This window comes from Trichogramma pretiosum, unplaced genomic scaffold (genome assembly GCF_000599845.2).
Source record: "Trichogramma pretiosum strain Unisexual culture from Peru unplaced genomic scaffold, Tpre_2.0 scaffold36, whole genome shotgun sequence".
Lineage (NCBI taxonomy): Eukaryota > Metazoa > Arthropoda > Insecta > Hymenoptera > Trichogrammatidae > Trichogramma > Trichogramma pretiosum.
The window spans coordinates 1,424,995-1,702,823 of record NW_019641685.1 but is presented as its reverse complement, the minus strand read 5'-3'; the positions used below and the strand labels follow the sequence as shown (position 1 = coordinate 1,702,823).

The following is a 277,829-nucleotide window of genomic DNA, read 5'->3' as shown; positions in this document are numbered from 1 at the left end:
CTATATAATGTCATTTTTTTAAGCGTAAAATCGGGCTTATATGAATGCGTGAATCGCATATATATATTTATTTATTTATCTATTTTTTTCATTCCTTATTTATCACTTCTAATTAACATAAAAGTTTTTTTGCCTTCTTTTTTTTTACAAAAGTGTGTTGTTAAAGAGGGGGGAGAATTTAGCCTTTCATTTACAAACCGTTGCATTTGGTGCATTATTATTAATTTTTTTTTTTTTTTGTAAATGCACATTTCTCTTGTATTCTCATGTAAAACGACATCTATTTGCAATCATATTTTGCGTGGGAGTGTGTGAGGGTGTGAGCGAGTTCGCTCTTAGCAAGTTACAAAATATTTAGCGATCGGAATCCAAAGTAGATCGATTGAATTTATGATTCAGTAGAAAAAACAGCCAGTGAATTTTTCGTTCAAACCAATCTAAGTGTAAGCTATGTATATACGATTTCTCTCTAATCTTGTCCCCATCTTATTGGAGATCGAATATCTTACAATTTGTGGTTGGAGATTTTGATGTGATTGAAACCGCTGCTCACTGACGCGTGATTTTTATCGGTATTATGTTTCACAAAATTGAATACAACAACAAATTCTTTATGACAGAGTCGAGCAGTTCGCAACACCAGATTAATTCATATTTTTTAATCATTAGAGAAATCAAAGCTCAAATTTTAAGTACACATCAATCTTTATTAATCAAGAAAATTAATAATAATAATAATTAGAAACGATCGACTTTGTGGCCCTTGATTTGCGCGTAGCAGAGTATCATGGTCAAAACATTGAAGAATTTTCACAGCGTCATCTTTGTTGCTATATTTTACGTGGGTGTCTTTTTTTATTTATTCATTTCCTTATATTTACCTAAACCAACCCCGTACGTAGAATAAATGTTAACAATTATTCATTACGAAATTTTTTGTTTTATATTTCATTGAAGCTTCGGTTCTACACCAGCTATACAGTATAACACCATTTAGTTAAGTACATTATGAACGCTTAAAGATTTCTTTTCCTAGTTTTGTTCTTTCTTATACATTAAATTAGAGTCCTTTCGTTATTTAGTATAATTAATAATGTGTTTTGTTGAAGTATAGAGAAAAAAAAATTGTGCACCTAAGTGTATAATTGCAGAATAAATCTCAGACCAAAAATATGTGCCGCGTTTACATATGTTTCGTTCAGACTTATACAAATAAAACTCGCTTGCATTTTAATAATAATTATAAATAGACGTGAGTTAATACAATGCGCTCCATCGCTATAAAAAAAATGAATTATCTTTTTAAAAGAATAGCAAACAATTAGTTATATACACATGCTATGAAAAATAAAAGAGTACACAACACGAGTAATATATAGACACTACGTTTGAAAAATATTATTTTGCAAAAAGTATTCACGTACACCACCGTATTTTTATTTTGAACAATAAGAATCGATTTTTCAAATCACGAGCTCAAATCACTCTTTCATTTAAAGCCCCCCCACTGTATCGCGCTGGTAGTACAAGTTTTTTTTGTTGTTGTTCGATACACGTCGAAGGGCCAAATCAATTCTTATAGAACCGATATGTATATAAAAGGTGCTGGGTAATGTATAAAATTGCGTATGAATAAAAAAAACGTATCGCTAAACGCTATTTAAACTGTGTGGCCAATACAACGTGAGCTACCGACACGTTTCTCAAACGGATCTTTTTGTGTCTCGGTTCACGACGCGCAAAAAGAGTCTCCCTAGCGTTTAAGTGTTTATTTTTTCTCTATTCTTGTTTCGTATTTTTTATAAAAATGATATGCTTTGCACATTGAAAAAATAAATTGCCCTCATCGCGCCATCCTTTTTTTTTGCCTTTTTATTCAATAATTAGATAGCAGAGATATTACTTGTTCGATGCTCGCGTGCGAGCGAAATACATATAATATAGATGTGTGTAATTTATCGAGGTTCCTGCACGTAACTAGGAATTTGTTTTTTTTGATATCGTTTGATGTTCTTAAAATTACATGTTCCTTTTGTTTTTCAATAACACGCAATTAAATTTATGGCAGTATTTGTTTAAAAATTTTTTTCAATCTAACGAGAGGATTTACGCAGTGCAGGTTTTGCCAAGTAATTGCTCGACAACGAGAGCGACTTTTTTTTCTTTGTTTCTTTTTTTTTAAATTTCAAGTTTGCTCACGTCAAATACTGTCCGCGAATATAGCGTTTTTGTCGTTTCAACTTGTATTTATTTTTCACATTACTTTAGGTACATTATTTCATTATATACCTGAAGTGGGACAGACCTGCGAATTTCGTAGAAAATAACATTTTCATTGTTCGAATTGGAGAAATGACATTTGAAATTTACTCAAAAGCGCCCGCGTTATTCCAAAATGATATTGAAGTGATAGACAAAAACATATGGCACCGCTCTCACTACATGCTTTATAAGGTAATAATTATACATTATACACGCAACAGCACAGGACACGATTTTAAATGCCATTAATCAATCTCGAGCCACTCGAGATCGTACGTAAATTATAATTGACAACACACACTTCTCTCTTCGATACTACATGTATGTGTACGCGCGAGTTTGCATTTTAACGGCATATACATCATTCTGTTTTGCCCGGCAATATATTGATAGGATACACAGTACATTTATTTGATCGAATATTTTCTCCCTTCATTCGATAATCTTAATCTAATTGTACGAAGTATGGCCACATTCTTGTATTTAAAAACTAAAGCGATCATATGTGTAAGAGGAAGAATTTTTTTCATTTCTGGAAGCTATCGATGATACATACTCAGAATGATTTGCACGTTAAAATTTTCATCTTTTTTTTCTTGCCTTTTAGCGGTATCCTATCGGTTTAGTGAGTGAAAACTTGGTTCTCTCTCGCAAGTTATATTCGTAAATGTCTAATTAAAGGTCATGATGTATGAAATAACAAACGCATTATATTTATGACATGTATAAGTTAAAAAGTAATATTTGTATCGTTACAATGTTCACATTAAAATTAACCAAAACGGCGTAAATATTCAAAAGAAGAGAAAAACTGTCTCATTTCTTTTGGCAAAACTTGATTTGTGCATTTCAAAGTCTTTGATGTTTATGCATTATCGTTTTACCGATAATGACATCAATGTGTGTATAAAAACTCAAATTTTTACAATTAACGCGTGCGTAATGGTAAGATAGACGTTTTAATGTTATTTTTTTTTCATTTTTTTTTTTTTTAATTTTATAATTAGTTTTTCTGACGCAATCTCAGTTCATCTTATTTTCTGCACTAATATAAACTTTGCAAGCATATTATTTAACATTAAAAAATTTCGTTCGCGTACTCCCACATTATATTTTCCCGTATTACATTTAATGGCTTTTATTTTTCGCATCCAAAAGTAGGAATGTGCCTGCACGGCTCACGTTCGATATTTTTATGCGTGTGAATCAGTGTAAGAGTGAGAAAATACTATCGTAGAATACATTATGATATTTAGTAAATATATTTATACCTCGAGGATCATCGCTGCGATTTACAACGCCGAGTACGTTTTGTTTGCGCAGAAAGAAGCGTTTTCGGCTCGTCGTACTCGTCTATGGCTCGGGTTGAAGCCAAAAGCTGATTAAGCGTGTCCCGCACTCTTACACAATCCGTCGCATAATTTTTTTTTTCTTATCTTTCTCTTTTTTTTTATCCTATTCATCCATGCACATAAATTACGATTTCGGACACGCCGATGTCTCAGGTATATATATATCATTACAATAGCTTTGTATTTTATTAAAATCAATCTAAAGGGGACGGATACATTAATTAGATGATACTCCCAATCGAACCGATACGAGAGAATGTACAGTTTTTATTAGTATTCGGTCGTTTCGTTTATTGAAGCTATATAAACGCGAAGCGGAGCATTTTTATTTTTAACTTTGTTCGAAGATATCCTATACATATGGTTTTGGGGGAGAGGCGTGATACAAAGTGTCACTTATATTTTTGTGTGTTTGCGGGGCAGACGTGTATGGCATGAATCTGCAAGAGCGAGTGTTTTGCGAAATTCACGCCATGCAAAATTCTCGGGGCAAACTTATATCAACGATTCTTCAATTTTGTAATTTTGTTCTCTTAGCTAGAAAAGAATAGCTTAAAATTATTTTTCCAGACATCATGGCTGCTGTGTAGCTCTACGCAATTGATCCATTTAGATTTCACGGCTCCTTTGTCTCGTTTCAAGTAGATGATTTGCATAGCGAAGCTCCATAATGCCTGTGGAGTAAAAAAAAACGTTTAAATTAAATGAAAATGTCCCTGACTTTGTTTTAAATGTACGAAACACGAGCTTTTAGCAAAGAGTTGAACGTTATGAAATATTCGCGCATACATACTCGATGCAATCGATTATCCAGCTTATTAAAGTTTATCCGAGCGAATGTGACGTTAATATTTCACAAAAGTAGCATAACGACTGTGTTCGCAACTAAATTGATTGCCCGAAAAAGGATGTGGGTCACGAAAAATCACGCGAATCACGCTGATCAAAATATAATACCTTAATGATAAATTAACGCCAGCCGAATCGTGTCCATTTTCATGTCCCCGTGGCAGCTCCATCTCTCTCACTCTCTCCTTAAACGTTCGGATGGTCCCACTCGTAATCCGGCGAGTTTCTTCCGTGACGCCGGCCGCCGCCGAGGTCGCAGTCGTTGTCGCAGTCCGAGCTGTCGAGCTCGTCGTCCCTGTAGGAGCCGTCCTCGCTGTCGCTGCTCGCCGAGTCGTCCAGGTCGTCGTTGTTGTGTCCACCAGCGGCGTGGTGTCCTCCTCGGCTTGTGCCGGCCTCGGCCTCGTTCAGCCTGTCCATCGGGTTGACGGTGATGGCCAGCGCCGAGTCGTCCCAGGCCATCTCGGTCTCGGCGGCGAGCTCCTCGCCGGCGGCGCGACGTCTCTTGTTGGCGCCGCGCACGCGTATCGCGCCGATCACCACCATGATCGCGAGGAAACCGATGCAGCACACGGCCACCACGGACACGGCGTGACTGCCCCCTGTGGTGGCTACGTGCTCGCCGCCGTCGAGGCCGTTACGCAGCTGCGTCGTCGCGTACTCCTCGGCGCTGAGCTCGGCGTGATGCGGCGACAGCATGGCGTGGCCCGGCTGCGGCTCCAGCGGCACGTGCGTCAACGGGATGTCGTTACCCGTGTGTCCGGACGCAGCAGCCGCGTGTTGTTGCTGCTCGTGATGTTTCTGCACCGGCTGAGCCGACGACGCAGCCGGCAGGACCGTCGTGGACTTCTCCTTGGGGTGGATCACCGCCAGCGTCTGTATGTACTCGTTGCTGGCGAAGCGTCCGCTGAGCTCCGAGCAGGTGAGCTTGAACACGCGATCGAGATAGTAGGCCGGCTTGCGATTCGTGTAGGTGATGAAGCGTATGATCTGCTGATAGTTGTGCGGCGTGTCGGCGCCCGAGAGCACGACGCCGTCGCGATCCACGCGGGCGCTTATCGAGTGGAAGCGGCGCAGAGTGTCGCCGGGCAGACTCAGAGTCTCGTGGTCCGGATTGAGGCTCGGATAGACGGAGACGGCGCAGGCGTCGAGGCGCGCGGCGCTGCCCGCGGTCACCTTGGCGTCGGGGAAGACGCGCACGCCCACGCGGAAGTCCGAGTACTCGCGCGCCACGTAGCTCGTGCCTGCGAACAAAGAGAGAGAGAGATGTAAAAAGAGTCCTATATCGTCTGGGAAATCACGTACTCCCACTTGGAAAAAGTTTTCCAAGTATACGTGAGCTCGACCAGAATCACGTATCTTCTTTTTTTAAAAGTATATATATAACAAAGGCGCTAGGTACCGTTGACGGTGATGCCGGGACGTGGCGGCGGCAGCACGAACACGTAGGACTGGACAGCGGGCACGGTGAGCGGCCGGTCCTCCCTGCCCTCGCAGACGATGGTCGTGTCGAGCTTGAAGTTGCGACGACCCGGGGTGGGGAAGCGCCTGGAATTGCTGTAGCCGATGCGACGCAGCAGCGTCTCGACGTTGGTCTTGTTGTCGCCCTCGATGCGCAGCTCGGTCAGGTCCGAGTTGGTCAGTAGCTCCGTGCCCGGCTGGAGCAGATCCATGGGGGGCACGTGGATGCCCTCCTGGCAGCGCCGCAGACAGCCCAGCACGTCGGGCTTCTCGTTGCGTCCCACGAGGACCGACAAGCCAGCCATGTAGCCGCGGAAGTGATGGCGAGTCTTGTTGTCGGAGCCCTGCCAGCAGGCGCCCACCACCAGCGAGGTGTTGATGCCCTTGGCCGGGTGCAGCGGCCAGTCGTCGATGATCTCCGGGTTCATCTTGTCGGCGCGCCACTCGTCGCCGTCCACGTACAGACTGACGCGCGGGAAGTTGACCTGGACGCCGTAGTGATGCCAGCGATCGTCGCAGACCTGGGGCAGCTTCCAGCGCCACTCGGCCGGCCGGAACATGTCGGGATCGCCCTCGGAGAAGTCGCGACGCAGGAGGAGGATGAGGCGACAGTTGCGGATGAACAGGGCGTAGTGGTGGCGGTTCATTTCTAAAGAAGAAGATAAAAGAGATACGAGATATTAGCATATATGCGGTATTGGATTATTGATTCGCGAGGGTATAAGGAGCAACGTAAGCACAAAATTGGAATCGATGCAGCGAAATACGGCATTGTAAGGACGCGACACGTGTCTAAACAATAACTGTTGTACGGTATAACATATTGCAATTATGTATCGTAAGACTTTTTGCTCTCCAGGACAAAGCGAGCCGAGTTTCGCCGAAATAGTTCGAAACAACTTCTCGCAATCCGCTTCGTGGTCGTATAATTGAACGGAAATGTCCGATACATTAGCCGTTTAACGTCGTCGATATATAAATTAGAATTTGCGCGCTCGCGATCGAGAGAAGGAGCGCCTCTATAATAGCGTGCTTTTCTTTCTCTCTCTCTTCTCGTTTTTTGTCTGCGAGACTAAATTACAGCGACTCGGAGAAAGTCACGAACTCTCGTGTACATATAGTGAACACGGAAAAGGTGTGTGTGTCTCTCTCTCTCGAGCGCGTGGGCGTTTTTATACAAGCCCTCGTTATCAAAAGAGAGAAAATATCGTGTATACTCACTGTGATCATCGGCGGCGCAGAGGATGTGCTCCTTCACGTGGGGATCCTGCCTGGGCCTCGGCCTGTGCTTCACCCAGACGCCGATGCTGAACTTCTGGGCGAGATTGTGCTCGAGCACGTCGTCGGGCACGATGGCGGCGCTGTTGGCGCCGTCGAACTCGAAGATCTCGTCGGACTCGCGGCCCTCGTCGCGCGACAGACCAGCCGTCCACGGGGTCAGAGGTCCCGGGGTCGGCAGCAGATCGATGCTGTCCCTGGCTGCGCCGCACAGACGTCGCTGGCTCCGGACCGTGTAGGTGTCGCGATCGCAGCCCTTGCCGATGTGATCGGTGGCCAGGGTCAGGGTGGCCCTGAGACTGCGCAGACTGCACGGGGCGTCGCAGAGCTCGAGACGGGCCGAGGGTAGGACGGGCTGGGCCTCGACGCCGGCCGCGTAATCGACGCGCTCGGGCACGCCGCGCCAGCCCGGCGAGCAGACTCGGTTCACCTGCGAAACGTATAAAACGGGGATTATTATGAATGCGAAATATCGTATACTTATTTATGACGAACGAAATTGCCTCGTATGTATGTACGCAGTTCTGGAATTACTCCCTTTACGTTTTCATGTGTATGATTGCGAATCGAGTACAGCGTTCGATAATCATCTTCCGGCGTATATTTCATGATACATTGAACGAGAGGCTAATTGTCATTCGTCGCTCGGCCTGATTGCCATTTAATTCATAACACTGAATAAAACTATATTAAAGCCTTCGAAAATATTTTCCTAATATAGCTTACGAAAAAAATGTTGCCACTTGCGAGTTTACAATGCTCCATCTATCGATAGAATCGAAAACTACACCCTACATATTCCCACAATAATATTACGACTCATTTTTAATCTCGATACGCAGCTTATACGTAAGTAAATAGTGAGCGAGGTGCAACTTTTGGGGTTGAATCGCGTATACGGTATAGTGCGAGGATATTTTCCTGAATTTTCGAAAGCTGCAAATCGCAGAGAGAGAAATTCTGGCTACTGCTGAGAGAGTGAGCCAACCCCCGACGCGATGGATGCATCATCAGACAGCAGCAGCAGCAGCAGCAGCAGTGGCAACACACGCAGGCATCATAAATCTCGCGCATATAAACGCTGTATACGTTATACGTAGGTATAAAGGATAGGTAGCCATGCCTGCCGTCGAGGGTGTCGCGCGCGCGTCGAGAGTAGATAGTGTGTAACGTATCACGAGATATATACGTGTGTAGGGCCAACTATATACCAAAATTACCCTCCTCTCTCTCTCGCTCTCCTCNTCGAGCCAGGCCTGGCATTTATACTCCGTGTTTAGGTACTGGCACACACAGCGTCAGTGATAATAATAATGATAACAATGATAATAATAGTACGCGCGGACTCGCGCGACTCTATATATACCGTTAGTCTGGCTCGCTGTGATACGTATTTTGTGAGAGATTCTCGAGGGGGTTGCTCCGCCGCTGCTACTTCCACGGCCGCGCCGATGTTTCGGAATAATTAATGTAACGCGCGTCGCGCACATCGCGAATTAATATAAATACGAAACATACGGGAGAGCGGAAAAAGACGCGTATCGGAGGACGAAATAAATGACGCGTGTATAAAAGACCGCGATGTAGTTTTGATTCGTAGCGCATAGGTACGCTCGAGTTTGCCGATCGATCGATCGATTCATTAAATTCCGACGAGTTGCGTTATACATCGCGGTGTACACAGCACGTATTTATATATATATATATATATATACACATGTACTCGTGGCGAGAGAAGGAGTTAAGTCGGAGCAGTTACTAGTAGTAGTGGCGGTCCTATATACCCCCCGTGCGAATCGATTGATTTACAACTTGAATGAGGAGGGTAGCAATTCGAGAGAACCGTATTACCTCCTCCTCCTTGCCGCACGTGCTTTTACTCTCTCTCTCAGCTCGGCTACTAATTTGTGGTCAACTCTAGCTCTCGCGAGCTACATATGCACAAAGCACAGGATCGATATCCTATACACGACGTACCTTGATGGTAACCATGGCCGGCGCCGACTGCTTCATGCCGCAGTCGTAGGCCACCACGCTGAGTATGTAATTGTGCGAGCGCTCGTAGTCCAGCGGCTCGGTGTTACGTATGGCGCCCTCGTTGTCGATCACGAAGGGCTGATCGGCCGTCAGTATCTCGTACTTGCAGACGTCGCCGAATTTCGGCGTGCAGTCGCGATCCGACGCCTCGACCCGCACGATCTCCTCGTAGAGGCGGCCCTCGTCCACGGTGGAGACGTAGGCGGGCTGGAGGAATTGCGGGGCGTACTCGTTCACGTCGACCACGGTGATGTGCACGCTGGCGCTGGAAAACAAAGGATACAGAGTTGCGACGGTTATACTCGTATGTATATACTTCATAACGATCGAGGATTCGTGGTTGTTACGAAACGACCTTTACTTTGACTTGTATGATTGTTTCGCTTTACCCACTTGCGGATTTACGGACGGAGGTACTCGACATCTAGCGGCGGTAGCTCAAAGTATGTAGTATTTAAAGCGGTTAAAAACGGATCTAAGTTTTTATGAGTCATTTACAACGGGCTATAGACAAGTTGATTAAATAGTCATTTTCACGTTGAGCATTTCGAGCATCCATCTAAGAAATTTCGAGTAATGAAAAATCTGCATCAAAATATATAGCTTTCCGCAAAGCCCTAGCGTGTAATATATATACGACGTACAAAACGAAATATTCTCGATTCTACATAGCCGTAATATAGAAAGTGAGATTTGCGAACGACCCAATTCACCGGATCCCCGGCGCGCCGATGTGTATTATAATATCCTCGTTGCTCACCTCGGCGGCGGCCGTGTAACCAATATACCACTCCGCGCGGCACAAATATTATACCTTCGGTCATCCGCGAGGAAGAAAGGAGGAAAAAAAAAAAATTTTTTTTTTTTAAATCCATCGGTGCAGCGTTCCGTTAAAGCAGCAGCGGCGAGCCAAAGGATGAGCTCTTTTTAATTGTGTAAAAAGCGCACGTATATATCGGCTGCTACTGCTGCTGCTGCTGCTATTATAATCTTTTAATGGAGGGTTTATTTCGGCATTCTCGGTTACCGCAGCAGCGTATTGTCGTCGTCGCGGACTATATAATACTACCTCTGGAAAGTCGGCGCGCGAATTTCAGAAAACTATTTCGAGAGGGTATATAAACTTTTGCGAAACGATTAATCATCGAGTTTTTCTACTGCTACCCCTCTTTTCTCCGCGTGCCGTACGCCGTGCGATGCGATGTAATTCGATTTATTACGTGGAAAACTTTCCAACGCAGCCGTATATATAATTCGTATAATATTTTCCCGAAATTTTCTTTAACGAAGTATAACTCCGTCTGCTCTGTCTTTTTATACTCAATTGGACGTACAGCATTATTATTTCGTATATAATATAATTGTATATAAAATTCGCTCGCTCTAAACTCTCCAGTTTAAATGCTAATGGGAAAATTAGCTCGATCGCAATCTTGCCAGACTTACTTTTCGGATTGCGCGCCGTTGCAGGCCACGGCGGATATGTCGAACTTGTAGTTGCGCCGCTTCTCGCAGTTGAGCACGCGCAGGGCGCGCAGCTCCGCGCGGCCGTTCTCCTTGACGACGATCTCGAAGGGGGCGTCGCCGTGGTGCTTGTTGGCGATCCGGAAGCTGCAGACCTTGGCGCCGAGGGCGCGTATCTGCGGCGTGACCTCCACCAGGGTCTCGTTCTCCTTGACCAGGCCATGATAGCCCGACTCGAGATTTTCCAGGTCCAGGCGCGGCGCTGTAACGAAAAAAACGCAATGCATTAGTGATGTGGTATATTATAGGGGAGAAATTAGCATTATATAATAACGTGGGTGCGCGTGTCGAGCGTAATAGCCAAGGAATCGAAAATAATATACGAGTCCGCGCGCGCGGCTCGTGGCGTTTCGCTTCGTTGCGCTCGAGAGTTCATCGATGCATAATCATCCATACCGAACGCACACACACACACACACACACACACACATACATAGAGCACGTGTACTATATTGTAAAATTGAACTGTCAAGCTCGACTTGCGCCTCTGAATCCCCCTGCCTGCGTTGACTGCAGTTATGTAGAGCCCGTCTATATGCAGCATGAAAATTGAGAGCGCGCGCGTTTCTGTGCAGGTTGACGACGACGACGAGCGTATATTTTAACGAGAAAGCTCTCACGCTAAGTTTGCTTCGTAGAGCAGCGCAGAGAATGAGAGAGAGAAAAGAGCGGAAAACTGCAATGAAATTTGCATGTTTTTCTCGCTGAGGGGAAAAAAAATTTTTTTTTTTCTCTACACGACGACGGCAACGGCACGTCGTTCGTTAATAAATTTGATAAAATAATCCATTGTACGCGCGTAGGTGGGTGTGTGTAATTGGATGAAAATAAATCAGTCAATTAGAGCTCGACGGCGAACGAATGAGAGAGAAAGAAAAAATAAACCGTAAGAAGTGCAGTTTACATGCACACATAGCCTCGCTCGAGCGTAAAAATTTTTATTTAAACGATAGCCTGATCGAGTCTCGCGTGTCACGTGGCACACGGACAGGTGACGTTTTTTCCTTGCTCGTAGGTTTATATCGAGACTTCTTATATTACACGAGTACTACATATTGTATAGAGCGAGAGAGAAGTGAATATCGAAGCTTGCGCGCGGCTCTGCTCCGGTTCCCTTTCTCTCGCTTTATAAGCGAAATAATCCCAATCTCGTAGATATCTCCCTCTCTCTCTCTCTCGCAGTGTCTCGCATGCTTCTGGGTATCTTAACAAAAGAACTTTTTAACCCTATCGCGCGAGCTGATCCGATCGAGTTTCTTCTCTCTCTCTGCAACAACACACGTTTATATAATCTTGGAGGAGGCTATGTCCTCGTTTTCGCTCTGCTACTACTACCACCGCTGCTTTGTGGTCCGACGAAAGCTCTCTCTCTCTCTCTCTCTCTTTCTCATTATTTTCAATCCTATCGAAAAACTTTTTTTCTCTTCCCTCGCCCCCCGTATATACACACACGCGGAAAAACGAAATGTCAATACTTATACGGTTTGGTGGATAGATAAATAAAGACTCGAATCCACCCTATATTCCTCCGAAAACGATCGCGCGCGCGACTATGTAACAAATTTTCTCTCTCTATCTCTGGTGTATGTATAAGAAGAGCACAGCCAAGCAGCGGCAGCAGCAACGGCGGCATCAGCAGTGGTATAGAAAAAGGCAACAAATCGCGTATATATTTGCGCGTGACCCAGTTCAATCAGGCGCCCGCGCGTAAGCCGAGTAGTAGAGAACACGCCGAGAGAGAGAGAGACGCGAAGCGAGTAAAGCGAGTAATATACAAGAACGAACCCTTTTAGAAAATATAAATGCATACGGAAAATTGTGTAGATTGACGTGTGTTCAATCGTGATACACGAGAGCGAGGAGCTCTCTCTGTATTAAAAATTCATAACAATTTTTTTTTCTGCCGAAGACGACGAAGACGTCGTCTACTTCTTCTTCTTCTTGTATCTCGCAAAGATGAAATTCTTCGTCGTGTTCTCTCTCTCCCTTTTTTTTTTGTCATCCTTAATAGCTTTATCGACATTTTTTTTTGTTAAACGTTGTGTATAGGTCATTTGTGTACAGGGATCGGTACTTATATTACCGTCGATACGATTAAAATTGAATTCTTTAGCCGTTCGATTCTTTTTTTTATTTATTCGCTTCCAGCAAAATTAACGAACACTTGGAATATCGCAGCCACGATAACGACGACGACGACGACTATGACTCTTCTAGAATTTACGAAATGGTATGCATGAATAATGATATTTTCCACCGACAGCGACGACGACGCGAAGACTGGGAAATTTTCATAGCGTTCAAAAGACGTGCTAGCTCTAAAACACACACACAGAGACACACACATATATATCGTTAGCATAGTAAACAAAGATTCCGCACAAAACTTCTACCGAGTTAGGACAAAGTCGGCTCATACGTATATGACGACATATATATATACATAACAATCGATTCGGTGCGCGAGCTGTATAGCTGCTGCTATCTCTCTTTCGAGCTTGCAGCAGCAGCAGCACACGTGCATATGATGCTGCTACACAGACACACACACGAGAGAAGAAAAAGCAATAGCTAAGCTGCTCTTCCACGCGTTTGTGAATAAATTAGAGCGTTTAAAATAAAGTGTGCTCTCGGGGGCTGAGCACAGACACACACACACTGCACACAGCTCGTTATAAAGGGATTCGTCTTCCTTTGACATGGCCCGCGCGAGCGCGCGCGATGTAATATACAGTTATACATATTGCTACTATACACACGTTCATCTCGCACCTGAAGTGGTGTTCCTACCCAGCGCGGAGCAATTTATATTGCTCGCTTCTTCTCTTCTCTTCTTTTTTTTTTTTTTTTTAATATTTTTGTGTTATAGCCCGACAATCGAGCGACAATTTTCATATAAACTTGCTTTCTTCGTATTTGTGTGTGCTTTTTTTTCCTCGAGATATTTGATGTAAAAATTTCAGCGCGAGATTTTTATCTACTGCTACAATATAGATCTATTGATTGCGCTCGAACGCGCGAGTTTAACTTTTTTCGATGTGTATATATAGACGAATTTTACACACGAAAACAGAGAGAGAGAGAGAGAGAAAAAAAAGCGAATATTTTTGCAAATGGGGTAGGATCGCTGAAAGCAATTCGTTTATATTTAATAAACAATTTGCGACGGAGAGAGAGAAAAAAGTGTCCCTCTAAGCGTGATAAAACGTCGAGACGAGCACAAAAAATAATTGGACCAAACACGGTCTGAGAGGGCAATACTTTTTTTTCATATACACGTTTCAAGAGCTACGTTATATTTATTACGAGTATAGCACTTTAAATCGTAGATTTATATGTACACTTTTAATCGCGACGAGTCGTATAAATACAGAATCAGCACATTTTTTCCAAGTTCGTTTAACCCGAAGTATAATAATTTTTCGAATAATATAATATACACACCAAGCACTTGCATATATAGTCGAGCAGAAAAAAAAATATTTCCCAACGAGTTCGCGTATATGTAGGCTCTGTGGAATTCGTCGCCTGCGCTGCTCATGGAAATATTCAATCATACATGGCATAATAATATTGTCGTTTGCTTTACGAATGATCGGAGCGGAGCTCTCGCGAGAGCACATAGCCGTGTGGCGTTGCGCGCGTTTGTGGTTTTAACGCACTCAACTCTCGCGCGCGAGGTATATGTCATTGCGCAACCAAAGGCACACACACACACACACGATCGATCGCCAATGCCTCCTCGAACCGGTTTTCGAGCGAGTATAAGCACATGCACGCGTATCAGCATAAAATCTGTTTATTGCGGGCACCTTCCTTCAATTTTTTTTTTTTTTTTTTTTGTTAAATCGACACGTTTTTCTCGCGCACATATGCGCTTTTTCGTAATAACGTTTCCGTGAATATATTTAATATTATATTTAGCATCGAGTCGCGAACGATTGCAAGGCGAATTGACCACGCGGTGCGTATAAGCGACCGTGCGCTCGAAAACAAGTGTTTCTTTTCCCAAAATAATGAAAAAAAGACGTAACAAAAAGCAACTGTCAAAGTAGGACGTCATCCGGCTGGTGACAAAGAGGAAAAAAGGGGGTCGTTCTTCGTCTCGCGCGCGCAAAGCCAGAGCTGCTGCTATAGCTCAGAGCACGAGTTTAACAAGCTCATTTTGAACCGTAAGTGCAATATTATAGAGAGTAAAAAAAAAAGAAAGAAGGAGAGTATGAGAAAAGAACGAGCAAAGACATGATCCTAGGCCAGGGCTCATTTTACAGCTTGTTAACCGCTTGGCGTTTCTATTTTTTTTTTTTTTTTTTTTTTCTCATAACGTGTAGAAAAAAAGGTAAGAAGAAACGACTGATATTCACGTACAACAAAGAAGTGAAAAAAAAAACGATGAGTTTGAAGTGNGTTTTTTTTTTTTTTTTTTTTTTATTTGAGTCACACTTGAAACGTCAACAGGTGAAATAGAAAGTTCAGCATTACTTTCTGTGTGTCTGTGTGTGTGTACTTGCTGCACCGTAAAGCAATATAGGAGGAGCCGAGAGGAGCATTTGTGCGCCGAGCTGTGCAGTTCGTTGCAGCCCAGAAGAGCTGCTGCGCTCGGACGTGAGATATTCTAGACGGAGAGAAAAAAAAGAAGAGAATAAATAAAACACAACGACGACTGCAGCTCTCGACTCGTTCGCCCTCGTATACATATAGTATATAGCATCGAATGCAAACACAACGTGTTTCTGCCGAGGCGAACTTTGGACTTGTATACTATCGCTGATTACGGAACTGCTGCTGCTGCTGCATGGCATGAGTTAATGGATTGAGCGTTGGCCGCGTCATCGGACTCTTAAGCCATACACACAATGTTTACGTTTCTGTCGTGCAGGTGCGAGAATCGTTCGATCGTTGCTCGCAAAAGTGCCCCCCCCCCCCCGCTATATTCGAGCTACATTCGCGCTAAATCTGCAGAGTTTCAAAATCGATAATATCGTACACTATATATAAACAGTACTCGCGGCATTCAATTAAGTTTCTCGCTCGCTCGCGCGACTAAACCGATTACTTGCACTTTATATTATTTACGCGCTTAGCGCGATATATATGTATAAAGAGAGCTGCTATAGCTCGTGTCGCGAAGTAGGACGCGGCAGAGATCCGCCACGTCGACGTCGTCGTCGCTGAATAATTCAAAAATTACCCCGAAATAGTCTAGCATAGCTTATTGTCTCGTTGAGAAGATGATTTATTAATGTGGGTGTACGCGCGGCAGCGTATAGCGGTTGCGCGCCGCGGGCCGGAAGGTACTCTTCTTTCCATAATGTAAGAGCTTCGCGCAGAGGAGGAATCTTATGAGCCTTCGCGCTCAAGCGCCTTATTTGTTTTTTGCTTAAAAATGTTGACTGCGAAATTTTTTCCCTTTAAAAAATGGATGGATTTTGTAAAAGTGGATTATTTTTTTTTCGAAAAAAAAAAATGTAGTAACGGGATAAAAGCGTCGTCTATTCCGGGGGAGCTTTCGCAGAAATTGCAGCGCGTATAAAAATGGAGAAATTTTCCAAACCCGTTTTATTTATTCGTAATTTTTATGCCGCGTACAACATTTTCCGCGAGAAAGAAAATTTTTTTAATGCGCGGCCGTAATTGAAAAAATATGTATACGTATATAAGTTACGAGGCGAGACTGATTGGTGCAGCCTGTAATACACGTGCACATAATGAGGTATCGAAAAAAGTGCGGAGGAGACTCCCATATTCCACGGCAGCAGCAGCAGATGTGCAGCAGCAGCAGCAGCAGATCTCCATCGAAGAGTATACGAGAGAGAGAAAAAGTTTCGCGTGTACTTGTTAAAGGAGCTGCTGCTGCTCCTGCTGCTGCACGTTTATACACAGACACAGGATATAGGCAAAAGTTAATGGAGTGCGCACGCCAGGGAGGATGAGGAGAATCTTCCAAGTCTCAAGTAGTTGGCCGCGTGTATTATAGCCCGATATACGTGGCTGGGCAGAAAAAAGAAGAAGAAGAGAAGAAAGAAAGAAAGAAGATCGATGAAAAATTGAAAAGCTCCACTTACGAGAGATCATGATTATATTTACGGCCAGTTCATACATTTATAATATACCTAATAATATGGGTGGGCGATCTCTCGTGGCCTCGCTCGCCGGGTTGATACACCGCGCAGCTATATATACAAGTATACACACACAGCCGCCGCGTCAAGGAGCTCTACCTTATAACCACTACTGCATCGGCGGCGTCGGCCTCCTACGAAGTTTGTTTATCAAACTTCTTTAGACCGAGAGAGAGAGAGTCTAGGCAGTCTAGCTCTAGCAGTTGTAAGTAGTATACCGGGAGCTGTGTGTAGCAAGGCGAGTGCAGCACACCATTATGCAATGAAACTTTTATCTCGCGTCATTAATTATTCCGCGGCGCAGCGGGAAAAGAAGGCGGCATGAGCTAGACGAGTTGAACTCTGCCGAGGATTCCGAAGAGAGTGTAGCGACTTTATGCGCCGCTGCGCGCACAGGGATCACGGAGAGTAGAGAGAGATGTTGCATGGCCAGCATCAGCAGCAGCTATTTTTAATCAGCCGCGCGTGTATATGTATACGCGCTCGGGATCCTTATTAGAAGTTGAGTGCTTTTTTCCCTTTCGATTTCCCGCTATTGGCATATAAGACGCCCGCACCCCATACAGCTCGAGCAGTTTTCCGGATCTAACTCTCTCTCACAGCGGCGGCCCTGTACAGTTCGAAACCAATCCCTGCAGTCACGTCGACGAGAGAGAGAAAAAAAAAATTTAACAGCTGGGAAAAAGCTCGGCTGGCATTTAAAGTTTGTCAGTATATAGTCAGCTGTATACGCGGCGCGGGACTAGTATACTTTTTGTTTTGTTTTTCCCTCGCGTGCTGCCTGCCTTATATACCGCGGGGCTGTTTTCCAAGATTTGCCAGTAAGTAGTAGTAGGCAGCACGATTCTCTCAGCTCTGCACTCTGCTGCTGCTGATTATTATTCTGTCGTATGCAGGCGCCAGTGTGCTATATATACTTGCCAGCGCTCGAATCTCAAAAGTCAATTAGCTCGCCAGTTTAGTTCAACTTCGAATTTGGCATACTTAATATATATTGGATTGCAATCTTGCCGGGCTTCGATGGACGCGTACGATAAATTGCGACTCTCGGGACAAAAAAAGTCCTTTTCTCGTACATACACATCACACATACGTGTAAAACGGAGTTTGAATTACCGAGAATCGATAGTGAGAGAAAAGAAAAAGGGAGTACTCGGAAGTATATAAGGAAGAACTCGATCGCCGTAGTGCAGCAGTCGGTCCCGATTCCCGTCTGGATAGTCGGAGGTACCTGTCCAGTCGAGTCCAGTCGTATAATAATAGTCGATTCGCGCTCGTCCATTTGCAATCCTATACGTGTATGTGTGCTATGTGCTATGGTATAGAGAAACACGTCCGCAGTTGTTTTACGCGCTCGGAACACGAACGCGGATGGATGGAGCGGGTATAGATCGATAATGAAACGCGGCCGACGCGGCGCACGCGAAAGCCCAGCAGCACACAACGTCGATCTAGCCCCTGTGTATGCGCATTACGCTGCACCGATAAAAACGGAGTAGACGTCTTACGTACGGAGCAGCAACGTTGATATTACACGGCAAGTGTGTACAGAGAAGAAGCACCAGCTCGAGCGAGTAAAGTAGGAGAAAAAAAAGCAGAAGAAGAAGAAGAAGAACTAAGGTAAATGGAAAGATATGGTAAAGGTTCCCTTTTTGCAGCGATGTTGCAGCAGCATACATACAGGGAGGGCAAGCAGCAGCAGCGATAAGCGATAAGCTCCGGCCTTCGCCGATAAATCCCCCGTCGCGCGGCAGTCGAGCTTAGAAGAGAGAGAGCTCAACTGCGCGAGGCATAAATGTGTCGGCCTGGGGGCAAGGAACAATACAAGCTCTCTCTCTCTCTCGCGAGCGAGAGAGAGCGAAAAGAGCTTAATCCGCGCTCTGGCACGTTGCAGTCGTTGTTCACCACCACCACCACTTTTAGCGTCGTCGTTGTCGTCGTCGCCTTTCATACACACACACACACACACCCACACTCTGGAAGCCAATTTTTTTTTTCAGTCTTTTTTTCGTCGTAGTTATACTGCAGCTTTCATACATTTTCGCGAGCGAGCTACTTTAAGGTAATAAATATATGTGCTAAGCGACGCGCGGGCCAGTTTTGCCCGCACGCGTTCCCTGCATATTATAGGATCTCGAGAAACGAGAGAGAGAACGAAATCCTACACTTGCTTTTCGTGAGTAACAGCAGCAGCGACGAACAAAAGGGGGGGGGAGAGGGAGAGAGAGATTGGTACGAGCGAGGGAGGAGGAGGAGGAGGAGAAGGTGGATGAGGGGAAACGAAAAAAAGGGACGAAAAGGGAGCAAAAGGAGACGACGAGCTTCGGGTATACACTATATACTTGCGGAGAGTCGAGTTAAACGAGCCGAAAGAGCTCCTCGACTCTCGGGGCTTTCTATACATATAATAATAATAATAATAATATAAAATATAAAAGGTTTTGAGCGGGGGCGAGATGAGGAGGAGAGAGAAGCAGAGAAGGTGCAGCGAACGAACGAACGAACGAGGGGTATGTATGCGAGGTGAGCCGTGGGGCTATACGACACTGCACAGAGCAGAGACTACACAATAGAGTCGATTGTGCAGCATGGAAGCAGCAGCAGCAGCAACCGGGGGGAACAGCTGCTCTATTATATGGCGCGTTGAGCACCTGTGCTTTCTCTCTTTCTCTCTCTCTCTTCGCGCAACGATTGCCGTGTAGCCGTAGTAGTGTTACTGTATAACGCATAACACACGCAGGCATGTTGCGCTGGCCCACTGCTGCACGCCTGCATCGGTGCTGGTGCGAGCCAGAGATTATGTTCTCTCTCTCTATACAATTTGGTTGTGCCATATATTTGCGCGCGTGGCAATCATATACGAGTTTAGGTACATAAGCTACTGCTGCTCCCTTGTGCCAAATGTACATTATATCCAACTCGAGTTGCGCGCGCGCGCGCGCACTAAATGCGCCTTTTTTTTTTGTTTTTCTCACCTGCGACACACGTATACACACGCCCGTATATGTATACCTACACAGAGGCAGGTATATAGGAGCTGCGCGCCAGGTAAGCCACCGGGGAGAATTACGTGGATTCCAGTGCGAGCGCGAAAACAATTCACTCGCTGCTGCAGGTGGAGACAGGTATACTCGCTCGAGAAAACAGCAGCAGCAGCAGCAGCAGCAGCAGCATAGAAATTTATAATATCCTGCAGGGTAGCTCTATCTATCTCTGAAGAGAGAGAGGAGAAGCTGCTGCTGTTGCTCTTCAGAATGTAAGGGATGGAAGGGATGTGCGAGCTGTGCGCGCGTACGTCTCTCGCTGCCTACACGAACATACACTATCTTTTAGATCATATATAAACTATTGTGACGATGTATCCTAAAAATTGGTATCACCACTGCCATGGTGCGTGGTGCGCTGTAATACTGTGTGCACCGGGGTCAAAGTACATTCAGTACACGCAGCGAAACTTACTAGCGAAGTTAAATTAAAAAAAATAAAATAAAAAGAAGGGAGAAAGAATAAAAAGAAGCGAAAGAAAGAAACTAGCGCTATACTAGGGCCGGAGATTGATCGCGCGAAGAGGAAATTGCGTTTTAAGCGACGAGCGCAGCGCGCGGCTCCTGCTGCCGCTACTGCACCTCTGGTAGTGGTGTTACATCTATCGATTTTCACCCTCTCTCTCTCTCTCTCTCACTTTTGCACGAATTCATCCGCACACGATTCGACTACTACCGCCTGCCTGCACACGAATGCACGCGCAAAGAGAGAAGAGTGCACTATGCCGCGCACGCGATTCAGCAGCAGCAGAAGTCAATGTAATAATAGTTAATCGACGCTAATTATTATACGGCGCGCAAAGCAAAAGCGGGTATATAGCGGTGGTAGCCGCAGAGAACTCGAACTCGCTCGACGCGATTCCTAGCCATAAATGGGAAAATATTACAATCCGCGCGCCTAATATAGATCCGCGTAATACGTGGCCGATAAATCGTGCGTTGGAGCGCAAGGATTTTTGTCCTTTTTATACTCTCGCGAGACGAGTGGGCGCGAGCTTCGACGTAAAATTGGCGCGTCGCACGCGGCAGCAATTCGATAACGTATGGAGATCGACGAGCTAGCGTTATTATACATCCAAAGCCAATCTGCTGCGCTGCTTGCGCGCGCGAGCGAGCTTTATAATAGTTGACCGCGGTCGTTATTACGTTATAATATAGTTACGTTACGCAGCCAACGTCGTCCTGCATTGTAACGACGAAAAAATTAGTTAGCGGATGGATGACGTAGCGGCTTTCGACGTTGTTAAAGGAAGAAAAAAAGAAGGAAATTGTATATGTACAACGCGAAATTTCATTTTTTTTGTTCGTCCTGTATCGTAATTATTATATTGTGTATAGAATCTCTGCGACACGGGACCGGCGCGCGCTAATTGCTCGTGGCGTTTAACGAGCCTCGACGCGATATTATATTATAAACACACACACACACACACACACATATATAAATATAGAACGAAACGCGTCGAACATACATATATAGCCACTGCGGCAATAATCGACGCGTTTAATAGCTGCTCGCGCGTATATTATACGGAGTGTGTGTGTGTGTGTGTGTTTTTTTTTTTCATTTTTATGTATGTATACGTATACACGTTCTGACCCGCGCCACTACTACTACCGCTCGGCAGACCTACTTTCCATCCATCCGTCCGCAGAGAGAGAGAGAGAGAGTTTGTAAGGTGTCGCGCCAGGCACTGCTGCTGCTGCTGCGTGGGTGACTCAGCCCCCCAAGACCCTACATTATATACCTTACCTACCTATACCGCCTCTTCTTGCACGGCATATATATATCGTACGTATACACACATATTTTTTTAAACCGTATATATACATATAGTGGGTGCGCTGCCGCTGCTCCGGCCTTTCGAGCGTATTATATATACAGCGTTTATGTATACGCGGCGATTCATCTTGGAGAGTACGTGCGCGCGGCTCGGTAATATAGGTGCGCCGATATAAGGATGACGCGTACAATGTGGATATCTCGCTAATCTCTCATCCTATGTAAAGGCTTGTCTCTCTCTCTCTCTCTCGCGATCGCTTCGTCGAATCATCGTCGCTTTCAATATGCATATAGTAGGTAGGTATACACATCGATAAACATGAAAACGATATATATTCTTTACTTATATGTATTATAATACGTGCGGCCGAAGCACTCGGGGGATCGAAGCCTTTATATACACGAGCACTTATATTATTACGAGTATTATTATTATATTATAAAACGTGTGTATGAGTGTATAGGTAAACGTATAGAATGCTTGCAGCCACGAGTACGCGGACACTCTCGCTTATCCGATAAAACGCGCGCCTGCCTCGGCTAGTAGCTAGCGAGCGAGCGAGCGCATACCGTGTGTGTGTGTGTGTGTGTGCCAAGTTTTTTGACCCTGCAGCTATTGGAAATCGATTTGGAAGTTATACCGCGACGACGACGACTACGAGCATCGGGCTGTGTTATTTACTAGCTTCTGCTGCTACCGCTGCTTTTCTCTCCCTTCGCGAGAGTCCACTCTATTACCCCTCTATATATACGTACACGTCGTAGGGAGAGGAGGAAAAAACGTTGCCAATAATAATAAAACGAAGTTTTCTGTGCGCGCGCGAGAGAGAACTCCAAAGCTCAAGAGTCGTCCGCGCGCGAGGTGTTTATCCGCGCAACTTGGCTCGTGCCGCTGCCGCTGAGCGCAAAAAAAAGTGACGCTCTCGCAACAGAGTGAGTTAGCTAAGCTAGCCACAGCTAATAGTTTAAGTGATCCGCAAGCTGGTAGAAAGAAAATGAAGGGAAAAAAAGTAGCAGCAGCAGGAAACAAAGAGCAATTAAAGCTCGCTCGCGCGCACGTGAGCTTGCAGTGATTCCGAAAACATAATATACAGAGGCGAGTGAGAGCTTGCGACAAAGGTAGAGCGAGCTTTTTTCCGTCATATTTTTCGGCTTTGACGGCTCGATCCCGCTCTCTCTCAGTGTATACGAAACGGTTGAAAATACGATGCCGTATGCGGGCCGCCGGCGCATATACGCTATATTATTTTAGTAAATAAAACGCGAGCTATGTATAGGTATTTTCATACATAAAGAGGCTGCTTAAGCGGCTCGCTATAAGATTCCACGACGAAAGCTAGCATATACATATATTATATATACCTCCTAATACCGCGTACGTCTAGGCATGAGCGGCGGATTAGCGCGCGCGGAGCAGCGGCGCGTCTTTCGGAAGAGAGAGAGATGAACGGGAAACGCGAGGGGGAGGCGGCGACGAGCGAGTTCTATATAGCTATAAGACGTATATACGAGTGAGAGCTGCTGCGTAAGTATTCGTATATTATAGCGAAGAATGAAAGAGTGTGTATATGACGCTGCGTCGAGCTCGCTGGACTTGGACCATTAATACAACTCGTTCATATACGCGCGCGAGCGAGCGAGCGTATATACGTGTGTATTTATATAAACGTATAAGCGGAGAGTCGCGGAGTTGAAAAAGTCACGCTCTCGAGAGACGACGGCAGATCTCCGTCTTACATATATAGTATTATTATACGCACGAGGCGTATATAAAAGCGTTTCCTTACGTACGGTATATACACTGGAGTATCTGCAACGAAAATATCGCTACAACTACGCGCGCACCAGTTTTGCTTTTCTTGCCCTTTTTTTCTGTATTATTTACACTCGCTTGTGCTTGCTCTCTCTCTCTCTCTGCTTCTTATTATTTCTATTTTCTTTTACATCTCGGATGCGGGAGGAGGTTGTTATTATTTGTGTTTTGATATTATGCAGCAGCAGCAGGTTGACAATAAAAAGGGCCTCGCTGCGCTATATAATGCACCCTGCGCAGCTTGCGACGCTTGCGAAGCTTGCGAAGGAGCGTAGTACAAGAGGACGCGGTACTCGAAAAAGTGAGCGACGTACGTACGAGAAAAAGGAGAAAAAAAACTCGCATCATCGTCAGCGAAGTTACACGATGTTATATATCGCGCGCGCGTGTGTGTACTGCTGCACGCGCGTGAAAGCTTCTCTCTCTCTCGCTTCGAGAGTCGGAGTGTTGAGAGTAGTATAGCAGTGGTATACAGCTCTCGGGTTTGCTGCTGCATGCACGACGACGACGACGACGACGACCGAGAAACGAGCCGAGAAAATTGGAGCACCGTTATATAGCGAGAGGCACACGAGAGCAGAGAAACAGCAGCAGCAGCGGCAGCGGCAGAGACGAGAGAAAGAGAAAAGAAACGAGAAAGAGAGAGAGAGAGAGAGAGAGAGAGAAAGATGCGAGGAAAGACGTTTTAAATATATATATATATATAGGTAGACAAGACTATACAATACACAAACGCTTATAATATACGCGCTCGGCTGTTTTTCTCATGAATAACGATATTGGATTTTACACGGGCGCGCGCAACGTTAGAAAATAATAATATATAGACTCTCTTTCTCTCGAGTGAGTCGCACACAGCCAGGCAGTCAGGCAAGCACAGCGGCGCAAAAGAAAATTTACACAATGTACAGAGTCGCGGACGACGAAGAGAGTAGTTTTATATATACACATAGGTACAACGACTCGTTAACTCCGAAGCGCAGCTAAGGCAAGGATGTGTATAGGTATAGGTATATAGCAGCAACAGCAGCAGCAGACAGGTAGGCTGGCAGCTATACACAACTATACCGTATACGCGAAAAATGTGTGAGTGAATAATACACACACACACACGTATAAGGTGAGAGTCGGAGTGGAGTTTAGCGTTGTCGTAGCGCACTCAGGCAGGCTGAGGCAGGCAGGCAGGCGGTATAGGTAGGTAGGTAGGTAGGTAGGTAGGTAGGTAGCGAACTGCTGCACACAACGCGGCAGCGGCAACGGGGAGGGAGGGCGAAGAGGGAGGCAGGCAGGCAGGCTGCTACACACAGGCAAGCAGAGAGTAGTAGAGTAGAGTCGGAGGAAGAAAAATCGATCGCACCAGACGGACAGCAGCGAGAGCCAATATATATACTGTAACTTCCACTGCCTGCCTACTCTTATACACAAGAGCTATATTATATACGTGTATATATTAAATGTTCGTGCGGTCGGTATACTACGACGACGATAATAATAAACGTCGCGTACGTATATGAATATATTCGCGGAAGAGACCCTTCCAACCCAAAGGTACACACACACACTTACTTGCACACTTGTTTGGGGGTTACGTTTTTTATATATACACACTGTTTACTATAATATACGTACCAGCTTGAGCGGAGTCGGCGTTGGCGAGGCCGAGGACGAGCAAGGAGCAGATCACGGCCATGAGACGACGGCCAGCCGCTGTCGAGGAACGCGACATGATGACGACGATGATATTTATTATTCGGCGTCGCCCGAAGTAGTCCTACGCACTCTTTTACGATATAATATTTGCACTATATAGCGAGCTGAACACAAGCTTTTTACGCGTTCACCTCTCGCTCGCTTCTTCTCTTCGTCGCATGCGCGGCGCAAAATACCTTTTCAGTATTTTATTATTTTTATATATATATGGAAGTTTAGAACAGGTACGAGAGAGAGCGCGTATACAGTTGGCACGGCTCTTTCTTTTTAGCACTTGTTTAATGACGCGGGTGAGTAAAGGGTCTCACACGCACACGAGCACACACTTGGCGTATAGAAATTTCGGTGCACCCTTTCAGCGGTTGCGGCGACGGCGGTGGCGGGGGGGCACACACTTACACACGCATATACGCACGCACGCACGCACGCACACACACACTTTTTGCACACAGACACACGGAGTGCACAGTGCACAGCAGCCAGCCAGCACCGACTTATTCACTTATGATGTATGCAGTGCTCACTCCGCACCAACACACCAACACACACAGCACAACACCGACACACTTATTATTATTGCGCGTGCACAGTCCAACTGCGGGTCCAATCGTATTATAGGAATTCGCCAGTTCCGAATTCGCACAAACGCTTCTTCTCTCTCTCTCTTTGCACTGTCTCTCTCGAGAGAGATCCGCGTATCTCTCTCACTTTACTACGCGAAACGCGATCGCGAGCGCACAGGTATGCGTCGGTCGTTCGTTCGTTCGTTCGTTTTTGTGCGTGTGCACCTTTACGTATATATCGATGCACGAGCTTTGAGTGAGTATCTATACATATATATAATATCGTATATATATATATATCGCTGCGCGCACAGTAGTGGGCTGCTGCACAGCCTGAGGTGTACGTAAAGACGACGCGTCTACTGCGCGACGGCTCGGCTGTTATACTGCTGCTCTGGCCTCTCGCTTCGCGACTCCGTAATTCCAACTCCTCGCGCTGCTGCTGCTGCTCCTCTCCCTCCTCCCGCCGCGCACCTCTGTCTCCGCGTATACTCCCCCTTGTGCCCCCGCACACCGTCCCGAGCGAACGCCACAATCCGTTCGTTCGTTCGTGTGTATAGTATATATACACGAGTCCACTTGGCTCTTACCTATATAGTGTACATTTTGTGCGCTCAGCGTAATACAGGCTTCGAGCTGTACCATATACGCAACGTTAGTAATCTCGCTCACAAAGAGCATGGAATACAGCGAGCAAAGGTCCGCTATATGCTAAAAGCCCCAACGAGTGTAGGTGTGCGTTGTCTCGCATGCGCACCGCCACCAGTACAACGCGCGCCGACTCCGAAATAGTCAGCTATATATATACTGCTACACAAAGACACATCTCTCGCTCGCGTGTGTAAGTATTATATGCGGCGGCAGCAGCGCATGGCTGTGGAAAGAGAGAGAGAAAAGAGAGTCGACGCCGTCGCGCGAATCTGGCTTAGGCGTGTTATTTCATAGGACTCGCAGCGCCTCCACGCGCGGATCCCACGCGTTATCCAACTTTATTATACATATATATAGGTGTGTGATATCTCGCGACTGCGAATTCGTAAAGCAGCTTCCGAGCTTGCCGATCGAGTAGAGTCGCGCGCATGCAGAGTGTAAATCGATGTTAATTTTGTTTGTATTTTTGTTTTATACTTGTAAATTTTTACAAAATTATATTCGGACAGTATCGTTCGTCGCTCGATACCGTCGATGAGATTGTAGTATTGGTCTGTTGCAGCTGCTGTTTTGTAAATTATTCACTGCACTCGGTGAGAGCTGTGTCAATAATAATTTTTCTATCTATTCATGGTTGTCACGGCGATTGATCGGACACCGAGGTGCGATCGGTATAACGCATCAGCTGCTCCGCATCGTTGTTTTTCAATCTTCTTCTTCTTCTTTTCGATATTAGAACTTTCGTTCTCAAACAGAAGCCCGATACGCCTACATCATCGTTACAATTTCTTTTTCTTCTAATCACGAGAGAGTAACGATGTACGATTATCCAAGTTCTGCATAACATACGACATGATTCGCTTCGACTCTCTCCCTCTCTTACCGCTCGAGATCCCGCCGACCAAGACGCGCTTATGGGAATTGAATGGAAAAGTTCTATCTATTAACGATTGTCTCGCGTGACTCCATTATACAAATCTCCCGGTTTAATTAGCACTTCGAGGAAGTAGCCGCGCGCCGAAATCACGGCTCCGTAGTTACGCTCAATTAGAAATAATCTCGTACTGTTTCTGGTCGCGCGTACCTCGTTCAAAAATATATATACTTATAGCTGTGAATTTTTGAAACGTATAACGAGGATCGTCGTGCACCTGCACACAGCATACGGTGTAGCAGCTGAATCGCTGCGCGGTCTCTCGAGCTAATAAACGTACAGATGCCAGAATAATTTTGATTGACGTATAAGACTCGTGCTCCGGGTTGCGTGGGCCGGCAATGTGTGTACACAAAATTTGTCAGGCCTGCTATCGTCGTGACTGTGCAAGTTCACACTTTACCTTTCGTGCGCGAGGCTCGTTCGGTCGTCACTTTGTTCTTAAAAGGTCTATACCTATAAATAATTCGTTTTGAAAATCGTGCTTAGACTTATACAATTATATGGACTCTACCACTTGCAGATTCCCAGACACAGGGTACACGCCATCTCGCGGTGGAGTCTGACTTTAATGATAACGTCGTCGTCACAGAGTCTCTTGGAGAAATATTCAGTGGAAGATTCAGAAAACGTGATTAAAGTGTTGATTTTCATACCAGTGGCCCGAAACTGACTACTTTTCTGCAACTCTGCAAAGCGAGAAGAGCCATTTTCGGGTCATTGGGTATATCAAATAGTATATTACACAAAAAGGGAGTAAATGTAAAAAATGTCAATTGCCTGGATTACTTATGGTTGTATGTTGATAAATTAAAACACTACACGAGCTAAATGCATTATATTTATTCATTTATTTTTTTACTTAAATTAATATATTTTCATTACACGAAAAATATGTAACATTTAACAACAACAGGAATATACAAATACATTCCAATTATATGCTTACGCCCATCACGAGCTTCGCTCGGTAGCCGCCACGAAAATGCGGTACAAGTCTTCGTTCGTCAGATGATCGATTATCATTTCGCAGCACTCGAGCGGCAGTCGCTTGTGAATCAGCTCCCAGAAAAGATACAGCGTCCAGTGCAGGAAAAGCCCTCGGCATAATTTCTCGCACAGGTGGGCGAAACAAGACTTTCGAAGCCCGACGGGCAATTGCCACAATCGAGTCCCGTGCGCGAACTCGAAGTATTCCTCGATGGTGATTCGTTTCGCCACCTCTCTGGGTCGCGAATGGAGCAGGTCGTGGACGGACAGACTCGGACTTATCATCGTCTCTTTCGCAAAGCTCGTGACCTCCTCGTGGTCCTGCCAATTGGGCTCCTCGAGATCCGCCGACTCGACGAACAATTCGTGCTTGGCGAACAGTTTCATGATCGTCAGGGCGTCCGATTGGCTCAGCTCGTATCCTCTGGTCTCGAGGCGCTCGACGACGGCCAAAATGCCGGACGTTATTTTTATGCTTATGCCATTGTTCAATTTAACACCCGCTTCGAAGTTACTTTCGGATGGGAAAACGAAGTTGGACAAATCGGCGCCGTGATCCAGCAGTACATCGACGGTATTGGGCAATAATCTCGCTACCGCGTACTGCAGCGGGGTCCGACTGTACTTGTCCCTCGCATCGATCGGCACCGTTTCGCGTCTATCTTCTTTCATGATCTTTAAGAATATCCCCATTAAGCCGTCGTCGTAGTAACTCTTACAGATGAAGTGCAGCGGCGTCGATCCATCGTCGCCCTGGACCAGATTCGGGTCGGCGCCGCGTCTCATCAGCAGCTCGGTCATCCTGTTGTGGCCTCGTTTCAGAGCCCAGTACAGCGGTGTCCGGCCATCATTATCCTTCGCGTCGACCCGCAACCGCCGATTCAATTCGTCGTTGACTCGGAAGAATACCTCTATCAAATCGTTGTCGTGGGTAGTCCGGCAAATATCGTGCAAAACCGTACTTCCGAAATCGTCAGTCAAATGTGGATCCGCGCCTCGCCTCAGCAGAAATTCGACCGCTGACGTTTTATGGCAATGCAGAGCCTCGTGCAACGGTGTCCTACCCTGCAATTTGTCCTTGGCGTTGATCTGTATCGGCGAACGATGACGTTTGCCGTCATCGATGCCCATCTCGAATAGCATCCTCAGCGATTCATCGTTGTTGCATGACTGGCCTGCAACGATATGCAAAAGAGTTTGTCCGTCCTCGTTGACCAAAGTTACATCGGCACCTCTTCTCAGCAGCAATCGTGCCATAACAAGGTCGTCGTATTTCATAGCAAAGTGCAATGGCGTGTTACCCTCGTTGTCCTGTGCATCGACGCGCACGAGTCGATGTTTTTTGTCGCTGATCTCGAATAACATCTTCGCCAAGTCATTGTATCCTTCCTGACAAATGATATGCAGAGCTGTCGATCCCTCTTTGTCGGCCAAGTTCGGATTGGCGCCCCTTCTCAGCAACCATTTGGCGGCATTCGTACCTCCTGTCTTCAGAGCCCAATGCAGCGCCGTCTTACCCTCCTTGTCCCGGGCGTCGATCAACTCCGATCGACGTTTTTCGTCGCTGATCTCGAACAGCGCCTTCATCAAGGCATTAGGATTATCCATCTTGCATATGAGGTGCAAAGCAGTCGATCCCTCGGGATTGGCCAAGTTCGGGTCGGCGCCACTCTTGAGCAGCAATCGTGCCACATTCCTTCTGTCGTAGGCCAATGCCAAGTGTAGCGCAGAATAGCCTGTCTCGTGCACGAGGAGATTGGGATCCTGGCCGAGCTCGAGAAATTTCTCGACGACGTCATCGCAGCCGATAGCGCAGGCCACATGGAAATGAGTCAGGCCCGACGAGTCGGTGTAATTAACGTCGAAATCGTTGTAAATTTTAAAAAGCTCACGGACCATGATGTCCTTGTTGAGAAATCCGCTCCTAGCCGCATGATGCAGTGCTGTAGTTCGACGCTCAAGTGGCTTACCGTCTTGCTCAATTTTAGGCAGATCTTTGTAGCCGCTGAGAGCCACAAATTTAATGATTAGTTCTCCTGAACGATTGTAATCCTCCTCGTCACGAAAACTAATGGATTCAGTGAGAAACCAATCAACTTCTTCCTTTCCGAAAATGGCTCGAAGATTTGGATATTGACCATCCCAATTTCCGAATAAGTCGTAAAGTTGACAAAGAAATTCATGTCTATCTGTGTCAATCTGATAATTGACTTTTTCACGTATTCTTCTCAATTTTTTCAAGTTTCGTTGGTTAATTCGATCGTCCACGTGTTCGAAATAATATTCGCCTGCATCATGAATATTTTCCTCGAGTTCGTTTTTGTACATGTTCGTCGTTTTGCGCACTGATCCGCCACTCGCAATCGTTTATAATTATAAATAATAATTTTTTTTTTCACAAAAATCACTTACTGTGGATGACGCGCGATATTTTTAAGCTGTTTACGCTGCGGCGTCCTGATGGTACTGAATTGACGATGCGCCTATGCTACGGCACTTGCAGCGTCAGACTCTACCTCCTCGTGGCGCTCAGACGTCGGAATTACGAAACTCACGTATAAAGAGCCATCTACATAGTGCGAATAGAATTTATCTTTGAAAATCAAGAGTTTATATGATTTCAGAAATGTGTAATGCAAATATGTAAATTTTTGTTTTTACCTACAGGTAGTATATGAAGGGTGATACTTTATTTTTTGCATTTTCTAGATTTAGTCCTTTCATAGTGAGCAGATATCTGCGCGTGTAAAAATGTTTTAAATTAACAGAAACGCCGATATAACAAGTTTTCGTGAATATTAAGCACGCTCCTACATTCTGAATGGTTTTTGGGTGAATTGTTACATGTCATATAATAATATGACATTAATTTAAACAAGTAAGGCCAGATTATACTATATAATTTTATTTAGTTGAAAGGTTAACGGAAAATAATTAGGCAATAATAAACGTACGTTGAAATCATAAATCTATTTATACATAAAATTAAACAATTATCAATAAATGAGACAATTTTAGCTGACTCTAAACATTTTTTTTTAAATTATTATACCCTTTTAATCCTTATACAAAATCTTCAGGAGTGTGCGAGTACTCGAGTTTTCTTACGGCGTGAACACTAACAGCTGTTCTATTTTCTTTATGCATGAAACTTGTTAAAACCGCGAAAAACTCGCAAAAACGATAATCCTGTTGAAACAGAGTCTTTGACGCGCTGTGATTGGCCGAAGTTTGAATGCAGCGGCGTTTACCCCCATCTCTCTCTCTCTCGCCCTGTGCTTGCACGAACTCGCCCTTCTTGCGTTTGTGATATAGCTTCGCGCGACTCGCGAGGCCGCTCAGTACTCGTTACGACACCGCAACGACAACATCCACCGATACTGTGATTTTCACCAAAAAAGAACAATTATTAAACATTTTTCAGTGACTTTATGTGTTGTGTATAAGTGAGTTAAAAAATAACATGTCCAACAACAAATTCGATACTAATCTCAACAATGCCGATGAGGACGAGTACGATCTCAATTCCGAGATTTCGAATCTCTCCAAGATGCTCTCTAATTTGAATAAATTGAAGGATATGAGAGAGAATGTCATTCGGCAGATGCAACAAGATGGAAGAAATATCATACCGGAAATTCATCCACTGATAAGAAATTGGGAGGGTCAAAATCCAGACCTCGGAAAAATCTTTCGTCGAGAAGAGATGAATTGGCTTCTCACGGAGTACGTAAAGTTCATTAAAATTCCCAGTGCGTTGGAAGCTAATTTACTCAGTTTCGTGATCAAGTGCGGATACAAGGACAAGCCCGAAATTGATAAGGACAACAAGCCACTACTGCGTCGAACCACACCGGTGCATCACGCGGCTCGGAGTAATAAAAGTTACGTCATCTCCGATCTCTTCAAAATATACGACAGATTCGACGCCAACTACGTCGACGAATTTGGATTATCGCATTTTCACGTGGCCTCCCAGTGCGGTTACGATGACCTCGTCGTGAAATTTCTCGAGCTCGGGCAAGATCCCAATTGTCTACTTGAAAAATCCATCGATCCTCCGCTGCACTTGGCTCTGGCCGGCAGCCACAAGAAGGTGGCCGAATCACTGCTCAGAAACGGAGCCGATCCGAATTCAACCGACCGTTACGGATCGACGCCTCTGCACATCATTTGTCAGAACGACTTTGACGCTGATTTTATCGAGCTGTTCTTCAAGATCAACGACGAGAAGCGTCGACTGGTGCGGCTGAATAGCCGGGACAAGTTCAACGATACACCGTTGCACTTGACGCTGCGATTCGCGAACCAATACAGCGTCGAAAAAGTGGCCAAGTTGTTGCTGGAAAGAGGCGCCGATCCGAACGTGGCCAACGTGGATGGCTTAACACCGCTGCACGTCATCTGCAAGAGGAAGAACGACGCCGCGGACTTGGCGGAGACGCTGTTACGGATCTGCGACGACAGACGTCAGGTGGTGCACGTCGACGCCTTGGACAACTCGGGCCGTACGCCGCTTCAATGGGCCGTGGCCAATCTCCATCCGAATCTGGTCGACGTTATCTTGGATCACGGAGCGGAACTGTCGAGCTTCGTCTTCCCCACCCCGAGTCAATTCCACAAGGGATTCGTGTCGCTGCTGGAAGAGACGTGGATTCATTCGAAATTGAGAGCCGTGTCCGGCGCTCGAGCCGTCGTCAACGCCTCGAAAAAAGGGGATACAAACTGAACCGAAGGAGCGTCCAGACGATTACGAAATAATTCGAAAAGTATGGATTGTTCGAGAAGACGGATCCCAACCGGCTTTGGTACGACGACGATGAGTTTACGAGCATCGCGAAAAAAATAATCATGAGTCCGGATCTGTCGTTGTACGACCTGATTCGTTCACCAGCCGCAAAAGCAGAGGAGTTACTCCCAAGTGAAGATTACTATCACGAGCTCGTCTTTTCGTGCGAGTGGTTGAAGCTCTCCCAGAAATTCCGCATCGGCAGCGTAACGCAGCTGTGCGATATTATGGCGAGGGGATTTTTGTATAAGCGACGGGCATTGGTCTCCCTGTTGAAGCTGACGCGTAACAAGCTGCCGATTCTTTGCTACGAAATGATCATCGAGCCTCTGACGAACAAAGACTTGTGGCATGTTTACTTGGCGTCTCCACCTGCAAGCTGAAACAAGATATCTCGATACATTTGCTGTATTCTTTTATTTGTTGCAATACAAAATCTTGTAGTTTTTTTCCTTATTGTACATATAAATAAAATTGTTTTAAAAAATCGAATTGGATTTTTATTTTTGTGTTGTAATTTTATTCAAAGTTTCATTTATGAAAATCACGAAGAAGATTCTCATCTCTCTGATATTTCAAAGGTACACCGTAATAATATCGAATGGCTCGATTCGAAGGTAAAATATGATTTATCGTCACTTTACACCTCGAATAGACGTGCTGCTACACTGATGCGTCGCTTATAAGCTGAAAAATTATCAGGTAATTTTTCTAGCGGCTCCCCGACATGAAACTAAACGAGAATAAAACCAGCTCACAAAACAGAAAATTTCAACTAAAATTCTGCGCGCATACGGCACTTTATCGAAGTGCCGAGAATCGACTCGCTTTACTCTACTGCGGGCTCTGTCAAGTGTCATGCTCTCACATGCCTTTCTGGCGCTGCTGTGCGTATCCAAGCATGAGTCACTATATTTCGAACGCTCGGCCGCCTTCTTGTGTCTTTGATAGTTTCGCGAGGCCGCACAGTAGTCAGTACTCGTTACGACGCCGTAGCGCGAACAACAAAGATATATCGTATCGACTGCATCAAGTGATTTTTACAAAATATAAAAACTACTGAACATTTTAAGCGACTGTGTGTGGTGTGTTAAGTGCAGAAAAAAATGACCAACGACAAAGTCGACGTGTATTACAGCAATGGCGTAGATGGAGGCCTGTACAACTTGGATTTCGAGATTAAAAATCACGTTACGATAGTTTCGAACTTACGAAAAATGAAGAAGCTGCGTGAAAAGGTCATTCGAGAGATGGAAAAAGGTCAAAAATCGAGAGTGAATCTTTTCAAAGAACTTGATCCGTTGATCAGTAATTGGAAGGGTCAATACCCAGACCTTGGAAAACTTTTTCGTCGCGAACAGATGGATTGGCTTCTCACAAAGTATGTTGAGTTTATTGAAATTAACAAAGTGATAAAAACGAATCTACTTAGTTTTGTGATCGAATGCGGCTATAAAGACCAGCCCGATGTGGATAAGTACGACAAGCCACTTCTTCGTCGAACAACAGCAGTGCACTATGCTGGTAGTCGCAAATTTTTTAACGAGAACAGTACGATTCGTGAGCTTTTTAGAATATACGACAGATTTGATGTGAACTACTGCGACGTTAAAGACGTCACGCACTTTCACGTGGCTTGCAAGAATGGCTATTACGACGTCGTTGAAAAATTCCTCGAGCTTGGCCAGGATCCTAATTGTCTGGCGCAAAATTCATTCAGTTCTCCGCTACACTTGGCTCTGTACTGGAACAGAAGGAACGTGGTCGAGTTGCTGCTGAAAAACGGCGCCAACCCTAATTTAGCCAATAAAGATGGATTGACACCTCTGCATTTAATTTGCGCGAGAGAATGTGACGATGACCTTGCAGAGCTATTCTTCAAGATGTGCGACGACAGTAAACATTCATTACAGATCGACGCTCGAGGCAAGTGGGACCAAACACCTTTGCACGTAGCTGTATTCTATAGCAATAAGAAGGTAGCTAAATTGCTACTAAAGAGAGGCGCCGATCCGAATAAGGCCACCGAGCATGGGTTGACATCTCTGCATTTTATTTGCAAGAGCAAGAACGATGCTGCTGATATGGCTGAGACACTATTTCAAATCTGTGACGATAGACATCATCTGGTACAGGTCGATACAAAGGACAAATCAGGTTGGACACCGCTTCAATGGGCCGTCGCCAATCTCCGTCCGAATTTAATAGATGTACTTTTGGATCGTGGTTCAAAACTATCCAACTTTGTATTTCCCACGATGAGTCACTTCAACGTAGGATTTGTGTCGATGTTGGATGAAACGGCGGTTCATGCAAAATTGAAAGTCGTTTTTGACCTTCGAACCGTTGTCAAACGCTTGGAAAAAAAAGGATACAAACTGAAACTAGAGGACCTGCAGACGATCAAGAGATTGTTGGATGAGTATGGGTTGTTCGAGAAATTGACAAATCTCGACCAACGTTGGTACGAAAAGGAGGAATTTGCGAAAAAGTCGAAACATCTGATGGTGAGTCCAAGTGTGTCGCTCTACGACCTTATCCGTTCACCACTCGCAAAAGCAGAGGAGATACTCCCAAGTGAAGATTACTATCTCAAGCTCGTGTCTTCAACAGAATGGTCGAAGCTTTCCGAAGAATGTCGCATTGCGAGTGTTGCGAAGCTATGCGAGATAATTGCGAGGGGATTTTTGTACAAGCGACGAGCATTGGCATCTCTCGTGAAACTGACGCGCAACAAGCTGCCGCTCTTTTGCTACGATATGATCATCGAGCCGCTAACGAACAAAGATTTGTGGCATGTTTACTTGGCGTCTCCAAGCGAAAGCAGGAGATCTTTATAATCATTTCATGCTTTATAATAATTTTCCATATCATTCAAATAAATACATTTAATAAAAATTTGAATTCATTGATTTTTTTCTAAGTTTAAGTGTTACTTGTTTTAATTTTATTTCCAATTTTATTCGCTATAAATCATAGAGAAGTTTCTCGTCTTGCACAGCTGCTTCATTTTTTTTTTCATTATTTTGACCGAAGTAAATACCGAATATTTTCTATGGTATCTTTGCACCATAAATGGACGTTCGTACTTATTCGTGAGAAACATCGCTGGTAGATTATAATGATTTTATCTTAAAATTTGATGCATCAGTCGAAGCTTGGGAGGCCGTATACATCCGACGAATCTCCGCGACTTACTCAGTCTCGATCGAAATCGAATCGATCTCAGCTTCCACATAGATTACAGGGCCGAGCCCGCGAGCTCGAAACACGCATGGAAATCCGATAACTTTTTGCGGCACACCGCTGCATCGACTGGCCCAACGAGGCAGACTATTTTGCACATCTTCAAGATAGATCGACCTGAATTACATCGACGATCGTGGCCACGACGAATTTTATGACGAACAAAGATTTGTGGCATATTTACTTGGTGTGTTCAATTTACCTGCAAGCTGAAACATTTGCTGTACTCTTTTATTTGTTGCAATATAAAACCTTGCAGTTTTTTTCTTTATCGTACATATAAATAACATTGTTTTAAAAAATCGAATTGGATTTTTATTTTTGTGTTGTAATTTTATTCAAAGTTTCATTTATGAAAATCACGAATAAGTTTCTAATCTCGCTGATATTTCAAAGGTACACCGTAATAATATCGAATGGCTCAATTCGAAGGTAAAATATTATTTATCGCCACTTTACACTTCGAATAGACGTGTTTGGTCCACTTACTAGTGAAAAACGTCGACGAGATAATGATCAACAGTTTTACGTTAATCTTTCAAATCGCGTCGCATGCAAGCTGTAAAATTATTAGGTAATTTTTTCTACTCGTTCTCTGATGTGAAGTCGCGGGTAATATGATAGATTTCGGCTTTATTTCGCCACGCGGCTCCCGGACATGAAACTTTACCAGAGTAAAATCAGTTAACACAACAGAAAACTCAACTTAAATTCTGCGCGCATGCGGCACTCTATTTATATTGAAGTACCGAGAATCGGCTCGTTTACCCTACTGCGAGCTCTGCCGCATGCTCTCACATGCCTTTCTGGCGCTGCTGTGCGTGTCCGTGCACGAGTCACTATAGTTCGAACGCTTAGCTGCCTTCTTGTGTCTTTGATAGTTTCGCGAGGCCGCAGAGTAGTCAGTACTCGTTACGACGCCGCAGCGTGAACAACAAAGAAATATCGCATCGACTGCATCAAGTGATTTTTACAAAAAATAAAACCTACTGAACATTTTTAACGGCTGTGTGTGGTGTGTTAAGTGCAGAACAAAAAAATGACCAACGAAAAAGTCGACGTGTATTACAGCAATGGCAGTGATGGAGGCCTGTACAACTTGGAATACGAAATTAATAATCACGTTACGATAGTTTCGAACTTACGAAAGATGAAGAAGCTGCGTGAAAAGGTTATTGGAGAGATGGAAAAAGGTCAAAAATCGACCGAGAAATCGAGAGTGAATCTTTTTAAAGAACTTGGTCCATTGATCAATAACTGGAAGGGTCAATACCCAGACCTTGGAAAACTTCTTCGTCACAAAGAAATGGACTGGCTTCTGATGAAGTATGTTGAGTTTATTGAAATGAACAAAGTGATAAAAACGAATCTACTTAGTTTTGTGATCGAGTGTGGATATAAGGGCAAGCCCGAAATTGATAAGGACAACAAGGCACTACTGCGTCGAACTACACCACTGCATCACGCGGCTCGGAGTAATAAAAGTTACGTCATCTCCGATCTCTGCAAAATATACGACAGATTTAACGTAGACTATATCGACGAAGGTGGGTATACACCTTTTCATGTGGCTTGCAGGGATGGCTGTTATGACGTCGTCGAGAAGTTCCTCGAACTCGGCCAAGATCCCAATTGCCCACTTCAGAAATCAGTCGATCCGCCGCTGCACTTGGCTCTGTACCATAAGCATCAGAACGTGGCCGAGTTGCTGCTGAAAAACGGCGCCAACCCTAATTTAGCTACTGAAGACGGATGTACACCTCTGCATTTAATTTGCGCGAGAGAATGTGACGATGACCTTGCAGAGCTATTCTTCAAGATGTGCGACGACAGTAATCATCGATTACAGATCGACGCTCGAAACAAGTGGGACCAAACACCTTTGCACGTAGCTGTATTCTATAGCAATAAGAAGGTAGCTAAATTGCTACTAAAGAGAGGCGCGATCCGAATACGGCCACCGAGCGTGGATCGACACCTCTGCATTTGATTTGCAAGAGAAATAATGATGACTCCACACACTTGATGGATACGCTATTCAGCATCTGCGACGATAGACATCAGCTGGTACAGGTCGATACAAAGGACAAGTCAGGTTGGACACCGCTTCAATGGGCCGTCGCGTATCTTCATCCGAATTTGGTCGACGTTCTTTTGGATCATGGTGCAAAACTATCCAACTTTGTTTTCCCCAAAATGAGTCACTTCAACTTAGGATTTGTGTCGATGTTCGATGAAACGGCGGTTCATGCAAAATTGAAAGTCGTTTTTGACCTTCGAACCGTTGTCAAGTGCTTAGAAAAAAGAGACTACAAGCTGAAACTAGAGGACCTGCAGACGATCAAGAGATTGTTCGATAAGTATGAAGCGTTCAAGAAATTGCCAAATCTCGACCAACGTTGGTACGATAAGGAGGAGTTTTCAAGTGAAGCGAAAAATATCGAAATGAGTCCCAACCAGTCCCTCTACGATCTGGTTCGATCACCACCCGCAAAAGCAGAGGAGATACTCCCAAATGAAGACTACTATCACAAGCTCGTGTCTTCAACAGAATGGTCGAAGCTTTCCGAAGAATGTCGCATTGCGAGTGTTGCGCAGTTGTGCGAAATAATGGCGAGGGGATTTTTGTACAAGCGACGAGCATTGGCATCTCTCGTGAAACTGACGCGCAACAAGCTGCCGATCTTTTGCTACGATATGATCATCGAGCCGCTGACGAACAAAGACTTGTGGCATATTTGTTTGGCGTCTCCAAGGGAAACCAGGAGATCTTTATAATCATATTTTCAGTATATTTTTATATGACGTAACATTTAATATTTCACATTTGTCCATATCATTCAATTGAATGCATTTAATAAAAATTTGAATTCATTGATTTTTTTCTAAGTTTAAGTGTTACTTGTTTTATAATTTTATTTACAATTTTATTCGCTATGAATAATAGAGAAGTTTCTCGTCTTCATTTTTTTTTCGTTATTTTGACCGAAGTAAATACCGAATATTTTCTATGGTATATTTGCACCTTAAATAGACGTTCGTACTTATTCGTGAAAAACATCGCTTGTAGATTATAACTATTTTATCTTAAAATTTGATGCATCAGTCGAAGCTTGGGAGGCCTTATACATCCGACAAATCTCCGCGACTTACTCAGTCTCGATCGAAATCGAATCGATCTCAGCCTCCTCATAGATTACAGGGTCGAGCGCAGAAATTTCAATTCAATCGAACGTCTCGTCAGCTTCGTGGCTCGAATTAGCGGCTACAGGGACGAGCCCGCGAGCTCGATCCACGCACGGCAATCCAATAACTATTTGCGGCACATCGCTGCATCGACTGGCCCCACGAGGCAGACTATTTCGCACATCTTCAGTATATTCGACCTGAATTACATCGACGATCGTGGCCACGACGCATTTCCACATGGCCTGCGCGAGTACGGCTTATGATTTTTTTTTTATTAAGTACACGAGCGACCCGTAAGTACGCCGCATTTAAGATTTTCTTTCGCTGCTGCACACAGTTCAAGCTCTTTTATATAGCCTCGGTCACGTGCTTTTTTTCACTTTCTATGAAGATCGTAGTAAATGTATGCAGTCAGTATATATACAACGTGAATAACGAATAGAAAAAACAACGAGTGATTATTAGCGGTAAAAAATATTTCGTATCACAAGCGACCCGTGTAGTGCTGCGTCGAGTGAGAAAGCTATGAATTATATTATACGAGGATGGCCGAAGAACGCGACCATTTGGGCAACGCACCGCTGCACTTGGCCATAGAAAGCGGGGACTGATTCTTAGTCGAATCGTTGTTGAGAAATGCCGCCAACGCGATTCCATCGATCGACCGGTGCCGGTGCGGATCGACGCCCGGAACGAGTTCGGCGCAGGACACCGTTGCACCTGGCTCTGGGCGCGCGCGACACGGGCGTGTCCGAGTCGTGACCATATATATGCCGGTCAACGCCCGGGACGAGTCGGGCGACACACCGCTACACGTGGCTCTGGAACACTCGCACACGAAGACGGCTAAATTGCTGTTGAAAAAAGGCGCGACCCGAGCATAGCCAATGCATGAGAGAGGTTTTCTGCAAGAGATACAGCGGCAGCGATGCCCCGACCATCGAACTATTTTTCGCGCACAACGAGGTACAAGGAGGGTCGCACGCCTCTGCACTATACGCCGTCGCGACTGTCTCGCCGAGAGATATACGACGACCATTGGCTAGTCGACAAGAATCACGTGAAATTGGAACTGAAGGTCCGGTGTTCTGGCCATCGCCGAGCATCTCGAGGACAAAGGATACGTACTGGACCGAGACGCGATCGCGACGATCTTCTCGTTCGCGCGATTACGGACGACGCGCCGAATATTGGCTGGACGACGAGGCGAACTTCGCGAGACGAGCGAAATCGATATACAGATCGGCGAGAATCCGTCGCTCTTAGGACTGATCCGGTTGCGGCCCGAGGAGGCGTACGCGGACTACGCGTGAATTGGGGACGATCTCCAATATCCATTGCGATACTTGCGTCGAGCATCTGTGCGAGAAACTGCGTCGAGGGGAGTTTTTCGGCGATGGGCCCTCGAGCCGTTCTCCAAGCTGACGCGCGATCGACTGCCGACTCTCCGCTGCGAAACGATCCTGGACAAGTTGGCGAACGAGGATCTCCGCCGTATTTACTTGGCCGCGGCAGCGATCGTCTGAGCGAAGCGTTGCGCTATCGCACTAGGATATTATATTCTTTGCCTCTTTTAATTAATGTCTGCCCGGCAACTGTCGCTTTGAATTTCTAGCGTTATATTTTAATTTTTTTTTATATATATTTTCGTAATGAGATGCTTTACTCATTCAACTTGTATCAATGAAAACATTAATCCTTTTGATATTGCCAGTTTGGCAGGCTACGCGAAACAGCGATAACCCCTTGTCAACAGACATTTTCGGACGATCAACAACAATTTCGGCCGACCAACAACGAAAGTAAGTAAACGTGTTAATGATTAAAGTCACGAAGTTAAAGTAAAACCCAATCATTTTGCCACAAATTTTATTGAAATTCTAGAAAAAAATTTAGATCAGCGTCAATACATATATTTACAATTGTCGAAAAAATCTTGCAATAAAATGAACAATAAATTATACATAAAAACTTGATCGTCCTCGGACTTGATTAGATTTAGTTGCGCCTATTTTTATTTACGAGAAAAAAGCGCTAGAGAGATATTTAAAGAGTTAATAGCAAAGCAAATTATAATAAGAAAATGTATTACTACGATGAAAATGGATTTTATACAGATAGGTATTTTTTCACGCAAAATGAAATAGCCTTCGATGAAACTTTTTTAAACTTGATCCAGTATATATTCTAAAAATCAATGTTTAGAATTTAATATTAGTGAATTATTTTTTGGTGATCGATCAAATGTGATTTTTTTCCAAATTTCTCCTTGCACTTGGCACACGCGTAATCTTTGCGACCTCCGTGAACAGTCCGTTGATGTTTAATCAAATCTGATTTGTGTCCAAATTTCTTTTCACACGTGTCGCATGCGAACTTTTTGCGACCTTTATGGACTATTCTTTTATGGTTAAGCAAATGCGATCTTTGTCCGAATTTTTTTTCGCACGTGTCACATGCGAAATCTTTGCGACCTTCATGGACTATCCTTTGGTGTTTGAGCAAATTCGATTTTGTTCCAAATTTCTTCTTGCACTCGTCGCATGCGAAATCTTTGCGACCTTCGTGGACTGTCCTTTGGTGCTTTAACAAATCTGATTTACTCCCACATTTCCTTTCGCAATTATCGCATGCGTAGTTTTTGCGACATTCATGTACTGTCTTTTGATGGAAAAGCAAATGACTTTTATGTCTAAATTTCTTTTCGCACTTGTCGCAAGCAAAATCTCTGCGATCTTCGTGGACTGTCCTTTGGTGAAGAAGCAAATCTGCTTTGCGTCCAAATTTCTTCTCGCACTTGTCGCATGCGTAATCCTTGCGAACTTCGTGAACTGTCCTATGGTGTCGTAGCAAATGCGTTTTATGTCCAAATTTCTTCTCGCACTTGACACACGCGTAATCTTTGCGACCTCCGTGAACAGTCCGTTGATGTTTAATCAATTCTGATTTGCGTCCAAATTTCTTTTCACACGTGTCGCATGCGAACTTTTTGCGACCTTCATGGACTATTCTTTTATGATTAAGCAAATGCGATCTTTGTCCGAATTTTTTTTCGCACGTGTCACATGCGAAATCTTTGCGACCTTCATGGACTATCCTTTGGTGTTTGAGCAAATTCGATTTTGTTCCAAATTTCTTCTTGCACTCGTCGCATGCGAAATCTTTGCGACCTTCGTGGACTGTCCTTTGGTGCTTGAACAAATCTGATTTACTCCCACATTTCCTTTCGCAATTATCGCATGCGTAGTTTTTGTGACATTCATGTACTGTCTTTTGATGGAAAAGCAAATGACTTTTATGTCTAAATTTCTTTTCGCACTTGTCGCAAGCATAATCTCTGCGATCTTCGTGGACTGTCCTTTGGTGAAGAAGCAAATCTACTTTGCGTCCAAATTTCTTCTCGCACTTGTCGCATGCGTGATCTCTTCGACCTTCGTGTACTAGTTGTTGGTGCATCACTGAATCTGATTTGGTTCCAAATTTTTTGTCGCACTTGTTGCACGTGTAATCTTTGCGACCTTCGTGTACAGTTCTCTGGTGTACGAGCAAATGTGATCTTTGTCCGAATTTTTTTTCGCACTTGTCGCATACGTAATCTTTGCGATCTTTGTGAACTGTTTTATGGTGTCTAATCAAATTGCATCGTTGTCCAAATTTTTTCTCGCAATTATCACATTTGTAGTCTTTGCGATCTTCGTGGACTGCCTTCATGTGCAAGAGCAAACTATGAGTAGTATTAAATTGTTTCAAACACAGATCACAGAAATAATTTCTAAAAACTTGGTGGAATACTTTTCGGTGCTCAAGTAAATTTGATTCATTATCAAATGTTTTCTCGCAGTCGTCGCATGAATAATTTTTTCGATTTTCATGGACTGTTTGTCGGTGCGTATTCAAAACGCCTTGAGTCACAAATGTCTTCTCACACTTGTTGCATGTGTGATATTTTCGAACTTCGTGTACTAACGTTTTGTGGTAGAGCAAACTCGCTTCACGTGAAAATTTCTTCTCACAAAGATGGCATGAAAAATCTTTGCGACTTTCGTGGACTGTCTTCATGTGCGAGAGCAAACTATGTATGGTATCAAATCTCTTGGCGCACATTTCACATGAGTAATTGGTGTAAACTTCGTTGGATAGTTTTCGCTGCTCAAGTAAAGTTGATTTATTTTCAATGTTTCGATTGCACTTTTTGATCATGAAATCTTCGCGATTTCTATGCATTAGTTTTTGGTGCATAATCAAACACGATTGATTCACAAATGTCTTTTCGCACTTGCCACATGCGTATTTTTTTTGTTCTGTGTGAACTGTGAATCGGTGAAATATCATGCTTGATTTTATCGCAAATATTTCCTGACAAATATCACAGTAGTATTTTTTGTCGTTTAAAGCGACAACGTCGTGTTCACTTAAATTATCTATTGAGATAATTTCTTCCGATTTCTTCTGACTTTGATCCATTTTGGTGCCACGGAAATTGATAATGAGTAAAATCTATCTTTTGGTATTATGGCTTGTGTCATCGGGAAAGACAACATTCAACTAATTTTACTTTCCAGTAAGCATGATCGCTGTGTTGAGGGAATATGTCAAAATCGCTTATGATCCTGTTGTTTACAATTGATTGCCGATTTATCTGTTTATACATTGTTCTGACAGTGCTCGAAACCATTTGAAATTCTAACTTAGCGACAATTACTCCGATAAATAAACTAAGTACTTAAAGATAACTCCTCGTTTTATATCGAGTCAATAGATCCTCATTTCGATCTCGTTAAATCTCGTCAATCTAACGCGTATTGATCGCGTGATAATTTGCGACATGATTATCGAGAATTTGAATAACGAAGATTTGTATCATATTTGCTTGGCGGCTACAGGCCTGAACTCATAATGGTTCAGTTCATGTTGACAACCATAATTGGCAATTGTTCAATCGACATACTGTAACCGACTTAATAAAATCTGCCTCACAATTTACGAGTTTTAAATGACTATTCCACATTATCCAATTCCTACCTTAAAAAAACACTAGTTTTTAAGAGTTTATAAGAGCCTCGATCGAATTAAGAAATTATGAACCACTGAATGTTCTATTTTTTTCAATAGATTGGGATTTTATTTGCATTTAACGTCTTCTGGTACTCTGATCATAGGAAGTAATACATTTTGTAGCTCATCTAACTTACTGCAGTGGTGGGTTATAAAGCAATTTGATCTTGTTCATCGGCAGTTACTTAGTTTCAGAAATTCAAAAAACTCTTCGAATGAATCGTCACCAAGTTAGAGTTTTAAAATGTTTCAAATATTGTAAGAATAATGTAAAAATAAAATTAATCGGTAGCTTGATTGTAAACAATACGATCATAAACGATTTCGACATATTTTCTCGATACACTGATCACGATTATAGTGAAAATAAATTAGTTTGAATGTTGTCTTTCCCGATGAAACAAGCTATAACACCGAAAAATAAATTTTACTTATTCAATTTTTGCAGCACTAAATAGAAGGATCCATCATTTTACGGCGATAAAATGGATAAAAGTGAGAAGAAATTCGAGGAAGTTGACTCTGAATATGTTTCAAGCGACAAACAACACATTTATGATATTTGTCAGCAGGCATTTACTCTTGAATCAAGCATGATTACACACCGAGAGGCAATCCGCAATGAACAAAAAGATTACTTATGCGACAAGTGCGAGCAGAAATTCGAGTTTCGAAGTCATTTGAGTAGACACCAAATATCGGTACACAGAGGCCGCAAAGATTTTGCATGCGACCAGTGCGAAAAGAAATTTGTGAAAAAATCGAGTTTGTTCACGCATCAAAAATTGGTACACAAAAATCGTGAAGATTACTCATGCAACAAGTGCGAGAAAAAATTTGAAAATAAATCAAATTTAATCAGACACAGAAAAATATTTCACGAAGTTTTCAAAGATTACTTATGTGAAAAGTGCGCGAAGAGATTTGTAAATAAACAGAGTTTGTTCATACATATAAAGAAAGTTCATGAGGTTGGCAAAGATTTTCCCTGCGACCAGAGCGCGGACGTATTTATAAAAAAATCGCATTTGATCGACCACCAAATCACAATACATAAAAGTAACAGAGACTTTTCAGGTAATAAGTGCGAGAAGATATACGATAAAAAATTCAATTTACTCGTACACCAAAAAACAGTTCTCAAAGGTCGCAAAGATTTTGTACGTGATGATTGCGAGAAGAAATTTGGAAGTAAATCCAATTTGTTGCAGCACCAAAAAACAGTTCACGAAGATCGGAAAGATTTTGTATGTGACAATTGCAGCAAGAAATTCGGACAGAAACATCATTTGCTCTTGCACATGAAACTAGCCCACGAGAATTGCAAAGATTACGTATGCGATAAGTGCGCGAAACAATTCGGGAAAAAATGGAATTTGCTTTACCATCAAAGGACAGTCCACGAAGATCGCAGAGATTTTGCTTGCGACAAGTGCGAAAAAAAATTTAGACAAAAAGGTCACTTGCTTTCCCATCAAAAGACAGTACATGAATGTCGCAAAAGCTACGCATGCGATAATTGCGAAAGGAAATGTGGGAGTAAATCAGATTTGTTAAAGCACCAAAGGACAGTCCATGAGGGTCACAAAGATTATTTATGCGACAAATGCGAGAAAAAATTTGGCAAAAAATCGAATTTCCTTTTCCATCAAAGGACAGTCCACGAAGGTCGTAAAGATTACGCATGCGACAATTGCGAAAGAAAATGTGTAAGTAAATCAGATTTGTTGAAGCACCAAAGGGCAGTTCATGAGGGTCGCAAAGATTTCGCATGCGACGAGTGCAAGAAGAAATTTGGAACAAAATCGAATTTGCTCAAACACCAAAGGATAGTCCACGAAGGTCGCAAAGATTACGCATGCGAGAAGTGCGAGAAAAAATTTGCACGAAAATCGTGTTTGCTCTTGCACATGAGAACAGTTCACGAGGGTCGCAAAGATTTCTCTTGCGACAATTGTGAAAAGAAATTTGCACGTAAATCCGATTTACTCAAACACCAATTGACAGTCCATTATGGTCGCAAAGATTACTTATGCGACAAATGCGAGAAGAAATTTGGACAGAGATCGACTTTACTTTTGCATCAAAAGACAGTCCACCAAGGACGTAAAGACTATGCATGCGACAAATGCGAGAGGAAATTTGGGGCCATATGCAATTTGCTCTCTCATCTGAAGACAGTCCACGAAGGTCGCCAAGATTATGCATGCGATAAGTGTGAGAAAAAGTTTGGGGTAAAAATGAATTTGAAAAGACATCAAAATACAGTCCACGAGGCTCGTAAAGATAAATCCGAGAAGAAATGATATTTGACTGTTGTAAATATGGGAGGCGATTTTCAAAACTTTCAATAAAAATTGTGTTGAAATGATTTTGTATTACACGAACCTCGGACATTCAACTAACATTACACTTTTGAACACTGACGTTGAAATTTTGAGATTTAACTATTATTTTCCCCGAATCTGATCTAGACTTGAGTCTATATATAATTTGGGACATTTACTATTTTCTATGTTATAAAAGATATCAAAAGGATATGAAAATTTGAAAGATTGACCCGCATTTGCTACAAACGCAAGATATTATAGTTACATTACCCAAAGTAATCACTTGAGCAATCATTTCAAGCTATTGTATTCTTCAAACATGCGCTGAACAAAATAAGACAGAAAAGAGCCCGATTGGGACGAGAAATGACGAACTGACTGTTCTATTTTTTTAGTAGATTGAGATTTTATTTGCATTCACAGTCTTCCGATATATTATATCTGCACAGTGGCTCAGTGGTTATGGGGGCTATAGTGCATCGATATGTTTCGTGCCTGCGGCTCAAAATTTACTTTTGTTTCCTTCCGGTCAAGAGAGATTTTTTGTCGCTATTTCGCATATTGTTCCTTCGCACAGCTAATAACGTTATCAAACACGCCGTTTCACTTGACCCTGAAATTCGGCATGTTCGGCGTGGAAAGAGCGACCGAGCTGCTGCTGAGAAACGGCGCGATCCGAAACTCGCTGACGCGGATGGATTCACGCCTCTGCGCGTGATCAGCAGGAGAAGGAACGACGCAGCCGACTTGGCCGAAACGCTATTTCGCGCGCTGAGCATCAAGTGCCTGTGCGAGATAACGTCCAGAGGATGTTTTTTCTCACCGTGGGTGCTGAGCTCGTTTTTCAAGCTGACGCGCAACAAGTTATCGCGTTGCAACATGATCATGGGCTTGTTTACGAATAAAGATTTGTGGAACTTTTGTTTGGCGATTGCGAGCAGTAACTCACGATCATATGATTCTGAATATTTTATGTCATTAAATATTGAAAAATTGCCATACTATTCAAATACATTTATTTAAAACTAAATCTATAAATTTTTTCTTTTAATTTTATTTCTAATTTCATTAACAAAATCCACATCATAAACAACATTTTAAATAATAATCTCCAATTTTACTTTCCCTTTCCAAGTACGCCCGTACAAACTGAAAAATCATTATTTCGTATAATTTTTCCTTGGATATAGTATACTCATAATAAACCTACCAGTGCTCTAAAATTTAAGAAAAATGTTTACTTTGTTCGCATATAAAAATCATGCATTACGTTCAAAGAATTGTTTTCTGATATCAAAAAAGCGATCCGAATTTAACCGACAATTACGATAAAATTGCTCGTCATTTGTTAGAAAGAGTACGTAGCTGACTATTTCGACTTATTCTGCAAGATCCAGGACAAGAACCTGCTCGACATTAAAATTCTCTTCTCGACCCACGTGAATGTCTTCTTCTTCTTCTTCTTCTGTGGCTCCGACAGTGAGCAAGCTCTGTGTCATACGGCCATTAACGGGCTCCCACGTGAATGTGAGTGCGAAAATTAAATCTTTCTGCGTGCATGCGGCACTCCATCGAAGTACCGAGAATCGACTCGCTTTTGTCTCGTGCGGATTGCGGACTCGCACGCCTTTCAAGCAAAGTTTACATACAGCGCCACCGAGAATTGTATCTCTCTTGCGCTCACTTGCGCTGTGCGTGTCCACTGTCCGTGCACGAGCCGCTAGTTCGAACGCTCGGCCGCCTTCTTCTGTCTTTGATTCCCCAGACCGCACACTGCACAGTAGTCAGTACTCGTTACGACGTTGCAGCGTGAACAACGAAGTAAGACCGCACCTTCGACTGCCTCAAGTGTTTTTCACAAAAAATAAAAACTACTGAACATTTTAAGCGACTGTGTGTGGTGTGTTGAGTGCAGAACAAAATGTCCGACGACAAATTCGACGTGTATTTCAGCAATGGCGGAGACGGAGGCCTGTACAACTTAGATTACGAAATTAATAATTACCTTACAGTAGTCTCGAACTTACAAAAAATGAAGAAGCTGCGTGAAAAGGTTATTGGAGAGATGGAAAAAGGTCGAGAATCGACCGAGAAATCGAAAGTGAACCTTTTTAAACAACTTGGTCCATTGATCAATAACTGGAAGGGTCAATACCCAGACCTTGGAAAACTTTTTCGTCGCGAACAGATGGATTGGCTTCTCACAAAGTATGTTGAGTTTATTGAAATGAACAAAGCAATAAAAACGAATCTACTTAGTTTTGTGATCGAGTGTGGATATAAAGACAAACTTGATGTGGATGAAGGCGGCAAGCCGCTACTGCATCGAACTACACCACTGCATCACGCGGCTAGGAGTAGTAAAAGTTACGTCATCTCCGATCTCTGCAAAATATACGACAGATTTAAAGTAGACTATATCGACGAAGGTGGGTATACACCTTTTCATGTGGCTTGCAGGGATGGCTGTTACGACGTCGTCGAGAAGTTCCTCGAACTCGGCCAAGATCCCAATTGCCCACTTCAGAAATCAGTCGATCCGCCGCTGCATGGGGCTCTGTACAATAACCAAAAGAACGTGGCCGAGTTGCTGCTGAACCACGGAGCTAACCCTAATTTAGCCGATGAAGATGGATGGACCCCTCTGCATGTTATTTGCTCGAGAGAATGTGACGATGACCTTGCAAAGCTATTCTTCCAAATGTGCGGCGACAATAATCATCTATTACAGGTCGACGCTCGAGATAAGTTGGACAATACACCTTTGCACTTAGCTGTGTGTAATAACAATAAGAAAGCAGCTAAATTTCTACTGCAGAGAGGTGCCAACCCTAATTTAGCCAATAAAAATGGATATACACCTCTGCATGTTATTTGCTCGAGAGAATGTGACGATGACCTTGCTGAGCTATTCTTCCAGATGTGCGATGACAGTAATCATCCATTACAGGTCGACGCTCGAGACAAGAACGGACATACACCTTTGCACGTAGCTGTATTCTATAGCAATAAGAAGGCAGCTAAATTGCTACTGAAGAGAGGCGCCAATCCGAATGTGGCTGACGCGAAAGGACAGACGCCTCTGCACTTTATCTGTATGAACAAGACCGATGCTGCTGATTTAGCTGAGACACTATTTCAAATCTGTGACGATAGACATCAGCTGGTACGGGTTGATAGAAAGGACAAGTCAGGTTGGACACCGCTTCAATGGGCCGTCGCCAATCTCCGTCCGAATTTGGTAGATGTACTTTTGGATCATGGTGCAAAACTTTCCAACTTTGTATTTCCCACGATGAATCACTTTAACTTAGGATTTGTGTTGATGTTGGATAAAACGGCGGTTCATGCAAAATTGAAAGTCGTTTTTGACCTTCGGGCCGTTGTCAAGTGCTTAGAAAAAAGAGGCTACAAGCTGAAACTAGAGGACCTGCAGACGATCAAGAGATTGTTGGATGGGTATGAAGTGTTCAAGAAATTGCCAAATCTCGACCAATGTTGGTACGATAAAGAGGAGTTTTCAAGTGAAGCGAAAAATATCGAAATGAGTCCCAATCAGTCTCTCTACGACCTTATCCGTTCACCACCCGCAAAAGCCGAGGAGATACTCGCAAATGAAGACTATTATCACAGGCTCGTGTCTTCAACAAAATGGTCGAAGCTTTCCGAAGAATTTCGCATTGCGAGTATTGCGCAGTTGGGCGAGGTAATGGCGAGGGGATTTTTGTACAAGCGACGAGCATTGGCATCACTCGTGAAGCTGACGGGCAACAAGCTGCCGATTCTTTGCTACGAAATGATCATCGAGCCTCTGACGAACAAAGATTTGTGGCATATTTATTTGGCGTCTTCGAATGAAAACAAGAGATCTTTATAATCTTTATAACAATATTTTCAATATTTTTAATTTTTTTAATAATAAATGTTTCACATTTTTCTATATCGTTCAAGAGAATACATTTAATAAACATTTGAATTCATAACTTTTTTCAAATTCTAAGTGTTGTGTGTTTTAATTACATTTCCAATTTTATTCACATCAATCATAGAGGATCTCATTTTCTACAGATATTTTATTTTTTTTTGTTATTTTGACCTATACAATCAATCGATACTCACCGGGTTGTACGCCGTAATTACATTGTTCCTTAATTTGCGCACATAATTCTAAACGTTCTTTGTACTACGTAAAGAGGACGGCACGACTTAACTCCAGAAAAAATAACAAATATTTTTTATCGCTCATATCTCAACATTTTGAGTCGACGTTCGCATATTTGCTTGCTCGTAAGAATCATTAAATGATCACACAATTGGTTATTCTTTATTTCAAAGCTGACGATTTAAAATTCTATATTATTTCGCCCTCTAATGTACTAAATATTTGGGTTTGTTTCCGTGTCAGGCTCCACGGCACGAAAATTGATTACTTAATTTACGAGAATAAAATTATAATAGATACACTTGTGTGACTCAATAGAGAAGTAACCCTACGACACCAGAAAAAAAAACAAGCGACATAATCCTTTGGTGCACGGTGATTGACGAGCGATTTGTAGACGGTATGCCAAGTATTCAGTCGCTCTCCTCCCTGCGGTAAGCAAGCACAGACGAACGTTGTCGGCACTTGTGTCTTTGCAGCGTCTCTCTGCGTTAGTCATTTCAGTTTGCCTCGTTCGGTGTGCGCCTGTCCGAGCCAGTCAGGGTACTTATGGTCATAATCGAATCGGCTCGCCGTTTTCGTACTGTATCTTTAGATAGCTTCGCGAAATCGCTCAATACACGTTACGACGCCGCAGCGTGAACAACAAAGTAAGACAGCAAGTGTATTCCGCGAAATATACAACACATTCATTTTATAAACGACTGTGTGTGAGTGCGTTGAACATTATGGATATGTCTTCCGACGAAGGATCCGATCAAGAATTCCATGACGACGACGAGCTCGATTTCATCAATCGTCTTCCGTACCAAGAAAAATTGGAAAGGATCAAGAGCCTACGTGACCAAGTCGATTGGGGGATCGAAAGCGATCGAGATAATTTTCTCGGTCAAATTATTCCCGTTGTCAAGGACTGGGGCGAGTGGGAGAACCGATATCCAAATCTTCTGGACATCTTCGACGCACGAGATATCGAATTTCTTCTCTACGATTGTACGCGGTGCAGGTCCAACCGCGACAACCACGTGGATTACGAGCAGCTGCTCGAGTTCGTCGTCTTCGTGGCTCGCAGCGGCTACAAGGGCCAACCGCTGCTGAGTGACCTCACACCGGTGCACCTCGTGACCAGATGCTTGCGCAGCGACTGGTTCGAGGCCCTCGACTACCTCTTCGACATCTACGAGAAGAACGACGAGAACTACACCGACGAGTTCGGATTCACGCATTTCCACGCGGCCTGCATGTCTCGGCGCGCCGACGTCGTGGAGAAGTTCCTGGTGGTCGGCCAGGTGGATCCCAATTGTCCTGTGCCGAGTACGGGCGACTCGCCGCTTCACCTGGCCCTGAAGATGCCCTACGGCAACGCGGCGAAGAATATCCGACTGCTGATGGAACACGGCGCCGATCCGAACGCGACCAACGGCAAGGGCTTGACTCCACTGAACGTCATGTGCGAGGGTGACTGTCACCAGGAGGAGGTTGAGACTTTGTTGAAGATGGGCGAGAAGAAGCAACGGCCGGTGCAGGTCGACGCTCGTGGAACGGACGGCCGGACGCCTCTTCAATGGGCGGTGATGAATTTTTCGTCGCGCGTCGTCGACCTACTCTTGGATCACGGGGCCGATACGTCGGATTTACATTTTCCCACTGTGGACGACTACGACGCGAAATTAAAATCTCCTTTGAAGAATGAAATAAAAATGGTGTCGGGCTTTCTGGGCGTCGTCGAGAGCCTCGTGAAAAGAGGATACGCATTGGATCGAAGCGACGGCTTGTCGTTCATGAAATTTTCCGCCAAGCACGGATGCTTCGAGAAGTCCAAGGATCTTGAGAAATGTTGGTACCAAGACGAAAAGTTCGTGGAATGGGCGAAATATTGGAATATCGGTTCGAGCAAGCTGCAGCTCTGCGACTTTATCCGACTACGACCCGAAGAGGCGGCCAAACAACTAGCTTACACGGACTACTTCGACTTCGCCATACCGCTACTCAATATCACACTTCCCCGCGAGTACAGAGAGCCGTTCATCAGGCACGTGTGCGAAAAAATGTCGAGAGGATTTTTCCGACGATGGGCGCTGGATCCTTTGTTGGAGCTGACAGGCCGAAAGTTGCCGATTCTCTGTTGCGAGATGATCATCGGGCAGTTGTTGAACGAAGATATGTATAATATTTGCTTGGCGATTATCGACCAAAGCTCATGATGGGGATAAAGACATTTGTTGTATTTTTTAATGTTTTATGTCAAAAGTGTTGAAGATTTTTGATAACATTCAAATGAATAAATTTCAAAGAAAATGTAATTCTTTTTAATTTTATACTATCATTTTTATTTTCCAAAAATCATATGAAAGTTTCTCATGCTGCGCGGCTGCTTGATTTTTTTCGTTATTTAGACTGCACGCGAATATGCGATTGCTCACTGGTCAGATTCGACTCTCGATTCCCTCTGCTGGCAGCAAGTGAAACACTCGACTATGCTCGGCGCGCTCCGAGGTCGTTTTACTGCAATGTAACGTCAATATGCGTCGCGTATGTCTCTTTCGTGCTTTGCTTGTCCATACACGACTCGCGCCATCGCTCAGTACTCGTTACGACGTCGCAGCAGCGCGAACGACAAAAACACATCGAAAGGAATATTGCATCGACTGTATCAAGTGAATTTGAAACTTTTAAACGATTGTGCGCGGTGCGTGAGTTGAAGAGTTGAAATGTCCGACGATAAATTCGACGTTTATTTCGGTAATGGCGGAAAGGAAGGAATGTACGATTTGGAATCCGACATTAAAAATTATCTAGCGCTAGTCTCGAACCTCCAAAAAATGAAAAGCATGCGTGACATGGTCGTTCGAGAGATGAAGATAAATCGAAGATCGAACGTGAAATTGAAGGTGAATCTTTTTAACGAGCTCGATCCGTTGATCAGTAACTGGGAGGGTCAATATCCGGATCTGAGAAAACTTTTTCGTCGCGAAGAGATGGATTGGCTGCTCAAGGAGTACGTGACGACCGTCAAAAGCTACGAACATTTGAAAATCACGAATGTACTCGACTTTGCAGTCGAATGCGGATACAAGGACAAGCCCGACCTGGATAAAGGCGGAAAGAAGCCACCGTTGCGTCGCGCCACGCCGCTGCATCGGGCGTTCGGGTGCAGCTTCCTCGTCGGCCGTAGCAACGTCCAGAACCTTTTTAAAGTGTACGACAGGTACGACGTGAACTGCACCGACGAGTCGGGTCTCACGCACTTCCACGTGGCCTGCAAGTTCGGCTGCGACGACGTCGTCGGGAAATTTCTCGAGTTCGGCCAGAATCCCAATCTTCTCGGGCCGAAATCGATCGATCGGCCGCTGCACTTGGCTCTGGCCGGCGGCCACAAGAAGGTGGTCGAGCTACTGCTGAGGCACGACGCCGACCCGAATTCGGTCAACGAAAATAAATTGACGCCTCTGCAGACTATTTGCATCAAAGGCGGTGATTTTGACTCGACAAGGCGGTTATTTACTGTAACGAATAAAGAATATCAACCATCGAATACGTTATTGATTCTTGCGAACGATTATGTCGAGGCCAAATCGTGTCTGGAAAAGGGCGCTGGTCAAAATAAGGCCAATGCCGATGACTTAAAAACGGTGCACATCATCTGCAAGAGAAAGAACGATGCCGCTGATATGGCTGAGACGTTGTTCAAGATCTGCGACGATAGACATCAGCTGGTACAGGTCGACGGTTTGGACAAAAAAGGACGTACACCGCTTCAATGGGCCGTGGCGAATCTCTGGCCGAATTTGGTCGATGTACTCTTGGATCATGGCGCGGATTTATCCAAGTTCACTTTTCCCACCCTGAAGCACTTCAACGAGGGGTTCACGTCGCAGTTCAATCTAACCTGTGGTAATCTTAGTCAAATGAGAATCGCGTCTGGCGCTCGGGCCGTCGTCAAGCGTTTGGAAAAAAGAGGATATAAACTCAACCGAATGGATGCCAAGACAATCACGACATTGTTCGATGAGTATGGACTGTTCGAGAAGACGGATCTCGACCGACTTTGGTACGACGACGACGAGTTTACGAGCATCGCGAAAAAAATTACGATGAATCCGGATCTGTCGCTGCACGATCTGGTTCGATTGTCGCCTGAAAAAGCAGAAAAATCACTTCGATGTAAAGACTACTATCACGAGCTCGTGTTTTCGTGCGAGTGGATGAAGCTCTCCCAGAAATTTCAAGTAGCTAGTGTTACGCACTTGTGCCACATAATGCTGAGAGGATGTTTTTACAAGCGATGGGCAATGGGGTCTCTTTTGAAGCTGACGCGCACGAAACTGCCAATTTTTTGCTACGAAATGATCATCGAGCCGCTGACGAACAAAGATTTGTGGCATATATGCTTGGCGTCTCCGAGCGAAACCAGGAAATCTTTGTAATCATTTTCAGTATTTTTAAAATTTTTGTATTATTAAATGTTATCGATTTCTTCATACTGTTCAAATGCATACATTTAATAAAAGAATTAAATCCATTAAGTTTTTCTAACTTCAAGTGTTGTCAGTTTTTATTTTATCCCCAATATTATTCGCTATAAATAAAAGAGTTTCTCGTCTTGCATATAGGTGTTTTATTTCTTCCGTTATTAGGACCGCATGCTCGTACGTGATTGGCCAGCGCTACACAGATATAGAACGCCGAGAATCAGTTCGTCCCTCTCCCCCTTTACTGCAGTCTGCAGCAAGTAGAACACTCGACTCACGCTCAAGCCGTTGCAACGCCACGTAGAGTCGCTCCTCTCACTCGTCTCCCTCGAACTGTGCGTGTTCGCGCGCGTTCCAACGGTCAACCGTTAAACGAGCAGCCCTTCGTGCAACAGTTACAGCATTGAGTTAGCTTCGCGAGGTTGCTCAGTAAAACACGTTACGACTCCTCCAGAATAATAAAAGAAAATCGCAGCAAGTGTTTCTCGCCAAATAGAACAAGTTGTGTTGTGTGTATGTGCGTGGTGGCGGCGGCGCTGAACAATATAATAGACATGTCGTCCGACGACGAATCCGATTCGAGCTACGAAGTGTCCAGCGACGAGTACGATTCCGACGAAGTGGATCCGGAAAAATTGGAGAAAATCACGAGCTTACGAGACGAGATCCGCGATTGGGAGAACGAAGGCGAGCGAGATGCTTTTCTCCAACGGCTTTATCCCGTGATCAGGGACTGGGAGGGCCGTTATCCGAACGTTCTCGACATCTTTCGAAAGGAACAGATCGATCGTCTCCTCTTCGATTGCGTCGTTCACAAGCCCAAGTACAGCGGCAATTCATTCGGTAGATACGAGCCGCTCACCGAGTTCATCGAGTTCGTCGCACGCAGCGGCTACAAGGACGAGCCCGAGTCCGACAGACAAGACGACGTCCAACCGTCGCTGCGTCGCACCACACCGGTGCACCACGCGGCCAAGCGCCGCATGACCGACTGGGATCTGGCGCTGCGCGATCTCTTCGACATCTACGACAGGTACGACGCGAACTACGCCGACGAGGCCGGATTCACGCATTTTCACGCGGCCTGCCTGGCCGAGCGCGACGACGTCGTGGAAAAATTCCTGGTGGTCGGCCGGCTGGATCCGGACTGCCCGGTGCCGAGTACGGGGGACGCGCCGCTGCATCTAGCCCTGCGTCACCAACGCGACAAGACGGCCGAGCTGCTGCTGAGGTCGGGCGCCGACCCCAATCTCGCCAACGCCCGAGGATTCACGCCGCTGCACGTCATCGGCCAGAATTGCCGCTATCCCTGGCGCGTGGAGATGTTCTTCAGGATCAACGAGGAGAGGAATCAGCCGGTCAAGATCGACGCCCGGGACAAGTTGGGCCGTACGCCGCTGCAACTGGCGGTGACGAATTTTCTGCTGCACGTGGTGAACGCGCTGCTGGATCGCGGTGCCGACGCGAGCGCCATCGTCTTCCCGCCGTACGACATCTGGTTCGACGAGCTGCTGGAGCTCTGGTACAACGACGAGTGGACGATTGCCTCGCAGGCGCTGGGCGTCGTCGAGAGTCTCGAGAAGAGGGGCGGCTACGAGCTGCAACGACGCGACGCCTGGACGATCATGAGGTTCTTCGCCAAGCACCGGCTGTTCCGCGAGCCCGCGGATCTCGAGGAGCGCTGGTACGACGACGAGCAGTTCCGCAAGTGGGCCAAGGAGTGGAATCAGAAGATCGGCCCGAGCCAGCTGCCGCTCGGCGAGCTGGTGCGACTGCGACCCGCGGAGGCGGTTCGGCGATTCTCCTCGGCGGACTACTACAAGCTGATCATGCCCAAGTGGTTCCTGTCCGAGAGGCTGCACAAGCTGTGCACCGCCCACCTGTGCGAGCTCATGTCGAGAGGATTCTTCCGGCGATGGGCGCTGGATGCTTTGTTGAAACTGACGGCCGGCTACCATTTGCCGATTCTGTGCTACGAAATGATCGTCGAGCAGTTGCTGAACGAGGATCTGTGCAACGTTTGCTTCGCGACTACCGAACGTGAAACGTTTATGAGCTTTATGTAGTACTTTTTAATCTCGTACCTCAGATGACATTAATTATTGATATGCTATTAATTATTGATATTTTTCAAATAAATAAATTGAATTCATCATTTTGTTTTTTATTTATAAGAAATTATATTAAATTTCACACGTTTCAGTTGCTTATTTCTATTTCCGCGATTTTGATCTGCGCAATTACATCCGATGTTACACCGTGTTCAACCATAGTTTCCAGCACCAACGAACGAAATCTCTACATAATTTCGGCGACGGACGGACGCGAGCCTACAAAGACCCGTTACACGAATCTCGCCGGTGTCGCCTTAGAAATTTCCAGCCTGGTAAGTATGCGTAATAGGACGTTATTCATCGCGTGGTTTGTGTAAGGATGCCAGGCATTTTATATTATGTACACACATAATAATGTGAACGACACGCCTCGGTATTACGTACAGTTGACAACGACGCGACTATCGACTCGAGCGAGTAAATACCGAGTGTTTTTTATCGTATCTTTACACCTTGACGCGTGTATACTTTGTACTTACTCTTTTCTTGAGAGACAGTAACGACTCAATCATCAAATAATTTAACACATTTTCTTTCGAAGCCAAAAAATGATTTAATTTTTCTAACGTATGGCTGACACGAAAATTCTGTATCACACGTATACGAGAATAAAACCTATATTTCTCGTCGCGCATCATCGACCCACTTGAATGTATATCTCTCCAAAAAATCGTCTTTTCGCGTGCATGGCTTCTTTTCCTCTTTTTTTTTTTTTTTTTTAGTAAATATGCCAAAAAACTCGCGTTCGTAGCTAAAAATACCCACGTGTGTGCCACGACTCGCGCGTTTTTTTTTCATCGCATGCGATCGTCCGAGACGAGCACACATATAGACGCAAACTCCGACAATTCCGTATATCGCGAAACATTAAAATTCATCAATTTCGTCGAGGTACGCCAGACACCGCATCAACACATGTTCGTATGGAGTACAAAAAAAAAAGAACCACAAGCAGCAGCGGCGGCACATCCGGTTCTCCTGCGCTCCTTTTTCGCCTCAAATACACTCTACTGCTTCTCGTACACCTATATATCATATTATTATCGTGCCTATATGTCTCTTAAATTTACATTTCGTATCCCCGAGAGCTTCGTCATATTTATTTATGCGCGAACGTTTTAAGCCCGTAACTTATTCTCTTTCTCTAAAGCATTTTTGTTTACTCGCTTTTTATCCGATTCATTGATGATTGTGATTATTGCACTTCTCGGATCTCCGATATTGATTATTAACGCTTTTTTTTTTATTTATCTTCGTATCTTTATGTTTTAATGTATGGAAAATCCAACGCAAATAGGCGCGCTCGGTCTCGTTCGTTGGCATTCAAACGAGTCTCTGAAATGCCTGCCAATGACTCACGGACAGAAAACAGAACCGTCATTCTCGACGATGTACTTGAATTAAATTTCATGAATCGTTTCACGATCGTATCGTTGGAATTTTAACCAGATGTAGTAGCAGCAGATTGTTATTCATTATCGCTTTTATATAAATAAGATTTATATTACGTGAGAATAGATGGAATAAAAAGAATCGATTTGTAAAGTTTATAAATTTATATTTATATATAGTACACAAACTTATTGTCCTAGAACTTATGACCATGGAAATTGACCTATTTAAAAATTCATTTTCATACTCCATTCGCACGACGGTCGTTCAAAACTACATCGTCAGTTCATCAAAACAAACAAAAAAAAAAGATCTCGCTCAATTCGTTCAATTTCTAAGGCGCTGTATTTACATCGGATAGTTGATCATGACGTCTTGCCGGGCCAATTCCAGCAACATGGGATCGTCGAAGAATTTGTTGATGGACACGTCCTCGGACAGGCCCTTCCTCCGCCGCGTCTTCAGCATGAACTCGCGCGCGAGATGAGTCGCCGGCTGGGGCTCAAGCGGCCTGATGGTGATGCTCTTGTCCAGTGGGTCGCCCGGCACGATCTGCCAGTGATGGAACACCGACAGGCAGAAGGCCTGGCCCTGGGTGTGCGTGCGCAGATCCGTCTCGAAGCCGAAGCTGTCGATGGCCGGTATGAAGGCCTTGATCGTGTAGAGGGGGCTGCCCGGCACCGGTGCGTCCTGCGTCACGTGGCCGCGGCGCTTCGCCAGCACCGTGTAGACGGCCGACACGCAGTCGGCGGGCGCCTGCACCTCCACGAACAGGTAGGGCTCCATGAGGCGCGGCGTCGCCATGAGGAAGGCCGAGTAGGCCACCCGACGCGCCGTGGGAATTATTTGACCACCTGTAAAAATTAACGTACGTTCGAGTTATGAAATATTATCCAACGCGCTAGAATGCGGTGTCTCTCTATCGAGCCTATAACATCTTCGAGAAATAACGACGAAACTTTTTTAATTATCACGGGGTGAACTTTTCTCATGCACGCGAACCAAGTTTCAAGATCGAAGGACATTTTCCTTTGAAAATAGTTTCAAACTTTTTTTTTCTCTGTATTATTCAAATTAAATATAAAATAAAAGTTTACGATCCTTTACCTGTATTGCACGCGGAAAACATCGTTCGCGAGAGAGAGATAAATTTCCTCGTACGTATAGCGGTAAAGAAAGAAGAAAAAAAGTTGCATACCTCCGCGATGAAGGGGCTCCTGCGCAATAACGGCGTCGAGAATTTTGAATTTCACATTCCTTATGGGCTCCTCGCACAAAGGTCCCTCGCGCGTGCCCCACTGGAAGCCTTGAACTATGGCCTCGCGCGCGCTATTCAGCAGTGATTTATCGACCTCGGACGGCAGCGTGTCGTCCACCAGGATATTCGGTCCGGTCGCGTCCGAGCCGAATGCCCATATGCTGCGCGCGGCCAAGAGATCCCAGTCGTACTTTTGCTGGAAAAACTCTCCCAGTTTTTTCCTAAAATAAAGATTTGAATAAATTGAAATTAAAAAAAAATGGCGATGATAAGTTGTACGAAAAATGTGCAAATTCTTACTTGTTCCATGTGATTTTAACTTGCTCGGCTTCGATGTCTTCCGCCAACCCTCTCTCCAATGGTTCGGCAATCATGGTCAACTTGTTCTTTTTGTTGGGTGTTTCGGCGAAACACTTCAACGAGCTCGTCTCAACGACGGTCTCGGCGAACGACACCACCGGATCGGCGACTTTGATGTCGATCTCCGAGTACATTCTCCTCAAATCGTGCATGGCGCAATCCAAGTATAACTCTCCGGTACCCAGAACCACGTGCTCTCCGCTCTCCTCGACCCTGGTGCCCAGCAGAGGATAGCTCTTGTTGACCTTTCTCAGTCCGTCCAACATTTTTGGCAATTCCGACGGGTTGACGGGCTCCACGGCGATCTTGATGATGCTCTGAGTATTGAACTTCAACGGCCTGAAGATGTACAGGTCGTCGGCGTCCGTGAGATCCGTTATGGTGCTCGTTTTCACGATCGAGCGGTCGATGCCCTCGATGAGTACCCAATTACCGGCTGGCACCATGCTCAGCTCGATGTTGTAGCGAGCCTCGCTCACCCACAAACGGCCCGCGGTGAGCACGCGAGAGTCCTCCTCGTCTTGACGAGTGTAGGCTTCTCCGAGAACTCGGACGCGTTCACCCGCGTTCAAAGTACCCGACATCACACGGCCTAACACTACGAAGAGAGTACAATCGTCGGTTGGATACATCTTGGTGCTGTGAATCATTAGTCTACCCTGTAATGATAATATAATTATCATCATAATTGCCATAAGATTGAGAAAAAAAATTCAAGAGGAAATAAAAAAACTTACCTCAGGATTACAGTCGATCATATCTTGAGCCAAAGGCGAGTCTGTAGGTCCAGTGTAAATGTGAGATATTTTGTTCATTGCATTGGCTTTTGGATTAGGTATGTGAGTTACACACATGTCAACTAACCCAGACATGTCACCTAAAAATTTTGTACAAACAAGTCTAAGCAGAGGTCGAATGTTCATCTTCATTTCCTCTGAAGTCAAACGTATTCCAGTCTCTTCGAGCACTGTAATATGATAAGATTACATAAACATGAAAATAATACACTATTATGGAAAATAAGTAACAATGTAAAAAAATTATAGTTTACCATCAGCCAATGTCGAATCAACATCTCCAACCACTTGGGCAAAAATTTTGTACAAAGGTTCTAAAATGAATTCAATGAAACTTCTTTGCGCTGTGTTGTGGGGTTGTTTCTTCAAAAACTTTCTAGTTTTACTATTAAAGTACACGTCACCCCAAAGTCTTTTTGAAAATTCTTCAATGTTTATTTCTGGATAATCTTTGGCATACAATGCTGCAAATGATTTTAATGTAAAGCACACATTGTATTCTGAGCTAGCAAAACATACATTGCCAAGAGCCGGAGACACAAATTGAACATCTTCAGAATCTGAGAAGCGGGCAATCAGAGCGTTGACTTCTTCTATAATGTGACGTAATTTGTAATATGCATCTAGAGGTGGTAATTTCAATTCTATGATAAGTCTATCAATTTTGTTGATGCAAACTGTAATGGCAAGCTTTTCTTGAATGGCGTGTTTTAGCAATCTTTCAGTGTTCAACATGACACCTTCAGCAGCATCGACTAACAGCACGGCTCCATCAGATAATCTAATGGCAGCAGTGGCTTCATCTGAAAAATTGACATGTCCCGGAGTATCGAAAATATTCATCAAGTAAGACTTTGATTTTACATCGGGTAGAACAAGAGTCACTGGTACTGCTTTTGTGCTTACACCACGCTGCTGCTCAGTGAATAGAGTATCTGTGTACCTAACAATAATAAAGACAATATTACATTATGAAAAATAATTATAAATTCCAAGGTTTGCAAAAGTAATATTAATTTACCTCAATGGTTTTTCATCAGTCACAGAATGCACATGAGGATGAGTTTGACGAATAAGGCAATCCACCAGGGTAGTTTTACCATGATGTAAATGTCCTAATAAAACAACGTTCCTTATCAAATCTGGACAATCCATGAGATCGGCCAAGTAATCGATACTGTAAGTTGTTTCAGGCAGTTCTTGAGCTTTGATTTGAAACTTGGCTTTTCTTGTTGGCGCTATGAGTGGCTTGTCCAGAGGCTGAGCATCCTCCTCTTGCACCAAGGTTTCAACCTACAGTAATATAAGTATAAGTAAGTAAACAACAATTGTCAAATATACCCAAACAACAACTGAGAACACATAGAAACAAGGTAGACACGACTCACCTCGGCACCGTAGACCTCGAGCGCGCTGGGATAGTACTTTTTGTCCTCGTGTAGGACAACAGCCATGGTGTTGGTCTCGGCCACGTCTTTGTCGGCCTCGCGGTCCTCCTCCATCTCCTCGTCGGACCTGTCGCGGTCGTCGACGTCGTCGTCGGCCTGGCCGTAGTCGTTCTCGTCCTCGCTGTCCGAAGCCAGCTCGGGCCCGATGTAGTTGCCAAACTCGTCATAGTAGTCCGGATCCATGATCGATTTTTTATCGTCGTTGCTTTCTTCTTTTTTTTTTGTTGAAAAAAGATCTTGCGAGGTTTTATCGTATCGCACTGGCTCGCGCGCACATAACCTACGTGTCAACACACAAACAACACACACAACACGCCGGGTGATCGGGACGCGAGTAAACTTGAGTTTACTACGGGATCACGTAATATCGAGAAGATACACACACAACCAAGGCGTGGGATCAACAATTATTCGAGTCGACACTCGAGCTATGTCACAATATAATGATAAAAAAATAGTAAAGTCAACCCGCGTGTCGAATCGACACCGTCGATTACTTTGCGTCTAGACAGGTTAAAATTTCGCATTTGCCGGTACACCGAGAGGCCATCGCTCGGCAAGTGGTTCAAACTATACTGTACAGTCGCTTGTCAGTTTATCGAGAGTCGGCTCGCGAGCTGTCTGCAGTACCGTCTTCGCTGTGTTGTTACACGTTTGCGGAGCTGCCATGTTTTTTTTTTTTATCGCGTATTTACGGCCTCGATCGCGAGTCACGCGGCAATGTATTTTTAACTTTCAAAATGATGATGTATCCATGGGGAAATAAAGATCTAACCCGGAGCGAAATATATCTCTCTCGAATGGCCCGTAGTATAGACGATCTCAATCGAATCAGCTACGAACTAAAATTTTCATCAACGCGATGAGAAAATAACGCTCCACATTTTTGGCTATGTAATAACAATTTTAGGACTAATGGTTGAGCCATTTATCATTGATTATATTTTCACTGCCCATGAAAAAAAAAACATTTGCAGATTATCGTTAGTCGCTACGAAATAGTGCTTCGACTTATATAAATATTTTTGCATTCGCACGTGCGGATTTACGGATATAGAGGTACTAGCCATCTAGTGGTGAAGGCCGAAAGTGCAAAACTGATCTAAATTTGATGATTAAAAATGTGAATTTTTAACATATCGCAACAGAAAAATCACTAAACGCAAGCTGATTTTTTGTTATATGTTTGAGGCACTTTAAATGGATATATTTTGATCGTTAAACTCCTACCGATGTTGAGCACATTTTTATCGAGAACTGTTACTTATTAATTAAACATCTTTACTTTCTCGTAAATGACACATTTTTAATGTTTATTTCGCGTCGGTTATCAAAACTCATTCATGTTACATCGAACGCGTAAAGAGCAATTGATAACGAAGTCGAGGAGTTGCGTCCAATTGTTTCGCATTCGATCGACGATTCGATCGCCGTTGTTTCAGCTGTGCGTATTAAACCGTCGTAGTAGATTGATTTAATCCAAAAATCAAAACGATCCAAGCCGTAAATATTTTAATTTTTTTTCGTCGATTATATAAAAACATTCGAGACGCGTGCACATTCAGTACGAGTTCGCAATTTTTCTACCGCATTTTTAGAATAATTCGCGCTCAAACCTATGTTGCCATGTATATAAGAATATACGATAGCGATTAAAAATGAGTCTCGAGTTTTTTTCTTCATCCAAAAACTCGTCGTAGATACTTTGGAGCACGATGGCGGATAATTCCGATGCATCGAATTCTCGCGCCGAATATAATGACCCGCCAAATTGTCCCGCGCAAATCTTATTATATGCATTGTTTCTCTTAAATTATGCAACAAAAGTAAACAATTGACGGCGATGTTATAGTTGAAGATAATTCAAGTTACGATCTTTTTTCCTCGAAATTCGTGCATCGCGTTATACATCGCTTTTTTATTTCATTCCTAATTCTTATTGCTTCTGAAAACAAAATCGATCCCTTGACATTTTTTAATGCGATCGGACATTCGAGTAAGAAATGGCCTCGAGGATCTATAGTCAAGAATCAGTAATCAACTTATTTCTCCACGACAGAGACGATTTAGATTTTGAATTCGCACAACACGGGTAATTCGAAACACATTTTGAGCGCTGGCTGCGATGGTACCGTTACCGGCCGACGCCATCGTAGTTATAATACACATACAGCTCCGTTTTGTGCTGCATGCGAATTCGCACGCGCGGAAAAAGGCAAAACGTGCCGCTGGATCTCATATACCTATATGCGAACCTCGTCGACGCGATTTCGGTGCGCCGCTCGTAGAGCTTCGGGCGCGACGTGTATATAGCTCGTCCGGCCGCCATATTGAAACGAATAAATACACGAGTCCGAGAGAATAAACGTAAGGAATAATCGTTCGAATAGCGAGTCACGCTTCGATTTGGACGAATCACGCGTGTCGTTGGACTGGGCTAGGTCGGTTTTGATCGCTGGACAAGTTGATTAGCCTGCCCAGCGAGATGTTCGAGAGAAAAATTGTAATCGTACGAGATATTTCGTCGCGATACGTGTTAAGAATCTCGAGCTTGCTCGATCAATTATTCCCCTCAAAATACTGCGAAATCAGGCTATGCGAAAAATCTCAGGTACAGAATTCGCACGGCTACTCGCAACGACGATCGAATCCTCTCTTATCTTCTTCTTTGTTTTTAAAATGAAAAAAAAACTGCAACTCTGCGAGCGTGCAGTCGAGCATACCACGGTCGTATAATGCTGCTGCATCGCGACACCGCAGAGCCAAATCGTTCCTACAAGACATTACATTACGTAGCTATGCAGAGGTTTTCAGCCGCTGTATATATAGTGTGCGGATTATATGTCGCAGCGACGCGAGACTCTATGCGAGGATGACGACGACGACGACGACGACGACAGTCAGCGGCGGCAGCAGCTCGATATGCTGTTTACGGCGGCGGCCCGCGCGGTACGGTGCGATCCGCGCGGCGGACATCCTCCCCCCTCTCGACGCCTATTATATGTGGCGGCAGCGGCGGCCGTTTGATACGATACATCGCGTCTCGAGCATTATATAGTATAGAGAGTTTTACCTCGCGAGGCCGAAATGCATCGTAGATTTGGTAAATAATGTAGAGAATTCTGATGGCTGATTATTTACCCTGTCGAGTTGCTGACTCGATTAGTCGAGGTGCTGTTAGTTTTCACGATACTTCGAAATAATCCTATATAAAACTCGAGTAGTTGCTAATGAGAGTTTATCGCATTAATTGAGATTTATCGCTATTGAGTACTACCTATTGCTATTTTTCGTCATAAAATATGTTTATCATGATCTAGTACAACGAATTTTACAAATATATTAACAATTACTATACTTTATCTTAGAAAACACGCATAGTTTGCACCGATAGAATTTACTCCGATAAACGACCTTTGACTGTCTTTCAATCCCACTTATTGGATCAAACTTTACCTCAATGACTCTGTACTATCTTTTCTAACTATCATAACAATTTTTAACAATAAACCTCCTTCGCGCATCGATTCATTAAACTATACACATAAGAATAAACGCAGCTGCGTAATGAGGTGCGCGCCACGAAAGTCGCGTTCAATTTTTTTTTTGTATTCGCTCTACACGCAGTACTATATACTAAAACGAGAATATCGTCATGTGGGCGGTGCCAACGTAGTGGGCGTTCCTCGTTTACGAATCGACGCCACGACGCAGTTGGATCGCGACGAGAAGGGAAGGGGGGGGGAGAGCCGAGTTAAGCGACGCGCGCGCTATATTCTCTCTCGCTGTACTATACACAACGACTGCCGCTGCTGCACCGGCCATCTTGGCGGCACGATGTAATGTTATATGAGTAGCACAGGAGAGAAATCGAGCGATGCCCATGGGAGCTTCGTATATATCGTACGGGGGGCACCGCCCAAAATCTCATTACGGTATATATACGTTCGCGGCCTTGTGTATGGCCTGTTGTGCTTACGGAGAGATATCGGATACTTAACCGCGAGTGCTGCAATTTATATTTTCGACTCTCGCTCGCAATTGCGTCACCGTTGATTCGCGACGCCAGAGAGAGAGAGAGAAACTCGTGCGCTCGATTATACATATACCAATGCTTAAAAAGCGATATCAAGGTCTCGACGCGTGTAAACGTGTATGTGTACTGATTGAACTCGAGTAAAATGATGCAATTGTACGCGTAACGAGACGTGTTTTTTTTTAACGACGAGAGCTCGTGTTGTATCGTGGCTTGACTCTGTTTAATTAAATAAGGAAAACTTGGAGTGATCGTCAAAACGAAATAGCTCGAGCGACTTTATGTATCGTGCGAGATTCCGCCGCTAATCCGACTTTACCCGAGAGATACAATTCTTAATTGAACGATAAGAGAGAAGTCGAGTCGGTGCGTGGGCGTCGACCGCTAGCACGTAAATAACGTATATCGTAGTCTCTCGCGACTACGTCGGTGTAGCTGCAGTTGCAGGCCACATCGCTCTGTTTTTCACGCCAGAGTCTTCAACACCTTTTGGCTTCCATTTCGAGTCGCCTCTCGCCTATACGTAATAATAATCTCGGAGTTGTTGGCTCGCTGCTGCTGCTGCACGGCTATAACGTATAGCGTCCTTGCGCAACCGAGGTGACTCTCCTCGTCTCTCGTTGCTCCGTTCCTTTGCACGGAGTCGAGTACTATATACGCGTACGCGCATGCGCTTCGCCATTTCTCCGTAGTTTTTCAGGCACACACAACAGTCGGTGCAGGCAGGCAACGACGCGCGCGGATCGCGCGAGCGAGGCACCGACTCTCCGTATATACACTACTATATAGCCGCGTCTCTTTTTACGCGAGTATATATATGTATACCACGAGCTGCTCCGGCTGCGGATCGATAATTTTGCGTCGTCCTCTCCTGCAGCTCTACGCTACGCTTAAAGCTACGCTGTGTGTCTATGTGTGTGTCTGCGTGGAGCGGCGCGTCCACCAACCCTGAGCAGCGACGACGCCTATTATTGTATATCGTCGTGCATCGCGCGTAATTTTCCCGCGCGCGTTCATCGATCGCGGCGTGTCGATATATATATATTTATGACGCGCGGGATCGGAAGAGTGCAGCAGCTATTCGAAATGATTAATGGAGTGAGCTGCTTACATTCAAGATCGAGATCTATATGTCGTTTGCGAATCAATTTTTTTCTCGACTTATATACGATTCATAAGCATGAGCCGGAATTTAATGAAAATATAATTAAAAGGCAAACTTCTTATAATACTCACTCACTCGCTCGTTTAGGGGAACTACGATTTAGTACCTGCGCCCCCAAGCGGTGAACTTTCGAAACTTCAGGTGTACGTCGATTCACTGCATCTATGTATAATAAAATGAACGGGGAAAGGTACAGATGAAAAGTCAAAGTCTTTGCATTATTTTTTTTTTTTTATAATTTTTTTTATTTTAATAATCATATGATTCATATGAATAATGGTAATAATTATAATAATAATTCCAATGGTGGTGGGTGTTCTCCTTTTTGAGTGTATTAATGTGTGTGTATGTGTGTGTTTTAATGTGTCTCTGTCTCGCTTTCAGCGCAAGGTACGCAGTAGATAATAAACAAAATTAATCCATGATCAGCAATTGATTACATTATTACGTAAAACGATACAAGGATGAAAACAAGTATGAGAAAATTGAAAAAATCCGATACAGCGTGACTGACGACGAACCAAAAGGATAAAGAAAAGAAGGAAACCTCTTAATATTTATTAATTATCTATGCGTCAAACGCACGTACAGATCATCGTCGTCGATACATATAGTCGTGACAAATTTTTTTTTCCACGCCAGATTCAACGTATTTATTATATTATAATCGTTCATTCACACACTCGAAGCCAATCATCAACTTTAACTTTCGTTACACGAAAAAACGCCAAACAATTTTCGATCATTATTATTATACGTTCTCGTGCGGGCCGCGAGTAGAGTCGGCACGAAAACTCATCGTAATATCAATAAAACTAACATGAACAAGGAACGAATTTGATTTGCGTATTCTCACAAGTGTCTCGACCCCGTGCGTTTATTTTTTTATCTTCTATCTTTTTTAATTATCGGTCATATACAAATTGGATTTTCCTCGTTTGTATTTTGCTTTTATTTACTCAGAAATCAATTATGTATTACCGATGAGTATAGAAAATAAGTCAATTATTTCATACAATATATAATATTAAAAAGTCTGTTGGTTCGTAAAATTCTCTCGATCGATTTTTCTCTTCATTTTTTTTTATTTATTAAAGTTTGTTTGTTTATTTTTATTTTTTTTGATTCTGTAAAAGATTGCCTTAGTCTACCATATCGTATAGGTGTTTGTTGGTTAATTATAAGATATATCGTGTATTTTTCAGTCTATTGTACAAACGATCAGCTTTTAAAAATCAAGCAATGCTTCTATTATTACACACACCCCTTCGTGTATCGTAGTGAAACTCTTTTTTTCCATTTTATCTTTTTTCCCCCTAAATTAACGTTCGTCCGCGACGAAATTCCAACTACCGATAATAAAAGTAAATAAAATTTGTTTTCACATTTTAACAAAATAATAATTCATAAAATCAGTTGTTTTCTTTTTAAAATATAAAATATAGTCTACGTAAAGTACCGCATAAATATATATTTTTATATAATATATATGGATATTCCGGTGTATAATACAATCGTAATTATATAAATAACTCCTGGGCGTAAGAGGTATATCGTACTGTATACGCTCGTAAATAAAATAATATTAAAATAATGATAATTCGCACAGCTACGCGTTGCAGAGACTTTGGTAAATTTTTTCTCAAAACTACGATTACGCAGAAAGAAAATCATTCCGCGCGACGTAAAAGTGCATAACATAACGTTAACGATAAAAGTAAAGTCAAGCAAATATGGTGTTGCCGCGCCACGAGCGTCAGCTATATAGTTGGAATCTACTTTTCTGCTCGAGGAATTCACGCGATGAAAGTAAAGAAGGATTTTCATCGGTTTCGTCGCGAAGCTTCTCTACGACGAAAAACATAACGTATCATCGATCTATATGTATAATACCGATCTCGAACCATTGCACACTTTCTTTCTTCTTCTTCTTCTCGTATCTAATATAAGTATAGTTAAGCTTCCCGTTCTCGATTAATTAACAGAGAATTGCACTAAGAATTGCACGTTGATAACTTTGTTATTTTTTTATTTTCTTTGGCCATCCCCTAAGGGAGATATTGAAAAATTATCAAAAAAGAAAACCCATATCCGTTCGTAGACGTGTGTTCCGCGAACGTTTTCGTGCCGGTATACACGCGTACACACGTACATACGCGCGCGACGCTTCGAACTCTAATTATAACTCGAGTGCTAATCTTTTTCGACTGCACTATGCGCACACAGCACGACGGACGCTCTCATCTTTTCGCGCGTACGCGTTAACGCGTGTGTGTATATATATTTACGGATGTGTGTGTGTGCTGGTCAATATTACGTGTAGAAAGACATGGAGTTAGAACGACAAAAGCGCGTATACGATTGCCGTTATACATCGTTGCAGCAACAAAAAAAAAAGAAAAAAAAAAGGATCGAAACTTTTTGTCTAAGAGCTACATTTAGTTTTCAGTGCTGGAGGGCTATATTATCATAGGTGTGCTTTTTATTTACTCATTTCATCCGTAATTACGCTAAAACATCGTGTGCACGTCTCCTTTTTGCCTATATATATACGGGGTGCTTGCGACTTGGCCATTCGAATTTTTTGCGCCTTTTTCTTCTCTCTCTCTCTCTCATTTTTATAAAAAAAATTCTAAGGAACTTGACCATGATCGCGCGAGTGCAGCACTCTCGACACAAGGAAAAAAAAAGTTATACACAAGGATGCGCACAAGATGCTGCTCTCTCAGAATGTCTCGAAGACCGCGTGTCTGTGTGTGTGTGGCTTCCATTACGCACTTTTGCTATGTATACGAGATATTTAATATAATAAGACTAAGAATAAGAGAATATTCGCTAGTTACGCACACACACACTCGCACACGCGTTGAAATTATTCTTTTTTTTTCGAAGCACGCACATAATCGTTTTAAACTATAAATATATTGTGGGCTACGTTAAATATTTCGTTATATAATACTCTTTTCTTTTTTTACAGTTCCGTTTTAGAAGCAAAAAAACGAAAAAAAAAACCAAGAAAATTCATTCCTGCGGTTCAACGATTCATCGTATTGTATCACAATTTATTTACCTTTTTTGCGTTTTCCTCATTTTTTTTGTAATGCATTTGCCACCGCCCGAAACTACGACCTAGTCTTTCAGTGTCTATATAATATAAGTTATACAACCGATATCCTTTCTCACGCGCGCGTGCCCTCCGATAAATGACTCGAATAACAAATGAATAATTAATAATAATAAAAATTATCAAGCTAAATCCTACGTATTGCACATTCAAAAAGTATTTTCAACTATTTATATGATGGGGGGGGGGGGNGGGGGGGGGGGGACCTTAAAAATTCTGGAAAAAATACCCGCGAGAGAAAGCTAATTTTCTCACGCTCGCTCGCTCGCTTTTTTTTGCGATAATTAAAAATTATACATTACACATTTATTATTTTCCCTATAGACCGCCCCGTGTGCCGCCACCGCCGCGTTTACCGCCGTTGCCGTCTCTTCTCTCTCTCCGCGCGCGATCGTTAAAAGATCGTAAATACTTTAGTAACGTAATAACGATAATCGACTCGAGGAAGGAGAGACGAGAGGAGGAGATCGGCGACGACCATAACCGAGGCGGCCGCCGCGAGCCGCCGTCAGAGCGTCGACGAAGCCGTCGCCACCCTACTACTACTACCACCACTACTCATGCGCTTATCGAGGAATTTGACGAAAGCGTCGTGATAATCCGTCAGACCTGACGCTGCCTTCTTGTTCTCTTATGGCGGCTGATGGGCCAGCCCGAAGAAGCCGGCGCGCTGATTGCGATACTGCGAGGCCACCACTGCCTGGGGATTCGGTATGTGGCGCACGCCCATCGACGGCTTCATCTTCATGCTGAAGCTGGCGAGTCGCTGCTGAGGCTGAGGTATCCTCAGATCGACTCGATTGTGCAGATTCGACGTTGGTTGTTGCTGTTGCGAAACCGGCCCGTTGCCTATGGGACTGCTCATGTACGTGGGTGGTAGTTTTGACAATGGTGGCGGTGGTGACGTCTGTTGCTGCGAGGTGACGACGCCCATCAGCGATGCGGCCGCGTTCGACAGGGTCTGCAGATTGGCCTCCTGGTTCTTCTTGTCCTCTCGGCTCTTATTGTCCAAGGTGATTTGCTGCTGCAGCTGTTGCGAAGCCACCGCTTGCGGAGGTGGCGACGGTTTGCTCGGATTGTTGCTGTTTCTCAATATACCCGCGGGTTTCTCCGCGGGCGATCGACTCGCCTTCGACTCCGACAGGTCCAGCACGCTGTTGTCCTTGATCATCGAGCCGCCGCCGCCGCCGAAGTTGGACGTCGGACTGCTCAGATCCAGCGGCGACTCGTTTCTTCCACCGATGAAGGACGACGCCGGCGCGAAGGTGACGTTGGCCCTCTTGGCGTTGCGCAGCGGCGTCAGGGGCGGTGGCTCTTTTCGCTTCGTCGTCGTCTGTGTCTGCGTCGGCGTCGTCGTTCGGAATTGCGGCGACGACGACGACGATTTGGAAACCGACGACGACATGCACTTCTCGGCGTCTCTCATCTGCTTCTCGGCCAATAAACTGCGCACTCGATTGGCCTTGCCGAAGCGATACTTCTTCTCGAGTTTCTCGCGCGCGGCCGCGTCGTGCGCGGACTCGTCGGACTTTCTCTTCTGCTGCGGCTCCTGCGCCGAGTCGTGCTTGTTGCGATTGGCCTCGGCGATCGCGACCAGTCCCAGTTTGCGCAGCACCTCCTCGTTTTTCGGCGTCTCTTCTCGCTGCTGCTGCTGCTGATGATGCTGTTGTTGCTGTTGTAGTTGCTGCTGATGCTGTTGCTGTTGCTCAACCGCCGCCGCTATTCTCTCCTCTTTCCTCTTGATCTTGATCAGCTCGACTTTTTCCTTGTTGGCGGGGTCGCCCAGCTTCATGGATATCTTCAACGGCTTCTCTTCGCTGCTGCTACTACTCCTCTTCATCTCTTCCATCTTGGCAGCCACAGCCGCCGCCGCCGCAGCCGATTTTTTCTCCTCCAGCATGGCGTTGTGCACCTCGTCGATCTTCGGTATGTGAATCTTCAGACTGGGCTCCTTCGTCTTCTCCTTTCTCACGGCTCGCATCTGTATCAGCTTCTCCTTGGACTGAGTCGCTACGCTGCTGGTACTGCTGCTACTACTGCTACTGACGGTATTGGAGGTGATCCTCGGTGGACAGGGCGTCAGTCGGACCTTGAGCTTGAGCAGATCCTCGCGCGGCGTCGTCGTGATCTCGGCGATGACCCGCTTGTTTTTTCGCTTCTTGCGCTTGTGCTGATGCTCGAGTTTCGCGAGTTTGTTGGCTTTACGCTGCCTGTCTGGATTGATGTTGTTATTGTTGTTGTTGTTGTTGTTGTTGGCGCTGGTGACGTAATCGGGCGATCGCATGACGGGCGTCACCTCGCAGCGGGGCTTGCGCGTCTCCAGGAGTTCCTTAGTTTGGTTGTGGTGGTGATGGTGATGATGATGATGATCGCTGCCGATCGTCGTCGTCGTCGTCGTCGGTCGACTGGACGACGTCTTGCCCGGCGACAGAGCCGGTTTCGGACTAGGGGGTGGAGTCGGTGGTCTTTGGATGTTTTCCATCGATTGGTGCTGCTGCTGCTGGTGATGGTGATGATGATTGCTCGCCGTCGAGTCGTTGTGGACACTGTTGCTGCTTTGAATTTTGCTGTTGACTAAGGTCGAGTCTTCGACGCTGTTGATTCGGTAGAGAAGCTTCATAGGTGCTTGCTGCGAACAGAAGAAGAAAACCAATCGAGGTTTTTTTTATCATCATGATTTTGAATCACAAATTTGTACGAATGCCAAATTTGTATATTCTAAAATTATTGTTTTGCTTCTTTTCTTTCAAAGCATCTTTACTATTGGAATTTCATCTCGGCACGCATAAACACAAATTCAATTTCCCTAATTTACAATTCATTAGAGTATCAAATAACTGACAATTTGTATATAATGACATTTCAACAATTTTAAGAATGATGACTTACAAGGAGACCCCATGGGACGCAGGTCAGAACATTTCTTTGCAATAAAAGTGATAGAACCAATTATATAGAGAAACGAATTATTTTTATCACTTGCGGGTTCGAAATACGCCATCTAGGTAAAGGATCGTAACTTCAATCATTCAATGCTTTATGAAATCCAATTAATATTTATTTAATTTTGCATTACTTTAATAGTTGAAAATTTAATATCCAGAACTATAGAGCAATTATCTAATCTCATAGATGAGTTTGAAATGAATTTCGCCTATTTTTACTAAATATTTCTAAGCTTACATTGACTTTTAGGGATTCCGATAAGCATATAGACGTCGGTGTAAAATGATCGACGATCTCATCAACCATGCAAATTATAATATAAAACAGTCACGGTCGTTGGGTGGGCGACAAATAAACAATAATGTAAAAAACATCCAAACTCACCCTTTTCCAATCGAATATGCAGGCGAGATCGAGCAGCGTCCAGGCCGGATCCAGCACCTCTAATTCAGTCTTTTTCCCGCTACCGCCGCTGGCCTTGACCTCGTACATGATGTCGATGCGTCGCCTTGTGGGGTCCTGCGCCTGATGGTCCCAGCCGCGCTTGAGCATGAGCAGCCTCACCAGATGCTTGACGCTCACCCCCGCGGGACACTTGAGATATCTGGTGGGGGCGGGACCATCGTCGTCGTCGTCGTCGTTGATGCCGATCGCCGCAGCACCACCACCGCCGGGTTTCCACTCACTCAGACTGAGACTGACCAGGTCGTCGAAGGTGAGCTCGGGCGCGCCCACCGGCTGCCGAGTGAGATTCGTGCACTGCGGATTGACCTGGCGAAAGTGTCGGCGACGCTCGATCTCGGACTTGTAGAGGCCGGGCACGACGAGATAGACGAGGCGCTGCAGGGCCACGTCGTGCACGAGAGGATCCTGACTAGCGCTGGCGCAGCAGACGGGACAGTTCTTGGGGCCGGCCTGCAGTCGTCGCACTATGCAGCCCCGGCAAACTGTGGAACGACGAGAGAGAGCGAAGAGAGGTCGGGACGTGATTATACGATTTCCAATTGCGTATACGTGTTTTTACGAAGGCGATGTCGAATAGATACTCACAAGAATGAAGACACTCGACGAGGGTCGTGGCGTCGATGAGGTATCCCCGACAGAGCGAGCAGACGATGTGCTCGTTCAGCTCCTTGACGCTCGGTTTCGGCCGCCTCGGCATTTTTGTCGCGACCCTCTTCTCCTTGGACGACACTTTGGCGCCGCTCTGATTGTTGTTCATCCTATACTTCTGTGCGCCTGTAAACCCAACGATCGATCGTCGTACGTTTATTATCGTTCTTTTTTTCATCTATATTTTCATAAACTTAAATTTCTCTGGTTCAAAAAAGCATCGTTATATAGGTACCACTTGAAATTTTCCAGTTAGCATATACGAGCGTATGTGGTTTTTTTTTTGTCGTTGATGGCGTAACGCGGTGGTAATCAAGCGTGGCGCCGAAACATAAAAGGCGTAATATTCGCTGCACGATGTATATAGGAAGAGGGGGGGTTTTAAGTGGTCGCGCGAGCAGCAGCAGCATGTGTACGGGGGGGCACTTTAAAAATAGTTTTACGCGAGTCATCTTCGATTAAATTAAAGACTCTCGCGCATGCGAAGATAAATAGGCTCTCTCGGTCGAAAAAAAAATATAACGAGAGCTGGAACAAAAAAGTTCAAGCAGATAATATCGATATTATATTGTATACAAAGCCAGACACGAGAATGTTCACGCGTATAGAGCGTTTTCGGCGATCTCTGTATACCAAATTTTCGTTTCCTTCTGTTCAAATAACCGTATACACGAATGCCTGCGATCGTTTCGCGGTTATTTAGCTCTTTGAATGAAATATGTATTTCGGAAAACGTGCAGAGCGGATCCCTTTTTTCTCCTACCAAAGTTCGATGTTCTCTCGTATACGTACACAAAAATCGTAAATATCGATTACCATTAAGGAATATTTTCCTACGAGTTTTGCGAGATTGGAAATCATAAAACGACACGTACTCGAACCTAATCATTTACGCATGCTTCGGTATTTCCTTAATCGGTACAGGTCAATCCGCACGAATGCGAAAAATGCCTAACCGGAACATATACAACAAGCAGACACAGAGAGCCGGAGAATGTTTTTTTTTTCTGCCCCATGAAAAGATCCCGAAGTTTGGGCTAAATATAGAGGCTGCGAGAAATGAGTGGCCGGCTCGCCGACAATACCCACACGCACACGCACACATGAACGCACGTACGTATAATCATACCGTATAATCAGGGTGCAAAGAGCCCGATATTATTACTGCTATATATACGCGGAGAAGAAGATAACCGGCGTGAGAGAGAGAGAGAGAGAGAGAAAGACTGTGAATTTTGCATCGGCATGTGGATTGTTTTCGCGGGCAAGTAAGCGTATCTCCGTCGTCGTCATCGTATGTAGTCGCGTACGCGTGACAAATAAAGTTTAAAGTAAAACGTATATAACAATAAGGCTGCCGAACGCTGAGAGCTAGTCAAAAAAAAAAAACTTTAATAAAGCCCCCGTCGCTCTTTATACGAAGTTATTCTCAAAAATCATTTGGCATGCGCCTGGCCGCCCCCCCAGGGGAGAGTCTACATCTCGGCGTAAAGGAACGTACGTATATACGCACTATCGGCGCTTATATATATATACCGTGTACTGCGTTGCGTATATAATATTATATTATATATACGCAGGGGGCCCTGCTGCTGCTGCTGCTGATGCTGCTTTTGCTGCGTTGGGGGAGGGGGCAGAGAGATGATTCGAATCCCCACATGTGTGGGTTATGCACGCGCCGGCGAATATCGTGTGTATGTGTGTGTGTATGTATATTAAACATATTATACATCGGAGCCGAGAGATAGAGAGAGAAAATGAAAGAGGCAGTGTGTTGGATATAATATCGAGCGATGCCGCCCACACACACACACACACACACACTTGCGTATGTACATGCATAAGAGCTCATGCAGTGCGTATGGACGAGGAGAGAGAGAGCAAAATTTCGAAGCTCGTCGTTACGTCGTCGATGATATTATATATAATAACACACGATATCGCGCGCAGAGATTGCGCGTGGTAGGTGAAGACGCGTGCCTCGTGCCTGTATTGTATATCTGCGTGTGTATATGTCAAATGCCGGCACTACAACAGCTGCTGCTGCTCCGTATAACGCAGTCGATCTTCGCGACTTTATGGAATATTATTTTTTTACATACATATGTACAAGTGCACACCACCGCATGCGCGCGCGCGTTCAAAGATTATCAGCTCGTATAACGTTCGAAGTTTCTCGCTTTTTACTGCTGCTGCTGCTGCTGCTTATCGCGAGCAAAAAAAAAAAAGAAGAAAAAAAAAGTTAAAACAGAGAAAGAGAGAGAGAGAGAAAAAATTTCCGCGCGTGCTGGGACTCGACAACGACTGGTTAAAGCGCGTATTGTAAGTTACGTGCGTTATCGCGTCGATAAACGCGCCGCCGCGCGAGTCGTGCAGATCCTTTTTGCCGCGCGCGCGCACGACTATATTAACTGTTGCTCCGACTCGTAAAGAAGAAAAGAAAAAAAAAACAACTAAAATGCTTTTTCGCTTTTAGTAGAGTATGTATAACGCGCTGCTCGTGTAGATGAAGAATTGGGATTTTTCGCGCACTTTTGCGCGAGCCGCAAACACACACGCGCGTACTTAAATACGGCATATGATATATAGACGTACATAAAACTTGTTGAGCATCGGTAAGAGAGAGAAAGAGCCGAACTCTCGTACTTATGTACAGCAAAACGCGTGGTCTATTTCCTATATACTACTGCTGCTGCACATCACAACGTATGTGCAGTGTCTGTACAGTGGTATATAGAGACAGACGTTAACGGAATCAACGGGAATAAAAATTCCAGGCGCTAAATCACATCGCCGCAGCGCTGATGATTATATACGCTGACGGCGCCGAATCTAAATCTAAATATATAATATAATATCGTGTGTAAAAAGATGAAACGAAGCAATATATGTATACGAATGGGTAGCGAGGAGAGTCGAGTGACATTAAAAAATAAAATAAAAAAAAAAAAGCAGCATAACGAAGTCGAAAGGAAGTAATAATAATACCCGCCGTGTACAGTGGTGTATACAGTATCTAATTGCGGATGTCACCGCGGAAAAATGTACACCTCTCCCGTGTGCCACAGCACTGTACGTCACATAAACGCGTTTATAATATACAGAAGCAGAAGTAGAGACAGACAGAGAGAGCGAAGGAAGAAAATTTAAGGCTGTATATATAGACACAATAGGGGCACTGTTATGCTACGAAGTGCACCAAGGGCAGAAGCTGTGTTATATATATATATATATATATACTGCACACGCGATACATATAATAATAACAACAATAATAATAATAATAAGTATGAGAGGCACAAGCGCTGTCAAGCACGGCGTAGTAGTATATGCTGCACCGCACGTAACAACACGGGACATTTAAAAGTCACGTGCGCCGAAGCGAGACGACGACGACGACACGAAGACTCGCCTTCGTATAGATCCTGATTATATGTATCGCACTACGTACGCATTTTTCTGTACGCGCGTGTGCGTGGGCGCATTAGCAAGCGTAAATACGTCGGAGCTGCATGTATATCGGAGCAATTCGTGCTCCTATTTTGTGTATACACCGGCTGGGTATAAAATCAACGACGAATATTAGATTTGACGTTTGCTCTCTGCGCCTCGTGCGTGAGCGTGAATGTCATCATCAGCTGCCCTATTGTGGCCCAGTGAATCTCTCTGTTTGCTATGCAAAACCGGAGCTTTTTAACTATTATGGGGCCGCGGCGGTACAAAATTGACACTTCGCGAGCCGCATACTGAAGGAGAGAGAGAGAGAGAGAGAGAGATTCATTGGATGAAATAATGCGCCGCATGCCACGAGTAGATTATACGTGAAGGAGGAGGCACAAACAGGCAAGTGTCGCTCACATTACTCATTAAAGGGAATGTAACGTGTGTGGGCCTGTCGACGGGTATAATTGCTCCGACTCTGCGCCTCTCGGTTTCTGTACAATATACTCACATTGGCAATTGATACACTTGATACATATAGTATAATACAGATATTATGTATATATGGATGCGCCGACGCCGACACGAATATACAGTCGTATACAATGCCAACACACGGTTGAGTCTGACGTCCGAGAGACACCAACACAGGCCAGCCACTGCCTCGCGATGCACATACACAGTCTGCAGCAGCAGCAGCAGCAGCAGTACACAAAGTAGTGCTATATCTATATATCGCGTTTTATATATACGCTATATATATGCGGGTCTCTGCTGCCGCTGCCGCCGCTGCTGATATACCCAAAGCAGAAACTCGGAATTGTCAGAGAGAGAGAGAGAGAGAGACTCTCTTAATATACGGAGCGCAGCAGCGGATCCGGCAACGTCGCCTTATAGCCTATATACATGCAATACGTATAGGTGTGTTTATTCCAGCCACCACTGGCAGGCAGTCAGTGACGTGCGACGTGGCAACGCTGCGCAGAAGCACAGCACACGAACACAAACACACTCACGCGTGTATGAAGAGCAGTAGCAGCACCAACCGAGGCAGCACTGGCAGCAGCAGCAGCGCTACTGCTTGTGTGTTCACTCCACTTTGCTGCTGCTCTGTCAGTGTGTGTGTGTTTATATACGTGTATACGTATATCACGACATTCAGACTTTAAAGAGAGAGAGAGAGAGTCTCGACTCTGTGTGTGTATGTATGCGTGTACGTACGTAAGTACGTATTACTGTATAGGTATATGTGTGTGTGTGTGTGTATACGTAAAGGCCAGCAGCATCCCAGACATTTTCTTCCTCCCCACGGACTTTTTCTCCCATCAACAACAACAACAACAACATAAGCAACAACAACAACAACAACACTCGAATGTCTTTTCTATTATTATTAAACATTATATACTACTCACGTTGCAGATATATAGCCGCGTTGATAAGAGACTACTGCTGCTGCTGCTGCTGGCAGCACTCGCAGCACACAGCACACACACCAACAACACACACAAGCACCGCAGACAGTGCACTGATAGTGGACGGCTGCCGTCGTCGTCCAACGCGACACACTATAACACTTGACTGTATATATATATATAGCTATATATATATTGTATATACTATATTACGAAAGCGCGGAACAGCTGCGGGCCGCACCGTCTTGTATATATAATAGTAATGTATAACTGAGCTTGCGAGACGACGACGACGGAGGAGGATCGTCGACTCGTCGCGCGGCTGCTGCTGCTACTGCTGCTTGACTGTCGGCCGTGGCGGTGGTGGCCGACTACGACGACGACGACGACGACGGCAACGACGTCGACGACGAGACGGAACTCCTATACCGAGGAGAGAGAGAGAGAGAGAAAAGTCGCGCTCGCGGCGGCGTGTGCTTGTATATATCGTATATATATGTTGCGTGTGCGGCGGCGACGGCGCTCCTCGAGTATAGTCCTCTGCTCCGCTGCACACAGCGGGCGCACGGAAACACAACACGCGCGCCAGAGAGAGAGAGAACTCGCGGTGTGCGCGACGACGATGCGGCGGCCGCGGCAAAGTGACTTATACTACTACTGTACTATCTCTCGTGTACTGTAGACCGTCGTGCAGCAGCAGTCAGCAGAAAATTGCACCGCCGCAAAACACACGCCGTTCGTTCGTTGCCTCGCGCGCGCACACACCTACACACAGCAGCGTTGTACCCACCAGCCGCCACCACCACCACCGCCGCCACTAAATCCGTATACGCAGCAGAAGCAGCGCACCTCTCTGTATATAGCCATGGGTAGAGTGAGAGAGAGAGAGCACTTGATATTCTCTGCTGCTGCTGCTTGTGTTATGCGAACACTAGAAAGAGAGAGAAGAGAGAGACACGGGTGCAACAGCTATGCTATATGCGCGAGATATGCGCACCGCACCGCGCGGACGACGAGGAGAGATATCGACCCCGCCTAATAGGCTCCGCCCGCTAAAGTCACGGAGACGGCCGAGTCGAGCCGATCTCTAATATTACTGTTCCCGCACACGTAACGAACTGCAGCGTATATAGAGAGCCACTGTTTTATGTTATACATCCTCCTCGACTCCGAAACGCGATTCCGAACGTTTTGAAGGCTTGAAAATTCAAGTTATAACGTTGTGGAATTCCTGAGATTATGTTAACGAGCGAAACGTTAGTATTGCATTTCTCGTGGTGGGATTTTGTACATAAGGCAAGAACTTATGAGTAATGCACAATAACAACTACTCGATGAATACGTTTCTTTGATTAATCATAATTACGTTGAAAGTCATGGACGGGCGACCAAAGATCGAAACAGGAGCACTGATCTTTACAGCGAATTCATCTATTGCAAGATTTCGAGGATCTGCGTTTTAATGAGAACTAATTCAATTACGTACAAATTTCCAGCGTTTCGCAACTCGCCAAACAATCGTGACGGATCGGCATTCTCCGATATGCACTTTATCTCTCTTTCGGAGCATATTAAACATAGAAAAAGAGAAAGGATATAGAGGCACAAAACCTCTGATTCTGCGATCGAAATGACGTTGCGCGCTTTTCGATCTTTATATATACATTCAAAATTCCGTTCCCGAAGTACCACTACATTACGTAAGATCTCAGCCACCATTAACACGCACAACAACTCTATACAATGCGTGACAATATTATGGTCTAGTAAACATATTACACGCGATCGAGCTCGACATTCATCGTCGTCGTAAAATTAAATTGAATAGTGTATTATGAAACAAGGCTAAGGAAAACATACGTAACTTCCGATTTGGTTTTCTGAAAGTTTGTAAAGCTCGCAAGTCTGCTTATATTATGTATATAAGCCAGTTAATCGTAGGATTAAGCTGCGAAACGAAGTTTTAAGTTTACTTGACGTTATCGCGCGTATAAGCCCTTGATCGACGCACGAATCGTGGTATAGATTAGGGAACGAACAAGATAGTTGATGAATTATTTTACATTATTACTTTGGTAAAGTAATTTCCATCGAGAATACATACTTTTTCTTCGTGAAAATAATGCGTTTGTCCGAGCAACTCTTTAAAAAAGCTGTTCTTTTTTTTAGAGGAGTACGAAAAACCCGGCTATTTTTGTGAATGTTACGCGCGTACGGCAAAGTGGAAATTACGCCTTGGAATGTCAGAAACAAGCCAGGTGTCGTGAACGTGGGTTTTTTTGGGACATTGGCGACGCGTAAAATTTGCTTTTTTTTCGAACTTATATTCGGCAAGTTTTTACCAAGAAAATAAAATTGTTTGTAAGCTGAGAATTCAACTTGGAGCTGTGATGAAAATCACTATCCACGTACAAAATACAACTGATTCAATTCGAGTGCACCCATTATACTTCGAATTACATTTATCAAATTTAAATTATAGTGATGATGTTACTTTTTATAAAATATTTAACGAACAAATAACTCTCTCGATCTCGAATTCATTCAAAATATCCGATGAATCGCATTAGTCCTCAGTCGCCGGCATCATATTACAAGAAACTTCATTTTGTACAAGTCATCAATGCTTTTTTTTCAGGTACAATGAAACTTCTATTCGTATCATTAGATCGAAGTATTTCGTTCGGGTCTTCTGCACTCTAAATATTTTTTTCATAACCCTAGTAGATATTCTCGACATTATTCATGGTATAATCGACAAAAAATTATCCTTTAAAATGTTTCAAAGTTAAAAATGAATATTAAATGGATTATATTTGACGATTTTTCTATTACAATTATGTTACGAGTACGGAGCGCATTTCAAATGATCTGAAAACGAAAATTTAGCTGTTCACAAAATGATAGACCTGTGTTCGAGCACTTGGAATACGATGATAGTAATTGAAGACCCTACCACTAGATGGCGACGCGCCTTTATCGGTGAAATCAGCAAGTGGCAAAGTCAAAATAATTCTATAAAGTCAATATTACTAATTACTAAACGGCATTATAATAAGAGTCTGTTTTTAAATTAAGTTAACTACAGCATTGATTAAAAATACAAAATAAATCTGTTTTATCTTTATTCTGTCTGGATGGATCGTCGCTTTTACGAAAAATCAATTACCGATGAAACTCGAAATCGTTATTTTACTACTTCATGAAACATTTTGTAAGGCTCGAAACTGATGTGCCAAAATAAACGCGTGTTTCGTGAATTTGGAAAAAATATCATTTGAGGAGGGAAAGGCACCGTAAAATCGAAAAATTTTGAATGGACTTTTGAGTAGGATTTTTCCTCCCCTTTTCATGAAAAATGTAGCATTTCTACTAGGTAACAGCTAAATCTCAGTGCAAAATCAAAATTTTAGAATTTCGAAAAACGAAATAAAAAGGCAAAGAAAAATTCTACTCAAAAATCCAATAAAAATTTTTCGATTTTAAAGTGCCTCTTCCCCTTTAATCCTTTACCCATCTCGCACATGAATAACATACAATCGCGGCATTTTATTTTTTGCGTCTGTGCGATCAACTTTTTCTATTCCTTTTCGTATAATAAAGTGTGCCATCAGTAGTTTGAAAATCTAAAGAATATTCACGATAGCCAAATTCGACACATTCGCAAACAAACTTTTCAAAAAACGACGGTATATATATTTTTTAATCATTTTATTATTATACGCAAACTTTGAAGGATCGAATTCGTGTGCGTTTTGCACATAAACGTGTCTCAATATGATTGAAATGTTGCTCAATTGTGCTCGTATTCGTATACACGCAAGCTTCTGTGTAATAAAAAAGAGGAGGTTAATATAATCATCTTGACTGGTTAATGATTATTTTATTATTTTTAACTTTTATCTCTGATAGAAATACTTGAATTAGTAATGGCCTAATGAACAAGAAAAAATAACCATTTAAATTATCTAACTATTTATTGACTTGTTTTTACCGATTTTTTCATTGCAATTATGTTCAAAATATTAAGCGTATTTTACATGACCAAAAAACGACAATTTAGTTTTATAAAAAAATTTATATCAGTTTTCAATCACTTTGAATACGATAATACCACTACTACTTCAAGTCTCCACCACTAGATGGCCAGTACCTTCATTTGTAAATCCGCAAGTGGCAAAGTGAAAATGAAGATATAAGTTAGATGGGTCCGTTTTCGCAATATATTTTGCTATATATACTGTGTTTATGCGCAGATCGCGATAAGGTATGCTTATAAGCGTGACCAGCTCTGCACTGTCCTCTGAGTAGCTTATAGAGTTACCCGAAGGCAATACACTGGGCTGCTGGGCAATACACGGAGAGGTCACTCGTGCCTAGTACGACGTAAACAACTGATCAAGACGGATCTGTGCTCTTCGACAATTTTCCTGTGTGGTTAACTCGTTCATCGTGTTGTGAAATTAATTTTTATCGAAATTCTAAGAGATAAAAATGGAATCCAGTGGTTCCTTCAACTGTGCAACGAGGTAATTTTCATTAATGAGAATGAAATTGAAAAAATATTATAATAAATTACTTGATCTGACTGGGGTTATTTCAGAGTGAAAGAGGAACCTTGTGATGTGTCACTCAGTGAAAATGATTCTGGAATGATTGACGAGAAACCCGATCTTAATAACTTCCAACTCTTGTCATTTCCACAAGAAAATTCAGTAAGTGTTTATAATTGTATGCAACTGATATTGAAGTAGTGTTTTTTATAAAATTTTTCACGTATTGCTTTAATTTTTCAACCGATCCGTGGGCTTCCAAAATTTGAAGAAAATCGTAAAAGTGTACTTGAAGAAGTGGAAATAATCGTTGAATGCGAAGACGTCAAGCCGAACAAGAATTTGTTAGTAGTTGAAAAAATTGACGATGATTTCCCAAATCACTCGTGGAAAGTAAAAGGTGGCGATGAAAAAATTCTGGAGTTAATTAAATTGGAACCAACGGAGGAATTGAAACAGGAATATTTTTGCATTACTGCAGAGGAAGCTAATGCAAATTTCGACCGTGAAATTTTCGAACAAAGTAAAAAAAAAAGAATTACAAAAAAGTTTGACAATGAACGCAGACCTGAAAAACAAAATGGTAAAGTGAATAATGATACAAGATACGCATGTGAAATATATAGAAAGAAATTGGCAAATAAGAGCAATCTGAATAGGCATTTGAAATCATTACATTATCGTATTACTCACTCATGTGATACATGCGGAAATAAATACTCAGTGAAAAGTGATCTTAAAAAACACATTGACGCGAAACACAATGGCATCAGACAAACATGTAATAAGTGTGGAAAAACATTTACCCAAAAACATAGTCTCAGAATTCACATGGATGCGGTGCATAATAAAATTACTTATGCATGTGTTGCATGTGAAAAAAAATTCAAACTAAAATATTCCTTGAAATGACACATAAACTCGTTTCATGAAGGTATAACTTACACATGCGTTACATGCGGAAAGAAATATATGCTCAAGAAAAGTCTCGAACTCCATATTGAATCGGTGCATCACTCAAACAACTCAACAAAAATTTAATGAATATGTGTTTAGATGACTGATATGAACATTTTCATTCATAATAATATCATAAGTTCCTCCAATGTTATCTCCTTAGGTAAAAACAATGTTTACATTTTTTTCATATTTTCTCTTTAACAAGTTTTGAATTATGTAAATAATTAACAACAAAAATGTTTAATAAAATATTTATTACGGAATAACACGAATTTATTCTTATGTTTACTTCAGTACCTGGATATACCCAAAAACAGAATTTTTTTAATCAAATTTAGTTTATTTCTGTAAGTTTGTTTTGATATAGACAAAACTTGAATAGATTTAACAATAATAAAGAGGGTATGGTTATAACAAGCATGCGGGAATGTTGATGCAATGAATCTAGATAGCTAGATAAGAAGAATCAATTTAAAAAAAGAGTTAATTTTGGATCATAAGACTGGATTTGCGTGGCATTTGTGTGTTTTTTATGTTTTTTTTTGTATTTAACTGGAAAATGTTGAATTACCTCGGTGACATTAGGAATATTTAAATCCTTTTTGATGTGTTGATTGGTGACATAAAATGGCGCAATGATTTTTAGATTGGAATCTTTCGATTATGTCGACATTGAATTTGCAAGCTGAGTTCAACAATGAGATATCAAAACAGAATTAAACAGAGATTTAACATTAACTTTAATTTTTAATAAAGGAAAATCCTTTTTTATTCAATATTATTATTACCGTTATTGCTAGACAACGTCCAATGTCATCATTTTTTCTATATGTTGAAGAAGTAAGTTCATGACGTTAATTCAAAAGCACAAAATGAATCGTGTTTCCACATCATTCTCCGTCAAAAATTCGATGCGCTAAATTCTGTGCGTAGCGTAAGTAAGACTCCCGCGCGCAATAACGAATTCTCCAGAACGTTCTAGTGTCTGTACCAATTCGAGACTAGTCAAAATCGAAATTTCGCACACCTCCTCGTTGCTCATGCTTGCCTACGATCGCGGTGGCCTATAAACGCCTCGCAAACGCGCGGAAAACGTATGTAGCCTACTTTTACACGAGCGTCGTTCTCATTCGTCGTAGAAAGCCTCCTTTGTACATATGAAAAAAAAGTGATGGCCTCGAATCGATGCGCGTGGGTCGCGCGAGCAAGACGCGTACACCAACGTTCTTTTAGGAAATACAAATTGACACGCGTCAAAATCAAAATTTCGTGTACTTTCTCTGTGATTATGCTCGCCTGATGTAGATTGACCGAATTGTTCTGAAGCAACGAGCGGTTGAATGAACCCGCTCGGTCAAGAATAAATACACGGCCACGAGCAGCGAGTCTCTTTGTCGAGTTTTTACGGATGAACCCATTGAGATTAGTCGACAAAACTCATCATTTTGTAGACACCTCCTCTTCGATCCTGTTTGCCCGTGTCACAGATATATCTTTTGTTGAAAAAAAAAGCGATAGTCATCGTGGCGTGAGTGGTTAATAAGTGGATTCGATTGGTTATTGAGTGGCACTGCGGGGAATCCTCTTTTAAAATAAGTGATGACCTCGATATTGTAATGTGCGTACGAGTGAAATCTCCGCCCACGCGGGGGCAATTTACAACGTTTCCACGCGCGTATACCCATTATGGAGATTAGTCAAAATCCAAATTTGTATACCTTCTCTTTGATCATGTTTGTCTGTGAACGACGTGGCCTATAAACGTCGTAAGCCTACTTTTACAAGCTTTCTGATTGGTCGCAGAGTTATAGTGCTGCGGAAGCCACTGTTTCCAAAAAGTAAATGAGGCTGATCGTATAATATAGTACGGGCGAATGTGACCGCTGCCGGATGGAAACTGACTATTTTACGTTTTCAAGTATACCTTTGGCGATTAGTCAAAATCAAAATTTTGTTAATTTTTTTTATCGTTCAAATGCACCTTCTATGCTCACTAATGCGACCCTTTATTTTTCTTTTTGTCTCACTTTATAGGTACGTTATTGAATACACCTTGCATTCAAAACAATAGACAACTGTAGTCTCGCATTATTTGCCAAACAAATCTTTACCTAAACGTGCATTATTAAGCTAAGCGACATCGCGGCAACTTGGTGAAACGATTGTAATACTGTATCTTTTTTAACAGAGCAAGACAGGGTTGTTTTGTCAAATTTTATTTTTTTCCAATCACGATATTGAATCTTAAAATTTCGATACGATGGAATCTTACGACAGTTTGATAGAATTAAAATGATCACGATAGTACAATTCCTGAAGTAATTCTTTGATTTTCTCATTATCATTTGCCATTAGGATGATCTCCGAATGTGCACCGAGAAACTTTCAAAATAAAAATGAGTATTTTTTTCAGTAAATTTAACTGATTGAATCATGAAGTCGGCACAGTTTGAAAATATGAGAATAATTATAATTCTGTAATATTTAATAGTAAGTAATATTTAATAGATAAAATGGTAAAAATTACTATGCAGTATGATCACGTTTCTCATATTTTCAGTCTGTGTCTACTTTGCGACGAAACATAGTAAATTATACTGAAAAAATATTCATTTTTATTTGAAAACATTTTCAGCGTAATATTATTGCTCCAATAAACTTTTTTTGCAATAGAATTCGACTCTAAATTTCATAATGTGATAGAAATGATTGTTTTTATGCTCATTTTTAATGTTTATGTCGACAAACAATTCCCATATACCAGCTACAAATAATTTACATAGTAAGCGCTAATCGTTTTAGAAGCGCTCAACATTTCTAATGGCCTCTTGATCGAAAAATGACTAGATAAAATCACTGAATAATGCATTACCATTGATTAGCTTGTTTTTGGCGCTTTTTCTGTTACAATTATTTTATCATCGTCGAGCGTGTAGCACTTTGAATCTCTACCGCCAGATGTCGAGTACCATCATTCTTAAAATCTGCAAGTGGTAAAGTAAAAGTAATCGTTTAAGTCTAAGCAAGGAAAATACGTTTTTGCCTTCCGGAATTTATGTTTTGCAGTTGATTCCAATTATTTCGTCTTAATATTTTGGTGAGAAGACGCTTGTCCTACCATAAAACTAAATCCTTTCTCCGTGACCATGTGGAGGCCTTGGCCTGATTCCATTGCTTCATCAACTGCAGTTTCACATTCTAACATTACTGCTGCCAAATTTTTATCGATACTGTCTAGATCTTCAATTTGATTTAGACCTCCTTGGGTTACTATATCGTTTTGCAAATTTCGAAGAATTTTTAAAAAATTCTTCATTGGCCAATAAGTAGCCGTAATATGTCGATCATTTCTATCAGGTAATACATCGACTCTTTCCTCAACGAGTACAGATTTCCTTCGATACGATTGGTTGAAGATTCGATCGAAAAATTGGACACGACCGGAGTTTTCTATTGTTTTCGATACAAGGCGTGTCCAATGACGTTCTATGATCGCTTATCTGATCTTTCAATTTTCTATTCGTCCAATTCACATATGTCATTGGACACGCCTTGCATCGAAAACAATAGAAAACTCCAGTCTTGTATCATATTTCAATCAAATCTTTACTTAATCGTTATAAATCGTCATTTTAATGAAATACGCGATCGAAACTATTCCGTCGACTCGGTCGTCTCGGCGCTCGATCACTCATTCGATTGGATAAAAATTTGATAGAAAAATGAGACTAAGCTGGACTCGTCTATTGTTTTAAATAATAGGCGTGTCTTAATAACGTAGAAACATATATACCAACATATATCGATGAAGAAATAATGATCGCGGTGTTATACGGATTCGTACATTGAATACAGAGGAAAACCTCGTGGCGCGTCTATAAGAGAAGTGTGAAAAATGGCGATTGTCTTTTATTGTATGCACATTTTAGGCGTGATGTCTTCAGGCGTTTGCATCGAACTTTTGAGGATTTCTCGTTTCTCTGGTGCGAGAGATCAAGATGGAGGACATCGATATTACATTTGACGTCGGCTCTGCAGATTCGCCAGCTTATATGCTCTTGTTTTTCTTATTTTTGGCATTAAATATTATTTTGTATACGTAAGGAATCAAGAACAAAGAGCAATAAAGTTGAAGTCGATGTCATTTAATAAGCCGCTCTTCTCCTAAACAAATCGCGTCCTTCTTTACTATCTCGCAAATGAAAAAGTGAGCTTGAACGCGTCGCCGAAGCTTTCCGACTAGAAGAATCAAGTTTCATTCACACGAATCGAGCTTCAACAACAAATTACGCGTTATAATGCAACACGACGCTAGAAAAAAGTAATCTCTAACGAATCGTATAAATTGGATCGTACACAGAGAGCTCATCTCAGAGAGAAAGTCACGCAGCTCGCTCGAGGCCGCGCCTGTCTCTCAAATCTATATAACTATCCTCCATCTTGATGACTCGCTCGTCGAGGTATGTATACATAAGTATCGATGCTTCTCCTTGCTAGTCGCACAAGCCGAAAGCTCACAACGATGCAAATTCTTACGAGCCAAGTCGTTAAACAAAAAGAGCCTAGCTGCTCGATGGGCGGAGGGCGCCTCGCAAACGTCAAATTCTGTATTCACTCGGCGAGTCTCGCTGCCGCGGGCTAATTATATGTAATCGAGTTCTTTGTTTTCTCGCTCGCAGTCGTGTATCGAAAAATAAATCGAAAAGGTGCCAAAGACGCGACGATACAGCGTCACGAATACAGTTCCAGATCGAACAGGAATACATGTATCGCGTATCGAGCGATATAATATGCTTTCGAGCCTGCAGTGCTCGTATATAAGAAAGAAGGACGCCCGCGAGAAACGAAGAGGACTCGAGCGGCGAGGACTCGAACTTCGATAAAAAAGCCACACATACACACGCACGTCGACAACAAATGTATTAGAGAACTCTGGGTATAGCACGAAGAGCACACATACACACGTGTAACATGTGTGAGTGTATATAAAAAGGTCGCTTTTATGTGCGCGCCCGAGCGAGGGGAGTCGACCGCGGCGGCCCCGACGCTCTGCGCACAGCCGATCGCTGATTGGTCGAAAGGGGGCAACGAGGCGACTGCGACGCGCACGCAGTACGACGTACTATAATGTACCCGTACGTACGTATACGACCCGGGGCTTCCCCCAACCCCTCGTTGTATATTATTAAAGCGAGGCTGCTCGTGGCCCTCGTTGTTGTTGATCGTCATTTAACGTTCTCTCTCTCGCTCGCTTGTGCTGTGTACTGTGTACTGTGTATACCGAAGCGCACGCATAGAGCTGAAAATCCATTGGGCATACAGTATTCGGAGTCTTGCGTGTATATTCAAATGGAAGTGGAGGAGAGAGAGAGAGAAAAGGGAGAGCTTTTAGGGCTAAGCCCTGGCTCTATACATATTGGAGCTCTCTCTCTCTCTCTCTCTCTCTCTCTCTCTCTCTCTGCGTAACGATCAGTGCTCGTCGCAGGGCTTTGGCGCCACCGTCTCTTGCTCTCTCTCTCTCTCTCTCTCGTCGTGTATATATATGTGCTCGATCGAGCCCCGGTTCCCCCGTTGTATCATCGCATATATATACCAGCTCGTCTCTAAATTCTCTCTCTCTTTGATGCTCGGCTCTGCTCGTGTTCGCGTTCGGGCTCTTCCGTCGCCTGCAGCGCTTGTCGGCTCTATATATACAGCGTCTATATATATATTTTCGATCCTTATGAACGTTACGTACAGTTCAAGCAAGGGTCAACATACCTCTATTACGTATATGTTATAAGGTATAGCGACTTTTCGTGGCTTGTATCTCTCGTGTACGCACGTGCACGCTTTTACCCTTTGTATTCCTCCAACGCGTATATCCTTATTATCGATCGTAACGAACGAATCATTAAGCAGCCGTTCTCTTATTTATGACGAAAGGCCATGGATCTAGTTTTCTATACGTATAGTTTTACGTTAAATAATTGATGTAAGGCAAATGATTTTCAATGATTTTACACTGCCATATGAAATAACGCGTGTTTCTAGCGTCGATTATTGTCGCGTTTTGGAATTGCGCGAATAGAAAGAGAACCTCGTGTATTAACGTGTACGTATAATACGTATGAAAAAGGGGAACAAACTCGCTGTAGCTGCGCTGCCGCTGCGAGGGGAATTTTTCCCTCGGCCTTATACATAAGTACACCGGTATGTATGTATATACAGCGACGAACGAAGAGATGCGAGGGATGAGAGAGACACGACGACTACCACAGGGGTATATATATACATACACCACGATGAGGAGATGCAGGAATGATCCCCTCCACTCGGTTTCACGCGTTCGCCCCAAGCTACTGCTGCGACGTAGTTGCAATGATATAAGCTGCCGAAAGGCACGGAAAAACTACGAGCGAGACTACGCGTGTCTCTGTGTGTATGTGTATACGCAGAGCTCGATGATTTGCTCGAAGGTCGATACTGTGTATTTACGCATGCGGCTCGTCGTCGGTGCGTAGCTTTTTTTTTTTTTTACGTCGAGCTTGAAAATTATCTATCGATTTTCATTCCGAGTCGAGTTTTGTAGCCGGGCGGGGGCGGCGCAGCTTTTCGTTTGTCTGCCTGCCAGCCACGCGGGGGGTATATATGCAGACGAGAGCTTGCGCAGCTTCGTATACGTAATTGCGCGCAGAAGTGAAACTTCTGTAGGTGTGTTTATATTGAGTTTTATGCGGGGGCCGTAGTCGATCTATACGGAACCCGAGCGAGGAGAGAGAGTCTCTACGTCGCTTCGAGTTTCACCGCTAGATGTCGCGATCGAATCCCGCAAGTAAAAACTCAATCGTCAGAAGTTAATTGGTTGCCACGTCCAAATTTTACACAATGATTACAGCCCCGGCTATCAGGTTCACTCAATAATCCAAGGATACCAATCATTGGTGCTTGCGCCAATCACGCAAAATTACGTCTATATAGTAATGAGCTACTCGTGAACTGCCTCGCGCTTCGCAGTTCCGATGCCTATATGATGATTTTACATCATCGTAAAGTAAAATAAATCGATCGATTTCGCGGTGCAGGTGTGTGTGATGGGCAGCCTCTCGACGCGAACGATGAATTTGCGTACAAAATCATCTGTCTATACGCGTATTCAAAGAGAGAGAGAGAGGAAGAGAGAGAGAGAGAGAGAGAGAGAAAGAGAGCGACCGGCACAGGTCGCAAAGCCCACCCGCGCGCGCAAGGATAATAGGATTGCACTATATGTTATACGCCTGTTCTGTAGTGTACGTGCGCGCGCACGAAAAATCGATCCGGGCGCGTGTATAACATAGTATACGTATAGGACGTTTTAAGCTGTGCCGTATATGATGTACACAGCGCATAATATAACGCGTGGAAAGGACTATATATAGCTATATACGCGTGATATGTGCGCATGTCTCTGCGCGCGTACTCGTGTACGCGTCCTGGGCACACTCCACTTAATGGATATAAGATCTGATTTTGGTACTTGAGCATGTATAAGAGTACTTGAGTGGATAGAGTCGCGGAAAAACTCGAGACGTATCGTGCAAAGCAGTCGTTGAAAGCTCGGCTTCTGCAGTTGTAGATCGATTGTAATGTTCGTAATGTACAAAATGAATGCTTTTATTTACTTCTTTTCTTCACAAAACGATGTACATACATAAGTGTAGTTAATTGGATCAGCGAATGACCAGGTGCCAGTGAATGTTAACCATTTTTGAAACGATACAATGAAAAGCCATCAAAAATATATCGCCGCTGCTTATACAGTAAAAACGCACCTCATCGAAATGCCGCGAAGAAAAACACACATCTATGAAAGATCATGATATTTTTGACATGATACGTTAAATCGTGACTCGATGAGAAGTGTGTTTATTTTTAGCATTTTACATTTTACAAACGGGGTTTTTTTCGTAGTGTTTTTCACTAGTTTCTTTTCATAAGGACCGTCGATATAATTGTATGGACGTTATTCAATTCTTTATAGCGAACGATGCGTCTTGTGTTCCTCTGTCGCGATCATCGATATAACTAAGAAAAAAGCATAATGAGTATCGCATGCCATCAAAAATGGCTATTCACCGATCGAAAGCTCCTAATTAGTATGGTCCAAGTTTCCTACGGAAGCTTTAAGAAAGCCAAGTTCGACGCGTGACTCGCGCACTATTAGACCCGCCCAAATCTCGTGGCGCGCGCGATCTCGTACATAAATATCAATTATGCCGTACCGCGACGATCGCGCAATTATATCGTATCGATATATTTTCCGTATAAACCATCTTATGCTATATAGAGTCTATCCATGCACGGCTTCCTTGACCACTATATGTGTATCTAGGTGTGAACGCACATCTGCTTTAACGCTTAGATAAGCACAGTTCCTTATACGCGTTCGAGCTGCATATCTTCGTTACACAGCGTAGGATGCGTCGCGTTCATCCATCATACGTATCTTGGCTTTGGGTAAACAATGACACACGCCTGGGAGATATCACGCGCGAGCTGCGCAAGACACGGATCGAGGTTCACTTCCAAAATCAAGTTTCACGACATCGTATATAAAGTGCGGTCTCGGCCGATCGAAAATTCCTCATAAAAAAGTCGAGAGACGAAAAAACAATTAATGCCATATATACGATTGGTCGATCGGTGTCAGAAAGTCACGCGCCCGATCTGATCGCGGCTCTTTTCTATCCGAGTTTCCGTGGCGGCTTAATGTCTTGGCTCCGCCTTTAAAATAAACTCTAATTACTGCTCTAGGCGGGATCTATGATCTGTCGAATTAACGAAAGCCGCGCGAGGGCTCGTCCGATAGTCGATCTCTTTCGGGGACTACAATTATTGTTGATAGTTCGTTCGGTATTTTTCTTACCGACGACGCAATAAAACACATTGAGTTACGACCCGTACGATAAAAAGTAACGATACCAACTCGAAGAGAGATTATATATAGGCTATTCTAATACGAGAAAGAGGGTCTGTAAAGATCCACTGCTTGAGACAAAAAGAGTCGGAGAAAGGCTCGAGGGGCCCAACGCAACGATAGCTGTTTCTCACTCGCATATGCCCTATATGCATTCGTCGTTCGCGCCTTGCGGACGACTCGGCCGGAGAAGCGGGCCTAATTGTTGTTATAGAATGTTGGGCGTTATTTCGCGCGGTCGAGACAAGTTTACCAATTCGAAATATGCCTCGTGAACCTGTCGGCGCGCTCGAGAACTCGTTTGCGATCGAGAGCACTGCGCAAAAACTCGGTGCATTATAAATACGTAGTTTCGTCGTAGTTTTTTCATATTGAAACTACTTTATAGCGATTTATCGAGCTAAGAGACTCCATTGAAACTATAAGGTATATGAAATTGAGTCAAAAGAGCGGGTGCGGGTAATTAACTCGTAAAACAATGAATTTCCGGCGTAACGAATGACAAAACGAAATTTGCAGGCCTGCTAATCTGTCGAGTGGATTTTATAGCAGAAAAAACACGTGGCGACGACGCGATCGGCACTATACCTATTATAGCTGTGCTTCGCGTGCGACCAATTCCTCGATGTTAACTGATCGAGTGCATAAAAGTTTAAGAGAACGAGATTTCGGAACTCAATTGGTGTAGTTTTTGCTAGCAAAAATTATACGAGACGCATCCATGGACGGACGGACAGATGCGCGCGTGTCTTGCTTCTATTCTGGCAGGTTATGTCATCGATTTCGCGTTTTGTGCAGCTCTCGATACTTATGCGCGCCTGATCCACGATACAACGATTCGAGGCTTGGCTGGGGCCAAAATTCGGAATAGTCGCCATCCGCGTATTAATAAAGTTGGTACTTCCACTGGTATTTTCATCCCTGCCGCGGGGACACCAAATCCGCGCAGAGTATGCGCGATTCGACGCGATGTTTGTGTAAGATTCTTCAGTGCAGCATGACATATATACCACAAAAAACAGAATTTCGTCAGATACTTATATGCCAAGTACTTATATATTTTATAGACGCGGAGAGGCTTTTCGCACGGTACCCAATGTTTGCGTTTAATAATAATAAAGCGAGGGAGAGCGCGAATTATGCGCGCGTATAATAGATCAGCTATAATAACAAACTTATAATCACTGGGGCCTAATATGGTAGGGATAAGAGAGGACTGTGCCGAGGAATAGGGGAGATGTTCTGTAATACAGCACACTCATATAGTGTATATAGGGAGAGCAGCAGCACAGTCGCAGATCGAGTGGATCTCCTGACTATACATACATGTGCGAGGCGACGACTGTGGATTATATATGTGTGCGTGTATGTAAGTACGGAGTGCGGACTGCGCACGGAATCGTGAGAGAGAGAGGAGAGAGACGGAAATACCATGCCGTCGGTGCATGTAAAACTCGCTTACTATTCTCTCTTTCTCTCTCTCGCGTGTGTGCATATCCAATCCTCTCTCTTCTTCTTCTTCATCGTCTCTTTCTCTCTCCCCCCACTTCGTAGCCGCGTTCGTATCGAATCGTCGTCGCTTCGGCACAGCTCGGCTGAAATCGGCCTTACTCATACACACTATATACAACAACACAGCGCCTCAAACGCGAATTTGCGCGTTTACTTCTCTGCGTGAGCTGTATACAGTACGTCTGTGTGTGTTACTTACACATGTATACGCGAAACGTTGTAATTGTAGTAGTGGTAAGTAGGGTGACGGCACCAATGAATGAATGACCCCCAATGAATGAATGACCAAGAAAAGATTAAAATTAAAATATGAAAGGAAATTTTAACCCATGTCAAAAAATTATTTTTATTTTGTTGATGCTTGAAGTTTGAAATACTATGATCAGTTTTAGTTAAACTAGCTTCACTTTTTCACAAAAATTCATAAAGAGTCGATAGTGAATGAATATATTCATTTACTGGGATAATGCGACTTGGCATGGCGCGATACCAGTAAATGAAAAGACAATATTTTTGCCGTCCCGCCAATGTTTGAGGTTAGGTCGCAGACGATGCAGGCAGGGCGCAGTGCGTACATCGTTTAGATTTACGTTAATTATAGGCTAATTTTAACTTAATTTAAACTAGTTATTGACGATGGCTAAAACCGAAACGAACAAAGGTGCTAAACGTAAAATAAAAACTGTGAAAAAAACTGGACATAATGTCGATAAAATTCCCAACCTCTCAATGCTTTCTCATGATGTAATTCATTCATTCACTGGGTCCAGAGTATTCATTGATTGGTTCTTTACCATTCATTCACTGGGGTATCCCATTTTATTGAGTTATATCATTTATAACTTTATGAAATATTATTTTTCATGTATTTCAATTTTTTTATTTATGAAATAAGTCCTAACGAACACAAATTTGAATGCAAGCTAGGAATTAATGCAAATTTAGATTTTAGATCAATTGATTATAAGCATAATTTTGTGAATCCATTCATTCACTGGTGCCGCCACCCTATACAGTACCTACTGCTCGTGCGCGTCCGATCTCCGCCGAGTGCTGCTTCAGTCTGGCACGAGGCTTCGTACGATTCGAACGTGTCCGTGTCTTATTCGCACATTTTTATTAATACTCCGAACTTCGTTTCCTCTTTTTTTTTTAACGCGGGGGCTTCGTTCGTGCACAGTGGTAAACCCCTTCTCCCTCTAACGTATGTATAGGGGAAACACGAGTCTCCTTTTATAAATAATATACGAATCCTGAATGAACGTTCGAAAAGGTTCGTCCAACCGTTCGTGTCCGTACGCGCGTGTGTGTCGTGTCCGTAACCGCGTGAAACTGTTGTAATATAATTTTTTTACCAAAAAGTTTCGTGTAGTGTATAAGGAGTGTGCACGCGGTGAAATATATATAAAATATATCAACAATAACAACAACAACAACAGTGAAAGAGAGAGTGTATGTGTGCAACTGTGCTTTTTCGCAGTGTAAAAAGTGCAAGTGAATATTATATAGAAACTCCGCTCGCCAAGCCGACGACGACTTTCGTGTAGCAAAAGAAAGAGAGAGAAAGAGAGAGATACGAGGAGAGAGAAAGAAGCAACAAGGCGCGCATGGCGCTGGCGCTCGTTGCTCTGGCTACTGCTATTGCTGCCGCCACCACCACCACCAGTCACCACCACCACCACCACTGTGCCTCCGCCGAGTCGTTATTATTATAATCCAGCCCTGCACACGGTATTCTAGGGCCTGGGCTGGAGTCGACTGCAGCAGCAGCAGAGCTAGTAGTAGGCCTCTCTTCTTCGTGCAAAAACTGTGTCCGTGTCTCTCTCTCTGTGAGCGTCGTCGAGCCGAGTATATGAACTTTTATACTTAAAAAAAGAAATAAAGCCAAGCGAGGCCCCTCGCTCGATGCGATCATGCATAACTCATCGCCGCAGTCGTCGTCGCGTGAGAGAGTGACGACGAATCTCAGGATCGTATACAGTGTCGCGTTCTGCGTGTGAGTAGTCGCGTGTGCGTGTGTGTGTGTTGTTGTACCAGTGTACGTAATATAGCCTCGTATCGTAGGCTTTTTTCTGCCGAGGATTCTCGGTGGACACCAACGCCGGTGTGTGACATTTTGTATAGTAATTGGATACACTGCGATATAGAATAGGATAACTCGAGTGTTATCTGTCATTAAATTTGACGCACAACAATTTTCAAAGAGATACACACGCGCACGCAACGTCTGTATTGAGCCAGTAAGTCATTCTATTGTTCTTTTCTTTGTTTATCAATTGTTTCGGGCCTGTCAATTTTCAAGCGAGAATTACTGTATTCGCTCGATAAGTTGTGTAAATAATTCAACATTTTTCATTAATTAATCGCGTAAAGAATCATTCGAATTAACCAGAAGTTCGCGAACAATTGAAATAACTCTCGTACAGACAAAAAATTTCAATTTCAAATCACATTACAACGCACGCACAATCGAATGCAGTACCATAGTACAGCGGTAATTCGTTATAAAAACGAGTCTCGTTTTCTTTGATTTCGGAGTAGAGGCCAATTTGACTCGGGGCAGAGAGCAGCAGCAGCAGCAGCAGCAGCAACAACAACGCTCTACTCGCACCACTCGCGAGAACGAGAGAATGAGAAAAAGGGCTGCCCTCGGCACATCGTAATCATTGTGTATACGAAATATATATACAGTGCCGTGCGGCAAAGAGAGAGAGAGAGAGAGAGAGAGAGAGAGAGCGATTCAAGAAGGAAACGAAAAAAGAGGCGCAGCAACGCGCACACAACTGCATATAATACACAACCATTTGTAAATGTGTATATGTGTGTGTGTGCCTCGCGTTGTATATTGCCTTTATGGTATATAAAAGACGGGAGGCGCGGTCTCCCTCTCGACTGTCTCTCTCTCTCTCTCTCTCTCTTTCACTCGCGTTTTCTTACACACATACACACTGCTCACATGCTCGTGTTTATAGTAGTATTTGTAAGCTGTACAAACTACAGTCGTTTTAGGCCCCGAGTTCGGCGCGCGAGTAAAGGTCTACTATATAGCACTCGTCTGTGCGGCTCGTTTCTCGTAGACCCATGCGGTCGCGCAGCGCGCACTATATGCGGCACGAGTGTCTCGCAATTATTTTTTGTTGTCGTTGTAGCCGCAGCTTCTTGAATCGCGGCGCGCCGATGCGATTTAGTTTTCCTGATATTGGGTTCACTTTTTCAATTTTTGAATCGATATTCGTAGCGATGATTGAAATTGTCTCTCTGCTTTGTCTCTTTGCACACATATCTCTGAAATTATGGTACGATAATGAAACATAAATATCATACGATAACTGACGTAATTTTATGATTTCAGCATGTTTCGGTTATAGTTCGATAGCTCGATAACAATTAAAAAAAAAAAAAGAGCCGAAACAGCAACAACGCATATATACCGAAACATGGACGGAATAAGCAAACGTCGGACGTATCTGCGCGAGGTGAAGCCGCACTTGATATGTCCGCTCTGCCGAGGATATCTTATCGACGCGACGACCGTCGTCGAGTGCCTGCATTCCTGTAAGTGTTCGGCGAGCCATCTCTCTATCGCATCATATATATATTTTTTATTTTATTTGTTTGTCAACACAGCTATCGAATTCAGCTTGCGTATAAATATAATAAAAATTATAATCTCTCTCTGTCTGTCCAACAGTTTGCCGTAGTTGCATAATCAAGCATCTGAGGAGAGAGGCTCAATGCCCGTCGTGCAAGCAGCTCCTCAACACAGCCAAGCCAAATATCAAGTGCGTAATTATTATTATTATTATTATTACAACGCTACATATAATATATCGCCGAATATGCGGACTAATTTTTGTGTCGCTTTGATTTGGTGCGCAGAGCCGACAAAACCCTGCAGGACATAGTGTACAAACTGGTGCCGGGCCTCTACCAGCTGGAGATGAAGCGACGAAGGGAGTTCTACAGTAAACATCCCGATCACGGTAAGGGTTGTCATCGGTCTTTCGCGCGGTTATTTTGAAATACATATACCAATATGCCTTTCTCCGCGGCGACGCATATATATTTATTTACATTGAATAGATGACGTACGCGAAACTATATTCACGCGACGCTCGCAATTGGTGTGTGTATATGTGCAGCATTGAGTTCGTTGCACCCGCGAGTGGCGGAGCACACACATACAAACACAGTATATGTACACACACATACACATAAAACGAAAGCCTCCGCGCGTGCATAAATATAACTAAATTTAGATCGTCGCTCGCGTTGCATTGTAAATTATATACGAACGCGTATGTATAATGGAGTGCGCGCGAATCAAAGGCAAAAGAAGAGGCACGAGAAAAAGAAAAGAACATCGCGTACATTGGATCGCAGGGAGGATTCGTTTTTTGGTGAGAAAACGTGGGTTTCGAGTTCAAGCTATTATCGAACAAGAAGAAATGTTGTATACACAATTTTTTTTTATAATGCTTACACTTATCCATTACCTTCGTAAAAAATACATCTAACAAAAGACTCATGAAAAAAAAAAGAAAGAAACAGAAAGAAAAACCCACAAATGTTATCCTCTTCGCAGTGTCGGCCTCGCTGAAAAGCGAATCGTCGTCCACGCTTGACCGTTTACAGCACGCTAAGACAGTTACTACTGCTACCAACGATGCGAACTTGAGATACATTGCGAGGCAGTACCATCTGTTGAGCAGTGGTAAGACAACGAGATAAATAAAACGACCATTGACCATTTTTTTCTTTTTTATATATAAATAATAATAGTTGCTCGATTACCATATAGATTGATTAATTGGTTTATTTTTGTATGATATCATTTTTCGATCATCATCATCATCATTTTGCTCCACCAATATTTATATTACTGTATCTTTGATGTAGCTTTTATTGTATATTATATATTTCCATATCGATATAGCAAGTTGAAGTAACAGATCAAAATTAATCTTAACGAAATCGTGTTTAAATCCCTATTAGTGAATTGCTTATCGCATATAGAGGTTTTATTGTTGCTGCGATTGGGGAATATCAGAGTGAAATTTGATTGACGATTTTTGAACTGTTGACTTGAAATGTACATATAGTATGATACGTTATTTATTTACTTGGCTGAGTACAGCTGATGCGCTTGTATCATAGTTTTTTAGACATAAATAGACTTCGACGCCGACACAATTAATCAAGGATGAAATCGGACGATGTAAAAAAATAAATAGATAAACAGCTTTGCCAATTCGATTGACACGTGGACATGCGGAAGAAAATTGTACAAAACAGGATGAATCGATACACAGACGCTTGACACGCACTTTAGATTATATGATAAATGAAAAATTCACGCAATCACACGCATCTTAACAAATTTTAAGCTCTTTGATTAGTCAAAACGAAGCGTTGGCAGCTCGCATGTAGCTAATAATACACACACGATTTTTTATGTCACTCATCCAATTTCACCTTTCTTTTTTTTTTGGTTGTTGTAAGTATAATTTGCGCTCGGTAAAAAGCAATTACTGAACGAGCGGATCTTGCAGTTGTTTTTTTTTTATTCTTACTTATTATTATTTTTCTTAACAAACCGCAAAATTACATACACACGCATTATAAATCCGCTCAGTGGCGGACCGAACGATATTGATTCTTTCTCTCTCTTTTTGGCCAATATCTACAACAACACAGCCGACGCTACGACGCCGGAACAGCGAGGCGAGGACGTGAGCGGACGCCTGATATTCGCGCCCGAGGACGCGATAAGCCTGAGCCTCGAATATCTGCCGACCGGCGCCGATCCTCTCCTGCTGTCCTCGAGCATGGACTACAACAACGACATCGAGGGAAGCAGCGGTAAGGACTCTGCCGCGGCTGCGACTCCCGACTCGGTCAAGCAGGAGCCGTCGCAACAGCCACCGAATCAACAGCAGCTTCAGCTTCAACAACCACAACAACAACAAGGGTCCAATGATGGTGGCGGCGGTGCCGCTTCGAATTTACGACGCTACCTGCAGTGTCCGGCCCTCGTCACCATAGCCCATCTGAAAAAGTTCCTCGCGCTCAAGTACAACGTCGACGTGACGAGATTCAACATCGACATCTGCCACAGGCGGGCCTCGCTGCCCGACCACTGGACCCTCATGGACGTCGCCTACATCTTCGCCTGGAAACGAGTGAGTTGAGCTCGACGAAAAGCTTCGAGCGATCGCTTTCGATCGATACTCACCCATGTTGTTATGTCTCTCTCGTCTCTAGAACGCCCCCATACAGTTCTTCTATCGGATAACTCAGGAGGTGCTCGAGGCACCGACCAGCGACCGGCCCTCGACTCCTGGCCTGGGAGCCACCCAGCCGCTCACCGAGCAGGAGGCAGCGAAGACCCCTTGCGTCGTCGACCCCGAGCCCGAACCCGTCAAACCGATTCCCAATCTCAAGCCCCTTCCCGAGTTTCCGGTCATCAAGAGTAATAGCAGTAGTATTAGTGGTAGCGCGGAAAAACCGCAACGGTCGACCAGTCCCAACAAACGCTCCTCGTCCGGTTCGCCCAAGGATCATCGTCATAATAATCATCATCATCATCATCAACACGGCAACAGCAGCAAATCGTCTCCGCCGAACCTGATAAGAGCCGAGGAGGCCATGAAACAAGTCAAGAGTCCCATCAAGATAATGAAGAATTCCGAGGGTCGTTATCAGGTCTTGCGGACCGATACGCCGCCCGGCAAGACGAGCCCGGTGCTGAACGAAAAGATCCAATCGGCGCCACCCGCGGAGTTCAGCGTCGTAAGTATCGGGGACGGTGCCAACAGCAACGGCAGTGTGAAAATCACGCTGAAGCAGTGCACCCCCGGCAACAGCAACAATGCCGCCGCTGCTGCCGGCCCAAAGAAGCCAAAAGTCATTAACAATACCCTGCTAAAGAGTTCCGATCACGTTAATCGCAATGCGCAGGGTGAAAAGATGAAACGCAAGGTCTCGTTCGGTGCCGACGAGGCCGCCTCGTCGTCGTCGTCGTCGTCGGGCCCGACGCCGGCCAAGCAAGCCAAACGACCGGAGAACGACAAGAAGCAGTTTCTGCACAGCTTCCGACTCACGGCTAAGCACGGCCAGGAGGGGGGTAAGACGAAGACCAAAGAGGCAGTCCCGAGCGTCGAGGAGCAGGTCAGGAACATCATACGCAACGGCGAGGCCAATCGTCATCTGCGGAACAGCTTGATCGAGGACTCGCCGACAAAGAAACGCCCGGAGACGACTACGACGACGACGACGACGACGACGACGACGACGACGATCAAGCCGATCTCGACGAACATAGCCGATCGCCTGGGCGATCCCAAAGTCGTGCTCGAGAGCAAAGCCGAGAGCAGCGGCGCCGGCGGTGATGCCACCTCCGACCAGTCGCCCGTGGATGTTTACACCTTCCCGAGTTCTCCGCCCGTGCCGGTACCCGTTGGAGCCGTCAAGAGGAAGTGTCCGCCCGGTTTGCCCATATCCGAGATGCGCAAGAAGCAGTCGCAGTTGAATTTCCCGTCGATCGGCAAAAAGACGACGACGACGCCCGTCAATTCTCCGAAAGTCAGCGGACCACAGATTCAGCAGCCTACTCCGCCGAAACCGACGAGCACCCCCAAGACTTCGCCGGCTCTGTTTAGGGTTTGTATAAGCCAAACTTATTCGTGCTCCATTTTGCGAAACAAAATGTTTAATCGCTATCCTCTGTTGCAGCAGTATCAACAAAGTGTGCCCAAGAGCACGAGTAGTAATAGTGGTCAGAATTCGTCGCTCGTCACTTCACAGGTAGCCTCAGCTGTAACTACATTTTGCACCCCCACCAATGCGGGTAAAAATAGCGTAACCATTTCGACTAATACACGTAATATTCTCGACAAGTGCGGCCTCACGATACCGCCAAGTCTGAGCATTACCCTTAGTGGCCCGGAAACGCCGAGCCAAGATAGCCCGGACAATCGACCTCAGCCCCCGTCGAATCTCAATCCGAGTATCACCTTGAACGATACCTCGGTGGACACTAGGGTTCTGAAGGCGCTGAAATCCGGTCAGATTCGTCTGTCGCCCGTGACGAATTTCAAGCACTCGCAGCAGTCCTTCCCGAAGAAAGAGGACAGTCCGGTCAGAAGATCGACGCCGTCGCCAAAGAACGTCGCGGGCCCGAATTCCGCGAAAAATACACCTACGCCGAAGAACACGCCTGCGGGGAGAAGTACGCCTACGGGGAGAAGTACACCTACAGGGAGAAGTACGCCTACACCAAAAAATACACCCACGCTGAAGATTCCAACTCCAGCTTCAAAGCTCAAGACCAAATCTCCGCCGAATTGGGTGAGTAGATGATTTTGTTTTTTGGAGCAAACGTTTACACCGTTCGAGTTCTATAACTGTAATTTTTTCGTTGCAGCTACCAATTTATCCAAAGCCCAGCAAAGACATGTCTCCGAATTTTGGAAGCGGTCAGTTCGTGACGCTTCAAGGTGGACAAAAGTTTTATCGCGCTCCGCCGGGTTCATTGACGCCCGCCGCCAATCGATTTCCAGACATGCCGCCGCCACCTCGCGCTCCCGTTTACGCACCCGTGCTTTCGTCGGCTCATCAGGGCGGTTCTCGACCAGGTGCCAGCTACGCCAATATTCTTCAGAATTTTTATGCCACTAATCAAGCCCCGAAACTGGAACCATTTAACGCGCCCGGCAAGAAATTACAGGGACCGACGACGTCCAAGGAAGCGCAGAACCCTGCCGGTAAAACTCACATAGGAGCGCAATGCGTGCCTATCAAGCCTTCCAGAAGCGGTCCAGTCGCGGTGCCCAAAACGCACACCGGCGTTACTATCAAAGCTGTGACCAATAGCACGGCTTCCGCAGCCGCGACAGCTGCTCCGATTCCTGCGCTTTTATCTTCTTCGACAGCAGCGTCGTCTGGTCTTAAGATAACTAAAGTTGGCCCTCCAGCCAAGGAAAATGATAATACGGCGAGCGAAAGCAATACAAATAAAACGAAAGAGCCCGAGAACAAAGAAATAAAAGTCAAGGAATTGAATCAAGGTAATTTCATTTTATTTAATGGTAAAAAAGGTAGTATTTCAATAATATTTTTAATCATCATTTCATTTTCCGTTGAACAGCTCCCATAAAAACCGAGCAGCCATCAGACCAGTCTTTGTCAGAGCAATCTGATAAATGCTCATCATCTTCTGTAGTTAATGAACAAGACGATTCACATCGCGAATCAGCTAGTCCACGGGTAACTTCAACGGCTTCTCCGACTCCCCCGACAACAACGGAAAATAGTAAGACTGATAATAAAGTAAAACCCGAAAAACCAATTTCCGGATCTGAGGTAACTAGTAGCAACAAAAGTCCTGAGAGTCCTGACTCTAGTTCAGGAGTAGAGGAAAATGCGACTGATAATAGTAATAATGGTAAAACGATACCCAACGATAAAACAGATAAAACGGAAAAAACTAAAGATGACAAGACCGATCAGACGAAATCCGAGACGCAGTTGCCAAAAATAAAAGAAGAGGAAAAATCGGAGCAATCGGAATTAACCAAGTCCACTTCGAGTACCCTACAACAGCGATTTTTAGCGGCTTTTCCATCTGACGAGTGGTCTAACAATCCAGCAGCAGCTGAAAGATTCGGTGATTTTCTAAAGAGCCTTTCTACCATGTAAGAACAATCCAAGTGAATTTTCGTAAGTGTCTTGGAAAACAGAGTTTCATGAAAACCACGTGGAGTGCAATTTCACCTCATTAAACAGTTGATCTTGTCAGTTAGAGGATTCATTTTTAATCATCGTGTATTTGGTGTTGGATTTTTGGATAATTTTTCATAATTCCAATTGGATGGCATTTAGTTGGCAATTGAAAGTGACATACAGTTTTAATTGGTTATTTCATAAAGTAACCTTAGCCATGATAATTTATAGTGAAAAATCTACTATTAGGGTAGTCATTTTTCACAGTCTTAGAAATTTTCTTTTAAATTTACTTGTTAAATTTCAAAAGATTATTGTTTCGTAAGCATGAGTTGACGCAAATTTTATTGGTTTTGGAAAACAGTTCATGCTTATCAACTTAGGATTATAACCGGATTATCGACTGATACCGAATTATTCGTTTTGTAATTATTCATTTATGCACTGCTGCCAAAATAATACGTACAGTAAACTGTGCATTTTACCGAGTTTGATATCACATGTCGAATTCACAATGAAGTAGTTATTTGAACTTCATACTAGATACCACAATCAATATACTTTAAACGAAGAATACAATCTCGGTACAGTTTTGTAATATTAAATTGTGATAAGACGCGCTCTGTACTCTTAAAGAAGAAACAACATTTTTATATACTTGGACAAGCCATAATATAAGAATAGGTATAATGAATGTGCTCACCTTTACTTTTGTAAACTTATGCGTATGCATCATCATTCACTTGTTGTGTCATTTACAACACGGCAGTGAAAAATTGAAAAAAGCACGAATTCCTAATAATTATAATGCTAAAAAAAAAAGGTTACTATAATAATACCCACCATAATGAATTCAGTTCAAATGTTTTAAAGATTTCATTACTAAGACCTTTGCTCATTTACAAATACTTTAGACAAGACTATTAAAAGCTTGATTAAAGAAAAAATTGAATTACTTGAGAAATAAACAATTTTTCGTTACTTGCTCAATATGAATTCAAAGATTATATGTTCATAGACTTTCAAATGTTCATTGTTTTTTAAACCAAGTTTCATTACTTAAAAACATAAGATAATTTCCAATAAAGCAAATTGAAGGAGAGCCAATATTTGTTCCTTTACTTTTAGTCAACCATACTGTAGTTTTGGTTACTCATGCAATTTGGCATTGTTGAATATTTGATTTTAAACCTTTGAGTTTTTGTTATGATTTATAAGCGATATGCTCGTACTCAAGAAGAGTGAAATGATTTTGATTGACATATTGGCAATGTAAGAATTATCTTGTAATGAAATATCCTTACTTTTGAAAAATCTGTATAAGATTTGCATGGATGAGTACATTATTAAGGAAACATTTGAATAATAAACATTACAAAGAAGTAATGTAAAAATTATTGAAATATTTCTTGACTTTCGTGTACTCCTGTTCATGTAAGCAAAGTTTTTATTTTTTTTTTATTCAAGAGTAATTTTTATGTCACCATTAATAAATCCAAATTGAAATTATAAATTTTTCAGCATCTGATGTGAATGAAATTTCTAATTTTAATTGGAGGACCATTGATTGCATTAAATAACGTAGATGTCAGTTTTGGTTTTAAGTGTAAAATCACACGTAAGTTGAACATTTGTTTTATTTTTTAGTGACGTAACTATAATCATTTTTCACTTACTTATTAATTTGTGTAATTACCTTTCAAAATATCTGAGTACGAACATGCAAGTTTATACAAACGTAGATTTAAGTTTTAAAGAATGAAAATTTGATAACTATGAAGTTAGTTATATGAGTATAAGTTATAGTGCGAATTATCTTGTGTGCATATTGCTTACTTATCCACGATTGGAAAAAAGAGAACGTGGAACATTTGTAAGCTGCGGGGGATGCAAGATAATTACTGTACAATATAATTTAGTGAGTAAAATTTTATGGAAAAGATAATGTTTCGTTTGTAACGTTTATCGCGCATGAATAAACATCATCTTTACGATATATTTTACTGTAAACTTGTGTTTCCCCGCACTCCTATCATTGTATATCAGTCATAGCAAGTTCATCGCGAGCATGGAGATAATGATGATGTTAGACTTCGTTAAGTAAAATACTTATATTATATTCATTGAATATATACACACGCCATGTCCTCGCCTCGGACGAGCGAACGTGTAACATTTTTGTTAATTCTCTCTTTGTTTCAAAGACTGCATTTTGTCTATTCCAACGGAGCTAGAAGTTAGATTGAAGTACCGTCTATATGTGCTCGAGAGTAGCAAAATCCCCCGAAACATGTACTGCAACAAATGATACGATACACAATCATCGAGATCGACTTTGATGATATCGACGCGTACAGATTTTCTATACTCGCGGCACACCACTCGATTTGACCGGCTCCATGATACGACCAGAAGAAACAGAGCTCGCGGAATGGAACAAACATAATTATTTTTATGTTATATTAACATGTACATAATAATAGTAGAAATTCTCCACGTTAGACAGAGAGAAGTTCTTTTTTTTTGGTATCGACTTATTGTTCGCAGAAAAAGTTTGGCTTTAGATACTAGTGCAATGTAGCGCGCTTCGTATTATCGATCATGTATACGTATTTTATACATATTTTTTATAAAATTAAAAAATTGAATAAAGTTAAATAACATTCGTAAAATTCTTTGTTTATTGTCATTCACTTTCATTCATAACTAATAAATATTATTCATATTCTTCAGGCACTCGAATGAATTATCTCGAATCCACGAAGACTCAATTTTTCGCTATGAAAAACGAATTCAAGAACTAATAAAAAAAGAAGAAAGAAGACTTCGTTTTCAGCTCACGTTATTGAGATTCTGAAAATCGCTAAAATATCGTCAAGTAATCATGGAAAAATAATGAAATAGATTCATTGGAACGCGCGCAAAAGTATCGAGAGAAAAAGAGACGCGCGGATGCGCATGCGTTTGCTTTTCACAGTCCCCACTGCGATTCCACCGCGACGGCCCCCCGAACTAGTCCGAAAAAAAGCACACGGTGGGGTCAAGGCCCTCGTTGAATAGTGGATATAAAATACACGTTGTAGGCACAAAGAGCTTGGCTCGTTATCGAGGTGATTTAGTACCTTTTACAAAAAAAAAAAAGAAACTATTAGAAATCTTAAACGTCGTTTGATCGACGTTTTTTTTTCTTCATTGATTGATCGATATCGATGTCCTCGTGTTGATTTATTCATGCTCTTGGCGTTAAGAAAAAAAAAATAAGGATCAATAAATGCCGATTAAGTTGACCCGGAAAAATGTGTCATCTTACATGAAATTAATCAGCACTTTGCCTAAATCAAAATTACTCTTTTTGCAGTCGCTTCCTTTTTATCAATGCTGAAATCGAGTTCTCGTTCATCTCTCAACATATTCATCGTTTTTTTAGTTTCGGAAAAATGATTCATTTGCAGAGAGCCGAAGAAAAAACCCGCAGGCTCGATTTTTACTTAAAACTTCAACTCATACACTTATGTACAGCGAACTTCTCAACGATTCTCGGAACTGCTTTATATAATTCCGCGCTTTTAATTAGCTTATACTAATTTCATAATGCGACGAAAAGCCTATATACATAATAGCGCGCGAGCGAGCGATCGGTAAACCATGCGGCGTCGCGGACGCTATTGTTTGCGAGCGCGCGTGAATAAACACAAAGGTGTATACCTTCTCCCTCTCGGCAGGAAACATGATGCAAACGCGTTACGAGTAACGAATCGTTCTCAGAGGTCTTTTCTTTTTTTTTCGTTAATCGTGAGATGCGTCTCCTCCGCTCGCACATTGTGTGTTTTATACGACTTTTACTTAACAACGACCGAAAATACTAAATATCGTGATATTCGAAGGTTTTGCATGAAAAATCGGTAGTCGGTCAGAGAGATATGTAATTGGTTCAATCGCTCCGATTAGCTATACACACACATCGGAATTCACATCGATTGACTTATTACACTTATTATAGAAGCTGCGTGGTGGCATAATATAATGGCTCTCGGCGATCGTTATCGGCTCTCTCTCTCTAATCGCTATATAACGTGCACATATATACGTACTAATGTGCTCGACACCTCTTTCACGTTGTAACATATTATATCGTACCAATGGCATTGACCATAATAGCTATATAATACGCTGCATCCGTAATGAGCGGCGCAGAGCGAGATATAGCGTATCGTATACTCGAGACTCCGTACTATTATAAGGCGTAGAGCGGCGATAGATTAGTTATATGTGTACAGGAGAAAATTATGATAATTTTCGGTCATGAACGCTCGATTCGATGATAAATCGCGGTGACGATTGCTACACGATAAGTTGATACGACGTATGTATTATGTACTCATCGGTGAATACATCGGTCACATCGTAATTTGTATATGATGATACGGTCTGTTTCGAGCTTCTTTTGTATATAGACCTCCGAGTATACCACCCTCTCGTTTGGATCTGAGCTGAAAAGTCCATCGGGTTTTCCTTGAAAAAAATCTTGCCAATATATGTGCCAATGATTCGCTATTTTGAAGTAAAAACACAAGTATAATGACGAAGTTATTCATTTGTACAAAATGTAATTGAGTTATTTCGTAACGTCAAGATTAATATTTAAATTCACCACTAAACGGTAATGCCCGCCAAGAGCAAGATAAAAAAAAGATCCAAAGGCAAGAGTGTATGTGTCGAACATTAATTTTCCCTAGCTGGTTTTTCATTTTCTATGAATACTTCTCGATGATCCGATTCGCAACTACAATTAGCCACTAAAAAATTGAAGTAAATGATTCAAGTACCGAATCGAAATGGAGTACATGAATTTTGTTTAATGCACCGAATACGATCATCCATTCGGAAGGAGCACCCACTAAATGTATAATTGCGAAACACTTGTTGAGTTTAATTCTGATGTGTGTACGCTAGTAGTAGGAAATGGCGCCGCTAGATGGCTAGCATAGTCCAAATTTATCACTCCCACAAACGAAAGAGCCAAGTACGTTGCATAATAACAACTAAATGTTCCAAAACCGGTAAGACCTATCCCGTTACCTACTCTTGAAAATATCGAAAGAAAGTAATATCAGACATTTACGTTATATTACGACAAACTGTCATACTAATTTCTATGCAACAAAAAAACAGTACAATAAACAATATAAGCACGAATTGAATGTGCGTAAATGCCGTGTATAAATAGCGCCGACGTATACATCGTCAGCGGCAGCAGCAGCAGCAGCTCTGCCTTGATGTGCATGAAAGACACAGCAGAGCAGCACGAGAGATCCACGCATTTATATACAACAGAGACAGCCACCTACGTTCTCTTTCCTTCTGTCTCTTTTTTTCTTGGTTCTATAGTATAAGTAGTAGTAGCTGCCGAGCCGAGTGTCTGCGCACGTATATTTGTGTGCGTGTGTGTGTGAGTATATACAGGCCTCCGGGACAACTGTGCGCGCTCCCCGCGGACTTCTCAGTGCCTGTATATATATGTACACATTACATTACATATCAAAGTATATATATAGATTCTTTGAGCAACCACTTGTGAGCGTAGAATCTTCTGGTGCTCTTTCGTGTGTGCGCCGTTTTTTTTTTTTTTTAATACAATCGTATCTCTTGTACCGTACTTATACCATTACGTGCAGCTCGTTGTATAGGCTTTCTAGTGATTAGTATAATACCGCGCCTGGCATCATGCTACAACGGCTCGACGCCGCTGCCGCCGCCACAGTTGATGATAAGTAGCAGCCCTAGCTATAGCATCGTGTCGTGTGCAGCTCAACATCGCCTGCACATAGGCATAGATCGTACAGTAGGTAGTATATACCTGCAGAGAATGTGTTATAATACTTGTGATCTCAGCAGCAGTAGCAGCGGTGCAGCAGCAATGTGTCAGAAGTGTCGGTGCTCCCGAGCGTCTACGTGACGACGACGACGATGCTCCTCTTGCCGTCGAACGAGAATAATAATAATAATAATAATAATAGTAAACCTTGTGCCGGATAAGAGCTAACTGCCACCCGCCGTCGGCGCGCGATGATAGTGCGCTGAGAGCTGTGCGATATACACATTTTTTTGATTAGTGATTACAAAAGAAATTTAACTTCCTTTTGTATTTGTATGAGTGCTATATAGATATCGGTGTTGGTGACACTTCGAGTGTGTCTCTGTGCCGTGTGCTGTGCGTATACGTGTGCGTGTGTTTGTGTCCAAGTGTCATCTTACACGCCCGGGCTCGTCGTCGTCGTCGTCGTCGTCGTACGCCGTCGTGCTGTAGGCCTGTCGACATCGCCTTGACTCATCTCTTCGTTATTTTGCATCGCCTCGTTACTATAGAGAGCCTCGCGGCACTCTGTGTAATACCAACACACGTACATATACGCTACTTACTCACACACACGCGCGCGTACCCAACGATTATTGCAAGACTGTGATAGTGCCTCCTCGACGAGCTAGTTTTTTAGCTACCGCTGCCGCTGTTGCTCCGTTCCTGGGCGTGTGCCGTGCTGTGCCGTGTGTGTGTTCGTGTGTGCATTCATGCCCTTATCTAGGGCCATCCGAATCCGGACGGATCGCGAAGAGGCAGCAGCAGCATGTTGAGATTCCTGTCGAGGCGAAGTCGGCCTCGCGGCGCCGCCGGCCCGACCGCGACGTCGACCCAGATCAAGAATCAACGATTGCCCAGCAACAAGAATGTCGTTCAGTGTCGTGTCATACTTCTCGACGGGGCCGACTTGCCTATTGAATTATCGGTAAACGCGCCTGCTTATCTCTCTCGACTCGTTACATCGTAATACTCTTTTAATTGCACACCCACGTCAATCTGTACTCTTTTGTTTTTTTTTTTTTTTCATTTCTGCAGAAAAAAGCACTTGCCAGCGACTTGTACGAGCAAGTATTTTACAGCTTGGACCTCATTGAAAAGGACTATTTTGGTTTGCAATTCACCGATAGCAACAATGTACAGCATTGGTTGGATCCCACCAAGCCTATCAAGAAGCAAGTCAAAAGTAAGTGATGATCCTGTTTTAATGAAGGATTATTTTCACTATCTTCATTACAATATTACATTTTTGTAGTTGGTCCGCCTTATACTCTAAGACTGAAGGTCAAGTTTTATTCATCCGAGCCAAACCATTTGAGGGAAGAATTGACTCGATATCAATTTTTCCTGCAATTAAAGCAAGATGTTTTGGAAGGAAAACTTCCCTGTGATCACCAAGCTACGGTTCAATTGGCCGCCTTAACTTTACAATGTATGTTATTTACTGTGTTTTTGACATTAAATAGTTACATGAAAACTCTAATATTATCATTGCTTATTTTTAAAGCTGAACTAGGAGATTATGATCCCGCTGTTCATACAGCAGCAACTGTGTCAGAATTTCGTTTTGTGCCTAATCAAACAGAACAATTGGAGCTTGAAATATTAGAAGAGTACAAGAAATATTCAGGACTTAGTCCAGCTCAAGCAGAATCTACTTATTTAAGCAAAGCTAAATGGCTTGACATGTATGGTGTTGATATGCATACTGTCATGGGCAAAGATCATAGTGAATATTCATTGGGGTTGACTCCAACAGGTATTTTAGTTTTTGAAGGAAACACAAAAATTGGTTTATTCTTATGGCCTAGAATTGGACGGCTAGATTTTAAAAAGAAAAAACTAACTCTAGTCGTGGTTGAACAAGATGATGATGGTATACGCGAACAGGAACACACTTTTGTATTCCGATTGGCGAATGAGAAAGCCTGTAAACATTTATGGAAATGTGCTGTTGAACATCATACCTTTTTCCGACTCCAGTCTCCAGTGAAAGGGGCTAGTGGTCGTCAAAATTTATTCCGTATGGGTTCTCGATTCCGTTACAGTGGTAAAACTGAATTTCAGACTACATTACTTAATCGAGCTCGACGTACAGTACAGTTTGAAAGAAGGCCTAGTCAACGATATGCTCGTAGACAGAGTCATGTTTTACGAGATAGACAGCGTCAATTTCAAGATCCAACTCCCCAAGCATCTTCAGGTAATGAAATAACAATTTTTTTCCCTACTTTTTATCAGTTATACATTATTAACTTATTTTAATACTAGAAGATGAACCTATGGAGAGACAGCCCAGTAAATGCAGCACAAAGTCTTCATCTTCCGCAAGCAGTATCCAAGAAGCAACAGCTCCATTGGTAGACACACTTATTAAATCTCTTTCAAAAGAGCAGCAACCTCCAGAACCAAGAAACACAACTTTATCAAGCACTTCAAAAGAAACTGAACCAGTCAAAACAAGTTTGACAATAGAAAATTGTAGTACATCAGTTGCTACTCTAATACCCAATAATCAAGTGGTTGGGGCTTCAGCTCTTCCTCTTCGTACCCCAATACCACCAGAGTCTCTCAAATGCAATATCTTGAAAGCCAAAGTTCTTGAACAAACTGGTAAAAATTCGAATCTTGTTTCTATATCTACGATAGATAATTTACCTATTGTCAACATCGATAAAGCTCAAATAGGTACTGAAGCAGCAACGATTGTATCAGTGGTACGTATGAATGATTATTTTGTATTATTGTTGTCATAGCTTACAATCTGTACTGTAAAATTTGAGTGATCACGTGCACAAGGATTTGTGCTTTGTTGTATCAATGTTTTTATGTTGCTAGCTTTTCATTATTGTGGCTGCATATCTTGAGATCTTGAATTGCAAAATTTTATAAATTAAATTTGTGTTAATTCTTGATAAAACATGAACTTTTACATTAAATTTATCATATACTGAGTTTGCATAAAAATTAATTCATAATCATAAAATCATCTCAAGAGTAATTTGCCAGCCTTTTCATATGTTTTGCTTGTTTTTGCTTCTATTTGGCATATGTTCTGTAGGGTGGTGATAAACTCACATTATCAGTCAGTGGTACATCAGCAAGTCAGTCGCCATCCATTGAAGATTCAGTCACCGTCACACATTTTTCACTCGACAGTTGGGGAAAGATTCAACAAAAAACCACCCCATTCTCGCCTAAAGTTGCTAATCGTCCACAAAATCCATTTAATCCATTTACCAGCGAGGAACCAACATCTGCAACCATCTCTGCAACTTCAAATAGTGGCAGTGTCAATAATAACATTTCCCTAGACGAGATTATCTTTGCCGAAGATACTACCAACGCAATCACGCCAGTAATTAGCGAAGAGAAAAAAGTTAACACGAATCCGTTTATTGATTCAAATCCATTCTTAAGTTTGGGACTGAATCCATTCGCAACTGACATGAGTCCGACGCCTCCCACGTCGATAAGTCCCGTACCCAAGATTGCGACACCTACGTCCGTCAGTCCGGAACCAAAAGTATTAACAAATGCGCTGGAAAATCATGTCCAAACGGAAAAGAAAAATGAAGACGAAAAAGTTGAAGACGTATTAGATAAGATTGATGGTTCTGCACCACTTAACGCCACTAGAGTAGTCAAGACGGAAGAAATTCAAACAACCACTACTACTCTCGTGCATAAGGTAAGTTAAACGATCGCTCATGCTTTTTATTTAAGTTTGTCCGCATTATCAATGCTTTGAGCAATCAAATGTCAGATTTTATGTTTAATGTCACTGTGAAGTCGTTTTTTTGTTGTTCATTCAATTATAGGCACATACAAAATTGCTCGGTGTTCATCACATTATCTTAAGCTCATTCATTATTGCTTTGATAGTATTTTTTTTTTATAAGTACACATGGTAAAAATGATCTGTTTCATAAATGTCAAAATATATTTGTATGAATAGATAATTTTTTCATACTTGAACAGAAATTCTTTTTTATTCCGAATCGGAACATACTCATGAAAATGATTTTAAATCTGAATCAGTATTTAATTAAATGTATGAAAGTAATTAAATATTAAAGATTTGCATCAATTCGTTTTAATATTATGATTTCATTTTCTTCAACAGGATGAAGAGCCCACAGCGTCGGATATAAGCCCATGGTTAGTGACAGAGCCAGCTCAAATGTCAAGTAGCAGTCAACCTTCAACGAAGCACACTGTTATAACTCGCAAGACTGTAATTACGACTCAGTTATAAAAACTGAAAACTGTTTAAAAACTACTTATAACTAATATCTTGAAAAAGAAGACTCAAATGCATTTTAGAAATGAATTGAGAGCGAGATTGAGAGAAAGAAAGTGAACGAGAAAGAGAGTTCCGAAAAATGTTGTAAACATGAAACGCATGAATAATATTAATAATCATTTAATAATTTCTCTTCTCTTTCTTTTTTTCTAAATTGGTGCTGCAACCATTTGCTTTTTTCCTTATTTTAAATTTTAAACATTAAATTACACTTGGTAATCCGTTTAAATAGGGATGAAAACCTTTGCAATCGTGTACACACGTAGATGTGTTAATGTAGATAAATGAAAAATGTATGTTTGAAGTGAGCGATGTGAATGTATTTTTATATATAATTTTATCTAAAAAAGAAAAACGATGAAGAAAAAATGTATTTATTAGAATCCAGCTTTCGATGGACATAAATTGTGCCATCTCTTTTACGTAAGACAGTTTTTTCTATTTTACAAATAAATCAAATAGATATCGAATTTTTTCATGTGAAAAATAAAAAGTGAACCAGCAGTAATTTTTATAACTGTTCTACAAAAATGTCATGCTAGATATACAAATTTTTATATAATCAATTTGTATTTATAAATTTCGTCCAGATGATAAAAAGTGCCTTTTAGGAAAATAATAATTTTCAAATGACTTTCAAATGTTAATGCAGTTGAAGCTATGTTGGACTATTTTTATACTGTCTGATTTTATAAAATAACTTTGAAAAAAACGAATTTTACCAGTGCGATAAAATCTATAAAAATAGCTTATGATTTGTTACTATTAATATAATGAACCAATATAATTGGTTATGCATTTTATCTCTAATATAGTTTCATGTGCATAAGTAAAATAAAATTACTTATTGTAAAATGTGCCTACATATTTTGTTCTGCAGTATTATGTTAAAGAAGAAAATATTTTTAAACGAATTGTACTTAACTAAGGATGATCCTTTGAAAATATGAAGATACTAATACTAAAGCTTAAAATACATTCCAAAATATGAAGCCTCTATTTTATCGAAGACTTGAAATGTACTTACATGTAACTTTGATTTGCTCAGCTGAAAATTAAACCAAATTAATTTTTTCTCGTCAGTTCCATGGACTGTCGTGCAATTTTCTTGAATTTTTGTAACGTACAGTCTCTGATTGATAATTAAGTTTTATGAATTGTTTCTTTTACATGCGCATAAAGACTAAGAAAATAATTTTTATTGTACTTAATTATGTAAGCATATTCCCTCAAGAAAAATATTTATATAGGAATGGAGACATGGTACTTGTAGATATTTACTACTTTATACTTAAAACGAATGATTTTCTTTAAATTTTATAAGACTTATAAATATGTTTCTACAACTGTAAGCAGTAAGTTTTGAAAAGCTGTAATAGTATTAGTTAGTCGCTTATACTTTTTTATATATATTTTAATTACACACTGAATAAATTTTACGTCTGCCGAAAAATATTAGAAATGTTTATAATGATTAACAATGCCGATGTTCAGTTATCCACGTGTTCTCTACGAATTCTAAATAAATCTGAACAATAATTTTACGAAAAAATCATTTTTTGTTCTAAAACTCTTCCCTTTCCGTACCCTTATATCGTTGCTTCAGTAATGTATGCATTTTTGATATTATATTTATCATCGTATTGAAACGATTCTTTACTTTCTCCATGGATTTATAACAATGATTGGTGAACGCTGTAAACACCTTTCGCTGAAATCGTTTGAGTTTTTTTTCTGCATCTTCTGAATGTGGTTAGTCGATTTAATCCATTCTATGCTAGTCACATTTAAAGTAATAACTATTTTATTTTTTAGGTAGACCTTTAATAAATGTAATAATGAATTTATGCATATATTAAACGGAAAATGATTCCATCTTTTAAATATATTATTTTCGGTATTTAGTGTAACTGATTAAATCATTGACTATAAATATGCTTAAGTCGTCATAACTTGTATTCTCTTGCAGTCAACGAGCTGACCTCATTTCCGTAACAAATTTAAATTTGAAAGATAATTTAAGTATCGTTAGTGGCACCCACCCCCTGCATAACCGATTCAAGTTAATGGATAATTTTTTCCCTCTGGGCAATGAAATAATACACATATTCCATTCTATTAATTACAATGACAATTATACTTTATTTTCATACCGAGCGTCAAGTGTGCAAGTGACGACGCAATATTAATAATACATTATGATTATTATAATAGTAATAGTAATAATAAGTAATAATAAGTAATAATTATAGTAATAATAATAGTAATAACAATGAAACATCCTTGTATCCATCGTACATTTTACTCACATAATCAAGTAATATTAAAATTATCGTATAGCAGTATTACAGTATATTATGTATCATAATTTAAATGGATGCAGTCGTCGTCGAGCGACGGACCTGTCGGTTGGCCGTTAACGTTTTAACGAAAAAATAATAATAATAAACGAGCGATAAACATATTACAGACAGATTTGAGCGTGGTTACAGCGGCGCGTGCGGATATAGAGATAGACGTAGAAAGAGAGAGAGAGAGAGAATGAGAGAACAAAAAATAAATAAACGAAAGATCGAGAAAGACCGACGGACTGATGAAAAACCGTAATTTGAGTAAGGCGATCGGCTAACTCATGTATATGCAGCGAGATATCGACTAAAGTTCGATGATTATAAAGTAAAGTAAATAAATTAAACGAAAACGATCAGAGAGGTTGAGGCGAAGTGGCGGAGGTAAGGTAATTGAACAATGACGTATGCCGATGAAGTGTAATAATAATAATAATAATTTAATAGTATTGATAATATGCGTGTGTTCGTCTGAAATTTCTTTCTTTTTTTTTCTTCTCTCGTATACAGTATGTAAACATTATCATAATTTTCATTAACGTGCGTAGAGGTAGTTTGCAGCGGTTGCGAGCATTTTTTTTTATTCCTCCTCCTCCTCTTCCTCCTCTTCTTCTTCCTCCTCCTCTTCCTCCTCTTCCTCCTCCTCCTCCTCTTCCTCTTCCTCCTCCTCCTCTTCCTCCTCTTCCTCCTCCTTTTCGCTGGCCTCCTTCTCGCTACCCTCCTCCTCTTCCTCGTCGTCGAAGTTCGGCTCCTCCAGGTCGTCGTCGACCACGTCGTCGGCCTTGACGTCCTCCTCGCCCTCGGGCGACTCCGGGTCGTCCTTCTTTTTGCCGGGTCTCTCGCCGAACCATTTGGGCAGCTTCGCTGTAATCGCAGAAAAAGGGAGAGAGAGAGAACCGAAAAAAGATTAGTTTGTTGTTGTCTCGTCGATGTATATATAATAAGGAATCCAATTTTCAATCACGTAAAGAAAAGCCAAGTGAACGTTTTTAGAAACACCGAGGGGATGTGTGGGATACGTACCCTTTTGTCGTCCCAAGAACTGGTCTTTCTGCTGAGACCACGCCTTCTCCATGGCCTCCTTAATCTGGTCTGTCAGGCCCTGTAACATTCAAGGGAAGAACGAAAACCATGGCATGCTAGGACAACGATGTTTTACCGTATACGATATCGTGTTTTTGCTTTTTTTTCCTCTCTCGCTCGTTCGTCGACTCGAAGTAATCGCTTCTATTTCAATTATTTTCTTTTCTTTTCGTTAATAATACAATTTATCGATGGTTAATACGTTTGTTTTTTACAACAACAGAGATGGTTGACGTGTTTATTTGTCCATTCAAGTCAAGGGGGGTTAAACTACGGAGCATTCGATAGTGATAAAAATATCCAAGGAAGTATATAACATTTATAAAACGATTTTTAAAAACAAATTTGGATGAAAACATGTGATGAACAAGGACGAAATTCCAAACAAATCTCAAAATTCGGGGGGGCGGGGAGACATTAAACATTTTTTTGTCATACACGTAGTGTGAACAATAAGGGGGGGCTCGTCGAGACTCACTTTTAGTGCGTTTCATGAACAGTTCCATTCTCTGTTTCCAAAGTTTTTCTGTGAGTTCTGCGTATAGCGTATTATAACCCTGCGATTCAAATCAAAATAACCCGTTTTACTCGTAGTTTTTTTTTTCTTCAAAATTACTTTAAAAAAAATTGATGTGTCATTTCGGACCGATCGGAAAACCTTTTTTCACACGCGTAAACGCGATTTCCACGATGTTCGAGAGTTCACCATACGAGAAAAATACTTACACCCTCGAAGAGTTTCTTTTTGTCGTCGTACGACCTGGTATCCACGCGCCGTTCGTACTTTGATGCGACTTGGATTTTTGGCTGGAATCAAGTGTCAAGAAGTCAGTCTTCGAGAAACATATGGTATTGAATAAAAAAAAAAAAAAAAATACTCACGGGGTATTTGCCTGTCAGAGCTTCCGGGTCCAAGCCCTTTTTCAGAGCTTTGTGTCTCAGCTGTTGCTTCTGTCTCTCCTTCAGTTCTTTCAACTGTAAACGCAATATAATAAACGTTAATTTCCACGAAAATTTTTGTGCACGATACGAAAATAAATCAACTTACGTCGTAGTCCTGTCGCTTCTGGCGCTCCTCGAGATCGTACTTCTCCGTCTCGAGCTTGACGATCTGGTCCCACAAGTCTTGGGCTTTGAAGCGCAGCTTGTCGATGCTCATGTTCTCGATGTCCAGCGGCTTGATGCGAATGCTCAGCGAGATCTTTTTCTCCTCCTCGAGCTGCTCCTTCGTCTTGTTGCGCTCGAGCTGCGCCGACGACATCTGGCCCTATACATTGGGAGGAAGACACGGTGTCAGAATCTAAATTTTCACCACGGAAGTAAAAAAAAAAAAAAAAACAAAAAACTCACGGCCAGATCCTTCTTCTGAATGGTGAAGTTGGGTCCCTTTTTGTTGGCCTGCTCCTTCATGGCCTGCATCATGGCTTGGCGCTTCTTCTCGGATTCCTCGAGGCGCCGTCTCTTCTCCTCGATGTCGCGCTGTTTCTTCTCCTCTGCGAGTCGAAGAAAAATCATCGGTTGGTTGTCCATGCAAAGGAGTAGAGAGAAAAGGTATAAGCCCCGTATAAGTTACCGATTTCACGTTGGCGACGCTCCTCCTCCTCCTTCTTCTTTTGGGCCATTCGCTTCTCCTCCTCGGCTCGCGACACCTTGCGCCTGGCCTGCTTCTCCTTCAGGGTCTTCAGCTCGTCCTCCTCCTTTGCCCTCTGTTTTCGCCATTCTGCGATGTATTCTTTCAGTTGCTCGTCTAGATCGCCTCTCTTCTGCTCTTGTCTCTATGCGATTAAAAAAGTACGTTTTAACGATGGTCGAAAACGAACAACCAAGACTACGACGAACGTAAAAAACTCACCCTCATAAACTCGGCTCCCTCGCCGGATTCCCTATTGGTCGTTGGATAAGAAGAAGCGGGCAAAAATAAGCGAAGGTCAATGTCAGTTTACGGATTTTTTTCTTTTTTTTTTCTCTCTTAGCGTTGATCATTGGCCTCGATTAAATATTAATGAATATTAAATAATAACGATAGCAGCGAAGCTAACGCATGCTGTGTTATATTTTGCATTATTCGCCACTGCAGTTATTGTATCGAGCTCGGGCTATATAGAGCGCCTTTTCGGTAGAATTATAATAGACTCGCTCTCGGGTTTATATAAATAGCTCCGAATTCGATGAAGCACAGTTAAGTTCGTCGTTTGCGAACATTGTTGAGCCGTTGTGCGGTTCGACTTCTTAAAAATGACATTTATTGCGTCGGATCACGAGGAAAAAGTTTGATGGATGGATCATAATTTGGGAAACTTATAGGTGGATGGGATAGAATACGCAGCATGAATTATATCAAGTTCCCGTGCAATAAAGCCTCAAACTTAGCTGCCTTGAGTATACTTCGGCAACAATTAAAACGTAACTCGAAAAAAATTCGGTGCAGAGCGAGTAAGAAGCGGGTGTGCTGTCGTTGACTGTGTCTTTATGATTTTTTTTTATTTAATATAATAATCTACGATCTTCTCCATTTCGTATTTAATCATTGTATAATATAATACGAGCTTGTGAAAAGAAAAGGTCGATGAAAATCAGACGTGAATATATCTGTATGTGTGTTATTATTTGTCACAGAATGTGTTGGGCTTTCCAGAATTATTTATGATATTGACTTTTAATTATTTCGTTGGATTATATGTCGGGCAGTGATAAACAGACACAAAAAAACAAATAAGAACAAGTAATTATAACATCGGTCGGGATTTTATGGTTTTGTCAGCAGCTTCTTTGGCAACCCTTTATTAGGTTAACGACACGTTCAACGAAAAGTGAACAAAAAAAAAAAGGAACGAAAATTAACAACAACACAAAGTGCAACATTTTAGGTTTTTGTTTTTTGTTTTTGGCTTTGCTTTGCTTTTATATATGTACACATAATTCGTAGATTTTCAACTTACTTTTGAGACGCCCTACCCCTACAAAAAAAGAAATCACAAGTGCGTTAATAAACTTTCGTATGGAGGGAGCACAGAGGTGTTCGAAAATTAAAAAAATTTTGGTTTTAACTGTAGAGAAGCCATTGTTGCATGCTTTTATACAAATGTAAATGTTTTTTTTTTTGGTCATTATTTTTTTGAGTGATACGGACATGTGCAACAGATGCCACATACATTTATTCATACATATAAATATGCAACAACAGTTATAATGCATTTTTGGTTTTAACGCATGCAGGTTTTGATTATTATTATGGGATTATTTTTTTTGTTTTTATAGCGCTCGTAACATTTGGTCGACTTTTTTTTCATTATTTCATCTATATCCGAAACAGATTTTTGAAAAATTCAACGAGAGCCCGCGTCGCAAACGAAACGTTTAATTGGAAAAAAACAAGCCAATAAACAATGACAAAAATACACCATCGTCGTCGTCGTCGTCATCATCATTATCATCATCTTGTGTCAGACGTTAGCTGCATCTGCTCCATGTGTGTATAACAACGCGAGCTTTTGACCGATACACAACTACTACTACTACTACTACGATGGCAGCTCGAGTCTGGAATTTTCAACGCGGTCACGCGGTGGGCCAATTATAGATATAATATAAAACGGCACCTACGGCTACACAAACTTCTATGCACTTCTTAATGTACCCATTGGCTCGCGAGAGAGCCGCGGCGAGAAAATATAAATATGCGTGTGCAACGCACGAGGCGGGCTTAACGAGCGCGTTGCATTCGCAAAAATGGGTTAAGCTGCCTCCGCCTCGTCTCTCTAGCTAGATGGAAAAATCGAGTCGAGTGAAAAATAACCCCCCCGAGTGTGTGTGTGTGTGTGTGTGTGTGTGTGTGTGTGTGTGTGTGTGTGTATATGTGTATGTTTTGCAAAATTTGCGCTCGTTACAAAATCATTGCCGCGTGTGCGGGGCTGCTCGGTAATACCGTTGCGCGATAAAATTGCGGCACGCGTAATATTAAGCTGCCCGCGAGGCTCTTACAACACACTTCTTGGCATCCGCGGCTGCAAGCTTCGACCAAATAAGGGAGAGAGTATATCGTATGTGTTGCGCTGCGGTGCTGCTTTTTTGAAAAATAAGAAAAAATTGGATTTCTCGACGTTGATAAATGTTTCTCCCCTGATATGCTGTTGTGAAATCGACATTTTTTTTTAAGTGTATCGAGTAATGTGCACATGAAGCCTTCGACGCTCAGCTCAAAAATCTACCATAACAATCGAACACATTCGACAAGTATATATACATATAATGCTCAAAGTAGTACAACAAAAACGATTCCAACTTTTCTACATTTGCCTACGTTACGCTTGTAATTAAAATTATACATATTCCAAATAATTATGCGGTTAAACAAATAACTACGTTTTTTTCTTGCTATCTACTGCTGTTGCTGCTTTACAATGAAAAAAAGTACGTATTAAACCAACCAATTGCACGCGTGCTATATATAATAGAAATATGTGTATTCGAGTCGATCAAATTTAATTTTTTTTTGTTTTGGACATCACAAGTAACAAAACGCTGAATTATATTTCATCCATTAGAAATGAGATTAAAGCCTGCACTTCAGCGATATTATTGTCAAAGGCGAGATTAAATATGTATAAATAAATAAATAAAAAGAAAGAAAGAAGGTAACAACAAAACACGACACAGAGCGATAAAATAATTATTAGATAAAAAACTGGTCCCAGTAAATCACGATCTTGGAGTGATCTCGGAAAAATGTACACGACCTGCATCGAGGTCCGAGTATAATATAGAGAGAGAAAAAAAATATTAAAATAAAAATAGCTTGTAAGCAACGTACAGGTGCTGATAAATCGTTATATTATAAAGTTCGTACATCATACTTTGGGTAAACGTTGTACTTTTAATTCAAAAATATTTTTTTTTCTATGTATATCAAGTATATACACATATATTACAGAATGTTTGTATATATAGCAGTGCATAACAGACAAGAAGTTGCAGCACGACATTACTAAATATAATTTCATTAACTCATATGAGCTCTCTATGAATAGAAAGAAAAATAAAAATAAAAAAGTTCTCGACTTGAGAGGACTTTTCAGCAAAATTATATTAAAAAAAAAAAAAAACATGAACTATATTTTTAATAATGAGAACTTATATTTACCGGCGGCGTCGTGCTACATCCCGTGGATTTTTTAAATTTTATTTTTCAAAGCGCGCTCAACATTATTCTTTATTACACGTGTATTATGAATGAATTACGTGATTGTACTTGGGAGCAATTTCACGATGAATCTTTATTATTTTGAAATGTTTTTAAAATAATAATAATAATTATGTGCTTTAACGCGGCGATGAAAATAAACAAAAAATAAATAAAAATGTTTTCAATAATAAATATTTTCATCCAAATGATAAACTCATTTTTTTGTATAAACTAGTATATGACTTGAAAATTTCAACTTAGTGATTAAAAAAATTCCAAAATAATGAAAATTTTTTGTAATTGCAACTATACAAGTACATCGATACAAACACCAAATCATTCGAAATACACAGTAAAAAGCGAGATAGGACGAATACCACAATAAAAAAATAATGCGACCGACTTTCAATGATTAAGAAAAAAAAAAGAATTACAACAGCACGAAGAAAATAACATATATATAAGACTAGTAGACATGTAACAAACAAAGAAAAAATTAACCAGATATTAAAGTTATGAGTGAAGAAAAAACAACGTAATACAGATACATTATTATTTTGGCGGCAGATTGAAATATCTGGATTTTAGACTTACTCGGTCTTCTTCTCCGGTTGCCTGTTTATTCGATTATCGTATCAAATAATCGAATTTCGCGATAGACAGAGAGATTTGAGTCGATCCGCGTCGATTGCAATTTTTTTTCGTTCGTTCGTTCGTTTGTTTTTTTTTTTTTTTTTTTTTTTTTTTTTTTTGGTTTTTTTGTGGATTTCGTGCGATCGGGCGCGTAGTACGGACGCAATGTGGAAAAGGCAACAAGAAAAAAAAGAATTAAACATGAATTAATGTCATTGGCTCCATAATATCATTTTTGGTTTCCTAACAAATTATGTGTGTATAATAATTCTCCCTGAACAACATATAATATGTCTATATATCCTGTATAACAATCAAAGGGGCCATCTCTGAGAAACCACCCCGAGAGCTTCAATCACTTATATACGTATGCGTTATGCAGCTGCGAATAATAGGCTCGAACCGAAATAACACACTCGACGTGTCGTGGGCAGCAGAGCAACGGCGGCGGCGGCGGCCGTTATAGAGCGGGGCATGAGATCGTTTCATTGTCATGAGAGATGACGCTGTCTCTCTCTCTCTCACTCTGTTTCGCGATTTTCGTTTCTAATTATAAACGCGAGAAACGTACGTACGGCTTAGACTCGGCCGGCTCTCGAGTCGAGGACTTTGTGTTATTCAATATGCTTTGCTTTGCCGCCTCGTTATCGTCCCTATATAAGCGTCGGTTTTACGATACCGATTTTTATCGTCGATTCTCTATGGATCGTATCACGAAAACCGAACGGAAGAAATTCGCGCTTTGAAAAACAAAAAGAAAAAAAACAAGTGCATCTTGGTGCATCGCATCGAGAGGTGAAATTTTCAAGCTCGTTTTCTCGTTGCTGCAACTGTTTTTCGGGCTGTCTCTCTGCGACTAAATCCGTATCCGGGTAGAGTAGCTTTTAGTGGCGTCCGCGCGCGCGCGCGCGTACTCCGGACACACCGCTCTATTTTCGTGAAGGAAACACGCGCTCTAATTTTAAACCGGCCGGCATTACAGAATAAATGCTATTCTTTTTCTCTCTCTCTTTCTCTTTTTCTAGGTTCTCCTCGACGACCATTTTTCTGTACTCGATCATCAAAAAACTTTTCGGTACTTTACGTAATATATACCGCAAAAGACTCTATGATGATGACGATTTCTTCATCGATATCGGATTTTAGATTAAAAATAGAGAGAAGAGAGATTGCAACTACAAGGGGTGGTACTAAAGCTACTACTAGTTTCTTTAAAGGTGTTTCAGTTGTGACAGTTAAATAAACAAAAAAATAAATAAAAATAAAAGGGAATGGAATTAAAGAGGGGTTGAAAAGAGTCGACTAGAAAACTTGTGTATGGTAACCATGATTGAGTTGCAGGATTAACACTTACTTCCTGTAACGAGACAAACAAAAAAGTCAAACATTATTCAATGAGTACAGGAGAGGGTGAATCGATCGCTGCGAAATAAATCAACTTACACTTCCTCGACCTCCTCTTCGCTGCTGCAAAAAATAAATAGTTAAAGGTACACTGGTTAATCAAAAAGGTATACATAAAAGTAGGGCTGATGTTTATTTATGATCATTCAATGAATTACAGGTAACGTTCGATTAATTTACCGACGTAAGGGGGTGCAAAAAACATTCGAGGAACATTTACGACAATGGGAATTGATCGAGAGAAAAAAAATTGTGTTAATTTCGGTAAGAAAGTGTGACAGTAGGTGTTTCGTGAAAATATCTAAAAGTGTATTTTTGGAATATATATTTACCGTCACCTACGTATATCATTGGGGCACAATGCGCTCGCTCGCTAGCAGAAAACTGTTCAACTCCTTATTCGTATACGATTTTACGTTAAATAAAAAAAAAATCAAACATTAATATATTTTAACAATTGCAAAATTTTAAGTAGTGCCTATGGTTCAAAGTGATATCTATAAATAATCCGCGAATCATCGCAAGGCTCTGTAAACAACGAGTACGTATTATTTTTTGCGCGAAATAGGCCAAAATAACTCAATAACAATGTCATCGACAACGAATCGAAACAAACGCGTACGTCATTAGAGAGGGAGAGTATATAACGTGCGCTGCTGGCTTCGACATAATTTCAGTTCGCGAATATAACGTGACTTTTGACGAAAGAGCCAAAAATCGACACGTTCGGTCGATCGGTATTTTTTTTCAATACATAGGGGAGAGGCGGGTAAGTGGAACATGGCTGGTAACCGTGTCACCTCCATAAAAAATGCAATTTTCAACTTAAAATTATGAAATAAATTTTTTCATAGTCCTTTCATCATTTATGATATTTGTACGAAAAAAAATTTGAAATTCAATAAAAAATAGAAATTTCATTGTAATTTTTTAATTTTAATATATGTTATAGAGCTTGAGCTCCCCTTTGCAATGATCGTTTCAGATTTGAAAAATTTTAAAAATTCGCTTCAGGAAGCAAGTTTGAAGTTATGGTGTCACTCATGCCCGTCTCTCCCCTATATACGTATGCGAAAATGTAGCTAAAAAAGTATATAATCGTGTGTACTTACGAGTATTGTTCCTCTTCGTCCGACATGTTTGGAGTTTAAGAGACGCTGAAACAGAAAAAAGAAGAAGGCGTACGATGATCTTTGGGCGGTCTTTGAAAAAAAGAGAGGTTTACGAGGTCGTTAGGTGAAGAGCAGCAGCAGAAAAAAAGCAGATAAAACTAAATAACGCTCGTGTCAACACGTCCGCGAATTAGTGTTGTTGTGACAATTTGGACACGCGATCGGCCGTAAAAAAAGATAAATTAGAAAAACACGAGATGACACGCGCTCGTCTTTTTATTATTATTTCTTTTTTTTCAACCATTTTTTACGATTTATTAATTTACCGACGTTTATAGTTTTTTTTTCCCCCATTCATGCGTACATTTTTATCTTCTAATTTATGCGTATTCTCACTCTTTCGTTTTTTTCTATAGCTTCGTGGGAATCAAAAGTACAATAGGCGAAATCTCAGAAATTTATCACGCTGGCTTTTTTTAGCCCTAGTGTCGGATCGACGACTTTTCCACCTGAGGGTTACGTAACGGACCATTATATATTTTCGCGCGCGCTCGTTCTATTTTCTTTTTGCGCGTTTCATGGTTGTTTACTCGGGGGGATTATTATATCACGCGCTAAAAATTATTATGGCACACTGCATCGGCCTGCCAAAAGTGAATATTGTTTCAAATATCTTTTCCTCTCTCTCTCTCTGTCTCTCTTTCTCTCTTGGTCTCTCTGGCTTTATACGGCGACAATCCCTCAGTTAAGGCAAGCCTAATTATAGAGGCCACCTCTAAACGGAGCCATCGCACGAGCGTTTAAACATTTGTGCGTTGGAAATATTTGAACAAAACTGGTCTACATAGTAGAGCTCGAGTAATTTTAACTTTTTGCAGCAAAATCGTTGGACGGAAGCACACAACATTTTCAAAATAATAAAAACGACTCCTTTTATTTTCTGAAATTTTCAAAGCACAGTACAGCACTTGACACATCTCGTACTTCACCAGCACGATGCACTCGCAATTCCACGGTTAGATCGAAAATAGATGAAAAAAAATTTTTCTAGTTCGATGAAAAATCGCAGCGATCGTTGAAAAGCTATTGATGATTTCAACTTTAAAATCACAATTCACTCCTTGTGTCGCGCACAAAAACGCACAGTTGACATTTGCCACGATCCTCTCCTTACACACGGCACTTTGCTAATTATCACTTGCTCGTTATACAGCACATCACTTGTGAGAGTGGACGGAGAGAGACAGATAGACAGAGAGAGAGAAATTGACGGGTTGGCGACAAATGTGAAAAAATGTGAGCAATTATAAAGTAAAAGTAAAAAAGAAAAAAAAATAGTTAACAGCTTGTTACGGTGTTACGTTTGCATGCGATACATATCTATAGATGGCGTATATTCAATACGACTTACACTTGTTCCTTTACAGAAAAAATGGGATGGTACTGTGTGCGTGTGTTGTGTGTCGTGAAAAGCACGGGGGGAAAATGCGCGCGTGTGGATTTTTCTTTTCTCGTCTCGCAGGCTGACGGCGGCGGCGGCGACAGCAGCAGCAGCAGCAGCAGCAGCAGCAGCAGCAGAGCCCGTGGGAATGTGAGAGGTGGTCTCAGCGACTGGTCGGCAGCGGCTCTGAAAGGTAGCTTGCACCGAGCTTGATGAGCTTTTTCGCGTTTACTATATATTGCCTACTCCTCCTCCTCCTCCTCCACTAGCTGCCGGGTGCTGCTGCAAGCTCGACGTCTCTCTCGAGCCGACTCGATTTTCTTCTTCTTCTCCTCCCGCTATATGCACGCGTCCGTATACTTACTATAGGTATCTATTTTCAGGCCTTCGTCGTGGGTACGTCTGTCCTCTTTGCGCCGCAACGAGAGATGCAGGCGCTTAATTCTCGCCCCAGTCCATCGCGCGCGGTTACTCTGCGAAGCGGCTATTTCTGTACAGCTCGGAGCTGGACTCGAGAGATTAAGAGAGAGAGAGACACGCGCGAGTGAACGTTTCTCAACACGGGGATTGACGTACTACCTACTGCTGCTGCTTTTGAGTTGACACGCCCGCGCGTACACATGCGATATACGCAGCCATGACGCGTCCCCATAGATCGATCGCGCCGATCGCTGAGCTCCACTACCGATCGTACGCCTCGTGGAGATCTCCGAATGTCGGATTAGCACCACGCCCGTCTTATGTCATAGTACATTGATTTCCATACGCGTCGGTGCTTTTGTAAATAAAAAAAAAAACAAAATTCCATCATTGGGAATGCCATAGAAAAATGTTAGTACGTAACGTATTTAAGAGACACATACCGATTTTTTATGCATCGTATGTTTTCATTAGCAATTTTGGACCGTGGCAATATTTTTAATGTCGCGATTCTCGTCATTATTATGGCTCGACGTGTGGCGGCCTATTTAGACTTAACTGCCTACTCGCGGAGGCGATCGTGCCTCCGCCTTTTGATGTATTTATTCGCGGCTTCTTTTGCTGCATTGATTTATTGCAAGTTTCAAATGTATCGATGATCAACTTACCATTTTGTGATTCAGCTTTTATTTCTCATTCGTATATCTCTTTTTTTGATCATTGATTTTGATAATTATGAATTAGAAGTTGAGTAATCGATCGTCGATCGGTATTTACATGAAGACTTCCTTTATCATTCAAGTACATGAGTCTGAGTTCGAATGTATAATTTGTTCAAAGTAATATAATTTATTATTTTCTGTAGAAATTTCAAAAATTAAAAAAAGTAATAATTATAAAATTGTAAGTATTTATACTTCCGCAATTTACAAATAATAAATTATATACATCTACATACACATGAGTCAATGAAAAAGAGATCGGCGACAGCATATATCACATTTTTTTCTCAATTAAATATACTGCGAAGTATAAAATATAAAAAAAGTTTTTCACTTTATCCAAGCCTCGGCGTTTGTACATTAGATACAAAATCATTTTTCAATATTTACAACTCTTTCATTATAAAAAAAAAATAAAATAAAATTTACCGTCTCGACTCGTCGATTAAATCATTCGTTCTCAAACGAAGCCTACTTATATTATATATACGTTGATTCTCGTCACAGCCCCATGCCGCTGAACGAGCGATTCAACGCCTCCTGCTCGCAGTACCTCTTGAACCTGGGCATGTTCAGAATGGTCGCGGCCTCGACCAGCTCCTCGACGATGCCCGGCTTGCAGTCGAAGTTCACGCAGGCCTGGTAGATGAAGCGCATCGTCTCCGTCACGGCTTCGTAGCTCATGTCCGTGGGTACGATCACCGGCACCGACTCCTCCGCCCATTTCTCGAAGAACATCCGGAAGGACGGACTGGCCGAGGAGAGGATGCACCTGTGCGCCGGCACCTCGCGGCCGTCCTTGCTCTTGATTCTTGCGTCGCTGTCGGCCTCGTTCAGAAAGTAGTTAGACACGAGCTCGCCGTTCGGTGCCACGTACAGATAAATCTCCGAGCCGTTCATGATTGTCGTCCTGAACGTGACTGTCGTCGTCGTCGTCGCACGCGCGCGCACAGGCACCAATTCCCAACGATGTATCGTGTCGAGTAAAAATTTACGAACGTACTTCGATGTGTTTTGTTTACATGTATCCGAGAGCGGCAGTTACCACTGACGTATTCGGGACTACGCGCCAAGATGAGTGTGAATGGGAGACGGATTTCTCTCGTGATATAGTCCTCAAATCTTGAATTTCAGTGCGAAATGCGCAAGAAATTCACCTGTTTGAAAATCTGGTTTACTCTCATCAGATATCAGCTGACAGGAAATTAAATTTGACTTCTTGATTCTTGATTCTTGTTTAAACATTTAAATCAGAGCAAAAAGCCAGTACAGTTACAGTTAATTAAATTTCAAATGATTCTTAACAATTCAGATTTCAAAAATATTAAATGTATTTTTTAAATTTTCACCACATGATAAGATATTTTTATAACATATTTTACTTTATTGGTACAAAAATCACTATACCACAGAAGGAAGCAACAAAGCTCCACATTTATGGAATTAATTAAATCTAATTATTTACAACAATACTTCTGGTAATTTTTTTATGTACATGCATCAATTAAGTATACCTATCATTCAATTGAATAACTATACTTTAGTCAGTATCTCTGTGACGATGATATGATGACGACGATGATGATGATGCTTCCATTGAAATTGGTTTCTTGAATGGACGTTCTTTTCCACCAAATCTCAATTGGCCAGATTCTTTTTTACCTCCAAAACCACCTCCTATTAATAATATAAAATTAACTCTATTATTTAAGGAATTAAGTTTAAGCAATAAGAAAATAAACAGTAAAAGAACTCACCAAGTCTTCTTGGCTTCCAATTTTTCATAACTCTACCAACTTCTAAATCAACGAATAGTTTATGATTGAATAGAACTAAATCATTGACCCTTCTTGCCAGTCTCCAGGCATCGCGTTCTGATCTCATTTCTACAAATCCGTAACATTTTGAATGACCAGTAACAACGTCGTATATTACTTTGACAGATACTACTTCTCCATGTTGCTCAAACAGCTAAGATAATAAAAAAATTATATGAGTATTTCCATAATATATAATTATTTATGTGTTACTTTATGAATCCACATTACCTCTTTCAAATCATTCTTGCTTACTCTAGGTCCAAACCTAGAAACAAATAAAGTTCTCTCTGGTTTTGACTTGAGATTTTGTGGAGGAACGTAGCGTGATTCTAATGCTCGAGTGATTGCTTTATCGTGAGGTTCGGTATCTGTGCCATCAATACTTCCAGCTTTTAACGCATCATATTCGTCTTTAAAATAAGCACTCCAGTTCTTCAAACTTGAATTATCCTGCAATTTATTAAATTTTTATATTCATTGTTTGATTTTATATCTTATTTTACTATCAATCATTATTAGTAATGATTATTGAATATAATTGATCTAATAATTCTTACCATAATGCTGAATTGAATTGATTAAAGAGTCCTTGAAAATCAAAAGAATCAGAAAGAAACGAACGCAAATATAAGCAAAAGTTAGAGAATATTTTGTTATCTTGTATTCAGTACATGTTTGTTATGATGTGCTGCGTGCAGTCATCTGCTTCTTGTCGTCTGCTCATATGTCAACAGACCCGCATCGACAAGCAAGTTACTCCACCTGTAGGTCGATCGCCGAACAACTGAGTGGAAAACGTGTCGGTGCATCTTCCGATGCACTGGCGCGAGTTATAGAAAAATGAACAACTTTAGGAAAATTGAAAAAACAGTTTTGAGTAAAATTCTATTGTTTTATTAAAAAAACTCTTTTTTACTTTAAATATTACAATATTTTCTTAAATTGAATGAATTTTAAAATTAAAATTAGATTTTGTATTCACTCATAAATTATCGATACAATCAATAAAATAATGCACATCAAATTTTACGCGGAAAAACTACTACAATGCTACTAATTATAAATTTTAATAAACAAAAATTGTGAATTGGAAAAATATTAAGCTACGAGTAAAATTCATTGATTTGGTCTTTATTAATTGTAGCTGGAGACCGAGAAAGGGACAAAACCATGTATAAAACTGACCACACTTCCGTACAACAAAATGGTATCAAAGGGGTAAAATCGGTCAATATCCGGAAGCTCGCGTGCACAGACATATAATTATCGTTCAGTCGATCGGGCGTTACAAAACAGTCTTGACAACGAATGAAAATTTGTTAATTTTCTTTTTTTTTTCTTCAGACGAGCTCGAGATTGATGTGGGCGCCCATGCGCTTGAGGGCGAGAATCGTGTTGACCGCCTTGACCCATCGCTTCTTGATGACGTAGCGCTTGAGGCGCACCTTGGATATGGGATTCTCCAGGGACGACTCGAACCAGCGATGCTCCAGAAGTTTGTCGGCACCGGGTCGTTTCCTGCCGGTCAGTTTCAGTCAGCCGTAATATAATAATAAAATTACCACGCACAAACCGCACACGCACAAGCCCCGTGTTAAGCGACGTTAATTTTGACAGCTCCAACCCAGGTGAAAATAGTATGTCAGATCTGACTCCAGATCTGGCATCAGATCTGGTATAAGATCTGATAAATGTACGCCAGATCTGATACCAGATCTTGTATTCGATAATCGACATCAGAACTTATATCAGATCTGATATCAGATCTGACATCAGATCTGATGTCAGATCTGAAGTGACTGTATCGCCTTTAATTAATTAAACAATAACTTTATTAATAATTAAAACTTTATAACAAATTTAGTTATATTTTAATAATCACATCGATAATACCTTTAAGAAAAATTCCTACAATATTTAGGTTTCTGATAATGTGAATTTAAATTGATTCAACAACTTTTATTATTAAGATTTATTATAAAATTTTAATTATTAATAAACTTATTGTTTAAATAATTGAAGGCATTACAGTCACTTCAGATCTGACATTAGATCTCATGTCAGATCTGATATAAGTTCTGATGTCGATTATCGAATACAAGATCTGGTATCAGATCTGATGTCAGATCTGGTGTATATTTGTCAGATCTTATACCAGATCTGATGCCAGATCTGGAGTCAGATCTTACATACTATTTTCACCTGGGAAAATTATTATTCGGTTATTTGATGTAAATCGAGTTGTTTTATTTTCGGCAAGCCTTTTGGCGTTAATTGGTTAATTGGTGGGGTACACAAAGTTAGTACAAAAACTTGTAACATCAAGGATTTGCCACTACAAGTAAGGAGATATAAAAGACTATTCGTTATAAATATCAAATTCAATTTTATTCATCATTTCTTGAGCATCTTGCAGTCAACTAAATTATTTTTTTTTTATTACACAATAATCTACATATAATTTAGAACTCGTGTCGATGAAGTACAAAAGTTGACTTTGATAACTGATTGTATAAATGATCGAGTCTATCGATTGAAATAAACATTAGATAATTTTCTGATCAATTCGTCTATTACAATACAACGCCATACAAAATAACAATCATATAAACATAACTATCCGAGAATCTATCAATTTGTCCTACGATACATGTTAATAATTTTTCAATAATTACTTAATTTTATCATACATAAGATATGTATATGCTGCGCATATAGCAACGCATCAGAGACACACAGATTGATCGCATATTATAATATATATAAATTAGTTTCAGAGTGGCAGTTATCAATCAAAGAGGATACAGGGATTAGTCAATGTTTCAGACGTGTTCACTGCCTTAGCCTAATTATCGGATGTTCGTGCCTCGATCGCGTAATCACAGTATTCCATTCTTCTCACAATTAATACTAGCAACAGCTATACATATGCTAAATTTGCCACAATACTTGCTCGCACACATCCCAACAAAAGTGACGCGACGCATGTAGAATAATTAAAATCATTGCACTCGTTGCGACTAGGCAATCGTCGAACGTAATTGTTTTATAATACAGTATATAATGGCGATCACGAAAAAAAAAAAACGTAAGAATACACTCGATATCGCAGTTAAGCCGTTGTATATAATATAGTTTCCGTTCACGCGGACAAGCACATAGATATCGGCACGTATTACATATAATACCAATTTTAGCGCGCGCAGAAACGAAATTGGGAATGTCTAATGTATACAGCAACAGTCATATTTACTAGAGAGGTTCCACGTGTTATTCGTTACAATAATATATATGTATAAAAATCATTCGCGTCGTAAAAATTAAAAATAGAGAGAGATAGCTTTCTTGCATTCGTCGTGGAAAGAACAAAGTGAAGAAGAATCACGACGCGGAGGGTCAGCGCTGATCCGAATCGTTGGCGGACTTGTTGTTCTGCTGCTGCTGCTGTTGCTGCTGCTGAACGGTGGCCTTGAAGTAATCCGCGAGCGAGTTGATGGAGCTGCGCGCGACCGAGTCCTCGCCGCACCAGTCGATACTGATGCTCTTGCGGCCGGCGCTGCTCCAGCTCGCGGCGTTGGTGGTCGGCCTCGTGCGCAGCTCCGACCACTCGTCGATCAGCTTGAGCAGCAGATCCTTGGTGCTGGTGGGCTCGTCCAGGTTCATGGTCTTGTGCAGGTCGCGCAGATCGGCGATGCGCGGCACGTCGCGACACGTCTCGCCGAAGCGCCGCTTGGCGCGTCGCCAGCCGCCGACGAACGTCGAGCTCATGGAGCTGGTGCTCGGCGACTCGTCCTCCTTGTCCGTATTGTACTTGTCGAAGCTTTGACAGCTCTTGAAGGCGGTGCCGTTGAGCTTGCGCTGCCTCGCGATCTTGGACAGCTTCTCGTTGATCTCGTTCGTGTGTTCCTCCGTTCTTTCCTGTTGGCTGCTCGTCGTGGCTTTCGAACGTAGCCTGGTACTAGTAGTCGTAGTGGAACTTTTATTCTTCGACGCGTCAACTACGGCGGACTTGGTCGACTCTTTGCTCAATTTACTAATGTTATTATTGTTATTGTTGCTTTTGTCATTTTTCTCCTCGTTGCCATCATCGTCTTCATCGTCGTCGTCGTCGTTGCTGCTGGACGCCGCGGCGACGGCCACCGTGAACGATCTGAGATGCTGCGACAGGCGTATTATCTCCTCGGCCAGGTGAATCTGTGAGACCGGATCCGGCCGGCCGTAGTAGCTCATCACTCGGCCCTCGGAGGCACGCCTGCCCAGCGCCACCTCGGGCACCACCAGATTGAAGGTCTTGGTCTTGGTCGGCGTCGTCGTCGTCGCGGCCGGGCTCAGCGGCTCGGTGTTCTCGCTCGACGTGACGCTGCCGCACGGCGACGGCCGATGATTTCGCAGGCTCGGCGGGCCCGCCGCCTTCGACGCGCTGTTCGTGTTATCGCGATGATCGAGAGGCTCGACCACGTACGGGCTGTCCGGGTGGTCGCGCCAGCGCTCGATGAACAGTCGCAAATTGTCCTTGGTCAGGTCGAGCTCGAGCTTGGGCTTGGGCTTGGTAGTAGTGGGTTGCTGATCGGAGGCTGTGCTGCTGCTGGCCGGTGGCGACGCTTCCGTCCTGGTGATCACTAATGGTGTCTTCGCCGCTGCTGCTGGATAGCGCACACCGAGCCAGGGATGCTCGCGACAATCCGTTGCGCTGGCTCGTGCTCTGAAAGCAGAGGCCAGAAAGACCAAATTGTCCCGATCATCGAACTTCGTTTTTTTTTTTTATCGTACTTGCCATTTTTGTAATTTTGCTCGATATAATGCTTTATAATCGTCACTTTTTCCGATTTTGTACACTTGCAGTTGTTTTATCTTTATTTTTTTTTTAATACGCGTGTGCGAGTCGTGTTCTTCGCGATTTGTCGGATCCGCACAGATTGCACGCGTCCAAATGAGAGAGGTAAACTTGTTAAACTATCGATACATGTGCGATGATGATTTATTTATTTATTTTTTTTTAATATTATTGTAACATTTATAATTAAGATACATAGTGCTGAAGAAAGTATCGCCGTTACAGTGGCGTTTCGTTGTTTTTAATGGATATAGTAGTGGAATGATTTTGTGCGCTTATACAAAAAGTAGAAACTTACATGAGACACACACACAAAGCTACGATCAATCGTTTTTGTTTTGTTTTTTTTTTTTTTTTTTAAATTAATTAATTACGTAAAGCAGCATATCAAGCGATTATTTCAGCGACAAGAATTATATATAGCCGCAAGCTCAAGCCACAACTGCGCTGCAGTGATCGTTATTGTAAAGCAATTATTAATATGTATGATCCAAAATCGAGTCAATTACGATCTTTTTGTCGACTTACGCGATGTCTTTGACCAGGAGGCAGCGTATGAAGTCCTTGGCGTCCTCGGATATGTCGGCGAACGCCTCGTGGTCGAAGTCGTACTTGGCGATCGTCACGTTGGCCATCGTCTCGACGTCCGTGTCGCCCATGAACGGCGACAGTCCCGAGAGTCTGCATATCACGCATACCCAACGTCAACAACAAGAATTTTGTGAAAATAGCGAGGAGGGGGGAAAAAGAGCGACTAAGCTCGACTCACAGCACGTAACAGATCACGCCGATGCTCCACATGTCGGTGCCGAAGCCGATCTGGTCGAAGTTCACGACTTCCGGCGCGACGAACTCGGGCGTGCCGAACAGCACCTGCAGCTTCTTCTTGGGATCCCATTCGCGGGCCAGTCCAAAATCGATGATCTTGATGCGATTGCCCTCCTTCGTCAAGCACAATATGTTCTCCGGCTGCGTGTACACAAAGTAGAGCGTGAGAAAAAAGTCGGTAAATTTCTGACAAATCTTTTGGCGCGAGCTTATCGCTTCATTAACGATTCTTTGACGATAATTTTCAAGTGTGAATAATCATATTTATTGTTGTCTTTTATTTTCTGTTTATCAATAGTAATGTGTCCCATTAGGAATAAAAAAAGTATACAGATATCTCTGAGTAGAAATGTTCATCATGAATAATGGCCTCATGATGAAAAAATAAAAAATTTAAATGTATCCAAATGCACGGCGATTAATTACGCTTGTTATTGTCGATTTTTATGTTACAATTGCGTTACAAATAAAATCAAGCGCATTTTAAAGGCCGTCAAAATGACAATTCGAACATTTCAATGAGTGCAACATAGCAGTTTTCAACCACTTTATATACTATACTACTTTCAGTATTGACCACTAGATGGCGAATACCGTAAATTGTAAATCTGCAAGTGGCTAAGTGAAAATTATTGTATAAGTACGAGCACGGTTTTGGAGAAAGTGAAATCATGTCCATTAATACTCACTGGTCTAATAATATAATAATGTATAATCACCTTCATGTCGAGGTGGACGATATTTTGCGAATGAACGAACTCGATGCCCTCGCAGATCTGTCGCATGAAGACCGCGCAGCTGCGCTCCGTGAGGACGAAGTCGTCGTCGATGACCCGCTCAAAGAGCTCGCCACCCTCGATGCTGCGCGCGCGTACGTGCATGAAATTACAAAATCAGTCATATTTCACAGTATTATGCGATACAAAAAAAAAAAAAAAAAAAAAAAAAAAAAAAAAAAAAAAAAAAAAAAAAAAAAAAAAAAAAAAAAAAAAAAAAAAAAAAAAAAAAAAAAAAAAAAAAAAAAAAAAAAAAAAAAAAAAAAAAAAAAAAAAAAAAAAAAAAAAAAAAAAAAAAAAAAAAAAAAAAAAAAAAAAAAAAAAAAAAAAAAAAAAAAAAAAAAAAAAAAAAAAAAAAAAAAAAAAAAAAAAAAAAAAAAAAAAAAAAAAAAAAAAAAAAAAAAACAAAAAATCATTATTAGATCGCTCACAGCTCGAGCACCACGTAGATCTTCTGGCCGTGCTCGATGGCGTCGTAGAGCTGTATGAGGCGCGGATGCTGCAGCCGGCGCATGATCTCGACCTCGCGCTCGACGGCGCGCCTGTCCTCCTTGCGGCTCGTGTTGACCACCTTGGCGGCCAGGCACAGGCCCGTCCGTTTCTCCTTGCATTTGTACACCGTGCCGAATTTCCCTCTGCGAATTATATCGTTAGGAAATCGTTTTATATTCAAGAAAAACAGGAAAAACGATCGAAAAGCGATCTCTCACTCTCTCGAGTGACCTCGAGCTTGCGCGGCGATGTTTATATTTACGTTTTTTTTTCTTCTTTTTACTCTTCTGCCCGCGCGAGCTCGCCGGGGCTTTACAGATCGTAAATCAAACGGCACTTTGGCATTAGAGCCGAGCGAGAGAGAGAGAGAGCTCGTTCGAACTCGTTCGATAAATTCCGCCCGCGACAACAAAATACAGCGCTCATACATACGCAGCATATATAACAAAAACAAGCGGAGCTTTCGTCCCACACGCATATTATATACGACGATGCTGCTGAGAGAGCCGCTGCAGCTCACAGACGCGAGACAATGGCGGACGATCTCGGGGGGCGCTCGCTCGCTCGCTCGAGCGCGCGCGTCAGCGACTGCCAAAACGCGAAAAAGCTCGAAACAATTGCGCAACGCGACCGATGACAGACGTGGAAACAAGCGTTAATTCTCGAGCGGGACAAGCAGCTTGCGGTTAAGAGTGCAAAAGTTTAAGACAGCTCGCGCGCGCGCGCGGTACGAACCATATAACGGGATGGTTGATAATATCGTAATACGGAAACGACGCAAAGGTCACACGCACGACTCTTTCTCGAAGAAACGACGATCGGATCGTGTATCGAGTTAATTGGCTTCGCACTCGTACATACTCGAAGGTCTGGGTCGATCTTATACACGCCTAAAAGCTCATATACACCGCACAAGAAACACGATAAATCACGCTCTCTTACGTAAAGCATCGCACTGCAGGACACACATTGTTCGGCTAAAGCAATTGTCACGTTCGCACTGCGAGAGAGAGAGAGGACGGCGGGGGTCGCAGTTCACGCGCGTCAACCTCCCCCCGGTGTATGCGCGTGTCGAGTGGCCAGATACACGACTATATACATTATAAAACTGCAATCGTGCGTTACGAAGTCTACGCGAGTAAAAAAAAGAAGCGTCTGAGTGACGAGCCCCCTTAGCATAAAAGAGCTTTTTTACCGATTCGATATCGTTGTATATTTGTGCGGATGGGGGGACGCCATTTACACACGCAATCGCGCAGCACGTGTATAACTCTTATAATACACGAGTCGAGAGAGCGCAATTCGAGCGCTACAAATTGTCCGGCTCATTAATCATTAGCCTTGACTTTTGGCCAAGCGAGCGTCGGCTTTTTATGTATAATAACCCGAGGTAAAGCTCGAATACGTCGAGTCCCGGTACTTACACTCGCAGTAACATTGGTAGTAGTAGTAGTAGAACGAGTCAAATTTTTGTACGCTAGCGCGAAGCTATTCTCTCGACGACGCGATTCGACCCGCTGCGATCCAAGAATTTTCATGAATCGAAGGCGCGCGTAAGCTACTCGAGCTACACACACGCGTTGGCAGATTTCGAAGCTCGCGATCGGCGCGTATATAGATGCAAAATTCACAGTTCGTTGCTATGATACGTGCAGTATGCTCGCGTAATCCATCTCGCGCGCCGAGAGCTTGCAAGCGATCGTAACTCGTAAGTATATTATAAATTTACGTTCGACGTGTCTCGCGTATGCGTGTATTGTTTCGTGCTTGCCTCGACTTACATTGGCATCGGGAAGCGGGTACCTCTTTCGTCGCGCTATATACGCGCCAATCGACAGCTCGGGCCGAAACAGGCAGGCAGCGCAAAAACAAACGATCGGCTATATAGCTCATATATCGGTGAAAGAAAAGCTATTAGCCAGAAGCTTTGCTCTCGTATACACGGTAGCGCGAAGCGTGGTGGAGGACGCGTATACGGTCGCGTTCCTGAGACGCTACGTTCGTGGAATTTATTTCTCCTCCGCAAGCTCTCGCAGCTTGCGAATCGTAAATAAATCGGCTGTTCCGACGAGCCACGTCTGTGTTTGGGTGTGTATATAAAAGCTCGAAGTTCGACGTCGAGAGCTTTTATAACGACCTTGGCGGTCCACAACAATGAAAGAGTCAGAGAGAGAGAGAGAGAGAGAGAGAGAGAGAGAAAGAGAGCCCCCCGCCGGCGAGTGGGCGGCTCGTATTATACACCGCACACTAAAAACGATCTCGCGCGCTCGAGACAAACGCGAAAGCTCGCTCCATTTGACGCGTAGCGCAAAACGGGAAACCGAGCTATATACGATATAATCTTCGCGATTGGCGTACGTACCCTTTGTATCGTATATATGCGCTTGTCTATATGTACGTATACGCGCGCAGTGCTATCTAATACCGCTGCTGCCAAATGCCAATCCCCGAGAGCCCGCGACGACGAGGCGCGATACGTAATGCCAAAAGCCTCGCCGCGACGATCGGGTACGAGCGAGCTTGCGTACGGACACTTTTATTGTATCCGGAGTAGCGTGTAGATAGTCGCGGCGGATATGCGTGTGTATACCAAAAATGTATACGACGAGCACCGCGATCCAGCAGACGATCGTGTCTATATACCGAAAAGTGCAACGATCGAGAAATTACCACGAGATTCGTAATATATATATATATATTGGTATGCAAGCTCTCGCTATTATTGGTAAGAGGTCAGATGCTACTATATACACGTATGGCACACACGATGTACAATAATGATAATGATACACACCTGCCGATCTCGGACTCGATGTTGTACTGGTCCTTGAAGTCGATCCCCTTGCGCACCGTGACATCTCGATAGGGAAAGCTCGGCTCGAGCTCTGCAACGACAACGACAAAAATACAAAAGTGAGCATGAGTAATCTTATATAGCCGGATCGAAGCAAAATAAAGACGAGAGAGGCCTTGACACGATAAATCCGCCCAAAAGAGAAAGAAAAACAACGCTCGCACGCTTTTTTCCCCCTAACCCACTGAGATTCTTCCGTAGTGCTGCGTTATATATAATTGTAATACATAAAATGTATAATCGACGACGAATATATTATATACGCTCGTATAGTTTATGACCCGGCTCGACGATGTCTGCATCCGAGGTTTAAGTTTGACACGCACACCGATCGTGTATACGTCTCTCGCTCTGTCTCTCGGGCACGCGGATATTTCGCCATTCGACCTCCTTATAGATTCTATAAATATATCTATATCTATAAAACGTATACATCAAATACAGTACGTATTCGTACGCTCGCGCATCGATTATATTCGCGCGTATATATATAATACGAATGTAACGTAACTTAATGCGGGGATAAATAATAATGATATTAATAATATCGCGGGGCGCGCTCTGCGCGTTAACGAACCCATCCGTAATCTCTATGCGCTAATTAAGCGCACGTTGAACGCGGCGCGGAGCGAGCGAACGACGTAAATCACGTTATTAAATACCTCCACCCGAGAAGAGGAAGAAGAAGTTGCGTTATGTATTATATACGCGACGATGCGCCGCGCGACTCGATTGAGAAAATTTGGCGATACATATATGTGTGTATGAGAATGAGCTCTTTGTCGAGTTGTATAGTTTGATCGAGATAATGAGCTTTTTTGTCTCCATCATCGAAATGATTGTCGGTGCGAATCTTCGTGGCGTAGTAGTACCTGCAAGCTGCCCAGCGCATGCCGCTATGTGTATATAGTACCCGATCGCGAAAGGTATTATTATAAGCTCGCGTCCTCTTCGTCTTTAGCCCAATACGCGTATTATAATCCCACACGATCTGTAGTAGTCTCTAGGCTACTGTGTACGTATGAGTGTATGTGTACGCTGGAATAGTGCACACACACTCACCGAAATGGACGTTTTCGGCCGAAATTCGGTTGTATACCGCCGCGCCCAGCCCCTAATGCCTAATAATAGAGATAGACTGCCGCCGCCGCCGCCGTCGTCTCCGCTACTCACTCACTTTTCCATAAAGCGAGTCGCTCGGTGCGCGCTTATATAGAGGCGAGGCGAGCCTTACTCTTATTATTTCCGGCATGGCTCGTGCTCGCGCCATATAATATGTGTGTCTGAGTGTGTATGTGTGTGCATGTGTGCTGCCTACGCACCTACGCACGCTTCTTTGTATACGTTTGTGTCTGCCTGCGTACATTTTATTTCACGCGTGCTTGCAAGCTCGCTCGCTCGCACACACACACACACCACTCGCACACGATGGGTCAAATAGACGTTCGTACATTTCATCTATATACGCCGTGGTTATAATATTCTTTGCTCGCGTCGAATTGGCTGCCAAAATAGACAAAATCCCTTTCTTACACGTATTATTATATAGCAGTGTCGATCGTGCGGAATTGCGAGAAAGACGAGCGTATACGATAGTTGTCGCTCGTCAACGATCCGCGCGCGATTCGAGATCGTAATTAAAAAAGAGCTTTGCGATACACGTACAGAGAGAGAGAGCAGTTTGCGGGCAATTACGTAAGTTGTTATTGTTAGTCGAATTATTAGCTCGGACGAGAGAATCGAGAGAGAGACGTACGTGAGACAGGCACGGAGCTATAATACGCGATACGGCACACAACTATATAGAGAGAGAGAGAGAGGGGGTGGAGGCAGAGAGTGCGAATTTATACACTCAGACAGACAGACGGATCATCCGGCTTCGTACTTATGTGCGCGTGCGCACGTCGGAAAGGGTTATTAATAAAAAAAGGCCTCGTTACTCTGATCGAACGATCGGCTCTTTATAATATATCGTTTGTATACCGATTGGCAGCTGCGCTTAAACCGCCTGTCGAGCTTTGTTCGTCCGAGCTTTCTTGAACACCAGTGCAAACACGCAGTTCCGTAGAGTTATACGATCGCCACGTCGCGAAAACAACGTAGCTGTCAATTGCGACGCGTGTATACGCGCGCGAAGCGAACGCGAGCTTTAACACCTGTACATAATGTAGCTCGACGACTGTCGTGTGTCGCGCGCGCGGTTGAATTATCGCATCGTCGCCGGAGAAGTGCAAAAATGTCGGCGGCGTGGCGCCTACATCCTCTATGCTCTATACTACGGAAGCGATGGCGGATGTGATTCGCGCATAGACGAGCTTGCGACGAGCTTGCACGAATATACACACACACGCATCGCGCATAATTCGCATACGGATAGCGTGAGTCAAATAGCGGAATTTATATGCGCTTAGCTAGGCTATAGCAGCAGCTAGCTGATCGGGAGAGAGAGAGAGAGAAGAGGGAAAAGCACGCGAGGCACGAGTTCGTCGACGCCGACGTCGCCAGCAGTTCCGGCAAGAGGCAAAATTGTAGCGCCGATCAATTAGCGATCCGTCATGCTGCTGCCTCTTGCTCTCTCTGTCTCTCTCCCTTTAACAACGGCGAAATAGAAACTGGCGGCAAAAATTTTCGGGGAATTTCGTCACGGCCGGGGAGGTAATACGGATGCGTATATAAGGCGATGTGTTCTGTAATAATGCGATCGTGCAAAAAAAAAAAAAGCAATGACGAAACACGATAACGATAATAGGGCATTGCGTGCTTGCGCGGTGACGAAACGTAACGGGCGACGATCGAAGATCATCGTGAGAATAATTACGTGCCACACACTATCGTCTCATGCATCATGGGATAATCATTGTTGCGATTGACACTCACCGCCGACTGGATCGGTCTCGTCGACTTTAATCATGATCTTCTTTGACGAGAGGGAGAGCGAGAGAGAAGCTGCAGCTTGCGCGAGCTTTTTTGTTGTTGTTACACGCTGCTGCTGGCCCCACGCAGAGTCGGCGGGCCTTTTACACACTATCGTTCTTTTTTCTGATCGCAATCAATCGTAAACTTAACGAGAACCAACGTATGCACCGTACGCGCCTATCCCTTCCTCGAGATGATTCACGCAATCATCCGTTCGTGCGATACGATCTCGTTGCAATGGATTACCAATCGCGAACTCTCACACGCGCACGCTAATTTATTTATTATTAAAAAATATCGACGCGATACGTAGGAAGAGAGCACCTATACGTGTATTCGCGTACGCGCGTCCGTCGTCGTCGATACGACGCGGCGTTCGCGATGAAACTGGTCTCTTGGACGATGAGGAAGCAGCGCGGTTCACAGTCGTTGGTATATACATATGTAGTATACGCGCAAACTCACACACACACACGAGCGCGCGCGCGAATCATACGAATTTAGAGTACAGACGGCGAGAAGCGTGCTTTTTACTCTCTCTCTCTCTCTCTCTCTCTCTCTCCCTCGCTCTTAAAAGCTCGCTCCGTCAAACGCACAGGCGCGCGTGTGTATGTAGTACGTGAGAACACGCGCGCGGCGCCGCGAGACGTGCATATTATTATATATGTAAAGCTGCATGTGTGCACCGTGTTTGAAGTATAATATACGCGTTATATATCGTACGTTACAAGGCGCCGGCCGATGGCGCACAGCTTGCGCGCGGACACACTCGGCGATCCGCGTGACAATGTAATACACGCGCGGTACTGCTCTCTTGATATAGCGTGGAAAAGTCACCGGAGCCGAGCTTCGTATAGCTTCGATTTTCATGTATACGCGATGCACGAGGCAACTCTCTGCACCGGTGTTGGTGTTTTTCTTTTTTTTTTTTTTTTTTTCTACTCTTTCGCGCGAGCGCACAACTCGAGAGCTTTTTCAAAGCTTTTTCAGGCCGTCCAGCTGCGAAGCGCGCGCGCTTTCAGCTGCAGCGCCACGACGAGATGCACCTTGCACACACAGACGCGTGCTTGCGTGTGATGTGTGCGCGCATGGCTTCGCTGAGCTACGACTGCTATTGTTTGACGCGATCTACAACTACATATATAGCTGCGTGTGTGTTTGTGTGTACAGCGAACATTACATACGCGTTTATGCACATAGAAGCTCTCGAGTGCGTTATGATACACAGCAGGTGTGTATAGTGTGCAGTGTGTGCAGCACGTGCTCTTGTCAGGGTTCCTCTCCACGCGCCTCACAATATAAAGAGAAAAAGGGAGATACACGACTTTCTTTTTTCTTTTCCCCCATCGTTCAATGCGCTGCTCTGGCTACAGCGGAGCTTTTATTTGACGCGAGCTTGCTCGTATATGAGATGCTTTTTTTTTATATGCGCACGTGTACGCGTTGAAACTTTTTAACGACGAAAAGTTCGATCGATTGTCCTTGCCCGGTATATTACGATCCGATCCTCGCCGCATCGCCACGAGCTTTTTTGTCAGCATCAAAGTTCCAATGAATTTGATGTTAATTGTACAAAACTACTACAAAAGTTAAATTTTTAGACAAATCATATTAATAAGACTATGCAGTTACAGTAACAGTTGAATAAAAAAATATTCATTGATTTTAAGTGCGTAGATGTTAAACCAAAAATGGAGTTCCTGTCAAAAACCATCCTCAAAACCGAGTATCAAAGTTATCCGTCTAGCATAAAAATAAAAAATTAAAATCAGACCAATAATATCGATGAAACAATATTCATTGATTTTGAGTGCAAAGATGTTAAACTTGAATTGAATTCTTTATCTGCAGCTGTTTGCAAAACAGAACATCAAAGATTGCATCGTAATTTAAGGAGGTCTGTACCCCACTTACGAACCTACAGAGTCGAAAAATTTGTTTAATTTATATCTTTTTTTCCAAATCGAATATCGAAAAACGGCTCTGTGAGAGCATTCATTTTGTTGCTCTGAATAGCTGGTAAAAATTTTAACTAATTCCACCGACTAGATTTTTCGGAAAACGTGTTTGAAATTTTCACACGTTTCCCTGGCTTGAAATTTTCAAACACGTTTTCCGAAAAATCTAGTCGGTGGAATTAGTTAAAATTTTTACCAGCTATTCAGAGCAACAAAATGAATGCTCTCACAGAGCCGTTTTTCGATATTCGATTTGGAAAAAAGATATAAATTAAACAAATTTTTCGACTCTGAGGGGTACAGATCTCCTAAACCGAAAATCAGTCTAATAGCGTAAATGAGAATATATTTATTGATTTTGATGAGTACAATTTGGTTCGAAAGACTCACAAAGAAGAAACAAGTCCAAAGGCACAAATCAAAGTGGCACATAAAATCATTAGACGCCGTGAATGTGAGATTTGTCCCAAATCATTTGGACAAAAAGGTACACTCAAATCTCACGTAAATTCTGTAGATAATCGTAGCAAACCCTTTGAATGTGAGATTTGTCCTAAATTATTTCGATACAAGGGTACTCTGAAATCTCACATGAATGCTGTACGTACTGAAAGCAAACCCTTTGAATGTGACATTTTTCACGAATCATTTGGAGATAAAAAAGACCCTTCCAATATTACATCAATGCAGTGCATGATCGTAAGAAACCTTTTGAATGTGAGATTGGTCACGAATCATTTGGATATTGGAAAAACTTAAAAAGTCGCGTGAATACAGTACATAATCATCGAGCCCTTCGAGATATTGGCAAATCTTAAGAAGTCATAAAATTGAAGAACACAGTCTCAGCAAACCCTTCGAGTGCGACATTGGTCACAGATTGTTTGGATTTTACTCTCAAAATTCACGTAAATGCAGAACATAATCGCAGATAACTCTTCGAAGTGATCTACCACAAATACATAAACAAAAACGACCTCGAAACGCACATTAATGGGCTATGTAATTTTGTAAAACTTTTACATGAACACTCTTCAATTTTGCGAAGAACAATAAATTATTCTGAACCTTTAATAATACTCTTCTACTACTTTTTAGCAACATTATCTCCGCATAGAATCCCTTAGAAAAATGTCACGTAGGATCCACGAAATTTCTTCAAGGGAATAATATTGTGTCCGAAATACTTCGTTTCATCTAAAGCACGCTATTTCGAGTGTATAAAAAGTACAATATTTTACAAAAGAGGAAACACTTACTGTCTTATAATTTATGGATAATTATTTTGCACCCTCGTGATTTTGGTACTCGTTTTTTCGTTGTATCAAACACATCACCCCGAGACTTTGACTTTTTCAAAAAAGCAACGTCTCTTTTAACATAGATTCGGAATCTTTATAATCATTCGTGCATTTCGAACGATAAGTCTGATTCGAATTTCGTCATGCTTCTTGAACAAATTTTTATTAAACTTTGAATTATTTCGAATGAACAAATTTTCTTGTACCTGTCAATCTAGGGCCAATTAATTTAACAATTCTCATATGATAATTTTAATAATACCTGCTTCGACTGCATCACTGAACGGTGACACTCAACGGTTGAAAAAATCGCACGCACAACTACGAATTCACATGCTCCACTGACACAAACACAATACAATTAACACAATTGATGGACGATAAAGCCGGCTTTCTTGCAACGAAATAATGTTTTCCAACGCAAATTGAGTTATCGCACATTCTTGAATTTTGCATACAGATCGCAGATGCAAACGGTGCAAGGCATAGGCGAGAGACTGAGATCATTAGCATTAGTCCGTTAGCGCCAAACCGCAGTTGTCATTCGGTGCCGGGCGCGTGTGTTGTCATTGCATGGAATACTTAACCTCTTGGAAGTTTGCGCAAATAAGTGAATTCGAATGGATTTCAAATAACACAAGCACCGGTGGTTGCTTTTTTAATTTAAAAAAATGATGAATGACAAGTGAAGCTGTTCTTGAAACTCAGCTGGTTATTTTGAATCTGGACAAAATCTTTATCTCAACATGTCCAAGACTTTAATAAAACAACTGGAGGAGCGACAATTGCCAAATGAACTGGTGCTCATGCGATGGTCGCCCAACACTGATCTTCTAGCTATTGCTAATGCCAAAGGTCTTTTGTTCTTTCCTTCAAATTGATTCAAGTAAGAAATATTTGTATGTAAAACTGAAATAAACAATTAAAAATGATTTTAGGCGAACTGTCATTGCATCGTCTAACTTGGCAGCGTGTCTGGCTTCTGTCAGCCCCGGAAGATGGAGAAAAAATTAAAAATCTAGCCTGGCGACCCGATGGCAAACTCATTGCTGTTGTATACACCAATTCAAAAACTCTCTGTATGATTGACATAGAAAACAAAAATATTGTCCACAAAATACCGCTAACTCAAGAACAAGTGCAATGCTCTTGCATGGCTTGGCTGTCCCTTTCACCACCAATGGAAACAAAAGATGAACTCAAACAGAATAATCCTGCTTCCTGTACTGGTGAATATTTGCCTCCTTTGCCAAATTTAAGCAGAAGCTATGGCCAAGAACCAGAAAGAAAAGAATTCACTTCTCAAATGCTTGACATGCTATTTGTGAGTTATACAATTTTTCTTACACTTTCTTATATTTCAAGTTCTTATTTCATATTTTTTTTTGCAGCTTGGTCAAGAAAATGGCAGTATTCTAATGTATATATTTGGAATGTTTTATTGTGGTATGATTAAAATTGGCGAGGGACCTATAATGGAAATAAATGGTGGTGGTGGCAAAGCTCTCTGGGCCAGTTGGAAAAATAGTGAATGCATAGTTGTTGTACAGTTATCAAGTACTATTTTACAAAATAGTAATGCTTTTTTGAATGTAAGTATATTTCTCTACAAGAGTAATTTTTTATTTTTCAAATTCAATAGTATCTATAAATTCTTTTTGTTCTATAATTTCTTATCTGTAGTTTATTTTTCTTTACAGTTAGCTAAACTCCAAGCACATATGGAATGTTTAAAAGATTATTTATCTAAATCAATCAATGCTTTGTCAGAAGCTTGGGAAACTATACTTTTGGAAATGGATGAAAAAATAGCAAAATATGCTGCTGATAAAGCACCTGGCAGTGTTGCGGCAGATTTTTTAGAACTATTAATGATTGGAGTACCAAGTCCAGATTTAAAAAATTTTTTGTTGCGTGATCTGACTGAGAAAGGATTAAAGAAATTAGGAAACAGTATAGATATGTGCTACAGTAATATTCAAGTAATACTAATGTCATAAATATTTTTTTAATCATAAACTTGTAAATAAAAATGTTATTTATAATTTTAGAAATTGGCTCTCAAAAGTCTGAGTAGTGTTGGAATGGCCCTTACTTATCATTTATCTGAAATGAAAGGAATGGTAAGGTTCGGAGGTCCATACGAAGCTCTTGGACTGAAAGAAGAAACACCAATTACCAATGCTCTGAGTGCAGTGCAATCATTCTTAGCAAAAACATCAGAGGTGCAACAAGTCATTGATCACAGCATGCGCGATTATAGAGCTTTTATAACGTAATTGATCCTTAATTTTTTCATTTTTTAAACCAGGGTATGACAAGACAAAAAAATTAATCAAATTTTATTCTTATAGGTGGCTATATACAATCATTCTCAGACTGAATGACGAACGAGTTCCTTCTGAAATGAGCAAAATTAGTCAACAAGATTTAACTTATATTGCAGAATATCTAAGAGGATTCGATAAAGTAGAAGAAACTGCAAGCAGAAGAAAAGGTGTTAATTTAGAAAAATTAGGACAATATTTGAGGCAAGATCCTCTTCAAACATGTTTTAGTCCAGAAGGCAGTGAGTGGGCTTCTATGCTTGTAGAAAATAAATGTTTGCAAAATTATCCCTTGATTATAAGGCAAGATTTCGAAGGCTCTCTTCTTCAATCTCATGATACTCTTGTTGAAGCTATAAATCAAGTTTTTGTGAATGCTTATCAAGATTTAACAAAACATTTTACTCACAGTACAATTTCATTGAAATTCGTCAGTGTTGATACTTTTTCACAAAGAGTAACAAATGATGGAAAATTGATCGTAGGAGCACCTAGCTCAGATTACAAAGTACTCCAAATTTATAGAATTAAGGCTAATAATTCAAGTGAACTAGAATTGGATAATGTTTCATACATCAATTTGTGCAATAGACAAGGTAAAATTTAGTTATTATAATTCTTTTTGGAAGATTACATTTCACTTATTTAATAAAATGATTTTGTTTCAGAATCTAATGTTCAAGCATCAGGATTTAATGGAAAATTGTCAGATCTAAAATTTTACTCACTGAATTATTTAACTTTGCTTCTCATAAATGAAATTAATAAAGAAACATCTCTGATACAACTACCTCTTGACCACTCTTTACTGAGTGATAGTAACCAACAAGCATCAATTATTAATCTAAGTGAGTTGATTGAGTCTAATTCATGTAAATCTTTTAATGATCCATTTCCAAGGTGGATAGCTGTGAGTGGGCAGAGAAAAGTTGTTGCCATTCTGAATGAAAATAAAAGAAAAATTAGAATAGTTGAAACTGAAATAGAGAACGAAGAATCAGAACATAGTAAACAAGATGTTACAGATGAAAATATGATGGACACTACAACTAGTGCCATTAATGAAAGTGGAAGTTGAATAGTGTATAGCCATTTGTATTTACTGCAAATAAGTCTGTGTTAATTTCCTTAAGAAAAATTTAGTTTATCTGAATAAATAATTTATTTTATAATCTATTTACATAATTTTGTAGTTAATTATAATTACATGTTTCACATACTTTACCAGTAAGATGCTATCCTTTCTCTACGATTTATTAGTTTATTTTACAGTTCTAACACTACAGTATCATTTCTTGAAAATATTTACAATAATTAATTAACTTTTTAGAAAATTTTAACTTAGTTGAGCGTCTTTTTGTACAAAATTTTCCCAGCAACATTTACATCTAATATTATATGTACAAAACAAGTTTTGATTAAAAATTCACTTTTAAAAGTTTAATATTTAATGTAAAAAAATATCATGTTCTTGACTTGAATATTAGTTACATTTATGAATTCACTCATAAAGGTAAATTTGGACTTTTTGACGAAGGAGGAAAGGCTTTTGAAAAGTCAACTTCCAAGCCCATGTTATCAATGCCTCCAGTAGATTCCAATGATCTTGATGGACCTAAGGGTGCACTTATATTAGGTATGTATTTTGCAGGAGAATTTTCTCTAGATTCCTCCATCACTCCTGAATAATTTAAAAGTAATTATCAATATTCATTAAAGATGAACATTTTTTAGATTTTACTTATATCTTACCAAATACATTTTGAGATCTTCTCTTTTTCATCATAATAACTAGAAGTGTTATGGCTATTCCCACAAAGAGAATCATAACTACAAACAAACCTAGTAATAAATTAGTCTGAAAAAAAATTAATTTAAATGAAATTATGATTTCAAATTCAATTATATTTAAATAATAAATAAATACCTCAAAAGAGCTTGCTTTCAGACTTTGAGGATTGCGCACAATCAATTCAACGACATGAATTTTGATCGCTGAATTATCTTCTATACCTCTTGCTACACATTTATAAAAACCAGCTTCAGCTGTTGACACACCCTTCAAAATAATGTACATTAAAAAATTCTATTTTTTTGATTCTAAGTGATAAATATAAAGTCAACTAATAATACCTTTATCATTAATTTTCCAGTCAGAACTTCATAATTATATTTACTTTCATCTAAAGCGTTTCCAGGGCCAATAATTACATCATCAGTAACTTGCCAAAACATAAATCTATGATTATCATCACTGCTTAAGCATGGTAATTCAGCTAGGTTTCCAGCGTGAACTTCTGTTACTGAAACAGAAGCTTCCACTACACCCCTAAGACATACACTGATGCAAAGCAATGCAAAAAACATATTGAATAACATCTGCAAGAAAAATTCATTCAGCTTTGATAAGAGCAGTTTTGAAATTTTCATAATTTTCATATAACTAATCAACATTGTTTTCAATAACACAAAATTATTTTTAACTGGTTAATTTTTAATCATTAAAAATAAAAATAACAAAATATTTGAGCAAAGAAAGCAACAACAACCTTCTGTAAGTTTATGCAAGATGGCACTGACTTGTTTTGATTAAAAAAAAGAACTATATTTAAGTTATTAGTTAAATTACCTTGTGTCTACTTAATTTATCTATGAAACGCAGAATTTTCACAGTGTCAGGATTGTCCATTTACAATTATTTATAAACAATTTGCTACAAATGAGAATTAAAAAAAAAAAGCAAGAGCACTTTCAGTAGATACACTAAAACACTAATGGTAGAAGTTTCATTAACCGAGAACTTGCTTTTACTTATTTATATCTCTGCTCTATTCATCCTTGGCTCATGAAGATTATTAATAGATTAGGCAGTCTCCCGCTTCAAGCATAGGTGTACATGAGCACCGACTGAAGTTTGGCCACTAACTGAGGCATTTAGAATTATTTTCTCAAACTATTCAAGTATACCGTAACAATTATCACTTATATAAGGTACATTTCCAGAAGTAAAATATATTACTCTGCGGTGACAAATGTTTTTTAACAATGTATAGACAAAATGCCATTAGACACATGCCAGTTTATCTGGTATTGACAGAACAGGTGTTTGCATTTTCATTTGCTCGTTCGAGATAATGTAAATAGGTAAAACTATTATTTAAAATGTTAAAAAAAAAATTAACTCAAATATGCTATATCAAGAGTCAAAAATCTTAAATTTAATCAATAAAAAATAAGATAAAAATATTCAATTATTTGCTATTATAATGACTAACCATTCTTGGCTCGTTCTTGTCATTTCAATTGTTTGTTTTAATAAACCCCTCCCCCTTAGTATCTGGAGTAGCGCACGAGATTGAGAAAGACGTCGACGGAGAATGCGGCGAAGAGGGCCCAGAAAGGCGCCAGCACGGCCTTGGCCGGCAGGGTCCACTGCAGAGTCTCTAGCTTCAGGCAGACGAGTATCTGCGCGCTCAACTTGATGAGCACGGCAATCATGTACCATACCTATAAATGCATCAACAAACAGAACAAAACAGAAAAAAAAGAAACATCAGCCCATTATGTCGTTGTCGGAGCTCTAGTGTCGCGCAAAATAATTAAGATAAACGTCGCGGCGAATAGGTGTCAAGTTTTGTTGCTGCTCGCGCGTTACGAGCATAATATATCTATATACCTATAGGTATATTCGTAACGCGAAATTGCTGATAAATTTTGTCTCGAAAAATAAAAAAAAAATAAGAGCCAACGAGCAGCGGCGACTCACCGTCCGGCGAATGCTAACGGCTCGCTCGTGGGTGTTCTTGCAGGAGAGTATCATGTGAAATGCGATGTAGACGAGGAGAATGTTGTCGTAGAGCCACATCGGTATGAAGACGATGAACCAGTTCCATTGTATCCTGTGGTCGAGCCTCAGCACGAGCAGTATCAGGAATATCAGCAGATTGAACCAGGTGAACAGAGCTCGGTGCAGCACAGCCATCGGAGATGCAGCTAGACGCCTGGATTCATCGGGGAAATAATAATGGTCACACTCGTCGAGCGATTATAACCTAGAAAATTTGCGCGATGCGGTTCGCGAATCGCCAACAATAACACTGACTGCTGGCGATATAGTGTATATATAGAGTGACACGAATCTTGCTGTATGTGGTATGTGTGCGTGTGTGTGTGTGTAAATATAGGAGCTTTAAAATTTAAATACCCTCGTGATACGTTGCGAGCGAGGATGGAATATTTGGAATAACTCATGAAATAATGAAACTTTTATTTGTAAAAAAACATTCGATTTAATTAATTAACTATAGTCTATCGAGTACAAAAATTAGCAAAAAAAAAAAAAAAAATCACACACATCTTCTCAATCGTATATCAGCGGATGACAGACTTCGTACTTGGTCGACGTGCGATTGCGATTCTTCGTGAAGTTGCAGCCGAAAGCCTGCTTGAACTCGATCATGTTGTCGACCGCGTAATCGATGAAGTACTGCGGCGGTATCTCGTTGCTCTGGAGCTGGGCTCGGCACATCGACTGCGGCAAATGCACAAGGGACGATTTTATAATTTGTTTCTTCTTAATTTGTTGATCAAAATTTTATAAAAAATAAAAAATACCTCCGCGAACGAGAGGAAAAAGAGTCGGAAGTCCGTGAGGGTACCGAAGTTTCTGAACTGTATCGGGTACGAGTCCTTGGTGGGCCATGCCCTGTAGGCGGTCTGCAGTCCCAGAAGATAGGCCGTGAATCTCTGCACGAATTCTTCGTGCTGCAAAAAAGTTAATTTTCAATAAAGTAGGGTCTATTCGCTCGCATACGTCGAAAATGATTATCATTATTATACCTTCAATTTGTACGAGTTTTTAGGGACCTGAGCCGCGATGCATTTGGTGGCGTTTTGAGCGTAGGATATTCGATCTGAAAATAATAATCCAGTATAATTTTTTTTCTTTCTTTTTATTGACATTGGCCGTATTAATCAAGCGCGGAGATAGTATAGAGACATACTCAGCCACAGCAGGTAGAGCTCCGAGGCTATCGTCGCACCAGCTGCTCCGTAATTGATGGGGCTAAAAATAATGCGTTTGTGTACATGTCTCTTGTAAAGGCAATTCAAAAATACAAAAAAAAAAAAAAATTGGCCATTGTATCGTCACGGCCAAATCGAAAGGTCGCTCGTCGCGTTTATCGATGCGGTATTGCACTTACTCGAACAACTGAGCGCTGAGAAACTTGTAGGAGGTTTCGCTGAACAATCGGGCTGGCAGTACTGTAAATGGAAAAAAAGGTCGTGAGATGATGTAAAAGAGTGCGTGTAATTTCTTTGCAATACTTACCTATCTGTCTGAGGTTCCTCGAGAATTCGATTCTCTCCAGCATGAATGATTTGTAAAACGTGTTCATGCTAGGTCAAAAACAAAACGAAAAATGTGTATAATCTAATTAATTGAGAGCTATATTATAGTTTACTCACTCGAAAATCGGCACGTCGTACTCGTACAGAGCTCGCAGCTTGTTCCTCAGCAGAATCTCGACGAACTTCAATTGATTGGCGAAGTAGAGCTGACTGATCGGGAACTGCGCAAAATATATGAACACGATTCAGTAATTGGACGTAAAAAATGGATAAAAATTAAAAAAGGACACAACTCACGGGTCTGCCGTAAAACTTGGAAGCGATCGTTCGATTGGCCAGCCAGTCGGGATAGCCGATCACGGCCTCGGCCCGACCGAGCTGCCGCAGATAATTCCTCGTCAGCTCCGAGCCGTCCTGCAGATTGTACTCCTCGCTCAGCTGCTTGTCGATGAGATTCTTGATCGAGCCGAACATCGCCTCGACCTGTCGGACATTTTTTTTATCGTAAAAAACATCGGACGCGTTTCAGGAAGTAATTTTTCTCGAAAGCATTTTAATGAAGCGCGTGCGAATTTCTACATTCTAGACGTGGCTCGTATAGTTCCCTTATTCCGAAAGGCGTAAAAATAGACGGGAAATGTTTTCTCGAGAACTCGGCAGACTGTGATGTATAAGGCGAGAAATAGCAAAACCGTTTCTATTCGTAAACTGCGCGAAATAAGAACTAGGGTGAATTTTTCTGGACTCACAGTTTAACTTTGCACGAATTCGTGTCGGGAGAGAGCTAAAAAAAAAGATTGCCCTTATTCGTGGCCCCGACAGCTCGAATTTCATCATCGAGCGTATAATCCGCGTTCGGATTACGGTATACAAAACTTACGGTCTCCTTATTGTCTTTCGGGAAATGCCTCTGAACGTACACGTGCGCCGCGCCGACCAGCAAACCCGGAGTGCACGCCAAGCTGCAAAGCAAAAACGTCATTTTATTCGTTAACGCAACGAACACGTGGTCCTATAATTGTAACAAGTTTTGACACGAGATACGTACCCTTTGACCGGCGGTATAACCGCGTACTTGGACTCGTACTCCTTTTCCACGAAGCCGATCGTCTTCGACACGAACCTCAAGTGGATGTAGTTAACTGAGAAAACAGATCGGTTAGAAAAATAAATATAGATACACAGACGCAGCGATCGAGAAGGGAATTACCAACCGATCGTGTTGACGTCGCGAGTGAGCTTCAAAAGCTCGGCCAATCGAAAGAAGTAATTCTCGTGCTTAATGATGATCAAGTCGTGGTCGTAGACGTTGACGCTGATCTTTCCGAGCAGCTCTTTGAAAATGTTCAACCAATTGATCTGTGATAAAAAAATTTTTAAATGTTATATAAATAAAGTGCGAAGAATAAACAAGTTTACAGGTAGAATATGAATGTCGAAGTATACCTTAGAGAGAGGATCGTGAGAATATTCATTGTATATGCGTTGCCAGTTTTCGATGGTCTTCGGCTCGGGACGTCGTTCGTTGACTTCTTCATTGTTGTCGTAAGGGACGATCTGCGTAAGTAAAAAAAATCGTTTCGAGTTTACTTTATAATTAGAAAAAGCTGCTAGAGACCAAAATTACATACCTTATTGAATTCTCTGATGAAGTCCTTGATATCGCTGTACTTTTTCAGCGGCGGTACGAAATTAGGATCGTTGTTGTTGGGATGATGGTCGTAAATCGGCCGTCGATCCAGCTCGTGCTTCATGTACTTGGCAGTCAGCAGATCGTTCAAGTCCAAGACATTGTCGGCCGTCGGCCTCAACTATATACACACAAAACACAACATCGAAGCTCCAAAACTCGTGCCAAAAAGAATATCAACTATCCTCCACCCACCTGCAGGTATCGCTTGACGTGCACGAACGGCTGGCGGCGCTCGATCACGTCCACCTCGAAGAAGGCGAAGCCGAAGCCGCCGAGGGCGTATCGGAGATCGGTGCGCGACCAGTGCTGCTGCTCGGCCTGGAGCGGATCGTACTGGACGTTGGCCTCCAGTCGATTGGCCTGATTGCGCGCGAGCAGCTGCTCGTAGTGCAGCCTCTCCTGGCGCGTGTGCACGCCCCGCTTGCAGATCTCGTAGATCTGCCGCTCGACCCGCAGCGAGTCCACGTTGAGGTCGCCTACGTCGGGGTCGTCGTCCTGCAGCGGCTCGTCGAGTATCTCTGCGACGTTTATTCGGATATTTATTCGGATACATATGATTCGTATGTGTTGTTTCTCTCTCTGTATACGTACTGCGCAAATCGGTGAAATCGTAAATGACACGATCGGCGGCACGGCGCGGATCGGCCGGGCTCACCGAGGAGCTCGTCCTCGCGCCCCGCGCCATGAAGTCGCGCTCGAGCTCGCCCAGGCCCTTGGCGCAGGCGAAGCCGTAGAAGTTGCCGCACGGCTCGACGTCCGGGTCGACGTTGGCCACGAGGATCTCGTCGATGGGCGCGCACTGCGGCCGATCGCACTGGTCCACGTCCGGCTGCAGCACGTAGCTCGCCGAGCACCAGCCGAGCAGCGGCAGCAGCAGCAAAAGCAGACGCGATGACATGTCTTCTGTCCTTGTTTTTGTGTATTTACACTCGAAGCAGAGTCGTCTGCAATCGAGAACGTATATTTTTTACGATATACAAACACTCGCGCGGCCGTCAAATTATTATATCTCGTATAGGCAGCAGCAGCAGTTGTGCTCCAGTGCGCGCGATCCACGCTGCTCGATACTGAAGTGCGCATTTATTATGATACGCCACGCTTCTACGGTCGCATCTTCGCGGCACATCTACGTAGATTCGATGTAATATATTTTCGCTCGTCTTATAAGTCTCTCGTTTCGCTTCTCTCGTTCTTCTCCTCCGTTTGTACGCACGAGTTTATAAATCTCGGTTCCCTCGTTTCCCAGCGAAATGTACATACGATATATATTTATAAACTTGCGTCGCGAGCCTATATACGATATTTTTACTCGTTGCGTAAGCCGAGTACGCGCGCGAGATTTTACGCGGGCTTTCTAGACATTATACGCTTGTATATATACTATAGATGCGAGTGTGCCGGTGAGGTCAAAGGTTGTGCATGCGACTGCACCAACAACTTTAATAAATATGTTATACGGGAGTACTCGAAAAAAAAATTCAAGTAGGATTTTCGAATTTTCGTTCCGGTCATAATTATAGGGGGGGTTTTAATTGTATTTCAAACCCCAAAAGTCCAATTGATTTGAAATTTATGTTCGGAAAAGTTTTTAAAGTTGTCAAAAAAAGCTCAAAATGTTCAAAATTGTCGATTTCCCACCAGTTTTCCTCGCGCAGTCTTGACATTTGCAAATTGACATTTTACGTAAAACTTACATTTGTCTCGTGATCGAACGAAGAGTTTTTCTATTATGAAATCAAAAGTGTAAAAAATGCTCATAATCTGAATCGCATTCGTTTAAAATCTTGTCAAATCTTTGAATTACATCTTTTTGCCTTCGCCCAATCGAGAGCTACGGGTACGAATTTTTAGAAAAATGCCAACTCTTAGATTTCAGATTATTCTACATTGAAATATTCTGTCCCGATTAAAACTGGTAAAAATTGACAATTTTATAAATTTCAAATCAATCCGACTTTTGGTTTATGAAATATAATTTATAAAAAAAAAGTTTTCTCACAAAGCTATGTAATTCCTCAAGAAATAAATAAAAATCATTCTTGGATCATAACTGTACGTAACGCAAGGAAATATTCCCTTTGTGCCTACACGCGAGATGTGTATGTATGGTAAACTGTAGTGTGTTTATAGATCGAGGTTTGCGATCGAATTAGTCAGTATAGTCAGTATAGTCAGTACGGTCGTTTCTCATCTTACAGGTATTATTTGGTAAATAGTCAAGATTCAAATTAAATTACACATTAAATTAAAAATCACTCACTTTACAGAGGCAACACAAAGCGATCGATAAGACCGCAACACATTTACGTACTCGTTGTACGTATACCATAGTAGTTTACAAAAACGTATAGATAGGCGCGTTCGCACGCCTACGCCTATAACCGCGTCCATACAGCTGTCATTGTATCGATGCCTATTATTATACGCGCGAGGGACCGTCACCACGCAGCGCGTATACTACGACTCTCTTCGGATTTTCAATGTAGCCGAATTTTTAACGAAACCTTCTAACCATTTGGCGCTGCGTCTCTTGTACACGGGGTTACACGTGTTCCAAACTCTACATAACGTATATGTAATGTCCGTACACGTTTAGACGCTGTAGCAGCTTATCAAAAGAGCAGCACATGCTCGACTGCAACGAGTGATTTTCGTGAAAAAAAAAAAAACAGTGAAAAATTTATAACGATTGTGTATCGTGTGTTAGTATATCTGTGTCTGTGTGTGTTCGAGGACAAGTGCAAAATGAGCAGCGACGTCTCCAGCGACGGCTATAGCGACGACGAGTTCGATCGCGACTACGAGAGCAACGTAGACGAGAGCAGCTGCTTGGACCATTTCACGGCCGACGAAAACGACGACGACGACGACGACGACTACTCCAGCGCCTATGACGAGGACGACGAATCCGACGATAAAGACATCGACGATAAAGACATCGACGATAAAATCATCGCCGACGTGAAACCCAAATACCTCGAACGCAGAAAAGGCAAGTTGAAGAGCTTGCGAGAGCAGGTAAAAAATTGGGACTCCGAGAAGGAGCGACTCCGACTTGTACGTCGGCTCGGCCGTACCGTCGACAATTGGTTCAAGATAATGCCGAGTCTCCGCGGCGTCTTCAAGCGCGAGGACGAGGTCGAGCGTCTTCTCTTCGACGCGGTGAAATCGTTGATCGCCGACGACGAGGGCAGCCGCAACTACATCGCCGGCGTGCGATTCGTCGAGTACGCGGCTAGCGCGCGCTACAGGTTCCGGTCGTTCTCGCGGCAACGCGCCACCCCTATACATCGTTTGATCGGCTTCGGCGATCGTCTGGCCTACCGCGCAGTGGTCGGCCAGCTCTTCAAAATATACAGCGAGGACAAAGTGAACTACGTCGACGAGTCCGACGGTCTCACGCATCTTCACGTGGCCTGCGAGCTCGGCCTGGAGACCCAAGTCCAGAATTACCTCAAGTGCCGGCCCCAGGACGTCGACTGCGTCTGGCGCAAGACGGGCGACACGCCCCTTCATCTCGCCCTGGCTCGAGACCACAAGCAGGTGATCGAGATGCTGTTGGAGCGTAATGCCGATTTGACTCTGGCCAATAACGCGGGCCAGACGGCTCTGCACCTGTTCAGCCAGAAGCTGCACGACGACGAGCTGACTCGGCTGTACCAGAACGTCGTGGAGGACAACGATCGGCCGATCCCGGTGAATGCCAAGGACAAGCTGGGCAATGCGCCGCTGCACCTGACCCTGACCCACGGTCACCGCTATCTGAGCAGAATGCTGCTGAAGCGCGGTGCCGATCCGGAACTGGCCAACGCCGAGGGCCAGACGGCGCTGCACGTCATCTGCAAGCGTCAGCCCAACCGCGACGACGATGACGGCCTCGCGGATATGCTCTTCCGGATCTGCGCCGAGCTCGGCAAACCGCTGCGCGTCGACGCCCAAGACCATCGGGGCAACGGTCCGCTCCATCTCGCCCTGGAGCACGGCAACGAGCGCCTGGTGCCGTTACTGCTGGACAGAGGCGCCAATCCCAATCTGGCCAACGAGGCGGGCGAGACGCCTCTGCACTTGATCGGCCGCGGGAGCGCCAACTTCGTCAATCTGTTCTTCGAGCTGAGCAAGTGGAAGCACTGGGTGGTGGAGGAGAATCCCCGCGACGAGCGGGGCAACACCCCCTTTCATTTGGCGCTGTGCTACGGCAAGCGCAAGGCTGCGGTGCTGCTGCTGAGACGCGGCAGCTCGCCGTATCTGGCCAACGGCGAGGGTCTGACGCCGCTGCACCTGATCTGCGCCAACGGCTACGACGTCGACGATCTGCTCAAGGTGTTCCTCAGGATCTGCGACGAGCTGGCGACGAAGACGAATCAGCCAATGTGCATTGACCCACGCGATAGAGAGGGTAACACGCCGCTGCACCTGGCCCTGAAGTACAACGGGGACGTCTGGGACGCGAAGAAGCTGATCCAATTGCTGCTCGATAGAGGCGCGGATCCCAGCGCGGCTAATAACGACGGATCGACGCCTCTGCACTTTATCTGTCGGACCTATCGTCACAACGACTTGCTCGAGATATTCCTCGTGATGGTCGACGAGAAGAATCGGTTGCTGGACATCGACGCTAGAGACGAGTGGGGCGACACGCCGCTGAACTTGGCGCTGCGCTGCGGGAACACGACGGAGGCTAAGTTGCTGTTGTCGAGAGGAGCCGATCCCACGGTGGTGGACTCGCGGGGCTCGACTCCTCTGCACTCGATCTGCGGTAGCGACTACGACCGAAGCGACGTGGTGGAACTCATGTTCGAGGTCTGCCAGCGAACGTATAACCGGACTCTGGAGGTGAACACAAGAGACGGGGAAGGCAAGGTGGCGCTGAACTTGGCGCTGGAAAGAGGCAACGCGAGTATAGCCGAGCTGCTTCTTCGCAAAGGGGCCGATCCGAGCTTGGGCCCGACGACGGCTCTGCACGCGATCTGCCGGGAGCGCAGGTACCTCGACCTTCTCGGCGCATTGGACCGGTCGATCGTTCGACTGGTGCGCGCCGATCCGAGGGACGAGTCGGGCAACGCACCGCTGCACCTGGCCGTGCTCGACGCCAACGACGTCGCGGCCGAGTGGCTGCTCCGTAACGGGGCCGATCCGAATCTGGTCAACCGGGCCGGGGACGCTCCGCTGCACGTCATCTGCAGGCAGGAGCAGTGCCACGCGGGTGGCTTGGCCCGGATGTTCTTCAGGGTCTGCAGGCAAGTCGGTCGAGACGTGCTGCTGGATGTTGGAGACGAGCGAGGCGATGCACCGCTGCATCTGGCTCTGCGCCACGAGAACGAGGAGGTGGCGGAGCTGCTGTTGAAGAGAGGGGCCGATTCGTCGAGGCCCGACTCGGAGGGATCGTATCCGCTGCACTCGATTTGTAAGAGGATCCACGGCGAAGGTTTGAGGAAGCTACTCTTATATATCGATCGGGCGGTCCCGGTCGATGTCCGCGACAAGGACGGCAATACACCGCTGCATCTGGCTGTATTCCACGAGAAAACGACGATGGTCGAGCTGCTTCTTCGCCAGGGCGCCGATCCGAGTATAGTCGACGCGGAGGGTCGGACGGCTCTGCACATCGCCAGTACGAGAGAACATTGCGACGACGAGTTGGCCAAGACGCTGCTCGAGATCGGTCGCGAGTTGGGTCGAGAGGTGCCGATCGACGCCCTGGACTCGCGGGGCAAGACGGCGCTGCATCTCGCAGTGGAGAGGAAACGTCGACCGCTGCTGAGATTACTGCTGATGCAGGGCGCCGACCCGAACGCGGCCAAGGCCGACGGCTCGAGACCTCTGCACATGCTCAGTCGCTGCGACGACCCAGACCTGGCCGAGACACTGTTCGAGTGCAGCAGCAGCGCGAGGCGAGGCGGAAAGCGGCTGGACATGGACGCCCGGGACAAGAAGAGGGGCGACACGGCGCTCCACCTGGCTCTGAGGCGGGAGTGCAAGACGATGGTCCTGCTGCTGCTGGACAGAGGAGCCGCGCTGAATCTCGCCAACGAGGAGGGCTCGACCGTGCTGCACTTGATCTGCCGCAAGTACCACTGCGAGGACTTGCTGCTGGAGTATCTGCTGGTGATCGGCAAGCCGTGGCAACGACCTTTGCCCATCGACGCCCGCGACAGGACGAGGCAGAACACGGCGTTGCACTACGCGCTTGCCCTGGACCACAGGCAGGCCGCGAGGATACTGATCAGTCGAGGCGCCGATCCCAACGTGGCCAACGCCGAGGGTTGGACGGCGCTGCACGACCTCTGCCAGAGATACCACGACGACGCGCTGCTGGACGACTTTCTGGCGATCGCGAGCGCGAACGAGGCTCGGCGGGGCGGCGGCTGCTGGCCCTGGCCGGCGGTGAACGCCCGGGACAAGTTGGGCCGGGCGCCGTTGCACCTCGTGCCGGACTACGGCCACGCGGACTTGATCAAGTGGCTGCTGAAGCGGGGCGCGGATCCGAGTCGGATCGACGACGCGACGGGACTGACGCCGGTGAACGTCTTCTGCAAGAGATACGACGACGAGTGCGATTCGACGCATAAATATAAATCGTTGGAAGTCGACGCGCGTGACGAGAGGACGGGCGACACGAGACTGCACCGGGCTCTGAGGCAGGGCAACGAGCGGGTGGCCGAGCTGCTGCTCGTCTACGGGGCCGATCCGAACCCGGCCAACAAGGAAGGATCGACGCCTCTGCACGTCATCGCCGAGAGAGAGCTCAGCTCCGAGCTGGGCAGTATGTTTTTCCAGCTGAGCCACGAGAGACGTGTACAAGCGCGCATCGACTCGCGCGACAGCAGGGGTAACACTCCGCTGCACCTGGCCCTGAGACTGGGCCGGCACATGATGGAGGACAACGTGGCCCAGGAGCTGCTCATCTACGGGGCCGATCCGAATCTGGCCAACGACGAGGGCCGGACGGCTCTGCACGCGATCTGCCAGCGAGACGGGGACGTGGCGGACTTTGCCAACGGATTCTTCCAGTTGTGCGCGGAGACGCGTCGACAGGTGCGGATAGACGCGCCCGACAGCGGGGGCATGACGGCGTTGCACTTGGCCGTGCTCAACGGTGACAAGAGCCTGACCGAGACGCTACTGAGACGCGGGGCGGAGCCGAGTCTGGCCGACAACGAGGGCCAGACGGCTCTGCACATCGGCTGCGCGAGAGACCCCGACGGCGATCGCGTGGCATCGTTCCTCGGGATGTGCGAGTCGCTCGAGCGGACGGTGGGAATTATCGACGCCCGAGACGCCAAGGGCAACACGCCGCTGCACTTGGCTCTGCGGTCGGGCAACGACAGGCTGGCGCAGATACTGGTGAACAGAGGCGCGAATCCGAATCTGGCCAACGAGGCGGGAGAGACCCCGCTGCACGTCATCTGCCGGTCGTACGCGGACGACGGCACGATAGACGTCTTCTTGCAGAGTTGCGCCGCGAAGGACAGACCGGTGCTGATCGACGCCCGGGACGGTCGAGGTCGTACGCCCCTGCAGTGGGCCGTGGCCAACTTGCTGCCCGGCGCCGTCGATCTCCTCCTGAAACGGGGCGCCGATCTGTCGACGTTCGTCTTCCCCACCGAGGACTACTTCGGCAGGAGATTCGAGCGGGGTGCAAGATACAGGCCCGAGATGAAATTGGCGATGATGGCTCACGCCCTGGTCGTGGTCGAGCGTCTGAAGAAACGAGGCCACCAGCTGGGCCTCGACAACGATCTCGTCGACGATCTCGTCGTCGTCAAGTTCTTCGCGACCCACCAACTGTGCCAGAGACCGAGCCCGGATGGCCTCGTACGCGCACGCGAGGACTTGTACTACCTGAAGAGGATCGAGATGAAGCCGAAGATGTCGCTGCTCCAGGTCGTCGTATGCCGGACACCGCGCGAGGCCAAGACGAGGCTGGGGCTCACGACCGAGGACTACTACGAGTTCGTCCGGGCGAATAAATGGGCCCTAGCCCGTGAGGACCTCAGGGCCGATTGCGCCCTGCATCTGTGCGAGCTCATGGCCAGGGAGTTCTGCTGGGAAGGCGCGATCGAAGCGTTCCTGGAGCTGACGCGTTACAAGCTGCCGGTCGAATGCTGCCACATGATCGTCGACGACACGTTAGAGAACGAGAGACTGTGTAACATCTGTTTGGCCGCGGCTCTAAATGCGGCTCGAAACGATGCTGCGTGATGGATATATCTATCGTAGATTCGGTGCGTCGATTCGGCCTCTGAAGATTTATTCGTATTTAATTATTGATATTTATTTTCGTTCGAATAAATGAGTTTAAAAAATGAGCATCGATTTTTCTATTTATAAACACACGATCAGAAGAGCTCGAATTGTACATCGAGGGGCATTGCTGAAGATGATGGTGTCTTCGATACGACATTACGAGATTAAAGTTTAATTTCGTTCATTTTTAGACCAATAAATTTAAGTGATAATGATCTCATGATGATCTTGATGAGTAACAGCTGCGTTCAAGTCTTCTTAAAAGGTTGCAAACAACACCTGTACATAAAACATAGAGATTTTTGGATATAACGAAATCGAATCTCAAATGAATTCATTGTTTCTCGTTTGTATGTAGACCTGAATGTAATAAAGATGTGCAGAGCATGTATGACAAAGATGCGTTGATAAAACTCACAAGTTAAGTAATATATTAGACTACTATTTGAGAATTACAAAAAAATTTTCACATAAAGTTTACCATGTAAGAAAATCACCAAAACCACTGTCATGCTGTAGCAGCCAACCTCCAAGAAGCATCGGTAGCTGGTCTCAATGATCAACTGTTTACAAACATTCACACAGGCTAGCCTGACAAATTCAAAACCCTTGTTATTCCATTGTGTGGAAGAACACCTTTCGCATTTGGTTGATTGCTAGCACTTCCAGCAAAACTTGCGTTCTTTTAATTTCAAAAACAACTTCACTGCGCATTTACATTCACACAGGCTAGCTTGACAAATTTAAAACCCTTGTTATTCCATTGTGTGGAAGAATAATTATTAATTTGTAGTTATTCAGCCCAAAACAACTTTCTTGTAGTTTAATGTTATAATGTTGTTTTAAATATATTTTATTTTCACTTCACAAATGAATGAAACTTCACTGAAATATTCAATTATTTTTAAAGTGAATTAAAAGCTGTAAAATTCTGTAAAGTCCGGTAGAAACTCTTGGATTTAACATAATTTCACAGCTACAATATTACTGCCAATGACGTTAAATCTAAATTCCAATTTATGTATAACAAGAATAAAGATGATGTACAAACATATTTTCAATATTTTACTTATAGTATTCGTTGTAAATTGTATTTACATACATACTTGAACAGTGCCTAACAAACTATTATTTAAAACACTTCGTTTATGGTTTATGCAATGATGTTTGAACAGAATAATTATTTGATTATGATTGAATTATAAGGTGTTTTTTCTTTTCTATAGCTTCTGTAAACTTATCTTAATTATTTTATTTATTAAATGCTTTTGTTTTTAATTTTTATTTTAATTTTCTGATATTTTTTCTCTGTCACTGTTCTTTCATCTTGTAAAGACTCACTGCATGATTAACTAGAAAATTCACTGGACGATTCATTGTCTAACCGTTTGTCAGCTGATTTTACTTTTTGTTCACTATAATTATTGAACATCTTTCTGCACCTCTATTTCTATAACACCACAAATATTAAGAATATTTTACAAGTGAATAAAAATATTTATAGCCCCACTGGCTATCATGCCAATACGAGCCCCAAATTCTAATAATCTTTCTTGTGGGACAGGTTGTTAGTCACTTAAAAATAAAAAGTCTAAATCAAATCAGAAGGCAGGCTTAGGAAAGATAGATAATTTAAGTTGGAAATTTATATTTGAAATTATACGTCTTAGCAGAATGACTGACTCACGTCACCACGTGCACGCATACCAACACTGAAAAAATACGTGTAGTGCCTACAAAGCCTTTTGTTTGGCAATGCAAATACGTTGTAGAATGAGCGGATTTTTTAAATTGAAAATATGATCAATGATAAACGAATAATGTTTAAAAAAATTGTATATATTTATAATATTTTTCCCAACATTAAGGGCTCTCTATACACACGTCTCAATTGGTAACGCTAGGTTACCATCCTATTTATGCTTTTGAAAAATTGGAAATGTTATTCGCAAATAATCGAGTTGACGCACATTTCTAATACACTCATTAACATTGTGGTCGAGTTTTATCCAATTCCATGCATTATTCAAGGAAAAAAAGAAAACTACGAATAATCATAACCTATTAAATACCATTGATCATGATTATTCGTAGTTTTCTTTTTTTCCTTGAATAATGCATGGAATTGGATAAAACTCGACCACAATGTTAATGAGTGTATTAGAAATGTGCGTCAACTCGATTATTTGCGAATAACATTTCCAATTTTTCAAATTTAGCATAAATAGGATGGTAGCCTAGCTTTACCGACTGAGTGTGTATACAGAGCCCTTAAGGCTCCTCTATACAGCGGGACAAATACCGACATACCGATATTATTTTGTACCCATTTTTTTTATTCTCTAGACAACCGTTGAACTTGAAACTTCGTGGGAGTGATAATGAAACTTATAAAAATGTGCCTCTGGCGCCAGTTTTCAATAAAATGTCGAATGAAATCATTTTAACTAATTGTTTGAGAATACGTTACTTTTTAGGTTATAAAGGGGGGATAATACAAAATCAAGATTCTATGAAAGTACCGGTCATTTAATTGAAAACTGGCTCCAGAGGCACATTTTTATAAGTTTCATAATCACTCCCACGAAGTTTCAAGTTCAATAGTTGACCAGAGAATAAAAAAAATGGGTACAAAATAATTACGTTCTTGTTATCGACTGAGTGTGTGTAGAGGGCCCTTAAGCTATGTTACACGTAGTACAGCTTTCATAAACTTTGGACCCATACAAATTGTATTATCTACCCATACATAAATGTAGAAAATTTTTTGAGTGTCATTAACTGGATGTTAATGATGTTAGGTTTGCCAATAATCTACTTGTACTGATTTTTGCGTGAAATCAATTTAAACATAACCATTTGACTAGTACTGAATCAGTAACAATGATTTATAATTAGATTGGATTATTAAAACAAAAGGCAACGTTCAATTTCGATAATAACTTGTAGCAAAGTATATTGGTCATCCATTGATTCTCCCGGTCATTTATTTGGGAAAGTGGTCAGTCAATATCATCTTCGTGGTGACTCATGAAATCGTCATTCCCCTCTCCCCGCCCCCCTCCTCTTCTTCCTCAAACCCCCTCTACCCTTTCTCGCTGCATATTGTATAGGCATTGAAAAGAGATAGAGAGACTGAGAAATGTTCGGTAGCGCCGCCACTTTAAGCTGCGCACAAATTTTTCAGCTCATCACTTGTAAACTGAGACAGAGTCCCATTTGTCGTTCAGACATCGTAGAGTGAAGTGTTAGTATATTACCGTATGTCAAATTGAGGAAAAGAACCCTAACCCAGACACAGTCATAACCCCAACAAGTGAGTGAAAGTGAAAGTTGTAAAATAAGTGTTCTCGTGACTATAATCTTCCTGTCGAAGTAAACGTCGCTCTATACGAACGCGCAACGAGCTATCCATCGTGCGGGAAACGGGTGCGAGTAGTACGAGTAAAGTGAAAAATTAGCACTTTCGTACGGATTAATTTACCGACTACAGAGAAAATGATGGAATTCCTAATCAATTTCTACGAGAACGCCGGAATCGTTAGCGGCAACGAAGTGCAAATGAACAGTTTGACGAGCATACGACGAAATTTTGCCGTAGAGGACGTTAATCACTCCAGCATTTGGGGCGCCGGCAATTCAACATTGCACATGATAGCCATGCACGGCAGCATGGAGGTAGCTAAACTGCAGCTGTTGAGCGGTGCTAATCCAAATTTGGCTAATGCAGAGGGTTCAACACCCTTACATCTCGTCTGCGAACGAACGAACGTCGGCGAATGGTTACAAATGTTTTTAGAACTCACCCACGACAAGTATCGGCCGCTGCAGATCAACACCCAGAATATGCTGGGCAACACAGCACTGCACTTGCTTTTGTGCTACGGTCATACGGAAGCCGCGGAGTTACTGTTGAGACTAGGCGCTGACGTAAATGTGGCCAACGTGGAGGGACAGACGTCTTTGCATTTGATTTGTAAAATCGGATACGGAGAAGACTTCATCGCGCTCTTCTTTAGTTTCTGCGACGAGACAAATCAGACGGTGGAAGTCAATGCACGTGACAGAGACGGTAACACGCCATTGCACTTGGCGTTGAGATTCGGGCTTTCGAGCGTCAAGAAAGTGACCAAATTGCTGCTGGACAGAGGCGCGAATCCCAGCGCGGCCAATAACGACGGATCCACGCCTCTACACTACATTTGCGAGAACTACCGTCACAACGATTTGCTGGAGATGTTCTTGACGAAGACCCAAGGAAAAGAACCGTTGGTAGAGATCGACGCTCGAGACAATAGAGGCGAAACACCTTTACACTTGGCCCTGCGATGTAACAACATGGCCGAGGCCAGAAAGCTTCTAACGTTGGGAGCTGATTCTACAGTGGTCGACTCGGAGCTTGCGACTCCTCTGCACCTTGTTTGCAAGAGTGACTACGACCGATGCGACATGGCCAAGCTGTTGTTTGACATGAACCGCCAAATATCGCAGATCAACGCCCGAGACAAAGAGGGAAACTTGCCACTGCACTGTGCTCTAGAAAAGGACAACATAGAGTTGTTTGAATGGCTTTTGCGAAAAGGTGCTGATCCAGGTTTAGCTAACTTCATGGGAGTTACGGCTCTGCATCACATTTGCAATAAGAAACGCGAAAAGTTCATCTTAGCGAGGAAGCTATTCGATCTCTGTCGACAGCTCAGTCACGATCAATATGGGCCACTACAAGTTAACGTTCAAGATGTGAACGGCAATACACCAATGCACTTAGCAAGTCGCCTCAATAACAAGCACATGGTCAAAGTTCTGCTGAGATACGGTGCGAAACCAAATATAGCCGGTAGAACCGGCACTACAGATCTCCATTATCTTGTGAGTCATGAACATTGCGATTACGAATTGGTAAAGTTATATTTCGAAATCAACGACGTCAAAGAGGACCCGGTGCAAGTCAATGTTCAAGACATAAATGGAAATACTCCATTGTATCTGGCGATGTCGAAGGATCACAGATACGTGGTGGAATTGCTGGTGAGGCGTGGCGCCGACCCAAATTACGTCAATAACGATGGATTGTCGGTTCTGCACTGGCTCTGCAAGAGAGCAAGCAAGAACAAACTCATCGACGATCATTTAGAGAAGCTATTTTTCCATCCAACGGACTTCAAGAGGATAGATCCAAATGCGTCCAACAAAAGAGGAATGACTCTTTTGCACGCTCACTGCGGAAAGTATAGCGAATTGACACAGATATTGTTTAAGATTATGGATGATAAGAAGATGACAGTAGATATCAACGTTCGGGACGTTGCGTGTAACACTCCATTGCACTATGCATTACGCCATGAGTGCAAAAAACCAATAATCGAGCTGCTGCTGAATCGAGGCGCAGATCCGAACGCAGCCAACATGTACAGAGAGACACCTCTGCATTGGATCTGCAAAAGAAGCTTACTTCAGCGCGACGATAAGGAAGACTTAATGGACCAATTTTTCCGATTAAACGACGAGAGAAAGCAGATCGTGCAGCTGGATATTGTGGATGCACGCGGGATGACACCGCTGCAATGGGCTGTTACTAATCTTAGACCCGATATGGTGGAGACGCTTTTGACACGAGGTGCCAATCTGGCTAACTTTACTTTTCCGAATTAGTGCTTTGCCGACAAATTTTCAGATTCGGATAGAAAGTTCGGATTGGAGATCGCTTGCGGGACTCTGGCCGTGGTCGAGCAATTAGAGAGAAGAGGTTATGCGCTAGACTTCGTCGACGCTTTGACGGTACTGGGAGTATTCTCGCAATATGAATTGTTTGGTACGCCCGAAGATTTAAACAAACGTTACGAAGAGAATTTCAAATCAATGACAGAAAATATAAGGATGAATGCGAACATATCGCTGTGGGAACTGTTCCAGGAGCGATCCAGCGAATTGGAACATCTAGTGACATTCACGGAGTTATTCAAGCTCTGGCGTGGATCCGGGAACCAGTGGATCCCATATACAAAACTCCTGTGCGAGATTATGTCGAGAAGATTTTTCCTACGCTGGACACTTGCTTGTGTGAACAAGAAGTGGAACAAGAGTATGAACGTACAGCTGCCGACGAAGGACTGTTCAATGATGAACGAAGATTTATTTGCTTTATTCTTTACAATAATGCTTGAGTCAAAAGAAGAATAAAAGATTATACAATGAAGTGAATTATAAAAAAATATTCGATATAAAATATTCGATACACTAAAAGTTTTCTTTCGTATTCTTGTTTGAAAAGTAATAAAAAAACTTTTACTCATTAATCGATCAAGTAGTCTTTATTGTGACCTAATTCCTATCAAATGAATCCACATTGTTGTATTTAGTGTATTAAGTCTCAATTGCAATAATTACAATATTTCAATGCATAGTATTTTTGTGATATAAAGTGCAGTTTCAAGAAAATCAATGATCAAATTTTACATCTATCTATTCTATTCTATTTCTATCCTCACTTAAGGAGGTACCTCCGTCGAACAATTACAAAACGGAATCAAACCAAATTATGCAGACATGCTCATTTTTATAATAGGAATGTACTGTGAAAATTTGGTGTAATTTCACTACTTAGTTTAAGAGATATGAGTAAAACATTTTAACATTGTTTCCGATGCAAATGGCGATAGTTTTGGCATATCTCATAATTTACAAAACGGATTTGCGTGAAATTTTTTGAGCCCTTCTATGAACTATCACAGTACCTCGTGTTAAAGTTTTGTAAACTTTCACTACATGAGTAGTGTGTAATTAATTGAAAACTATGTACGAATGCACATTCTAGTGATTTTCAGTGGAAATCTCGAGCGACGGTAAACGAGCGACATAACCTGCATACAAAAGCTAATCAATGTAGTATGCGATTTGCGAACAACGAGCAGACGGGCCTGCCTAGGAACTTTTTTAGTTGGGTTAGTTCTAGTTACTTCTACCATACGAGCGACTACGAGAACTTGACTAGAGTAGTAGTCGGAGGTTCGGAGGTTATCGGAGGTTACCTCCTTAAAATAATGATGGACCTGAAAGTGAAGCCAATCTATTCGGCCTCTGATTGGTCGACTGACTTTTGACTCGAGTCGAAACTCGAAACGTAATAAAGTGACATCTACGGTCAAAATAGCAACTTTTTCGAAACTGACTAAAAAATGTACGCGCGCGAAGCGCGCCTGTCGCCTGAAAGTTGCTAGTATTCTACACGCTTCGTGCCGTTAAACGTATACTTACTCCCAACTTGAATTATCTTTCTAGAGCCTGCCTTCTGATTTGAGTCAGACTCCCTATTCACAAGTGACTAGTAACCTGTACCAGCCACCCACAAGGTTTCATAAGAGATGTTACATCGTCAGCTGTGACAATTATTCAGTGAATATTCATAAATAATAGCATAAATTTCTTGGAAGAAATGGCTAATCATTCTTCGAATATGCCAGTCTCGCTGATTCTGAAGAATGCAAGTGCCGCCAGTGCAGTGGAGGAAGACGAGCCTCGCAAAAAAAGTCGTGAAGATTGCAGGAAGGCCAAAGAACTCGAGGAAGCTAGAAAAGCTGGTACAGCTCCAGCAGCTGTTGATGAAGAGGGCCGAGATATCAATCCTCACATACCACATTACATAAGTTCAGCACCGTGGTACATTGGAGCATCTACACCTACATTGAAACATCAGAGATTTCAATCAGAAACACAAAACAAAGAGAGCAATCTTGATCAATGTAATAACAGAGGTCAATCCAATAAGGTATCGACAAAGTATCGCGAAGGGGCAAAATATTCTAACGCTAACATTGCACCAGATGAATATGTTCAGCCTAAGGTGGCTTTAGATTACGATGGTAATCATGATAGATGGGCAGGATACGATCCTTCAGAACATCAGTCTATAATAGAAGAATTCCGTCAAGTTGAAGAAGAAAAGAAGAAGATGAAAGCTGAAAAGCTAAATTCAAAAAAAGAGCAAGTGGAGATTAATTTTAATAAAGATGAAGATAAATATGTCGACGAGGTAGGTATGCCAAGAACTAAAGTTGATAGCAAGCAAAGAATCACAGTTAAGAACTTGCGCATACGAGAAGATACAGCCAAGTATCTCAGAAACTTTGATCTTAATTCAGCTCACTACAATCCAAAATCTCAATCCATGCGTGAGGATCCCTATGCTGGAACTGACAAAAAAGTTGATTACAAAGGAGAAAATTCTGTACGATTTTCTGGAGATTCAGCAGAACATACAAATACTCAGATATTTGCCTCTGATGTTTCTGAAAAGGGAATCAATACGCACTCGTTGGCTGATCCAACTGAAATTGAAATTCTTAAAACAAAATATGATCAAAATAAAGTTAAGCTCAGAAATGAAGCGCAGCATAGAATAATTGAAAAATATAGTGGTAAAGAGCATCTTGAGTCACCACCCCAAGAGCTGTTACTGGGACAAACTGAAGAGTACGAGGAATATTCAAGCGCAGGAAACATTATAAAAAGACAAGAAAGATCTGTCATACGATCAAAATATGAAGAAAAATTACAACCCAAAAGCAAAAAAAGACAAAAATCAGCTGAAGAATCGTTAGATAATGAATCGTTCAGTGAATCTTTGGAAGCTGAGAGAACAGTAACAGAGAAAAAACCAAAGCAAAGGGAAATTAAAAGAAATAAATCATATCATATAGATGAGGTTGCAGAAGCCATAGAAAGGATAGAAAGAAATCTTAAAACTGCAGAGAAATGGTTGCAATTAGATGAAAGAAAAAGACCATGTAATAGTATGTACAGCGTGAAAGAGTTAACTGAAAAAGAAATAGAAGCTTCTAAAATAAAACGAGTGCGCGAGGAAGACCCAATGGCGTCCTTGTGAGGCAAATAGTTATTCTGCTCAAACATTATTGCATAAATAAACTTTAGTAAATAATAATTAGCTGGTCACCATTTGAATACTTTTTAAATATAATTTACAGTAAACCCTGTTATGAAAAATATTGAAAATGTATTTGTACAACTTAGTTGAATCTTTTTTTTTCTTATTCTTGTTGTATATTAATTGAAATTTAGATTTAAATGCATTATCAAAAACGATATTGGTAATAATATTGCAGCTGTGAAATTAAGTTAAAATCCAAGAATTTTTACTAAACTTTACAGAATTACATATAGTACTTAACATATTTCAATACAATTTAATTCATTGAAAAAATAAAAATAAAATAAAATATAATACATGAGTCATCTTCTATGCTGAAAAGAATAAATTATTATTTCTTTTTCCTCACCATGAAATAACAGAGGATTGGGAATTTTTTGGGCTGGCCTGTGATGGTATATGGAACAAGTGAGGCTGTTACTGAATTCATAAGAACACGTTTTGCTGAAAGTGCTAACATTGAGCCAAATGAAGAAAATTATTATATTGATCCTGAAGAAATTTGTGAACAGTTAATCTTTGTCTAACTCCTGATGCTCTCATTGATACTGGCTGTGACAACATGACAGTATAAAATATCACTTTAGATGAACCACATTTTTTCGACGCGAATATTTTTCTCTTCGACCGGTATAGTCAAATAACTTCATTTGTGAGTTGTTTCAACGCAACTTTGTTACACACGCTCTGTTTATCTTTATGTATTTATGTCTTGAGCACAAGAGACAAAGTAAAAAACTTTGTTCGCTCTTTTTACGCGCTTGTGCTCGTGCAACTTTTATTTGTAAACGTGCTCGGTAGATTCGTTTGAGTTATATTCAAATTCCGTTATATTCAAATCGTCAAGCAAAAAGCTCAATGCGTTCGTGAATAGGTATTGTCTGCAAGCTTTTATGGTGAAATTTAAGTGAAATAACGCATTCATTCGTTGTAAACAGTTGCAATTGGTCGCAGATGTTACTCAACAAAATTTCACGTTTTATCATTCAAGATGAGTGATCCGAAAATCAGTGAAATTGAGCTTTGATCTCGTAACATATGATCTTTAACATTTGACGATTTTTTCTAAAAAAAAAAATTGCATTAATTTCTACGTGAATGATCCACGTTGAGGTGCATAGATCTCATTAGAAATCGGCGTGGGTCGCGCTTTTGTAAAAATCTGTCAAGATATTTTCGATCATTCCTTCAACATAACAACTCTCGCATTCATAAATGCTAGCATTTACACAATCGCATATCTGTTGAGCTGCAGCAGCATCAGCGCACACACGCTCGAATGGAAGCAGTCATTCACATCGATGCAGGACTGCAACGTACACAACGAGGCGCTCTCGTGTACCGATGCAAGAGCGTCGACTGCTAGCACATAATATATAATAACGCTGTACGTATGTTGTGTACAAGTGGGGACCCCCAGCTCTCTATCGATATTACGCGCCATTGAAACACATTACATTTACGCTTTTTTTTCGTTACACGCAGTCTCCGCGAGTTATGTCAGTGCGCGTCAGTGCGTTTGACGCCTCATAGAGTTCGTCCGCTGCGGTGCTGTGTGTGGTGCACATGAGCCCATAAGCCACGTCGTTGTATTTGGAGCTCCTATATAATTCACGCAGGCACACACGCACCTGTAATAATCCATGCACATCGGCGGTCGTTGATACGAGCCTGTAATCGAGATAGTAATCCGGAAGGCATCGATTGTCTCGCTCGTGTCGGTGCGAGAATCGTGTTACGGAGCAAGAGATATAGAGGGATACGCAGTGTCGAGCGACTCTCGGCGAGACTACGAGACTATTTTATCAAGTTCAAGGCCAAGAATGAGCGAGTTGTTGTCACAGGTTGGTTGAACACGATGATATATGTAAATTATCCTAATGCTCTCTACTTTACACTATTCGATCGATCATTTGTTCTTATTTTTATCTCTTACGATATTTTTTTGCATAAACTTGTTTAAAAAAAACACCCTTTTGATTGGTACATCATAATAATTACTACGTCGTAGAAGATCGTAACGTCAGATAATCATCATTATCTTCCTCGCAATTTAGCTTTATCATTTTCTCGAGTATGTGGAATAATATAACGTCTGCTAAAAGTGCAGCATAACATGATGGTTCGTATCTACGTCATCTCGCAGCAGCCAATGAGCTCCGAGGAGTCGCAGCAACAACCGTTCCTATACATTCTCGTGCACATAATGCAGAGACGTGTCTTCTCTCGTCTGTATAGCATGTAAACGCGGCTCACGTGCGACATCCCAATACGAGTCATTGTACCTCGAGCTCTGTACCATTATTGTATTATGTGCTGCTTAAAATATACACCTTACATTACCCGCAGTCTCCGCTCCGAAATGTTACGCACTCCGTTTTCTAACGTTTCCATAATAGTAATATGTGAAAATACTCAAATTTTATCTCAAACATTTCTTCGCTTCGTCGATGATACTTCGACAACAAAAAAACATGATTGATTCTCGTTCTTTATCCAAGATCGAGAAATCATATTATTTAATATCACCTTGCATACTCGGTGTGATTATTACGTAAAATACTTGTCTGTGCTTGTTTTTTCCCCCCAAAGAATCGGCAAAATTGCGATAACAATTGGCTCGATTAAAAATTAGCCGTCAAGGTAGATTAGAGCTCGGACGCGATTTATAATGAATTAGCGACGAATTCAATAGCGGCGCGGCTTTATATGAGAACTCCGCAATGTCGGTTCTCATGTAAATTCATGCGCCTCGCAATTTACGTCTGAAAATCGTACATACACACATGCATTCGGTCGATGCTAAAAATACATTTAAATTTGTCCAAACGAGCTTTGACGCGAATTTCCGTCAAACATTGTAGCAGTACAAGCACGTGCTTTTGCTATTTCGAAAAAAATAGACGTCAATTTTTTAAAAACAAAATCATGTTTCATCATTGAAATTCGACATACAAGAGCCGTCTTACTTAATACTCGAGCCGTGAAAAATTCTGAGCGTTCTTCTTTTACACACACGCGTGGTGTTGGTGTAATAATACACGCGTGCTTTCCTTGGCTGAGCTCTACGGTGTCTCGGTACTAATATACATACTTAGACACATGCCTATATGTGCAGAATCTAGCAGAGAGAGAATATTCTCTCTCTGCGCCTTGTTATAATATACGGCAGTTTTTAGAGCTGCCTTCGCTCGTAGAACCCTCCACCTTTGAAACTCGAAATACATTATTACATATTATTACGCGCGCCGAGGCTGCGATGCTCCAGTCGGCCGGCCAGTCGTCGTCGCGCACTTTTGGCGTATTATAAATCTCATCTCTTATTGACGCGCGAGGCAGTGTCACGGCGGCGTCTTTCGTTTCGATACACCACGTGCTATCAGCGAATCCCAATAGCCTATACCTATACCTGTACAGTGTGTCACATCGCTGACTGCTATACTGCTACTGCTGCTGCTGCAAGTTGTAGGATTACGACGAGTGAGATCACTGAATGAATTCGATTCGATCAAAACTGTACCCATGACAAATTCACAATTGGTAATTTATTATTTTATCCTTCATCCATCTCGAGAGCGTCTCGTTACCCTTTGGTTTTCGTTTCATTACTTTTCTGATCAAGTTTCTGTCATGCTTCGCAGTTTTTTCGCTGTAATGATGTATCTCTTGTACCTTTCTATTACACGTGATATTATACCTATATCTAACGAGCGTGAGACATATAAAGTGCTGTAACCTCAACTGCGTATTTACATTTCTTGTGTAAAGTATTGCAATTCATTTGACCTTATCTTGAACCACTTGAAAAAAAATTATTCTCCATTCTGAAATTTTTGAACAGTTCTTGACTAACATTTTTGTATTTGTCATACTTATAATTATACCTGTTAATTTTCTTTTCATTATTTCTAGGTATTGCCAGTATTGGCTTCAATCGGTACTATTGTAGCACTCAGTGTAGCTGTCAAGCTTTACTTGAGTCACAAAGATGGCAAAAAGAAGAAGGTGACGCTGGTGGATCCAACGGTCAAGTACAGTTTGCCTCTCATAGAAAAACAAATTATCAGTCATGACACGAGGCTGTTCAGGTTTGGTTTACCCAGCGAAGAACATGTCCTTGGCTTACCCATTGGACAGCATGTGCATTTAACTGCTAAAATTAATGGAGAAGTTGTTATCAGAGCGTACACTCCTGTATCCAGTGATGACGATAAGGGCCACGTTGATCTTGTTGTTAAAGTAATTGCATTGCTTTCATTTCCCTGAACTTTTTATAGTATGTCTTATGTTTGATGAAGTTTCTAATGAAATATCACTTTACAGGTTTACTTCAAAAATAGCCATCCTAAATTCCCAGAGGGTGGCAAGTTGTCGCAACATTTAGAGAGTTTGAAAATAGGAGAGACAATAGATTTCAGAGGACCATCTGGTCGGCTTGTATATAAGGGTAAAGGCAAATTCTCTATCAAATTGATGAGGAAAGAACCCCCTGTAGAATATTCTGTCAAAAAAGTAAGATTTTTTATTCTATTTTATTATTTTTTAATTAAATTATCCATGTTAATTATTGAAAATTTTTCATTTTAGTTAGTGATGATTGCTGGTGGTACTGGAATTACGCCAATGATGCAAATAATCAGACATATTGCCAAAGACCCAGAAGACAATACTCAAGTTTCTTTATTGTATGCAAATCAAACTGAAAGAGACATTCTTCTGCGAGATGAGATGGAAGAAATAGCTAAAAAGCATTCTGATCAAGTCAAAATTTGGTACACAGTAGATACTGCATCTGAAGGGTGGAAATACAGCACTGGCTTTGTTAATGCTGATATGATTTCTCAACATATGTATCCTCCTTCTTCGGATACTCTAGTACTTATGTGTGGACCACCGCCAATGATCAATTATGCCTGCACGCCAAATCTTGATAAGTTGGAGTACGATTCTAAACTTCGGTTTGCTTATTAATATGTACATTTTAATTGTTCCCACCTGAGTTGTATACAACTATATTGTTGTGAGTTTTTTATTAAAAAATAGCTCACAATAATGAACTGTAAATTGTATTTTGTGAAGCATGGGGTATTAAAGTTGTGATTAAAGTATTTGATTTGATATAAAAAAAAACAGTTGTAATAATTTTTTTGTCATTTATTTACTTCAGCATGAAAATTATGCTAAATTTATTTTGTTTTTTAATAAGTTTAGTTAACTTTAATATAAAAGTACGTTATTATGCTCAGCAGTAGTTCCACATTTCGATAATAACAATTAAAATAGCTTGGTTCTGTCACTCGTTTTTAATTGTCACAGACAAAATACCATTTTTAACAGTGGATAGTTTATTTGTTCTTATTTCTTCAAGTGCATCACGCGGGGTAATAAGAATATGAACCACTCCACTATTTTTATTCAAAAAATAAATGCAATGTGAGGCAATGCAATGATTACATGAATATATCTGTTAAAAAACGATTTAACAACGGCCGTGATCAGGTACTCGCTTCCTGGGCGCTGCTTTCAAGATGTTGTCAACTCTGAGAATCATTTCAGCAGCTTCAGCTGCACTGAGTAGTACTTGTCGTTTGACTACCCAGGATTCAGTAATTCCCAAAGTTTTCATGCAGGCAACCTCTCCTTTGTCCATATCTAAAAAAAGTTCAAGAATCATTATTTATTCAAGAAACATAACATGCAATGTGTAAAATTTACAATAAAAAAATGATATATTACCAAGACCATAAGTGCAATTTCCAGAATTATGAGCAGCTCTGAGTTCACTGACGAGCTGAGCTGAATCGTAACCACCGTTATCAGCAATGACAGTTGGTAATGTTTGAAGAGCCTTGGCAAAAGCTTCCATTGCAACAGCTTCTTTTCCTGGGGTAGCGGCAGCAGCCTTCATGACGGCACAAGCCATCACCATTTCACTGCATCCTCCTCCATATACAATCTTAGATTCGCGGACTGTAGATGTTAATACGCACAAGGCATCGTGCAAAGATCGCTCTGCCTCGTCAAGAATTTGCTGAGTGGCACCACGGATGATGATGGTACAAGCTTCACCAAGTGGAACTCCCGAAAAACGCATAATTGTATCTTCACCAATCATAACCTGAAGAATGTAAAAATTATTATAACATAGAAAAAAAATTGTTCATCCGAGTATAAAAATCAAAACACCAACCTGTTCAATACAATCACATCTTCCCAATTTTACTAAATCTGGATTATCGAATGTACTGACAATTTCTCCACCAGTAACAAGGGCCAATCTTTCAATTCCATCAAAGTCAGCATGTTCGATTGCCATGACACCAGCATCGGCGAATAATTGTTCTGGATAATTGTAAATCAATTGTCTGTTGATGAAGACATTGCAACCGTGTTTGACAATCTTGTCTACTTTGTCCTAAAAATGAAAATGAATCATTAGCTTGTTTATTAAATGTTAAATTGCAGTATTAATTAACTGCAAAACTTGCCTTCATCTTTTCTTTTTCTGCTACTTCCAGTTCAGCGATCTTGGCCATCGAGTCTACACGTACTCTTGAACCGAAAACTTTGATTTTATCAGTATCCATGGATGTGTTGGCAATAAGAATCTTGGCATCAGTAATCTTCTGGGGTTGATGCATGCCTGGTTTCTTATCCAAAAGAAAACCTTCGTCCAAGAATGAATCTGCCAGAGTGCCACCCCTTTTCTTGATGATTTGAATGGCTGACAAGTTTCCAGAGCCTTTGAGACGCAATACAGCATCTACAGCCAATTTGCTGAAATGCTCTTTGTGTTGTGACAAGATTTTAGAGCTCAAGGTGGTACGAGCAATGTTCAATAAATCTTCATGGAAACGTTCAGGATCAGCTGAGTTGTCAGCAGTAACGTTGTTAAGGGCTTCGCGAGCAACTGCTGTGGCAATCCTGTATCCAGCGATGATGGTTTGTGGATGGATTTTCTGGTCGATCAACTTCTCTGATTCTTTCAGGATTTCAGAAGCTGTATAAAAAAATTTTTAAAAGTTGGGCATTAGTATGACACAATATTTATCATTTGAAATACTAAAGCATTTTGGATTGTATATTACCTAGAACTGTGACTGATGTTGTACCATCTCCAACTTCATCATCCTGTACGCGTGACATGTCAACCAAGATCTTGGCGGCTGGATTGTCAACACCAACACTCTTCAGAATGGTAGCACCGTCATTGGTGACCTGTACTTCACCAGCCGAGCGACCAGAAGACACCAGGATTTTATCCATACCCTTGGGGCCCAGAGTAGACTTGACAAGATCTCCAATGGCAAATGCCCCAACCGTAAGACTCAACCTCGCGATTTCCGCCTTCTCCTCTTCAGCCTCATTTTTCAAAATCCTCACAGGATTAAGGGAGACCTGCATTGAACAAATATAACAATTAAACTTTGTCTCAAATAAATTTTTACGCAATTCAAGGCCCGACGACTGAATTAATTTGTTTCAGTAAAGTGGGCAACTCAAGTGAATAGCTCCAGCGAATTGATGAGCAATATAACCAAAAAAATTTGCCGACTCGGCTCAATTCGCGATGTACGTTGTTGTATTTTATTCGCAGTACAAAACGATGTAACAAAACGAGAACGTACACAAACAAACGACGGGGGCCAACTTTCAAATGGATTATTTCGAGTGCATAAAAAATTGCCTTATTTGCAAAATGGACACATGGGTTGATTCGGAATACAGCGTAGGCGGTATATCATGCGGCGAGCGCGAATAGATTCGGAGTAAGTTTTCATTGTTAATATTCATTTTCATCGTTGCGAGACAATTTTCATCGTGAAACGTATACGTACCATTTTGGATAAACCAAAAAGACTCCTTTCTTCCTTTGAAAAATTGAAAGAAAATTGATCGCAGGTTTAAGATATCCGTGGGCGATGTTCACTCACGAAACGTACACGAACGACTCTCTAAAAATATCTGCCGAAAAGGGAGCTCGCGTTCGCTTGATCACGTGGCGTGTGCGCGTGGATTTGAAAAGTGCAAAAATCAGATATCCTCGTTTACGGTAGCATCGTTACGCGGATTCGGTTGTTCGTACATCGAATGCAATCGTTGTCATGTCGAGAGGTGCATTTTCTGGCTCCGGTGAATTTTCCAAAATAGCTGCAACGACGAGAGTTTCTTTGGTTGGGCGGATCGATTCGTAATTGGGTCGAGTTCTGAAAGATGGCGCGACGATGCAGGCCTCGCGCGAGTTTTTTTCATCATTTTTGGATTCTCGCATGACCTTACAAGGATTTGCGATTGGTCTATTAGGTTTATTTATGGGTTTGTTGCATGAGTCATAGGAAGAAGGCTTGAGTTACAATTGCAAATTCAAAATTCGTAAAAACTTTGTTATTAAAAAACTTATGAATCACCTGGAGAATTGAGTGAGAAATTTAATGTCATCATCATAGATCATAGACCATAGACAAAAATCATTGGTTTATAGTAGAAGAGCCACTAAAAATAAAGAGAAGTTGTTTGGGTTTTAAAATAAATTTAGTTTCATGGCAGATTTTTGGATGATCGAGGCGAATTATTTGTGAACAATCTAAATTTGTGGTAAAAATATCAAAATTATAAAAAAGTATTAAAATTATACTTTTGCAGCTTCGTCAGCTGCGATCGGTAATATAGTTTTCATTTTTGAAAATTTTTATCATTTATCGCGCGAGAGATACTCTGTTCGACTTTATCTAAAATACAAGTTATCCATGAATTCTCATTTTAAAAACTTCAACAATTTTACCTAATTACCTACCTTTTCTATTAATATCGGCGATAAGCTTTTTAAATGTTCGTATTTCTTCTTCAGATGGTCGTAACAAATTTTCTCTTGAGATCTTGCAACACTTTTAATGAATAATTTTTCATATTTTTCATCCATCTCGGAACAGAGCATGAAAACCTTGACGAACCTCGATTATACCGCCGATAGGAGGAGGTGAAAAAGAAAAATTGAAGGCAGAGCGAATAGCGTGCACGACACAATGAAAATTAGATACACACGCGGCACGCATGAATTTTCTTCGGCTTCGAGTCGCTGAAAAGGCCCCGAACGATCGATGATTAATGATCACTGTGTACATGTATATACGGGCCAGGCTGCTGTTAACGCTCCTGTTTTTACATTATGAATATTCTACATAGGGGCATTCGGCTTTGAACCGCGTCAATCGCGCCGTAAATGCAATATCTCAGGTACAACAATAAAATAACAAATGTTACCTATACGCATATATGTGGAAGCCGGTGCGGCACGCGATTAGCCACGCGCAATAATAATAAAAATACACACACACACACACACACCACATAGCGCGCGCGAGATCAAAGAAAATCGGCTCGATGAAAAGGTTTCTCGTCTTTTTTTCGCTCTACCTCATTGTGCATACGCGCCTTAGAGATTTAGTTCATTCCGTAGTGTATGAAAATTTACAGGTGCTCGCACATAATAATGTCAATAAAGCTCCGCGCGGTTTAAAGTCATCGACGTCGCATCTGCTTCAACTTTTTTCTATGTTCAAGCGCATCCTCCTTTTTCGTCGGCCGACTTTGCAAAGCTATAATAAAAAAATTGCCGAGTTCTAAAATATATGTATCCTATACGAATAATATTTGTCTATATCGATACTCGAGTTACGAGTATATCGCGCGACATTTCAAAAGATGAAAAAAAGTCTGCTTTGTCTTTGCGCTCGCTGCTATCAAAAACACATCTGTGATTCTGGTACTCACACGTGTGTGTGTGTGTGTGTATATATAAGCTCGTATTATCGCGATAGCGCAGAGGCTCGTCGTAGTCATCATTGGGGGGTTGTCGCGCGTACTGTTCGGAATCGTAACGGTCGTTTAAAAATATATGGTACGTACGCGTAGAGTCGAGACTCGAGCTTATATACACCTATATGTTGTACATAACATCAGCTTCGCGCGATGCTCCGTAATGTTACTACTATATGAGCGCACTGCAGCTGTCCCCCATTTCTCCTTGCTCGCATGTGTATACACACAATAGGGGACCCGTCGAATAGCTCCGTATACCTCGTCTCTCTCTCTTTCTCTAGACTTTGTTATAGTCTCGATGTAGAGAGACGAGCGGCTAATAGCATCTTCTTTGCTTTTTTGCGAGTTGAAAAAAAAATTATTATAATAATGAGACAAAGAGCCGATTGGAGCATTAACGAGGCAACTGTGAAGGTATAAACGAGGGCACTCATTGAATTGAAATATTCTTCGAGTCATTTTCACCCGTTACAGGGCCTTTCTTTGGTATCTTAATTTCGACGTTTTTCAAAATATTTTCTCTGTAATGTAATACAGGCGAGAGCTGGAAAAAAGTTCGCCCTCTCCCCGCTCGAGACACGAAGCTAAATTCGACTTTCAAGCTGTACCATGTGGTATTGTAATATTGTTAAAAACATGTCATTTAACGTAAGATCAGGCATTGGTATTAAAACGACTGAAACTGAAATGTATTGAAAGTACTTTTACACGAAGTCTTTCTTCGAAATAAAGGATCAGTGTGGATTTACTATTTTTTTTTCACAATAACTAGATAAGAAATTAATGAAAATTCAAAACTGAACTAACAACATTTAATTCTATACTCGAATTCAAACATTTCGATTGAATTTTAACTTTTTAATATTGATTCATTTTTGGCGTCGAGATCCCAAACGCCTAACGAAAATTCAATCACGATTAAAGCCAGTCTTCTCTGCTAGATGGCGATTACCTTAATACGCGTGAATCTGCAAACGGTGAAATGAAAATATTTGAATAAGTCAAAGCATTTCGAATTCATATTATCTCCTATTTTTCAATTTGTTTGAATTTGGTTCCCTGCGCATGGGCAAATGAAACGCTGATTATATAAGTACATTTAAATGACACGTCGGTACCGATTATTCTATATCTAATATAACACACACACACACACACACAAAGACGCGCAATAATCGGACATTTAAATATATAATCGGCCACGTTCGGCCGAGTTGTGCCCGCTGCACGTGTGCAGTTTCTGAGTCAGCTGCAGCAGCGGCAGCACGACGAGTCATACCGCACACACACATAGTAGTACACCGTATACGCGCAGGTATGCATCGTCCGGTGCTTTCTCTCTCTCTCGCCGCTAATCATTCGTTTTCTTTCTTTTTTTTTTCATTAATATGTATACAACAACGTTCGAGTTAAGCTTTTCCTTTCTCTCTCTCTCTCTCTGCGTCTATCTCTCGCGGAAGTCGAGCGCACAGAGGGCCGCGCGCCTTTGAATGGTCGCGTTTCGCAAAATGATATAACGGGCCTGATCGCCGCGACCAAGCTGCAGGAGGGGGACCAATGCTGCACTCAATATTATACGCGCACGTGTGCCGCGGAACGCCTCTATGATTTTTCGGGCTCGCTCTCGGCGCTATATTAGTCCGATCATCGCCGAGGAATGCTCGCGTGTGTGTGTGTAAGTATTGCAGCCGCGAGGCCACTTACTACCTTGTATTGTACGATTACAGCGAAAAATCAGCGCGTGCAGCTGCTTCGCTGAATAATTCGCTGTACGTTTTATCGCGAATTTTTTCAACGTCGGTGTGCGTGCGCCATTAGACATTGTTCGCCTGTACATTGTACAAGATGTGTGTATTTTATAAATTTTCATATCGTCGGTACGATTCGTAATTGTGCGGGCGCGATATACGATGCAATTATGCGGATTGGAAAAAGTGACGCCCGTATACATACGCAAATTATTATTATTTGCCGCTCGGTTAAGACAGTCGATTTAGGAAAACGAGGCAAAAACTAAACTAATATTGTGGATTGATTAAAGTACTGAGAAAGAGAATTTATCAATTAAGAGAGCCTCTTATGATTTTAAAGAGTGTAGAAAATACTTATTGACTTAAATTGAAAAATCAAATGGTTTAAAAGTTAAATAATCAGTGTCACTTTTATTGAAATGTTGAGAAAACATTTATTTAAGTATCGTTATAAATATTGACAATGGTTGAGAAAAAAATCAGCGCTTCTCATTTATATATCACTTTCGAAGACTTGATATATTATCACAGTTTTTGTGCGCCAAATCATTACGACTTTCATATGCTACTTTTTAATGGGATAGCCAATTTGATTTTTGTCCAAATTTATTATCGCGTTAGTCGCATGCGAGATCTTACCGTCCTTCGTGCCCTGTCTTTTGGTGCACAAGCAAATCTGCTTTGCGTCCAAATTTCTTTTCGCAATAGTCGCATGCGAAATCTTTTCGACCTTCGTGGACTGTTTTTCGGTGCTTATTTAAATTACTTAGCTGCCCAAATTTTTTCTCGCATTTGTCGCATGGGTAATCTTTCCGCCCTTCGTGGACTATCTTTTGGTGCGAAAGCAAACTCGATTTGAATCCAAATTTCTTTTCGCACTTGTCACATGGGTAATCTTTGCGACCTTCATGGACAGTCTTTTGGTGCCGTAACAAATCTGACTTTAATCCACATTTTCGCTCACAACTGCCGCATGCGTAATCTTTGCGACCTTCATGGACGGTCCTAAGATGGACGAGCAAATTCTGTTTACATCTAAATTGTTTCTCGCACTTGTCGCATGGGAAATTATTTCGACCCTCGTGAACTGTTTTTATGTGGGTTAACAAATTTGATCTTTGTCCGAATTTTTTCTCGCACTTGTCGCATGGGAAATTATTTTGACCCTCGTGAACTGTTTTAATGTGGGTTAACAAATTTGATCTTTGTCCGAATTTTTTCTCGCACTTGTCACATGTGAAGTCATTATGACCTCCGTGGATTGACTTTTTGTGGAGTAGCAAACTCGATCTGTGTCCAAATTCTTTCTCGCACTTGTCGCATGAGTAATCTTTCCGATTTTCATGTACTAACTTTTGGTGGCGTAGCAAAACCCATTTATATGCAGCTTTTTTCTCGCAAATGTCGCACGTGTAATCTTTTCGACCTTCGTGGACTATTTTTTGGTGCTTTTTTAAATTACTTTGCTGCCCAAATTTCTTCTCGCATTTGTCGCATGCGTAATTTTTCCAACCTTCGTGGACTGTTCTTTGGTGTCTGACTAATGTCGATTTTAGTCCAAATTTTTTCTCGCATTTGTCGCATACATAATCTTTCCGATCTTCATGAACAATCTTTTCGTGCACAAGCCAATCTGATTTGCGTCCAAATTTCTTCTCGCAATAGTTGCATGCGAAATCTTTTTGACCTTCATGGACTATTTTTTTGTGTTTTATTAACTTGCTTTGCATTCCAAATTTTTTTTCACATTCGTCACATGCAAAATCTTTGCGACCATCGTGTACTGTTTTTATATGCAAGAGCAAACTACGTCTATTGCCAAATCTCTTCGAGCACATTTCACATAAGTAATCCTTGAAGACTTCGTGAAATATTTTTTTGTGCTTGAGTAAAGTTGATTTATTTTCAAATTTTCTCTCGCACTTGTTGCATGTAAAATCTTTACTACTTTTGTGTACTGATATCTGGTGTCTACTCAAATGACTTCGGAACTCGAATTTTTGTTCGCACTTGTCACATTCGTAATTTTTTTTTTCATTATGAATTGTGTTTCGGTGTGTTATCAAGCTTGATTCTTGTGTAAATGCCTCCTGACAAATATCACAATTGTATTGTTTGTCGTCTGAAACAACAATGTCGCGTTCACTTGAGTTATTTTCCGAAACAACTTTTTCAAATTTCTTGCCGCTTTCATCCATTTTGATGTCTGAATTGAACGATGTAACGAGTAAAATTTATGATTTGGTATTACGGCTTATATCATCGGGAAGGGCAACATTCAAACTAACTTATTTTTGCTATAAACATGATCTAGGTATTCGAGAAACAACGTCAAATTCATTTATGATAATATTGTTTATCTGTATCAAGGTACAGATTTATCTGTTTGTAACTTGTTCTTACGACACTTGAAACAGTTTAATATTCTTTTTGATCTTCTAAAACTAAGTACTTTAAAATAATTCCCTGCTGTATCCATTCAATAGATCCCAATACACAATATTTTACAAACGATAAAAAAAATATCAATGTTCATTTTAAAATTGTGCTCCACAATTCGCCACCGTTAATCGCGTCTTTATAAATTCAGTCGCAGTCGTAACGCGCGCCAAACGTACCTGTATATAATATCCACCCGTACGCTAATTAAATTTTATCATCCATGCGTACCTCTCTCTGTTTCATAGTTGAATATTACCGATCTTGTTTTAGTACTCCGCGTGCGGGTATACAATATACAATAGCTGCGGGTCACCTGCGATCGCGCATTTATTGTTAAATGCATCGTCGATACACAGGGATAGAATAATCTCGATCTTAATCATCGACGACCGCAGCCACTGAATAAATTATTCCAAAATTCGAATAGACGCTATATTATATTCTCTTAAGTGAGTCACACCAGGATCTCACACTCGTGTAGCTTCTTCGAAGACCTCTTAGTAAGTGTTAACGCTATTCTTTCCTCTATTCGCGCGATCATCGCGAGTGTATATATAAAGTTTGTGTGTACACGCATGTACATCGCGATGCGAAGAAAAAGGAAGGAAGGAAGCGAGCATAGGAAGAATTTCGAGCGCGTGGCATGTGTGATACGCGGGCACGGGTTGAACGCGCCCAACATACACATTATATCGGTCTAAATATATACTCATTTATACACGCGAAGCGCGAACCGTCACCGCTGCACCCGACGGGGTCTTATACCCCACCCCAACATCGCGCATACACACACATACATGCATACGCGCGGACGACGCCCCCGATGGAGGAATCGGGGGAAAGGAAACGCGCATTAAGCGAGGAGTGTGTCGTCGTCGTTGGTGCGTGTACTATATAAATCGGCAGATGTGTCGGCTCGCGCGCTCGCTCACTCAGTATATATAGGAAGGTGGTATGTAGTAGTAGGGTCGCGTGCCGACGCCGCCACCGATCGTCGGAATATATGTATATATCGCGCGAAGCGTTGGTCGTTTTCACGCCGGTCGAGTACGACGACGACGACGACGACGACCCCCGATCGCTACTGCTAACTACCACTAGTACTCGTTGTGTGTACCCCCGCGTATATTATAATTATTATTATTATTATTGTAGGTGGAACATGTGCTGCTGAGCAGTGCTACGCGCATCGGACTCTCCTTCCCTCCCCCGACTGTACGACAGCTTTTGCCTTGCAGCGTGTGCTGCTGTATTGTAGGACACAATTTTGCGGACGTTCGGCACTTTCGCACCTGCCCCCCGGTCGTCCGCCCCCCTTCGATGCTTCTCTCTATGTTACATATAGTAATAGTATTCCTCGCTCGCGATTGAAAAAGCACATTTTTTCCAGTGCGCGTTGAATCGAACAATCGGCGCAGTTTTTTTTGTGTCGTCGTCGTCATCGTTGTACTTCTTTCCTTTTACCTCGTGCCCCGTACGCGTGTAGATATATGTAGAGAGAAATTGTATGATCGCGTGATTTTGCGCTTATTTCGATGTACCTATACGTACGTACATTCTTCTCATTTATCATTATATACGAACAATTATAAAGTATCCTCTCGATATTGTATTATATACAGTCGCTTCTGGAATGAAATGACTGTATGAATCGAATAAATTCCTCGGACGCCGATCGGCAATTAGTCATCGTTATACCATTTCGTTTCTTCATATTACGGCTCTCTAGCTCGGCTCGAATTAATAAAAATTAGTCACTTATATACTCGATACGCGCGATCCGAGAGTCGTCAGTTGGTTTTAATTCGCTGGATGTATATTAATTTTAAAAGCCGACGGTTAGGTAAAGAGTTTGAAGGGATCCTCCACTCGAAAACACTCGAGATATAGAGAGCGAGAGACTCGATTCAAAGTCGAGCAATTAGAATCTCGTGATTATATATACTTACGAATTAGACGCATGCACCGGTCTCGAGTGCTTTCGAGTCTCCAGCAATCGCGTGAGCTTTGAAGTCGGATCGCGATTTCGAAGCTCTCGAGACTCGGATGGATTTTCATGCGTTACTAGAGATGCTTTACTATACAGCTGTATATTAAAGCTCCAGGCTTAATGTTTTCTTTTTCTTTAAGAGCCAAAATTATTCTCAATCGCCTAATAGAAGTAAGACCATCTAAAAATGTCAAGTCCTGCCGCTAGATGTCATCGTCGAATCCACAAGTAGAAATCCAAACGCCGCGAGTGAAATATCAGCAATTTTTTTCAGATTTATAACTTGCGTTGGGATTACATTAGTGCGCGAGTTAATGTGCAACATATCGCTCTCTCGCACAGATATACATATAAAGCGGCGCGAGAGAGCAACATCTGCGTCGCGTTAAAGCCGAGCGATTATAATTATTACGAAGCAGGGCAAAGGCGGCGAGATATTCTCTTTTTCTTTCTCTCTCTCGTTGTCACACGTCGAGTCGCGTCGTTAACGGAGTGTCTCTCCTTTATATATATACCACCGCTCGCCGCCCTGTTTAATACTTTATGTACCTCGAGAGCTTCTAAGCTCTGCGTCTTATACGATACGCGCGCGACATGTCTTCCTTCTATTTTAGGAACGCCGTTGTGGCTTTTAAATGTCGCGGCTCGCGCCTCTCTGCCTGGCTCGTTTTCGACTTTCGTATGTATATAGGGCCGCGCGACGAGGAAAAATAAGTCGGTTATTTGGTTTAGGTAGTGCGATAGTAAGCAGGAATGGTGCCGCGCCAGGAGAAAAAAAGCAGACCAGCTCTCTCGGTTCTCGTTCTCTCGACGACTTTACGCTCCCCATCTCGCTATATAACACATTTCTTTGTTGCCTCGATCGCGCGCACGCACACATTCACACACACACACGCGATATACGGCGAGGATATTTTCGTCCATAATATAATATATTGGGGTGAGCAGCTCGATCGCATGAATCCATGGGTTCGGTCCACGATGTGTGTGTATGTGTGTGTGTGTGTAGAGGAGCGGCCGCAGAGTCGAGTCGAGCGCGCACAATTCACGCAGCGAGAGCACATGCTGTTGCTACTGCAGGGGAGCCGAAGAAAAGCTTTTGTCTGGACTGGTCCCCGCGCACTAATACATGCCTACATACCTGTATGTAAGTTCATTCACGTATGTATACGTACGAGTCTTTCCAAGGGTGCACATACACACTACTTATATAAATGGTAAATTGAATGAACAAAAAAAAGTGTAACCGGTCGCCAAGGGGTGGATCCGCGCGCGAGAGAGTAACCAGACGCAGTAGCTATGTATATACACACGCAACTGCGCACTACTCCGAGTTTTGTATTTTTCAACTGACTTTTGATTTCTCGGCAAGACGATGCATATGCGGTACATAAATTTACTCATGATGATATATAACCGAACTCGTCCATTCCAAGGGATGACTCACTCGTGTCATAGTCCCAAAAATCGCAGCAGCAAAGAGATCGGTAGCAACGATTGTAATATATTATATAGAGAGAGGATTGGTACGGGGCCGCGCATATCATTATAATATATACTCCCGAGCATATATAGCTGCGAGCTATCAGCCGATATATTATGATGGTCGTCGAGCTGACGATCGTATTTGGCATTTCGAGTCACGTCTTTATTTCTTCTCTTTTTCTCTCTCTCTTTCTGTTTCACTGCGTCGTGGTCGTTGACCGCGGGCTCGATATGCACACACACACACACACACACACACATATCGCATAGCATTATGTTTTCAATATTATAATATCCATGCGCATGCATGTGTTCCGATTTCCGAGACTATAATACACGCGCGCTCGGGGATTTGTACTATATTATCGTACGTATTAGCCCTCGAGCTCTCGAGTCGTCCGCGTTGTTGTGTGTGCATCCGAGATCGCACACACAGCAGCCGATATACATATAACGATCATCGATTCCTATCTCGCGCGCTGCGAGAGCTTCCAACCCGCGAGGTAAAAACGATTTAATGCGCGGGACGATCGGCCGTCGAGTGGGCGAAGACAAATATTATTACGCACCGCAACTTGCATACGGGCCCGCGAGGCACTTTGATATATACATATACCGCGCGAGAATTAGGCCCAACCTATCGAGGCACGCGCGCGGCTCACCCATATATAAAATATATAATATCGCGTGTATACGGAAGTACGCGCGTGACAAATTGGAATGTATCCCCGCCGTACGTATAACTGAACGACCGACGATGCTCCGAGCCGATAATCGAAACTGTTATATTTGACGCTTCGAGGCGAGGCAAGTAGTAAATCGTACGCAAGGCGACGAGAAAGCAATCGAGAGTTTGTATGCTAACGAATACATGTAGAAAGACGAATATATCGGCGGGTCGGGAATCATTCGTACTTATATAGTATACGCGTTATAATTACATGCGCGAGCCAAGCACGCGTCCTGCTGGAAATACGTATAAATAATATGTATACGCGACACTGCGGAACACAATCAGCTGCTGCTGCTGCTGCTGCTTATTTTGCGCGGGTTATTTTCGCGCGACATACGAGAGGAGAGAAGGAATTTTGCAAAAATGCCGAGGAGATATTATTGTATACAAAGACCGGAACCATGCGCAGCTGCAGTCCGTTGGAAAATGATCGCGTATATAGAAGCGATTGGATGTAAAATCTACGTAGCCTCTAAAAGCTCGTCGCAAGGACGTAATCGCCTTTGATTTAATTACCATTGTATACATATACCTGTGCGACTTTACTTAGAGATATTATATTCCGTTTGCGCGGATTGCATACATGTAGGAAGCTGCGATGACGATTATCATCGAAACACACACACACACACGCATGATGCACACGGTGCAGTAGGTATAGGTACACGATTCAAATACACTGACGCAGTGTGGCCAAAGGTGTGCTTTCGGCCAGTCGAAGAAGGGGGGAGAGAACAGCTGAACGCACGGGGGCATTCGGAGTAACAACAGAGAGAGAGAGAGAGATCGAGCATGCTGCTTACTGCCGCTGCTCCTCGTACGAGCGGGCCTTGCTCGCTGCACATTGTGTCTGTCTGTGTGCGTGTGCGACTGTGTGTATTATAGCCGCTTGGATTGGAACGCGTCGCGCCGTCAGTGTATAGTAAGCAGACGCCAGTCAGTCAGTACGGGCCGAGCGAGCGCGAGCGAACGACTCCTATATACCACTGCCGCTGCTCCGTTATAACTATCGTTGTATCTGTCTATTTACCGGCATCCTGGCGCGAGCACGCGCGCGCGCAAATCCGTTTTCGCGTGTGTTTTCGTTTGTTTTGCGGAATCCAAAAAAACGCACGTATAGAAGATATATATTTAAAAAATATATATATGAAATAAATAAATAAATTGAGAAGTGATCGCGCGAGAAGAGATATTCCCCCTATTATTTTGGCTCGCGGGGAATCTCCGGATTCTCTATACACCGCGTCGAAGTTAATCATGTGAATTGCCGGTGTGCAGTGGATTTTTTGAAAAAAAATCATCAGTGCCAGTTATCTTTTTTTTTTTTTTTTTTAATCGAGTGTATATATTATAAAATAATTACGCGCGCGTGTGTGTTTATGTGCACCAGTGCAAAGTGCGTGCCGGTATTAAATACAATACAACGACTTTTGCCGCGATTATATAATAATCGCATTCTATATAAAACATGAGCTCGTTCAAGCGCAACCAGAGCAAAGTCTTCTGGAGGCAGATGGAGGCGGCCGATCTCAACAAGCTCGCCTCGTGCTCGCCGCTGCCCGTCATCAACAACAACCACAACAACAACAACAACAATAATAACACAGCCGATTCGAAAATCGACGCTCAAAGTCGTCTACGGATAAAAGACGAGGAGGACGAGGAGGACATCGTGCCGGCGGCCGAGAGCGACACGACGAGCACCGACAGTCCCGACAACGTCACCGTCATACATCTCGATCCGGCGGTGCTCGTGGAAACGAACAACAATAACGACGCGTCCTCGTTACCCGATGCCTCGTCGCACAGGTAAAACTTCGAATAGATCTATAAAAGCTCTGCATTCTGTATTACTCGCTATATATAAGTTTTTTCACTCTATCTCTGCCTCTCTGCTCTTCTTCCTTCGCACGAGGGTGTTTACATACGCAACAATGAATCTACCTTCTGCGCCGTGTAACGATCCGCTCGGCAGCTGCCTCTTCGTCGCTGCTGTTCCTTACTACTTTTTCCTGATCTAATCTCTACACATTTTACTCTTGTTCATCACCCACGTACCTATAATAATAAATATACGCACATGCCTACGGTACAGCAGCCGATCGGCGTTGTGGACGCTCGAATGAATATTATGTTTTGTTTTGCTCGTTCGAGCCACACACACACACACGCCTATATTAGTACCTTTCCAAGGTACCTATATATGTCACTCGTAGTGTGATCCACTCTTCGTATCGGTATTCTGTGTCGTTCGAGGAATCGTCACACCATTGCTGCGTCGTCCCCGTCCGAGAGACTTTGGCGAATTCCAATTACACTCGTCGCGCGCGCACGGCATTGTTTCTTTTTTTTTTCATTTTATTTTCATTTTTCTCGAGGAATTCCGAGCGCTTCAACCTTCTATATGTGTATACGACTCGAAGTGGCATGCCAAGATCGTCCCGCGGTGTGTAACACACACATATGTATATAACGTACAACAATAGCCCCCGCGCGTATCGGTATTCGTAAACTCGTCTCTCGGTCGCGCGGAATCAAAACAAAAAGAGCGCGGAGACATAATATTGACCGACTATCGCAGCGAGTCGTATCTGCGCGATTTATTATTTGTCGATTCGAGGGAGAGAGAGAGATTAATAAAGCTAATATGAACTCCGATGCAGCCGTCTACAATAATCTGTGCACTTTATCGGAAACTCAATGACGACGACGATACTCTCGACATTATCTAAAAACGAAATTTACGATTTCTCTGATTCTCGAACTATACTCAAATCTCCAAGCCATTAAGCATCTTATACCTATACCTATATCATATACAACACTCGTGCTCGTGACTCAGTACACTCATTGTTCGAATACTCCGCACTTGCGATTACACTCCTTTTTTTTTCGTCTCCTCGCTTCTGCATCGACGTTCGACCAACATGGTGAATTCATAACATGCTTGTGTGCGCTGTATACGAGCCGCGAGTTGTGTTATATTATAGAGAAATACGAATCCAAGAGCGGTTTTGTTTTTCACGGCTCGCGTGTACATAGATATATACACGACACACGGAGAACTCGCGTCGACATGCTTAATCGAATCGTTGATTGATGATCGAGCGTTGTATCACAGATCGGTATACGGTACATTCACATCTGTGCCTGTGTGATGTGTTAATAAAATATTCGTTACTACACAGGCGTTCGCTTAAAAAAAGAGAGAGAGAGAGAGAGAAATTAAGTGAGCGAGCCCTGCACGCGCGCAATTAGTAATGATTACGGCTTCTACATAGGTATAATATACCATACGTAAATGCAGTGCGCGCGCGTCGATGTGCAGCGGAAGCGAGCGACCGACTTTGTTAAAAAGTGACTCAGCTGCGCTTGCCTTCTCTCGCTCTGCGCTCGACGCAGAGTCTTTTTTTTTTTTTCAATATATTTGTCAACTTTATAAACCCGCAACGCATAAGGACACACGCACGCGCACACATTCACAGATACACGCACGAGCTCGTGATAATGGCAAACGAAAAACTCTGGCCGCGCGATAGCGATTTTCCTTTCTTTTTCGGGTGTCGCACTCGCGACCGGTTAAAAAAAAACTCGTCGATTTACCGTTTGGTTGAACATTTTTTTTTTATTTAGTTTCGATAAATTAAAGCTCAGCGACGTACGCATTGTTTCGAGTCTTTTCTGAGATATCGGTTAGCCACGCCGTTAATAAACATCAAACGTTATCCAAGTTACCGCTAGATGGCACGTGCCCGAATTTGCAGAATTCTGCAAGAGAAACGGCAACGTTATAGAATTAAGTATAAGTCAATTTTACAGTTTTTTGACCGCCAATAATTTAATTATATAATATACTCATGCTGCACTCTATTCTATATAGCCCTATACAAGTCTCTTCTTCCTTCCGCTTCTCTATTATTATTATTATCATCATTATCAACCATTAGAGCATCGTCACTTCAATAATATTTTTTCAGCGTGAAACGCGTGGTCAAACTCATCCCGGCGACGAGGACGAGTCGTCGCCACGCGATCGCCGTGGAGGCCGGTGGCGCCCTGGCCGCGGAGGTCGACCGTCCGCTGAGTCCGGCGCGCAGCCGCGGTCAGCGAAGTCAGGACTCGGGCTTCTCCGACTCGGACTGCTCGTCGTCGAATAACTCGCCGAGGCACGGGCGCCGTCACCATCATCATCATCATCGTCGCCGAAGCAGTCGTAGGAAGCAGCAGCAGCGAGAGCAGGAACAGCAGCTGGAGCTGCAGCTGGAAAAGTCGAGCGTCGGCGCTCAAGTGCCGCAGCCTCAGGTCGCCGTGTTGACCTCGACGCCGAAGCAGCAGCAGTCGCCGCTGACAGCCGAGCTTTTCGACGACGTCGTGCAGCGGCAAATCGATCAGATCCCAGTGAGAAATCACTTGCACTTCGGCCTCGATAACGACGGGTGAGTGTGTTTATACTCGAGGATGACCTTTTCGTGAGAAATCTTCGTGCCTTGTATACGATAAGAGACCGATATCGCAATTATGATTCGACAATTATCGATCGAATCGTCGCGCGCCGATCCCATATGAATTTGCAATTGTAATGCTCTGCCCGCGAGAGATCAACCATATTATGTAATAATACAGAAATCGAAGCTCCTTCTTTTATTTTAAAATTAAAATGCTTACCTCCACACCTACGAGTGTCCAATTTTCCTGTCGTGTGAATAACTACGAGTACATTAATGAGCTGATATTTCTCTCGAGCTTCCTTGACGAAAGCTTTTTAATGTTTGCACATGTACACGGTATTTCGGTAAGTCGAGTGAGCAAACAAAAAAAAAAAAATACAACTATACATAGCGATGTAAATCAACAGGAAGTGGGAAAGTAAAATTATAAATAATTTATATGAACGCTCGTGATATCACAGTGATGCAACGCACGATGAAACCTCAGCAATTTTTTTTTTCGTCGCTGATCTTTGCGTGTTCAATAAGCTTTTGCCGGTCTTTAATTTCTCTCTTCCTCCTTCTCCTCCTCTCTGCATTCGGTACATAATAATACTTGGCGCCGGGTATATCAAATTATGAAAAATACCCGCCCGAACACCTGCGTGAATCACGTGTCTATACGTATAAATTCTAATTGACTTTTACCCAGCAGAGAGCTTAATTCACGGCCGCGGCATTTTTCATAATATCGAGATTATACGAAAATCCATTGTGCGTATCTCGATTATAGATTATGTACAAGGTGTGCAGTGTATATATATAAATGAATCTCTCGTCGGAGCGCGCGGGAATCATTACACGAGGCCAAGAGCGTGCCGAGTACTCGAGCGAGAGCCAAGTGTGTGTGTATAAGCGCGATGAATCGCGATATATATTCATATATGAATATGCTACCTTCGCGGCTGCGTATAGATTACAAGGAACGCGCGTACAATACGAGAATCGGATTCTCTCGTCTAAAACACGAGATAAAGGCCAACTGACCCAAATCTCGGTCAAGATAATCGATGCCTGTATAATATAATAAGATCCCCCTACCTCCATACCATCCAGAGTATACATAATGTCGTTATAATGTGTATCATCGTGTATAACGAGAAAAGAAACGGCCACACGTTTCGTTATTATACGGGCTCACCATCGAAATTTCGTCTCTCTCTCTCTCTCTGTCTATTTGGCCCTGAACCGTGATCGATAACGAAGAATCGATAAATACGCGCCCGAGGGCAAAGACACGGATTCCGAGTTTCGTTTGTTTGACTTTGATTTCATTTTCTTTTTTTTTTTTTTTTTTTTTTTNTCATTTTTTTTTTTTTTTTTTTTTTTTTCAAAGAAGATCGAATCAAGAAGATAACGCAGAGTCAGGGCTTGTAATAAATATCCATCACATGCTCTTCTCTCGGTGTATATAAGCGCGCGAAGCGTGGCTCTACGCGATAATTGTCCAATTAAAGGCAGCTCCTTATACATACATATCTATAGGTATCGATCGTTAAGTGAAAAGTAAAAAAAATTTCTAAATATTTCAAATCGTTTTCATTAAAGCTGCGTCACGCGCGTTCTAACTAAGACGAAGAAGAAAAATAAAACTTCCTATAAACACATCGGCGGCGACGGTCTATGATTGTTTTCTCATTTACGTGTACATAATCTGCATACTTACGTGCTGTGTGTGCACCTGGTTCACCAAGACCTATTAGTCATATCATACTTAGCAAAAAAGTCTGTCTTTATCGCGCGGAGTCTGTGTGTTTGTTCACTCGCAATTGGCAGCGTTTCCGTTTTAATATATGCCTATATACTACTGCATCGGTCGCGGCGCGCGGAGGTCTTATGGATGCACGTAACGATCGTGACTCATATTATTATCCGCGTAGTAGTAGCAGTAGTACGCGTGAAATTCATCACCGTACGTACACGCCGCCGCCGCTCCGTTTTCTCGTTTTGTCTCCGTTGTTTTTTTTTTTTTCATTTCTTCTCTTTTTTTTCGATTCAAAAGCGCGCTCCTTCGAGCTGAATCACGCGCGGCGCGCGGCTTTATCGTGACGTTATATATATAGAAAATGAGGAGGGAGAGAGCTGCTAATCGCGCTGCGCTGATGATGACGACGATGATTCAAAGGATACGCGTCTCGCTAATGTCAAGCGCTCGGACGTCTTCCGGGAAAATCACTTGGCTGTGCTGCCGCATCTCATTGTCACAGATATAGAGACGATCGTCGTCCGCGAGTTCCGTATGACTCTTCGATTTTTATAATCTAACATGTATATAAAATAAAATACGTGACCCAGATATAGCGAGAAAATAAGACACATTGCACATGTTGCTCGGACACTTCCTCCTCCTATACACATATAGCGTCTTGTTTATCCTCGACTGATAAGACGAAGCAAAGAAAAAAAATGAGGGCCGAGTCGCCCGCGAGGCCTACATAATACACACTTTGGTCCGTGAGCAAGTGCGTATACGCGAATGCGAGATAAAATCGTGTGTGTCCCACCTCGTACTACTCAAACGTGTAATAATGCTTCTGCACTGCGAGATGGCTATGTATCGTCAAGGCTGCAGGCCTTCGTGTACTCGACTATTGGAGTTCGTAATGCAGGCAGGATTATTGCATACATACGGGTATGCGCGTATGCGCGCGGACAAGGACACGATTTACCGTTGGCCGCGATAGGAAGGAGGAAACTCGAGGGCTTTATCTTAGAGGCGCGAGTCGTGCACTCGGATATATATATAATAATACCGATCGTGTACACGTTTTTTTTCCTTTGTTTAACTTATTTTTCTTAATTACAAATGTTTCAGCAGCAGTCACAATCAGGATGACACCACGCCACGCGAGAGTCTACGAGACTTTCTCTACGGCGACGACAGAATGTTCAACAACGAACAAATACAGCACCACAAATCCAGCTCCAGTCCGAGTCCCGTGTCGAGCTACTGCGACGACGACGACGACGACGAAGATTTTGAAGACGACGATTTGGAGACGAGGGAAGCCATCGGCCGATCGCCGGCCCAGGTCTGGCTGACGGAGCTGCGCGACGACTGCGAGGACGAGTGCCAGGCCACCCTGCAGAGCAAGAGTCTGCCCAAGCGCAGCAGGGCGCGCTACCCGAACGAAGCGGCGGACGCGCACGATCTGCGATTGCTCACCGCCTCGGCCACCACAGCGGCCAAGAAGATCGTCGACGCAGCCGAGCGCTTCGACAGGTCCTATCACAAACTTACGCAGTGAGTATCACGTGATATACATAACGATATAGTGCCATGATGAATACCGATCTTCGTTGTAACCGATGTTTTCGATTGCGTTCGAACGCAGATCGATGATAGCCGCGACGAGCAGCAAGAGCAAACAGCTGCGCGACTCGCTCGGCCGGTTCGAGGCCGAGGCCTCGGACATCCTTGTGAAGCTCGGCTCGACCCTGCCGAGACGTTTGGCCAGTCACGAGGACCAGCCGCGCACGATGGCCCTGCAGCTGGCCAAGCTCAAGAATCACGTCGATCGCGCCCTCGACAGGCGGCTCGATTTTTACATCGAGGTAAACATGCGATCTCCGTTATTATTTCACTTTCGTTCTATCTTTATGTAAAATAAAATAACTAACATTTACCGATCGTTGCCAACAGAAAGTGGTACGCGGCCTGGAGGAAGCCCCGCGCCAGACGGGCAGCACCGCCCGAGGAGCCTTGGCGGCTCTCACCGCGCTGGCTCTTGCCGGTCCCCGAGCCGCGGCGAGCATAGCCCGCTGCGCCGGTGTCCGTGCGCTGCTGCTGTCGCTGGTCTCGGCGGGCCGCCTCTCCACGGATCTGCGCTGCGCCTGTCTGCGCGCCCTCGCCTGCGTCTGCAGCTGCCTCGAGGCCGTCGACCAGTTCGTCGCGGAGGCCGGGCCCGAGATCCTCGTGGATCTGCTGGCGGCCCCGGAGACGCCCGAGGCCGAGAGATCCGAGGCGGCCGCCCTGGTGGTGCAGTTGACGGCGCCCTGGATCGAGCGCATGGGACTGGCGCATCTCGAGCCCTACTGCGAGCGTCTGGTCGAGGCGCTGACCGAGCTGGCCGAGGCCACCCACGACAAGCAGACCTTGCTGCTGGCCGCCGCCGCCATCAATCACCTGAGCCACTCGCGACACTCGATTCGCCACATCGTCGAGCGCGACTCCATCAAGAAACTGCTTAGGTTGGTGCAGCTCCTCCTCCTCCGCGACGAAGATCGTAGTAACTCACTTCTTCCGTTCGAACGCGTGGCTATTGAATTGACGAATCGATTTCAGATGCGTGAAGAAGTCCCAGGGCGGCAACGTCTGGCTGATGGAGCAGGTCGCTGCGCTGGTGGGCCAGGTGGCCCGGGTGCCCCAGGCGCGCGCCCACCTGGCCAAGACCCGCGCCTCCGTGGCGCTGGTCTGCTTTTTGCGCATGCAGCCGCCCGGCCACGAGGACGAGTATCGCCGACTGGAGGCCACCGCGAGCGAGGCCCTCACTCGGCTCTGCGTCGATCCGGAAATAGCCGAGCAGGTCGTCGCCATTGGGGGCGCCAACTTCCTGCCCGAGGAGCAGCAGTCGTCGCAGTCGCAGCAGTCGCAACAAGCGAGCAGTCATCAGCAGAACTTCGCGAGCACCAAGAGTCTGCGGAGAGCCAGAAAAATAGCGGCTCAGCACATAGGTAACGCCAGGATTTACGACATCAGTCCGCGCTGATGTCGTCCTTAATCCTCGTTTGCTTTTTTCTTTTCATCGTTACCTCGAGAGCTTCGCCATTATAAATAATTATAATTGTACGATGTAAATTTTAATTTGTCATGTAATACGTTTCATATGATGAAAAGTAATTTAATTTATATTTTTTAAATTTTTTGTAATTTTTGTTGCGAAACAAAATCGTGTAATTTTGTGAGCCTCGCCTCGGGTCCAAACCGATCGATGAGCGAGTGAAGGTCTATTTTTATTTGAATTTCATACGCGCTATATGTAATGTAAAATACAATCATGTTTGAGTTAGATTATTTTCGAGTTTTAAATCAAATTCTGTGTACGATTCATTAGGCTCGATTACGATTACGATTATGTTCAATGTACAATAATTCGAGGAGTTTTAGTTAAGTACTGTACATAGATAAAATGTATTATTTTCATAAGTACTGAATCTAGTCTAGCTTACGATACTTTTTATAATTGTAAAAAAATAATAAAACACGATCAAACATCAACATTTATTTTGTTTAATTTAATCACTCTGATCCAATTTTATTTGAAAACTGTAACTGATCAATAAATAAACAGTACGTGAATTGACAATTTCGTGTATTTGAAAAGTAATGGAATTTATTACATATATATTTACATCAGCGGCTGATAATCTATTTACATAAAAAACAATCAAATCTTTAAGTAAATTTCTTAATTATTTACATTAAAGATTGATTACAAAAATTGTATTCTCTTGTTGAAAGCAAAATATTTATTTTGCTCTGACTAATCGACTTTAAAATTAATTTATGTCAATTCCCAAATTTTGGAAACATTATTTATAACAGCTTTTGGTTCGTTTTTGAAAAACATGAAAAATCCTTGAATTTGAGCAGGACTCACATTTCGTTTGTGAGACAAGACACTTTCAGAAAATTGCTTTGCTAGATCTTCAGTTTCTGCAGTGTCTGTTTTGTAAAATCGAACAAACATTTGTTCTAGTTGTTTACCTGAGCACCATCCTGAAATGAAATTTTTTCATAAATAAACTTTTAAGAAATTTTATAAAAAGTAGCGATCTATATCATACCAATGTATTCTTTGTAGTCAACTCTTCCTGGTCTGATCAAAGCAGGATCCAATCTATCCAAATAGTTAGTTGTCATGAATAAAATTCTTCCCTCTGAGGAGGCTACACCATCTAATGCATTCAACAAACCACTCAGGGTAATGCAATTAAGCCCTTGATAGGCTGATTTCACTTCTTTTGTTTCTTCTCTGCTGACAAATACTGCATCAATATCTTCCAATAAAATTATAGTTTGTTGTGGAGCTATGGCTAATAAATGATTCAATCTGTCGTCCGTCAGCATTCTATCAGACAAATTCATGACGCAGATTCCTCTGTCCAGCTCACCAGCCAAAGCTGTAATGAAGGAAGACTTTCCACAACCAGGTGGACCATGCAATAAATATCCTCGACGATAAGGTATGCCTCTATCACTGTACCAAGATACATTTTGTATGAATTCTTGACAGTCTTTGACAATGTTATCAGCAATATTGGCATCAAGGACCACGCTGTCAAGTGGTCTCCGTTTCTTTGGATGACCAAACTGTCTCCATTCATGGCCCATAGCTGTATACATAATGGTCTTACCTTTATGCTCTTCTAAAGCCATATGTCTTGCTTCCTCTAATATATCAAAGTATATTGATCTATTTTTTCCAAAAGCAGTAAGATGCACTGACTCAAATGGCATTCCAAGATTGACATCGTGCATTTGCTGCTCCCGAGTTCTTTCAACTTTGATCCAATTATTTTTATACCTATAAGACATCGCAGTTTTAACAAAATTTGTTCACACTATATTCAAATTTTTCTATGGGTTTGTAAACGGACCTGAAAAAATGTGTTCCAATACTAGGTATGAATTCATATCTGGTAGATACATATCCTGTATCGCTTTGCTGAAAACTTGTTGATACAGCTAAATGTTGAGTCTTGCGAGCACCCTTATATGTTATCCACTTCAGTAGCCATTCATAACTTTTATCTCTACATGGTACTTCTAATGTTATCATATAATGTCGCCTAAATGAAAAAAACAACTATAAAAATATGACAACTGAATATATGTTAAGGAATTTAAAATAATTTACTACCGAAAAAGTATGGTAGCTGTTTGAAAGCCTTTTCTTAATATGGCAGCTCCAGCACCTAAACCAAATAATCCAAACCCGGCACCAAAGTATGGATTATCGGAAAGTTGTTGTACGTACTCGACAATTGTCATTTTTGTATTAATCGTATATTCACGATTTGAAGAACTTTAATTCAGATATATATGTTGTTTTGTAAACAAATCAACATTTATGAAAGATAATTATCGAATGACACATATATTTTCATAGTTTGTATTTTACAAAAGTAGCATTGAATCAAACCCGACCGCAGGTTATATTTACTTATTACGAGACACGCTGCAAATTTAGCAGACGATACTGACTATAATTTTACTGTACTTCAGGCTCTTTGTAGAATTCATAAGGTGTGAGGTCTCACTAAGTCGGTATCTTGCGCATTCCCTCTCATGCGACATTGACAGTGAGTGTAGTCAAATGTCAAATTAACTGTCACTTGCGTCAAATCGAAGTAACGAAAATGCTATTGAAATTTGGGAAAACTTTTAAAACAGCATTTTTTTCTTTTTAGACAATAGAAGTTTGAGAAAATTTACATATTTAAAATAAATGTAAAAATCGACAAGATTTATATTCATTCAATCATTTATATTCTTATAAAATTCATTCTTTTTACAATCTTAAAATTAGTTACTGTAAACTGTATACAGTATATTATATAAAATTAACAGTATAATACATTTAAATCATCTATTTTTAACTTTCTGCATTAGGCTTATGATAAATATCAACAGTAGTTTCTAAACAAGGACGCAATTCTAGATCGCTGTAGCCTAATACCATTTTACCTTCAGGAGGTCTGAAGTAGTCTAATCCTCTTCCAATTTTTATCACCCATCCAGTACTTAAACTGAAATTAATAAAGTCATATTTAAAAATTTTTCATTAAGACCAATTTGAAGTAATTTGACAATAAAACTTACATAATTTGTCTATCATGAAGAGTGTCTGAATATGATACTTCTAAAGTAACTAAATGACTAGCTAAACTTTTTTTCAACTCATCCAGTCTTGCCATTTGATTAAATTTATCTGGATCACTTGTTGTTATCAATGTAATTTTCGACAACGAACGACATTTTTGCACTGCCAGCTCACAAAACCTTAAGAAATTTTGACACTAAGAAGAAATTGTTGGATAAATGCAAGAGCTTTGCTAGGAGAAAAGAGTTCTTTAAAAAGCTACGTACCTGATGAAAAGCTCTGATGTAAGGATCTTCAACTTTAATTTGTGTGACAGCTGCATCTAAGAATCTACCAAATACAGAATTATAGCCATATCCAACAGCACCACTTTCAATTTTTGTACTTTCTTTGTATGTTCCAGATAATTTTTGTTCTTGAATAAGAGCTTTTATGCGCTCTGCTCTATCTATGTATTCAGATGCTTTAGCAAGATAATGGTTTTTTGTTCTCTTATCTTTTTGATCTAAGAGCATAAGATGTCATTTTATAATCATTGATTGTTAGAATTTCAATTGAAATAAAAAATATTCACCTTTTGCTGACTGTAAAAGAATAGCTGCACCTTCTTCATAAAGAGCTTTAGCCATTGTATACTGTTCACTTTTGTCTTTTTCTACTGCTCTTTGTAGAATATATGCTGCTGCACTTTCCATTTTTAATTCGTATATTTTATTTATTTTAATTCACACGTCAATTTTATGCACAATGCATACATTTATGTTTATCTAAATAAATTTCGATTAAAATCAAATCGCCGTCATAATTGTTTGCCAAGTTAACACATAATTAAACTTGGATATATTATTAACTTTAATAGAAATGCATTACTATCACGTGCGTGTCCGATCCATTTCGAGTGGACTGAAATCAAATAATGCATTTTGACGGTTACTCGTAAGTCGTATGATCTTTAACCTAAAGCTTTGCAGTGTGCTGTGACTTTGTAAACATACACAACGACGAGTCAAAACATTGACACATGACTGATAGATTTAGTGAATTTTAACAGTTGTAAATATAACAGGAAAATAATGAATTCTAGTCCGAAAAAACGTGAAAATTCTCGTTTGTGGGGTGAACTACCTCCAAAAGAAACTGCTGAAGATAATGATCCTGAGCAAGAAAATGCCATAAAAGAAGTATTTTCTTCGGACGTCGTCGAAGGTATTTGGCGTCAGGTTATGGATGAGTACAATAGCTCGGATTGCGATTATCAAAATCACAAACAATCAGAATTTATACAGTAAGTCTTTAAAATTTGTAATCACTTCAAGCATCTTATTTTTTTAAATAAACGTGTACACCTGTGTTTATCAGATTACCTGCTGGAAACTCGCATGTTTTAAACACAGTGCACCTGCAAGAACAAATAAAACTAATGGTCAGTTGTTTGTTTACACTTGAAATATATATTTTAAATTATACTGGAATTCTTATTTTTATTTTTTAGGATGAAGGTACAGTGTTGAATAATCTAACAGTCATAGAAGATGAAAATGAACAGTCAGCTTCACAAAATAATCATAGTTTTTCTATACCCAATAGTGATCAAAAGTAATAATGTTTATTTTACATTAGTATCCTAAAAATTGATAAAATGAATCATTTATATAACAAATTAATTTTTTAGAACCAAATTTAAAAACCAACCTCCAGGACCACACTTGAAACCTTCAACGGTTCAAAGTTTATTGCAACACTCAGTTATAACACTGCTAGCTCACATTGGGTTTGATAAAGCATCGGATCATGCTATCAATACTCTTTCAGATATTGCAGATCATTTTTTAAGAAAAATAGGGCTCTTGCTCAAAAAAGCTTCAGAAGAAACAAATTATGGTTTTCCAGTAAATTATTTTTCTCAAAAAATTAGTACTATTTTAACAGAGCATTTTTGAGACATTCACTTTTTTTATCACTAGGACGCATTGCAGAAAGTTCTTGTTGAATCTAACATTGGAGGCATTGCAGCCCTTTATGAGCACTACGAAGAGTTTGTACTCAAACATGAAAAATATGTTAAAAAAATGGCAGAAAGAAAATTAGAAGAACAAAAACAGCTGGAGTTGAATATTTCCAAAACAAGGTAATTTCTAAAAAAAAAATGTCAATCTAATGGAACTTTTATTTTCTTCAACTAACTCTGCGATTATCTTTTAGTATGGATATAAATGAAGCAACGAATAATCTTCAGTTTGACGAACTTGGTGAATTTGGAAATGTTTATAAAGAAATACCAACTCTACAGTTACTTGACCCAGAAATGGGATTTCCACCTAGTTTAGATGCAGGCTTCCAAATGCTTCACAGTTTAGAACAAGACGAGTTAGTATTGATTTGAAAAATTCTCTCTTAACGCAGTATAAACTTGAGTGTTGTACAATTCATTGAATTTTCAGATTAAATAGTTTATCAATGGAAGAAGATGGATGATGCTCATTATTAATTGTATGATATTTTTTGATACCAATGTGAAATAATCTAGCGAGATAAATTTAATTGTACAACTAAGTTAATTGTTATTTTTATTTTTAATAAAAAAACATTATTTCAAATTAACTTCGTCGCTTTATTCACCGTGGTGAATCGAATAATCATTAAAAATTAGCGCGCGCAAAAAAAAACAATAAATAATCGAGTCGAGTCGTTTAAATAACATCATTTGCGGTCTGTCTTTTTTGCATCGAACGCAAAATCGAAAGTTCGAAATCGGCGGTCGACGGGCGCAATTGCAAACTCCACTTCCTCGCGTGTATATAGTATACGTGCGAATACGTATTCGTACATCGCTCCGTTTTTTAAGCTGCTATATATGCTGCCGAGTGGCAAGTGGTGGCCTGTGGCCATATAGTATCTATCTCTCCGTACAAGCGAGTCGCTGGGTAGTGGCGCTCGATTGTGTGCGTGCCGTGCGTGTGCACAAGAGACACTAAAGTGCATTACATCCGTAGTACACATAACTACATCAGCGTTTACGTATGCACGTATAGTTTAATCATATCAACAGAACACGTCAGAAAATGGCAGAACCAGGACCGAGTAAAAGCGATATCGAGGAAGTCTTCAAGCGCCTGCGAGCTCTTCCTGCCAATAAGGTTTGTTTTTTTGTTGATTTATTTGCATAACCTTTAACCAGTGTGACACACGAGATCTGCTGCTTCGTGACAGCGAATTTCGCTTTCAAAGTCATCCTTGACGTTTGGTTCTTTCGATCACGAGTTGTCTATAGTTTCTTGCACGAGAGATGCTTTTTCGATATGATGAATATTTAAAATGACATGATCGAAATATAACTATTCTTGCCTGTGACTCTCTTCAAATGTACAATTTCGTAAATATTTGCAAAGGCTTTGTTCTAATGTTTTCACGATCTTGACATCAAGTTGAAAACCTTAACAGCTGTTTTTGTCAAACTTACAAAATTTGAATAAGTCTGGAAAAAACATTAATAATAACTACTGTTTTATTATTTACAGACATGTTTTGACTGTAATGCCAAGAATCCAGCTTGGTCCAGTGTTACATATGGGGTTTTCCTGTGTATTGATTGTTCAGCTGTACATAGAAATTTAGGTGTTCATTTAACTTTTGTACGTTCAACCCAGCTGGATACTAATTGGACATGGCTGCAATTAAGAAATATGCAATTGGGTGGCAATGCTAATGCTGTAAGTTTTATCACCAATATATTTAAGAGTGCCAATGAAAAATATTTATCCACATTTTTCATTTTATTTACAGAGAAAGTTTTTTGCTCAATATAATTGCAGCACTACTGATGCTCATCAAAAATATACGTCTCGAGCTGCCATGCAATATAAACAAAAATTAGTTCAACTTTCTAATGAAGCAATGAAACGTTATGGGACACAGGTAAAATAATATCCAAATAATTTATACCTACGTTTTCGTTAAATATATGTAAAAATTAAAAAAAAATACTTTTATTATACTGAATTATAGGTCTTTTTATCAACTCAAAATCAGAGATCGGTGAGCTACGAAAATAATTGTTTTTCAAGCCACTGAATCTAAATATTGATTCATTTACCAATTGCTAATGATCATAATACTCATAGAGCTTGAATACATTTCCTTGTATTTAATTTTAATTCTACATTACCCTAAAATTTTTAATTGCATTTAGATTATAAAATCACATATTTAAAATTGTGCCTTTATTGTGTTATTGACAAAAATAATAATTCATTTAAATAATCTAATGTTCACTCATATATCTTTATAGGAAATATAAAAGAAATTTTGTCATTAATTGTAATTAATTTTATAGCTGCATTTGGAAGAGCATACAGAAAGTGAAAATGTCCCAAAAGAAGTGGATTTTTTTGAAGCACATGAAAATTTTGATTTAAATTCTGAAGCCACTGTGCCTAGCAATCGTTCTCATTGTGATACAATCACAAAATTAGTGGATGAAGATCATGACATTCATAGTTCTGACAACATAAATGCAGATTTTCCCACTAAAAATGCTGATAAAACCTCAGAGCCAGCTGTTACCATTGGATCTTCATTATTAGGAAGTTCAGAACCAAGAAAGTCCACCATTGGAAGTAGGAAACCTCAAATAAGAAGAGGCGGGGTAATTAAATAAAATAATTGGTTATTTTATACACATACAATTATACTATTTAAGTAATTTTTTTCATCAACCAGATCGCTAAAAAGGGACTTGGTCTGGGTGCTCAAAGGATTGTAACAAATTTTGAAGAAATTGAAAAAAGTGCTGCAGAAGCAAGTACTAAAGAAAAATTGAAACTTGAAAATGCAGAACCATCTGAAGAAGGTGAAAGTCAAATGAGCGAAGAACTATCTTCTAAATATGCACAAGATCTTGCTGATCAAGTTAAAAAAATTGAAGAAAGAGTGCAAAATATGAATCCTTATAAAGCAAATGAAGCTGCAAGACTTGGAATAGGTTTTAATACTAATAGGTAAGTTGATAAAATGATAGTGAAAATATCAAGATTCAAACTAACAATAAAAAAAATGTATTTATTTCACAGAGGCGTTAGTCATTCTGCTTTTTCTGATATGCAAACAATAAAACAAGAGAGATCAGAATCTGTTACAAAATCAGAACCAAGAATGAAAAAATCAAGTGATTTTCATTACATGATGTCTGGATTTGAATCTGTGACAAATGATTTTCCTAAAAGTTCTTCCAAAAATTCTTCAAAGAGTTCTTCTAGAAGTTCATCAAAAAGTTCAACAAAAAGTTCAACTAAAAGTTCAACAAAGACCCCTACCACTAAAAGTGGTAAAAATTGCATGGATGAATTTATAGTGCAAGAAGAACCAAGCAAACATGAAGTAAGAAGTCAATTTTCTGGCCCTCCTCCAATGCAAATGTCCTCATCAAAAAGTGCCAGTAGTATATCAAATAAAAATAGTAGATCCAATGATTATGGAGATAATGAAGCTCAGAAGAAGTTTGGCAGTGCAAAAGCAATTAGTTCTGATCAATATTTCCGTGACTCCAAGAACGACGATAATGCGGTAGGTTTTATCATAAAAAGTAAATTATATTAAATTTACAATAACTTTAAATGTATATTACGTGTAAAATTTTAGTATGGAGAAAGACAGAACTTACGTCGATTTGAGGGATCCTCCAGCATTTCATCGTCAGATTATTTTGGCAGGGATCAAATGTCACCAAACTCACAGAACCCTTCATTATCCATGAATTTGCGAGGCAGCGTTGATTTCGATGACGTTCGAGAAAGTGTGAGGCAAGGCGTCAACAAAGTAGCCGGTAGACTGAGCTCACTAGCTAATGCTGCTGTTAATTCTATACAAGATCGATACGGTCTTTGAGCATAAAAAAATTTTTATGCACTGCATACATTTTTTTCATCAATTTGTTAATATTACTATTATTATATTTATTATTACTGATAACACTAATTCAAAAATGAGCAAAAACTTCTTTTACTCCAATTGTTATTACTTGAAAATTTGCCCACTGAATATTGACATTTATGTACATAAAAGAATTTTAGAAAATAGATTATTATGGTAAAAATTAGTTCTGTTGTTCAAATAAATTATTTTAACATATCTAAGTTGTCATGGTGTAAGAAATAATTAGTGGAAAGTAAGACAAGTAAGAAATGTGCTTTTAACGGTTTTACTTATAAAAATATTTATAAATTTTACGGTGTACAGAGCTCTAACAAAATGAATACATAATAAATACAATAACAAAGATATTTTGGACAGTACAGTAAATGTAGTTATAATGTTACAATGGAGCATAATATGCTAATTTTAGTATCATACAACTGTTCAGCACAAGTGATTCATTCCAGGTTATTTACACTCTTTATTATAATTTTATTATTTTCATGGTAAAATGGAATAAACGTACATGAATGAGTAGCTATACTTATTATCATTATTCAGAGGTATTATTCATTTGTTTCTCTGGTGTTGATTCTTTATCAGTAGAATTGGTTGCAGATTGAGGAGCAGGTCTTTGACAATTACGGAGCATGTTCACATAAGGTTTACCGTGTAAGAAACTCACTAAGACCACTGTCATATTGTCACAGCCAGTTCCCATGAGAGCATCAGGAGCTAGACAATGATTGATCAATTGTTCACAAATTTCTTCAGGATCAATATAATTATTTTCTTCATTTGGTTCAATGTTTGCACTCTCAGCAAAACGTGTTCTTATGAATTCAATAACAGCCTCACTGCTCATAACATCCCATATACCATCACAAGCCAGCACCACAAATTCCCAATCCTCTGTTATTTCATGGCGCTGAATTGTAGGTAGAGCTAAAAATTGAAAATAGCATATAAGCATTCAATTTACTGAATAATACTGAAGAGAATTTCTACGAATTATTAAAAATGCATTTACCAGTCACAATTTGATCTTCAGCTTTGACATTTTCATTCTTTTTGAACATGAAATCTCCCAAAGCTCGAGATAGTGCTAGGTGTCCATTAACTCTATTAAATTCCACCCAACCACCCGCAGCTTCGATACGATCTTTTTCTTCTTTCAGCATTGGTTTGTGATCATAACTTAAAGGAACAGCTTTGCCAGCCACACTTGCCACTGCTCTGCTATCTCCTGCATTAGCCTATAGAAAAAATATATATTTTATTTTCAAATGCTAGTTTAAAGTTTTGTAAATTTTACTCTTATAGTCTTACACAGTATAAAACATTGTCCTTAATGAGAACAGAAATGACCGTAGTGCCAGCTTGAGCATTTTTGGTTGCTTCGTCAGTTTGCATGACTTTGTCTATTTCTAAAAAGCCTTTTTTGAGAGCTTCTTCAATTTTGCCTTCTTTGTATTCTGGTTGATTAGTAACAAATTCATGCAGATGCTTTCCAGCGTACTGCGCCATGACAGCACCTACAAAATAATTAAAAATTCACCAGGCGTAAAGAAAAATGTAAGGCAAATTTTTAAGATTGATTTCGAAGAATGTACCTCCGTGTCCATCGTACACAGCAAAGAAAGCAGAATTTGGATCGTCAGGTAAGGATAGAATGTGTACATGAGAATCTTCCATTTTCACTCGCCATCCTTGCATGCAGGAACTGCCAACTTTGTAGTTGTCGTCTTTGCAAAAGGCAGACCTCTTGGTGGTCACAGGTTCACTAAGTGTTTGACCCATAACTACTCCTTCAACGTTCCAACAAAAAATCACGATCAAAACGACGAATTTTGACTTTTGGGTGAAACGCAATGGCAAAGAAATTGCTTACCTGTTAATTTTACGATTTCTTTAACAAAACGATGTACTTTAAAAAGATTATTATAGCTCATGAAACGAGAAGTAAGCTCATCACTGGTGGACGTATCACGTGTGGTAGTAGCAGAAACGGTTGTTACATGCTGGAAAAAAAATAATTATACATACACGTAAGTATTGAAAAGGTAAACCGAGTATAATGCCGATGACAGTTTGAAAGAGCATGAAATCATAAAGGCGAGTATGGAGATGTGCAATTAACAGACACCGAGAAAAAAAAAAGAAGAAGAAGAAGAGGAAGCTGTCGTAATGTTTGCTCGCGAGCTTGATAAATTTATTCATAGTTTACCCAATACGGCTACACGCGAATCAAAAATATCGTAAGGCGCACACACACGGCAGCACGGCTCAAGGCGCTATAATACAGAAAATGTTTCCAATACAAATACACATACACACACAGAAACACGTATTAAATATCGGTCTATCTATCACACGTACGAGAGAAACGCAAAATTCACAATTAGTCCTGGCGATGATCGTGCCTCGAAATAAATTATTTTACGTATACTCTTATCTCGCGTGTAATATCGTACGCGCGCGGATACAGCTCCAAAACAGAAAAAAGAAAAAAACGAAACGTAGGCAGCTGCAGGCCGCACCGAGCAATTTATCGCAGCACAACACACGGATATGGGTATCACGATTTTAACTGTAACGTAGGGATAAAAGCAGACGAATTCGTTCCGCGGTCGAGCCCACTACTGTATATGCGCGAAAACTTGTAATATGTAGTTAAACTTGTAATGCCCGACGAGCCTGTCCGTCGTGTATATAATTTATTATTTACCGCGACACGCAATGTATTTCCACAATTGAAGCAATGACTGAGCGCTTAGTCGCCGTTGTCTCTCGAGTACTAGACTAGATTATAATGTCGACGCGATTGGGTGTAGTACACGTCTTGTCAATTCGAGCGCGAGCGTCTATGCTACTATTCGCCGTACAAAATTACCGTAAATAAACATTAGGTGTTGGTAAGAATACACGATGTCGTCCAGCAATAAGGAGCACACAGACACACACACAATAGCGTAACGTATACGTTACAGGCTCGAGCAATGGATACACATTCGTATAACGTTTAAGTACGGTACAGATAACTCGGGCCGCACGAACCTTGATTGGCTTCAATCGCTCGCCTCTCCGTGGTCCACTGTCGTTCGTATAAATATAAGTATATTTTTGGAATATATATTTTGCGCGGATGACTCCGCTCCACCTATAAGTAACTAGAGTGTACGTTGTGTATGTATATGTATCGGTGCTCTCTGTGTCGCTCTCAAGCACGATCGCGCACACATACACATCTATATAAGAGATACAAGTAAGCGCGCGCGCGCGCGCAGAGCAATGTGACTAAGAATATGTAAAATTTTATGCGAATGGAGCAACGACGAGGCAAGAAGCGCCTGCTGTATGGGGGCTGGAATAGATATTTGTCAACTGGCGGCGAGTTTATGTATATATACGAGAAATAAATCTATGCCTCTATATATACAGGCGCGATAGGTATATAGGCCCATTGATGCGAACACGTGCATTCGAGCCTGCAAATCGTACACATACCTGTATGTTTGTTTGCTTTGACACCTCGTGTCGACGACAATAACATTGCTGCGTTCGTACGAGAAATGGGAAAAAATGGGCAAATATACCTTCTCTGAATTACATTATTAACTTGTCTTTTTCAGCCCAAAAAACGACCCTCTCAAATTTTATTTCATTTGTATTTTACGCCAATGAATTAGATTGTATTGAAATATTTAGTTATTTTTGAAGACGTTGAAAGTTGTAAGATTATCAAATGAAATCAAGATTTCAATTTTATTGAAAGTCTAGCTAAAACTCTTAAAAAGTAAGATGACTAAGGTAACTAAGGTAACTAAGATCCAAAAATACATTTTCAATACTTTTATTCACAGTATTTAATTTTTGTTTTATAGTAAGAATACACATTCTATATACAAACGTACTTGAACAGAGCTTAACTAATTATTATTTACAAAATGACGTTTGAGCAGAATAACTATTTGCTCATAAAATTTGCCATTGGATCTTCCTCGCGCATACGTTTCATTTGATAAGCTTCTTTTTCTTCTTCGGTCAACTCTTTCACACTGTACATACTATTGTAAGGTCTTTTTCTTTCGTCTAATTTCAACAACTCCTCTGCAGCTTTAATATTTTTTTCTTCTTTCTCAATAGCTTCTGCGAGCTTATCTTTATGCTTGGATTTATTCTTTTTCTTTTCCTTCTGCTTTCGTTTTTTATTTTTTCTCTTACTTTTCTGAGATTTTTTCTCTGTTACTGTTCTCTTATCATCCGAAGATTCACTGGATGATTCTTTGTCAGATGACTCGTCAGCTGATTTTTCTTTTTGTTCGCTGGTTGGTTCCAATTTTTCAACTTCTTTTTGCGCCTTTTCTTCTTGAGCATTATTTGAACTAGTAAGTTGGGCTGCTGCTGCAGCTGCTTCCTTTCCCGCAGCGCCACAGCAGTAAGAGTTTTTTATAAATGCATAACAACATTTATATCCCCACTTGCCAGCGTGCCAGTATGAGCCCCAAACAGAGGTATGATTATTAGTATAAACATCTTCTTCATACCTTGATCTAATGACAGACTTTTCTTGTCCTTTTATAATCTGTAATGTAATATAAAATTTAATTAATTGAATGAGTTGAATTCATATTTTTTATTCATTTAAAAAAAAAAGTATTCAAAACTTACATTTCCTGTACGTGAATACTCCACATACTCTTCAGTTTGTGCCAGTAAAAGTTCCCGTGGTGGTGCATCAAGATGTTCTTTACCTCCATATGTGTCAATTATACTATGCCGAGCTTCATTCTTAAGCTCATCTTTATTCTTGTCGTACTCTTTTTTAAGAAGTTCAATTTTAGTTGGCTCAGCTAACAAATGCACATTAATTCCTTTTTCAGACGCATCCCAGGAAAATATTTGAGCTTTTGCATGTTCTGCTGTATCTCCAGAAAATCGTGCAGCATTTTCTCCTTTGTAATCCACTCTAAAAAATAAAAAATGAATTATTCATTATGATCTATTGAATGATAAAAAACTTGTAAGTAAGAATTAAATCCACATACTCTCTGTCAGTTCCAGCATATGGATTATCACGCATAGATCGAGTTTTTGGATCGTAGTAAGCTGAATTAGGATCCAAGTTTCTGAGATACTTAGCTGTATCTTCTCGTATACGCAAATTCCTAACTGTGATTCTTTGCTTGCTGTCAACTTTTGTTCCGGGCATGTCCACCTCATCCACGTATTTATCTTCATCTTCATCAGAATCATCTTCTTCTTTCTCTTCCTCGTCTTTTGAATTTAGCTTCTCAGCTTTCATCTTCTTCTTTTCTTCTTCAACTTGACGGAATTCTTCTATTATAGACTGATGTTCTGAAGGATCATATCCTGCCCATCTATCTCTTTTACCGTCATAATCGAGGGCTAGATTAGGTTGATTATACTCATCCGGAGCAATGTTTGTGTTAGAATATTTGGCAATGACTTTTCTTGGCCTTTCAAAACAATCTTTTCTCTTGTGTCCCATGGCACCACAATTTTCGCAAGCACCTTTGCGATACTTATTGGCAACCTTATTTGATTGTCCCCTGTTATACCATTGATCAAGACGGCTAAATTCTTTTTGTTTTTCTGGTTGAGGTCTCTGATGCTTCAAAGTAGGGCCCTAAAGTAAATAAAGCAAGTACATAAGTAAAAATGTTGAATGTTTGAGAACTGATGAAATTAGCAATAACGCAGATATAATGTACATACCGATGCACCGAAGTACCATGGCGTGGAGCTTATATATTGCGGGATGTGAGGATTGATATCTCGGCCCTCCTCGTCGACAGCTGCTGGAGCTGTACCGGCTTTTCTAGCTTCCTCGAGTTCTTTTGCTTTACGCCAATCTTCGCGACTTTTTTTGCGAGGCTCGTCTTCCTCCACTGCACTGGCGGCACTTGCATTCTTCAGAATCAGCGAGACTGGCGTACCCGAAGAATGACTAGCCATTTTATTCAAGAGATTGAATTAGTCCTATTATTTATGGATATTCAATGAATAATTGTCACGAAAAAATGCAAATGTATGCCTCAAAAGATCACAACACTGCACCTCTCGCACTATTAAAAAATAAGGTTAAGTCTTAATTTTGTTTGGTACGTCAAATGTGTGTACAGTGAAACTGTTATGATGAGTGCACTGACTGAGTATATAGCCAGACAATAACGATCGTCGAGAAGAGTCGCGCGCATGTCAGAGCAAAAGTGAAATAGCGGTAAAATTTGATTGATTTCTCTCAATTGAATTTTTCAATGTTCAGTGATCCTTTTTGTAAAAAGTTTATTTATTTCTTGAGTAAATAAAGTTTGTTACAATTTAGATTATAAACTCATTCCCAAAATGTGCTAGGCGTTTAGTTATTCACCCAAGTGAAATCGAACACACGTTCATCTCGAAAATCAATCGACAGATGGCGTATTGCGGAAAATCGGCACCCGCAAGCGACAAAGTGACGCTATAAAAGGTATAAATACTCCTATATAAGGTATATCTTTTTTTGTATACTGTCTTTGCAGACATCTACTTCCCTGCGGGCTACTCATCAATAACTGCGTATTTATTAAAGCTCACCGAGATGTGCCAATCCTTAACATAACGAATCTTAGAGACTTATATAGACAGAAATATCTGTGAAATATGCAGAAAAACAAAATGTGCACAGAGCGTTAAAATTAAAAGCCGCAAAGACGCGCAAGTCTATTTCTCAGCAACGAGTAAAGCATATTTCCACTATTAGCGACATAACAATCAGCCCATGTGTCAGCTCTCTTGCCCCAAAAACAAATTTTTGGTGCAGATAAAGTGATATATGACAAGCAAGAGCCGGGATCGGTTCCTTTATCAAAAATATCGCTCAACTATGTGCTTAACTGCCTTGGCAGGTAGTCAGCGAAGGGATTCAAAATTATTCTATTTCACGAGTCGCGATAATGATTTAAATTATATTTACGAATTTTCGAATGACACATCACTGCAAATCGAATCGTAAAGTATAAAGAGATAAGGCGTTTGAAAATTGTCAATATTATTTTGTACAATTTTGATATTTACGGAATATAACAAAACATTATTAAGCACTGTTTTATTAATTTTATTGCCCGTAAAAGAAATGTTTCGTTAAATATAATTACTGACGGAAATATGAATATTTTGACGAATAATATTAACTAAAAACGTTTTCACCAAATGCTGTTCGTTCTTAATAACGACGTAAAATTAAACTGTCCATAAGGCAAAGAAAGTTATCATATCGTTTACGTTTTTCTTTCTTTTTTTTTTTTTTAGTTCTATTCAAAATTACTCAAAAGAGATCTATCGTGGCTATTCTTTCCACTTTTATTTTTATAGTTTTCTTGCTGACAAGGAAAAAAAATAAAATTATCATCAACGCGTTCCCGTTTCGTGACTATCCTCCAGTTGGTCTGCATAAATAAAGAACAATGTCATCCGCTCTCTAATTTATTAACTCTTCAAACTCTTTTTTTTTTTAACGCTTTGCATATCGCGGCCAACAAACATTGTATTTATCTCGAGTCAACTCAAAATTTTGCCAGATCGGTCGCAGAGCTGTAAAAAACAGAGACGACTTTTTTCTTCTTCTTTCCCAAAAAACAGGGCGTTATAAAACGTATATAAAAGTGCGAATTACCTTTATTCGGAGAGAGTATCGAGCGAGAAGCGAATTACATTATCGTTTCAATCATGTGCAAGTACAGTTTATCAATATTCTTAAAAGTACTCATCCTCGTAGCGTCGATTAGTCGTCGCGTCGACGGTCAAGTCTCTATCAGAAAAGTGACAGCCGCCGTCGAGCTCGCCGAGGGCCCGCACTGGGATTACAAAAGCCAATCCCTGTACTACGTCAATATACTGGGCAAACAGATTCTCCGGCTCGATCCGCTGACGGGACGAGTGAATCGGGTCACCTTCCCGGGCGACCAACTCATCAGCTTCGTGATTCCCGTCCAAGGCAGGAGAAGCCAACTGATCGTCGGTCGTGGTCTGGACGTCGTCCTGCTGGATTGGGACGGCCGGGAGGACGTCACGGAGCCCAGCTACGAGGTCGTGGCTTCACTAGTGGATCGCGACGCCGATCCCGCGCGTCAGAGAATCAACGACGCCAAGTGCGATCCTCGGGGTCGACTGCTGCTCGGCACGATGGCCCTGAAATCGGCCGAGGGCAGCGTCGAGCCGAATCGCGGGGCCCTCTATAAAATCGGCGGCCGCAGACTGCAGGTGGAACGATTGTTGTCGCCGGTGACGATAAGCAACGGCCTGGCCTGGAACGCCCGCGGCAACGTCCTCTACTACATCGACTCGGCGAGCTATCAGGTCTGGGCGCTGGACTATCGACTGGCCACCGGTCGGCTCCAGGCGGCCGACAAAAAACGGGTAATCATCGACCTCAAGGTAGCCGGGATCGAGGGTATGCCCGACGGCATGACCATCGACGACGAGGGCAATCTCTGGATCGCCGTGTTCGGCGGTGGCTGCGTGCTAAACGTGGATCCGCGTGCCAAGAAGCTGCTGCGAAAGATCGACCTGCCCGTGCCCCAGGTGACGAGCGTAGCCTTCGGCGGGCCCCACCTCGACGTCCTCTACGTGACGACGGCTCGCGAGGATCTGACCGAGGCACAGCTGCTGGAGAAGCCCGATTCCGGGAGCGTCTACGCGATCACGGGACTCGGTGTGCGCGGACGTGTCGCCAGTGATTTTTCTTTAAATTAGATTCAGTGAGCAACGAACGAATGCGATTGGCTTTAGTTCACATTCTTGAAACAAGTAGGCCCTTTCCGAATCGATACAGTATAAGTACGAGTAAATCGTAAAAGTCGAGCAGTCTTACCGCGCGGACGGACGCGATGTTTTTTGGCACTTATCCAGAGCCATTATTCGCTACATAATTTAAAACGAGCTCGAGCAAATTTTTTCTTACAAGAGGTTTACGTTACACACACTTACGAAAAAAAAAAAAAAACGATCGCGCTCGTAAAAAAAAAAAAGTAGCGGAGGAGTAGTAACATCTTGCCAACTACACGCGGGGGGGTTGATTCGCCGCATCGCATGTTACACACACACACACACACACACACAGTTTTCGAGTGCCTATATTCGCCGCGTGTATGAATTAGTTGAAGAAATAAAATTCTCCCCGCTTGTTCGAGTTCGTACCACTTGCGCATGTAATATGTAAGAAGATAAATTGGAAGGACACGAGCAAAAAAAAAACACGTGTTCGTCCGCATCGATATCTGTGTCATTTCGGAGTTTTAAAAATAATAATAATAAAGGAGTTGATATGAAAGACAGTAAAACGCACTTGCTCTTTAAAGTATAAAATTTATTGCGTGCTTAAATATATTATATTTGTAATAATATATTTATAAGAATTTACAAAGTATGTATACTGTTTATTTTTATTTAAATACTGTAAATACTTTGTGCTCGGTTCTCTTCTACGTTCGCAGATGATATGGAAAAATGCATAAAATTTCAGCTAATATTGTATATATAATTAATTAATTAATCTTGCATTACGTTCTCTTCTACAGTTCGTAATTATTTTTTTTTTTTTTAATAATTCATTATATAATATGATATATAATAATATGCCTTGACTATAAAAATGTAAAAAGTTTTATCTAAAAAACGAATTCTCTTCTATCTACAATAGCTATCATCTAGTTATTTAATTATTCATGTATCATTAAATATTCTAAAATTATTACAAAGCCTGTAAAGATGTAAAAATATCAAAAAATTGCAATACGCAGTATATATAGACTTTTTTTCGTTTTCGTCATTTAATAATTACCTTTTTTTTTTAATAATTGTATATATTTATAATATATAATATGCTTAAAAAGAACAAATCACAGCTTAAATGGCTTATGAACCTACGCAATATATCGATTTTTTTACGTAATACGTATTATTTTTTCTCGAAATCTTCAACTAACAAACGGTCTCGTTATATCAATTATATGCTCGTTACAATCAGCTATGTATATATTGTATGTAATAAAATTAGCAAATGTCGTTTATCGATAAACTGCTCTGCTCTACAAAAAACGTGTGTGATTGGTAATACGAAACTACTTCGTTAATCAAAACGACTATTAAGTATGTATAATAAGTGTATATCGAATGGAAAGGTTTCTTGTATATAATATTGTACGTATCGAATCGAGCTACGGCAAATGATCAATGCAACTTTTGGTTATAATTCATACTTTATGAGTACGCATACGCTCTAAAAAAAACAACCAATATAAGCATCGTGTGTAATATCTCTCTGTCTCGTCTATGATTCGCATAATTAGTTATGCGCTGTACTAAACGTGCTTAAAAACAGAAAACAAAAAAAAAAAGAACCAATTAATTACCTAATTAGTTTCGAGTCATCGATATCAAAATTTAAGCGTCTGGAGATCGTGCACGGCGGGCAGGCAGAAGATCTTCTGGAGATTCTTGTAGGTCCTCGGGCCCGTGAGAAAGAGGGCGAGACACTGCTTCTTGAACTCGAGCGAGTACTGCTTGTCCTGGCTGATCTTCTCCTGGTCGAACAGCTGGGCCTGGGTCTTGATGAAGTCCGAGGTCTCCTTGGGGAAGAAGCGCTCCGTCAGGGACTTGTACTGCTCGAGGGTGACGTGCTCCATGAGCTCGACCAGATTCTGCTTGAGCAGCTTGCTCTTGAGGCTCTTGATCTCGCAGCGCTTCACCTGCAGTATGCGCTTGAGCTTCCTCTTGTTGGCCCTGTCCCTGCTGCTAACGATGCTACTACCCCTTGGCTCGTGGAAGCTCGGCGATGACGGCTCCTTCTTATCGTCATTATCGTCGTCGTTTTCGGTTTGGCTAACTTTGTCTAATTTATTATTATCGCTAGGTAAGAGGTGATAAGCGTTGGTTTGGGTGCAGGCTTCTCCGGTGGATTTGTTACCTTGGCTGGCGTTCGAGGACGACGACGAGGCGGTGCTCGCTGCCTCGAGGCAGGCCGCGGCGACTACGACATCCACGTCGTCGACCACGACGCTCGTCTGCAACGACGGCTGAAACGACTCGAGGGAATTGCTGAGCTCCGAGGACGAGTCCTCGTCCACCTCCTCGTCGTCGTCCTCCTGGCCCTCGAGGATGGTGTCGGGCAGCCGATCGACGTCGTCCAGGCCCACCACGCGGCTCATGGAGAAGCCGCGCAGATCGTCGTCGTCGTCGCCGTTGCCGCAGATCTCGATGGGAGCGATGAGCGAGGAGAGCGGCTGCAGCGACGAGCAGCCCATCAGATCCTGATAGCTCAGGCCCTCGATGGAGAAGCTGCTCGAGGACGGATCGACGAGGATGTCCTTGATGCCGTAGCAGCTGCTGCTGCTGTCCACCGCGTTGTTGGTCAATTGTGGCTCGTTGCAATTGGCCGCCGCCGCCGTCGAGCTGTACACGTGGTCGGCGGTGGACAGGCTGCAGTCGCCGTTGCCGCTGCTGCTCCGTAAATAATCCTCCACCGTCGTCGCGGTCGAGTCGTCGTTCGTCGTGGCTCGGATATTGTGGTTGGTGGGTTCCGAGGAGGAGGATGGCTCCTTGATGCAGATCCCGGTCGCCTTGAAGAACTCGTCGGCCGAGATTTTTTCTGTCGATTGCATATGTTTTTTTTTATCGCCGACAAAAAACAACGCTTTTTTAAACTTTTATAAACTTGAATGAAAGCTCAGATTTTGGACACATAAAAATTTATTAAAGTTTATAAAAGTGCATAAAAGCGTTTAAATTGTTGAAATTTCTAGTTAGATGAAACTTTAAAAAAATTATATCATTGTTATGAAATTTTATAAACTTATATAAAATCTTTAAAATATTTTCAATTCAAATTCAATAATTTCTGAAGTTTTCGGACAAAGGCTTTAAAAAAATTTTTAAATTTTCTAAAACCGAAATAAATGATCGCATATATAGGAGATCGAGGGGGAAAAAAAAAACAAACGAAAACGAAAACTCACGGAAAACGCAATTGCTAAGAATCTTGGCGACGGAGTCGTGGCTGCAGTCGGCCAGCTGTATCTGGGCCTCGTCCACGATGTCGAAGTCATTGTTGGCAGTGGCGGTGTTGCAGGTAACGAGCTGAGTTGTTGCCGCCGTCGTGCCAGCTACAACGATTTGCTGCTGCTGCTGACTATTGGTCGTCTCGTTATTATTGCCGACGAGCTGCTGCTGTATCTGGTCGGTTGGCTGCTGCTGGGAGAAGTGCGTCGGCACCGAGTTGGGCTGCAGTCGGTTGCGCAGATCGTTGAGAAACATCGAGTCGGTGAAGTGCTTGGCGCACACCCGGTAGCTGTTGAACAGCTCGATCGGCGTCTTCTCCAGCAGGTCATTGCGATTGCAGGCTCTGACCCACTGCTTGGATCTGCAAACTCGAAATTAATTAATTATAATTACATTGCATTTTAGTGCGCGCCAAGCTTGCATATAGACATACAGGTATATATGCCGTAGAGCTTTAAGCTTATAGCTCCGGAGCTATTATATAGAGCCGAGGTATTTGGAGTGTGGCGGCGCGCGGCGGGCCTCGAGTTTGATCATTAACGCGTTTATATGCACCATTATATATAGGAGTACCTCTACGTACACAAGCGTATGCTATACTGCAGGGGTCGTATGTGCGGTGGGGGTGCGCGGCAGCAATCGAGGATATATAACGTCTCGTGTGTCGTACCATGCAATACATTACGCGAGTAAGGTATATATATATGTATATAGTATAGTAGTGTCGCTCACCTCTCGGGGTCTTTGGGAAAGCGAAAGAAGCTGCGCTTGTCTCGCCTCGACAGGCCGCGGCAATTCTTAAAGGCGCAATAGTAGCCGCCTTTCTTGCTCATCTCGTTCTGGATGTGCGGCAGCCGTGGACGACGATCGCCTGCGGCACATCACCGTAGGTAGGTCCCTGTGTATACGATCCTGATTTTCCTTTCTATTTTTTTTGTTTTTTTGGTCGAGCTGTGCAGCACACCAACCCCGCGTATTATTTACTTTTTATTTGATTTTTTTTTTCTCCCCTCAGCAGCAGCAGCAGCAGTAGCGGCACGTGATAACTATGTATAATAAACCCTTTCTCGAGTGCGACGCACTCGCGGTGACCCGACGACGTCCCGATCTGCACTGCAGCAACGAAACTGCATCGTGCGAACTCTGTCTCTGTCTCTCTCTCTCTCTCTGCGCGCGGTCAACGTCTCTCTCTCTCTCACTCTTTCGCTCGGCCTCCCTTCGAAAATTGGATTTTCCCCGAGCGCAAGCGCAACCTCTTCTCTCTCTCTCTCGCTCTCTGTCTGCATAAAGTCTCTGCCTCTGTCTGTGTGTGTACAGAGAGTGCCCTATGCCCTCTCCGCGCGATTTCCACCCTCGAGTGTGAGCGCACAGACACACACACACACCCACGCGGGCAAAGGCAGCAAAGCACACGACGACGGCACCCCATCAATCAAGTCCTCCACTCGGCGGCGTAACACTGCACGCCATCGTCGTGCTGCACTGCTATGCTGTGCTACGCTGTATATATATTACGTATATACACAAAAACGTGTATATATGCAGTGCGTCGCGTGCGCGGGGGTGCATGTAACACTGCTGCACACATACACACACACACACATGTAGATATTATGCCGAGTCGAGCTCGAGGCTTATATAGAACTTTGACCCCAACGTTCGAGCCCGCAGCTATAATAATACAGGATATCTCTTCCCACGCACCCCCGCGTACAATGTATTATAATAAAGTCAAGTTATATCAAATTTCGAATTTTTAAGTACCTAAATTCTACGGATCGATCGAGCGAAAGATTTTCGATCGAAATTTCAATTAGCGTGCCGTTCGAATTTCGCGCGCCATTGGAGCCGTGTCGATCGCGCGCATGAATTGACTCTCATTGCCCCCACCCACACGGCACAAACTCCACGATTTCGTTCCGAGCTCGTGTCTACCGGCCGTCGTCAGCAAAGCAGGCAAACCAACAATCCTGCCGCATTTTATTGAAACATTAAGTTGTTGTACACTCAAATTAACCGAAACCCCGTTATTTAGTTAGCCAAGATTGCAAGAAATATGGCAGGAAGAAATCAGCAACGCCGAGGAGTCGTGCCCGAGATGGAGTCGGCACGCATCGACTACGTCCAGTGCGACGGTTTGGTGGTTATGAAGATGCTCAAGCACTGTCACGAAGAGAACTCCAACAACATGGACGTGGCCCAGGGCGCCCTGCTGGGGCTCAACGTCAACGGCTGCCTCGAGATCACCAACTGCTTTCCCTTCTGCAAGAACGACGACGTCAACGACGAGGAGGATTATCAGCTCAGCATGATGCGTAGACTCAGGGTGTAAGTAGATATACATTCACTGCACTTCATTGATTCTCACTGATGTTTTCATTTATCGTTGGCAAAATAATACAACCAAGCTTGTTTGACAATTTTACAGGGTCAACGTTGATCATTTCCATGTTGGATGGTATCAGAGCGCTGACGTTGGTAACTTCCTGAGCTTGCCTCTGCTGGAATCCCAGTATCACTACCAGACAGCCATCGAGGAGTCCGTTGTCATTATTTATGACACAGCCAAGTCTGCCAGAGGTTTCTTGACCCTCAAAGCATATCGATTGACTCCACAAGCCATTCAGATGTACAAAGATGGAGAATTCACACCGGAGGCTCTGAAGAACTTGAAAATTGGTTACGAGAACCTGTTTGTCGAACTGCCAATTGTTGTGAAAAATAGCCCTCTGACAAATATTGCCATCGCCGAGCTCGATGAGATGGTTCCCGAGGAACAGGGCACCAAGTATTTGGATTTGGGAACCGCCAGTGTGTTGGAAAACCAATTGCGCTGTATGATGGATAGAGTCGATGAGTTGAACCAGGAAGCCATTAAATTCAACCGTTACCAGAATCTGGTGATCCGTCAACAACAGGACAAAAACAGATTATTGCAAAAGAGAGCTCAAGAAAATGCTGCTCGTGCTGCTAAGGACGAGCCACCACTACCAGAGGAAGACATCAACAAGCTAATTAGACCCATTCCTGTGCCACTCAGACTCAATCCTATGATTACTGCTGGTCAAATCAATACATACAGCCAACACATCTCCCAGTTCTGCTCTCAAAGCTTAGCTAAATTGTACATAACTCAAAGTCTTCAAAATGCTAAGGAAAACGCAAAATCTTCGCGATAAAAAATATGTTTATTTTTTATATGAAAAGAGTATTGAATACTGAATCATAAAATATTTATAATTGTATGTTGAAATAGTTCAATTCTATACTATCATGAAATAAATTTTTCAATGGAATCTTTAAATGTCTCAACATCTTAATTTATTAATGATCCTCAAATGATTAGTAATTAAGATTATATTATATCTAATTTTTAATTACAATGTCTAAATGATATTACCATTTGGATAATTTGAAGATAAAAAAAATAATTGTAATTTTTTTCATCAACCAAGTTCAATAATATTCTTCATAAAATTGAGTTAAACTTGATTTCTAATTATATTGAATAAGCTTCTAGATCATACATTAAAAAAGATGATAAAAAAAAAACAATAATTATAAAAATAATTATAATTATTTATTCAAAAATCTCGCGCTTCAATGATGCCAATTGTAACCTTTGTGAAATTGGCCATAATTCGCAGTTGGCAGCAGTGCGATTCCAGGTATTTCAAGCTCTCAGACAAAAGACGCGGGCTTCGAAGGGCCTGTTGTTTCGTGTTTTATTCGTTGCCAGATAAAGAATTTAGCTTTGCTAAATATCAATTTTGCCTATCAAAATGAATTACGATGATAAGCATAGAAAATTTTTGCAATATCTGATGCAAGCCGGTGTGGTACTCGACAGCGAAGCAGCCGCAGTTGCCATGCAAATCTTTGGTAAGTACTTCATTGTGTACTGATCGACGATTTATTTGTTTATTTGTTGGATTAGTAAAAAACTATCGAGTGTCAACTTGCTTCATCTGAATTTACTTGAAACTCATTAAAATTATAATTGTTTCAGCTGAAAGGATTTCCTTGAAAACAATTCGCAGCCAGATCAATGACAGATTAAATCCACTGGGGATGGACATAAAGGGAGGAGTGTGTGAAATATCTGGTGAAAAATATTGGATGGTTGTAAGTACAACCCTCGAACCATCAGTGAAGTAAGAACATTACGAATTTCATTCTGCAAATTACAAGCGATGAAAATAAACAATTGAAAAATTATTCCCATAGGTTTCCACCAATGTTCAAAGACCCGCAGAATACATACTTAAAGGCTATATTTACTGAAATTATCAGCTCGGAGGATGGCAGTGTTTCAAGTACCGATTGTTTGAATCTTGTAGATAATCTACCAGACACAAAGTTACTGAAACGAGATGCTGATATATTCCTAAAAGAAATGTACAAGATGGGCTATTTATGCTACAGGGTGCGTTACCTAAAAATCACTTACAAAATCTCTATTTTGTCCATTTTTAAGTACTTATTTTATTCTAAACATTATTTCAGGAAGGATTTGTATTTATGGGAGTTAAAAGTATAGTGGAACTACAGCCTTATTTCAAAGCTACTTATCAAGACAATTTTTATACTTGTCTTTTGTGTAAAGATATTCTATTTCATGTAGGTTACTAACTCAATGTCAATTGTTTTTTTTTCTTTTTTTTATCCATTTCATAAAACAAAAACATAAATGTAATTCTTAATAATAACTAAATTATTTTCTAATTTTAGGGTCAAAAATGTAATAATTGTGAAAAAATAATTCACTATCATTGTATGACAAAATATGTGAGCCTCAGAAAAGTTCAAAATTGTCCTAATTGCAATGAACCTATGAAGGCATTTGACGTACCAGGTATCTAGAATTATTAATATTAGGCTTTCTTTGAAGTTCTTGGAAGACCTTCATGAATCTACTTCATGACTATTTTTTTAGCCGAAGCTTTAAATGCCTCTACCCATTCATCTCAAGAGGATGATGAACCGATGGAAGTCACAGAAGGATCAATTGAAGAAGCTCCCGAAGAAGCTCCTGAACAAGTTGCTGAAGATACTGCTGAAGAAGCTCAGGAAGAAGCATCTGATTCTTCTCCAGAAATAAGGATGAAAAGGCGATCGAAACGAAGTCGAAGAATTTAGAAAAGGTAAAAATTTTAATATTTTTTATTACAACTTTTATTCAAAAAATACTCATATATATCAGTTTAACTATACCAAACATACGTAATTTTTAAAGTTCTTGACAAATTAAAATAATAATTAAAATAATAATACAGTATGTTTTTGTCCAGATTTTGGAACTTACATTCTCACCATTCAAGGATACCAGGTATATATTTCTCAATGAGACTTTCATAATAAGGCCAGAGTTTCTCAATATCAGGGATATCAGCACTTTTTGTATATAAGTCGTATTTACTGTAACAAACCAAAAACATGGAATTAAGACTTTTTAATTTTTAATAGGTAAAATTAGAATCTTGAAAAATTGACTTGACTTGAAAAAATTTATTAATTTTATCGATTTCGGACAATTTAAGTAGTTTTAATGATCAAATGTTATTTTAAAAATTGAAAATTGTGATTTACTTACTTAAACTTTAAAATCCAATTCAACATATCCAGATCGTGATCTGTACAAAAATGCATATAGTCATGCCCTGCGTGCCATGGATAAAATGAGTGATAACGTATCATAGCTAATCCTTCCTTCGGTAAAGTAGATTTATTGTGCTTTAAAACATGATAAAGATATTCATCGTGTCCCCAAGACATGAGCAAATTGCTAAGACCGCACTTTGGTTTGTACATTCCATATTTTGTACTAAAAACATTAATAATATTATAGTTAGTTATGTTGTTACATAGTTTAGAGTTATATTTGTATTATAAAAATATAATAAAGTATATTTTTCTAAACCTGAATAAGTATGCAACTTACTTGTATTTTGGATTAGCTCCGTCGGGATTGTTTTCGAAACTCGTTTCTCTGTAAACGATGGAATCAGCCCAGGCGCAGCCAACTGGAAAGGTGTCACCGACTACCGCCCACTGAGGCTCGCCGTAGAAAGCCATTATCTGAACGAGACAGGAAAAATTCTAAGTTCATCGTACAATCTGAAAATCGCAATGATATGTACCTTGCCCAGGTCGTGAATCAGTCCAGTGAGATGAAACCAGTCGTCGTTCGGATGATCGGCTCTGATTTTTTCCGCCGTTTGAAACGCGTGAACGATGTTCGGCAGATCCGAATCCGGATCGCTCTCGTCGACCAATTCATTTAGTTTGATTAAAGCTTCCTTCACGGTCATTTTACACTTGTCGAATTTCAACCATTTTTCCATTCGAGCTGAAATTGCGCATGAAGTCAAGAAGACATCAACAGAATTCAGAAGAGCGCGATCGAGATCTTTCGTACTTACATTTGACGAAATCGACGGTTTGATGGGTGTGCATGTTCAAGTAGGTCTTGCGAACCCTCTCCTTGATCGGATCGTCCGAATCCTCGGTATAATCGCGGAACTGGCTCTCCAACTTTCCATTGTACACGCTCTCGGGTCGAAGCTTTTCCGATGGATCGAAAATCGTATGGCTCACCGACGATTGCTGGACATCGAAGAAGAATAACGTTTCTAATTTTAGATCGTGATATTGATATTATAAATAAATTTAATTAAGGAAACTCGAGAGACTCTCAAACCGATCGAGGAAAAGTACCCCTCATCGCGTGATTCGAGCGCTCGCACACGCTTTTTGCACAATAGTATGATTCTAATAAACAAACGATAAGACGCGCGACTCGACGCACGCGTGCCGGAATACGACGACGACGAAATCGGTTTCTCTCGCGATATACGTCGGTGCTCGACTTACGGCCACTTTAGTTGCCATGATGATGATTCTCTCTTTTGCTGTACGATGCTGTACGACCGACACAACTCACTAGTGCGAAATACTTTGACAAACTGCAAGTTCAAAAGTCAGCGAGACAAGTTTATAAAGGCGCGCGCGAGCCGCCGATTTATCGCATCGCAACCCCCGATCGATTTATATATACATTCGACTCTGTGTGTGTGTGTGTGCGTACGTGTGTTTTATTACGAGCGCGATTGAAAAGATCGTATCGGTATATCATCGCGTGCAGCAGCACAGATGCCCCTCTGTATCGCGATTAGGATGATTCAAAAAAAAATTCTTTGATCTCTCCATTCATCGCTCGTTGCGCGTATTTATTTACCGCCGTGCGCGCGAGTTAGTTACATCACTTTGATTACTGTTTTTCAAGACATTCATTTTCAAGTTCAATTTTTGACGATGGCGATGGAAATCTCGATTAAAATTTGGAAACGATCGATAATGGTATTAATTTTCATTGAAATCTAATGTTCGCTTTTGTGTACGTGTAGCGCGATCGAGACGAGCTTGTCAAAGAAATGATGCAACTCAATGCTTGCCCTTGAATAGGAGGATGATAAAAAATAATTTGGCACGTGACCGCGATGAACGAGGCTATTTAGATGCGATACCGAAATTCGCTAAGGTCAGAACAGAGACTCATTTATGTGTATAATAGTAGCGAAAACTCGTGACATGTTCAGAGGGAATTTTTCCACTCGATCTGTCACCCGCACACAGCGAGCTTTTGAACTTTTTTTTTTCGCGTCTTCATCTTTACGATTCTAATGCATCGATTTTGCATGCATATAATTCTTGAAACGAGAGGAGCAACAAGGAAACAATTTTATCTTCCGAAAATAGTGAAACAGTTCATAAATCGACGATTACCACATCAATAATTATGGTTGTTTATGTACAAGTTCGAAAGAATAATTTGCTCGATATGTATTGAAGAAATTCGATTTTTTCAATTAGCGGAAAAAAGTGAGACTAAGCTGGTTTACTCGATAGTTGAAAATAAAAAAAAACAAGTAGAAGCTTTCCTTCACTAAGTGCATCGTCATGTTTCACCATGACGTAAATGTCGCTTTCCTATCGACAATCACTTATCGGCTGTTTTGGTGCGTCGATTTATGATTAATTAGAAATGTAGCATTAAAATCATGTTCTATTAAAATCAAATAATTTAAATAATTTTAAGTTGATAATTGTTACACCGACGAATAATCAGTTCAAGTTTTCACTTATTGCCTACTTGTGAAAAAAGTTTAGCATAATTTAAATTATCACCTTTTTTTCTTGGTCCCTTCGAGAATCAATTACGAAAGAGCCATGTAACTCTAAAAAATCACTTGGAGTTTTTCACTGTCAGCATGAATCATGGTGATTCCGAAAGCACGTGTGTTGGTTTACATGTATTATTGACAATAAAATACAAATTATGAACAAGATAAGTTAAACCGTATAATTTCTAATAATTTCGTATGGTTTATACGTCATTTTAAAATCAATGCAAACATAGTAACTAAAATTTCATTATACTTTACATTACAGTAGTTACAAGTTAACAAAAAAATGCTGAGATGTATCAACTTCTTCAACTTAATGAAAATTTATTTTTTGTAATAATTTATATTCGCGTAAAAACAGTTGATGCAAAGTCTAACTAGTTTTTTAAAAGAAGTTTAATATTTCAGAGTTTGTCTTGGACAAATTTTATTGATTGGGAAAAATAACAGGAAACTAATATTTTCAAATTTTTTAATTTGAAACGTTATTATTAATATATTCAAATATTCTTAATTACATTTTTGCAATATAAAATTCTCAGAAAAACGATAATTTACAACTATTTTACAGTTTCGTTTATTTACACGAACAAATAACATTACGATGAACTTGCTTCAGACGAGTCATTGCGTTTGCTTCGCTTATGACGTCGAGATGAGTGTTGCTTATGCGGACTCCTGGACCGCGATCGGTGCTTACTGCTGGACGTGGATTTTTTGCTTTTTCGACTTTTGTGAGAGTGAGAATGAGAACTACTGTTGGTTTCTCTGTGTCTGCTGAAATAATCGTTCAATGAATGTTAAACTCAATTCAAAAATAATGACGAAACAAGTTTATGAAAATTTACCTTTTGTGTGATGGTTTTCTTTTGTCGTATTTCTTATGACTTTTGTGTTTATCTGAATGACTGCTACTGCGACTTCGCTTATGACTACTGCTGGTACTAGTACTGCTGCTGCTACTACTGCTGGTACTGCTTGAGCTGCTGCTAGAACTACTGCTGGAACTAATTGAGCGTTTCCTTGCCCTCTCGGTTACTTCGCGTATTTTTGATATAAGCGAAGTGGCAGTCTGTCTGAGCTCCTCAAGATCAGCATCAGCACTGGTAACAACTGGCACTACTGCAGGCTCTGGCTTAGGAATACTTGGTTTGGGCAATGGTTTGGCTGCTTCATTATCTGGCTTGACATCAATTTTTTTTGCTTTAATTTGATTCAGGAATGCAGAAGCTTTTTTCCGTCTTTCTAATTGTAATTGTTTTTCACGTTCAGCGGCTAGTTTCTTTCGAGCTACCATCAATAATCTCTGTTTATTTTTGTCGTCCAATTGCTTATCAGACGATTCCTTCTTACTCTCCTCTGCACTGTCATTAGTCAGATCAACAAAATCTCCGTCCACAATTTGCGTTATAGGTTGCACACTCGAGTCTTTAGGAATTTTACTTTTTTCTTGGTGAGGTTTGGATTCTTTTACAGATATCACATCTTTAGTCTGTTTTACATCCTGGCACTTGATAGTATTGTAAGTTTTAGAAGATTTTGAAAGTTTAGTTTCTCTGGAGTCATTCGAAGATCGAGTGTCAATTGGGTTTCGAGAAGATCGACTATCTCGATGCTCTTTTTCTGGGCGTTTTGATAACTCTTTTTCTGAGCGTTTTGATGATTCTTTTTCTGAGCGTTTTGACAACTCTTTTTCTGGGCGCTTTGATAAGTCTTTCTCAATCCTTTTATTGTTAATATTATTTGTAGTAGAAGTAGGTGAAGTAGATTTAGAACGCGTGTGTTTTTTCTCGTCAGTTACTTCTTCGTCGCTTTCTTCGACTGGAAGAGCATTTCGTTTTTCAATTACACTAGTATCACCTTCCTTAGGCTTTTTGATAGAAAATGAAACAGGCATTATTTGCTTTTCAGTACTTTCTTCGGAACCATTATCACTCTTCTTCTTTTCTTGAATCATTTTAATTCTTTTTTGAACTTCTTCCATGCGCTTTTGTTTTTTGTGTATTTCTTCGAGCTTTTTCTGTTTTTCTTCTTGAGTTTCTTGTTTTTGTAACAATTCTTCATCTGTAAGTACTCGAGAATTAGCACCACCTTCGTAAATAACAAGTTTATGGGCATAATAACCATAGTATTGATGCGATAACTCTAGAAAATTGAAACGTGGGTCGCCTTTGTTTTTAACGATAGTTTCAAAGTCTCGACCATTTTTGGCTACATAACTAGCCATTTTATCAATAATTATTTGTACATCAGCTGGAGGTACAATGAAAGAAGGCCTATTGAGTGGTTTCGGGGGCGTGGGACCATAAGGTACCAACGGCGTTGGTTCTTTTTGCGGTGTTTGAGCGATTACTGGAGGTTTAACAATTGGAGTCGTGCTTGGTGGCAAAGGAACTGGAAGAGGCGGAGCAGGAGCTCCATTTGCACCATAAAGCACTGGGCCATGAGTATACTGCTGTGGTAGTGGAGGATAAGGTGCGTAATTCGGCATTCCATAATAACCATATGGAGGCATTGGAGGCGGTGGGATGACCTCGCCTTGAGGTGGCTGAGGTTGTGGTTGAGAGGGCGACGAAACCCTATTAACAGGAGGAGGTTTTCCAGTGATTTTATTGACCAACATTGAGTATGCACAATCTTTCGATGGTTTGTAATTAATACTGGGTATGCTTGGTGCCTAAAAAACATCAATCATATTATTATTCTTTATGAATTAACTAAAAGTAGAAATCTTGTTATTTTACTTACAGCTTCAACTTTGAGAGATGATGCTAAACTTGGATGAAGATATGTATCATTGTCATCATCATCATCTTCTGATTCTGAATCTTTTTTTTCTGTAGATAAATGAAGAGAATTAAAAAAAATTCCGAAATACATTGAATATTTATCAAATCAAGTATTAAATGGGTCCTTAATTTTTTAAAATTCGTACTTACAGTTAATTAAAAATAAGCAGAATCAAAGGAGCTGCAGATAAGATTTTCCAGTTTTAAACTGAGCTACTTCATTTTGACAACAAGTCATGAAGATAATCGTAACTTGTTTTTTCATTAGATAATGTATATGAGAGAAAAGAATTTATAACTTATTATTCTATTAGTTAAAATATATACATACCAGGTTCTTCTGGTTCAGGCTGTTTTTCTGGATCATATTTGCCCGACCTTATAGCCTCTAATACAAGTTTGTAGTAAGGTTGCAATTCCCCATCAATAGATAGAAAAGAGAATTGTGGATTATTGGCTTGTTTAGCTTTGATAAGAATTTCCATTTGATTTCCTTGTTTGCTTATGAAGAGTGCCGTTTTTACAATAATGGCATTGAGTTTCTGAGTTTCCGGCTGCGAGAGATATTTTAATTAATGTATATTTTAAGAAAAAATTTTTTTAAAGAATTAATTCAAGTTTAGAAATTTGTTTTAGATCACTCACCAATTTTATGTTTTCAGGTAACTCTAGTTCTGGAATAGGCACATAAGGCTCGTCGTCATCCGTAGACCCTTCTGACTGCTTAGGACTTTGAGAATCTTCTTCAATTTTCTTTTCATTATCGTAATTGAATCCTACTTGATTATAAGATCCATCTGAGCCAAGAGCTTGGTGTAACCTTTTTATTTCTTCCTCTAATATCCAAAAAAAATGCATTAATTATTTTCTATTCAATGAGTTCTAAAAATATAGGACAATGTATTAATATTACCATGCTTCAAAGCTTCTTCAGCATCATTATTGTACAAAGATCTGTAACGCTCCTCATCACAAGTTTGCTCAATCCGCATTTCATCCTCAGTTAGAATGGTACGATAATCGAATCCACCAGGTGGAGGCTCATGAGAGCGAAGATCTCCCAAAGCACCTCTTCCATCGTATCTAAGGACATAAGAAAAAACAATTATAATATTTTTCAGAGGTAACAATTATTAAATATTATATATAAATTCAACTCCTGCATCTGAAAATTAAAAAATGTTGAGTAAGATATGTTTTATGAAGAATGAAATTCCCTTATGAATTTTTTTTAACTAAAAACACTGAAACAAATTAGTTAAAAATTTTATGATAATTTATTAAATTTTAAAATTCCAAATTTATATAATGTAAAAAATTAGCTATTGTATCACACTTTATTTGTATAATTCTTTTTTCAACTCTGCATTTATGATTAAAAAGATAAATAGTTTCAATGTTTTTAAAATAATTAAAAATGTTAACAGTAAAAGTTTTGATCATGTATGCAATTGTGCTAAATCCACTACTTTAATCTTAAAACTACAAATTCAAAATTTTTGTAAATAAAATAATAATATTCCTAATTTATAGGTTTATTTGTGTTATAATTGAAAGATTGTTGATGGCCGCAGTGATAAAGATTAAACTAATGTAAATAGCATAATCATAGATTTTAGTATCATCAACTCAGAGTTGAATAATTCTAAAATTCTAATACATACCAGCCAGTAGAATCATTAAATAACCACTGGCTTATGACCTCTCTGTCTATGCTGAGTCTCACCTTGCAGCTGACTCCAATTGAAATCATCTTTTTCTCAGCCAGTTTGTTAGAATTCGCTGCAATCAATTTGACTTTGGACAAGCAGTAGAATATCTGAAAAGCCAACTGGGCCTGCTGATTACACCTGCGAAACAGTCTTCTAGATTTCTTTTACTCGTGCAGCAATGCACGTATCGACGTAAGGAGTTCTAATCAGCGTTAAATGACACCGAGTACTGAGCGAGCCAGATGAGTAATTGACAACTCAAAGAGGTGAAAAAAACAGGTACGTGAACTCTTTCAGTCTGAGTTTATGCCCATGAGAAGAGACGCATTACAAACATTATGGGTGAAACTATAGGCGTGGGCCGAGATAATTCAGGTTACAAGTTACAATAATTGTTTACAATGAGGTGCTCGTGGGATTCAAGTCGAATCAACATACCTATCAATCTTAAGCGAGTTATCGCCCATCCAAGGGATAAGGTGCTTGCCCTGATCAATGGATTTAGCTCGCTCATCGTCGCGGAAGAGTTTACAGCTGTAACCAAAGACTAACAATTCCATGGGCTCTTCATCTCCTCGGTTTTTCCGTAAGATCCCGGATTCCGATGTCCAGCGGTGCATGCTCGACGCCATTTCTTGTTCATGGGTCAAGCAGACGATGTTCAGCGGGTGCGTTCGAGCTTCCCGACGTTAAGGTTAAGTACAACGAGCCGCGTAAATTTTTCTTTTTTTTGTTTGCTCGATTCTCGTGACTTCTGTACAAGAAATTCGACGAGATTTAAAGGTATCTGGTGCACGTTGACAGCTGTGAATTAGGCACTGCGGCTGTAAAACTTTTGACGCCAGACAACTCCAGCTACGAGTTTCGATCTCTATACATGCAACACATTATACAGACCGACTATTTCACTTTTCAGAGTCAAACCATTCGAGCCTCGAGGAGATGGGTAATTGACGGTGTCGCCAGATGCATTTCGTGGCGCGAGTTTGTACTACTGTATGCGGGAGCGATACAAAATATCGTTGTAAAAACTATGATTACAACAGATACAATACTATTGATGAACTAATGAATCGTACGAAATTTTTAAAAATATTCCTGATATATGTTCCAAGAAAAATGTTAGCCGCCAGATACTCTAGAACAGATAATCTAGAACCAATACCAAAATTTATCGAGAAAAACTTTACTCGTATAGACGAAGAAATTCCGGAAACGAAATCACTAATTTAGACATTGAATTATGATGTATATTAACAAAAACAGTATAATTTTAATTTTACCAAAAATACTCAGCTGAATATTTTTGTTGACATTAAAAAGATTACTTGAACTACAATAAATTCACATTCTCTATTTAACGTCAAACTAGTATTGTTGAAAAGAAAATAAACAGTACAAAATGTCACAAATTCAAAAAACATGCAGTCTTATGATTCTTAATTGTGTGTATTCTTTTTCAAACCAGCTTAAAATTATAAAAATCGAGATATCTTATTGAATCATTCAATTTTTATTTTAAATGGCCTACCAATTACTATATAGGTGATCAATTTTTTTGATAACAATATTTAAAACACTTGTAAATGATATTTGTAGTTCCTTTTCATCATGAAAAATATAGTGATAGATCACACATACTTTTTCTTTGTCTTAGGGCCATGACTTTCTGGCTCATTAGGTAAGTATTTAGCAATACAAAAAGTTAAAGAATCTCTCAGTGCTTCATCATTCATAATTAGAAGAGATCTTAATGGTATATTAATTGATAATCTTACTGGACCTGCAAAAACTGCAAGTCATTGAATAAGCTGTCTGAAGCAAAAATACCAAAACTAGTTTACCAGTGACTCTATCATTATCATCTACAGGAAATTCTATTCCTAAAAAATATTTAAAAAATTTTAATATTAGACAGTCCATGACTTTCAAAGATAAACTTTACTATCAAATGATCATAATGAATATTTTACATATTTAAATCTTTATTAAAAGATTCTAGCAAGAATCTATAGTGTCCTAGCATTGGAGATGCATTTTTGTCCCCCTCATACTTTGAATAGATATTTGTTGGAACAGAATTATCTAAAATGATTAAGGTTAGATAATTAACATTTTTACCATTCAAACTCTGCAGGTATAATCACTTACCTAAGGACATTGAGTCACCAGTATGATTAAACAACAAACGTTTTCCTCATCCTGAGTAACAAATTTATTTATCAGTATTAAACCACATCTGAATTATTATTGTTTGTTTTTATCTGATTTATATCTGCAAATACAAAATAAAATGTATTCATCAAACTTGTTTGTAATTTGTAAGGTTCTTTGTATTCTCTTAAAATACCAGTCTGTGGAGCCTGAGTCAAAATACCATCTTCCTCAAATTTTAAGAAAAATATTTTTTCATGCCCATTCTCATAAAATCTAAGTTTTTAATGACTTTGACTTTAAAATTACACAGCTTCTTCCACAGAACCGAATTCAAATGATTTTCTTCCATTGGCATGCTATAATTATTCGATACAAGGAATCGACCGCGATACATACGAAAAAATCAAAAAATTTATCCAAGTTTCGGATTCCAGCCAATTTGAGATTGCTAAATTTCATGAGAATCTTTTGGCGTTACCTTGGTTGGCCAAATAAGTTGAACTTGCTCCCTGATAAAGGGGAGTTGTAAATCCATGGTGGTATATAACAATGAGACTTGCGTAATTGAAATGTATTGTATACATAAACGTGCGCCCTCGAATCTTTTAACAACTCATAAGAACGTTAGATATTGAGAATTCAAATAACTCAACTATGCATTCGAACACCTCTGTATGAGGTGGTGTTAAAGCATACGAGCATTTGACCTTTTGCTATGTTTAATTGCCATTGATTGTTCTAACGCCAAGTATCTGCGCATTCCAATGAAAACGGCTATTTGAAAAAAAGAATACATTCGCAATGGCTTACGAGTCATATCAATGCCAAAGAATCTTTTTCTCAAGGCACCATGAAAAAGAATTTTCGATTTTCGAATTTGAAAATTCATAAAATACAAAACGTTTTAACGTTTGTGCCTCGTTAAAAAATCGTTCGAAAATCATCGTACAGTAAGTTCATAGCGTTCCATCATAACAAAAACGCGAGAAGCGTCGCTCTTGGACGTCGCGAGACGCACGTGCTTTTGGCTTGCGCTCGCGGTCTCCGTCGTCGAGCCGCGTCTCAGCCGGTTCCGGCTGTCGGCCAATCGTTCCGGATCTCTGCCCCTCGGGCCCACTCGCGATTGGCTCGGCGGGGTTGCGCGCGCACTCGCCGGTAGGGGTGGCAAGTTCGCAATTCTCTCGCACAGCACCGGTCGCACGCCGCTGTGTTCTTCTCTCTCTCTCTCTCTCTGTCCGTCTCTCTTCGACTCGTTCGTTTTCCCGGCATCATCGCCGCAGCAGCAAGCAGCAGATCGTTGTCGTCGTTGGCCGCACTAGAGCAGCAGCAGCAGCGTGTGACTACTATATTCCTAAAGCGGCAGCAGCAGCAAGCAGCGCAGCAAACGCAAAAGCAAGCCAAGCCGCGCAAGGAATATCGTAAAGTAGCTTGCAGTGGCCACCGCGAGCGATTTGCGTTTTTCGCATTCAGTCTCTCTGAGAGCAGCAGTCGCGTGTGACATATAGTATAGTAGCCAGACCGACGACGAGTCGCCAAGAGTTCGAAGGTACCTTTTTTTTCTATCTCTCTCTCTCACCTGCCAACTCCGCACACACACACACACACACACTCACGTCGCGGCCGACCTCTTTTTTGCCCGATACATCCGACGAGAGCCGTCGCGTACTTTTACTCGCTTATCACCTAGTTATATATCGTTCGTCGTCACAGCTACCGGTGAGTGCTTTGTGTTTCTCTCAGTTTTTTTTTTTTGGAATTTCTCGTAAATATTATTTCGATTTATCTGTGAGACGACGACGACGAGTGTACTACGGCATGCACGCGGGACTCGACAAGATGCTCGGTGTGCTTGTGTGTGTGTCCCCGCGCGCGAATCGTCGTTGCAGTTGCCGGCGTCCGACACCATTGCGTTTTTCTCCTCGAGCTCGAAGCTTCTTTTGCGCCGTTGAGATGTGCGATACAGCCGGCGTTCCCGGAATCGCCTGCCTTATCAAGCGTTATCCTTCTGCATCGCGTCGCGTGGCACCTATTTGCGAAAAAGGCGGGAAGAAGGCCCGTCTCGCGACTTTTGCGACTACGTGATAATTTTCATTCGAGCCTATCTCGGCCGGAGCTCTGCTACCTCGTCTCGTTCGTTTTTTTGCTCCGTCTCGTCTCTTGCTCTCCCTCCTTGGTTCTCGTCGTTTCTTCTCTCTTTCTCTCCTTTTTGCCTCGACGATTAAATTGCTAATTTAACGATAAGAACAAACATGGTGCCCGCCGCGCGCGCTCACCTCGAACGACGCAATATTCTTTATAACAATATAAAACTGGCACTCCAGAACGAACGCACGCAAGGACGGACGGTTAGATTAGGCGGCCGTGCCGCGATGCTGAAAAAAGGGGAAGGGCTAGATAAATAGTTCGGGGAAAGCGCGCAAAGTCGTCGCAGTCGTCGCGCGCGCGTTTAATGTATGTTTTCGAAGATGTCCGATGCCGAGGTGTGTACACGAGAGTAGCAGCATTTTCGGCTTCATGACTTCGCGACCTGAAGCGCGTCACGACCATTGCCGGCATTTTACCACTGCGCCGACTTGTGCTCTCTGCACGAGCGAGACGTCCCCGTTTGACTGGGGGAAATTTGGCGTTCGTAGCTTCCATTGAACTTCGTATTATGTAGCTTCTACTGAACTTCGTGGTTCGTAGCTTCTAGTTCACTACAGCTTCTGAGCAAAATATTTAATAATTTTAAAATAATTTTGTTTCCTTTTTGTTACGCTGTCTTCTGAATGTCTCTAAAGAGTTGGCTAGTTTAGAAATGTAAATAACACAGTAAATATTGAAAATTCTTAATTTAACAATATCAACTTTGAACAATTTCAGAAATGGCTCCACGCAAAAATGCAAAGAGGACTGAAACTGACGCTGCTGATTCTCCAGCAGAAAATAATGATGTTTCTGCTCCCAAAAAGAGCAAGAAGCAAGCAGTAGAAGAAGCAGTCGTCAGAGAACCCAGGTTACCAAGGGCTGCTAAAAACAAAAAACCGGAACCGGAACCAGCACCGGTCAAAGCTGCACCCAAACCTCGCGCTGCCAAAAAAACCGATGCAGAGAAAAAGACTGCTGCCAAAAAGTCAAAGAAGGCTGAGGCTGAAGATGAAGAGCCAGAAAAGATGGAGGAGGATGAAGAAGTGGAAGAAGCTAAGCCAGCCAAAAAGTCCAAAGGAAAAGTAGCAAAGAAAGCTGATAAAGCTGACAAAGAAGAAGTGTCTGATGATGGTAATTTTCAAATAATTGATAATATGAAACAATACTGTTGAATTTAAATTCTTGATTACTTAATTAATGATTTTCACTTTTCTTTTGTAATAAATAAGTATTTTAATGTTGCAGCAAAATCTGAAGACAAAGAACCATCACCAGTTCCTACTAAAAAAGGCAAAGGCAAGGCAGCAAAATCTGAAGGTATATTTCATTAACTATAAAACTTTCCTTTAAAATAGTTTAAATTCAACATTTTCAAATCTCAAATCTTACAGCAGCACCCAAAAAAGGTAGAGGGAAGAAAGAAGTTAACGAAGCTCCAGCAAATGACTCAGATTCCAAAGAAGAGGCTAAGGAGGGAGCTGATGAAGAATCTGAATCGAACGGAGTAGAAGATAAGGAAGAAGCCGTTGAAAATGGCAAGGAAGAATCAGAGGCTAAACCAGCCAAAAAAAGCAAAGCAGCAGCGAAAGCCCCAGCCAAAAAAGGAAAGAAAGGCAAAGCTGCCTCTGCTGAAGCAAACGGCGACAAAGAAGAGGAGGCTGAGACGGCTAACAGCAGCCACTAGTTGTTTAAGAAATTTTAATTTCGAATTTTTTTAATTTTACTTTTTACAATATTGAAGCCACGTTGATTAATATCAATAAGATAATTTTTGTATTATTAATCATAGTAAAAATGTTTCATTTTTATTTAAACCGTTTGATTACTCATATTACATGAAGTGTAAATGATATACATTTGTCTACTATGTGTAATTATTATATAGCTGTAAAGAACTCACGTTTTGTACTTTTAAATACAACGTACTGTTTACTAAAATAAAAGTATTTATTTGATTTCGAATCTCGCTGTGCATTCATGAATGAGAGCCTGCAACAGATTTTCGTCGGTTTTCTATTTAATTATCTTAGGTCAAAACTTCTTAAGCGTAATTCAAAACGATACTTCTGAAAATTGAAGCAAATTGAGCATTGTATATTTAAATAATGTAAATATAATGCGAAAAAAGTTGTAATAGTAATAAAAAAAAAAACACTTATTTATCTAAACTCACGTGGATTTTATTGCAATGATTGAAACTCATGAAAAATACAGTAAAGCAACGAAGTAAGACGACTTGGTAATTTTTGTCAAGATTTAGTAAATAATATGTTGAAGGAATACTTGATACAAAAGTTAAAAAAAATTAAATTTCATAATTACATTCATGTATAATTTTACCTTTTCATCGGCTCGCTAAAAAAAGTACTGCACTCGCCTCGCGGCGCGAAGCGTCGGCACACGATCATCGTCAACGCGCCAAGTGCACATGATATAATTCATCGAAGATTTTTCTCAACGATTATACGGAGAGACGCACTCGGGCTCTCGCGATCACAATCTCATCCGCGGCTCATCGAGATCTCGCGCGGAGGTGGTTATTATCGATGCAGCCGATCTTCGCGCGGCTCGTTTATCGCACGCAACGATCGCACGAAAGTTATATTATACGCGAAAAAAGTTCCGATAATATAACAATGCGGTAATGTCTAAATTTACTCTCTCTCGTATTGGCTTTGCTTTTTATTGACAACGAAGAAAAAGAAGAGATGCGTCACACGAACTAACGCGGTATATCCCCCCGCGTAACATTACGCAGGTGTGCATGTATGTGTATATATTTGTACGCGCTGATAACGCGCGATGATGTCGACGACGTCGTTCTTATACAGCAGACACACGGCAGTCGAGTATAGCGATAAGCTTTCGTGCATTCGCGATATAAATGTGACTCTTCACCGACCGGTCGAAACAGAAGCGATCGAAAGTTGCCTCAGTACAGTTCGTATAACAGTATAAACCAAGTTTGAAATCAAGCCAGTCCACAGCATGTCGAAAGCAGCGTGTCTATTTCTCGGCCTGCTCGCCCTTGTGGCTTGTGCCAACTCTACCCCGTACTACGTCTCCAGCTACAGCTCCAACTACAACAACAACAACAACAACGGCTACTACGCCAAGGCCAACCAGTCGCACAATCTGATAATGGGCGTGCGCCAGCCGGGCGACCGTCTCATCTACCAGGAGAGCGTCGTCAAGCCGTCCAAGTTTCTGCAGGTGATCCAGGTGGAGAAGAGCTTCAACGTGAGCAACGGCTACTACTTGACGCAGATCCGCGCCATGGACCAGAAGACCAACGGCAACGGGGCGTTCGCGACCCGAGTGCGCGGCGGGCCCGGCTACAACAACGTCACCCTCAGCTTCAAGAGCCAGCGCGGCCACGGCATCAATTTCCTCGTCCAGCTCTACGCCAGGTCCAGATATTATCATTGAAGAACGGCGATACAATAATCGAGTCGATGTTGCGCGCGATACACAAAAGTATTTTGTTGTTACAGTTGAATAAATTAATAAAACGCGCGTTGTTTGCGCAAGCTGATATATTAACGCGCAGCAGTCGCGAGGCCGTGTGTGTGTGTATGAATGTACGTTGTAAGCTCCGTAATTGTGCGCGATTTGTAAAATATAAAACGTCGATTGTTATTGTGATACAAATATTATTATACATATAATTATTTATATACGTATTGTAGATATTCTCGATCGAATAAAAGGTATACTCGTTTACAATGATATATATTTTCCAAACATGCGGCATTTCATCTTTGTGTTTTTTTCTTCTCTTCTCCTTTTGTTTTTTTTCTCGCTGTCGTCCTTGTGTATTACTCTCGAGTATGCGCACGCGGCCACGAGGCCCGAATGACTCACATTTTAAGCCTGGCACTATACACGTAATAAGGCCGATAAATTCGTACGTGCGTGTGTGTGTATACGACGCCGTCGTGCTTTGAATTTGTGTCATATGGTGATCAACGCAACTACTGCTGCTGTTGCTCTCTCGATATTGGTAAACATTGAACTCGATGCGTACGAGTCTATAACTATATAGTCGTCGTTTTGCGCAAAGTAAAATAGGCGATAATTTCGACTCAAGGAAAAATGCCTCTGTGTATGGACGTATCTACACATTTGGAACACAGGCAAGAATGAATGCGAATAAATCGTATCATAAAGTGCTCCCATGTAGCCGTAGCAGCCGGCTGGAGTCGCTTTATATTATGAGCTTGTTTAAATCGATTTCATTATAGAGTGTCGCCTATCCCCCCCCCCCCCCCCCCCNCCCCCCCCCCCCCGAGACTCTATTCGCTCTTTTTAATACGATATAACACATCTGCGCCTCAGTGCTACATGTTAATACACAATGTAAGTATATCGAGAAGCTTATATTCATCGCATATGTAAAATCAGCAGGCCAAAATGTGTCGATGACATAAGCGCGTCTCTCGCAGCAGCCAAGACGATCTCGCATCTCCGATCGGTCGCTCGCTCGCTCGCTCAGTAGTCGCGCGTCAGTCAAGCTCGGCACACACACACAGCAAAATATTCTCTCAGTTCACGCAATCATGTCGCTGAAACTAGTCCTCCTGTGTCTCGCTGCCCTGGCCGCCCTGGCCCAATCGCAGTCGCACGACCTGGTGATCGGCGAGCGCCAGTACAACGACATCCTCGTCTACTCGGAGAACATCGCCCTGCAGGCCAGCGTCGTGGGCCAGAAGATCGTGCACGAGCAGACCTTCAACGCCATCAACAATCACGTCATCACCCAGGTGGTGGCCAAGGACTCGGCCGACGATGGAACCGGCGCCACCGTGACCGTGACGGGGGGCGGACCCGGCCAAGACCACATCACCTTGAGATTCAAGAGCCAGAGGTTCCGCGGCGTCTACTTCACCGTCCAGGTCTTCGCCAAGCCCAAGGTTTAAAGCCTTGATAATAAATTATTATATCACGAAACCAGCCCAGAACTTGTGTAACTACTCGACGTCGTCGTTGTTGGAGCTGTGTTTTCTTCCACGCGTGTGACTTTATATACATACTTGTTATGATGAGATATTGTAACGACCGGCAAAGACCTCGGTTCCTTTTTTATTTTATTTTTTAAATTTATATACATTTATTATCCATGCACAATCGAACGCCGATCGAGTTTCGTCGTTTTTCAACTCTGTACGATATACTTTATACACATGTATTGTATTTACAAGCAGAATATTTACAAATAAATTATTTTTTAGCAAAAAAAGAAAAGTGCAGTTTCGTTTTTTTTTATAACTCCGTTGTAATTAACGAGTGCCCGTTAAAACACTGGTGGCAAAGCAACGATATTACATATCCCGCGGGGAAAACCAGCACGCGCGATTCCGTCGAATTTTTTTTTTTTTACATTTTACCAATATCGCGCGAACGCGCATTACAATATCCTCTCTCCGAAAAAGAAGAAGAAAAAAAAGCACAGAGCCATGTAAGTAGAGCAACAGATATGAAATACGATTCATCGCGTCAATTACGCAATTTATGTTATGAATCTCTCTCTCTCTCTCGTATTCTTCGCGATGATCATCGCGTACATAATTCGATCGGTATATAGGAATGATGCGACGATAATCCGCTCGCGAAACGTGAGAAAATACGAGAAAAACAGACTGCGCAGATAATAAACCAGTTTGCGAAAAAAGTTCGCCGCGGCTGCTTCTCGTCGTTGTGCGACTATTATTCGACCGCTGATCGTTCCTCTCGAGTCTCGTCTCGTTCTATTTCCTTCTAAACGATAAAGTCAAAAAAAAACTACTGTTTATCTCCTTTCCGAATAAACCCAAAATATAATATCAAGATTTGAGAATCGATGCGTAATTCCCGCCGTCGAATAGTGTTGGCAGCTGCGATAAATTTCCAACTTTTGATGTGTCCCCTCTGGAAATCCATTATTCGTCACGATCGTTAATTCAAGTCGAACAATTTTGATCTGCTTTGATCATTGTTTTTATGAGAAAATACAATTTCGTCATCAAATTTTCAAGTGCTTGCCCTTAACTCTCCCCAACTCTCGATCTCTTGCCTAAAATATTCTTCTCGTAGCTACAACAGCTGCCGATCGAGTAAATATACATCGCGCAGAAAACAAGGAGTCGGAGGCAAACGTTCTGTTTCTCGAGAACTCGATGCTCTCTCGACTGCTCTGGCGTTATATACTCGAGTCGAAAAATTAAGCATCGCCAATTGACCTCTATTGATAACAGTCGGTTCTTGCACAGATTTTAATTAAGTCGTTGCTCGAGGCTGTATACTCTAAAGACGTATATCGATTGTATGTAAAACTATTTTTTTCTTGATGTATTTAAATTATGAATAGTGGACGTAGGAAATGAACGTAAACTGAGAAAAAATAGCATTTTTTTATTTCATTCGATTATGTTTGTTTCGAGAAATCTCGAGATGCATCGAGCTACCAAATTATGCTAAAATATTGAATTTTCGTAAAAACCAATTTTTTCACAATTGAGTAACCGGCACTACAAACTAAACACATCTCGATCAAAATTGAATAAATGCGCATATATTTATCAGTCGAGAACAGATTCGATGTACATCGATTTTACGAAGGAAAAAAAGGCCAAGCAAGCTCCGGCGTTTATTCTCTCTAAATTGTGCTCAAAATATATTTACCTAAAGCGTTTTAATATAAAAAAGTGTAATTTAACGACTTCGACCGTTTATTATACGCGAACAGTTCGCATTATTGTACTATACCCGGGCGAGGCTGGAAAAAAAAGGCACGCGCAGGCGGTATTTCTTTTCAATTATGCGCTCGTGCGTGTGCGAACATCGTGTGTACACACACCACCGGGAATTCGCTCTAGTTTCGCTCTCTTGTTTACAGGAAAATAAGGAAATGCAAAGATGTCTCGCGAGGAGAAAAAAGAAAAGAAAAGGAAACGTCGAGTCTCGAAATGAGCAGCTCGGGTGAGCTTCGGCAAGGGGGGTCGTCGTATTAAAATCCGCCGGTGTATTCCCATCTCGAAAAAAAAAAATGTTTACTCGATGTAAACGAACAATGTCATGGCGAGTGTAGTTTCGACGTTATAACGGATGCAGTTATGAGAAAGATGTTTGCATTGGAATATCGAAGGTGTACTTGACGTCGGAGGTCTTGGATGGTTATGCTCATCGATAATGTTGGTTTTAATGAAATTGAGTTAAAATTAATTAATTTTTAGCATTGATATAAAATAATTTTCTTCGCTTTTCTCATTCCCTGCACATATAGTAGTGAATCAGCTGACGAAAACGTGCTATTGAATTATTATCTCGATAGTCTTTCAGCCACACGAGCGAAATGCAAAAATGACATCACCGCTTTAAACAGACTATACGGTAATAACGCTACGCACGTATGATCGAGTTTAGCTACGAATCAGCGCCTCCCAGTATTACGCGCACCTGAAGTCATTCTCGAAGATAAGATAGTACGATCGCGACAAACAAGCCAATCGATTCTTATAAATTGCCCCGACGGTCGCATAAAATTCGTCACTTTCTCGCAAAGTGTTTACCTCGTAATATTATACTAATTATCCGTGCGAGTATACAAACATGAACGGCAACTACTGTCGGTCGATCCTCGCGCTCGTCTGCGGCCTGCTGGTGGCCGTTCTCGTCGTGGTGCAGCAGGTCGACGCCACCAGTCTGACCCTGGGCACGAGGCGCCAAGGCGACGGCCTCGTGTGCGCCGGCGACGTCAACATACGCGCCCGACCCGGCCAGATAGTCAGCGCCACGAAGCTCTGCAACGTGCCCAGGCGCAACCAGACCATCACCCAGGTGCGAGCCCTCGATCTCGGGGTCCGCGGCAGGGGCGGCTACGCGTCCGTCGTCAAGGGCGGCCTCGGCCGCGGGAACGTCACCCTCTACCTGTGGAGCCAGAAGAGTCAGCCGCTCAACTTCACACTGCAGGTCTACGCCTGGCCGTACTACTAAGATCGATCGACGGTGCAAAGTGACGATCGTGTGTGTAGTGCGATATCCAGCGGTTATTGGATAGTTCGATTGTCTCGTATGATACGTTTAGAGAATGATCAAAATTAACGAATAAAAAGTTATATATTTTTGTTAAACATACGTTTTGAACATTTTTTTTATTTACCATTTTCCTCGATCAACAAATTGAACATTATACGACAAGTTATTATCTCAAAACCCTGAAAAGAGCAGTAATTGTACGATTACTTTGTTAACCAGACATAATTAAATAAAGTAGCCCAAGTAAATCTATGCAATTATTTATCCAGATCTAATAATTTACGAATTATACTGAAACAAGGTGATAACAAAATCATTTAATATTTTATTACATAAAATTACATAAAATTTTTCAGCCGTAATACACAAAACTAAAGTTTAAATAATTATTAAACTAGAGAGCATCGTTCTTTAATTGTGCTGACAACCTGAACGATTGTCTCGAAATAAACGTTTTCAGATACGTTTATATGGATTAAAATCTTTTTTCTTGCAAACGAAAAGTTAGATAAATGAAACCTGCAAAGCCCATTATCATCATGTAATTTAAATAATTAATAATGCTTGATTGATTAAACCGACTGATTTAAAAGCTCATTACATTTTATAACAAGTTTTTTAATTGTGTGGATTATTTTGTTCATAAATATGTCACAAAGTAAATGACTGTATTCCGATGATTTTTTAACATGTTATCAAGAAGCGCATGTTGCGCTCCACATGGCATATATAGTTTATGTATTGAGCAAAATATAGTTTTCAAAAATTGGATTCTTATTTAATTAATCAAAAACCGTGTAAATTACCCTTTAAAAAATTTCAAAAAAGAAGAGCAATCTTTAATAGAACAACTGTGTACTCTGGCTCAAAATCTCACCTCCATGATGATAAAAATGAAGTCTCGAAAATTATAATAAAAATATGAATTTTTATTTATGAAAATTCTTAATAATTTCACCTTAATTATGAACGCAAACGAACAAAAGGGTGTGCTGTTTTATAATGGAATACCGAGCGTGGAAAAAAAGTTTGCAACGGCAAAAGAACACAAACAGCATTTTCTAATTCAAGTGCATTCGTGCCTGATGTATGCGCGCACAGTACAGGTCGAAAAGGGCATCGTGTACACAAGTATTCGGATTCCGCGAAAATGACTCGAGTGACGTATCCTCGTATACGCTATATATTATACGGAACACACACATGCACACACACCTTTCCGCGTTTCGCGCACATACCGAGAAAAAGACAATCAAACGGACGTATACTACACAGGCGGGTGAACGATAGGACGAGGCTCGCTCGTAGTAGCAGCGGTAGTGCAACGTCGTCGAAAACAGCTCGCATTATTATAGAATCGAGCCGCGCGGCGTATTATATGTATGCGGCATAGGTATATGCGCGATCGCATGCACAGATCCAGCCCATTCCAAGTCTGCTTGTCATCTCTCTATCTCTATCCCTGCCTGCAAAATTATACATGACCAGCTGCATAATTAAGCTTTGACTAGTAGAGTATACGCGTGTGTGTGTATCTATATCATGCTCGCGCACACACACATACACACTCCACCAAATGTGCGCATTTATAATGTATAATGATTCTCTGTCTGGATTTGCTCTTATCCCGCATAATGTACGTTGAGACATGGCTGGATTGACATCTTTGTTATATACTGAAGCTCGACTGAATATTGTCTAAAAAATATGATTATGCATTGAATGATGAAAATTACCTTATTTGGCTACATTTCCAGATTAAATGGTTGAACGTTACAAGTCCATGATTTTCGTTCTTTCGATTATCGAGAAATGGAGACCACAAAAAATCATATTTTAATGGCAAAACGCCGCGAATAATTAACTCTAATTAGTAGACTGGACAAAGAAAATTATTGATGCGTCGACAATATGCATACGATAGACCGTACATATTTTACAAATTCATCATTTCAAGTAAAATTAATGCATATCCATGCATGCGAAATTTAAATAATCAACGTTCTATACAGACTCCTAGCGAGAGGTCGATGCCAGCCGTGTTAGTTGCCGTTGCTGACGCCGAGATGACGCTAGCCGGCAGTATAGTCGCGACGCTCGAACATCGAACGCTGCGTAGGCCGCGCGCCCAACCGCCCGGCGCGGAGCTGCAATTCGTAAATAAAGAAATTACAGATTGTGTCGATTGTCGAATTATTTCGATAAAGTTAGAGTAAACGTAGCTAATAACCGCTATAGTTCTCTATTCGGTGCGGTAAATTTTCAAGTGTGCAACGGAAAAATTCATCGAACTCAGGCCGCCATTATTAATTTTTTCAACTATTTTTTATAAATTTATATTTAGTGTATAGAGTATGTGTTTTGTGTTTTTTGCGTGTTTAGTTTGTGTGTAGTGCGTGTATTCATGTGTAGTGTATCAGTGTTCCGTTTCTTTTTGCTTTTTTTTCTATTCGTAAAAGCCCAACTAGTGATTTATAAATGTACAAGCGCGGGCTCGTGAATGTTTAAAAAAATACGTTGGATAAAAAGAACGTCCCGCGCGCGCGCGCTCGCTCGCTTCTATACATCCATGCTCCAATTTGCATGAAAAATCGTCGCAGGAGCTGCGGATCGTCGCGGTTGAATTAGCGCGAAGGCATTCATTATGAATGCGGAAACGATCGGTGTAATGTGTAATTGAGCGAATCGCTGGAAAGAAATGTCGTGCAGCGGCGGTGGTGGTGGTGGTGTGTCGCCGCAAGTCGAGCAGAGCAGCAGCCAACGGCATCAATAAGGTAAGATTGCATGAATATATGCACATACTGATATACATAGATTATGCTACACACATACACACATACATCGGAGGGACGAAAAACCCCTAAGCAGGGATATGGCAGCAAATAGATGTCGTGTGCTCGATGCTTTGTACTCGCCCATCCATCTCCGGGCGCATACTCGTATGTGTCTGTGTATCCAAGTCGGTTGGTCGTCATCGAATATTTACGGCTACGTAGAGAGAGAGAAAAAGAAAGAAAGAAAGAGATATAGACTCCGGCACGTATAGGTGAGCACACACGATCGATGATGATATCGTATACATACGCACATACACACATCGTCGACTCTCGCGAATTGCACTACGTACTTAGGCCGTGCAGTACGCAGGCAGCAGCGAGTCGAGCTCTCGTCGAGTTGCACCGCACTCTCATGCTCATGCACACATATTGGCCGACGACGTTGAAGCCTTTTTTGCCGGACAAGCCTCGCGACGGATTTTGCTTGACGGTATCGCATGACTCTCGTTTTCTCTCTGTCTCTGTCTGTCTCTCTCGCTCGCGGTGGATAGCAGTGAATCGCGCCATTTTTCAAGGGTCGCAGCAGCAGCAGCAGCAGAAGAGACGTTCGTCCGAGTCTCGCGCGTTTTTGTGTAGACAAATGCCTGTTTACTCGCGACGAGTCCGGCTTTTACTGTATATAACGATATATATATCGAGGAAAAATTCGACGTGGGACGAGATATTTTATAGGGTGTGTATAAAAAAACCGACTGGTCAGAGTCGTTTCACGACGAAACGAGTCGACGTCGCTCCATACATATATAGCGATCGATGAATTCTCTCGCTCACTCTTTGCTCTCTCGTGTGCGATATCGAACGAGTCTCTCCCTCGAGAAGAGGCGGCGGCAAGTTTTCCTCCAATTTCATGCATGCAACATACCGCCGCGTGAGCTCTCTGCTTCGAGTGTAAGTATATAAAGTTGAAGCTTTTTATACCCAACGCCTCGCGAAGCTGTCACGAAGCTCGCCGAGTCAATAAGTACGAAAGAGGCCTATATGTATAATAAACTTTCTCGCCGTGCGCGCGTGATAAGCGATCGAGGCACACACACACACGAATTGAAAAAAAAGAAGAAGAAGAAGAAGAAGAACGAGTTACGATTTTGTGTGCGAGCCGTGGCGCCTTAATTACACGTATCCCGCGAGTCAGTGGGGAGGCGCATCCCCTAATGAGGGTGCTCGTATTATATAAAAGTCGAGCTGGCAACACGCGGGGCACGGCCAAACTCGTCGTGCATACGTGTGCACGTATTACACTATACCCGTATACATCTAGAGCACATATGAAAAATTCTTGGCGCGGAGCAGCAGCAGCGCACCCCTCCGAATATAAGTCTCTCTCTCTCTCTCTCTCTCTGCCGGCACACACGGCACACACGGAGAGAGGTAGTATCCACGCAACGCTATATAGTATATATGATGCCTACCAGTGGGGGCCACACCGCTGCACCTATGCTCGAGAGCTTTCATTTTTCCTCCCTCTACCTCCCCAGTCGTCGACGCCGCCGCCGTCGTCGTTGCTACGTTATACTCGGGGCTCGCAGCTCGGCTCCGCGTATATAGCTTTCGACGAATTTTCTTCTCTCTTTATTTTATATTATATTATATTATAGTCCGGGGCGCCCTGGCTATATTATACGCGCTTTATGCGAAAAAAGCGACTCCACAGAGAGCGTGTGGACGTAGACGACGACGACGACGACGACGGTGTGTTGCGTAAGCAGCAGATGCGAAAGATCACCGTCTCGGCCACGCCGGCCTTGTTTCCCGAAAATTACCGCGCCGACGACGGCGACTCTTCGTTTTAGCAGTATAGTAGTAGTAGTAGTAGATGTCCGTCGCGTCGGCGACTTTCTGCTCACGCTATTATGCTTTTCCATCCTCGCAGCACGACGCGCGTCTTGTGTGCCGTTTTCCAGGCTCTTCGTTCTTTTTTTTTTTTTGCTGCTCTGTCTTGTCTATATATTTTTCATCGCGATATTTCACCCCCCAATCCCTCCTTCTGCACGTGTATACACACACATGCGCACACATTGCCGACCGAACTTTGACTGTTATAGGTATGAAATGCTCCGCTGCTGCTGCACAAGTTCTGTTTTATATCAGCGACGATTGTTATGGTTAAGCTTTTTTCGCTCTTTCCATTAAAAGCATTAGCGCGCGCTCGGGCTCGCGCGCAAACAAACTGCACCCTCCTCCGGCACACATGTGCTTATATAATACGAAACGTATTTTCGTGTATATATGAAATTCGCGTATATTTTTATAAATTTCATTTTCGACGTATTATACGCGCGGTGCACACACCTATATCGCGTGTATTATTTTCACATGCGATATACTGCACAATTACAGGGAAAAACACGCGCTCGAGCTCGTTCCGCATTTTCGCTCAGTTTTCATCGAATTTTCACTCTGTTCTCGTTTTTTTTCGCAACGTTAAAAGCTTAAAATCGGAGTCGTATAAAAAAGTGTCATTGTGCGTCGAGGACGCGCGACTCGCGTGCAGCGCGCAGTTTGCAGTGGGGCTACATAGTTGGTACGCATACGTACAGGGGCCGCACTCGCGAGTCCGTTTCTCGCATATTATATGTATAGTTTCGTTTTTTGGATAGCTGCCAAATGATGCGCTGCCATCGTGCATTATATACGTATCGATAAATGATCGATAATGGCTTTAAATGCGTAATCTGCGTTATTCGCCTATGTATATACACACACGTCGTACTTATATGCAAGGCAAAAAATGATAACAATAATAATAATAATAATCAGTACATAAATTCGCTATTTATATATATAGCGGAGAATCGCTTTCAAAGAAAAGTACACGACGATGAAAAGGAAAGCGACGAGCGAGGCCGTAATTACAGTCGCGCACCATGAGTACATATGTACAGTAAACACGCGCAGCACCAGTACCTACCATATAGTGGCAGAAAAATGTGAGTGATTAAATAGTCATGAATATATACGCGTATACACGGCGTATATACCGAGGGATCGTCGTGTAATGCACGACGTATGTGCCCGTAATATCATCAGAAACGAAGGGATGGCGCTTGTCGTACAAGTCGTCGTCGTCGTCGTATACATACGCGCGGAGGCAAAAGTAAAAAAAAAAAAAAAAATTGCTAGCTGGTAATCGAGGTTTCTGGCAAGTTACTCGGGCTCTGTATATGCTCCCCCTCGCGCATACACATGCAGCAGCAACAGCAGCAGCCGCAGCAACGAAAGCCCTACTTTAGTCTCCGCTTCGTCGTCTGCGGGCCGCCGCCGCCGCCGTCGTCGTCGCGACACACTCGTCGACGTCATTCTCTGCCGCCGCTCGGCTCGCTCGCACACAGCAGGGGGGTGACGGTGCTGCAACACACATACACAAACACGTGTGTGTGTGTGTGTGTGTGCAGTGCAACGTCAAAAGTGCACGAGCCCGAAAAATCAGCGGGTGTGTGCATGTGCGCGCGCCCTGCACCACCGCCACCGCCACCCCCTTCCAGCGCGCTTCCCTCTTCACGCTCGCACACACGCACACACATGCGTATACACCGACTCTACCTCTCAATGTGCAGTACATACTCAATGAATACACAAGCGTATATACGCGTATGTGGGTGGATGTGTCCACGTGCATCTGTGTGTGTGTGTCTTTTCGACCCTTCATCGTCGTCGTCGTAGTCGTCGTCGTCTCGCGGCTCTCTCATCATTCACTTTTTTCCTGCGCGCTGCAGTGTGTGTGCATATATGCAGCCCCCAAAAAACGCATATAGCTATATATATATGCACATCATATTTTCGCGAGCGCAGTGCCTTATATACTACACCCCTTCCTCCGCGCGATATGGTGGCGTCTTCTCTCTTTCGTGATGCTAATACTTTTTAGCGACGACGACGAGAAGCAGCAGCAGAAGCTCCATTCTTTTTTTCTTGAATGCGTTTTTTCTTTTTTGGAACCTTCTTCTTCTCTTTCTCTTCTTCCTCTTCTTTTTTTTCGGAAAAAGCTCGCTCGCTCGCTCGCTGGGTCTCGCTTAAGCCCAAGGTGTTTGTAACGATTTCTCTCTTCTTTTTTTCTCTCTCCGCGCGCGAGCAATTCTCTCTCTCTCCCGGAAAATGGAGTATATTCCACGGTAGAACATTTCGGGGGCCGAAACTTGCCTCTCTCTCTCTCTCGCGCGAGTTTTAAAGTTAAAATTAATTAAGACGTTGACATTAATGACTGCGAAACTTTTTGAAAATAAAGAAAAAAGAGCCGAGAGAGGAGAGACGAACAGCAGCCGGCGAACTCGATGATTATCGCATCGCAAGCTTTGGCGCTCGCGCCGGCCATTGGGGCGTAAGGAGAAAAGAGACAGTGAGAGAGAGAGAGGAAAAATTTTACGGTGCTTTTTTGCATTCATTTCGAAAATTCCTCTGGCTTTGTGGAAATATATAGCGAAGATTTTTTTTTTACCTCCCCCTGTATGTGGTGCGAATTCACACTCGCACGGCGCGCGCGTTCAAACATTCGCCCAACGCCGTTTCCAATCAACGATTGTCTCCGAGCGCGTACACACGGTACTCTTTTTTCGTTCCTTTGTTTTTTTTCTTCCATTTCCATTTTCTATCGTATCGAATAAACATCCATATACGTATGCGCGCCTATACGCGGCCGCCGCGCCGTGCAACTGCAGTCGCCGTGAGTGTGTGTACATGTGGTATTTGTCGCATTCATCGGCAAACCGACGAGTTATTCGCTCGCACGAAAAATCAAAAGATTCACCTCGTTAAAAAGGGATCGTCGTCGTCGCGTACATGTATATAGGGAGAGAAAGAGACGCAGCGACGAAAAGTCGAACTAAACTCGCACATACACGTATGCGCGCTGCGTATGATACAAAGGAGAGTAAAGCGCGACGGAAACGCATCACGACGACGATTCACGCACGTCGCGCAACTTTGCTCTCTTGATTTTTCTCAATTATACATTCCCGAATGGCGCGCGGGGCATTATACATACGTAAGCGCCGACTATGTCGTACATATAATAGGGCCATTTCGGCTTTTGCCGAGTCTCTGTTTTGGACGAATTCGAGCTTCCTACTGCTATTATATACGCCTCCACCTATGCATATATAGAGCGCATAGACGAAAGAGCCGCCCAGTGCGTTAACGCGACCCTGCTGCTGCTGCTGCTGCGACAGAGTTGAATAGGCAAAAGTCCTACTCTACTACTACTACTACCACTACTCGGTATATGCCCGGGCTGCACAGTGACACGTGCTCCGCGCGTACACGTCCAAATGCCTCGCTCCGGAGCAGATATAGTTGTTGCGGGCCGCGCATAAATGCATGGGAGCGAGTTTTGCGGATATAGAGTCTAGTCTTTTCAGCCTGGACTATATAATGTATGTGCGCGAAACCTAAACGGACGCGACTCCATGTACGTATATAATAGTGTGCTCTCGACAGCATACCGTTTCGCGTCATCCCCTTCTTTATTTCTCCGTCTGTTTATGCGTGCTATATCATTTTCGCCACGACCGAGCTAAACTATCTCCGAGTTCGGCTATAGTTTTCGATCCTCCACCGAGAGCCACTTTGTACATTTTGAAAATGCCCGAGTGTAACTTTGAACTACTAAATAGCTCGTATGGAACGCTCGACTCGATTGAGGAGTCATGCCAACGATTTTTAAAAAAAGTCATCGCTACCTTTCGAACGCGATTAACGCGGGTGCAAAAACTCTAACTCACCCATCACAAACACACACACACGCATATTATATAGGCCCCAAAGTCGGAGCGATCGAGCGTAAAAAGGTTGGCGGCGCGCACGGCATGAGAGCTCCGGGCGCGTGTGCGAAACTGCTGCTGCTGCAGCGGCGGCGCGACGGGCGATAAGCCGGCAACTCAAACTCTGCACACTGTATACGTGTATATTATGGCGTCTGTGTGTGCGTGTATGTGTGCGTCTCTCTCTCTCTTTCTCCCGGCTCGCAGCAGAAGCAGCAGCCACCGCCGCTGCCGCTGCTGCTGCTGCTGCGCTCTCTGTTATACCGTATGTGCGCCGGTGTGTATAACTATATATGCGGCTGTGAGCGCGCGCGCGCCTCGCCTGGGGGGTGCGAGAAGCGGCTCGCGCCGAGGCCTCCTCATTCGAAGCCCGCCACCGGACGAGCGAACAGTCCATCAGCCACCCCGTACATATAGATGCTCGTTTATATATATACACATATATAACGACGTTCTCTATCTCTATTATACCCGTTCTGTCTCTCGTTCGCTCGAGTTTTGTTTTTGTTTTTCGAAGACCCCCGATACTTGCGTAATAATTATTATGTCTTACCGTAGTCACGTTTAAACCGAAGAAATTTGGCGCGTGTGTGTGGTGTGTTTTTTTTTTCGCGTTCGAAATTTGCAGCGGCAAGAGTAGTGCGCGGAGCGGTCGAAACTCCCCGACGACTGATCGGAACGATTTTTTGCACACGCAGTATATCCGATGTATACCGGCTTACGGCAAGACGATATTTTTAATCTTGCGCGTGTGCCACGATCATTGGGACGACTGGCCGATACGTATACAGGATTATCGTACGAGTGTTCGTCGATTTTTTAATTAATCGTTCCTCCGTGTGGTGCGTTTCCAAGTTTCCGTCAAAAAAAATTATAGTGCAGAATTTCCTAAAGTTGTGATCGATCGACGAAGGATAAATCAGTGTTTTTGTTTTTTTAAATATTGTGAGCATCCAGAAGATAATTCAGTGTGTTTTTATTATATTTTAAAAGTGCATGGAAATTAACCGAGTGTCAAAAGCGGAATCGTATCGCACAGCCACCGATTAGCGGAAAAATAAATAAATACAGTGCAGTGGTCGGTCATTTTTTCTCCCCTTGGAACATGTTATAGGAGTCGAGGAGCAACGACCCGCGCCCAGGAATTGATCAGTCAGTTTGAATTTTTTGAACGTTCGATAGTGCAGCGAGTGCGAAGTGTATCGCTCGTTCGATTTGTATTCGACGTTCCAAAGGCGGCAGGAAAAATTTAACCGCAGTAACCAGTGTCGTTTTGGGGGCAGTGTACCACTTCGCACGGGGCCACGTTTTCAGCAATTTTTCGAAAGCTGCGACATAATCTCCGACACGTGTTCGACAGCTCGTAATCGACGTGTGTGTGTGTGCAGTGTGCAAACGACCGCAAATCAACGACCACGACAGCAGCAACAAAAACAGAAGTTAGCCGAGCGCGTGAAGCAGCAGCAGGGCTCGCAACAACAGCGTGTGGTGTTTATGTGCAGTGCGAAAATACGAGTGTAGGAGGGATTCGGAGAGCGACGGCCTAGTCGCGGCGCATCCCGCGAAAAACCGGTTTATCGTGTTCGCGAGTTTGGAAAAAAAAGAGCAAAGGAAGGAAAGAGCAATCCGAAAAGGAGCTATTGTGTGTGTCGAGCAGTGGTGTGAGTGCGTTTATAATACATCGCTACACATCTGCATACAGCGCTGCTACTGCAGCAGGTGCCAGCCAGCCAGCCAGAGCGAGTGTCGCGCGTGGTGTTGTGCTTCGACCATTCGTTCGAATTACGTAGCCGTCGAGTAGTTGCTCTTCGGTTTTCACTGTGCTCCAGTTCTCTCGCCTCTTCGCGCCTGCATACGTCCACACGGCGGCAGGGGCGTCGTCCGAGAGTTGTAGCTCGCGACCAAAGCTCGAACTAATTTCCAGTTCCCACAAAAAGTGAGTATTCGAATCGGGAACTGTAACTATTATGTAATCCGTCTCGCAGTTGCATCGAGAGAATTATTTTTACGTTTAAATATATAAACTATCCATATAAATCGGTACCGCTGGTAAAACTTCAACAACCGCGAGTTGACTTATACAATTACCTTCACTTAGCTACTTGCAGTTTTACAGATATACAAGTACTCGCCATCTAGTAACTGAGGCTTGAAGTAATATTATCTTATTGAAAGTTACCGAAAACTGGTCTAGATTTTTTGAAACAGTCAATGTTTTCGAGTTGAGCGTTTCAACCCAGGGTGTGTATGCATACTGACGTAAGAGTGAAGGAGTGTGCGTTACAAGCGAACATAAACATGACACGTCCGGCGCTTTTTATCGCGCCGTTAGTGCTGTTCACTGTCTCTCTATTTTTTGTGATTGCCGCGAACAACCTCCGCGTGCACTCAAACCCAAGCCCGACTCCGAACTTATTGTTGTGGACACTGGTACACGTATCTCGGGTCTTTTCACCCACGGATATAATGAAAACTTAGCTCTAGCAAAAGTTTTTGTATCCGCGCTTTCCAGTGTACACACATGCGACTGCGGGACGACGCGGGGTCAGTTGCAGGTCGGCCGACCAACGCCAGCGAGCGACCGACCGAGGGTTTGCATTTCATTCGTATTATTACGAGGGTATATATGCGTTGCGAATAACTCCATAACGGAAAGTACACAAACATTATGTTGAAAACCAAAAAAAAACGGAGTTAATAAAGCAACGTTAATTGGTCGCGTTTCATTTTTCCACCGTGCCCTTCGATACGTTTACTTTTCAAAATAACAGCATTACGTACGCACGCGACTATTATTCGAGCGACTGAAAGGCATATATGTATACGCGCATAGTAGAAATCTATATACGCAGGCACGCGCGCGCAAAGGCCATTACACTCACTCGCGCTCGATTGTCCATCAATTAATAAATATATATACGTATAAACACGGGCGCGTCATTTTTAATCAATCTGCCGAGCGATGCATTGGTTTAAATGCAATTTGAGTGGCTGCGTGTGTGTGTGTGTACATAGTAGTGCACGCCATATAGTAGAAGCAGCAGCAGCAACAATGCATCACTTTACCAGTTGGCGAACAAATTAGAGTAAAAGATAATCGTTGCGAGTGCAATGCTCGCACAGAGACACACACACACACAGAAACATCCAGACTCGCCGACTCGTTATTTATTGTGCCAGTTCGTAGGATACATATAAAAGCGGGCCGCGACAGTAGCAGTAGTGGTAGTAGTAGTAGTAGTTGCAGCAGCAGCAGCAAAGAAAGCTCGCTCGACTGCTGCTGCTGCTGCTGTTGCTCTGCACATATAGGTATACTACCAGACCGAAGCTACTACTGCACCATTCAAGTCGTGCAATAATTCATCGCGCGCGGCAAATTTGTCACTCCAACTGTATATACACAGCTCTGCGAGGTATGTATGTATGTATTATATATACACTGAGGCGCGCGCGGAACATAACCTGCGCGCGCGATTTCGTCCTTTTCCAGTCCTACGGTATATATACACGCCGCCGCCTCCTTTTCTCTACTATATATACGCAGTTGTGTTACATGCATCGGCGTCGAAAAAGCCATTAATTTGCAGTCGCTGATGAAACAATAGTAAAAGCGGCAGAAAGTCAGCGTCGTGCTTCTGCCACTTGTGTATAGTACCGCGCGCTCCTGTGTACATAAACAACTTGAGAGAGAGAGAGAGAGAATTTCGCTCTCCAATTCTCTCTCTCCTCTCTCACTCGTTACTCATTGCCGGGGCAGAAAATAAGACCCGCTTTGCGATAGATACATGTATATTACAGTCGCGCAGCGGCAGCCGAGAGGCAGCGAGATGTCGAAATTGAATTCGACTAGTCCGCCTGTTTACCTACTTATCGGAGCTCTACCTCGCTACTGCTGTACGTATATAATAAAATACAGCAGCAGCAAAAGCCCAAGCGTTGCTGTTGTACCGGAAAACGAGCTTCGGTCGAGATGTATGTACAACTTGTATACTTCTCGTCATCTTATACACGCAGTATAGCAGCAGTGGTATATAAAACACCCGCGCGCCGTTGCTCTTTGCTTTTTCTTATGCGTTCGATCTACCTCACTGAGATAATAAACTAGATGAGATTACAGTTGTAGGCGTCGTCGTCGTCGTCGTCGTACCTATATACCTATACGTATGCTACCCTGCAACTATATACCAACTCGCATCTCTTCGTCTCTTTCGTCGACGTCGACTTTGTCTTGCGGTGTCGGGAGCGCGCGCGAGTGTTGTGCTCTCTGCGGTTTTGTGCGCGCGGGGGTAGATGAAGCGACACTAACCCTTTCTCGAAATACAACTGCTGCACGGCCTGCTGTTGCTGCTACTGTGCTCCACCACCAGTCTCGGATCGAAAGTTATATACATCGGTCTGTTGCGCCGAGCGAAGCTTTTTCGAATTGCCTGCGTGCATATGTGTGTGCGTGTGCTCCAGCCTGCGACGTGACGTTGTTTTTGTTTTGCCTTTGGCGTCCTGTTCCTCTCTGGCTTCCATTTAAAGTCGCGTGCGTTTGCTTTCTTTTGAAAATCTCACTGGAGCAGAAATATTTCCTTCTTCTTTTTTTTTTCGTATAAAATGTATATTTCGCGCATACATACGTCGATACATCACACGCGATTCCGACTTCTCTCTCACTCTCTTTGACGCGCCTGACAACGACGCAACGCAATGCGCGCGAGAAAAATTCGTAGGAGAAAAATCAACCTCTCTCTGTCGCAAATCTCATTTCACTCTCTCTGTGCGTGGCGCGCCGTGCAGAAAGATTATTTTTAACTCTTTTTTTCATCTGCCACAAAATCGCAAAAGCAGCGTGACGTATTAATGAAACAAGAAAATAAATCCTCGCGCGTCGCTATGTACCCTTTAATTAGTGCAGAGCTCACGTAAATGTGGTACGTCGAGAGGCGTGCGTTAATTTCGCGCAAAACCTTAGCCCGAAAATGTATAAGTGCAAACGCGACATTTCTTCGGGACCATTTAGTCGGCGGTTTTTCATTGCCTGCGCCAACAGCAGCAGCAGCAGCAGCAGCAGAACTAGATTCCGTCGAAGTAGTTCATACGCGTCACATTTTTTTACGTATTGTATATAATAATAAATTCGCGTATTCACGGCGCGGAGAGGCCTAGCTATGCACAATCAAAATGTGCGCCTGGAAGCAAGTTTCATACGTATAAGTACCAAATGGAGCAGGCGCGCGGAAAAATGAAAAATGAATCATCGCGCGAGTTGTGTTCTCCTCTCGTCGCACACGAGCGGCACATACAGGGATGATAAAAAAAAGAGAGAGAGATAGAGGAGCAGCGTTGAGATATCGTGCTTAGCGACTCGAAAGAGACAATCGACCCGCGGGTGCAAGATTTACTCGCGCCGTAGCAGTACGCGTATAATATTTTCGCGTGCACATCCGCACACACATGCTCTCGCGCAGGGGGCAAAATGCGAAACTTGCCAAAAGCTGTACTCCGTACATGTATATGCGTGGCTGTTATATATCGGCAACGAATTGATGCAAATTTAATCTTTTTCGCTGAGACGACGACGACGACGAGGCAGTTGTCGCTCTCTTTCATATAATATATAAGGCGAAAGACTCGCGTTACGGGTATAGAAAGGAGAGAGAGAGTGAGAGAATATGAGTGTAGCCGCGTGCGACGTTTAAGCTTGAAATTCGATTTGCCTTAGCAGCGGCAACGGCAGCACGCGGAGTTCAATTTAGCGCAATCGTTCGATTACGACGACTGTGACTCGAGGACGACGACGAAGAAACCCTTTAGATCCGCGTAGAAATTCGAACGTCGACGTTTACGGGCACACATACATACGCACACGCATAGGAATATCAACGCACACATGTCTGCTATATGTGTAGACAGAGATTCGCTGCAACGCGTCGTCGTCGTCGTCGTCGCCGATGCTTTTCTCGCGCTGCTGCTGTACAAACTCTCTATTGACTTTTCAAAAGCGTTTCTTAGCTGGAACTCCGTCTACGACGTCTCTTTCGCGTCGTATTTCTCAATTATAAATTTCGGATATTAGGTTTTGCGACGCGTGCTGCTGCGTTCCATTTATGTATATGTTCTCTCGTGTTATGAGAAAATTCCGTGATATTTTAATAATCTATGAATTAGCGAATCTCGTATATGAATTCATACGATGCAATTAAGCATCGCGCGCTTATAGTACGCGTAATTGGCATCTCGCTATGTTTAAATTGCAATTTTATATGGATTCGATACAAGTTTTGAAATTCGACGCGATATGTATGATGCGCATTTTTTTCTAGCTTAGTTTAGCGAATCGCACTTTATGTAACAAAAACAACAATCCGCGCGACGTATAAAGCTAAAATTTCCTAAACAAGGCTTTTATGATTGTGTCTCGTTGCGCTTCAACCCGTGGCCGTTTCATTTTCAGTATACTAGCGAGTATATATCGTCGTATAAATTTTCAACATTTCCGTAATTTCAATGGGAAATTCTACATTCCCAAAATGCTCCATCGAAAATCTATATTATTTTGTTCAAATTTAGCGAGTTTCGAGTGTATATAGCGGGAATCAAAGTGGTATTTTATTGAGGAGAGTGTTTTGCATTCTTTAAAAATGTATGCCTGCGAATATTAACGGTGGAATTCAATAATAACAAACAATTTTAACAATCCATTCGTTCAAATTTAATTTCCTCGTATTGCAGTTTACGATTTATTTTTAATTTGATAATTTCTGCCTTATTTCTGTGTTCAAATTCGGTTATAGAATATCGAGTGCCTTTATTATGAATATAGTCGCTAATGTAAATTCCGATTAATATTATTGAATTTGAACAGTTTATTCTCTGAATAACTCTCACCAAAAAATTTATATCTTGTAAATATATTCTCTAAAATTTCTCGCTCGTAAGCGATCTCAAATTTGAGTTTCTCAAGTTCGCAATATCGTTCTTGAATAAAAACTAATCGTTCCCAAGAAAAGTCTTTAGTTTAAAATTACCCAAAATAAGCTTCTGTACACCGCAGCGTCATTTTTCTTCATTCTGCATTATATATATTTCTATACATTCCATTATGAGCTTTATTAAATTCGATAACGAGTCTCGAAATTATGAACGAAGCTCGAGTTCGCTCTTTTCTTCTCTACTCTCTCTTCTCTCTGGAGTGCTGTTCGTGCTCTCTGGCAGAGAAAACGATGGGAAAATTGCGCCGAGCGCGCTAATATACGCGCGGCAGCAGTGCACAGTGATGAAATATTTCATGCGTGACAGCTTATAGTTCTCTCTCACTCTCTAGGCCATAGAGAGCATTCTCGGCTTTCGAAATGTTTTTAATAAGAACGAAGTTGTATCTTTGAAGTTGAAAACGCGCGTATACCCATTGTGCGATAGTCGAGAGCTTTGTATCATCGACGCTTTCCGTCTCAATGGAAAAATATACTCGATCGTCGAGTGCAACTGCCGCCGTGTATTTCTCTTTATTCGGTACATTATACCCAAGGGATATGTATAATTGTCAACTACTGTTTTTTCCACAATAAATACCTTTTCTCTCTCTTTCTCTCTCTCTCTCTTGCTCTCTTTGGCCCGTAAACTCATCTCCCTCGTCCTCTCCTATCCTCCATCCTAGCTGCGCAAAAGTTTCCCATTCGATCTATAGCGGCGCGCGCGCTACTACTAGCCCGGGTTATACTACTTTGGTGCCGGCGACAGCAGGACGATGCGTCACCGTGATTTAGTGCGCTTCGTGTACACTATTCGCGTAATGCAAATCACTGCCAGTGTACCCGTACTGCAGCAATGCTACACACGCCACTGCTATAGTTGTACATAGCAGCAGCAGCAGCAGCAGCGAAAAGTGAAACTGTTTGCTCGCCTCTACCGCACTTGCTTGGAACCATCCACCGACACCCTCTTCACCCCCCCTCGCTCCTTCCCCTTTCAACGCGTCGATGTCTGTATCCTATGTATATATACACCTACTGCAGAGGCGACATTTTCTTCCTATCCTGGTATTTGGTGCGCTGTTTCTCTCGGGCCAATAAGCAAGCGATAAGTTTTTTCTTTACTCTTTGGGTACGGTTGTCGCGCCGCGCACTTTCTGTGGCTTTTTAAATTAATCGAATTTCCATCGCGAGAAGAGGCGGTGGCGGCGGCAGCCAGATCTCAAGAGCTCTTGTAGAGTAGCTGCGTACTACTACCATCACTGCCTCCGCTGCGCGTGGCTACACGTAGATATCTCGCCCGCGAAATTATTCGTAAATAACGCGAGGATTTTTACGTTATTAAAAAATAATATCGCTCGCAGTATTTGCTGCAGCTCTGACCTAAATCGTCCTCCGCACCTCCTCGTCCTCGCTGCTTCGCAGTGTGCTCTTGTACAGGTGGACACAGGCTGCTGCTGCTGCTGCTGTATTAATAATCGTTTATCGAATATCGTAGAGTTACAACGCGGCGGTGCACTGCCCTCTCTCGAGCCAAGCGAAAAAGTTATTATTATTTAACGCGTATAACGTATCCCTGCGCCAGACTCTGTGCACACCGCGGCCCGAGCAAATTGGCTTTTGTATTTACATTCAATAAATAATGCAAAATATTAATCCATTATCGAGCTTTGCTTTTAATTAAATCGAACCCGAGCTTTATGTATATCTCACGTGTGCAAAAGTGCGCGCGTATGTACGTGCATATTTTCGGGAGCAAAAAAGTGCGTGTGTAAGGTTTATTTGGTGTACGGGACTTGGCGCAATGAGTATCGATCGGCTGCGTCTCTCTCTCTCTTTCTATCCCTCACGACGAATGAAAAATGCATCAGAATCAAACGTCGAGTTTAGTTTTTCGTGTTCTCGATTCTGCGTGCGCGTGTACGTGCGTACGTCTACCTGACATTTTCTCGAACCAAAAAACAAACAAACGAAAAAAACGATCACGTTATTAATAATGTACAGTCACCGTTGATGCGTCTACACGCAGCTGCGAGCTTCTCTCCTGCGCCCTAATACATCAATAGGTCCCTCGGAGAGAAGAGGAGGTACAGAGCGGGGTGACAGAGAGAAGAAAAATCATTGACTCCGGCTCGTCGTCGTACATAGTGTGTGTAGCGGTCGATCGCCCCGCGACGTCATTAATCTCGCGAAGCGACCGCAGGTAGACACATATAGGAGGATAGGTACACAGCCGCGCGAGGGCAATCTGTCGCGCTCGGTGGACACGTTTTATCGTTTTCTCTCTCTTTGCCCAATGGAGTTGAATAAGAAAAATCAGCATCGCTTATGTCCGCGTACATATATATCTATCGACAGCAGCATCGACTCGTGTAGCGACTAATTTATTCAAACGAATTTGCAGTACGCATCGTCGGTTACATTATGTAAATTTTCGCGTACATTTTTATTATATTTTTTTATGAATCTGTTGATCTAAAAAATTAAATGTTGTTCCTCTTTGTTTCAGGTGACCGAAAGTTTCCAGCTCAGTTTGACTCAGTGTGCAATCTATCTTGGTGTTTTAGTGTGTTTTTTTTATATATATATAGTAGTGCATCGTAAACATTTAACTCGGACATCGTCGCCATGTCTTGGCTGCTTCTTTATCTTCTGCTGCAAGCCGTCATGGAGGTGTTTCCCAGGGAGACGACTTCTCTTCGGGCGGACATTTATTGGAACTCCACCAATCCAATGTGAGTACGCCACTTTTATTGCCTGAGCGCGTTGGCTAACTTTTGCCTCGCTCTATATCTGTATTCTGATTATGGTGTGTATACGTATTATATGCACTACATTCAATACTATCCCCGCCGAGTCGGAGGTACGACTGTCTCTTTTGTGCGCTACCCTTATATAGCCCGCGTGGCTCGCTTATAGTGCCGGTCCCTGCGTGTATACATACACACACGGCATTATTAAAGGTTATTACGGATTTACGAATAATAATACACAAGCGGTAACCAGTTATTTTCCCATAAGTGGGCCTATCTTTATTTTTTCTTTTTCTTGCTATACTTAAAATTGTATGCTTATGTACCTTTTCAGTAACAATTCGACATTAGTATGTGACTCGAGTCAGATGAGGCATTATACCCGAAGAAAATTTCAACAACATCATGTGGATTAAAAATCCTTGCTTTGAATTATACAATTATTTTCCCTTTACCGCTTGCAGATTTACAGATAATGGCACATTCGCCATCTAGTGGTAGAGACATCAAGTGATATTTTATCGCATTCCAAGTAATTGAAAACTGTTCTAAATTTTTAATCCGTTAAAAATCCATTTATTATTTTTAACACAATTGTAAAAGAAAAATTGACCAAAACAAGTTAATTAATGATTATGTATTTTAAAACGCTTAAATGCCAATTTTTTGGTCATCAAGCCACTATTCACGTTGAGCATTTTTACCAGGGCAGCTGCACAATTGAGCTCAGAAAAACATCAGCAATATTTTTCTATTATCTTCATGACAAATTAATCATGAAGCGTTCGAAGTAAATTTTTTATTTACGAACAGACGTCGTTCCACAAACAAGAAACTTTCTGAATACAAAAGGGAAGAAAAGAGAATTAAAGATAAGGCTTAAGTTTACGATCAAAGCAACGTTGCACTGAAAATAATAATTTACATTGACAACATTCATAATGCATATAGTTTTGAGTATATTTTTCGAAACTTGATAAATTGATTTTTCGCACCCCATTCGTCAAACGCACACCTGAACTCGTCGTGAGTCACACACACACACGATTCGTCGACCCCATTGTCACGCGCACAGTCATATATACCTTATACATACAAGGCATCGCTTAGCTTATATTCGTATATAAAATGCAACTGGCTCATCGGATGCGTATGCATAATAAATGTTTGCTATTTCGATCGATCGTTTTATATTTATGGATATACGTAGCCAATCTTGCGAAGCAGTTCTCTCTCTCTCTCTTTCTCTGGGATCTGTGCTGAGCGAACCTCTATATATAAACCGCGCGTGAATGACATTTTCAATAGAAATCGTTACTTCTTTATCTCGGTTAGTGCACCCTTGCCGATTGCGCGCGCGCTACTCAGCGCCTACCCGTCTTTCCCTCCCAAAAGCACCGTACGATGTTTGTGTGTAATAATAATATAAGTTCAACGCACTCGCGTATATATACGTATGTATGTATTTACGCTATACATACACACGCGCGGCTTATTATTTCCCATCGATTGGCCGTTTTATTTATGCAGGCGTGGTCAAGTACGTGTGCAAAAAACGCAAACGCCCGCAACGCTCGACTTTTATACATGTACTCCCGCGCGAGTGCCAAAATACCAACAAAAGGTTATTATTGGCCTAATTGAGGGTAACATGCAGATATATATAAAGTATATGTGAGTAAGTAATGGCGCAGCGACACGTTTATCACATTATCTCGGTCGGTGTTTTGCAATCAGCAGAAAAAACATTCGTACGTTACATACATGCGCGCGCCCCGTGTATAAGGATAATATTTATGAGCTCCTGCGGTTCGCTCGCCCGCCCGCGCGAGTACGAATAATGAGCATTAAATGATGTGTGCGCGCGCGCGAGCGAGTGTGGATTTTAACCGCAATTCACTGTGTTTGCAGGAAGAATTATCGCGCTAGATTGGAAGAACAATCGATTTTATATTATGGTATATGTATGTGTGCTGCGCAGGGACGAGACGAGTCCGCTTTCGAAAAGAGGAATAACATAATTATCAGTCGTGTATTAAAGCGCAGGGGACGCCATGACGCGAGCACTATTTGTGTTTACTTAATCAGTCCTCCCCACCCACCATCATTGTCGAAAGTAAAAAAAAATATTATTTTCCGAATATTATCTATGGAGATGAACGTTCATTGCGACGCCTTCAACTGCTCCTACGAAACTACGTCGTCGTCTACGCGTTTGCCACGGCATCCTGCGATGCGCACACATACGTATATATACAAAATGCAAAATGAAAAGAAAGCAGAGTTACGCCGAATTGAAAAGTCGATCGGTACGCGCGACGTACAGCAGATAAAGCCAACTCTCTCTCGTACTATATATAGCTTGAAGCTCAGGATACAGCTCTCGCTTAAACCGCGCCTTGCTTGCATATATATACCTATGCGTGAGCTTGCAGCACACTACTTTCATCCGGTGTGCCATTGCTTTTTCTCACTCTCCCTCTCTGTCTCTCTCTCTCTCTGTACTTTTGTGCGTACGTGCACGTCGCCTTTGGCGCACTTACCTCCGTGTGTACCTCCTCGCCTCCCCTCCGGTACATACATATAGATATAGACTGCAGCCGTGCTCACGAACACGGAGCTTACTTTTGTATTTATCTCTCGCGTGCAGCAGCGCTCTTTTCCTCGCTCGCTCGCTCGCTCCGAGTCTTTGGGATTTTTATCGAGCTTTTGTCGCTTCATCGCCTTTTTCTTTTCTCGCGCGCGCGACTCTGGCGTTTCCCCTGCCACCGCCACCGCGACGGGGGGGTTGACTTTCGATTTCCTCGCAGCTTCCAAATGTGCATTGTATCTGTACGGATGTATCGATCAGGAACCTTTTGCTTTTTGTAATACATCCCTGGATGGAGGGTGCAGTTGCTACGTACCCTGCGTGTTGTTTTTGCATTACATTTATTGCTCGCGACCTGTTTGTAAGCTTTGCGATTAATGTAAAACATGCAAGACCCGTAAAAATTACCCCTCTTTTACTTTGAACCAGTTGTCGTTATTGCACCGTCGTTAAAACCAAAAGCGCATCCTTAAATGCTACACCTGTCTATTGTCAATTAACTCCCTCTCCCTCTTCGTACATAAAAACTCATCTCGCGTAATAAAAAGTGCGAGAATTTCCCGAATGATGAATTTCCCTGAGCCATTTTGGTAATTAGCAAAATTTCGGAATTCTTCCTTTTCCGCGCGCGCGCGCGAGAGGGCTCGTGCGAGGGAGCGCGCAAGCTCTCGACGTGTATTATATACGCAGTACGAGGGGGGCACGAGAGAAGCATTTTAGGCTCGCCGCATGCATAGCGCACACATAAGGGTACAGTAGACGCGCGATGTTTTCGTGCCATGCAGCAGCGTTTCGCGTGTCTAGCCTTCACAAAGCACATAATAGACCGGAGCGAGCGAGCGAATATGCGAGCCGAGCCGAGGGGCTCTACAGCTACACACTATACAGCCATACAGCGCGAAATTAGGAGAAAGAGAGAGAGAGAAAGAAAAAAAAGGCCGAAGCGCACCTCCGCTTTAATTGACAGCTGTATGTATAACGTATATGTATGCAGCGCAGGCAGGCAGCAGCAGTGGAGGCTCTATATAGTGCAAAATTATAAGGCACGTGAGCGACTTTAATGCGCCTAGTACACATTGGCTAGAAAACTATATATAATATAATACGTATGTGTGCGTGTGTGTGGATATACGAAGACGGATGCGCGTCGCTGTGTGTGTGCACGAGTGCTACGAGTCGAGCGCCGGAAAAAAAAAAAAAAAAAACGCGAAGAAGTGGTAACACAAAATGGACAAGAAAAAGCATTAGACAACACACACGAGCTATTACGTATATCGATCGGTAGTTGTGGTTTCTTCCCCGTGTATATGTACATATATTCCACAGTCCGGAAGCGGCTACTATTACTACCACTACTACCTGTGCTGTATATATGCAAGAACTGCTGAGCTAAGCCGTTCGCGATTCGCGCCGGCGCGCGTAAAAACAAAGCAAAGACGAGAATTTACGGACTTTGCGATATACATCGCGCTTCTGAGTTGTGTGTGTTGAGGCCGTGTGCAGTAGTAGTATATGCATAATGCAGAACGGTATTATACAAAACTCCGATCTAACTCTCTCTCTCTTGGCGCTTGATCTCATCATTTACTCATGCCTTCTATGCGTATATGGTATTTGAGCGATAATCGTGTAGTTTTTTTTTTTTTTTTTTTTTTTTTANCTCTATAAGCACGGGTATATAAGTAAATCAAACCGATTTGATACTTCTATAACAAAAAAAAAAAAATCAAAGCAAGTTCCTGCGAGTACAGGGTCGAATGCGTTTCTCGTACTTTCGTCAAACTCGCGACACGGCGCAGTTTCTCATATTATGTACAACACACAAAAGAGCGGCGCCTCCTTCTCAATTTTCCCCCGTGGAAGGAATTCAATATTATACATCTATCGCTGGGGCTTCTTCGCGGAGTTCATACGGCATTTTCTGCTGTACACAACGTCGCGCGCGTTGCTGGCAAAGATTTCGCAATCCTCTCGTCGCTCTCGAAACTCACTCTCGCGTTTCCCATGTACACCCGGGGTAAATTGACTAGTCTCTCGCGAGTCGCGCGTCTGCTCGCTGTATTTTATACACACGCGCGTACAAGCGTATAGGTATAATAACAAGCATCGGTACATATACGGCCCTATCGCCGGCAAGAGAGAGAGAAGAAGAAGAAGACAATCTGTGAACGATATGCCTTATACGATCTCGCGCGCGAGAGTCTCTCTATCGTAAAATACGCCAGAGAGCACCTGAGCGCGGCTCGTGAAAATAAGAGTAATACTATGTGTGTGTGCGTGTGTGTTTGCATGCACATGTATAGTATATTACAGTGCGTATACAGTAGGGACTAAGTTGATAAGGGTAGAAAATGAAGCTCTCACTTGGGCTGCTGCTGCTGCTGCTCTTCTTGGCAAGCGATATATATGTACGAGACGACTTTGATGGCCAGATTGTTTACGATTTGTGAGCGTATATAAAACAGCTGCCAGCTCGACTGCTCTCTCTCGCGTATGTAGAAAAGTAGAAAAAAAGAAGAAGAAGAAGAAGATACATGCTATCAGCGCAACGACGAACGTATAAGGTATATTGCGCGCAGGGCGCATTATCATAAGCGAGTCGAGTCGAGTGAGCGAGTTGGTACATAAAATCCAGCCGCGCGCACGCACTTGCGCGCGCGTGTTATATAGTCTACGCAAAAAAAAAAAAAAAAATCGAGGGCGTAAAAAAAAACCCGCGTTTTCTGCACTTTTATTTCTCTCTCCTCCTCGTCGTTGCTGCTGCTGCTGCTGCGGCGGTTCGTATATAAGAATATGCTCGATCGGCTTTTATACATTTACAATTCGATCGAACGCGATAAACATCCCTCCATTCGCTCTCGCGGTTTGACGCATTTTGCATTTCGACGGCTACGAGCTATATAGGTATGTATACCGCACGCTTTAATTCGTCCGAAAACTCGATTTTAGCGAACGAGCGACATTAGCCCTCGGCTGCGATGTTATTAGTTGTACGAGTTTAACGCCGCAAACTTGACTTGCAAATGTACACGTCGTACGAAGGGTCTTTATATTACCTCGCGTGTGTGTATATTAAGCGCGAGCCTATTATTGCGCATCGCGCGAACGCGTGACAATCGTTACGCGTTTTCACCCCCCCTAGTCAAACGCACGGATTACCAAGTCCGAGTTAACGATACACATAAAGAGAATGACCAACGGTAGGAGAGAATTTTATCTATATACGTAAAAAAGTAAATCGTGAAACGAGACAAGCTTACTCATTCGGTCGATTCGAGAAAATAAACCCGACATAAGGTTCGGGCGATGTACTTATGCTCGAAAGCTCGAAAAGTATATCCTTCATCTCAGAAAGGGAACAGAGAGAGAGACATAAAAAACAGAACACTATAGCTCACCCGAGTGGGGAGCTGTGACGAGGATGTGTTTATATTTGGACTCCACCCCCCAATCTCGAGAGTGAAGGCAGAGAGAGAGAGAGAGAGCCGCTCTTCGCGGATGATTTAAAAGCATATTATGCACGCCAACGCTGTACTTGACACTGTTTCGGAGGCGTACGTGTAATCGTGTGCGACGTTGCACAGCAGTTCCGTTGTATAATATAGTTCCTTCAGTCTTTTTCTCATGTCTTCCATTTTATACTTGCGATACACGCGCGCCATTTCTACACCGTGTTAATTTATACAAAAATGCCCGATAAGATGTTTTAATTCTCACGAGTCACGTCGCGCTTCGTTATAATCCTCGAGCCTCGATGATGTCGACTCTATATTCTCGCAGAAAATTACCGCTGAGATTCGCAAAACCTGCAAAAGGTTCTCCTCGTTCTACACTACGCTTCAACATTTAGACGCGCTGCGGCCGATAAGTTTTCTCGTATAATAGCCTATATACCGCGAACTTTTTAGTCGGATCTCTCTCTCTCTCTCTCTCTCTCTCTCTCTTGGTGCAGCAGCGCAAGCCGCGATAAAACTTTCTATGTATCTTACTTCTTGGCTTATGCCACTACGGCGTAAGGGAGAGAAAAGTCTTGGGCCTTGCACCACCACCACCATCTCGACCTCCTCTCTCTCTCTCTCTTTATTTTCGCAGTCCGGCAGCATCTCTTACCTTTGGCACGAGATCCGACGAGAACGGCAGCAGCAGCTGAAGCAACGACAAAAGTTCATCGAAAGTATCTATAGTAGTATAGCAGCTCGAGCTACTGTAGTAGGCGAGTTACGCGAACGGAAAAATATCTCCTCGCGAACAGCAGTGGCAGCAGTCGAGAGAGAGAGAGAGAGAGAGCGATCGGTCAGTGCACGCGCGCGGGAAGTTGCAGCTGCTAAAAAAAACTTGGCGAATAAATATCAATAAACGGCTGGTGCACTACCGAGAGAAGAGGACTATTCGTCTGTCGAGTGCCAGGCGTGCCGCCGCCGCCGCCGTCGCCCGTAGTTATAGTAGTATAGTGCGCGTCGCGCGAGCAAACTGCCAGCGACGTGTAGCACCTCTCTCTCTCTCAGCTGTAAATCGGACCGAAGCGACTTCACCATAGCTATAACGATATCATTGTTTTTTATCGTTTTTTCGTTCTCTCTCTCTCTCTCTCTCTTCTTCCTCTTCCTCTCTTCGGTTCGCTCTCTATACTTTTCCGTATACCGATCGTTCTTTTTTTTTTTGTTGCGCTTCACACGCGCGGACGATTCAAGTGGAAAGGCTGTTGTGTGGAAAACTGAAAACTCTCGAAAAGTAGAGTTGCGCCTTGCAACTGTATACACGCCTCTGCCCTCCCATAATACGTATCGCGGCGCTATGTATATATTTCTCGTAATTAGCGATTGCGGATAACTCGACATCTCTCTTCTCTCAAGTGTATCGATATACACATTTTGCAATGGTGGAGAAATAATTGTAATACTCGTGTCAACGATGTCACAAAATATGAATTTGAATTCATGGATATTCATCAAAATGAACAAGTTTCTATCTTGGCTTAATTTTGTTCCGTCTTCAGATTCTCCAAATCATCGTCATCCTTGTTTACAGGCATGCGACGTATCGTGTACAGTCCCTTCCAATCGCAAAGATATCGTGTCATATACGGGTTGTCCAACTCGCTCTCACGTACGTCGATGAATTTGTGCGCGACATGCAGCAGCAGCGGTAGCAGAAACTTGGCCTAGAACACACGTAATAATCCCCAAGAGACGCGGGGGATAGATATTAGTTGCTGCCGCGAATCGACGAGATAGCTATCCTATGTGGACTGCAGCAGTCGCGCGTGAGCTCGAGTATACGGGTGTATTACTCCACTGCTACTGTACTACCGAGAAAGCTCCGAGTGCAGTCGGATCGTCGTATAATGCTGTACTACTGCTGCTGCAGTCGCGGTGATGCTGTGTAGTGTACCCGAGTCTCTTGGGACATCTGGGCCGGCATTGCAGGTCATATACTGCAGCGCATCGGTATATACGTGACCAGCTCCGCTCGTGAGAATTTGTCATATCAATTGGCGTTTCGTTATACGATTCTAGGAGCTGTATATACCGTATATAAATTTATACGGTGTAAAATACCGAGTCTATGCGAGGTTCGTCTTTGCCCTACAGAGACACGACTTGTAATTCGAAACAGCAATTACGCGTGCGAAACTTTCATAGCGTCAAGATTAAAGTATGCGGCCGAAATATTCCCTCTCGATTGCAACAGCGTCCGTCTATAACACGTGTACCGTATCAACGTGAGCTTTTATTTTTCCATCCATGAAATTTGTGCTTGCGTATGCGCATAATGATTCGACGCGCGCACGCATGTATACGTGGCACGCACGGATAAATATTACCGGTCCCGTGCGGAAAATCTCTTCTCTACGCACATAGCTAGTAGTCTAGTACATGGTCTCACTCTCTCGCTCTACCGCGTGTGCCATACCGGAGCCAAGGCTGAGGAGTAAGTTTCGAACGATGAATTAAGTACTTATACGTGTTAGTCGTGATGTGCCGCCAGATGTTCTTCTCGCTTCTCTTTTAGCCCGGCGTGTGTAATAGTTCTCTCTCTCTCTCTCTCTCTTACTCATCCCTCCGTATATATCTAATGCATTTATGCGCGCGCCTGTACACTCGACGCGTACCTCGTGCTGCAGCGCACGGGAGGGGAAGTATCTTCGTGCGGCTAATCAACTTTGATTGCTTTTCTTCGTCTGGTACGTATGATTCCCGCCCCCTTCGTTGCTGCTGCTGCTGCAGTAGCACAGAGAGTCGCGGGAGAGAAGAGCCTCGAAACTTTTGCGTCTCGTTGCGAGCTTATAGATACATGCATGGCTTCTATGCGTTTCGAAGCTCTGGAGCTTGCAATCAAAAATATATACGTTTCTAAAAAAAATCATCGTTCAGAGTGATATTGCAATTATGAATGTAATATACTTTAAGCAAAAGCAAAAGCTTGTACTCTTTGAACGGTTTTTTTTCAGAAAGAAATCAAAATATATATTATAATTGCGCACGTAGCGATGCGCAGCACTAGACAGAATATCAGTTGGGTATATACATAGAAGTCGTAGCATTACCGGTGGCCAGCACTGGTGGTAGAAGCTGTAAAAGGATCTCGATCCTGCAGCAACACACGCGTTGCGCTCACTGAAACAATTTCATACGACGCCGCCGCTACTGCTGCTGCCATCGCTTTGTGTGCTGCTGCATGTGTGTACAGAGCAGTGACTCGCTAGCAGCTAGCTAGCAGCTTTCTCTCGGTAGTGCGCTATTTTCTGTTATACCCAAAGTGCAGATACACAATATCGAGCACTTCTGGGCGCAAGAATCGCTTTACAAATGCATTCCTTTCTCTCTCTCTCTGCTCTCTGCTGCTACTGCTCTCGCGTATACGTACCATATATAGTCCATTGCACTCGACGAGCTATATCCTAAATGCCATTTAACATTACCCGCCCCCGCATGGCTGCTATATATATATATATATTCGCATCCGCTCGCTGCTGCTGCGTGTGTAGGTTGTTGCGATGACGCGCCCGACGATGCGCGTTATTATTCTTTCGCACACGCACGACGCGACGTGTACTGGGCAAATTTCGACATTTTGTCCCTCCGAAAATTACAAAGTCAAACGCTCGCATGTGTGTGATTTCGCACGAATTAATTGGGTCAATTGGCAATTAATCGCGCGCTTGCAAGCTCGTTGCAAGCTCTCTCATGCGCGCGCTAGCTCTAAAATTTCCGTAGCCCGTGCTGCAGAGAGGCTATTTTGCAATATAACTGCGGTCGCGCGTGTCTTGCTATGCTTGGATATGAAAAAAAAACTATACACATGATACTCGTCGATTAATTTCAAAGGGAGAGAGAGAGAGGTTAAATGAAATTTCGTTTATTAAAAAAAAAAAAAAGCTTATATATACGCACTTCCGCCATGTGTATATACTTTTATTCGGAACTGCACAGAGCTAAAAAGGAGAAAGAGAGAGAGAGAGAGAGCTCAGAGCGTCGGAGTAAAAAAAGGCAAGCAAAGATAATTAAAGTGGCTTCGTGGCGAAGCTCGCACTGCTAACGGCATAAAGAACTCGGGATTCCTTCCTATTGTATCCGCGCGCGCACACCCTCTTGCTCTCGCTATCTCTCTTGTCTGTGTATAAGCGCGTGTATGTCTGCGCGCCTTGAGTGCTCTGCTCCGCTCTGCCTTCGGAGAAAGAGATCGCTGTAGCGGCTTTTGAAGAGAGAGAGAGAGAGCCGAGGAAGGAAAAAAGCTCAGTTTCGAGAAACGATGATTTTTCTGCCGTCGTCGCCGCCGCTGGCGCATTGCCTCGCTAGCTCCGGCGTATATATACGTATATATACTATCGCTTTCGTTTGTTCATCACAGCCAGGGCGTATATATATACGTAGAGAAAGCCGGGTGTGGTGCAGTTACATACTACTACTACTGCTATAGCAGCGAGGCAGTTGCCGCCGCCACCGCCGCCGCCGCGCTGCAATGGAAGCCCTGGCATTTCAAGGTTTTCTCTGCTTCATCTGCTACTTCTTTATAACTACGCGGGTGAGTCGAGTCTCGAACGTTTCTCTCCTGGTTCGTCGTTGTAGCTGGTGCGTGCGTATATAGATATATACGAATTTTCCGTTGTTTTTTTTTCGATTCGGCCGCTGTCTAGAAATATTTCAGTTAATCGATAGGCGCGCATCGATATAATCAAACGATCCGAGTAGTAGCTCGAGCTACAGAGACGAGATTCATGACCCGATATAGATATATCAATATATCTCACTTCTCCCGGGCAGTTATATTCGGTGTTTGTTTCAATTTGAAAGATCGAATGCAGCGCGCCGAGATGGTTTCATTAACTTTCGGGGATATAAATCAATCATCGCGATTCAAAGTAAAAATATCTTCTCGAGCGTTAATATCTCGATTCGCTATATAATGATGACGCGTTCGTCCGTGCGCTGCCTCTCTCTCTCCCTTTTTTGCGCAGTCGTCCTTCTTCTTCTTCCTCTTCTTCTATTCCTTAGGCGATCGCAGAAATTCAGCAAAGTTGGCAAGTATTCAACCGGGTTTGGGAGTAGCTGTGCCCTCGCGCGCGTGCGAGTCCTATAAGGCTGCCGACCGTGCGCGCGCGCGCTCTTAAACGCCGGCATCTCTCTCTCTCTCTCTATGTGTCGGTGTCAGGATGGAGAGATTCTTGGCTCGCACGCGAGCTTTCCTCGTGCTGCAAGCT

At 42.2% G+C, this 277,829-nt stretch overlaps 36 protein-coding genes and 1 pseudogene across 64 annotated transcripts; 20 read left to right on the top strand and 17 right to left on the bottom strand.

Annotated features, from left to right (window-relative positions):
• Positions 1–3,241: 3,241 nt before the first annotated feature.
• Positions 3,242–26,184, bottom strand: LOC106659902 (calsyntenin-1). Its single transcript, XM_014382656.2, has 7 exons — positions 25,152–26,184; positions 10,683–10,962; positions 9,177–9,501; positions 7,143–7,629; positions 5,863–6,570; positions 4,572–5,704; positions 3,242–4,288 (listed from the first exon to the last, which is right to left on the bottom strand). Exons 1-6 carry the CDS (start codon positions 25,246–25,248, stop codon positions 4,650–4,652), a joined length of 2,952 nt encoding a protein of 983 aa, XP_014238142.1. The 5' UTR covers positions 25,249–26,184; the 3' UTR covers positions 3,242–4,288; positions 4,572–4,649.
• Positions 26,185–31,833: 5,649 nt separating this feature from the next.
• LOC106659667 (ankyrin-3-like) lies at positions 31,834–33,099 on the top strand. The gene has a single exon (XM_014382345.1). The coding sequence runs from the start codon at positions 31,834–31,836 to the stop codon at positions 33,097–33,099; it is 1,266 nt and encodes a 421-aa protein (XP_014237831.1).
• Positions 33,100–37,444: 4,345 nt separating this feature from the next.
• LOC111694167 (ankyrin-1-like) lies at positions 37,445–39,183 on the top strand. The gene is made up of 2 exons (XM_023461169.1): positions 37,445–38,320; positions 38,404–39,183. The coding sequence occupies exons 1-2, from the start codon at positions 37,445–37,447 to the stop codon at positions 39,181–39,183; spliced, it is 1,656 nt and encodes a 551-aa protein (XP_023316937.1).
• A 9,717-nt stretch (positions 39,184–48,900) lies between these two features.
• Positions 48,901–50,856, top strand: LOC111694166 (ankyrin-3-like). Its single transcript, XM_023461168.1, has one exon. The coding sequence runs from the start codon at positions 48,901–48,903 to the stop codon at positions 50,854–50,856; it is 1,956 nt and encodes a 651-aa protein (XP_023316936.1).
• An 8,412-nt stretch (positions 50,857–59,268) lies between these two features.
• Positions 59,269–63,501, bottom strand: LOC106659792 (116 kDa U5 small nuclear ribonucleoprotein component). The gene is made up of 7 exons (XM_014382489.2): positions 62,923–63,501; positions 62,556–62,827; positions 61,789–62,477; positions 61,475–61,704; positions 60,678–61,396; positions 60,318–60,598; positions 59,269–59,973 (listed from the first exon to the last, which is right to left on the bottom strand). Exons 1-7 carry the CDS (start codon positions 63,163–63,165, stop codon positions 59,468–59,470), a joined length of 2,940 nt encoding a protein of 979 aa, XP_014237975.1. The 5' UTR covers positions 63,166–63,501; the 3' UTR covers positions 59,269–59,467.
• Positions 63,502–71,626: 8,125 nt separating this feature from the next.
• Positions 71,627–80,525, bottom strand: LOC106659963 (protein suppressor 2 of zeste-like). The gene is made up of 4 exons (XM_014382768.2): positions 80,223–80,525; positions 75,304–75,492; positions 74,638–75,200; positions 71,627–73,936 (listed from the first exon to the last, which is right to left on the bottom strand). Exons 2-4 carry the CDS (start codon positions 75,473–75,475, stop codon positions 71,939–71,941), a joined length of 2,733 nt encoding a protein of 910 aa, XP_014238254.1. The 5' UTR covers positions 75,476–75,492; positions 80,223–80,525; the 3' UTR covers positions 71,627–71,938.
• A 15,436-nt stretch (positions 80,526–95,961) lies between these two features.
• On the top strand, positions 95,962–108,497 carry LOC106659807 (polycomb group protein Psc-like). 5 transcript variants are annotated; one of them, XM_023461160.1, is made up of 11 exons: positions 97,262–98,422; positions 99,535–99,737; positions 99,874–99,964; positions 100,062–100,165; positions 101,880–102,364; positions 102,447–102,974; positions 103,143–103,844; positions 103,920–104,531; positions 104,608–105,250; positions 105,331–105,877; positions 107,427–108,497. In XM_023461160.1, exons 2-11 carry the CDS (start codon positions 99,620–99,622, stop codon positions 107,431–107,433), a joined length of 3,837 nt encoding a protein of 1,278 aa, XP_023316928.1. In that variant the 5' UTR covers positions 97,262–98,422; positions 99,535–99,619; the 3' UTR covers positions 107,434–108,497. The 5 variants fall into 5 exon arrangements, with proteins under 5 accessions (XP_023316926.1, XP_023316928.1, XP_023316927.1 ...); XM_023461159.1 differs by having other exon boundaries at positions 102,447–103,844; positions 103,920–103,988; positions 104,082–104,531; XM_023461158.1 differs by lacking the exon at positions 97,262–98,422 and adding an exon at positions 95,962–96,039 and having other exon boundaries at positions 102,447–103,844.
• A 2,851-nt stretch (positions 108,498–111,348) lies between these two features.
• On the top strand, positions 111,349–116,160 carry LOC106659880 (band 4.1-like protein 5). Of its 2 annotated transcripts, none has more exons than XM_023461187.1 (7): positions 111,349–112,687; positions 112,798–112,945; positions 113,015–113,191; positions 113,267–113,962; positions 114,034–114,476; positions 114,821–115,450; positions 115,886–116,160. In XM_023461187.1, exons 1-7 carry the CDS (start codon positions 112,529–112,531, stop codon positions 116,015–116,017), a joined length of 2,385 nt encoding a protein of 794 aa, XP_023316955.1. In that variant the 5' UTR covers positions 111,349–112,528; the 3' UTR covers positions 116,018–116,160. The 2 variants fall into 2 exon arrangements, with proteins under 2 accessions (XP_023316955.1, XP_014238104.1); XM_014382618.2 differs by having other exon boundaries at positions 111,354–112,687; positions 114,031–114,476.
• A 2,018-nt stretch (positions 116,161–118,178) lies between these two features.
• Positions 118,179–129,528, bottom strand: LOC106659881 (troponin T, skeletal muscle). 3 transcript variants are annotated; one of them, XM_014382620.2, is made up of 10 exons: positions 129,239–129,528; positions 127,828–127,872; positions 121,349–121,379; positions 121,070–121,271; positions 120,847–120,989; positions 120,545–120,763; positions 120,379–120,471; positions 120,223–120,303; positions 119,975–120,053; positions 118,179–119,277 (listed from the first exon to the last, which is right to left on the bottom strand). In XM_014382620.2, exons 2-10 carry the CDS (start codon positions 127,851–127,853, stop codon positions 118,994–118,996), a joined length of 1,158 nt encoding a protein of 385 aa, XP_014238106.1. In that variant the 5' UTR covers positions 127,854–127,872; positions 129,239–129,528; the 3' UTR covers positions 118,179–118,993. The 3 variants fall into 3 exon arrangements, with proteins under 3 accessions (XP_014238106.1, XP_014238105.1, XP_014238107.1); XM_014382619.2 differs by lacking the exon at positions 119,975–120,053 and adding an exon at positions 119,437–119,515 and having other exon boundaries at positions 129,239–129,516; XM_014382621.2 differs by lacking the exons at positions 119,975–120,053; positions 127,828–127,872; positions 129,239–129,528 and adding exons at positions 119,437–119,515; positions 122,436–122,453; positions 125,273–125,340.
• Positions 129,529–131,777: 2,249 nt separating this feature from the next.
• Positions 131,778–132,919, bottom strand: LOC106659860 (U11/U12 small nuclear ribonucleoprotein 35 kDa protein-like). The gene is made up of 4 exons (XM_014382577.2): positions 132,788–132,919; positions 132,459–132,680; positions 132,168–132,381; positions 131,778–132,087 (listed from the first exon to the last, which is right to left on the bottom strand). Exons 1-4 carry the CDS (start codon positions 132,788–132,790, stop codon positions 131,951–131,953), a joined length of 576 nt encoding a protein of 191 aa, XP_014238063.1. The 5' UTR covers positions 132,791–132,919; the 3' UTR covers positions 131,778–131,950.
• A 1,693-nt stretch (positions 132,920–134,612) lies between these two features.
• On the bottom strand, positions 134,613–145,283 carry LOC106659804 (calcium/calmodulin-dependent protein kinase type 1G-like). Of its 3 annotated transcripts, none has more exons than XM_023461181.1 (7): positions 144,892–145,283; positions 141,955–142,045; positions 139,100–139,303; positions 138,582–138,753; positions 137,834–138,033; positions 137,593–137,745; positions 134,613–136,932 (listed from the first exon to the last, which is right to left on the bottom strand). In XM_023461181.1, exons 1-7 carry the CDS (start codon positions 144,923–144,925, stop codon positions 135,627–135,629), a joined length of 2,160 nt encoding a protein of 719 aa, XP_023316949.1. In that variant the 5' UTR covers positions 144,926–145,283; the 3' UTR covers positions 134,613–135,626. The 3 variants fall into 3 exon arrangements, with proteins under 3 accessions (XP_023316949.1, XP_014237992.1, XP_023316950.1); XM_014382506.2 differs by having other exon boundaries at positions 138,612–138,753; XM_023461182.1 differs by lacking the exons at positions 141,955–142,045; positions 144,892–145,283 and adding an exon at positions 139,423–139,520.
• A 3,454-nt stretch (positions 145,284–148,737) lies between these two features.
• Positions 148,738–151,692, top strand: LOC106659909 (anaphase-promoting complex subunit 4). The gene is made up of 7 exons (XM_014382669.2): positions 148,738–149,044; positions 149,128–149,513; positions 149,581–149,781; positions 149,890–150,171; positions 150,241–150,464; positions 150,544–151,112; positions 151,185–151,692. The coding sequence occupies exons 1-7, from the start codon at positions 148,936–148,938 to the stop codon at positions 151,592–151,594; spliced, it is 2,181 nt and encodes a 726-aa protein (XP_014238155.1). The 5' UTR covers positions 148,738–148,935; the 3' UTR covers positions 151,595–151,692.
• A 46-nt stretch (positions 151,693–151,738) lies between these two features.
• Positions 151,739–153,880, bottom strand: LOC106659910. Of its 2 annotated transcripts, none has more exons than XM_014382671.2 (5): positions 153,792–153,880; positions 152,650–152,895; positions 152,444–152,575; positions 152,269–152,374; positions 151,739–152,197 (listed from the first exon to the last, which is right to left on the bottom strand). In XM_014382671.2, exons 1-5 carry the CDS (start codon positions 153,792–153,794, stop codon positions 152,022–152,024), a joined length of 663 nt encoding a protein of 220 aa, XP_014238157.1. In that variant the 5' UTR covers positions 153,795–153,880; the 3' UTR covers positions 151,739–152,021. The 2 variants fall into 2 exon arrangements, with proteins under 2 accessions (XP_014238157.1, XP_014238156.1); XM_014382670.2 differs by lacking the exon at positions 153,792–153,880 and adding an exon at positions 153,146–153,440.
• Positions 153,847–154,498, bottom strand: LOC106659668 (transmembrane protein 60). Its single transcript, XM_014382346.1, has 2 exons — positions 154,283–154,498; positions 153,847–154,023 (listed from the first exon to the last, which is right to left on the bottom strand). Exons 1-2 carry the CDS (start codon positions 154,496–154,498, stop codon positions 153,847–153,849), a joined length of 393 nt encoding a protein of 130 aa, XP_014237832.1.
• Positions 154,499–154,853: 355 nt separating this feature from the next.
• Positions 154,854–158,459, bottom strand: LOC106659669 (endothelin-converting enzyme 1-like). Its single transcript, XM_014382347.1, has 15 exons — positions 158,153–158,459; positions 157,754–158,079; positions 157,500–157,679; positions 157,315–157,425; positions 157,083–157,227; positions 156,917–157,010; positions 156,749–156,830; positions 156,166–156,351; positions 155,986–156,089; positions 155,849–155,916; positions 155,721–155,781; positions 155,520–155,581; positions 155,356–155,429; positions 155,131–155,280; positions 154,854–155,047 (listed from the first exon to the last, which is right to left on the bottom strand). Exons 1-15 carry the CDS (start codon positions 158,457–158,459, stop codon positions 154,877–154,879), a joined length of 2,121 nt encoding a protein of 706 aa, XP_014237833.1. The 3' UTR covers positions 154,854–154,876.
• Positions 158,460–159,731: 1,272 nt separating this feature from the next.
• On the top strand, positions 159,732–165,871 carry LOC106659908 (serine/threonine-protein phosphatase 6 regulatory ankyrin repeat subunit C-like). Of its 2 annotated transcripts, none has more exons than XM_014382668.1 (2): positions 159,732–159,769; positions 159,829–165,871. In XM_014382668.1, exon 2 carries the CDS (start codon positions 160,307–160,309, stop codon positions 165,761–165,763), a length of 5,457 nt encoding a protein of 1,818 aa, XP_014238154.1. In that variant the 5' UTR covers positions 159,732–159,769; positions 159,829–160,306; the 3' UTR covers positions 165,764–165,871. The 2 variants fall into 2 exon arrangements, with proteins under 2 accessions (XP_014238154.1, XP_014238153.1); XM_014382667.1 differs by having other exon boundaries at positions 159,734–159,759.
• Positions 165,872–169,092: 3,221 nt separating this feature from the next.
• Positions 169,093–171,470, top strand: LOC106659671 (ankyrin-1-like). Its single transcript, XM_023461188.1, has one exon. It carries the CDS (start codon positions 169,307–169,309, stop codon positions 171,458–171,460), a length of 2,154 nt encoding a protein of 717 aa, XP_023316956.1. The 5' UTR covers positions 169,093–169,306; the 3' UTR covers positions 171,461–171,470.
• Positions 171,471–173,038: 1,568 nt separating this feature from the next.
• Positions 173,039–174,709, top strand: LOC106659672 (annotated as a pseudogene).
• Positions 174,710–176,174: 1,465 nt separating this feature from the next.
• LOC106659771 (NADH-cytochrome b5 reductase 2) lies at positions 176,175–179,846 on the top strand. 2 transcript variants are annotated; one of them, XM_014382454.2, is made up of 4 exons: positions 176,175–176,596; positions 178,665–178,991; positions 179,076–179,264; positions 179,340–179,845. In XM_014382454.2, exons 1-4 carry the CDS (start codon positions 176,576–176,578, stop codon positions 179,721–179,723), a joined length of 921 nt encoding a protein of 306 aa, XP_014237940.1. In that variant the 5' UTR covers positions 176,175–176,575; the 3' UTR covers positions 179,724–179,845. The 2 variants fall into 2 exon arrangements, with proteins under 2 accessions (XP_014237940.1, XP_014237941.1); XM_014382455.2 differs by lacking the exon at positions 176,175–176,596 and adding an exon at positions 178,071–178,292 and having other exon boundaries at positions 179,340–179,846.
• Positions 179,847–179,891: 45 nt separating this feature from the next.
• On the bottom strand, positions 179,892–182,728 carry LOC106659770 (T-complex protein 1 subunit beta). Of its 2 annotated transcripts, XM_014382453.2 has the most exons (6): positions 182,591–182,728; positions 181,841–182,150; positions 181,241–181,752; positions 180,943–181,167; positions 180,489–180,870; positions 179,892–180,404 (listed from the first exon to the last, which is right to left on the bottom strand). In XM_014382453.2, the coding sequence occupies exons 1-6, from the start codon at positions 182,591–182,593 to the stop codon at positions 180,232–180,234; spliced, it is 1,605 nt and encodes a 534-aa protein (XP_014237939.1). In that variant the 5' UTR covers positions 182,594–182,728; the 3' UTR covers positions 179,892–180,231. The 2 variants fall into 2 exon arrangements, with proteins under 2 accessions (XP_014237939.1, XP_014237938.1); XM_014382452.2 differs by lacking the exon at positions 182,591–182,728 and having other exon boundaries at positions 181,841–182,156.
• Positions 182,729–193,930: 11,202 nt separating this feature from the next.
• Positions 193,931–202,679, top strand: LOC106659799 (protein inscuteable homolog). 3 transcript variants are annotated; one of them, XM_023461179.1, is made up of 6 exons: positions 193,931–194,781; positions 196,950–197,408; positions 200,278–200,703; positions 200,795–201,014; positions 201,103–201,650; positions 201,745–202,679. In XM_023461179.1, exons 1-6 carry the CDS (start codon positions 194,441–194,443, stop codon positions 202,166–202,168), a joined length of 2,418 nt encoding a protein of 805 aa, XP_023316947.1. In that variant the 5' UTR covers positions 193,931–194,440; the 3' UTR covers positions 202,169–202,679. The 3 variants fall into 3 exon arrangements, with proteins under 3 accessions (XP_023316947.1, XP_014237985.1, XP_023316948.1); XM_014382499.1 differs by having other exon boundaries at positions 200,275–200,703; XM_023461180.1 differs by lacking the exon at positions 196,950–197,408.
• A 231-nt stretch (positions 202,680–202,910) lies between these two features.
• Positions 202,911–204,833, bottom strand: LOC106659837 (mitochondrial chaperone BCS1). Its single transcript, XM_014382553.2, has 4 exons — positions 204,323–204,833; positions 204,060–204,251; positions 203,247–203,986; positions 202,911–203,178 (listed from the first exon to the last, which is right to left on the bottom strand). The coding sequence occupies exons 1-4, from the start codon at positions 204,451–204,453 to the stop codon at positions 202,964–202,966; spliced, it is 1,278 nt and encodes a 425-aa protein (XP_014238039.1). The 5' UTR covers positions 204,454–204,833; the 3' UTR covers positions 202,911–202,963.
• Positions 204,834–205,004: 171 nt separating this feature from the next.
• Positions 205,005–205,996, bottom strand: LOC106659673 (MIT domain-containing protein 1-like). The gene is made up of 4 exons (XM_014382349.2): positions 205,860–205,996; positions 205,552–205,790; positions 205,285–205,481; positions 205,005–205,211 (listed from the first exon to the last, which is right to left on the bottom strand). The coding sequence occupies exons 1-4, from the start codon at positions 205,978–205,980 to the stop codon at positions 205,058–205,060; spliced, it is 711 nt and encodes a 236-aa protein (XP_014237835.1). The 5' UTR covers positions 205,981–205,996; the 3' UTR covers positions 205,005–205,057.
• Positions 205,997–206,181: 185 nt separating this feature from the next.
• On the top strand, positions 206,182–207,877 carry LOC106659898. The gene is made up of 7 exons (XM_014382650.2): positions 206,182–206,570; positions 206,645–206,708; positions 206,778–206,881; positions 206,958–207,174; positions 207,250–207,413; positions 207,488–207,652; positions 207,727–207,877. The coding sequence occupies exons 1-7, from the start codon at positions 206,359–206,361 to the stop codon at positions 207,758–207,760; spliced, it is 960 nt and encodes a 319-aa protein (XP_014238136.1). The 5' UTR covers positions 206,182–206,358; the 3' UTR covers positions 207,761–207,877.
• Positions 207,878–208,092: 215 nt separating this feature from the next.
• LOC106659895 (ADP-ribosylation factor GTPase-activating protein 3) lies at positions 208,093–211,375 on the top strand. The gene is made up of 7 exons (XM_014382640.2): positions 208,093–208,422; positions 208,804–208,995; positions 209,069–209,200; positions 209,619–209,930; positions 210,005–210,282; positions 210,355–210,847; positions 210,923–211,375. The coding sequence occupies exons 1-7, from the start codon at positions 208,348–208,350 to the stop codon at positions 211,166–211,168; spliced, it is 1,728 nt and encodes a 575-aa protein (XP_014238126.1). The 5' UTR covers positions 208,093–208,347; the 3' UTR covers positions 211,169–211,375.
• A 90-nt stretch (positions 211,376–211,465) lies between these two features.
• Positions 211,466–214,414, bottom strand: LOC106659896 (probable protein phosphatase 2C T23F11.1). 6 transcript variants are annotated; one of them, XM_014382646.2, is made up of 6 exons: positions 214,253–214,414; positions 213,087–213,216; positions 212,809–213,003; positions 212,525–212,730; positions 212,226–212,451; positions 211,466–212,140 (listed from the first exon to the last, which is right to left on the bottom strand). In XM_014382646.2, exons 2-6 carry the CDS (start codon positions 213,145–213,147, stop codon positions 211,749–211,751), a joined length of 1,080 nt encoding a protein of 359 aa, XP_014238132.1. In that variant the 5' UTR covers positions 213,148–213,216; positions 214,253–214,414; the 3' UTR covers positions 211,466–211,748. The 6 variants fall into 6 exon arrangements, with proteins under 6 accessions (XP_014238132.1, XP_014238133.1, XP_014238130.1 ...); XM_014382647.2 differs by lacking the exon at positions 214,253–214,414 and adding an exon at positions 214,089–214,160; XM_014382644.2 differs by lacking the exon at positions 214,253–214,414 and adding an exon at positions 213,924–214,027.
• Positions 214,415–215,032: 618 nt separating this feature from the next.
• Positions 215,033–217,596, bottom strand: LOC106659894 (pre-mRNA-splicing factor Slu7). The gene is made up of 4 exons (XM_014382639.2): positions 216,935–217,596; positions 216,244–216,845; positions 215,867–216,164; positions 215,033–215,780 (listed from the first exon to the last, which is right to left on the bottom strand). Exons 1-4 carry the CDS (start codon positions 217,172–217,174, stop codon positions 215,163–215,165), a joined length of 1,758 nt encoding a protein of 585 aa, XP_014238125.1. The 5' UTR covers positions 217,175–217,596; the 3' UTR covers positions 215,033–215,162.
• A 957-nt stretch (positions 217,597–218,553) lies between these two features.
• LOC106659897 (regucalcin-like) lies at positions 218,554–220,977 on the top strand. Its single transcript, XM_014382649.2, has one exon. The coding sequence runs from the start codon at positions 218,927–218,929 to the stop codon at positions 219,950–219,952; it is 1,026 nt and encodes a 341-aa protein (XP_014238135.1). The 5' UTR covers positions 218,554–218,926; the 3' UTR covers positions 219,953–220,977.
• Positions 220,978–221,029: 52 nt separating this feature from the next.
• On the bottom strand, positions 221,030–224,369 carry LOC106659674. The gene is made up of 3 exons (XM_014382351.2): positions 223,988–224,369; positions 223,213–223,616; positions 221,030–222,845 (listed from the first exon to the last, which is right to left on the bottom strand). The coding sequence occupies exons 1-3, from the start codon at positions 224,086–224,088 to the stop codon at positions 221,635–221,637; spliced, it is 1,716 nt and encodes a 571-aa protein (XP_014237837.1). The 5' UTR covers positions 224,089–224,369; the 3' UTR covers positions 221,030–221,634.
• Positions 224,370–225,164: 795 nt separating this feature from the next.
• Positions 225,165–226,559, top strand: LOC106659828 (eukaryotic translation initiation factor 3 subunit H-like). Its single transcript, XM_014382542.2, has 2 exons — positions 225,165–225,583; positions 225,684–226,559. The coding sequence occupies exons 1-2, from the start codon at positions 225,312–225,314 to the stop codon at positions 226,432–226,434; spliced, it is 1,023 nt and encodes a 340-aa protein (XP_014238028.1). The 5' UTR covers positions 225,165–225,311; the 3' UTR covers positions 226,435–226,559.
• Positions 226,560–226,929: 370 nt separating this feature from the next.
• On the top strand, positions 226,930–228,657 carry LOC106659806 (non-structural maintenance of chromosomes element 1 homolog). Of its 2 annotated transcripts, none has more exons than XM_014382509.2 (7): positions 226,930–227,137; positions 227,265–227,409; positions 227,483–227,681; positions 227,762–227,875; positions 227,987–228,110; positions 228,192–228,399; positions 228,547–228,657. In XM_014382509.2, exons 1-6 carry the CDS (start codon positions 227,038–227,040, stop codon positions 228,392–228,394), a joined length of 885 nt encoding a protein of 294 aa, XP_014237995.1. In that variant the 5' UTR covers positions 226,930–227,037; the 3' UTR covers positions 228,395–228,399; positions 228,547–228,657. The 2 variants fall into 2 exon arrangements, with proteins under 2 accessions (XP_014237995.1, XP_014237997.1); XM_014382511.2 differs by having other exon boundaries at positions 228,532–228,624.
• LOC106659805 (inositol oxygenase) lies at positions 228,548–230,262 on the bottom strand. Its single transcript, XM_014382508.2, has 6 exons — positions 230,129–230,262; positions 229,678–229,861; positions 229,396–229,604; positions 229,197–229,333; positions 228,849–229,079; positions 228,548–228,673 (listed from the first exon to the last, which is right to left on the bottom strand). The coding sequence occupies exons 1-6, from the start codon at positions 230,144–230,146 to the stop codon at positions 228,565–228,567; spliced, it is 888 nt and encodes a 295-aa protein (XP_014237994.1). The 5' UTR covers positions 230,147–230,262; the 3' UTR covers positions 228,548–228,564.
• A 1,709-nt stretch (positions 230,263–231,971) lies between these two features.
• On the bottom strand, positions 231,972–236,886 carry LOC106659787 (splicing factor, suppressor of white-apricot homolog). 6 transcript variants are annotated; one of them, XM_023461175.1, is made up of 8 exons: positions 236,381–236,473; positions 235,895–236,290; positions 235,144–235,313; positions 234,876–235,066; positions 234,562–234,784; positions 234,190–234,278; positions 232,290–234,118; positions 231,972–232,218 (listed from the first exon to the last, which is right to left on the bottom strand). In XM_023461175.1, the coding sequence occupies exons 3-8, from the start codon at positions 235,220–235,222 to the stop codon at positions 232,041–232,043; spliced, it is 2,589 nt and encodes an 862-aa protein (XP_023316943.1). In that variant the 5' UTR covers positions 235,223–235,313; positions 235,895–236,290; positions 236,381–236,473; the 3' UTR covers positions 231,972–232,040. The 6 variants fall into 6 exon arrangements, with proteins under 6 accessions (XP_023316943.1, XP_023316942.1, XP_023316945.1 ...); XM_023461174.1 differs by having other exon boundaries at positions 235,957–236,290; XM_023461177.1 differs by having other exon boundaries at positions 235,957–236,049; positions 236,381–236,432.
• A 2,554-nt stretch (positions 236,887–239,440) lies between these two features.
• LOC106659790 (brain acid soluble protein 1-like) lies at positions 239,441–242,188 on the top strand. 3 transcript variants are annotated; one of them, XM_023461156.1, is made up of 4 exons: positions 239,441–239,645; positions 240,962–241,357; positions 241,472–241,543; positions 241,621–242,188. In XM_023461156.1, the coding sequence occupies exons 2-4, from the start codon at positions 240,964–240,966 to the stop codon at positions 241,908–241,910; spliced, it is 756 nt and encodes a 251-aa protein (XP_023316924.1). In that variant the 5' UTR covers positions 239,441–239,645; positions 240,962–240,963; the 3' UTR covers positions 241,911–242,188. The 3 variants fall into 3 exon arrangements, with proteins under 3 accessions (XP_023316924.1, XP_014237972.1, XP_014237973.1); XM_014382486.2 differs by having other exon boundaries at positions 241,618–242,188; XM_014382487.2 differs by lacking the exon at positions 239,441–239,645 and adding an exon at positions 239,699–239,815 and having other exon boundaries at positions 241,618–242,188.
• An 857-nt stretch (positions 242,189–243,045) lies between these two features.
• On the top strand, positions 243,046–243,970 carry LOC106659791 (probable salivary secreted peptide). Its single transcript, XM_014382488.2, has one exon. The coding sequence runs from the start codon at positions 243,215–243,217 to the stop codon at positions 243,653–243,655; it is 441 nt and encodes a 146-aa protein (XP_014237974.1). The 5' UTR covers positions 243,046–243,214; the 3' UTR covers positions 243,656–243,970.
• Positions 243,971–244,674: 704 nt separating this feature from the next.
• On the top strand, positions 244,675–245,470 carry LOC106659847 (probable salivary secreted peptide). The gene has a single exon (XM_014382564.2). It carries the CDS (start codon positions 244,786–244,788, stop codon positions 245,143–245,145), a length of 360 nt encoding a protein of 119 aa, XP_014238050.1. The 5' UTR covers positions 244,675–244,785; the 3' UTR covers positions 245,146–245,470.
• A 2,268-nt stretch (positions 245,471–247,738) lies between these two features.
• LOC106659838 (probable salivary secreted peptide) lies at positions 247,739–248,499 on the top strand. Its single transcript, XM_014382554.2, has one exon. The coding sequence runs from the start codon at positions 247,814–247,816 to the stop codon at positions 248,195–248,197; it is 384 nt and encodes a 127-aa protein (XP_014238040.1). The 5' UTR covers positions 247,739–247,813; the 3' UTR covers positions 248,198–248,499.
• Positions 248,500–277,829: the final 29,330 nt, after the last annotated feature.

Coding starts and splice junctions, on each gene's coding strand:
- LOC106659807 (XM_023461158.1), top strand. CDS start 99,620: ATGGACGGAATAAGCAAACGTCGGACGTATCTGCGCGAGGTGAAGCCG. Junction 100,166..101,879: donor CAGTAAACATCCCGATCACG/GTAAGGGTTGTC, acceptor ACAACAACACAG/CCGACGCTACGACGCCGGAA. Junction 105,251..105,330: donor AGTCAAGGAATTGAATCAAG/GTAATTTCATTT, acceptor TCCGTTGAACAG/CTCCCATAAAAACCGAGCAG.
- LOC106659671 (XM_023461188.1), top strand. CDS start 169,307: ATGATGGAATTCCTAATCAATTTCTACGAGAACGCCGGAATCGTTAGC.
- LOC106659838 (XM_014382554.2), top strand. CDS start 247,814: ATGAACGGCAACTACTGTCGGTCGATCCTCGCGCTCGTCTGCGGCCTG.
- LOC106659860 (XM_014382577.2), bottom strand. Junction 132,382..132,458: donor GCAAGAATGATTTGAAAGAG/GTAATGTGGATT, acceptor TTATTATCTTAG/CTGTTTGAGCAACATGGAGA. Junction 132,088..132,167: donor TTGGAAGCCAAGAAGACTTG/GTGAGTTCTTTT, acceptor TATTATTAATAG/GAGGTGGTTTTGGAGGTAAA.
- LOC106659668 (XM_014382346.1), bottom strand. CDS start 154,498: ATGGCTGTGCTGCACCGAGCTCTGTTCACCTGGTTCAATCTGCTGATA. Junction 154,024..154,282: donor CCGTTAGCATTCGCCGGACG/GTGAGTCGCCGC, acceptor ATGCATTTATAG/GTATGGTACATGATTGCCGT.
- LOC106659909 (XM_014382669.2), top strand. CDS start 148,936: ATGTCCAAGACTTTAATAAAACAACTGGAGGAGCGACAATTGCCAAAT. Junction 149,514..149,580: donor AAATGCTTGACATGCTATTT/GTGAGTTATACA, acceptor TTTTTTTTGCAG/CTTGGTCAAGAAAATGGCAG. Junction 150,172..150,240: donor TGTGCTACAGTAATATTCAA/GTAATACTAATG, acceptor TTATAATTTTAG/AAATTGGCTCTCAAAAGTCT.
- LOC106659790 (XM_014382486.2), top strand. CDS start 240,964: ATGGCTCCACGCAAAAATGCAAAGAGGACTGAAACTGACGCTGCTGAT. Junction 241,358..241,471: donor AGAAGAAGTGTCTGATGATG/GTAATTTTCAAA, acceptor TTAATGTTGCAG/CAAAATCTGAAGACAAAGAA. Junction 241,544..241,617: donor CAAGGCAGCAAAATCTGAAG/GTATATTTCATT, acceptor CAAATCTTACAG/CAGCACCCAAAAAAGGTAGA.
- LOC106659771 (XM_014382454.2), top strand. CDS start 176,576: ATGAGCGAGTTGTTGTCACAG. Junction 176,597..178,664: donor TGAGCGAGTTGTTGTCACAG/GTTGGTTGAACA, acceptor CATTATTTCTAG/GTATTGCCAGTATTGGCTTC. Junction 178,992..179,075: donor ACGTTGATCTTGTTGTTAAA/GTAATTGCATTG, acceptor ATCACTTTACAG/GTTTACTTCAAAAATAGCCA.
- LOC106659908 (XM_014382668.1), top strand. CDS start 160,307: ATGAGCAGCGACGTCTCCAGCGACGGCTATAGCGACGACGAGTTCGAT.
- LOC106659791 (XM_014382488.2), top strand. CDS start 243,215: ATGTCGAAAGCAGCGTGTCTATTTCTCGGCCTGCTCGCCCTTGTGGCT.
- LOC106659770 (XM_014382452.2), bottom strand. CDS start 182,156: ATGCAGGTCTCCCTTAATCCTGTGAGGATTTTGAAAAATGAGGCTGAA. Junction 181,753..181,840: donor AACATCAGTCACAGTTCTAG/GTAATATACAAT, acceptor TTTTTTATACAG/CTTCTGAAATCCTGAAAGAA. Junction 181,168..181,240: donor CAGAAAAAGAAAAGATGAAG/GCAAGTTTTGCA, acceptor TTTCATTTTTAG/GACAAAGTAGACAAGATTGT.
- LOC106659673 (XM_014382349.2), bottom strand. CDS start 205,980: ATGGAAAGTGCAGCAGCATATATTCTACAAAGAGCAGTAGAAAAAGAC. Junction 205,791..205,859: donor TCTTTTACAGTCAGCAAAAG/GTGAATATTTTT, acceptor TTATGCTCTTAG/ATCAAAAAGATAAGAGAACA. Junction 205,212..205,284: donor CTTCATGATAGACAAATTAT/GTAAGTTTTATT, acceptor TATTAATTTCAG/TTTAAGTACTGGATGGGTGA.
- LOC106659787 (XM_014382479.2), bottom strand. CDS start 236,574: ATGGCGTCGAGCATGCACCGCTGGACATCGGAATCCGGGATCTTACGG. Junction 235,067..235,143: donor TGAAGAAGCTTTGAAGCATG/GTAATATTAATA, acceptor TTTGGATATTAG/AGGAAGAAATAAAAAGGTTA. Junction 234,119..234,189: donor CATCTCTCAAAGTTGAAGCT/GTAAGTAAAATA, acceptor GATGTTTTTTAG/GCACCAAGCATACCCAGTAT.
- LOC106659880 (XM_014382618.2), top strand. CDS start 112,529: ATGTTGAGATTCCTGTCGAGGCGAAGTCGGCCTCGCGGCGCCGCCGGC. Junction 112,946..113,014: donor TATCAAGAAGCAAGTCAAAA/GTAAGTGATGAT, acceptor ACATTTTTGTAG/TTGGTCCGCCTTATACTCTA. Junction 113,963..114,030: donor AACTCCCCAAGCATCTTCAG/GTAATGAAATAA, acceptor TTTTAATACTAG/AAGATGAACCTATGGAGAGA.
- LOC106659828 (XM_014382542.2), top strand. CDS start 225,312: ATGGCAGGAAGAAATCAGCAACGCCGAGGAGTCGTGCCCGAGATGGAG. Junction 225,584..225,683: donor ATGATGCGTAGACTCAGGGT/GTAAGTAGATAT, acceptor ACAATTTTACAG/GGTCAACGTTGATCATTTCC.
- LOC106659963 (XM_014382768.2), bottom strand. CDS start 75,475: ATGAACAACAATCAGAGCGGCGCCAAAGTGTCGTCCAAGGAGAAGAGG. Junction 75,201..75,303: donor CGTCGAGTGTCTTCATTCTT/GTGAGTATCTAT, acceptor GTCGTTCCACAG/TTTGCCGGGGCTGCATAGTG. Junction 73,937..74,637: donor GCATATTCGATTGGAAAAGG/GTGAGTTTGGAT, acceptor TTCTGTTCGCAG/CAAGCACCTATGAAGCTTCT.
- LOC106659898 (XM_014382650.2), top strand. CDS start 206,359: ATGAATTCTAGTCCGAAAAAACGTGAAAATTCTCGTTTGTGGGGTGAA. Junction 206,571..206,644: donor AAACAATCAGAATTTATACA/GTAAGTCTTTAA, acceptor TGTGTTTATCAG/ATTACCTGCTGGAAACTCGC. Junction 207,175..207,249: donor AAACAAATTATGGTTTTCCA/GTAAATTATTTT, acceptor TTTTATCACTAG/GACGCATTGCAGAAAGTTCT.
- LOC111694167 (XM_023461169.1), top strand. CDS start 37,445: ATGACCAACGAAAAAGTCGACGTGTATTACAGCAATGGCAGTGATGGA. Junction 38,321..38,403: donor TATTCTATAGCAATAAGAAG/GTAGCTAAATTG, acceptor TTGATTTGCAAG/AGAAATAATGATGACTCCAC.
- LOC106659799 (XM_014382499.1), top strand. CDS start 194,441: ATGAGCTCGTTCAAGCGCAACCAGAGCAAAGTCTTCTGGAGGCAGATG. Junction 200,704..200,794: donor TCCTATCACAAACTTACGCA/GTGAGTATCACG, acceptor GTTCGAACGCAG/ATCGATGATAGCCGCGACGA. Junction 201,651..201,744: donor TCCATCAAGAAACTGCTTAG/GTTGGTGCAGCT, acceptor AATCGATTTCAG/ATGCGTGAAGAAGTCCCAGG.
- LOC106659881 (XM_014382620.2), bottom strand. CDS start 127,853: ATGTCGGACGAAGAGGAACAATACTC. Junction 120,764..120,846: donor TTCAGAAGAAGGATCTGGCC/GTGAGTTTTTTG, acceptor CCCAATGTATAG/GGCCAGATGTCGTCGGCGCA. Junction 120,304..120,378: donor CTCTGACAGGCAAATACCCC/GTGAGTATTTTT, acceptor ACTTGATTCCAG/CCAAAAATCCAAGTCGCATC.
- LOC106659894 (XM_014382639.2), bottom strand. CDS start 217,174: ATGGCTAGTCATTCTTCGGGTACGCCAGTCTCGCTGATTCTGAAGAAT. Junction 216,165..216,243: donor TATGCTGGAACTGACAGAGA/GTATGTGGATTT, acceptor TTTATTTTTTAG/AGTGGATTACAAAGGAGAAA. Junction 215,781..215,866: donor AGTATTCACGTACAGGAAAT/GTAAGTTTTGAA, acceptor ATTACATTACAG/ATTATAAAAGGACAAGAAAA.
- LOC106659669 (XM_014382347.1), bottom strand. CDS start 158,459: ATGTCATCGCGTCTGCTTTTGCTGCTGCTGCCGCTGCTCGGCTGGTGC. Junction 155,782..155,848: donor GAGGAACCTCAGACAGATAG/GTAAGTATTGCA, acceptor TTCCATTTACAG/TACTGCCAGCCCGATTGTTC. Junction 155,430..155,519: donor GCTCTACCTGCTGTGGCTGA/GTATGTCTCTAT, acceptor TATTATTTTCAG/ATCGAATATCCTACGCTCAA.
- LOC106659895 (XM_014382640.2), top strand. CDS start 208,348: ATGGCAGAACCAGGACCGAGTAAAAGCGATATCGAGGAAGTCTTCAAG. Junction 209,931..210,004: donor CTCAAATAAGAAGAGGCGGG/GTAATTAAATAA, acceptor TTCATCAACCAG/ATCGCTAAAAAGGGACTTGG. Junction 210,848..210,922: donor CCAAGAACGACGATAATGCG/GTAGGTTTTATC, acceptor GTAAAATTTTAG/TATGGAGAAAGACAGAACTT.
- LOC106659804 (XM_023461181.1), bottom strand. CDS start 144,925: ATGATTAAAGTCGACGAGACCGATCCAGTCGGCG. Junction 139,304..141,954: donor ATCGAGTCCGAGATCGGCAG/GTGTGTATCATT, acceptor TATAATTCGCAG/AGGGAAATTCGGCACGGTGT. Junction 137,746..137,833: donor GGCGTGATCTGTTACGTGCT/GTGAGTCGAGCT, acceptor CGTGATATGCAG/ACTCTCGGGACTGTCGCCGT.
- LOC106659805 (XM_014382508.2), bottom strand. Junction 229,605..229,677: donor AACCGTCGATTTCGTCAAAT/GTAAGTACGAAA, acceptor GCGCAATTTCAG/CTCGAATGGAAAAATGGTTG. Junction 228,674..228,848: donor AATTGGATTTTAAAGTTTAA/GTAAGTAAATCA, acceptor GGTTTGTTACAG/TAAATACGACTTATATACAA.
- LOC106659902 (XM_014382656.2), bottom strand. CDS start 25,248: ATGTCGCGTTCCTCGACAGCGGCTGGCCGTCGTCTCATGGCCGTGATC. Junction 10,963..25,151: donor CGCCGACTCCGCTCAAGCTG/GTACGTATATTA, acceptor TTTTCGTTACAG/CGCCGCGCCTGGACCTGGAA. Junction 9,502..10,682: donor AACGGCGCGCAATCCGAAAA/GTAAGTCTGGCA, acceptor TTTGTTTTCCAG/CGCCAGCGTGCACATCACCG.
- LOC106659674 (XM_014382351.2), bottom strand. CDS start 224,088: ATGAGCAAGAAAGGCGGCTACTATTGCGCCTTTAAGAATTGCCGCGGC. Junction 223,617..223,987: donor TTTCCCAAAGACCCCGAGAG/GTGAGCGACACT, acceptor TCGAGTTTGCAG/ATCCAAGCAGTGGGTCAGAG. Junction 222,846..223,212: donor TCTTAGCAATTGCGTTTTCC/GTGAGTTTTCGT, acceptor TGCAATCGACAG/AAAAAATCTCGGCCGACGAG.
- LOC106659806 (XM_014382509.2), top strand. CDS start 227,038: ATGAATTACGATGATAAGCATAGAAAATTTTTGCAATATCTGATGCAA. Junction 227,138..227,264: donor AGTTGCCATGCAAATCTTTG/GTAAGTACTTCA, acceptor TAATTGTTTCAG/CTGAAAGGATTTCCTTGAAA. Junction 228,111..228,191: donor GAAGGCATTTGACGTACCAG/GTATCTAGAATT, acceptor CTATTTTTTTAG/CCGAAGCTTTAAATGCCTCT.
- LOC106659792 (XM_014382489.2), bottom strand. CDS start 63,165: ATGGATCCGGACTACTATGACGAGTTTGGCAACTACATCGGGCCCGAG. Junction 62,478..62,555: donor ACTGATGAAAAACCATTGAG/GTAAATTAATAT, acceptor TATTATTGTTAG/GTACACAGATACTCTATTCA. Junction 59,974..60,317: donor GGAGCCCCTTCATCGCGGAG/GTATGCAACTTT, acceptor TAATTTTTACAG/GTGGTCAAATAATTCCCACG.
- LOC106659910 (XM_014382670.2), bottom strand. CDS start 153,205: ATGGACAATCCTGACACTGTGAAAATTCTGCGTTTCATAGATAAATTA. Junction 152,896..153,145: donor ATAAATTAAGTAGACACAAG/GTAATTTAACTA, acceptor TTTTTCTTGCAG/ATGTTATTCAATATGTTTTT. Junction 152,198..152,268: donor AAGATCTCAAAATGTATTTG/GTAAGATATAAG, acceptor TAAATTATTCAG/GAGTGATGGAGGAATCTAGA.
- LOC106659667 (XM_014382345.1), top strand. CDS start 31,834: ATGTCCAACAACAAATTCGATACTAATCTCAACAATGCCGATGAGGAC.
- LOC111694166 (XM_023461168.1), top strand. CDS start 48,901: ATGTCCGACGACAAATTCGACGTGTATTTCAGCAATGGCGGAGACGGA.
- LOC106659896 (XM_014382646.2), bottom strand. CDS start 213,147: ATGAGCTATAATAATCTTTTTAAAGTACATCGTTTTGTTAAAGAAATC. Junction 212,731..212,808: donor TGTGTACGATGGACACGGAG/GTACATTCTTCG, acceptor ATTATTTTGTAG/GTGCTGTCATGGCGCAGTAC. Junction 212,141..212,225: donor TGAAGATCAAATTGTGACTG/GTAAATGCATTT, acceptor TTCAATTTTTAG/CTCTACCTACAATTCAGCGC.
- LOC106659847 (XM_014382564.2), top strand. CDS start 244,786: ATGTCGCTGAAACTAGTCCTCCTGTGTCTCGCTGCCCTGGCCGCCCTG.
- LOC106659897 (XM_014382649.2), top strand. CDS start 218,927: ATGTGCAAGTACAGTTTATCAATATTCTTAAAAGTACTCATCCTCGTA.
- LOC106659837 (XM_014382553.2), bottom strand. CDS start 204,453: ATGACAATTGTCGAGTACGTACAACAACTTTCCGATAATCCATACTTT. Junction 204,252..204,322: donor ACAGCTACCATACTTTTTCG/GTAGTAAATTAT, acceptor TTTTTCATTTAG/GCGACATTATATGATAACAT. Junction 203,987..204,059: donor ATTGGAACACATTTTTTCAG/GTCCGTTTACAA, acceptor GATGTCTTATAG/GTATAAAAATAATTGGATCA.